Here is a 254,955-nt window from a genome sequence, read left to right as displayed (position 1 = left end):
CGGCGGCGGTCACGGCGCGCTTCCCGCCGGGCAGCCCCGCCACGCCTCTGCCCGGCGGCGCCTTTGCGGCCGTGAGGGCGGGCGGGCGGGCGGGCGCCGAGGGGCTCCCCCCGCACCGGAGCTCGGCCTCCGGGCCGCCCGCCGTCCTGCCGCCGCGGGAGGACATGTCTGTAGTCTGGGGGAGCGGATGCAAAGCGACAACTTTTCCACGGCGGGACAACGGGGCAGTGTTTCATATTTATTCTCCTTTAAGGTTTTCCCGAAGAAATAGTAGAGAACAGAAGTTCTTGAGCTGGGCGCTCCAACCGCATCTCAGAAGTAATTTCATCCTGATCTCATTCTAACGGCTCTGATGCAACTCAGCTCCGCGCTGGCGCGGGCGGGAGCAGCACAAGCAGGTGCATCTCTCCAAAGTGCGTGTCTACCTAGTACGCTGTACCAGTCGAATAATTAGTACAACGTCCTTTGAAAATTTTCCATCAAGGAAGGGCTTTATTCAGGACTGAACTGCAGGTGTGAGCGCAGCTGTATGGAGAAAGAAAATGAAACTGCTGAGCCAGCAGTGTGCCCAGGTGGCCAAGAAGGCCAACAGCATCCTGGCCTGTATCAGGAATAGTGTGGCCAGCGGGAGCAGGGAGGTGATTGTCCCCCTGTACTCGGCACTGGTGAGGCCGCACCTGGAATACTGTGTCCAGTTTTGGGCCCCTCAATACAAGAAAGACATTGAGGTGCTGGAGCGTGTCCAGAGAAGGGCAACGAAGCTGGTGAAGGGTCTGGAGCACAGGCCTTATGAGGAGCGGCTGAGGGAACTGGGGTTGTTTAGCCTGGAGAAGAGGAGGCTGAGGGGAGACCTTCTCGCTCTCTACAACTCCCTGAAAGGAGGTTGTAGTGAGGTGGGTGTTGGTCTCTTCTCCCATGTAGTTAGCGATAGGACGAGAGGAAATGGGCTCAAGCTGCGCCAGGGGAGGTTTAGGCTGGAAATTAGGAAAAATTTCTTTACGGAAAGGGTGGTCAAGCATTGGAACAGGCTTCCCAGAGAGGTGGTGGAGTCACCATCCCTGGAAGCATTCAAAAAACGGGCAGATGTGGCACTTTGGGACATGGTTTAGTCTAGTCTACCCTTGATTGGTTTAGTGTGGACTTGGCAGTGTAGGTTAATGGTTGGACTGGATGATCTTAAAGGTCTTTTCCAACCTAAATGATTCTATGATTCTATGATTCTATGAAACACAATTTTTGTTACTGAAAAGCAAGTCGGTGGAAACATCGCCACAGCAGTGCGCAGCGGGAGCGGGGCCGAGCTGCACGCAGCCGCCTTCCCACCCCGCAGCAGGTGAATGCCGCAGAATGCTTCCCCACTAGGAAGTGGTGTGGTGCAAGTGGTAATAAGGACCTTAGAGTACAGGGGGAATAACAGGTTGCAGGAAGCTCCTTGTTTCAGTGTAGTTTCTGGCATCGCTCGTCTGGCCCAAAGAGGAACTTACCTGATTCCTGGTGACCAAACAACAAAAACAAGGCTATGAGACAACTGATGAAAATGTAATGAAAGCTTTGAAGAACTATGGTGTTTAGAAGATGTCGAGAGAAGGTGTCTCCCACAGAGAGAAGATGCAGTGAATTTTTAATAGGGTATAGGAGATGCTTCTGGGTAAAATCCAAGCATGTTGTTTCTAAAGGTGCAAGAGCCACAGCCACCACTGGTGCATTAGGAGCTTACAGAACTTCTCTCTAAGGGTAAATGTCCTGTCCTCCCCATTCTGTTGCATTGAGCGTAGCAGAGTGACTGTTTCATGAGCAGAAGCGGAGCATATGGAGTTCTCCCTGGGATTTTCCCAGGCAGTGGATTAGATGCTCTCCCTTTCTGCCTGGCACCTGCCGGATATGGGAAGCAATTGCTCACGGTGCTTCTACATCACACCGGATCTGCTCCCAGAGCTGAGGGGGAATGTGATAACATATTTTTTCTGTACATCCATTGCAATGAACCTCATTGATGCCCTCTCTTCCCTTAAAAACTCCCCATGATGCCTCATCAATGTCCACTCTTGCCTTAAAAACAATGTTTTATTGAAGAAGTTGTGGATTTTTAACGTCTTATGCAAACATCTAATGTCAGGTTGGACAGGGCTCTGAGCAACCACATCTAGTTGAAGATGTCCCTGCTCATTGCAGGGGGTTTGGACTAGATGACCTTTAAAGGTCCCTTCCATCCCAAACCATTCTATAATTCTACGATTCTATGATAAAAAATACGTACATACAGAATACGTAGGAAGGATGTGTGTGTTCTTACGAGTTTGCAAAGGAAGTTGTGTACTACAGGCCTTACAAAGAAAGGGTGACATTCCCCCATAAATTTGGTGACTATCTATAATTGTATTTATCCTGCTTGTAAGTCAAGTGGAATCGTATCTCTAAGTTTCTGTCATCCTTTTTCTTCGTTTCTAGCAATCTGATTGATTGGCTTTTTTTTAATCACCAAAATGTACATTAGCATATTTTCAGTGCAGAGGGGAGCAGGGACAAGATATTCATTTAATATATGAGCAATGTATAGTCTTTCAGGTAATAACAAAGAAATAAGTTTTTCATTCTCTACAAAGTGATAGAATTATTTATAAGAGTGACAAGTACGTACACTAGGGGCTTTAGAGAGATGCTGCCAGACATCATGGTGGTTATTATTTCAGTGGCTTTTATCCAGAATATTTAGAGAATTGGGCATAGCCATCTTGTATGGAAAGAAGACCTTCACTTTACACAGCATCTTTGATATGTCATATCAGCATTACAAAATGTGCATTGGCTCATGACTAGAAACAGCGGCTATCTATGGAGTCTTCTACCAGGAATTTATTTTGTGAATTACAACCACTTCTCCATATGTCTCTTCATTACTCCACCTCACTTTAAAGTTTATGTCTTTTTCATATATGGATCATGTTGGCAAGAAAACACTGCCTATATTCCAGTATTTGGAGTCTCTAGCACCTTATGACCTTTAATTTCTGTTGCATAAACCTAAGACAGGATACATACTCTAAATTTTTTTCCATGGTTTTTAGCTAACAGCTGGTCCAGAAAGATACAGAAGTGTTTTCTTGTAAAAAAAATAGCATTTCTTCTGCTCAGCAACCTGAAACAGAGGACCAAAATAGCATATGAGAGGCTGCAGACATGAGACGTCTATTAGTAATGTTAATTGCCAATGCCACTAAAGAGGATGCTGACACACATACCTTAATTATAGGGCAAATTCTTCAAAAACTGCATTTCGCAAATACTGTTGTACTAATGGGTGGTGTTAACTCCACTTACTCTCAGTGGAGGATTTCAAAGTGTAGGACTCCAGAAAGCCAGAAAGGCTGTTTCTAAAAGCTGATCTGTAGCTAGAGAATTGAGGGGAATGTGCAGGAGGGTTGGTTGAATCTTGTAGCAATTGGCCTTGAGGCTCCTAACAGCCTTGAGGCTTGGAAGAACTGTAAGGTCTTGTCTGTTCCTGTTGAACTAATTACTGTGTAAATTGTCACACAGATTAGTGAAGGCTAGTTTAATTAACTCCCTGCGTTAAGTGAAAAAGGCTTCATGGCAAGGCAAAGAATAAATATGAAGCGTCTTTCATTTGAAATGTATTAAATCTGCTTACTGTGTTTGAAATAAATATTTCTAACACTAACCTAGGTCAAAAATAGTTTGATCATACTACTCCTAAGAACAAAAGCAGTGCTTCTCCCTCTGCTTAACAAGCCCGTCATTTACATCTTGGTTTACTCTAATAGTCATTATTGGTTTATGTGTATTAAGTTAACAACTAGAGGTCCAGCTGAGTTTCAGGGGATGTGGTGGCTTGCAGTGCATGGTTCCCACTGCCACAGGTAGACATTCCACTGAGCAGTGAGTGTCCTCCAGGATCTGTCACGGGGCCCTCAGCTCCCACTTCAAAAGAGCTTTGGACTTTCATTTAGGCGTTTTAGCTGTGAAGTGGTACACTTTGAAGATTGCCTGGACGTCAACATCCAAATGCTGCTCGTGTTATTATAGCCGTTTGCGTGCCACGCAGCCTCCTGTGAGGCAAGGAGGGAGCCAGGACCGGGCTGAGCAGGTTGCAGAGCGTAGGCCATTGTTGTCCACCCTGAAACCGCCACAGGCGGTAGGCCTGCTCCCACAGGGAAAGCCAATCTTCAAGGTACACCACATTCACAAGTCACATCTTGCAGCCTGTGTGGCTGCAGACTGCTCCTTTTTACAACTTCCTCAAGCGCTTCCTCCTGCCGAGTCTCTCATTCACCTGCTTCTCTTTTCCTCCCAATCCCTTGAACGTGGGCTCCTCCTTTCACCACTTTCAGACTCTGCCCGACCAACATGGCAGATTTCCTCACCTTACAAGTACTGCTTGCTGCTGCTGCCTCTCACCCTAACGCCTTCCTACCCCATACATTGTCTATATGAACGCCTCAATTTCTTCCAGTACAGGGTTGTTTCTGCTGACATAGACTTGTAGAATCATTAGAATGGCAAAAGGGCGTCATGGAAAAATCTGATCTGGTTTTTGCCTACCAGAAGAAAGGGAAGAGTGACATCCCAAAAGCATATTAGTACTGCATGGCAGCAAGGAAAAGCGGTCATGAGAGAGTTCTCTGAAATAGTGGCTGCAGTCTGACCCTTGCACTTCGTGATGCTACTCTCGGTGTATTTGGTGCGGCTTTGGACAATAACTCCATGACACATCTTCGTTTTGCTTTTCGCTTATGACTGGCTGGCTGTCCTTCTACCTCCCTTACTTTTAAGATTCACTTAATCACTAATTTCATTTTGAATACGGATTGGGACCGTGCTTTCCCTGGACTGGAGAGAAGACAAGATTGTGAGCAGGATCCTTCACAGGGCAAGACAGGTTGGGATTTTAGGGGGTTGCTGCAGAGGGCTGTGGCCTGGAGAGGCAAATGAAGAAGGAGGTTACCAGTACACCTCTGGAGTATAAGAGCACTGCTTAGAATGGGAGGGGGAACATGTTTCATTGAAATGATGCAGGATTTCCGCTTTATTGTAGGTCTGATGTCTTGACTGTCAGTCATATGTTGGCTAGTATTGCGTATAACATCTGCACTCTTGGCAGAAACTATGTAACCTTCTCTTCCTTCTTAACTAATAGGCGCATAAACATAATCACCAGAGGCCAATACCTGGGACGTGGCAGCATTATGCATTTAATATATTAAGGTTATATGCCAGTGCATGCCACCTATTAAGACAGGCTTGAGTAAAGGTAAAAAGAACCAGGCATGACTAAACAATAAGGCAGAGATGTTATTAGAAGCAAGAAGGCAACCTTCAAAACACTGATGTCATATGCAAATGAAGAAAATAGAAATATTCATAAATCCTGGCTGATAACATATAAAAATAAAATTAAGGAGACCAAAAAAAAAAAAAATTGCTGAGAGGAGCAACTTACTAAAGGACTCTAAACCTGCACTAAAACCTTCTTCAAACACATCAAGAGGCTCATCAGGGAGTCTGTAAGGCTGATCAATGATCAGGGTATAAAAGAAGCACTACAGACAGCAGAAGACCTTTTCAGAGAAGAAATTGATGTTCACTGTGGAAGAAACTAGGAAAACCCACATGCCAGAATACTTTTCCAGAAGAGGATCTGACTGAAACTGAAATGACTGTAAAAGAGATTATATGACAAATTGGCAACATGAACATTAACAAATCACCAATACTAGAAGTTATTTCATCCAACAGTTCTAAGAAGGCTTACCGTAGTCTGTAACTGCTCATTGTAGTCCTTGATACCTGAGGACTGGAGTGTGGCAAATAGATATCAGCTGTAAACTAGTTTTCAGAGAGAATCAAGGGAACTACGGGATTATGCATCAGACTTCTGGACAAACGTGTGGAAACTGTGAAAAAAGGGCAGAATGAGTGGTTACCTGGGTTCATACAAGTTACCTCAGAAGAGTCAGTGTGGCTTCTGAAAAGGGAACTCCTACTTTACAATCCTCTTTTTGAAGGGTGTCAGCAAATATTTGGACAAAGACAGCCAAGTTGATCCAATCTGCTTGGACTTTTTGACAGTACCATCATGAACAGTTTCCAAGGAAACTTAGTAGTCATGAGATGAAATAAAAGGTCCTTTTTTGGGTAAACAACAGGTTACAAGTTAGGAAACAGAGGGTAAGAGGACTGATTACTTATTACACTGGAGGAAGGTCACTGCTGGAGTTGCCCAGAGCTCTCTGCTGGGATCGGTGTTGTTCATTACACTCTTGAGTGACCTGGAAAAGAAGTGAGCAGTGAGGTGAGAAAGTTTGCCGGTGTGGTATGAAAGTTTGTGATATAGAATCAAATCATATCTCTGTGAACCAGCACATGAGGAATATAGGCAAGGCATGCAAGTCCATGTCCAAGCTAACATGACAGTATAGACCTAGCTCAAGGGTCCCTGTGCTTCCCGCTGCATGTGTTGTTATGTAAAAGTGTATTGGGTCTCGCTGAGATGGAGTTAATTTTCCCCATAGCAGCCCTCAGAGTGCTGTGCTTTGTATTGGTAGCTAGAAAGGTGTTGATAACACACCAGCGTTTTGGCTCCTGCTGAGCAGTGCTGGCACAGCATCAAGGCTGTCTCTCCAACATTGCCCCCCCTCACCAGCATGCGGGGCTGGGGGGGGAGGGGGTGGCAAGATCTTGGGATGGGACATAGCTGGGACAGCTGACCCAAACTGACCAAAGGGATATTCCATACCGTATGGTGCCCACTCAGCAATAAAAACCAAGAGAAAGGAGGAGGAAGGGGGGGGGCATACGTTATTTACAATGTTTGTCTTCCGGAGCAACCACTATGTATACTGAAGCCCTGCTTCCCGGGAAGTGGCTGGACATCGCCTGCTGATGGGAAGTAGAGAATAAAATCTTTCTTTTCTTTTTTTGCTTCCGCGCGTGGCCTTTGCTTTTGCTTTTATTAAACTGCCTTTATCTTGACCCATGATTTTTTTTTTCCCCATCTCTTTCCCCCGCACTAGTCCTGCTGAGGAGCGGAGTGATAGAGTGGCTTGGTGGCATCTGGCATCCAGCCAAGGTCAACCCACCACAAAAAGCTAGCCCAAATCTGACTGCTGCATCATAAAGCCATTTATAGCCCCTAGAATTACTATAGCTGTGTAGGGTGATATATTTGTTCTTTCTTCACAAATAACTAATACAGTTTAAGAGCAGCCAGCATGGCTTTACCACAGATACCTGGCTACCTTCAGTGATGAGATGACTGCTTTGGGGATGAGAGGTGAGCAATAGATGTTGGTTATTTTGACTTTAGCAAGACTGTTAAGACCATCTTTGGTTGTATCCTTGTAACCACACTTGAGAGAGATGGACAGGATGGGTGGACTACAAGGTTGATTAAAAAATGACTGGACCATGAGGCTCAAAGAGTTCTGGTTACTAGCTGAAAGTCTAACTGGCAGCCAGTTAGGAGTGGTATTCCTCTGAGTTAGATACTGAACCTGGTACTTCTTCACTAATGACCTGAATGATGAGATGGAATGCATCCTCACTACATTAGCAGGTGACATTAAATTGTGGGGAGAAGATGGTATGCTGGAGTGCAGGGCAGCTATTCAGAGGGATCTCAACAGGCTAGAGAAATAGCCTGATGGAAACTTCTTGAAGTTCAAAAAGGCAAGTAAAAAAAAGCAAGTAAAAAAAGGCAAGTAAAGCTCATCTAAAGCTCTATCTGGGCATGAAAAATATACACCACCGTACAATTTGGGGATTGGTAGGCTAGAAGGCAGCCTTTCAGGAAAGGACCTGGGGGTCATGGTGAACAACCTGAACATGAGCCAGCAATGTGCCCTTGCAGCAACAAAGGCTAACTGCATATTGAGCTGCATTAGTAAGAGCGTAGCCAGCAGGCTGAGGAAGGTGGCTATTCCCTGTGAACTCAAGAGGCTGCATCTGGAATATTGTGTCCAGTTTTGGACTCCCAAATACCAGAAACATTAGCACACTGGAGCAAGTCCAGTGGAGGAGCACAAAGCTGACTGCAGCCTGTGACACATGAGTAGAGGCTGAGAGAAACGGGTTTGTTCAGTCTGAAGAAAAGGTTAAGGGGATCTTGTTGCTATGTACAACTTCCTAGTGGGTGGTTACAGAGGGATCTTCTTGGAGGTCCACGACAAAAGGACAAGGGGCAATGGACATAAATTGCTTGAAAAAATTATTATTCACCATTATGAAAAAAAATAATAGAATTGTAGAATGGTTTGGGTTGGAAGGGACTTTTAAACGTCATCTAGTCCAACTCCCTTCCATGGGCAGGGACATCTTCAACTACATCAGGCTGCTCAAATGCCTGCCCAGCCTGACACTATAACAGGTTGTCTGGGGAGGTTGCAGATACGCGAAACTTGACTGGGGAAGGCACTGAGCATCTAACATCGAGGTTAGCCCTGCTTTGAGCAGGGGAGTCAACCTGATGACCTCCCAAAGTCAATCTAGATAATTTTATGCTTCTGTGATTCCAAGTGTTTTATAGCATGTATGTCACACTTAAATCTTTAAAACAGAAGAAGGAAGGGGGGGATGAGGGTGTTTTGTCTTCCCAAGTAACTGTTACACATGATGGAGCCCTGCCTTCCTGGAGACGGCTGAACACCTGCCTGCCGATGGCAAGTAGTGAATGAGTTCCTTGTTTTGCTTTGCTTGCGCATGCGACTTTTGCTTTACCTATTAAACGGTCTTTATCTCAAACCCATGAGTTTTCTCACTTTTATCCTTCCAATTCTCTCCCCCATCCCAGCCGGGGGGAGTGAGTGAGTGGCTGTGTGGGGCTTAGTTGCCAGTTGGGGTTAAACCACGACAGAAAGTTAAAATAAATGAAACACAGTAAGAATCTCACAACCTAAAATAAAGTTGCATAACAGAAAAACTTAATGATATCTTTAGTTAAGTTCTTTGAGCTAAAAGCATATCATGCTTTGTTTAAACCCTGAAGCAAATACAGTTATTAATGCCCCAAAGAAAACTCTGGTTTTGTTTACATGCTCTGTTTTGGAGGACAAAGTACAGCAACTATGACGTAGCAAAATCAGAATGCCTCTGTGAATATACCAGGGGAAATTAATACAGATTGTGGAGTGAAAATGCCTTCCATTCCAGCTAAGAAGCAGATTGTCTAAAACTTAGCTACATCACAGATAATTGTGTGATCTTTTTTAGCACTTAACTCCAGGGGTGCTTTTGTTGCAGGAGGATCACTAGGATAAGGCAAAATCCTTACTCGGTTTGCATAAATACCCCTAACAGTGGAAGTTGGAGGAGTAGCCCATTCACATCTTTCTTTTAAATATCAGTGGCTGTTGATGTTGGTCAGCTATGAATATAGTATGTTGGAAGAACAAACATAAAGGGTATTATTGACTAAAAAATATTTTACCCTTGCTTTCTTTATAGCAAGCAAGTTCCACCTGGAAGATCAGGTAAAAGACACTCTGTGCTTCAGTTCAACTCACTAGCTAATCCTCTTCTACATACATTAACAACAAGTCTAAATATCTTCAGCTGCCAGAGGAAGTATTCATTTTACTAAATGTAAACACTTGTAGTGTAGACAGCTCCCTTTAAATGAGTTTGCCTAATTACCTTTATTTTCAATGAAAAAACTCAAATGCTTATAGTACACAATTTATCTCATTCTGAAGTAGACATCTAAAACAGGTCAGATGAATCATGCCTTGAAAGAGGCTCTTTCTCTCCATTGAATATAAAGGGAGTCTGGCATGACTAGCTCAGAAGTGTACACTGTATATGTCTAAAGTTAGGTGAGAGGAATCCCATCCTGCCTGTTTGTACACTTAATAAAAGAAGAATACCAATACAGTAAAAAATGAACAAACTGTCCTCAGGCTTTAAAACAAGTTGTTTTAATCTTGAGCAATTCAGCTCTTAATTTAGGGTTGGATTCAACTCCCACTGAAGTCAATAGCTGTATGTTTTAAGGGGAATTTAATGAGGCTTGTCAATTATTTTTGTTTACTCTCTCATCAAGGATACTTAACTAAATTCAATGAGAAATGGATACCCAATGCTTAATGAGAACGGATATTCTATAAATACAGGTTATACTTTGAACAGGATTCTTTTGTAAATTAGGTTTTTTCCTTCCATCTTTTACTTTAAATATGCAAGCAGTGTAGATAAATCCTTAGTGACAAATGTATTTAATAATTCTAGTTCAAGTAACACCAGAAAGTACAGATGTTGTTTCCTTCCACAGGATGATTAGCCCTTTAATTAATATGTGTAATATATTAAACAAGGTCTAGCAGGATGTTATTGCTCTGTTTAAGTGATGACTCTGAAACTTGCTTTGCACTGTCAGTTTTCCAGAGCTCCTCAGTGGTGGACCCCAGATAACAACAGGCATATAGTACTACTTCTAACACAAGGTACAATGGAGTTGTAGTTGGAAAGTCCGATAAAAACTTTAGGGGCCTAGTATAGGCGATGAAAATGAATGGCTGTCTAAATGAAACCATTGAAGATTTGCTATGTAGCCTGGGTGTAATCCAGCTGTGATCTCAATGTGGGGAATTGAGGAAAGAATGGGCATGCACTTACATGACATGTAACCAGAGGCCTCTGCTGGCATTAATGGGAGAGATGAAGCCAAATGATTTGTGTTCTCTTTCATCCTTGCTGAATTCATGCTAAATATCTAACTGGCTTCACAGTTCATTGATTTGCATGTGCAACTGATACAGAGGTCTTAAGAGGGGAGAGAGGGAATTCTGTTGAGGGAGTTAGCAATGAACAAACTCTAGAGTTAGAGTAAACACCAAACTTCTATTGTCTAATTCAGTTTCTATTTCTATCCAAAAATCTGCTTCAGAGTAATACAGGTTTGAGATTCTGAAGTCAGAACATTACCAGGAGCTGTGTGAGCAGTGTGAGAGAGAAGGCTGTCTTTCCTTGGCTCAGTGCTGAGAATTGTGCATTACAGGTTCCCCAGACAACCCCTGTTTGACAACCCTGGTACAAAGGCAAAAGAGGTCAGCTTGGAAGGATTCTTTTAAACATATTAAAAACTGAAGTAGCAACTCTGCGTATTAATAACAGGGTTAAATTAAAAGAACTGGATCAGTATGGGGGTGGCTGAAGGCAAAGGACTCTCTCCAGTGCACCTGGTAGTAAAAGAAGAGGATTTAACTAGATGGGGAAATATAAGCAGCTTCGAGAGGTTAGAAACAAACAATGACGCAAAATCAAATGCTTTTACTTTTATTCTCCCTACGCCACTCTTGTGGCATGAGGTTTTTGCTAAAGAAGAAGTTCTCCTGTAGACTAGCCCTGCTGTGCCATTCCTAGCTTTCATCCACTCAACGTCCTGGCTACCTTTGACTGAGGCACCAAATCCAGCCACTCGTGAATAGACGGTCTGTGTAAGCGTGTGAGGGAGAACTGTGTGTTCTGCAGAGCTCTCTAATGGGGACTACTGAAGATGATAGCACATAATGCTAGTAGGGTAACTTCATCACCTTTGGCGCTCTCCTCCCAGGTAAATCTGTGCTTGAATTGTTCTAATTGTGTCAACCTGTATTTAAGAAAATTTGGTGCAGGCTAACTGAAACTCTGGGTCCTGAAGGGATGCAGAATTAAGAAGTCTCCCCTGCTCCAACTGAATTAACTACATTAGTAGTTTTCCTGCAAATTATCACTTTGTTAATTAACCATGCAGACTTTATATTTCATACTGAAAGAAACGTAAAGTTTGTGTGCATTAAAAGTGACAGTGATATGTAATCTATTACTTAGGTTTTTTTATGTGGAATAATAAAAAACAGAGAAATTGTATCAATAATCCACAGGGGAGGTGTTAGATGCTGCATATATATAGATATATATAAATACAACTGCAGCATTTTCTGGTAACTTTTGGTATGGTGACATGCTCAAGAATTTATATATGATCTCATTTTCCTGTAATACCATCCATAAATTTTGTCTTATACAGGTCTATTTCATCAGGTCAAAGAATTACACACAAGTTTTGTAACACTATAAAGGTAGGGTGAGTTTCACTTTCTTAATTACTAGCACAAAAATCCTAGTAAAAGCATTTTGATGGCACAAGAGCTGTCAAAATAACTTATTCAGTTTTAGCTTCTTGTTTTATTTACCACCTCACATGAGCTACATAAAAGCCTCTTTCTTAAGAGCAAATGAAAAATACAGAACCAGATGGCAAAGCCTTAGTAATGGCCGTGACTTATCTGAAATTTGTATGTTCAGCAAACAATCATGTTCATCTACTCTGCTGGATCTGATGGTGGAAGTGTTGCCACATGATCAGCATGGCAACAGTCATTATCAAATTATTAAAATTGCACAATAATGATTTTGTGCCACATGTAGCATGGATACTCTATCTAGTATCACAGACTAATTTGCAAGGACTTGCCTACCCTGCAGGTCCTTTGATACCGGTCCTATTGCATTATAGGGATCCTTACATAGTGGTGCTGGTATACCTGACAGCCTGGTTTTGAAATCAGTTGCTGCCCTAGGAAATAGAAAATGGCACTGGCAGGATTGCCTACCTTAATCTGGTAGGATTGAATACCTAAGTGTCTTAGCACTTTGAAAAGCAACATGTTGCATTACCTGGGTCACACGCTATTACTCAGCAACAGCAGCACCTGCCAGCAGCAGTGGAAGCAGTAGTGTGACTCCCAGCTGGACAAATAATTAATCTGGAGGGAGTTAGGAGCTGCCTATCACCCTTAACTTCTCTCCCCTGTATAGGCAGCCGCTGGTGATGGTAGCTACTTTTTGTATGATCTTTAAAATCATGATGTTGTTAGCAGCTGGACATGCTGTCCTGGGGATGGGAAGAATAGTAACGAAAAAAACAGCCTGTGTTTCTAAGGAGGAGCTGAATCCTGCTACCCAGAACAGCAAAAATTTTCCCTCTCTCCTTAATTTCCTTGGCACTGTGATGCTCAGCAGAAGATGCTCAAAAAGGAGGCAGAAATAATTCTGTGCCTTTGCAATTAACCCTCATCAGGGATGATTAGGTCAGAGTAGCAAAAATACTTTTTCATTCAAACACGTCCTCATTCATGATCAGGAGCAAAACCAGTTCTTCCTCCATGCCCTGATGGTGGCACTTGTACCTGTTTTCCATCAGCCCTGGTGACAACGAACTTCTGTTCTGTATTAATTCAGAACAATGAAAAGACTTTGTCAGGCAAGGCCAAGGTAGTTTGAGTGCTGTGGTGGGCTGACCCTGGCCAGCAGCTGAGCCCCTACCCCGTCTCTTGCTCACTCCCCCCGAAGAGGGATGGGGGAGAGACTTGGAATAGAAAAAGCTGAAAAATCATGGGTCAAGATAAAGACAGTTTAATAGGTGAAGCAAAGCTGCATGTCCAAGCAAAGCAAAATAAGGAATTAATTCACTATCCTATCGGCAGGCAGATGTCCAGCCACTTCCTGGGAAGCAGGACCTCAGCACGCATAACAGTTACTTGGGAAGACAAATGCTTTAACCACAAACATCCCCCTTTCCTCCTCCTTTCCCCGAGATTTTATTGCTGAGCACAATGTCATACGGCATGGAATATCTCTTCGGTCAGCCTGCATCTGCAGTCCTGGTTGTGTCCCTGCCTAGCTTCTTGTGCACGCCCAGCCTACGTGCTGGTGGGGCAGAGTGGGGAAAAGAAAAAAAACCCAACCCTTGACACTGTGCAAACACTGCTCAGCAACATCCAAAACACTGGTGTGTTATCAACACTGTTTTAGTCACAAATGCAAAACACAGCAGGGTATGGGCTGCTATGAAGAATGTTAACTCCATCCCAGCCAGACCCAGTACCAGTGCTGATCGTGTTCTACTGCTGCTGCAGCAAAAGTTATCAGGGGAGAAGAGGAACACCTGCGCTGGAAGACGTACCTATGGAGGAGCCCGATGTGTCTGGGGATGGCATATCACTATGTCAACGTACAATCAATTAAAAGCCCGTAACATGTTAGGTGTCTGATTGATGCTTATCTGGGAGAGAAGCATACCGTTACAGCCCACGTCCTCTCCTTTCCTCAAACAGAGACGTATAATTGTACCTATGTATATGTTTTTCTGGGTTCCACCGCTGGGTAAATGCCTGGAGGAAGCGGGCAGGGAAGCAGAATGCCAAGGGTGTGGGGAGGAGCCCAGCCCAGGGCACGGCTTCGCAGGCAGGGCCAGCGCAGGGGTGTTTGGGCCAGGACCAGGAGTGGCTCCGCCGCAGGGGTGTAGCGAGGGGTGCGGCCCCAGGCACGGCTCCAGAGGTGACGTAGGCACGAAGACATGAGGTGCAGGGTGGGGTGGGAGAGCAGCATGTGTGCTAGCAAAATGCCCATCTCCTGGCTCTGTGCCCAGAAAATGATAAAAGAGGAAACCAGAAAAGGACCTACCAAATGACCTTCTTACCTGGGAAACCTAATTTTGGCTCCAGCGTGGGCTGCGGTGATACCTTGCTGATGCATGAGATGATGGAAGCAACAGCATGGGCCGAGGGTGGAATAAAACAGGCTCTGAGGAAGGCAAATGTCCAGTGGAGAGATTGAGTGAAAGATTAGGAAAGTCTGAGGTAAGAGTCTGAAGTTAAAGTGAAGTGTTAAATTGGAACCTGCAGCATCCAGACACAGCAATCATTTGTGAATGGTGTCACTTGGACAGCTGTAGAGCTTCTGTGTAACAATCTACATATCCTAGCATGTAGCTATGCTATGGATCCTGTAAGCGGCAAGGAGGCAAAAAACTACAGCGGTATCATAGAAATTACAGTGCATTGCTCTAATTGGAAGCTCTTGGAAGACCAAAATGACAGATTACTAAATAAGTGCATAAATATTTGTAAAATTATTTAAAAACAAACTAGCATATGCCACTGGTTTTGAAGGATCCCTTTTCTAAGGAAGCAAAAGCTGGTTTTGTTTATTTTGAAACTCAGAAGAGGGTGTCCTAGTTTCGGCTGAGACAGAGTTAATTTTCTTCCTAGTAGCTGGCATAGTGCTGTGTTTTGGATTTAGTAGGAGAAGAATGTTGATAACACGCTGATGTTTTAGTTGTTGCTAAGTACTGCTTATGCTAGTCAAGGACTTTTCAGCTTCCCATGCTCTGCCAGGTGCACAAGAAGCTGGGAGGGGGCACAGCCAGGACAGCTGACCCCAACTGACCAAAGGGCTATTCCATACCATATGGCATCATGCTCAGTATATAAACCGGGGGGGGTTGGCCGGGGGGCAGCGATCGCTGCTCGAGAACTGTCTGGGTATCGGTCGGCGGGTGGTGAGCAATTGCTTGTGCATCACTTGCTTTGTATATTGTTATTACTATTATTATTATATTGTTGTTATTATTACTACTACTATTTTACTTTATTTCATTTCAATTATTAAACTGTTCTTATCTCAACCCAGGAGTTTTTCTCACTCTTACTCCTCCGATTCTCTCCCCCATCCCATGGGGGTAGGGGGACTGAGTGAGCGGCTGCGTGGTGCTGAGTTGCTGGCTGGGGTTAAACCGCGACAGGGGAACTCATATGTCACCAGTTATCTCCTCGTATGTTGCAAAATCAGGCCGTGAGTCAGAATAAAGGTCTCTAAAGGTATGCAAATGTGTATGATATAAACAAACACAGCTTCTATGTCTGCAGTCTTCACTGAAAAACTGTTAATGGTGAATTCTATATGAGAAACTAGTTTCATACTGATATCTCGATAACTGTTGATAGGAGCCTTCTACCTTTTGGACACTATCCAGCCTGTAAAGTACTTTCCCAACCTACTTTTAAAGGCTGCATTATGGTAGTAAAATGAAAGTCTCAAATGTTTCTGGGTTTTGTTCCTCTCTTGTCATAATCTGTTCTTCCTCCTTTTATTGTTTCTATATTTACATGCTGCAGGGGTAAAATGATGCGGTTAAGTGATCAGGGTAATAAACTGTGAGCTTATGTTCAGATAATGGTCTCCTACTGCTGAAGAAAGTCAAGTAATCCAAGACATTTTTTTTAAGTAAATTTAAACCATTATTGGAGCAAAATTTACACGCTGTTAGTGTTGATCCTAGACCACAGACTATGAAAGAAAATTAAGCTTCAACGTTTCCAGGGCAGCTTCCATCTGTCCAGCAAAAAGTTAATCCGATACAGGACTGTCAACTGAGACCACTGAGATACTTCAGAAGTAATACACTGCAAATGCTTCTTGCACATTTAAGCTGCTAAAAACAGAAATGGTGATAAATTTACAGCAAGGACCCTTAAAAATCTGCAGCTCGTCAGACACTTACCTGTTCACGAGAGTTTTAATACTCCTCTTCCTGGCAGCTGTAAGAACTGCAGAAGACTCGCTGTGAACCCCTGCTCCCCGCCGCTCCCCCCCCGCTCCCCCCCCGCTCCCCTGCAGCCGGGTGCCGAGCATCCTGGGGAGTCAGAGAAACGCATTGCGTTTAAGCATCCCATCACTCTGTTGGCAAGCAGGGTTTGAGGCCAGGTACTGCAAGGAACCATTTGCCTGAACTCCGCAGATGAATGCCTCGCACATCAAATCAGCACGTAGAGAGCTGATTTGAGAGTCCATAATATGGTCAGTCTGTAATTCTTTTAAAAGACACAATTAACTGTGTCTATCACATGATTTATAAAGGCTTGTCTTGTCTTTCTAGAAAGAGTGTGTTTTTCAACAGCTTATTTTTCACTACATTTTTTGAAATTTGAATGGATGCTCATGTCCTTCATGAATTACAGTGTATCTCCAAGGTCTTTATTTGGCAAAGCACGTCTTTCCAGTCCATACTGGCCAAGAACTGACACAGAATCTGTTCATCCTGTACAGGGATTTTTGGGGGCCTAAAAAAATGGAGTGACCTATTCTGACCTGTAGCAGTTGCCTTGCCTGCCTCACAACCTTGAGGACTGTGAATAGCTTTTAAAAATCTATCTGTGACACCAATCTTTCTTCCCTGTTGCATTTGTTGCCCATTGAACCCCTCCCTGGAGCTGCAGTAATTGGAGTCATTGCAGAAAGGCATCCATGAACAGGAAGCTTCTCATTAATATTACTGCAAGGAATGGGGTGGAGTATGTAGAATGAAGACGCAAAACATCTGCTATCACCAGCGAGGATCAAAGAGAAGGTGATGAATGGGCAGTTTTGGTTGTTATTGCTTTTGAAAGGTGACTGAACGGAAAACAAAGCAAAACACACACACACAAATTCTTGTAAGTTAAAGCTATTGGTCCAGATTCTCAGTCCACCAAGTTCACTCGTGCTGCACTGTTTAAAACAATTCCACATTAGGGAAAATAAATCTTTTTCTTCTGCTCTAAGAGAACATAAATAGCAACTCAAATGCCTCTTCCTTCTTCCTAAATTTAAACTGAAATTTCTCACTGTGTATCCTGGGTTTTCTCTGTTTTTTAGTTCCTTTTCAAGCATGTGTGTTCTAAGCAATACCTGTCTTTTCTGTTATCTTGGTATCTCATTCAATAGCATAATATGCCATGTTATGCTGATATGTATTAGGCCAATTTTTATGGCACAACAAACAGTAAGCACAGATTTACAATGAAACGTAACAATAAAAAATGGTAGGAAGAACAGAAGCTTTTTGTCACTCCAAATTTGAATTCATATTTGTTTTTCTCTGAACCCGTTGACGCTATCCCGAGCACAGAGGCAATGCCAGGTGAAAGGACACATTCTTGCCATGGTGTGCTTCTGTGAACACTCAGTGTGATGTGCTTCTTACAGTTTTATTCATCCCTAAATGGAGCTACCTTCTTTCCATGTCAGAAGTATTGCAGAGTGAAACATAAGCCTCATGCACAACTACTGCAAAACTCCAGCAAGGTCTGGATTTCAAGTTTTAGCAGTATTTGAGTTGCTGTGTTTTGAAGGGATGCAAGTGTTCTGGGTCTTCTTCTAAGAGAAGCTATGCTACTCAAATGTTCTCTGCTTTATTTACCCTTTTTGTGCAGTGAAGGTGCTACTCTTTCCTGACGTCACAAGGCTGTTAAGGGACCAGGTGGTATGGAAAACCCAAACTGACCGATATAGGTTGATGTGAATGAATGCATGCAGTTTTCTTCTGTGCCAGACAAGGAAAGCCAGAGCATAGAATAGGCTTTACTGGCTGACAAGCAGCATAAATTCTTCACAGACTGTTTACAGTCTGGGGGGTAGAAAGCCAAGTACTGTTGCTATTAAAGGTCTAGATGTAGCCATCCGGCTGGACAACATACACATATACAACATAATTATACAGCAATAGCACTGGGGCTTTTGTGGCTTTTACTTTTAGTTGCTCCTATTTGTCCATCACCGGATAATTTCTAGCTAGATAGCTAGATAGACAGTGAATGCCTAAATAAGAATCTTGTAATAGAAACAGTCTCTTCATATCACTCAGATTTTATGGGTTGTAAAATTCAACTCAAACCCCGTCTTTGGTACATATAAAGTTGGGATGGTTGTTCCCCATGTACTAAATTTCACCTTTATTTACATTGAATTTTAGTTGCTGTTTTATTACTTAGCCAGTTATTCTACAGTATTCACAGGAAATCCTTTGTCACACTAGATAACATACTGTTGGGAGCAGCAAGGCTGCTCTGCCAGGAAAGGTGAGTGGGGAGCGCAGAGTGCCAGCGAGGCAGGCAGGGACAGTGTCCTCCTCACTGGCAGGGCACGGTCCCACAGTGCCTGAGCAGGGCAAGCAGAGCAGGTCTCGTGGTGGTCACCTAGCTCAGCCTCATGCCAGTGATTGACAAACACACAAGTCTGTGGTGGTCCAAGTTCAAGCCAGGGAGTCAACTCATTACATCAGGGTCTGCATCCAGATCAGTGGGGTGCATGGCCAGGCACAGGCACACTCACAGCGTAGCTCCAAGACCACTACTGAGGCTTTGTCTCCTCACTCCTACCTCCATTTTCAGATCACTTCCAAATATGTTGAAAATCATGGGCCAGAAAAGATCCTACAGATTGTCAGTGGTGCTTTCCCTTTACTCTTTAAAATATTTATTTATGCAAGAGGCACTTACAGCTTAAGTATTGTTCAGGCACATTTCATTTGTTCCTTTGTGAGCAAAACAGGAGACTGCCAAGTAACATCTGCATAGATGAGTGCTGACAGTTGCATGGTTATCCACATCCCCCCTGGAAGCCATGAACCTGAGCTCTGCGGTAGGAAGTTTATGCTGCCAAACTCTACTGAGCAGCAGAGCCTGTTAGCTTAGACTGAGTGGCTGTGGCTGTCAAGCTCCTGAATTTGGCAGGAACCAATCTTCTGTAGAGCTGTGTAGAGCTCTTATTGGCTTTTTGTTTGTTTGTTTTTTTATGAGTTGTTAAACATTTATAATTTAAAGCTGAAATAGAGATGCTAATTTCATTAAAGAACACTGAACATTTTGTGAACCAGATCCAAAAAATAGCCACTGAAAGATTTGTTTAGGCTTTAACTTTGCCCGTGAATCAACCACATCTGCTGAAACAACCTGCTTCCTGAGTGTTATTGTTGACACTAAAATGATTTAAAGGATTGCTAAATGAAGTGAAACTGGAACACTAATCTGCTGAGAGGCTCAGTGAAGCTTTTTTAGGTCCATGTTTTCACATGCCTCTTATTGAGTCTTTATATTTGGTGAGCATTGAACTCTTTGTGGAGGGATGTGGATGTGGGACAGTCAGTTCCAGCTTGTAGGCACTTCAATGTCATGCCTACATATCATGCTCCCATTATAGTGAGTGGAGATCTAGTCAATACAGCTAATGGACTCTAGAGGGGGATTCAGATGACTAAATGAGATGTCTCTTTCAAAATAAGCCAAATAGCACTGCAGTTTCCAGTGGGATTAAACATAAGCTTCTGGTGCCCTAGGGTATAGAAGCATCTGCACAAGGCTGGCAGATATGACATGGGGCATATGGGAGATCTGTGCCCTTCTGGAGAAGCAGCTGAGGCTCAGGCAGGATGCCTTAGAGCATCCCAGATGGCAACAGAGCAACTGAACCAAGCCCCTCCATTTAGATGCCTATATGTATGTATCTACAGTCCGGAGCTGAATCCCACCCCTGGGATGTGATTGTTAAGAAATGTTAAATCATTACGTTGGTATGTCTAACAAAAGTATCCAGAATCTCCCATAAAAAACATTGTTTTGCTTAACAGTGTTTCTGGTTTTGCTTTTCCCTATGTTCTTACAACCAGCAGTAGCACAGAAATGTTATTGCTAGATTCAGAAATCCAACTATTCAGGCACATGGCTGTACTCCATCCATTGTGAACTGACCTTCAGCAGGGAACTGTAGACAAATCTGCACAGATTCACCACCATACTGCTCCCCTGAAAGAAAATCTTGTACGCTTTCCTTGCATTAGCGAGTGTGTAGATGAGGGGATTTAGCGCAGCAGCTTTTCTGTCTCCATTTTTTAGAACACTACTAGCCGTGGTTTTTGGAGGTCACAGGTGGCTACTCATGCTATAGCAACAGCATCCTTTTCACCTGAGTCTTGACAACACCTACTTGAGAAATCTAGTACAACTGAAATAACAAAGCATGAAGATAACTTTATTTTTGATGTGACTTTGCAGTTAAATACGGGATGAATTTGGTTTGACAACTTTACAGTTCATGCAGCTGTTATCTATATGGGCCCACACTGGTTTCCTACCAGAGCACAAATACAGGGATTGTCAGTAGGTTGAGTGGTACAGACATGGGCATAGGTCTGGCTTCACCTCTGTCAGCATAAACAGGTACTACCAAGATAGTTTATCTTCAATTTCCTTCTGCCTTCCCACATTGCCTTTCTGTGACTGACTCCCAGCCCATGTCTCTTCTCTAAAATTGGTCTCATGACCCATTACTATCAAATATGTGTCTAATGAGTATGAACATTTAAACGAAATTTAATTTCTGCAGCCAGAAATACGCAGATTAGATGGGGCAGGCTGGGTGGATTACACTTCACAGCCACACAAAGAGGTGTTATTAAGTCATTATATATAGGAGAGAAATGTGCACCTCAGAGTTGAGCAATACACCTAGTGAATAAACTACAGAGTCAAAATAATAAACTATGACTCTTTCTCCAAATGCAAGAATAATCAAGCATATAAAAACAAGGATAATAAGGCATAAGTGCCTGCTGCATAAGGGTGCAGTGCCATTTTTTACATATCTGACTAAATATATTTTACTATGCTAATGGGCTGGGAAAACAATGTACGAACTGTCTCCTGAAATGACTCTGAAATACAAAGAGCCCAAGAACTGTGCTAAATGCAAGTCCTTTTTTTCCATAAAGTTCTTTTCTAATTAAAGGACAGCATTTAAGTGTGTCATTTTTCTATTAAGCCTCAGTAGCACCATGGTGTATACCATTCTGTTTCAGAAATGGTGTTCTTCCAGAATGTGTGATCGTCTGAAAGGTTAACTAATCTTTCGTAATTTGACTTGTCAACTCTGTATCTGAGACAGGAAATCAGCTCAGTTTGCGAAAGAACTGTCAAACATGTTCAAAATTAAACACGTATTTACGGAGTTCCCTGAACTGGAATAACAGCCTGTGCCCTGGGACTGCACACAGATCCTGGCCATCACAAAAAGGCAGGCTTGATTATTTAATGGTTCTTTTTAGCGTGTATCTATTATGAGCACACTTTATTAGTAATTTTTATTTCTACAGGTCTGTTACGGCCCCTAGTGGCTTAGATATACCCAAACATCATCGCGGTCCTTGCGCCAAAAGCTCTGAGAAGTGCAAAGTGCTACAGGGCAAACTGTGGGAAGCAGCGAAGTGATAGGGCCTGCAGAGCCTGGGTGTGTTTGACAGTTCTGTGAGGGAAAACAAGTTTCAGCAACCCCCATCATATAATTCTTGCAAGATTTGTCATGCTTTTAATTTTGAATAAAAACACCTTCGTTGGCTTAAAGGAAAAATGTTTCCATTTTGTATTTGTTGTAACCTCCATCCCATGTCTTTTTAAAAAAAGCATTTACCTATCATAACATTTTGCAGAAACAGTTTTATTTAAAGACTGAAAGTATGACACAGTAAGTCATTAATTTTTAAAATTAGTTTCCGTTTTATAGGTGGTCACATTGTTGTCTGACAATCTGAGGGAAAGCTCAGATTTCCTTGGCTATAGAAGTGTCCTCTTTGGCCAGGGCTTTCATCACAACTTTCCCAACATTCAGGTGGGCTTTCACTGGCAAAAAGTTCATTTTGAGGGCCTTGCAGACTAATCATGAATATTAGAATCACCAACAGCAGTCCCCTAGAACACAAAAAGTCCTTTGTCATTCCAGAAGAAATGTGTTTATGCCATCTTACTAAAGAGCGCTCTAGTTTTTTCCTAAAACATTCCATTGTACATACAATATCATACAGCACTTCATGACCAACAATATCAATATTCTTTGGCATTTCTAGAGACTTGACAAGCTGGTTTTGCTTCTGACTTTGAAGGAACTTGGTTAATTTTTCCCATCGCTGTTTTTCACGTACATTGGGTGTTTTTGAAGCATCATGGGACAAAGTTTAATTTTATTGTGTAAACTTAAATCTGTCTTTTGGAGGGTAGTTATCATTTAAACATTTAGTAAGTTGGTTGCTGTCATTCCGATCAATATAATTGGCATTTAGTCAAAATCCTAGTAATCAAGAGAAATGCAAAGCATAAGTCCTCTCTCCTCCCCCACTTTTCCCAGTCTGTTTCACACCAGGTTTTAAGAGGATAATAAGCTTATAACCTGTGCCTCCTAAAGGAATCCCAATCTGGAAACTTTTTGAAGGACAATTTTAAGAACTGAGGGCTGTTTCCATAGTGCTGGCTACTAAATTGTCCATGGCTAAAGAATGAGCGAAGGACTGGATTGACGAGGGACATATTTCTCTCTATGAAGACATCATTTGTCCTCTGGTAGGCTCAGGCTTGAAAAAGCAGCAGCTACTTTCTAATATTATTTTATATATAATAGTTGGCTTTTTCAAAATATAAAACTATTTACCAATGTGGACAGAAAAGACTTAATTCTAAAATATTCTGTGGTAGGAACATTTAAATCCAGATACCTGTAAGAAATCTTTCAGAATTAACTCTGTGTTGTCTATGTATGTCTGTATTGCCAAAGCTGCAATTGGTAGTTTGTTCCAAGAGTTTTTAAGCTGGACCGTGCATTCATGTTTAGAGTAGTAGTATAGAGTAGTAGTATAGAGTAATAGTATGACTACTTTTTTTCCAGAGCAGAATACATTTTGGAGTGTCTACATAAAACCAAATTCCTGTAATTGATATACTTGGTAAAAGCATTTTCATTTTATTACTTCCACAAGAAGAACCCATAGAGTCATCTGCAAAATTGTATTTATTTTATTGTTGGGAAACAGCAGCTCATTATTAAGCGGAAAGTACAAACCCTCAATTACACCACACAATATTCTTGGTCATAACTGACAATATTTATTCATCACAACTTACACATTTGCTCAGACCAGGAATTACTGAAACAGAGAGTTCCTACTGTGTTTTTGAAAATCCAGTTTAACTTTTTAAATTTAATTTCTTGGGTGATAGCCCTTTTATTATAGGGCTACCCAATATAGCAAAATCCAATTCTATGGATGTCTTTTTTTTTTTCTCTGTTCTCCATTACAGACACCTAATGTACCTCCTTTTTAGAGTTGCTTACCCTGGGTCTGCATAAGAGTGCTGAAATCTCTCCTTTAAACTGACAGCACTGATTTTTTTTCAGCTTGCAGTGTTCAGAGTAATACATTTAGGCTGAGGAGAAATAGGTTCCTGAGCACGTGGGCAGGGGTTGGGAGAGGCCCCGGGGGAGGCAGGCAGGGACAGTAGGATCCAATAGTGCCCTCAGGGCCCTGACACCCACCCTGACATCCACCTCTTCTCTGAACAGTTCTGGCCACCATACCTAATAATGCTTGTTTAAATAATTTTTCCAAGTAGGATTACCATTTTTCTGTGTCATACTGTACATCCTTTAGACAGATAAAATTTCATAATAATTTCTTATAGGAACATTACTTCTATTAAGCATAACATTCACAAATCTGACTGCCATTTTCATATCTTTTTCAAAACAGTCTTAAGTTGCATCGTAGCACTGCAAGTACTACATTGAAGATCCATCCTTTCACTGTCGGTGTTTTCAAGCTTCCATGTCTCATTCACAGACACTCAAGCAGATGCTTTTCTTACATGCTTTCTCTCAAATCTCCTGAAGCATAGCAAGTGGTGGAGTCACCATCCCTGGAGAGTTCAAAAAACGGGTAGACATGGCACTTTGTGACATGGTTTAGCGAGCGTGGTGGTGTTGAGTTGATGACTGGAATTATGATCTTAGAGGTCCTTTCCAATCTTAGAATCATAGAATCGTTTAGGTTGGAAAAGACCTTTAAGATCATCCAGTCCAACCATTAACCTACACTACCAAGTCTACTCTAAGCCAATCAAGGGTAGACTAGACTAAAATCTTAATGATTCCTAGTTTTTTACTTTCATTATAAATGATCCAGCCACCAAGCCAGGAGGTGTGGGGTTGCTACTCTACCCTTAATAGGTTTAGTGTGGACTTGGTAATCTTAGGTTAATGGTTGGACTGGATGATCTTAAAGGTCTTTTCCAACCTAAACGATTCTATGATTCTATGATTCTAAGTAAGCCTTGGAAGATAAGGAGAAGAGTGTCGAGAGCCTCTCAGTTGAGGAAATTCTCCTAGCACTTGGCTGTTTCATTGAGAAAGGCTTTAGTGGTATTTCATTGACAACTGCTACTTCTGGGGTCGCTTCCTCTGGTTTGCTGATTACTTCTTTAGATAGGTGATCAAGATTATGTGGAAAAATGGAAAGAACACAGGTTAGTACACAACAATCAAAGATTTAATGGAACCCCCAAAGTTTAAATTAAGCACACGCAATGTTACTTTTACTTTAATGAAATAAAATCAATCCCTAGTTATCTTAAATTCCTGTAGAGACTTGCAAAGGAAATGTTTAACTGGGGTATATGACATGTGAACGAGAGTCTCTGCAGCAGCATGAGGCACCAGAAGAAATGGCACAGCAGGAGTGCGGGGGGTGATGAATGTGCGGCAAGTCGCGAGATTAAGAACAACCATGAAATGCGAGAGACAATATAGGTAGGAATGGGGAATTGGCAGGATTTGGGCGTAGGGCCAACTCTACTAACTCCATACCGTGAAGAAAGCCCCGTAACACAGATGTGGAACAACAACAGTATGACACAACTCAACTTGGCCCTGAGGTTTGGTCAAGAGTGAATATAAAGGATGCCAAAGATGGTGCACCATTGTCACCGTTCAGGATGAACCCAGAAAAAGCGATGAGGGCTTGATTGTCAGGGCACAGCGAGGGCTGTCTGCTCCCTAAGAGCCAGGAGCTAGGTGTGATAACGCAGCCCCTGAGCGACGGAGCAGGGCACGCTCGTGGGTGGCAGCCGGGGTCAACCACGAGTCCAGCTCATCAGACAGGTCTTTGGTGATGAGGCAGGTCCAAGGTCAAGCTGGGAAATCAGTTCTCCGGTCGGGGTCAGGATGAGGATCAGGATCGGGTCTGGTGGCCATAACCAGGGTGAGACACAGCCGATGATGACTGGGCAGGTCCACGCTGACGAAGCAGGTCCCAGGCCAAGCCAGGGAGTCAGCCTGCTGCTCAGAGTCCCAATCAGCGGGGTCTATGGCCAAAACAGGCACGGCTGTGGCTGAGCTGGGGACCAACATGACAGATGACGTAACTCAGGCAGGGCCTGATGCCCCAGGGAGGAGCTGAAATGGGGCTCCTGGGCCCAAGGGTGGGGTGCAGGGGGAGGCCTCAGGTGAGGCTGGTCAGGGCCATTAAGGCCTATGAGTGCCCTTAGGGCCCTGACCTTGACACCTGGTGCCCCTTGTCCTCCTTGTCACCATAAATAACGTGCCCAGACACGTACATGTTTGGGCTTATGAGTAGGAAAGCCTGAGTACGCACGAGAGTGAAATCTATGTGAGAATGACTGCTAGTGAAATCAGTCTTGTTTAAAATAAAAAAATCACTGCCGCCTTCTGTGTGGTCTTGTATGGAGCCTTGTTACATTTATTGCTACAGCCATACTCCCTTCATTTCTCCAAATTGCAAGTAAACAACTGTGCTTGAACCTTTTATTTGTCAGCTTGTAAAAGCAAATTTTTCTTCTCTCTCTCTCAAGCTCTTTATTACTCAGAAGGATCTCTGGTTTTGCAACAGTTTTAGGGATAGTACTATTACAAGACAACTGAAGTAGTCTTGCACATTGTAGACAAATAAAATTTGACATGCTAACATTTTTTTCATGTATATAAGGGAAACTTTTACAAACAACTGGCTGTTTCTCAGGCAAGCCCCTCAGGGTGAGAGGACAGTAGAAAAAACCAAAGGGTGGCTCCCGGGCCTTTGCAGGCTCCCAGACCTCCAGCATGGGGGCTGAGAGGCTCTCCAGCATTTTACCTTCTCCTGTGGGACTGGACAGGCTGCTTTTGACTTTCTGGTTTTCCTTTGCTGGTATATGGACCTCTTGGCTAATAAACAAATAAATCATTAAAAAGCATCAGAAACACATAGGCGTAATTAACAGCATTCATCATGATAGCAGCAAAAAAGTTGTTTTAGAAATAGGATGGCAAGATACTATTTTCCATATAACTTTTTTCATTGAGGATTTGTGTCCATTGTGACTCACAGACCGCTGCTGTTGTTCTCTTATGAGAGAGATGAGCCTGTAGGCAAAACATAGACCAGGTGAGCAAAGACAGCGTGTTCAAACACAACACTTTTACCTGTACATTTACTTACAAAAAGGTTAAACTCACTCTGGTGCTGCAACAGCAGAAATTCAACACAGGAGGGTTTTTGTTTGTTTGTTTGCTTTTCTATTACAGGCAGACATACAAAAACGCTTAAAGTGGCAGCTGAGCCTGCAACAGTCTGATCGTGTTAGACTGGACCTTGTTTTGGATATCAAGTTAATGTGCTGTAATTGTGGGAAAGATGTGCCACCCCCCAGAAGCACATCCTTCGGGGTGGAACAGCACCTCCTGCAAACGGCTTTTCACCAGGTACTTCTGGGGAAAAAAAAAATGTTTCAAGAATAAAACCTTCAATATCCTTCCTTATTCATCTTAACAGCAAATAAACCCTTAGAGAAAACCATTGCATTCAAAGCTGTACCTGGGAGGGGAGAGCCCATCGGGGCATACTTAATGGAGATTTTCCCACCCCTTCCTGCAATTAGGAACCTGATGTATTTTAAAGGGAAAACAAACATTTCTATGATCACAGGTTTCCCTGACGTCAGGGAGGAGGGAAAACATCTTCAGTGTATGGCAAAAGTGGAGCTAATCAAGAGACACTCCCTTTTTCCCTTGGCTTTTCGGAATCCCAAACCCTCATCAGAGACAGTAATTATTTTGGGAGTCTTTCACTGCTCCCCTCATCAATGTGTTTACTTCCTTCTTATGACATTGCATAAATATGTTTGTAATTTTCTCTTCCTGATGTGGCACGATAACTCTGCAGCCTGACTTTGTTTTTAATTCTGTGCACTGATGAGTGCTAAAACTGACTCAGCAAACCGTTTCTGCCGACGCAGACCTTCCCCGTAGGGAGGGGCTAAGAATCGGTGCACGTAGAGACAGCGTAATATAAATGTGCATGTTGATTAAATCTAGTTACTTTGAGAGGTATGTGTTTTTTACAGAGACCACCCTTATACCACCCAGTGTAAAACAGCTCTGCACGTTTGGAATTTTCCCTGTGACGTTCCGCCAACCCTTCGCATAGCTCAAGGCTCCGAGCCAAGGCTATTGACTACAACTGTATTATGAAGGGTCAAAACACACATCAAACAGAGCTTAAATCCAGCATCTTAAAGGCAAGGCCCAGCCTACATCTTTCAATATTTTTTCATTTTCCCAGATGTGCTAGTTTTTCCCTGTAAGGAATTAGCAAGTGAAGCGTTAACAGAACTCCCCCTGATCCCCCGCAACACCGTATTGCACAGGACGAAATACACGACAGCGCTAAGCACGCATTCCTTTGCTAGGAAGGCTTTTTTGTGTCTGTTTCCCCTTTTATAAACTCAATCATAGAGCGCACTTCGCACGCTGCGCCAAGAGCTCGTGTTTTGCGTTGCATTACACAAGTGCGAGCGTTCTCCTGTGCAACCGCTCCACCTTCCCACAGGGCGGGGAAGGCCCAGGGCACCGCCCCTGGCGCCGGGCCGGGCCGAGCGGGGCCGAGCGGAGCCGAGCGGGGCCGAGCGGAGCCGAGCGGGGCCGAGCGGGGCCGAGCGGGGCCGAGCGGAGCCGAGGAGGGCCGAGCCCAGCCGAGGGGGGCCGAGCCCAGCCGAGCGGGGCCGAGCCGAGCGGGACCGGGCCCTCCCCCGGCGGCGCGGCCGGCTGACGCGCTCGGCCTGCGCCCAGCCCCGCCCCGCGGCCGTGTGCGTCCCACGCGGGGCGGCGGGGGCAGCATGGGCCGGGCCGGGGGCGATGGCGGCGGCGGGCCGGCGGCGATGGACCCGGTGCGCAGCTTCGAGCGCTGGAAGAAGAAATACACCCGGCGGACGAGGAGGCTGCGGCTGCAGCGCAAGGAGCGGAAGCGGCCCGAGTGGCAGGTGGAGCGGGAGACCATCGGCCGCCTGGTGCAGCGCTACCCCGAGGTACGGCGGGCGCGGGGCGGCCGGGCCGGGAAGCGAAGCGAAGCGAGGGGCTTTGCAGGGCGGGGACGGGAGGGCACCCGCCGGTGGGCATGGCGGGCCTGCGGGGGGGTAAAAGCGGCCCCTCTCCTTCTGTGGGGTGGGGGGTAGGGCTGGAGGGGGGGGTCGGATCTGTGAGCGGGGGGTCCTGGGCAGGGGTGGGCAGCCTTCCTAGTTGGGGTTGTCAGGCCTGTCAGGGCTCTTCCTCTGGCTGCTGGCGGTGCCCATAGGTAACGGGTTTGTTGGGTGACGCTGCTCAGTGGCAGGCAGAGGGGCTTTCACCTCCATGAGGCAGGCGTGATCCTCCGTTCCCTTCCTTTCTCCCCCCAGGCGGAGGAGGAGAGGGCAGTACCCGCGGTGCCAGTGTTCGGGGGGTGGGGGTGGCTGTGGGCAGGCTGCGGAGCCGGGGGAGCGAGACCCTCAGGAGGGGAGCGAGGGGTTGAGAGCGCAGTGAGGAGGAGGAGGAGGAGGTTGGAGCAGATGGTGGGAAGGGTTGTAACCAGTGGCCCTTCTGACCAGGCAGCACGGGGTGTCTCACTGTTGGAGATGGGACGTGTTTGTCTCCACAGAAGATGCTCTACAGGCTAACATCACACTAGCAGAGTATGTTTAACCTCAAGTCAGGAAGCAGATATTTGAATATTAGAGCCAGGGTGTTGGTTTTGTCACCTAGATTCCCTTGAATTTCTCTGGGAGACGGCCGGCTTCTGAGCCACACTCATTAGCGGAAAGTGCTGTAATTGGGAACAGCGGCTTAGATGTGCTCTGCCTGTGGGGCTGCTCTACGTTCTGCCAACTTTTGCTGAATTTGCAGCTGCTGCTGGGGAGGAGCATGGCAGTGGGTACCTGGTTATGCAGCACTCCGTGTAGCTGACAGTAGAGACTTTTTGGTGGTTGTAATTTGATTGAGCAGAAAGTAATGACGAGGTATAGAAGAAACACATCTGTTATCATGAAGGGGTCGTGATAGCTCCTTTGGTTAAGATTCAGTAAGTTAGTATTCTGAAGCTTCGCACAGTCATTGGCTTTACTGCTTTGAAAGCAAATGGTATGCTTCCAAAGATGGTCAAATTACTGTTTTGAATGACAGGTTATTTCTTAGGGAAAAAAATTGACTCATCATTCATTGTTTTTATGATAAAAATTAAAGATGGTAACTGCATAAATGATTAATACATTTTTGTTGTGGATAAATTTTGAGTTAACTTGTTTTGGCAGTATCTTTCTACTCACTGTAGAAATAGAGGACTTAGGTGCTGACTGTGAAAGCAGACTACTCAGATTGTTAGAAGCTTGTATTTTTCTGGGTGGGATGACCACTGGTAGGTATGTGTATTTCATTGTGGAATGAAAAACCTCCTTCATTACTGCAGTACTGTTGGACTGCTTGTTATAACCTAGACATAGATGGTTGCCTCTGCGTGGTCTCTGGAGAGTGTGTGTCTGAGCAAGAGAGAGAAACTGAGTTAAAGCAACTTGGCAAAGGCTGTGTACAGAGTTTGTGAACTGTGTGCAGATCCCAGGGTGGTGGGCTTATTGCTTATATACCAAATTGCAGTATATATACAGTAGATTGCTTTGTATTTCCGTGTATTTGAACACAGGCAGGGAGATGTGTAGTGAATTTAGTTTTGCGTGTTGTCAGGCCCTAATATTTTCTAAGTTTGATAATAGCTTGCATTTACTTGATAATGCCATATGCAGATTAGGCTGCTGAGTTACCTCAGGGTACTATGCCAATAGCTAGCTATTCTTTTTTCTCTCTCTCTTGTTTTGGAGTCCCATCACTGGTCATTTAATACTCTGAGCAGTAGTCTCGTAGATAAAGTGGTTGAGTTCAGGGGATAGCTTGCCCTCCCTCTTACAGTATATTGTCTAGCATTTCCAGTGTGAGAATGACTGCAATGGATAACCGAGACAAAATTAAACGGTAATGAAGAGATAACCAAGATACGTCGTTACTGGATTTTTTTTTTTTTTTTGTCATTTGTTGACATGTGATGGTGAATGTGTGGCAGCATAGATGGAAAACGTGAAATTTAGTTTCAGTGTGTCCAAATCTTGGGACCATTTTCTGTGTTATGTGTTCATAGGTGATCTGTTATCTGTTGATGCAGTGACTTTGTTGCCTAACTGTAAGGCTGTTGATGAACATTGTCTTTTCCATCCAGTTGTGCTCATGAAAAGCATTAACAACTAACTGATGTGCTGGGGAGCTATTTGTGTAAACTGTTTCTATGCCAAATTAGTCAAGTTAGATCGGAATACCATTTAAAGTACTTGAAATGAGCTGGCTGCTCTCACCTTGAGCAGATTAGAGAGAGCTCACAAGTACAGATTCCCAGCAGATTAGAGGAGGTAATAACTTCTGACGGGGAAACTAAGTAGAAGTTCATGTTGTTTTCTACTGATACATGTAGATACAGAATACATCTATCTGAAGATCTACCTCTAACACCAAGCCTTCTTACTCCTGCCATTTGGACTTTATTTAAAAATAAATCAGTATCCTTGGAGTTTAATGGTACTACAACAGATCATTCTTGTGCTCCTGGAAGCTTGTAGGGCAGAGAAATAATATAGGAAGCTTTGTGACATGGCCTGTCCTAACATTCCTGTGCCTTGCTCTTTTCACACGGTTCTCACTTTTTTTCCTTCTTGGACATCTTTGAAAGAGCTAGGCTTATGCATGTAATGATTTTTAAATTGATTTAGAGGAGTTTAAGGTAGAAGAGCAGAACTCTATGTCTCCTTTGTGATTAATACATCAGTTCTTACTGGGTCATCTGGAGTTAAAAATAAGTTGACCACTGAAATACTTAAAGTAGCCTTAATTATATGGAACAATTTTGCATTGCTGCAATAGCGCATTTCATATGTCACAAACCTATTAAAATCTATCCTTTTAGTTGCATATAATGGATTGCTTGAATTCTTTTTTGGTGTTAGTAAGATAGTTTTCCTGTAGGCATACTGTTTTCCTATGTGGACAGTCTCTTGGCTGAAATTAAACTCAACCTGTATGCATCACTGAGTTGTTATTCTTTAGCATGCAAAATAAGAAGACTGAGAATTAGCCCAATATGCAATATTGCATATGATACATAATATCTTCAAAATTATCAATTGAACTTGGAAGTATTTGTCAGAAATTCCAATTTGTGAAAGTCAAAAAAAGACTTTTATACTGATTTCTGATAGGAGTTTTTCCCCCCTTCCAGGAATGTACTAGCTTAAAGTACATGCTTCTCAGCACAAGTAGGTTTTATAAAAATTATAAAAAACCTTTAAGGTTTCTAAGTAATGTTTGGCAAAAGTTTAATTGCTCTGCTAGGACACAGTGCAGGTTTGAAATCTACCTTGCAAAAGCTTTGTCTTGAAATATGTCAAAACCAAGTTTTAATAAGGGTGTTACTACCTTTTATCTAGAGATCAAATTCACACATTAAGTTAGTGTTCTTGTTTTTACTAGAGAGAGCTAGGCTGAAAAGAGTAGTGTTGTGATCTAGGTGCTTTAAACATGTATAAACCCTCAGGAAAAAAATAGTTTCATTTTCTATAATAGGCAGAGCCTGCGGAAGGCTTGGTACTTCAAGGAGATACAAGACTGATCTGACAGCTCAGTAGCTCTTCATTTGAGGCCTTCTCTGGAATTGTTATCACAAGTTGTCAGGAACATCTGAGGACCATTTTGCTTGGTCCCTGTATTGGGAGATTTCTGTTCAGCAGTCTGTTAGAGATAAATGATACCTATTAGAAGTCCACAAGTTGTGTAAGCTCTGAGTTTGACATTTGGAAATCTCAGTTTATGGATGCTAGTCATTATGAATTCAAAGCTATGTAGTCTAGCTTCCTCTTCATCTGCTCAGGCTTCATAGATACAGTAGTCTCTCTTTTTTTTTTTTTTTTTTTCCCCCCCTGAGTTCTGTGTGGGTTTTTTTTTTTTTTTCCCTGTCCTGCTGCTATTGATTGTTGTGAATTTTGCCAGTGGAAGCTGTCCACATCTTTTGATGATCTCCTATCAGCTAGAACAGACTTGAAATTATTACATTTTTCTTAAGATCTCTACTTGACATCTCAGCATTTTTGTAAATCATTCAGCCAACTTACGGACTCAAACACATGCTTTTGCAGGTTTTGTGTGTGTGTGCACATGTAATTAACAGCTCTCAAGTATGCTGTAGAGGTGGATGCATACAGAGAAGTAAATTAGTAGGTGTCAGGACAATGAACTACTTTTTAGTATGTTTTTTACCCTGTAGGACAGCTCTAAAAAATTAAATATACCAAGTGCTAGAGGTTGGTGAGCTTCAGGACGTAGATGGAATCTTCTTGTCCCAGTCAGGTAGATCAAGATTGCTGCAGTTCTGGGTCCACAAGTCCATCCTGCAGCGAGGGTGAGCATGTATTCCCGGTAGGTACACGTGTGCACACACACTCATGTCCAGCCACAGATGAAGACAGACAGAGCAGTGCCTTTATCAGCATCTGTGCAGACACGCATACAGTGCTTGCACACACATGAACAGCACAGGTGGCACGTACTGTTCCTTTTGGTCTGATCAGGATTAATGTCTGCTAGTGAAATACGTACCCACACCTGCAAAATGGGTCTGTCCGGTAGCTGGCATTAGCTACTCAGCCTGCCCCAGAGCTGGCCTCAGGCCCCGGTTTCCCCAGGTGCTGGCACCGGCACCCTCCAGCCTCTGAGGTTCGTGTCCCACCCCAAGGTGCCGGCACCCTGCTCTCATGCTGCTGCCCACCAGTCTGGCTTGAAGGTTGCTGGTGGTCTCTCACACAGGGTCAGATTAGTCGGTGTGCCTGCACAGAAGGTGGATGGAAAGAATGTAAGAGTAATTATTATTATCAGTAGTAGTAAATAATTATCTACATAATCATATAAGAATACTTAGTAAGACTGTAGGGCCGGCTGTGGTGATGGGGTGCGGGCCCCGGTCAGACAAGCGTACGGACCAGCCAGCTGTTACCCAGCACCAGGGCCTTTTATCTCCTTTTTCCTCTATTTTCTCACGCTGGTTCCTCCCCAGTCCACCTTGATCCCTCCCTTTCCCTGCCTCTGACCCTTCCCCTAAACATCCCATAACAAGTCTTGCACGTTCCCACACCCCCCTTAATACACCTTGTGAGAAGTTGTACAACGTCCCCAGATGCTTTTCGGCTGCAGCCCCCGTGAGCCCCACGCCCCTCCTCCGGGCGCTCACCCCCGCCAGCCTGGGGAGGGGGCGGCCCCGCTGGCTCCTCGGTGGGCTTCACCCAGGGACCACGGGCTGGCCGCTCCCCTCCCACGGTCCCAGGGAGCAGCTGAGTCGGGGTGCTTTAACTCCATGTGCACTGGTGATGTTGGTGGGGCTCCTTCCCCGGTGCTGTTCCACTGATTCTTGTGGCATCTTTGTGTTCGCAGTGATTAATCTTTAATTAATCACCTAATGTGAAGTATATGCAAAAAAAATCTTGGTGCTAGAACTGTAGAGTCAAAATGGAAAAGCAGAGTGGGGAAGAAATGTGTTTGTTATCTGGAGCTATTTCCTGAAGCATCTGTTTACCAGATCTTTACCCTGCAGAACATTTACCTGCTTTTGTGATGTCTGATCTCATACAGCAGCTGTAATACACTTCATCCTCATTGCTTCAAGGGATCTGAAAATACATGGACAGCTTAGCTCTAGTAAGGCTGTAGGGAGGCTGTTTGCATGTGGCCCTCGCAGACGGATGAGTCTGCCTTTGTGGATGGGAGCTGGAAGGGTTAAAATGTTACAAGTGCAGGTGAGCTTCTCTTTTCAGGAAGATAATGGCTTCATGCTTTGCAGCATAGTAATGTTTTTTTTTCTTAAGCTGGAATGGTTAAAAAAGAAGGGAGGTAAGAGCTGTGAGTTCCATTTTGTAGGATATGACTATCATTACTCCATTTGCAGTAGCGTCCAAAAGCAAACTGCTCCTCTGTGGATATTCCCAGGAAAATTAACTTATGCTTAGCGTGAACGAATCATAAACGCAGTGCTTGTTGCAGCCACACAGAAATATGAAATAATTAGCTAGTTATGTGTTTGCTGTAGATATTTTATTATAATCTCTATTGGCAGTTAGTCTGACTCAGGACAGTTTTGGAGAAAAAGGCTACAGAAGTTGTGATTTTTGGAAATACTGTATGTATGTGAAATGCTTAGCATGAGGTTTAATTGCAAGTTATGTCTGGGGCTTGTGGCATGCTGCATTATAAAAAATTTAGACCTTGCTTGCACACTGCAGTATCTTTTTAAAATGTGATTTTTTAAAAATTTTTAATTCTTTTTTCCTGAAGAATACTGCATCCAGTTTTGGACCCCCTAATAAGAAAAAGACATCAATAAAGCGGATCCAGGAGGGCCATTGAAATGGTGGGGGCTGGAGCACTTGCCCTGTGAGGAGAGGCTGGGGGAGATGGGCTAGTCGGTCTGTAGCAGAGATGGCTTTGGGGCTGGGACCGGGACCTTACAGAAGTCCCCAGTGCCCCTGGGGAGATCATTGAGGTCCCTTTCATCCTAAATTGTTCTGTGATTTCATGATGATCTGAGCTTTAAATTGTGCTATTAGCCTGCATGATTAAAGTACATCTTATTACTTACTAAACAGTTTATGGTAGATGAGTGGTTTGGCTTAGGTCGAACTAGTAGAGATTGCCTGACCAGCTAACTTGGATCAGGTCATACTGAACTACTACACATTTGTGTTAACAGCAACTTAAAGAATGCTATTTAATTTCTCTGTTATGCTTAGATTGTAAGCACTGATTATATTTATTTTGTTTCAGATAAATGCAAGTGAAATTCAAAGATTTTCAGATTTTCCATTGTCAAAGAAAACCCTAAAGGGTGAGTACAAAAGTTTTCTTTGGCAAGTAATGTAAGTAAAATTGTGTTATTTATCTGCATCTGAACATTTTTTTGCTTTAAACTAAGTTTTTGGTAAGTATTGCCATGTACAGTGTTTTCTAAACAGAGGAATACAGCTCTGGGCAAGACAAAAATAATTTTTTTTTTTTTTTCCCCCTTCTCACCCCCCTGCCCCCCCCCCCCCCCCCCCTTTCCCACACTGCAAATACTAGGATTGCAGGAAGCTCAGTATCGTATGGTAACGGAGATACAGAGGCAGACCATAGGTTTGGCTTTACAAGGTAAAGATGTACTTGGAGCTGCAAAGACTGGATCAGGCAAAACCTTGGCTTTTATTGTCCCAGTAAGTAATTTACATTTTTCCATTTGTACTTAATCCAAGTTATCCGGGAAGTATTGGATGTCAGATGGCTTAGGTTAATAGATCCTGGGAGAAAAGTTATAATTCAAGTGATCTACATGTTTCAAGAAAGCCAAGATACTAATTTAATAAAGCTGCTTGAGGTTCTGAAAGAAGTATATTTTTGGCCCTAGGAATATTCTGACACTTAGAAATTCCATTTTGATCCTTACATTAGTAGACCCTGTGTGATTTAGGAGGTGCTTTGTTTTTCTCTCAGGACTCTGTTTTCCTGGTACAACTCTAGGTCCAATTCTTTTAAAATTTGAAGACTAAGTGTAGGGAATAGAATGGTGAAATTTCTTCAGTTCCTTAGACTTTTTTTAGATAAATGGTTTTCAGCCCTTTAAAGTTTTAGGATTTGGACCTTATATAGCAAACTTAAGCTTAGTGATTATGGACTGCCATTTCCTTGTTGTCTTTTGTGAACTCCTTAGAAATCACTTCCAGGTGCAAGTGGGAAAACGGGCTGGAAACCCCTGTCATGGATAATATGTTTGACTGTTTTACTCAAAACATTATTCTCTGCATTTCATTTCTTCAAGTTGAAAGTGTAGTTGAGACGTTTACTTAAAGAGCACGTATAAGTGGATACAAACCCCATCATGTTACAATTAGATAAAGGGAAAAAGAAATCTTGTTTTGATTATGGAGGGTTTTTTGGTTTAAGCATTACTTGCATTTTTGTGAGCATAAACTTCTTTGGAGCCTGTTCTGTCAGTAACCTTGGGAACAGTAGTAGGTGTTTTGAATACCCTCTCTAGCTGAGAAAATTTATGCTTTATGCTGTTTTTTTAAAAATTTATTAGTAAAGAATAAAAAAATAGGTGGCTTCACATAGTCTTGTGAACTTGAGGAACAAAAGTGAGATCACTCAAGTAGTTAATCGAGGAGTAGAAGTACTTTGTTTTACAAATCTTATTTTAAAACAGTTTTAGGGGAGAAAAGCGATAAGAGAGGAGCTGGAGAGATGAAGAGTGGAAAAAAAAAATTAATTGTACAAAGATGCTTAACAGCCTTCAGTATTTTAGAATGCTTCAGGTGTTCATACCTATGAAATATTTGTGTTAGGATTAGCTGACTGAGGTGAATTCGTAAGAGCAGGAATAATCCTGGTCTAAGGTTTATGGGAACTTCAGTTGGAATGCTCTGTATATAACATGTGTGGATAGTACTGCTTCAAGTCTATCACCGGAATTAAAGCTGCAATAGTTGACTTTCTTCTAGTTGCTCATTCTGTTTCTGGTTCCCACAAAACCTATGAACAGGGAAGTTTCTTGTGTTTTTCTACATCTGATTTCTAATCTTGTATAAATGATTAAGGCTTCACTTCCAGAATTTAGCAGAGTAGGACTAATTGTGCAGTAAAATGTTTATGATTTACCACCTATTACTGTCTGTCATAGATTGGTACTGGGGAACTTTGCTACAGCAAGTATCATTACCATCAGTTAGAACTGATGTGTAATCAAACTGTGTGAAATGTATACTGATGTTCAAGTCATTATTTTAATTAGTGTGGCTTTATCTTTTTTTTAATGACACTTTTTGTACAAATTTTTTGTTGTTATGTATTTTCCTTCTGAGATTTTTATAATGAGAATATGGTAATTTTTTTCAGGCTTTGGAACTCCTGTATCGCCAGCAGTGGACTTCAGCTGATGGACTGGGAGTTTTGATAATATCGCCTACCCGGGAACTGGCATATCAAACCTTCAAGGTTCTGCGTAAAGTGGGAAGGAATCATGAGTTCTCAGCTGGCCTTATCATTGGAGGAAAGGTGTGTCCTTTCTTGGAGTTTGCTGTATGGAAGCATAAATGAGTGCTATATTAAGAGCTAGTTTAGGAAGGAAACCCTGGAAATGAAAAGTGAGGGAAGAGAGTAGTTAATGGGAACCTATCAATGACCCACTCGTTTTCCTGTCTGCGTACTCGGTGTCTTTTGAAGCTTTTGCATATTTACAGTCTTTTCAGGTTACGACTGGATGGACCTTCCTGTCAAGCCTTCCAGGACTATCCTGTTAATTTAGATGATTCTGAAATACTTTTTCCTCAAGCCACAAGTGTGAGCACGCTGAAGAAATTTTGATATCTCTGTAGAAAGAGGAAAGGCTGATCCTTGGCTATTCTTTCTAAAAACTATCAATAGGTTAAGCTGGCCTGGTCATCTCTGGTACTGGGCTTCTACTGTGAACAACTAGAGCTAAGCTTGTTGAACTCCTTTTCAGGATCTGAAAGAAGAGTCTGAAAGAATCCACCACATAAATATGCTAATTTGCACTCCAGGACGGCTTTTACAGCACATGGATGAAACTTCCTATTTCTATGCATCTGATCTGCAAATGTTGAGTAAGTTTTTTTTTTTAAGTACTTGAAAGTACTCAGAAATATTTTCTAACAGTTCATAATTGTGTAGAGCACTTTCTTGGGTAAAAGTTTATCCTAGTCATGGCATGTAGATGAAATGGCATTTAAGTTCACACATGTACAAATTAAACTAGAAAACAAGAAAACACCTTTCTTGTGCGTACTTTCTTCCAAACAGTTGCTAAGCATGCCTTAGGGTAAGAACAACTAGATGAGTTAATAAGGAACCCAAAACCAAATGTAGTGTCCCATATAGTCCTTAGATCTGTCTTGGCTAATGCTGGCCTTTCCTTTCCGGCTATGGCTCTCATGTTTTTCCTGACATGATAATTACCTACATGGAATATCCATTGTAGTGTGTACATTTTGGGCCAGTTCTAGAAAACACTTTTCTTTGAATTTTAAGACAGATTGCTGCTCCTTTCATTGTTTTGTTAGCATTGTTTCTTTTCATCCTTCCAACCTGAATAAAAATTTCAGTGTAGTGAAAAGGTTTGTCTGCAACTAAGAACTGCATAATCTTTAGCATAGCTTGAGGAACTTAGAAGCGGTTAAGAAGCTAATGAAGCTGATAAAATGTGAAATTAGGCTTGCTACACTCAGTACAATTCATGGCAGTTAGACAAGAATTGCATTAAACATAGGCCCTTTTCTTAAACCTTTGTCTCTGTGCTACTCTGTTTATTCCTTGTGTTTCAATGCTAAATTCACCTTAGGTACAGGAGAGTCTGTTTTGCTCCGTCATGAACAGTACAGCACTGTTTTATATTCCATGCTTTTGTTTTGGTGATAGGACAAGGAGTTTGTAATTTGCAGTCTGTCTGCAAATGCTGAACTATTTACTTGAAATACTGATCTTTTATGCTTCAGCATGTGAAGCTGAGGGCTGTAGTGCATAGATTATGGGAAATGCTATGACTTCTATTGCAATGTTTTTAAAAACATATTTTATGGAATACATGAATATCTGAAGAGAATCCTGTGGTATACAGTAATTAAGCTAATCTCTGCACTTTAAGTAGGCATAGATTTTTGTACTATATGCATTTGATGTGTGGTGGGTTTTTTTAATATAAGTAAAGCTAAAACCAGATTTTCTCAAATCTACCTCTCATTTCAGTTCTTGATGAAGCTGATAGAATTCTAGACATGGGGTTTGCTGATACAATGAATGCAATCATAGAAAATCTACCTAAGAAACGCCAGACCTTACTTTTTTCTGCAACACAAACAAAATCAGTGAAGGATCTTGCACGGCTGAGTCTGAAAGATCCAGAATATGTTTGGGTTCATGAGAAAGCCAAATTCAGGTACGTTGGGATAATTATTTTTTTTTTTTTCCTGAGCAGGTTAAACAGATGGTGATCCTACTTAACCTCTTCTCTGACTGTTGATTCCCTGAATTGGAAGTTACGTCATGTGTTCTCTCTCCTGCAGTGTCTGATTCTGTTGTGTGCTGTCCTGAAAGCAAGGAATTTCCAGATAAGAGGGTACTAGTTCTGACTTACTCATTACAGGGAGGCTGAACCTGCACCTTCCCTGCGGCTCCACAGGCAGCTTCGCAGATTGGAAATTTTCTTCCTCAGGAGCAAGCCCCAGAGTGGGTTATAGCCTGGATGGAGTAGTGTCCTGGCTGTAGCACTCATTTCTGAATTGCTGCTTTTTGTTGTTTGGCTTCCTTACCTGCTGTGTGTGCATACTTAAACAGAACCACCAGATGTGTTGCACAACTACAGTTCTTCTGCGTGCTGTTGGTAAATCTGGCTTTCCAAGGAAATGCTGCTCTATTGGGAGAATCTTGTTTGTGTATTCGATATTAGATGCCCAAAGAAAAGCATGTGGCCTTAGAATCATAGACTGGTCTGGGTTGGAAGGGACCTTTAAAGGTGATCTAGTCCACCCCCCCTGCAATGAGGAGGGACATCTTCAACTAGATGAGGTTGCTCAGGGCCCTGTCCAACCTGACCTTGAATGTTTCGAGGGATGGGAGATCTACCAGCTCTCTGAGCAAGCCATTCCAGTGTTTCATGAATTGGTCTATGTGCAGTAAGTCTTGTGGCTTCCTGATGTGCTGGGTTGACTGTGCACACGAAATAAATTTGTCATGCTGTACAGTTTGGATCAGAATGGGAAGGCCTTGTGAGAAGAGAAGTATGTGGTCTGCCAAGCTCCAGAAATGTGAAGTGTCACTAAATGGAAAAAAAAAAAAAAAAAAAAGCACGTTGTTTTTTCGCACTTTTTTTTCTTTTGAAATCTAAGTGAAGAACTTTAATATTTTGCATTTCTGTAGGTTCTGTCATCTAAGTGTCAAATTGCTTATGAACACATATGATTTTTTTCTGCATTTCTATGAAGTTTGCATATATTTCCATATGTAAGATGCAGGAGAAAGGTGAAGCACAGTGATAAAAGTGTCTTTCCCAAGAACAAACAAGAAATCATCAGCAAAATGAACAGCAGACCCAGGCTGAATTCTGAGGCAGTTTTAAGTATTTTATTGTCTCTGTATTGTACTGCAAATACCTTTTTTTTTTAATCAGTAGTACTATCAAAGGCGTCCTAAATAAGCATGATTGCCAGAAAAAATTGTGTGGTTAATATCCTCGTAGCAGAAGAGGGTGTACAAGCCTAGTATGTAGTCTTCATTTTGAGGACTGACTATACATCTGTTTCACAGATCTTGCATTTTTTGTGAAGTCTATTTTAAATTACATTTAATTCCTTTAAAATATTTGGGAGAGTGCAATTAGATAATAAACTAAATCAAAAAAAGGCAAGTATTCATTTGTTTTAGAATTTACTGCCTTACTATACAATAGGTTATTACCTTATGAAAAAAATTTCCTCTGAAAGACTTAGAATGCAAAAGGTGCTGTGGCATAATTCAAATTGACTAGCAGAACAAAAACTGGAGCAGTGTCTTGAAATTTCATCCTCCCAAGTGGCACCTTTAATAAAATAATTTTGAATCCCCTTGGTCTGCTTAGGGTGAAGCAGGGGAGCTGTGAGAGATGGGCATTTATAGATTTATATTTCAAGGACAAATATGCCAAAGATTTTTTATTTTATTTTATTTTATTCTGTAAAGAACAGAAAGGTGAGTTGAGATGACAATTCAGAGCTTTACAAAGTCACTTTGCATGTCAGGGTGTAATCAGTAAAGTACATCAATGTTTGTTTTTTGAGTGTGATTAGACTGTGCTTTGACATTGCCTTAAGCACAAATTATACTTTAATAGGACTAATAGACAAAATTGCATTTTAAGTCAAGGCAATTTGAATGTCGCTGCTTAGACATGGAAAGAGTTTGGCTTGCTAGTAGTAAATGAATTTAGAAGTAATGTCAAAAGTCGTCCCCTCCTTCTCACTGGCTTTTAGTAAGGAAATAAATTCGTCTTTCAAGACTAGCTTTCTAATGGAACTGCTTGTTCCTCAAAGTGGGAGAACTTTCCAGCATGATTTTTTTCTTTCTTTCTTTTTTATTTCTTTCCCCTTCTCGTTTTTTTGGCTATTTGTCAGACACTCTTGACTTAAAAGAAGGGAGAGGCAGCTCTGTAGATATTGTGTGCCTGTATAGTCTCTCTTCCCTTCTTTTCTCTCTCATTTTAATGTTATGGGTACTAATGGTACCTAAATGTACTTTCTGGGTTTTGTTTTTTAGTACCCCAGCGACTTTGGATCAGAACTATGTCGTTTGTGAGCTTCAGCAAAAAGTAAACATGTTATACTCTTTCCTGAGAAGTCACTTGAAAAAGAAGAGCATTGTTTTTTTTGCAAGCTGTAAAGAGGTAAGACTATTTCCCCTCTCTCCTCCATACTATTTTAAACCTGTTAAAATTAAGATATTCATGTTGATGTCAAGGCATCAGACAGGTGAGATTCTGGACTAGTTTGCAACAGGAAACAGGGGGAGGAACCAAATGTCAACTACTCCTGTAGGCATCTCATGCGGTGCCTGGCTGCTGGGAAGCTCAGCGACCCAGACTCAATGCAGGAAGGTCCTGGAGATCCTGGTGTACTCAGCCATTTCTGTGCTATTCTGTTAAAAATGAGTGCTAAAAGTTATGTCACTAAGGGTCAGCTGTTTCAGCGTTGTCTCATGACACGTTTCGTAGTTGGGTTACAGAGTATTTTAATAGTTGTACCTACTTTCTTTACAAGCTTTTAAATCTGCCTAAATAAGAAATTGTAATTGTGAAATAGTGCAGGGAAAGGTTTTTCTTATGGTTATATAGGAAGTAATCCTTCCAATATCTACTTGTATAAATGTCTTGGGACTAATCTGTTGAAGTTATTTGTATGTGTTTGTATGGCACAGGTATTTATTCCTATAACTGCTGCCTGTATCAAATATTTTACAACATACAATGGTGTAGTAAATATTCATTGCAGCTCTTCCACTTGTGCAAGAGGTTACAATATTTTTGTTAGTTCTGCAGTTGTCTGGTGAGTACAGCAAGGTGGTAGGCTTAGTTGTACAGAAAATCTCTGAGCTGCAGCTGTACTGCAATATACACAGTTTCTGTAACAATTTTCTTAAAAAAATATTAGGTAGCTGCCTGCTATAAAATAATGCTGCATCATGGTGCTGTATGTAAGACTAAATGGACTGCTTTTATAAAAAAAGCTGTTGAAGCTTGAAATAGTAAACCAAGACTGTGTAGACTGCTTTGAGTACAAGTGTAAGACTACACCCCTCCAGTATTGTTTAAAAGCAGTGCTTCTAATGGAGTTTTGATACTTTGGTCCCTTGTATACAACCTAACTAGTCATGTCCCGAGTTGTTCTTGCTGTTACTTACTCTGGTTCCTTTTAGGAAATGGCATCAAAAGGCATGCCAGTCTTGTGCCACAGTTCATTTCCTCTTCTATTACCTGGGCGTGTGACAAAATCTCAAAATAGCATATCTTGTCTCTGATGTGGAGAAAAGTGTGTTTTATTTGATGTGCTAAGTCAGTTGCTATATACTGGATAGATCTTAACAAGCTTAACATTGTATGGTAATTCCTCCCCACCCCCTGATTTGTTGGGCAGGTCCAGTATCTATTCAGAGTGTTCTGTAAGCTTCAGCCGGGTCTTCCTGTACTGGCACTCCATGGCAAGCAGCATCAGATGAAGAGAATGGAAGTCTACACTTGTTTTGTTCGGAAAAAGGCAGCAGTACTTTTTGCTACAGATATTGCAGCTCGTGGCCTGGGTATGTACCCACAGAAGCAATAGTTATTCACAAAGTGATGATCTAACCCTGCTGAGACTTTATCGGTGATAGTATGCTCTGAAGACCAACCTGATTTGTAGGAAATGAAGCTGTAGTTTGCTTAAGAGCTCATTAGGGTATTTCAGAAGAGATATGCTTCTTAGAGTTCTGCCATTTCTTTACTAAAAAGGCCCACTTGACTTGTGCTTATTTTTTCTTTTTGTCCCAGAAGGATTATGTTGTCACTAGTTTTGTAATGGCATTTGTTAGTGAGGTAGTCAGTGGAAAGCTGTAATTTGTTTGTTTGTTTATTTATTTATTTAAAGTCTGTAGACAATCTGGTTTTTCCAGCCATGTTTTGCGACAAATATCTGGAATGAGAGAAAATGGAAATAGTGATGTATTTGCTTGCTACATGCCTTCAGGCAAGATTTCAGCAGTTTTAAGTATTTCTGATGTGCCTATATCCTGTCGGTTATTCCAAAAGATATGAAAAATTACTAACCTACCAGGGTGTGGAAACAGAAACCTGAAGAAATTTTAATGTCTGAACCATGAATGGCACTATAGGACTGTATTCTTAAGGAGGCAGAAAAATAGATGAGGGAAAAAGCAAGAATATTTATAGGACCTATTTTGGCTTGAGTTTCTTTCCTCTGGTCATTACCTGCTGAATTATGATTTACTTCTTTATATTTTCAGTGGATACTTTGGACTTTAAGTACTTGGAGGCATTTAGGTATGACACAAGACTGTTTTCAGGAGTCTAGTCGTTTTTCTTTCAGATAGCAAACTCTGTTGTCCAAAATGAAAGGTTTTGTCAGTATGCTACAAAAGAAGGAAGGTGCTCTAAAACCTGAAGGCAGAAATGAAAACTGTTTATCATACTTTCTACACTCCTGAGATCTCACTAGAGAGGATCTAATGTGGGTATGGTTGGTTGGGTTTAGAGTGTAGGTATAATTGTGGAATACAGTGTAGCTACAGACTTGGTCAGGAAGTAACACAAACTTACTCAAATGCAAAGCATGCTGCTGCCAGGTGAAGTACAGCAGTTAGAAAATGCCTGTGAATAATATCATTCACATTCAATGTTGACTTCTTTGTCAGTCTTGGTCACCCCCCTCCCATCTTTGAGAGGGACTATGATATTTCTGCATGTAGACAGCTGAAGTAGTGCTGTCCCGCCACAGCTAACTTCAAACTCCAGTGGTGTAGGATACTGATACTGGAGGTGAAAAAGTGGGTCAGATATTGTTATTTAATTATTAAGTGTAGTGGTGTTTTTATCGTCTGTGTGACACAAAGCATGTCTGTTCTTGTCAAGTGTGAAATTATGTTCCATTCAGTGTACTGTCATAATTTAGCAAGTGAAGACACCATTAATTTTAGCTTTCTTTGATGAAGAGGATGATTGTTTATGATATGCTAATATATGCAATTAATTTTATTTTTATTTCAGAGGTTGCACTCAATGTCTGTAAATTGGTCTAAATGATGGTTCTTACAAGAATTAATGCTCCAAAATAATATGTTGCTCTTGAATAGGAGCATTTTGAGTACAGTGAGCTTAAATTTTGGCATATTTTTTTTTCTTTACACAGATTTTCCAGCAGTGAACTGGGTCATTCAGTTTGATTGTCCAGAAGATGCAAACACATACATCCACAGAGTGGGAAGAACAGCCAGGTTTGTTTTCACTTTTCATTAACATTTTAATGTTTGAAACTAGATCTCTGTAGGGACAGATAACTGGCTAAAGACTCACTTGAAAAAATCAAGATAGAAATTGGAAAGAAAAAGGGCTGTTATCACCAAAAGATGGTTGATTTCTTAGGAGTAATGGTGTGACTTAGTCATTTCTTAATGAGCTTCAGAGACTTCTTACAGGAGACAGAAAAAATAGGCCCAGTTGTTTAATCTGATCAAGGAAGATTAACAGTGAGGAAGCAAAAATCTCCTTTTGCGCTTGGCGGGCTTACCTCAAAGGCTGAGTTGAGCATGTTTGTGGGTGGAAAAGCTAGTTTTGCCACCACCTTTTATAGATAAATAAGGGTTCAGACTGTGAATCCAATTTCTTTGTGTCATTGAAGACTCTTCAAAAGAATGGAAATATTTCTTCCTGATTTTAATTTGGGGTGGAAGGAATCAAATAATGTTGATTACAGGTTAAATTTTTAATTTTCTAAGTCTTTTGTAGAATTATATTCTTAGGGATAGCTTTAGTTAAAATATTTGTGGCTAAGCCTTTATGACAGAAGGGAGTTACCCAGATATACTATTGCAAACCTTGTCCTTGATCTCTGAAGTAGATTTTTAAGAGAAACGGGAGTTGTTATTTTGTATAATTCAGTAGATCAAAAACTTTACGCAGTTATCTGAGGGACAAAATGCAAGACCTGGTATTATATCTTGTACATAATTTAATTTGTTTAATTTGTTTGTAGTAGGGTTTTACCGTCTTTGTTGCAATATAGGCGGAAGTCAAAACTAATGACAGAACAGTTTCTTGGAATAGGACTTCAGCACTCTGCGGTACAGGAGTTTGAAATCTGTCTTTCTGGATCAGATGGCATTAAATTTTGGTGACTGTAATAATGGGAGTGCGTACTTCCAGCCCTCGTTCAGAATGCGGAAGTTCTAGCCATGTTTTCATGGTAATTGGTAATGCTTCTGCCCCATTCTGTCCTGTGTTCTCCATTTTCCTATCTACCTGTTAGAATAAATTTTTAAATTATTTTGGGAAAAAACTGTCTATGAACAACATCAGTGAATGTTATATATAATTAGATAAAACATGTACTGTTTGGCTAAATTAAAATCTTGATGTAATCTCATGCATCCCAATTGAGAGAAAAGTGTGTCGGCTTAGTTAGAATTCTGGTTTGTTGTTTTTTTTTTTTTCCTTTAATCCTGTGTGGCCTCCACAGAAGGCTTGTAATTTTGTCTTTATAGCATACTGTCATTGTGGAAGGGAAAACAATATATTTGGCACTGTTTAATTGGCAGTTTCTGGGAGGCTTGTTGAGCTCTTCCCGAGCTGTGTCACTGAGGTAAAACACCTCCCTGGAGTTAAAATCCTCAGCCTTGTCCCAATTCTCATTAGATCCTGAGGAGAGCGATTTTAAGTAGGTTTAGAAAGGGGAAGCAGCTCCGTAAAGACAAATAATGCTCCTTTTCCACAATGCTTTTAATAAAATGTCACTCTGATGAGTGACAGCCTTGCAACCTTAAGGGTCTGTCTTCCGCAGCCTCTTAAATGCAGCCTTCTGTGATTGCTTCAGGGACAGATTTAGGCAGAAAATTGGGGCAGAGAGTCTGTCCTGTAGGCTGTTGGCGGTGCTGGATACCTGCCCCTTGCTTCACCGGGCTGTCGTTTGCATTTCCCTTTATGTGAATTTTTCAGTAGCCAGACCTTACTGAAATTGGGAGTACATCTGAGCAAGTTGTTTGAGCTGGCAGGGTGGTGACTGATATTGAAAGCAAATTCCTTCTGTAGGAAAAGCTTTATGGGTATTTTCTGTCTCTTAATCTGATATAAAGATCAAGGAAGGTTCTGCCTACACTGGGCTTTCACTTTGGGGAAACATAGGGGCTCTCTCTGTCCTTAAAGTAAAGCAGTCCTGGAAAGTGATTTGTTTAGTCAACAACATGAAGTAAATCTTTGAAAATAAAACAAGGGGGAGGTCTAATAGTTTTAAATAAATACTGTGTACTTATGCTAATGCAGTTTTAGATGTGGATAATTGAGAATGTACTTCTCGGTGAACTCGTAAGTGTTGAGTAGGAAATGTCACTTGTTTTCAATAGCTACAGTTAATACGAGAAGCTCGTGTTTCTTCTAGAAACTTTATAAAAATGAACTGAACTGCAGTTTAGTAGTCCTCATTAATGAGGTTAGAGATAATTACAAATTTTCAGGGGTTATGAGAGTGTATAATTGCATGGAATGAAAGCAAAATTAAATAGCTAATTAAGAGACTGTGTTAAACTGTAATTAAAACTGGGTTGCCAAATACTGTTTACTTTTGAAATCAAATTATTTTGTGATACAAAAGTAAATACAAAAGTCAAGAGAGAAATTATTTTAGGGATGGGGTTGAAAAACCTTTGACTAACAATCGTAGATGTGTTCCCACATCTGTTTTACAGTTTTGCAAAACCTTATCTAAGATGAAAGACAATGATTGATTTTTAAGTGGATAAGACCACCATGTTTGCTAAGTAGCATTTCACTTGCATTTCATCCTACTGAAGAACATAAATTGCAACTCCTGCGTTTTTGATTTATGGTAAAGTAAGACCAAGAAAATCTGGGTGTTGTCCAGTAATGCTTTTACTTTGTAGTAGAATTGGCATATCTTGATTTTTTTTTTTCTTTTTTTTAACTTGAATGGTATGCTACGATTGGAGTGGTTGGAAACTGTTTCTTCCAACTGCATTTTAAAGTATTTATTTAAAGTCTTAACTAGTTCAGTAACAGAATTTCTAAAATACTGACAATATCATGGCCATGCCCATACATTTTTTTTTTGCTATATTTTTGTTACACAATCTGTTAGCAAAGTCTGTAATTTAAAATACTAGTTCACAGTGTTTTGCTGTGTGTATTAGTTTCAAAAATTCTAAGTAAATAAGGGCTACTTGTAGCAATTGTCTGCAAAACTTGCTTCTGGCTTTTAATTCCTATTGATGCCTTCTGTTCTGTAGCCTATGAAGCCTACAGTTGAAAATATTCTTTGACCAATTTTGTGAAACAAGTTACAGTGCCACTAGGGGACAGCAAAAGATAATAATTTCTGAAGCACACTGATACTCACTTTTTCCCCGCCTGTTTTTCCAAACATAATTTGTAACTTGTATGGCATGAAACAAACATATATAAGGGTGTTTTTCTTTGTCGTGATTGCATTGATGAGTAGAAAAGACACTGAAAAGTCTATTTTTCTTTCTATTCATGCATAAGTATCTTGTATTTTGGATGTACCTGTATCCTGGCACATCTCAGTAATTAATTTATTTCTTTCTTAGCATTACATTCCTCCCTCCACTCCAATTTATCTTTTTTTTTTTTCTTCAGAGGAGACTGCTAAAAACTGTTACCCGAGTTTAGTGATTTTTCTGTCAGGGTTCTTTTTTTAAAGACACTGACAGTGGAATGTTAAGCAGAATACATCTTTTTGCTCTGCAGTTTTTATCTGTGGTATTTCCAGAACTTTATATAGGCTTTAGGTCTGACTCAAGCTCAGACTTCTGATGGTATTTAATCCAGGCTCGTTGGTTAGGTTTGTTAGGTGCTTAAACTGACTTATGAAAGTCAATGTAATGTTTTTGTTGTTAAATGTAGTGTTCATACAGGCATGCATGTTCTGTCTAACTCTACATATGCTGTTTTCCTATTGGTAAATTACATTCTGAAAACAAACAGAATAATAAAAACCCATCTTCCCAAAGCAGGGTACTCTGTTGCCTACCATCTTTGTACTGGCTGGTATGATGATTAGAGCCAAGAAGTATGAATAAAGACTTAAAAGATCTATAGTCTTCTTGATGCCTTGTGAATACTGAAGAATACATACAAATCAAATTTTGGAAAGGTGAAAGGGGCAGGTCATATAATGATCTTATTCTGTCATGAAGTAAAATGCTTTGAAGCATGCTCATTGGGGCTCTCCTGAAGTAATTCCACATTATATGTGTGAAAGTGAGACTAATAAGCCTTTAGAGTAATCCTTGCGAGTGGCACTAAAGCATTTAATGTGACTTAATGGAACTATTTTTCAATGGTGGAAGCTTGATTTTTTTTTTTCTTTTTTTGTTTTAAATTGGGAAGTATATATCTCAGGGATACATGTCTCAGATCCTGAATAAACAGTACAGTCAAGATGGCAGCGCCTTGTTTAATCATTTCTTTATATTTAAGGCCCATTGAAGCAATTTTACTGATGTTTCTTTAAAAATAAATGCAGTATTTAGACCATCCCATATTATATTGCAGTCAAGTCACTATCCTAACTCAAGTTAAGTAAAAATAGCTGCTGGTGGAGGTCACAAGAAATTGTTGACACCACATATTTAACTTGCAATTCACATTATTAAATTTTCTAAAATTAAACATTGTACCCTAGGTACATTCCTGACAGTGGCCTGTGATGTTGCAGTCATACTGACTGGCACTGTGGTGTCCATTAGAATTCTCTTCATAATGGCATGGTGTGAGTGTTCTAATACATTGAAATATTAAGTGGCTAAGATTATTACCTGCTGACATGAAGCTATCCTGTAAACTGTAATAAAAAATAAGCACATGTATTTTAATGCAGTAGAGTGGACACGGCTTCTGTGGAAAATGGATTGCTTACAGTCTAGGCTGGAGGACCCAACAACCTCCCAAGGCCTTTTTAATTCAGTTTATGCTCAGAGTAGCATGGTAAGGTTGGTGAGCTACAGCCTATTCTTGTCCATTATTTCTTGTGACTAAGTCTGTCTGACGAACAAGGACACCTAACCAGTATGACTGAATGAAGGGGATTATGGTTTTGTGGTATGAATAAAACCTAGTTGCGTGGTTCTCAAGAACTTGGCAATAGATATAAATGGGCTACTGTCCAGACGGAAGGGAAAAGATATTAAGTGATCAGAGGAAACCAAACCCCAAAATAAACAACCCCTGAAACAATCTCTAACTTCATAGCAATATTTACTGACTTTTTTCTTTTTCTTTTAGGATACCATACTAAGGTCTATGCAATGGAGAGATAGGAATGAACAAAGCATTAGAAGTGAGCTAAAGCAAAACCAAAAAATGAAGCCAGCTCACTTTCTGTTGTTTGTTTTAAATGCTCTGTGGGATGTTGGACTGTTCACAACCCATGGGAAAGAGCTCAGTCTTCTCCCTGGCTGAATCGAGGAACCAGCAGTGAACACGGGCTGTCTGCAGTGTTTGCTCAGCTGTGAACAGCAAGCACGCTTTTTGGTCTGTTGCAATTTTTGTTGGGCTGCTTTTGTAGGACTTGCTGTAGGTGATACAGCCCAGTTTCAGTTAGCAGTGCACACAGATCTCTTGTTAGAGATTTGTTGTTTTAAAGAAAAATATCTATTACAAAAAGAGACCATTGATCATGTAGATGGGATAGAAATTCCGATATGCTTTTTTTTCCTGTGCTCATTTGTCACTTAAAATAGAATAACAAATTACTATGTTAGGGAAGAAACCTGGCAGTGTAGAAGGTATGATAAACAGTAGATAAAACTCTTCTTGCTCCTGGGCTTGGGGAATTAATGTTTTCTTGTTTTGAAACTTAGATTTCACCAGTCCTCATTGCGTCAGAAGGCCCAGGAGGTAGTATAATTGGAAACAAAGTTTTGCCTGAATTGAGCACTGTATGAGAGACCTAAAGCTGTTACTTTGTTTTAGAAATATGTTTAAAAATGGTATCTTACATAATGAGATTTAATAGTTGAATTTTAAACCAAAACTGAATTATTGTATTTCTGTGGAAGGCCTTAGGGGTAGATATAGGTATAAGTTTCTCCTTGTTGAAGGATAGTGTGTGGGTGAACTGATTTATTCATATGCATATCGGATTGAAATAGGTCTTCTCAGAATAAACCTGTCCATTTTGATTTTTTTTTATATCTATTTTTGTGGATGTCTTATGTCATTCCTTTACGTAAGAGTGCAACACAGACAAATGTCTGCATCGATACAATGCTCTTTTCCTTCACTACCATAGTTATTTTATCAAGGAATTGAAATTAATTTTAAAATAAAATATAAATTACATGCTAGAAATAATACAACTTGAATCACTCTAACTTTTTTCTAGTCTGTATTATATTAAGTATGATTGTTAGGTTTTTAGCTAACCTATAGATTGGGAAGTCACTGTAACCTAGCTTCTAAAAACTAGATGTATACTTGCATATTCAGATGGTGATTCTCTCTTTTCAAGTACTTCTTACAATAGATGAAGAACTGTACTATGCGTTTTTTTTTTCCTCATTCTCAAGTCTCAGTTGCAGTAGTGTGTATATTAAGAAATAGCTATATAATTTCACTGGCATATCCTTTCAGTCTTTACAGGGGTAAATCCTTGCTCTAGAAGCAAGGATTCTATGCTGCTTTTTAATGTTGCTTGTCAGTTATTCCACATGATGGAATCATCTTGTTCTGGATTCTTTATGGAAACTAAAATTGTATGCAAAAGTTTAAAGAACATTATTGTTGCAAAATCAAGTGCTCCAGAATATTTATGTTCTGAGAAGGGTGTGAATGGTGCGCAGTGAATAAATGATTGGCTTACATGGTGAATAATTTGGCTTCACAGTGGAAGTAACTATTAAATAGTTTTGTATTAATAGTTTGGCAACCATGTCTGATGAACAAAGGGTCCGGTGGAAGAAGAGTGAAAATATGTAGTTAGTGTATCATAATGCACATGCAAAACCAGGCAAATTTAGTGGGCTTGGTTTTGATGCTATTCCACATGCTTAACTTACTGACCTTAATGTTTTAAGGAAAACAGTCTTTTGCTTACTTCTGGTAAGTCTCTAGCTAATTTGACCTGGGTGGGAAAGAGACAGTTAAGTTGATTTGGCTTGCTTGATGCCTGATTTCCTTTCCCTGAAGGGATCTACTGTGGAGAGTTTCTGCAAATACTAGTGTTTGTGAAGGTGGCTTGTTGGCTTGGAATGGAAGGCTTTTTAGAAACGGCTTTGATTTAAGCTCACGAGTTTTGCAGTGATATCTTACTTCTGTGTCTTTCGTCAGATGAAGTGGCAGCATATGTTGATACTGTCCATCCTGGCTCGGTTAGGCTAAAATTAGATCTTTAATCAAGTCAACTTGGTAAAGTCCCATTTAAGTTAGAGATTAAAAAAACTGCACAAAACACAGGGTTTTTTTTGAGTATGGTGGTAGATGTATGACCACCAAAGCATAAAAATTATATACTTATGGTTCCTTGCATGTTCGTGTGTAGTAAAAATCTTCAAAAACATTATCACCTCCTTTATATTGAGTTTTCTGTAATGGGAAGTATTCCAATTCAGGAAACTGTAATGCAAGTGTCTTTATATCCACAACCCTCCTCCCCCAAATTTTACGATTCTCTCATCATCTCTGTTTTCTCCTTTGCCAGTTTTTTAAATAGATTCTTTTTTTCTTGCCAAACAAAGCAGAAATACTGCTTTTAACTCTCTTGAAATTTGGCATCAACTTGTATCTTCTGAAATACAAATGTTAGGGAAACATGTTGCAATACATCTGTTCAAGACAACCTGTATAACATTTCCTGCAAGGTCTGTGTATCCACGCAGGCTATCCTTACAGTTCGCTTTCCATTGCTTTCCTGTCTTTTTTTTTTTTTTCCCTACTGGATGTCTGCCCAACAGCAGAACACTGGTGCCTGATGACCATCAATCAGATGGTTCCCATTCCTATTTTATTCTGGTATCACAATGACTTGTATGTCACTGACAAAATATGGTGCATTTGACTGAACTATATGTTATGATGGCCATGGCAGGGATGTAAAATTACTCTGAATGTAGTTAGAACAAGCTCAACTCTAGCTGCGTGGCAAGGTGGAATTGATTAATAACCATGGTATGTTTTAATCTATTGCCTTTGTGATAATGGTAGTATTGTATTGGCTAGGGGTATATGCAGCCTTTGGCTGCATCTGATCAAGAGTAGGTTAAGATTAGCAAAAATTGAGTGTCTGTTTGGCCTGCACAAAAAGCATTTTTTTCATTCATGCTTGATACCAGCTGTTGGCTCAGGGTGTTTTTTAGCAGAAGTTCAACATAGATTCTGTGATGGTGAATAAACTATTATCTTGATTTTAGTGTTTGTTTTATTTATTTTTTTGGTATGAAATGACTATTTGGCAACTCTGTGTTTCTTTGCTAGTGAAATGGCGCTCTTGACATTGCAAACCATTTTTCTCTACTTCTAATTAGCCAGTACCACATTGTCCTAAATAATTTATCCCATTTCCTTATTGTCCAGCATTTGGTGCTTGCCCTTAATTGTAGGCATCCTTTTTCTCATCTGTAGGCAATGTGAATATGTCATTCTTACCTTTTGCTTTATAGTGCTAATGATGATTTGTCACAGCTTCCTTGCTTGTAAGTCAAGACTGAGTTGCAGAGAAGTTACTTGTCTTTTTGATAAGTATTGAAGCCAGTAGACTCCAGAAAGACAGATTTGAACTAGAAGTATATGATTTTTTTTTTTCCCCAAAGACTTTCTGCAAGTAAGATACAATTTTTCATAGAATTGGAATGAATTGTATCTGGTATCCTAAGAGACTGTTAAAATCACAATGCGAAGATGAGTTCCTGCTCTGGTTTCTTGATCACCTTGAGGAGATGACAAGATAAGTAATCAATTACTACACAGTCCAAGAAAGTTTGATTACTTTGAGGTTTTTAATTTACTTTTCTCTAGCACAGTTGAGGTGCATACTTAGTGAATAATAAACCACCAGAATGAATTAGCCTTTTAGGACAGATGTTTGGTATTGGTGATGATGGACAACTTGAAGGTTGCAGTCAGCAAGAATGGGAAGAACTTCTCCGAATGTCTTCTCATTTGCAGAAGGAGTAGTCCTCCTGATGAAGAATTTCAGTAGCTGAGGTTGACTTTTTTCTGCTTTATCATCTATAAAGGTTTAAAGGTTTTATCTGTCTACTGAAAATAATTACAGGAATGTTCTTTTGTTGGCTTTAGTGGAGAACTTTATTCCCTTATGATACTGAGGGATGTTCTTTTCTCCTGTCTTTTAGGCACTGTAATGGAAATGAATTTTGAGCAGAAGATCTAAGTGTGCTTTTCTTTATTGTTTATGCCAGTTTTTAGTAGCTTGTGCTTTCATAAGTTTTTAGTATAAAAGACACAGAGAAAACACTTTTGAAAACTTAAAGTTTTCCACTGCAACCTCTCTTTTTGAGGTTATCTTTAAGACCATAATTTTCTTATCAACACATTACTAAGTTCTTTTCTTTTTTGAGAAATAAGATAATACTCTGCCCAAGTAAAACTCCTTTTTTTATAGGCTTGCATTTTGCTTTCTTTAACTAAACACCCATTGGGACGCTGAATAGATACAAACCTTCCCAGATGGTACTTAAGATCATTTGGTTTTCAGCTTTCTCAATTCTGTAATGATTTCACGTTCATGTTTAGCTCTGAAGAACTGCATTAATATTAAACTTTCTGTTTTAATTAATTAAATCACACTTACTATATAAAAATGGGCAAAGAATGTTCCTCTTTAACTTCAAGTACATTTAAAATATTGGCGTTTAGAAGAGCAAATGTTTCCAAAATAGGCAAGGAAGAAGATTACACTGCATCAATAGTTACCAGATGTTTGTCAGTCCCTTTGAATTTCTGAAGACATCAGCTCTGAGAAATATTTTTAATGTTGCTCCTCCCCCACCCCCATAGTTGCCAAAAGATGAGAAAGTATAGGTGTTTTCGAAACCTCTGTCTCTTCTTTGTCTATTTTTATGTAATTGTTTCTTTACCCAGCTGTAGTACTATTTTATCTGTATAAAGGCTTTGCAAGACTTACTGTAAACATTGAATTAGTTGTTGTCCATAGATACCAGATTTAATGCTTGTTTTCTTTTTGTGAATTATCTATGGAATGTGCCTTTAGAATTACATCTCCTGAATTTGTACTTTCTGAAAAGATGACTCAGCATATAATGTATTTAGCACAAATAACACAAGAACACCTTTCAAGGGTGAAATTGAAGGTTTATCTGATCCTGCATCCTGTTTTGAGAGTGACCTCGTGGGTACTGAGGAAAAGCTATAAGAGCAAAACTAATGTAGAATGATATTTCCTGTACTGTATCATTCCAGAGTTTCGTTTTGTCACTTGCAGAGAGGATATCTGCACTCTCTGACCCTTGATGGGTATTTCTTCCATGATGTGTATGGCATTGGTCTTTCATAGTGTGTTGCACACTGAATAAAACAAATATAATAAAGCAACGATTTAAGAATGCCAAGTCAGGCACTCCAGGATAAGAAATGCCAGAAGCAACAAAACTACACAAATCACTTCATGCCTTTAACTAAATTTAAAGAATCTGCAAAAATCATCCTTTGTAGGTGTTTATATAGTGTGATCAAGACTTTCTTTTGTCGTCTTGACAAATGAGGAAGATTCTTGTCAAAAGACTAAACAGACATTCTTTCCAGATATCGGATCATTCTCATAGTCTTTTTGGAATCCTTTTCTTTTGTAGCATCTGTTTTGAAGAGAAGAGCGGAGCTGTGTGTTATTGTGTACTCTTAAGTTGGTGAGACTAGTATTGGCAGCAATATTATCTCTGTCTTCCTGTCTGATACAAGCCTTGGGTAGATAAAAGAGAATATTTTCATGCTTCTTTCCAACAGTGCTCTGAGAGCTCAGGTTCTTTTGCTAAGTAATTAGCTGCCTCGGAACGGTGATCATCAATTTTTGCCATAAAATGCAAAGTCCTCTAAGGTTCACTGGCTTTCCAGGATTTCATTGCTTGTTCAAGCAGTGGCAGTGTCTGAACATGCACTTACTTTGTGGAAATAACATCTGGAATTTGGCTGGGTTAAAATACATAGAGCTTTCTTAGAAGGTGCACGTGGTGTTTGTAAGCAAGTAATTTCCAACCTTAGTTATTATATAAAGGGCCCAAACATTCATGGGATGTTTGATCCGCAGTGACTTATGGCCTCCTATGCTGTTGGTAAAGATAATAAATTGCCTTAAACCAAGCATATGGGTTGCTTTAGAACTCTTTTTTTAGAAAGATTCTACAATCTGATATTTCTGCATTAAGAACATTTTAGGTCTGCTAATTAAATGGATTAAAATCAAGTTAGTATAGTTTTTGTACAGTATCTCTCCCTCACCCACAACCCCATAGCAGTATTTTTTGGGACAAAGTCCAAATGTCTTACCATTTCTTTTGGTACCCTTACCAAACCGTATAAAACCAGGAAATTTACATAATGTGGGTATGTGGCAGACTCTCCTCTTGTATCGATTTGATTTCCATGTAAAATTTCAGAATCTAGAATGTGAGGCTTAAAATCTTATGAGGAAAACATTTATTAAACATTTTAAAATTATCTTTAAAAGTCAGTACCTGAATCCATCGAGTATAGCATTAGGCAAAAAAAAAGGCATCCGAGAGCATTTTGTTGTGATTTTTCCAATTCATCAAATGAAAGTAGAGAGCGGTAGTAAAAGCTGTCAGATTGTTTTAACTGCAGATTTTGTTGCTACTTGCCTTGCTTACTGTGCTGTGACAGATAGTGTTTATAGTTTTCAAACAGTTCTGCAGTACTGTTTTTGCCAAGTGATAACTGTTTATTCTTGGACAAATGTGGGCTCCCTATATTCCATCTGAAATTTTTTTTTTTAGTTAATGGTATGATTCTTTTTTGGTGTGCCTGAGAACATCCTTCTGCACTCTCTGGCCTCCGACTTAAAAGCTCTCTTAAGCCAAGGAGCCTTGACTCTAACATTTCCTTAAATAGCACTTATGTCCCTTTTTCTATCCACAAAGACTGAACTGGTGTTTTCTTCTGTCACTGCTGAGCTTTTATTGGAAAGATATGTGACCTACCCTGGCACAGGCTTGTTCTCTGTGGTCTCTGACCCAAAGACAAACTAATAACATCTCCCACCCTTCTGCTGACAGTTTATACCTTTTGTATAATATCCTTTCCTTGATGGTTCTCTTGATGGAGAAGAGTGAATGCAATTGGAGTAAAGACCGAACAGGAGAATGTATGAAGAAGTAACAGAAGCTGAAGCTTTATGAAATGGCAACAGAGCGAGTGGAATAAAAATAGAGGAAATGGTTAACTTTCCTTATAGAAAACAGAAAGGACAGACCAGATGTGCTTAAGATGGATGAAAAGTTTTATCAGCATAGGAGGGGAAAAAAAAAAAAAAGACAAATATGACTGGAGTAGGAATCAAACCAAAGGCCTGTTAAGGTAGTAAATAATTTGATATAAATGGACACTTGAAAAATAATATGATGAGAATGTTCTATTTCAAATAAATGGAATACTTGTAGCCATAGCAGTTTATGTATAGGCTTATAACCTGCTGCTGCCTAGGGACTTCTGTATGAGTAGCTCTTGGCAGTTTAGAGCTGCTCTACATAGTAACTTACCGCTCTGTTGTTTTGCTTTGACCCACACATTCCTCTCATCAGTTGGTTGTGAGTTGAATTCTGTCCAATTTTGGCATATTTCTGAAATTTAGTTGGACTGTTGTTTTTTATATAATGGAGGACTCTGCACTATTTTCCTATCAATCTGCACTGTAAACGTAAATGAAGAAGTAATATATGTGTTACAATAGTTATGGACTTAGATAATGTAGATAAGCTAACTCATCATTACTACTTTTTCAACAGGACTTAAACACATTGTCTTGTTTGGTTACTAATGCTTTTTTGGGTATTTTTTTTTTTTTCATGAATGTCCTCAAGTGGCTAACTTTGCCAAAAGTAGAAACTGACATTTTCTTTTACAAAAATAAAGTGAACAAGAAGATGCTTTAAGAATAAAATAGAAGAATTCTTATTTCTTTGCCAACCACGTATCTTGAGTAATTACTAACTCGGCTACATTTGATACAGTTGTTAAATGCATTGAAGAGTGAATACTAGATAGGATCTTACAGGATCAGTCTAATTGTATTTTTTATTTTGCACCTAAAAACTGCTTCTATAAATGAAAGAACTCCTGTTTTTATGCTTTTCTTTCAGCGATGCCTCGCTGACCTCTTAGAAAAGTAGCCTTTACTGAACACGCAAGTAGGAGTTGTTTGGGATCAAGGCACCTACCTTTTTCTAGCCTTTACACTTGCAGGATGTGCAAAGGAGACTCAGTTGTTACCAGGTGTTAAGACTTGCCTATTGGTAAAGGATGAATGCAAGTAGCTAGATCTTGTACTGTAAGCTTTGATCAGTGATTACTACTGAAATATTTGTAATCTAGGGAAGAAAAGATCCACTGATCTGAACCTGTGTTTTAGTCCCAGGTGTCTAGGGCTCTAGGTGTAGTTTTGAAATCAGCTCAAGTGGAGATAGTGGCATGTCACTTAACTGGTTTGCCTTTTCTTTTCCCTTTGAAAAGTGAGGATTTTTGTCTGCCCTTTGGGCTGCTTGTAAGGAAGCAAATGTAAATTTTCATTGGTTATTGAAAACATCAACAAAAAATTGTATTTTTTGCATGTTTGCTTGTGGTTGCTCCATTTTTTTTTTTTTCCCCTTGATCAGATACAAAGAAGGTGGTGAAGCTTTGTTAGTATTGCTTCCCTCAGAAGAAAAAGGCATGGTGGAACAGCTGGCACAGAGGAAAGTACCTGTCAGTGAAATCAAGTAAGTGCGTAATGGCTTGTCTGTTATTCAGCCTCCTTTCTACAGGAATAATGTGTGATGGGTCTGTGACAATCCTGATAAGGTGCTTGAATTGCCTGGAGCTGGACAAACAAAGGAGATAATTTGATTTTGATAGTGTTGTAGAAGGAAAAGACCTTGAGAGGTTACCTATTCCATCCCCTTTCCCAAAGGCAGGATCAGCTGCACAAATCATTCTTATCAGATGCTTGCCTAACTTGCCAATTAATATCTTCACAATTTCCCAAAGTGATCTCATCTTTACTCAACAGTTCCTGCCATTAAGGTTTTTTGCTTCAAGTGTCTGATAAGCCTTGTAAGTAATTAAGTGAAATATTTCTTTTGTCCTGTGCCAAGAATATATAGAAAATTATGTATTCTCTTACTCTTTGCAAGTACTTTTTATGTAATTGAACATTATCATGCTATCTCTTTCTCTTCTTTTCTTTTGCAGATTAAACAATTACCGTTTCTTTAATCTGTCCTTGTATATTTTTATACCTTTTATCATTCATGTTTCTCTTACCTGTCTTTTCTTTAGTTCTAGACTGTTTCTCCAATTTGTCATGATCTTTCTGAGTCAGTTAGTTCAAGAACAGGAATAAAAGATGTGGCTAAATGGTCAGTTTACATATCAGAAGAGACTATTCCAGTGAAGACCTGCAGAGTTCTATGCTATCTGTATAAAAGGGAACTGACTTTGAAAGAGTTGCAGAAGCATATAATGATACCATGTAAAAAGAAAAAAGCACTTATATTTCCAGTTTCTATTAAATGCAGAGTAATGGACATGTAGGAAGGACAAAACCCCAACTCTAAAAATAATAGAAAAAACCCACACCACTAAAAAGCATCGGTGGTAATTTCTTAATTAGCAGCTATAGGTAGGGAGGAGTTCATTGTTCTTTAAGCCTTTCAATCTAATGCTAAATCAAAAGAGGAAACAGAATGTGAAAGAAATAGGGAAGAAGACTTGAAAGCAAGCTAGAAAATCTGGTATGAGCCTGACTTCATTTTGAATGCTTATATAGTTCAGGTTACACCATGCCAAAAATTGTAGAGTGGAGCTAGAAGAAGTCCAGAGAAGGATGACAAGGTAGAGAATTAAGTTCCTGTACAAGTGGGTATGAGCAAGGCTAAGACCCTTTTACTTTGAAAAGCTGTGGTTTGAATGTGAAGATATGGATATCTAAGCAAAGAAGACAATTAACTGTAGGCAGAAAGTGTTTGTGGAATAATTATTTTGAGAAGAAATCAAAGTAGGGTGAAACTTTAAGTGGGTATTATTACCTCATTGCTTAAATGTCTGCTCAAAATTAGCTATACTGTATTCTTTGAATTCTAGTGTAATGAAGGGTGGTAAGAAATTGCCACTACTACTGTTAGCTGTGTTTTGTTACACTTTTCATATACTTTTATGTCAAAACTTGAGTTAAGGAATAAAGTGAACACATACTTTGGGACTTGTCATTATTAAAGTCTACTAAATGAGAATCTTTTTCAGTTCATTAGCTTTTTCTGTTGTAAATTCAATAATAGGGTGCATTGAAGTAAGTCAGGATAGCCTGGTCAATTACAATTTGATATGATGGTGACTTCTAAAAAACTTCTTATTTTTTTTTTTTTTACAAATGAAAAGGAAGGCTTGTGTGATCAGCTATAGTGAAGGGGAAAGAAGCAAGAGCTTGGAATGATAACCACAAAATAGTGTCAGTTCCTACTGAATCTTACTCTTTTATGAGTGCTCCAGTGTTCAGCTTCACTAGGCTGATTTTTCTGTTTGGCTTCTCTTGAGGATTGCCATTTTGGTACCATAGTTGGATGTCATCACTCCAAACATGCCACGCCTGGACACAAGTTGTCATTTCTGTAGAGAATAGAAACATGCATATAGCACTTGCCAGACTTAAAGTTTAGTTTTATTTTTTTGAAGTATTTTTGATGTATGGGATATGCCATTTCAGAGGTGCTTGTGAACAGCACTTGTGAATCCTGCTTCTGTATAACAAACTGAGTACACAGCAGCCAGTAAAGAAAATACACCTTTTCTAGTCAAACATGGGTATCAATTCTGTGTAGAACATGCATGAACTTCAAAAATAAGACTACTTTTGCTAAAATAGGGAAAGTAAGGACTAGAATGGAGTCAAACAACGACCAAAAGTCTTAATTGTACTTAAAGCTTTCTTTTGACGTTGCTGTTTAAAAAAACCCCACAGCACAACAAAAAACAAACAAACAAACAAACAAAAAACCTCCCAACTGAATGTGGACAGTATCAGGAAGGAAAGTAAATTAAAGTCTGATATTTTCTTTTCCTTTAAGCATCATAGCGCTTTAAAAGGATCTGCTTTATAACCGCCACAGCCTGAGCAAATTGTCTCTTTTTCCAAACTTCATCATCATCTTGTTAAAATGATAGTTATTCAAATCATTTATCTTGTTTTGATAGTCACTAAATAAATGTCTGATCTCATGCATATTATAAATATTTCACCTTTTTTGACAGCTAAGCTTTTAACTTCTTGAGTAATGCAGTTAATTGCTTGTACAGCTTATCATGGAACATGGTAAAAAAGCCTCTTTAGCCTGTATTTATTAATGCAAATCCAAATCTGTATTTTTGTACCAGAATAACAATTCAATTTTAATAAGGCAAATATTTCATTTCCCCCCCAATAAATGCATCTTCTATTTATAATCCAAGTTAGATGTGTCTCTGGAGAGACATCTATGGCTGCATCTCTTAACACATTCTTGCCAATCTGATGTTACATCAATGGAAAACTCTGCTAATTTTTTTTAAACACCACCCCAAAAGTTCATTCTTTTACCAAGCCACTAGGACATATGTATAATAAATACATTTAAGTAACATTCTTAACTGAAATAATTATAAGCAAATTCAGGGGTTTTGATTGATAATCTATTTTAACAGCCTGACCCGAGATCCAGTTTTTCAGTCTGCAAAACATACCTTATTAGTATTTGTAACATTGTAACGAAGCTTTTACTTAGAATTGTCTGCCTAGTGTGGTTAAGACTTAAATGGTTTAGCATTGTACTTCTAAGATGCTAACTAAAATCCTCAAAAAAATATTCTTGTCACCACTTGTGGATTGCAAACCAGTTTTATCCTGAAAGATTTTAACTACAAATTTTCTTAGGTTGTTTACTTCTACCCAGTTTCCCAATTAATACAGACCTAGTGTGTTTTGTCAATTGATAAATTGTTGAAGAAGTTCCGTCAACCCATGGATCATGTTCCAGGTCTTCTGTTGAAGTCTTCTGGTGTTGTTTGTGCATATTCACCTAATTATATATTTTCAAGAATTGATTTAACTTGTGAGTTAGAAGGTAATGAGCATTGCTCACTGCCAGGAGAGTTTAACTCTTCAAACTTCTGAAATTCATTCTGAAAGCTTCTTGTTTCTAAAACATCGCTGTCAATTAAAGTGTTTATTTTGCTGTTCTTGTTAAGCTGTTGTCTTGCACAGGGATTGCAAGAACCAGTTTTCTGTTACTTTCCTTGGCTAGTATTTTCTGCCTTACAAACAGCTCTTAACATTCCTTTATTTTATTTAGAGCTTTTAAAATAGTTCCATAATTTGAAAGGAGAGAGGGGAATAACTTTTTTATTTTCCTGAATACCTATTCAAAAGGGTAAGGTTTGGGCTGTTTTCTTAATTTGCAATTTTAAATCTAAGGTCCTTGTAGAGCCTGTTATGGTATACCATACCTTCTAATGAGCACAAGCTGCCAATTTACAGGTAGTGCTTTTAACAATACATCTCTTTTTCATTGTTCAAACAGAGCAAGAGAAAATGCAAAATATGCAATAATAAATATTGTATTTTGGAGCATTCAAATATGGCAAAAAGCTACTCTGAAAGTATTAAATATTATGTACATATTTATACGGAGTCTGTAATTTCAAAGTTTTAGATACAAGCTGTAAACTGAATTTATTTTTAATACCTTGAGACTATTTCATTGTATCCAATGTTGTTGAGTAACAAGATAAGAGCTGCTTCCTGAGGGGCTATCATAACAAATTTTGTGTCTAAAAATTTTACTAAAGGAAGTGCAAGTATGTAGATACCCATGATGTAATACTGCTTTCTTTAATGTTATGGCAAAAATGTGATTCTTGAAGAAAACAACAATAACAACAAAACACCTTTTTTTTTCCTTTTTTTTTTTTTTTTTCCCCTGACAGCAGAGAATACTTGAATATGTATTCCACATGACAGTAATATTAATACTAGGGAATCTACTAAAACCTGCTGCCTCCCAGTTATCATCCTTACTGTAGGACAATCCATTGGTGTCACTAAACAGCATGGTTGTGCACCTGTACGTGATCTGCTGGTGTGAGGCTGGCAACTCTGAGCAGCCTTCCTTGGATCCAGGTCTTCCTCTTCTCTCCAGCCTTTCAGGGTGTCCAGTGTAACCATAGGGAGCCACGTTCCAGGCTGAGAGCACAGAGCAAAACCTGCTGCTGCTTGGAGGCTGGCTGGAATATGGAAACTTTTGCTACATCATGGCAGCATGGTCTTTTTGGTGGTTGTTGAGCTTTTTTGTTTAAATTCTGCTTTGCAGAGGATGGGGAAGAGAGAGTATCTAGTTAAAGCAGTGCTTGTATCCTGGTGTTAAAAACAGGGGAAATGAGTGGAAAGCTGAGTGCATATCGACCAGGAAATTTGGAGAGTAATGTCTAATCAGTTCATAAGACCAAACAAGCAGAGTTCATATTTATATCATGGCACAGTCAAGTGTGGCCATTTATGCAACTGCTAGGCAAAAAAACAGTTTCAAAAAGTTATATTGCTCCTTAAATGCAAGATTTGTTCTCACAGAATAAGAAAGGAAAGAAATGGCCTAGTTAAAATGAGAGACAATGTCATAAAATCCCCCTCTAGTTTTTGCGTAGTTCATTCTAGCTCACTGGTTCTTAGCTGTGTAGGCAAGCTTAAATTACTATAATTCACTTAAGTGTTTGGATTTTAGGTTTGTCTTTCCAAATAGTCACATGTCCATAACTATTCTAAAGAGTTTTATTTGTTCAGAAAGAAATAACATGCAAACTCATTAAAACCAAAGTCTAATTTAACAATGACCAGCTTTCTTATTTTTGGAATCCCAGCATGAGACGAAGACGACAGTGGGAGGTTCTCATGATACAGAGTTGGAGAAGAGAGAATCCAGTATTATGACTTTTTTTTTAAATATTCAGTGTTGTAAATTTACTCATTCATTAACAAACATATAACCTCAAAATGTGCTTGGGGCACCATATTCTTGGTTGACATTGCTTAGACTTATACCACAGTATCTTGCCTTGCTTTTAATTGTAAAGCATCTTGTGTTTTCTGTCTTTTTCAAACCCTTTGCTTGCAAATTTCAATCAAATTACTTGAACTAAAATTTATATGCCATCAACAAAATGTTGTTACATCTTATCTAAGATTATTGTCCGTTATGCTTGGAGCCCCAATGATGTATTGTCTCCTGTAAATAATGGATCATATTCCTGCAATAATCAAGTCAGAAAATAATGAGTAATAGTTGGCCCAGGTGAGAACTGGAACTTGGTATGCATTCTGAGTTTGACAGTGACTACAGAGAGTAGTTGACAGTCCCAACAACTCTTTGAGTACAGCTCCAAGGCCAGTTTTGCATTTACTTAAAGATTTAACCTAGACCATGTTTCCCTAGCTTATGAGAATGTGCAACTGCCAGATGCTTCGCTCACATCAAATATGACATCTGCTGTTTCTTTCCTATTCTTAAAGCCTGCTAATGCTGTTACGGAGGATAATCAAACTGATCAGTCATGTTTGCTTGTAAGCTATGTTAGCTATTGTGCGTTTGCTTGTTTTCTTTAGGTGCTTACAAATTGGTTTTTTTGGTATTAAGAAAAAAGTTAAATGATTAACTTCTCTTTTTTTGCCTCCTTTGAAGATGAGCACTATGTTTACCTGCCCTGTCCGATAGGTTCTTATCTATCTCGGACAAGTTCTCAAGAATAAATGCAACTATAACTCAAAGTGCTCCGACTTTCTCTCTAGTTGCTATGGAGCAAATTTCTTCTGACCCAGCTGATTTATCTAAGTACCTGTTATCCTGTGATTTGTGATTCAGGTGTGAGCTTGGACTGTGCTGTAGCTGTTAGCTGTCTGATTGCAGCTGCCATTTTGAGTGAAGATGAGGGAATAAAGACACTGGCTAATTTAAGTGCCTTGAGGTCATCTCTTAATAGCTTTTCCATAACTTAACAGCAATCCAACACTTCTCTGGGCTGTTATAGTACTGGTGTTCATGTTAATAATTTAGTTCTCTTGTTATTCATGCTGTCCCTTTACTTTTTGTATCTCAGTTTGTGCTTGTAGTTCTTACTTTATTCCAGTGTATTTGTGCTGTTTTTCTACTTGTCTTCAGTTCTACTTTAAGCTTTCTTCTTGACTTTCAGGTCATTGTAAACATGTTGCTTTCACCTAGCCAGCCTTTTTACTCTTCCTCCTGTCTTTCCTCTGCAGTGAAGTAGTATACTTTGTGTTTGTACTTTCTAATACAGTTCAGCATTAAGCAAACCACTGCTTTTATTTTGCTATTGTACCATTTTTCCTTTGTTAGCATCATAAATATTTTCATTTTCACATTTCTCAGTCTTGTTTTATAGAATAAAATCTAGAAGACCCTTCTCTTTATTTGCCTTTTCTATCTTTGGCATCTTGTGTGCATGCCATCCTGCAATGCGTTTCAAAGACTTGTTCGTCAGTTTGTGTCCCACTGAATTTTTCATGCCTCTTCTTTTCTCTCTTGTGTCTTTACACTTTCAGAGTAAATCATTTGCTGGCTTGAAACTGGAACTCAGCTTTTTGATCTTTCACTAAAACTGTAGCTAAATAGCTCTTGTGTTCACTATAGTCTTCCACTGGCTGTATCTGACAGAGATGAGAAATTGAAATGGTGAGGGAATAAAGCTTGGTGTCTTTATAAATTAAAGTATTCTTTGGTAATACCCTCCAACCCCTTGCTTAATTGCTGCTTTCATATTTAGTAACTGATGTTCATAATGGCTTATGTTACAAAAAATGACTATAAAATGTTTTTTAATCAGTCATGTTTTCTAGACTGACAGTGTTATGTGAAGAAGCATGATTTTGATTTTTTTTTTTTCTTCTCCTTCCCTCTTTGACTTCCTTCAGCAAAGACTATATTTTGTTATACAGTATGGGATGACATGGCACAGAGCAGCAAGAACCACATTAAGAGATCTGGTAGTTGTGCATCTCTTTTGACCTCTACTTGAGGGGTACCCTCCTACCCTGTTCGGTAGGTTGTATGATACACTTGGGTGGCACTAGTAGATCAAGACCAGAAGTAGATGAGATCTGGGCAAATAAACCTGGAATAGTGTAGGTATTACTGGAGTAAGTGTGAAAATCCAGAGTCTGGGAGAGGACTTGCATAACTTCTTATTAGGTTTAATGGCATTTTCTATAATACAGTCACTGTTCTTTATTCACCTGATCAATGTCTTGAGGAGCTTTTAAATCTGTTTAATCTCAATGTCCTTTATTTTTGCTCATCTGGCTGTAAGGAAGAAGTACTTAAATTTCAGTATTCCCAGGGCAATGGATCTTATTTAAGCTTTCAAAAATGCTGAGAATTTCCTTATGAAGACTCCTATCTCAGTATAAAGTAGTACTATAATTCATTATGCTTCTTCTATATTTTTTCCTCAGTATTTTTATAAATTCAAGACGTTCTTTGATGCTGATTTTAGCTTTGCTTTGGATGAAGTTTCACCACCTTCACTGAAAACTGTCTCTGGATAAAAAGTCTGAGCTCCCATTTGTCTTTTCTGTATTATTCGTTTGAGGAGTGTATGCTTCATCCTTAATATGGTTCCATTCTAAGCTTGTTCAGAGTGGCAATAGCTTTATGCATATGAAAGCAGTGCAAAAGACCTGATGATACTCCTGAGAACTCAATAGGTCGTTATTTTTGCATGTTGTAATAATTAAAGCTAACTTTCTTTTTTTTTTTTTTTTTAAATTAGAATTAATCCTGAAAAACTTACAGATATCCAAAAGAGGATGCAAGCTTTCTTAGCTCAAGATCAGGAGTTAAAAGACAAAGCTCAAAGGGTAAGTCATCTGCTGCACTATAGTTCTTGAGGCACGCTGGTCAAATAGAACTGCTGTTGGAATAACTGACCTGCTCATATGTGCCCTAGCAGCAGTGTTTGGAACTGCTAAATTATTCTGCTTTTTAAGCTTTAAAACATGGCATCAGTAGAAACAATAATCCTGTATGAGCAGTTGGTGGTAAGTATGTGTTGTGGTTTAACCCCAACCAGCAACTAAGCACCATGCAGCCGCTCACTCACTCCCCCTACCCTGATGGGATGGGGGAGAGAATTGAAAGAGTAAGAGTGAGGAAGAACTCCTGGGTTGAGATAAGAACAGTTTAATAACTGAAATGAAATAAAGTAAAATAGTAGTAGTAGTAGTAATAATACTACTAGTAATAATAATATACAAAGCAAGTGATGCACAATGCAATTGCTCACCACCTTCCAAACGATACCCAGCCAGTTCCCGAGCAGTGATCGCTGCCCCCCAGACAACTCCCCCCAGTTTATATACTGAGCATGACATCATATTACCATATGGAATAGCCCTTTGGTCAGCTTGGATCAACTATTCTGGCTGTGCCCCCTCCCAGCTTCTTGTGCACCTGGCAGAGCATGGGAAGCTGAAAAGTCCTTGAGTAGCATAAGCACTACTTAGCAACAACTAAACCATCAGTGTGTTATCAACATTGTTCTCCTACTAAATCCAAAACACAGCACTATGCCAGCTACTAGAAGGCAAATTAACTCTATCCCAGCCGAAACCAGGACAGTATGCCTGTTAAGGCATAGGTGGGGACATATTTATTTTAGAGTCTCAGGTATGCAAGTAACTTTTGATTTAGTAGTCACTGCTTCTCAGCTGTTTGAAGGTTTTTACTGTTTTGTTTGAGTATTTCCCAGCTGTTTGAGTCCTGAACCTGGGGAGGAGTAACCCCATACACCAGTACAGGCTGGGACCAAATGGCTGCAAAGCAACTTTGCAGAGAAAGACCTGGGGCAACAGGTTGTCCTAATGGACAACAGGCTGAACATGAGCCAACAGTGTGCCTTTGCAACAAAGAAGGCCAACCACATGCTGGGTGGCATTAGGCAGAGCGTTGCTGGCAGGTAAAGGGAGGTGATCCTTCCCCTCTGCTCAGCCCTGGTGAAAGACATCTGGAGTGCAAAGCTTGATTCTGGGCCTCCAGTACAAGAGAGAGGTAGACATATTGGAGACAAGACCAATGAAGAACCGCAAAGATGACTGAGCACTTGGAGTATCTCCTGTATTAGGAGAGAAGTATAAATTAGATGGAGCCAGAGTCTTCTGAGTGGTGCCCAGTGACAGGAGAGGAGGTGATGGGCACAAATTTATATACAAGAAACCTCCATTTAAACCCAAGAAAAAACCCTGTTATTGTGAGGGTGGTTGAACACTAGAACAGGCTGTGTAGTCTCCGTTGTTGGATATTAAAAACTGTGTGTGTCCCTGAGCAGCCTGCTCTAGCTGACCTGGCTTTGAGCAAGGGTTTGGACTACATGATCTCTGGAGGTTCCTTTCAACTATTTTGTGATTCTGTAAAGCATAAAGCTGTTAAATCAGTACAAATATATCTTTTTTTCATCATGTATCCTTGGTAGCATGATGGAGAATAGGACTGTGTACCCTTTTCAGTTCAGTAACCCTTTTTATTGAAGGGGATAGGTAAACTGGTAGTTCCTCCTGAGAGGACTTTTTTGGGGGAGCTGATATAGAACATTTTGAAATAATAATAATAAAAAAAGGTTACTGAAAAGGAGCAGATCTCATTCCTTGGCTTAAGAAGGTAGAAATATGAAACCATGTAGGCCTCGCATGTCCACTTTCTTAACCAATTTTTAGTGTTGTATCTCCTGAATATATGCGACAGTTTATCCTTTCTCAGTGGTAAAATCCAATGCATTGAATAAAGCATTTTAACTTTCATTTGGATTTAAACGAGAAGCAAAATATCTTAGAATAGGTCTTCCAGGTAAAATGGAGAAGTGTGTGAATGGGACTATGAATGGGATTTCTTTGTTGTGCTGATTAATATTGGGAGGCTTCATGAACAATATGTGAGTTTCCCAAAGCATTCTATGATTCTATGATTCACCAATATTTTAGCAGGTTTGGGCAAGGTAGGAAAACTTAATATAACTAGGTAGGTTCTTGGACTAGAATGAGCTGGCTGCAAAAGACACTTTCCATGGAAGATGGCCTGTGAAACATTTCTGGGCATTGCACTACCTCTTGCCATCACTGGATACGTTTGCTGACCTTTCCCTGGATTTATAATATTTTTAGACTGTGAACTCTTTGGTATAGAGCTTACTACTTGTGTTATTGAAGTGCTTCAGTGTGTTGGCTTTCTGAGGTTGGTTGGTTGGTTTGTTTTTCAACTGTGGATGTCATGGACCTATGAATTCTGTAGTTGTACCAAGTGTCTTCCAAACTGTGCAAAATCAGGAGTTCAAATTAGGATGCAGGGAAACAAGATGATTACAAGAAAAGTAAGAAAATCTTTTGGGTCATTTTTTTGTTATATGTGTAGGTCAAATTTAAAGAGCACTACCAAAGGCCAAATGATCAGAAATCTGGAAATGCCAAAGTCTGAGAAATACAAGATTGCAGAAATTCTGGATTTGTGTAAATAACTTTTTATTTGGCTGAGCTAGTGTGTGGATTGATGACACCTGAAGATGTTCTGGTAAACCTAAGTGGTAGGTAAAATGAAAAGGGGATTGTGAATGCTTAAAGAGAGACTAAGGGTTGTAGCCTTGTTGTTGAACTGGGATGTAAAATGAAGCAAGTTGCAGTATTTGAAACTCTTCAAGTTGAGGTTCATCTCACCTAACTTTAGATGTCCTATATGAACTAGTCTGCCTGAGCTTTCATTTATAGCTGACAGAGAGGAATAGGCACTTCTAGGATGCATCCTGACATAGGTACCTTAACCCTTTGGGATAGATGAATGGCCCTTTCTTTGCACTGCGAAGGTAACCTGTGTGACATGACCTAGCTTGGATGCCTGCAGTAGAGACACTGGGTCAGAGGAATGTCATTCTTCCTTTCCTAAACAAGGAGTCTGAAATCAAAATGCCTGAAGAAGTCATTGGGAGCTTTGTGAATAAAATGTCTAAGGCAATGTTCAAGGGACTACTTTGAAAACTCTTTTTGGCATTTAGGTATCCCAGGTTTTTGTAGTGCACAAAGTATTACTTGTAGCATGTGGAATGTCAGTGTAAGCTTCATCCTGACGTTGCACAGGCCAGATGTACTGGTTACGTACTATGATCATCTGCAGCTGCCACAGGAAGTTGCAGTTATACCAATTTGTATCAGAAGTGATAGAGCAGCTGGTTGGGGGAGGATGATAATGGGAAGAAGCCAGCATCATCTTGGAATGGAAATACTGACAACCCCCTGGGTTTCTGGCTTTGGCTTTTTAAGATCTCTTAAAAGGCAGAGAGAGATCATTCTGTATTGGGCAAAAGAAAATAATGATAAAGTTTCAAAATAGCACGAGGATGAAATCAAACATGGGTGTGTCAGTGTTACAGATAAAAACTTAAATTAATTTTGAAAAATTTCTAATTGCCATTTAATTATGCTTTCAAGACATTTTTGGTGCAATTTCTCACTTATGGGTGGCACTGCAGTATCATCTTGCAGGCAAACTGTATATACATTCAGTTTCTGAAAATCTTGAAGTATGGACAAGTGGTTTATCATAGAAGTGTCCCTCCTTAATAAGATTTAAGTATGAGTGTTCAGACATACTGTGCAAATGTGTCCCAGTAGTCTTACATATCAATGTGAATAAAACAATAAAAATAATGCAGATGAAATCCTAACCTTGGCTCCTTATCTGGAATGCTGGATTTCTCAAAGGCACGGGCGTTGTGCTGTCTAGCTTGTCTGTTGCAAGCTGCCAAATTGTTGACATTTGTGAGAAATAAATTCCCTGCCTGAATGGATCAGATAGCAGTGAAATAGCATAGCTATGCACAGAAGTTCAGGTAGGATGTAATTTACTGTGTTGAGGGCATGAGGTCTAAGTGATTGCATCCTCTAAGCTTGTTGATTTACTTCAAGATGCTTTTACTTTGTTTAAAAAAAAAAAGGAAAAAGAAAATTCTTGATTACTAATTGCTTCAACAAACTTCGTGGTTCATTTGATAGGACATGGTTCCTCTACTGTTGCTTGGAAAGAGAGAGGGTGAATCAGATTGGGGCTTCTTTGAAACCTTTGCAGTTCCTCTCAAGGACTGATGCTGCCTTTTGGCATTTCTTGTAATTTTAATATTTAATATGTCAATTCATCCAGTTCTGAAAAACAGCTTCAAAAAGAATGTGTTTTTCTTGCTAGTTTGAATGTTACTGTGTAGGGGGTACTGGGACACTGACGCTGAAGTGATGTCTGTCCATTAAATTCTTTGTTGCACCCAGAGGGATGTGCAGAGTGTTACAGTGTGAGATTCCAGTCATGCCCTGTTACTTTGAATCATATCAAAATAGCATATGAATTGAATTGTGTGTGTTGTAATATTTAAAATGATTATCCAAGAAATACATCAATAAATCAAAATTCAAATGTAGCAAAGTAGTAAAGCACAGTACTTGTTATCTTATGTATTTCTAGTACAGTAATCTCAGGTGGGTTTGGGGGCCTTCAGCTACTATTGTAATAGAGCTGTAATATGTTTCTGATGCCCAACTGTAACATCTTCCATAATGGTATAAGTTAATTCATATAATATTTTTGTAACATTCAGTTATTTAAAAAAAAACCTTGAAAGTGATACCAAAACAGCAAAAATAGCAGTGGACAACAGCAATTGATAAAAGAGAAGGAAAAAAGTTCAGACTGACTAAACTTGTTCTCCCTCAGCTGTCCAGTGTGTGTGCGCAGAGTGACTTGATTCTTAGGAGAATTGAATAAAATCCAAGAGAGATGACAGTATTTTAGGAGGAGGTTGAAGTGAAGGTACTGAAATCAAATAAAAATCAAAGAAGTAATTTTCTCTTTTTGTACTTCATTTCTCTTCTTGTAAAGTAGAACAACTCTTCTATGCTGTATCTAACTTTTCTAGTTTGGGTGTAAGCTCTTGGAGTAGGGAATATCTTTTGCTGGAAGTGTTAACAATGCCTAAAATAATAGAGAATAAGGTCAACTGAAGACTTTAATAGTCATTATATTACTATTGAATGATCTTTGAAGCCTCTTACCTTAATTAGGTCCATTTCTTTGAACACAGAGCAATACCATCCTGCATTCAGTCCATGACAAACTTGAAAAATTGTTTTGAGACTCAGTGGGCTGAACCCTGTTGACAGCTGATAGATGAGAGTTAGAACGCTTCGCATTTGTTTCGTGTTTCATTCTTAGTTATTGCAGGACTTGGTACATGTGCAAAAGGTGTGTTCGTTCTGCCCCTTATCTGTCATTTATTAATTTCTAGACCATGTGTACCCAAGAAATACTAGTAAAGTAAGTGGATGGCTTTATAGGTTATCCAAAAGGCAAAATGAGATTTCTACCTTGTGGCATGTAGTGATTCATGTTGATCTTCAGATCTGTAGATGTTGCAACTCACAGATTCACAGGAAAGATAATTCTTCTTTAACCTGCTGTTTTCCATCTGCCACTACAGAGAAAGAAGAGGCTCTGTCATTTGTTTTTGTCACTGCTTGCTAGACAGCAATAGATTAATGAGATCTGTCAAATTTGAAGCCTTTTCCTAAAGTTTCTAGATATGTTTGTAAAATGATTAATAATTTGAGCAAACAAGTGTTTTATGCCACACCTCATTCTTGGTAGCAGCTGAATGGATTGTGCTAGCACCTTCCACTGCTAAAATTAATTGAAAGACATAATCTGGACAGGAAACTTTAATCCAAAACTTAGCATTTGGAAAGATAAACAAATGAAAGTTTACTTCTGTAACGAGGTGTTGGGCAGCTTGAAAAGTATCTCTCTTAGCTCTACATATGTTACAATTAATATTTGTTATTTCGGTTTGCCAAGGGGAAAAGGATGACTTTATGGCATTGCCTAATTTACTGTCTCATCTTTCTTTTCACCTTTGGAAATGTTTTTTTGTCTTATAAATATTTAAAGAATTCCCATAAGAGATTGATGCTCCTAACTGTTGGGTGTTTTCCTCCTCTATTTCAGGTTAACAAGAAATAGATTTTTTTTTTAAAATTCCACATGAATTATTAATACAATAATTTTCTCTGACAGGTGCCTGTACATAGCAGAACAAGGGTGTGATTGTAGTATGCTTGAATATAACCCTATAAGCTTAATGTGCTAGTGTTACTACTGTTTGCTGGTTTAAGACTTGTGATAGGAGTTTTGGCATGTATTAGAAATGAGGTTACAAAAACCAGAACTCCAAGGATCTTTTTTGATACTTAAAATATTCCCATATTTGTGCTGCTGCTGATAGGCAGAAATAGACTATGAAAAGAAACATGAGAAGAATAAGAATCTTTCCTTTTGGGAAGGATGGAGGGAAGATACAACACAAGATTAAGTTATTCTGTTATGCAGTGCTTCCAGCTTTCTTTGTGAAAGTCTGGGATTAATTGAAACTTCAACCTTGGACTGGTCTTAATAAATATTGTATAGTGAGTTTACGTTGGTCGGCTGAGTTGCATTCGCTGACTGCATGTATGTGATGAGCTGATCGCAAATGCAAGGTAATAAGAATTATCTAAGGCCACAGTGAAAGGCAACTACATTGAGTTCAGTCACTTTCTGTTAGTAGCTAACAGATTGTCAGGACACCTCAGATTGATAGCAACACAGTCGGTTCTTGCTTCCACATAACTCAGATGTCAGAATAGCATAGCAACATTCAGAAAAGCTGGGAGAAAAAAAAAAATTGAATCAGTGATGTTTCCTCCTGACTAATTTGCCATATTTTCTTTCTAGCGAAAATAACACGACATACCTTTCAGAAATTCAGCCAATTAATGTGCATTTAATGAAATAGTCGAATACTTGAAGTTGCATTACTTCTGCAGTACTGATAAATTTTGGCTGATGGGTATTGGGTAAAAAAATTTCAGTCTGAAATCAATGTTAGACCACTTAATAGTGGAATTCTATTTTGTATTTAGAGGAACAGTATAATAGTTTCATGTGTTGGTAATTGAATGGTTTATTTTTTTGTAAAATACTTTTATTTTTCTTACAGTGTTTTGTATCCTACTTGCGTTCAGTTTACTTAATGAAGAATAAGGAAGTATTTGATGTTTTCAAATTGCCTCTAGCAGAATATGCCCTGTAAGTATGATTAACTTGGAAAGTGAAAACTGTATAGTGAGAAGTTTCACAGTGTATGATAGCTTTAAATAGCTGTTTTGACTATGTTAACACACAAAATTAGACAGTCTTGTAATGTATTTACAGTTTCACATTTATGCTGTGCTTTTGCCTATTTTCAAAGACAGTCTAAATAGAAGTTATGTGTAAAAACAATGTATCTCTACAAAGAGAAATAACTTATAGCAGAAGGTATATATGCTATATAGAATAGAAGACAAAACTTGTAAGTAAAAGGATAGAGAACAATAGGTTTTTGGATATTTTATTTTTTTCAGATTCACCCTTCAGCTTCATAGCTAATTGTAACCTGTAAAGTGTATTATTTAAAAAGAAACTGGAGTATCTAAAGATGATACATTGCAGTCTCATTTTGAGTGTGATTGGGACATTGCTCCTTGGACATAAATTACTTTTCAGAATAGAATCATAGAATCATAGAATCGATTAGGTTGGAAAAGACCTTTAACATCATCCAGTCCAACCATTAACCTACGCTACCAAGTCTACTCTAAGCCAGTCAAGGGTAGACTAGACTAAACCATGTCCCGAAGTGCCACATCTACCCGTTTTTTGAACACTTCCAGGGATGGTGACTCCACCACCTCTCTGGGCAGCCTGTTCCAATGCTTGACCACCCTTTCACCCTTTCAGAAGATTCAGTGCACTTGGTAAAGATGAAACATCTGCACTGGACTGAATAGTATCTATTTTACTATGTCTATTTTTGTACATATATGTGAACCATTCCACATTTTGTATGGGAGGGAAATTAATTTTGACAGGTTGACTTTTTACAGATGACAACCGTCTGAGATTGTTTTAAGACGGGAAGCTTTTGAATAATCTCATGGGACGTAGGGTAGTCAGAAGGGAGCAGGAAGGTGCTCAAAGATGCAAGGTAAATTAATTTTCATGTCTCTGGAATTTCATACAGAGAAGACTTAAGTCTTCAAACTTGTCAGCATGTGGCATAATGAACTAAAATGTGACAAATTGCTAGACTGTAGAACACCTGGTCTTCCTGTGCTGTGCTGCAATTAACATGATTATGTTTTTTAAGGTACGTAAGCTTATTATAAAAGATGCTTTCTTACTTTATGGACTGAGAAATTTTTAAAAAGGAGACTAGCAAAAACTTGAAAAATTTCGCTACATGCATTGCCTGCCCCTGCACCTGTGTGATTTGTCAGCATCTTTAAAACCTTATTGTAGGTTTTACTATGCTGAATGTAAGGGGGAGCGGCAGAAGATTAGGACTAAGAGGGATGACCACACAAATTTAACCAGTGTGTTAAGAAACCAACTGACAGATGGTGGCTGGATTTCAGCATGGTGTACTATTTAGTATCTGATATTGGTGTGAACAGAGTGGTCCAGTTCTGTGGTTTTCAGGCCTCTGTGCCAGGATTTGGTCCTTCATCAAAGTAAATTCTAATCCCAGCTTTGCAAAGTTACTAATAAGTCATTCCTGTATTAAAATGGAAGAAACCAGGCAGTTGTTCGGAGAGAGTAGGTGAGGTTTAGTCAAGGCTCTGAAATATATGGAAGCGTAATCAAAAAGTCAGAAGATAATAAATCTGGTAGATAATTTGAGAATTCTGCTCTAAATGAAGAGTTTGTAGCACTCTTCCCCACTCTCCAGACTGCTAGTTTACCTAAATATACCCCACAGTCCCCTTGTTTTTAATTCAGTGCACATCCACTGATACAGTGGATCAGTCAGCTTGATTTATCTGAAAGGCCCTCAAAGTCTGCTACGTTTGAATTCTGCATTCAGAAGTGATCTTGGTTTATGTTCTGCGCACAAACTCATGGCAAAACCTGGAATGAGAATCCTTTTTTCCCTTTACCTTCTGTGTGTGTTCTCCGAAAAGTATTTCAGCCTTTCTGTGGAGATTTACTGCTGGCTTGATAGATGTTACTCCACTAAAAATCCTGCAGAGAAAATAGGCTGCTTAATGCCCCTGTCAGGTTTGCATTTCAGTCTGTCAGGCTGTTGCCCACTTTCTCTATTGCTTTCTTGCCTGGCATATCTGTGCACTGAGATTCTCGTAAGCTCTATTGATTGATTCTGCAGAAAAGCAGTAGTCTTTTTGATTTTTTTATATTATATAAAATTATTTATATACCTAGAAAACTATATATAAAAAATAAAAAATGTGTGTGTGCATGTCTATACGCACATACACGTATGTATTATAGAGATTGATCACCTTTAAGCTATGGTACATTAGTATTCTCTCCAGTATCCTTTCATTACAAATTGCTATCAAGAATAATTTGCTGGAGGAGATAAGAGAACATAAACAAACAACAGGGTGGAAAGGAATAATTAGGTAGTCTGGCCTCCTGGATAGGAGACAAGATGAAGAGGAGGCAGGGTTTGGAAATATTTTACTTTTCAGGCACTCTATTTTGTTAAATGCTAACATATATATATATCAGTCTCCAGAGGCAGATCGTAACAGGTGAGTGTGCTGGATGGACAGGTTAGTCACAGCTCTAAGGGGCTGCCAAGGAAGGTAATTTCCTCTGTGAATTCCATCATGTCTTCCAGGAGGAATGCAGCGTATTTTTCTCTGTTTATTCCTGTATTGGTACATAGAGAATAAATAAAGCAGATTGAAGCCAAGTTAGTACCCATCTAGTTTTGCAAGTATTGCTTACAGCTCAGTGTTACAAAGCAGTAGGTAGCTGCAGGTGCTGTCAGGTCTGAAATGGGTGATACCAGGATACATGATCCATCTGTCCGCATCTGACCAGGGAAAGCACCCACTGCATTCTCACGCCAGTCCTCCTGTAGACCTGACCCCTTACTGCATGGTCAGGGCAGAGGGTTTGGTTCGTTGTCTTGCTCAGGCTGCCATGAGCAAGTGCAGGGCTGCCCATCGCATTGCCCAGACAGTGCCCATCATAGGCTTTGCACATCTTGTCATCCCTTTGCTGGTTCTTGACCCTCCTTCTCACTGCCCTTGTACTTCCTTTTCTAGACCCCAGTCGTCTTCCAACTAAAAAGCCTGCCCCTAATTACTTTTCCCCAGTTGCTTCCAGTCTTCATACACCCGAAAACAGACTTTGGATTTCTCATGCTGTTGCCTAGTTAATCTTGGCCTCATACAGTGTTACTCAAATGGACCTCAATATTCCCTCTAGTGATCTGTAGAGTTTGGGCATTTCTCATGCAACTCCCCCTCAACCATCTGTGAGATCCAGCCATCCCTTTCTGAGCTTTCTGTAACTACTTCTGTAACCTTCTGAGATTTTGATCCTGCCATGCAGATCTCTGAACAAGCTGAAGTCTCTTCTCTGGAAGTCCAGGGTCATTATTCCCTTAGTCATCATCCTCGTTTCTTCTAGGATCTTGAACTACCTTTTCTCATTGTGCAGCCAAGCCTGCTATTGACCTTCACTCACCTTAGAAGTAAATATACTTGCATATGCATGAGTAGCAGTTCCAGTAGAGTGCCTCTCAGAGTTGGCCAATCCAGCTAACTTGGAGAAATGTTTTTTAATGCACTCTAGAAATATCTTGTTGCTTGTGCTCTGTTGTGTTGCCCTTTGAGCAGGTGTCAGGGTGGCTCAGGCACCAAGAGCACCAGGGCCTGCAACTGCAATGTGGAGGCTTCTTTTACTTTTGTAAAGGCTACATATCAGTCTTCTAAGCGATTGGATTCCAACCATGACTATTCTCTTTGGTCTTCCCCTTGATCCTGACCCATAAACTCTTGATTAGCTTGGCTGTCTTTATTATTAGTAGAGTACCATGCATTTGAGCTCCTTAATGTAGAGGGCTAAAGCTGGCTAGTCAAATAAATAACACAGCAAAAGCAATTTCTCTGTTCGTTTCGGTTATTAATCAGACCATCTGGAAGGCCTGTTAACTCAGATTTGTGTCACTTCAGTTGCGTTGATTTCTCCTGTTTTCAAATGGTTGCTCATCCTGTCTTCTGAAAACATTTTAAATGTTAAATGTAGATGCAGCATATATTGCAAGGCAAGTAATACACATTTCTTCTCTTGAAATAGCTTCTGGGAGTATTTAACCTTTTTCAGGCTATTTTAAATCTTTGTCTGAAACTGTTCTACAGTAAAAGAAATCACCACACTGTGTTTTCATGTGTTCAAATAATTCTGAAGTTGTTCAATAATGGAATATGTCTCATATTTAGTAAATGTAGTAACTTAATATTAGAATGAAGCACTAACTTGTGTAAAATTGTTGTGCAGCAGTTCTGCAGAAGTGACTTCAGATTCTTTGCAACTGGCTCATTTCAAAAAGGACTGAAGTCTTCTAGGTGCAGATTAGAAACTTGTGACACTTAAAAACTAAAAGATTGTACTGGTCTTAAATTTCCTTAATTTGTTTTGTGCAAGGACAGATTTTGCTCTGAGTGTCTAAGAGTCCATCCTTTTAAAGAGTTGAGAGATGCCCAGCTTTTCACCCAGTCCAAATAGAGGCATAGTAAAGTTACGGTGTTAATGTAAACATACTCAAGATCTTTGTATAAGCATAATTAGCAAACCTTGGAAACAGCAGTACTTTAAGTCTGATACACCATTCATTCGAATTAAATTTAAAAAATTTTTACTAATGTTTGATTTTCCTTATTCAATAGCAAACAAAAGTGGTATTCCTCTTAAAGCAATACAGTATTCTTTCTTTGGAGTTTTACTCTTTTAACTTATTTTCAGGAAATTAATTGTCAACTTGCTTTGAATTGAAGGAAGTACCTGAGCGTTTTAGGTGTTTTGTTCAGTTACTTCTACACATTTCCTGATCAATGTTAGGGAATGATGATGTCTGGCCACTTCAGTTTTTGTTGATGAATCGAACTATCACCTGTACTTTCATTTATAGTAGCAAAATAATCCTTTGGGTTCAGTATTGCTTTTAGAAGCTGATTTAAAATGTCTTTCCATAAGAGCTTGCTCCCAAGAAGTCATTGCGTTTCACACCAAAATATGAAACAAGATTGTTTTTTGGTTTGTCAGCTGAATTTGTGTTGCCATTTTAAGGCTACTGTTGTCTGAGGACTACATTGCAGTGTAGGCATGTTTTTAGTGTTCTGTGTTAGAATTTATGAAATCTCACTAACTTACCTTCTTCTTGTCTGTCTTTATGTGAAAAGCTTGCACATTTCTTATTCCAGAAGAGTGCCTGAATGCTAGCACTAAAATCAAAGAATAGACGTAACTTCAGTCAGAATAGGATTGTGGTCTGAGTGGCATCTAATGAATTAATGGAAACTAATATTGCTCTTTCTAGTTGATGGGAAGAAAAGCTGGTTCATATATTCAGGTTTTTGAGTTTAACTGAAGTCTAGATTTGGCAAATGATTAAGAAATAAATTCTAAAGAGACTGTCGAATCTTACAACGTGAGAAAACTTGTTAGCAGTAGTAGAATGTGTTTGTCCCAAATTGTTCTCCGTTTGGAATATACTATGGGAAAGAGGCAGTAATGAGCCAAAATGCTGATGTTTCTTTGAGAAGTTACATAATTAAACGTGTTTGGGGACTGTTTGTACCCAACTTTGTTTAAGCTTACCTGCTATTACTTTCTTACCAAATTTGACCTCTCCCCCAAGTCTAAGGGCTGTATTCTTTTGATTCAGATGTCGTATGAATTCTGATAGCAGTGGTCTTTTTTGGTAGGGTTGCTAAGCAGTGTAGAAAAACTGGCCAACACTAACTGATAATTAATGCAATTATTAAAGAAAGATATCAGTGCAGAACAGCAATCTGGCGGGTGGGGTTTCATATTTGAGTGAGAAAAGCTGTGCTGAAGTCTCCTCCACATCATGGCCTGCTGTTTTTGACTTGTCTTTTTTAACTTTTCCTATGGAGAGAGTAGTTTCTTCACCTTGTCAAACTTTTCTCTGCAACCATGATCCTGATCTTTGATACTAGCTCTGGAGACATAGAAGAGAAGCTGTGATAAAATTGGGAGTTTGCAACCCTGTGTACATCGTGTCTATGTCTGCATGAGAAAGAGAAATGAACACAGATTGCGTAGTTGCCGTACAGTATTACTCCTTGCAACAGTTGACAGCAATACTTTATGTAGAATAATGTGAAATCTGGAAAAGCAAAAAAAGTGTTTCTCTTGCAAAGGATTTTTTTTGCTACTTTGATCCCCTTGACGAAGAGATTGCGCGTTCATTGACATGCAGCAATCTCTTTATATGTGTTTTACTGTGCCTGGTGTTAAGGCCTGATTCCAGGTTTGAATCTCCTCCAGCTGCTGCAGTGAAGCATTACATCTGCTTTGTTTCGTTATTTTTGGTTCAGCTAGTCAATAGGCCAAACTTTAACACATAGTTTCATTGCAATGGTAATTAGTGTTAGCTGTCGAACACTGAAATGAGTTTAAGATTGCTGGTTGTTCCAATTTCAGTTCCCAAATGTGTTGTGTTATCCTCTCAGCAGTGTACTCTCAGTAGATGTGCAAAATACACCAGTTAAAAACGTACTTTGATCTTTTTTTCCTAAAACACTATTTGCTTTACTATTGCTGTTAATTGCTTATAGAAGAACAATATTGGATTATCAGAAATAGTTAAACAAAATTAACTTCACGTTAAAGTTAAGGCTTATTTATTGAAAAACTTGTTCCTCATCCTAACAGTGTGGGCTGCTATTTGGGTGCATGTCCAATTTTCAGTATTTTAACATGTGGCCAGTACCAAAACTGCCCCATTTAAGCACAGGTGTGGTTGTGTTTGGGGGTTGTGGGTTTTTTTTTTGTTTGTTTGTTATTTAAGCAGGGTGCCTCTCCTGTTGACTACTCTGTTCCATTGGCTACTATTAACAGTTCAAGGCTCTCTGGGGCCTACAGTCCACTCTTGCTGCTCTGCAGTACTGTTGAGATGCTTCATGGACTGTTTGTAATGACTTTTACACCAGGGAGTATAGATTTGATTTTTCTCTGTGACAGAACTCGGGTTTCTTTATTCAGAGCTGTATGGTGATGAGAAGACATAATGCTGTCTACTTGAAACAAGCAGCACTGAGGGGAGATGTAGTGTGTAACTGTGCATAAACTGAATCAAAAGACACTGGTCTTTTATATGTGTGTGTGCATGTGTATATATGTAGCCGTTTTGGTTGGTTAAATACTTTATTCCTTTGCTAAGTGTACGTACAAACCCTGAGTATTACAAACACTGTTGGTTCTGTATTGTGTGTTTTTAAATGTAGCTGTGGTCTCTGTGTGTTCCTTGCACAGTACTGGTGTGCCGTCTCCCCCCCCCCCCCCCCCCCATTTTTTAGTCACCTAATGAGAAGGCTCATGGAGTCTGAAAGAGACTTAAATAGCGGGCAATTATGAAGTTCACTGAAGTCAAATGATCTGTTGGAGACAGAGTATCTTTTCCCATAAATGCTCTCCAGTATTGTTGCTACATAGTGTTCTTGCTTTTTGGCTATTTTTTTGTCCCTTTATATATGGAGTATTAATGTAACTTTGAGTTATCACGAATAACTGGGTAAAATAATAGTATTGTTCACACTGCTAGTTACATATGCCATGAAGATAAAGCCTTGCTGTAGAGGGATGCAGGCAGGTGAGATTTTCTTTGAGAGAAATGTCTCTCCCTTAGCTTTTTCTGCAATTAGTCATTTATCCCTACTGTGTTTGTTCTTCTAATCTATCTCCACAAGATGGTGGGGATAATATTCTGGGTGCACTTCTAGCAGTGAAGGACACTGAGAGAGATCAGTGCTGGTCTCAGTCCTTGACATGACATCTGTGTATCTTCAATACCACATTACATTGGTGTTTCTTCCAGTGTATGTTACCGTGAAAGATAATTTGCTCTTGTCTACACCTTTTCAGGTTCTTTGTTTGCTTTCTTTCCTGGGAGAATTTGTAACTATTCTTGAGAGTTCTCAGTTATTTTGTTTTCTTTCCTTTTCCAACATTCTCTTGCATTTTTCAAGCTAGATTGTCCTGTTATAGGCTAAATACTGTTTTGTAAATAAGTTGGTCAAAATGTATCAATCTTAATTACCGTAATTAAAATCAATTCACTTGAGCCATGGGTGAGGGTGTCCAATTTAGTCAACTTTTGTGTATCTACCTTTCAGATTAATTTATTTGTTTAATTCCATGCTTTAGGTCACTTGGTCTTGCAATGGCACCTCGTGTGAGATTTCTTCAGAAAGCTCGGAAGCAGCTGTGTGCAAATGAGGCAGCTGATGGGACGGATCACTTGAAGGAGACAGAGCAAAATAAAAATACCATCTCCTCAATAAACAATGAAGGAGTGGAGAAAAGCGGGACTAATTTCAGTGGAAAGGTGTCTGTTAACAAAACAAAGGCAAAGGAGAGAAGGAAAGAAACTGAGGAATGTTCTGATTCCAGTGAAGGTGCTGAGGAGAGTGGTGAGTCTGAGGATGAATCAAAACAGGTATCCGAGGAGGAGGAGAAGGAGGAAAAAGAAGTTCCTATATCAAGCAGGGTTCCAAACCCAGACTCTGTGCAGTTCTTTGAAGATGACGACGACGACGATGATGATGATGATACTAAAGATGTTGATTTGCTGACAGTGAAACGACGGAATGTTTTTGGTGTGGAAGCTAAAGATAATCCAGCACCGGTAAGTTCACTTTATAGCAAGGCTTATGAATCTTAACAATTTTTATATTAGATATACTCCAAGGAGGGAGGAGGAGAAAAGAGAAAATTCTGCTCTTAGCAGAATACTCAACTGAAGTCAGATGTGTTGCCCATATGCATCAGAAGTCAGAATTACTCCCAAAAGATAAGTGGCACGACTTACGCTTTTATCATTTTATGTTATTAGTGGAAAGTAATTTTCTTTGCATAACGAGTATCTTTGTCCTTGCTTTAATTTATGACTAACACGATTTGAATACCTGGGAAACTTTGACAGTTTTAGTTCTTATCACTTACTAATTTGCTTGTACGTCTAAAATAGCTGCCACTTTCAGTCATAATTTCGATGCTGTACCGCAGTTTATGGCACTGGGAACCAAATTGCAATAAATGACGAGCCACTTCCCGATACAAATCGTAACAAACGATCTTTACAATAATGTAACCTTCAAACGATTATTCTTACTTTCAACAGGACCTTTGCTATTGGGAATTGAGTCAGTATCAGAGAGAGAGAGTGCTTGCATTTCTTGTAAAGCATGGTTATAAAGGCTTATTAAAAGTATTCATGTAGATCTTTCATTTCCTTGTTGAGTAGCTTTATAATTCAGGATTTCTCTGTGCTTGGTGTTCTGAGAAATGTTTCTTTCATTTAATCTTTAAATACAATGTTATAGTAAGGGTGTGGGTTCTTTTTGTTTTTTGGGTTTTTTAATTATTTCTATAAAGCAGATTTGGTACATGCATATTGTGAATTTTTGTGTATTGTTTGCTATCTAGCAACTATATTTCTCTAGTAAAAAGATCCAAGTGAAATAGCCATCTACTTTGGCAAGATGTTTTCCTGAACTAACAGTCATGGAAGGAGAGCCTCCTGTTAAGCAAAGTATTTAATTTTCCAACTGGTATTTTGAATCTTTCTTTTTCTGTGCTGTTATTTAACAGCACTGGGCACTTGTCATGAACTTACGCTAATCGGCCCACTAGCTACATTTATAAGCAGCATCTTTCCTTTAGTATTTAGTGAAGTGTTATAAACTAGTTTTATTAGCTAACTTTGTTGAAGATGAGCAATTGCATGGTAACCTAACCACGGCCTGCACTCTCTCCTCTACTATGAGGAGGCTGCCGCAGGTTGCCATCTTGTCCCAGAACTGTGGGAGGAGAAAGCTCCTAGAATTACCTTTCAGTTCCTGTTATTCTAAGCCTGAGATGTCCTTCCCCAGCACAGCTGCTGCCTGGCAGTAGCTTATATTTAGTAATAAATTTCAGTTTCATGTAAAAAAGATATTGCTGTTTTAAAAACAAAGTAGAGTAAAAGATTTCTGCCTTAGTTAAAGAATGATGTTCTCACTGCTTTCATATTGCTCTCACAATTTTTCCATGCTGAAGTACACAGACAATTTCATGTTGCTTTTGTATGTTGGAAAGTGAATTGTGAAGTTTTGTTCAGGAAATGGTAAAAGGAGAAACTCTGATGTAAAAGAACAAAAGAAATTTTATGAAAAATACCAGTGATTTAGAAAGTAATTTGGAACCTCACTGGGTAACCTTGTAACAGTTTTCCAGCATTAGACATTTATAGGTCAGGCAAGTCAGACATTATTTTCTGTGATTCAACATTGATAAACTGTAGTACGGGTTAGTGGTTTGTACTTGGTGTGGAAGACCTTGTATCACCTGAAACCTCTTGTACGTGGGGGCATAATAATGAAATATTTAGTTGTTCTTCTAAGCAGCTGTGAACAAAAAAATCAAGTTTCAGGATCTGTATCATTAAGAACTTAAATATAATTCAAACAGTTTCCTACAGAAATGCCTACGGTAGTGCAATATGTAATTTTTAGAAAGCAGAAATGCAGAGCATGCAATGCCTAACTGCGGGAACTAGTCTTGATTGCTGCATATGGTAGTGTGGTGTTTATTACCTTATGCTACTGTGAAAATTGTTGATAAATTGTGGAATGCTTTAAATGTAAGGATTCTGTTCTCAGTAGGAATAAGAGCATAAAGGTTTCTTTCACTAACCATGTATTGTCTTTTAATATTTTGGTATACAAATGTACATAATAGAAATTTCATAGAAAGATACAGGCATTGTGCATCTTTTATTTCATGTGTATACCTCAGCACCACATTTTGTGGATGGTAAAAACAAATTGGTAACTTGCAAAACTTTTTGTATTTTTTCCCATTTGTTTCTTTTCTGGATAAAAGTTTTGAAGTGATTATTACTGCATTAAGGTAGATTAGTTCATATCTAAAGAATTAGAACAGATTCCTCTGGGGTGTGAGAAGCACTGAGAAGTATGAGTACAGTTTTCCTGTTGCTGTGTGTTGGAGTGTCCTTCTTGGGAGTACTTGGGAATCAGTTGGACTACAGTGTATTGGATCGTTGCTGCATTTCTAGGATGAGGCAGTACATTAATTAATAGTATCAAATGCTGTAGAGAGTCTAGGAGCATGAACACAGAGTGTACACTCGGCTAGATCAGTTAGGAGGATTTTTTTTTACATCTATTCTGTGTGCTAAATAAGGTGGGAGTCCTGTGGAAACATTAGGATGTGATCATCTAATTGGGAGATTATGAGTATGCCCACAAAGGTTGAATTCAGTTTGCATTTATGCTTTTAATGCATAATGATTGATTTTGCAATTTCACTGTTCTTGTATTATGCTTATTGTTGACAACAAAACAGTCCCACTGTGATTGTTGAGCTTCAGGATGTTTTTGTAAATGAAAACATTACATTCAGCTTCAATTTTTGAATAGTTGTTGTTAGAGACACCGTTGCTTCCTTATCCTTGTGTCTTTCCCTAGCCCCTCCAGTGGGGCTGGCTCCAAGTATCCTCTATGGTGGTGTAGTGCCCTGACCTTTGATTGCAGGTGGGGTGCGCTTATCCATCTTTCTAACAAGGGAAAGGAAGTTGGCAAAAGGAGCAAGGGTTATTTAAACTGATGATGGAGCAGAAGGGGCTCTGTGTGACTTTCTGTCGTGGTTTAGCCCCAGCCAGCAACTAAGCACCACGCAGCCGCTCACTCACTCCCCCTACCCCGATGGGATGGAGGGGAGGATTGGAGGAGTAAGAGTGAGAAACACTCCTGGGTTGAGATAAGAACAGTTTAATAATTGAAATAAAGTAAAATAGTAATGATAATAACAATATAATAATGATAATAATAATAACAATATACAAAGCAAGTCATGCACAATGCAATTGCTGCTCCCCGGCCAACCCCCCCCAGTGTATATACTGAGCATGACATCATATGGTATGGAATAGCCCTTTGGTCAGCTTGGATCAACTATTCTGGCTGTGCCCCCTCCCAGTTTCTTGTGCACCTGGCAGAGCATGGGAAGCTGAAAAGTCCTTGACTAGCATAAGCAGTACTCAGCAACAACTAAAAACATGAGTGTGTTATAAACATTCTTCTCACACTAAATCCAAACCACATCACTATGCCTGCTACTAGGAAGAAAGTTAACTCTATCCCAGCCGAAACCAGGACACTTTCTTAGAACATTTAGGTTTTGTTGAAAATCCATGGTGCCCAACCTAACAGTGAAAGGTAGGTCATAGTGTGAAGTGAGACACATCCATTGTTAGTTCCTCTAATAACATGACTTCTGGCTCCATTCTGCTCTTTCCTCTTTCCCTTTCTTAGTGTGGCCCTTGGCCGCGTGCATACCGTCTCTGTCCTTTTGTGACAACACATGCAAAGAAAAATCTGTTCTCTCTGCACTGCCATATAAAAGAAGAAACCTTGGATAAGGTGAAAGACCTTGGCAGATATTAACAATTTCGTTATGAGCTTCTGAGCTCATTTTTTTAGAGGTGCTCACTAGCTGGCCTATTTATGAATTTTTACTTAAATATGTCAGGATTTTTAGCTGGTGATATAACTCATGGGACTTACTTAGAAGTACAGTGTTCTTATGCATAAAAAGAAGGTCAGCTGTATGCATAGAGAGCCATTAGCAGATATGCAGTATTTAGCTGTTGTGTTAACATTATGGAAATTATTCGTTTAAAGTGCATTTAACAATATTGATGTTGCAAAGACTGTAAGTACTTCCTGGTTAGAAACTTTGGTTTTAATGCTAATTTTATGAAATCTGTTGTTACATTTGGAAATGCAAAGGCTATACTTGTTAAACTTCAAACAGTATTTATTCTGAGAACTAAGATTACGCCTATAGTATTTTTTTCTTGGGTCTTTTTATACTTTACTTTCAGTCATCTTGTCAGACATATCGCATACTGCCAGACTTCTCTGCTGTCGAATTTCCCGGTTTAGGATAGAGAATATTAAACTACTGAGTTCTTAAGATTGCTGTCACTCCCTCCCTGCTCTCCTATCTCTTGATTTATGGACCCCTAAAACTTTTCAAGTAGGGTATTTACTGGCTGCTTGGAACACTGTAGTAAGCATAAGCTTACAGAGGGCTGCCTTAAATAGTACTTGCAGATTCCTTGGAGTTAGTCTGGACGCTCAAAGAGCCTACTGTTTGAATACTGTGGCTGTGGAGGGAAATTATTTTATATGTCATGATTCTGTCTCAGCTAGCTGTCTTGCCTTGTAATCCAATAATATGACATACAGTGACATTTTCTTACACTTCTCGGACACGTGAACACTGTAAACTGAAATATTATGACCTGGATATGTACATACTTATAAAAGCAGGAAAGAACAGACAGGGGTAAATCTCCCTAACTAGAGATGATAGGGGAGTCTATGCCAAGAAAACACAGGCAGAGAGTGATAGCTAGTTGCAATGTGGACTTCCCACAGAAAATGGATCAATGAAACATAATGTGCACCGAAGTGAGGACACAGTCCTCTAGAATTTGCTTCTGTGATGTTGAGAAGAAAGCTTGTTACCACCCAGAGAAATCAAAATTAATTTTCAGAGTTGTGATTCATCTTGATTGCTTTTCTTACATTAGCTTTTCCTTCTGAATGGGATCTCTCTCCTGTTCCATGTTATGAGATAGATTTTCACCAATCCTGTGTTTATATACTGCTTTTTCTGTGTGAAGTGTCTTCTCATTGCTCTTACCAGCTCTTACTAGCTCTTGTTCTTATGCTGTCGTATTAATTTATATTAACTGTGTGACTTTGTCTCCGTGGTGCTTTTCAGGGCGATGGCGAGATAGAAAATACCCAAAGGAGGGAAGAAGTGATGGAGTGAGCTGGCTGACTCTGGTAGCAGTGTTGTTTCCCTTATGGATAGCCTTCTTTGCTTTTGCTGTAGCAGTGTGTTGTGTCCAAGAGAAGAAAGCTGCTCCGGGCATCCCGCTAGCTATACAAAGAGCATTATTCCTTGGAGACATGTTGCAAAGCTAGCGTTCTGGCAGAGGAAATATAGAAGTTATTTATTTTTAAGTTAAATAAAAGTCTATACTGTGATGCATTATATACCATAAATTCTCTTTCCTACAGAATATAAGTGCCTTAGGTTCTCAGCCTAGTAGCAGTGTGCTTGTGTATTTCTAGTTGAGTTATAGCAAGTCATGATTTATATGAAGTACAAAATATTTGCATACAAGTGAAGTAGGCCTACATTTGGATATTAGCCAAAATGCTTCAAGAATACAGTGTTATCAAAAAATATCTTTTATCAGCCATGAATGGAAATGAAACCTGCTGACGGTACCTCAAGCCTCTTTATGCACAGCAGCCAACACAGAACGCATTCCACAGAGCGGATGGAAAATTTGAAGGAAATCACATTTTCTTTCCATGCAATTTCAGTACCTTAAGTACAATCAGAACTTGTTTTTTAAGAATGTCTATGATGTCCAGTTATATTATATTCTACGTAATTTTAAAAAGTTGTGTCATTCAGGAGTGCTTCTGTAAGCTGCACAAAGAATAGAGCAAAAACATTTCTTTGTGTTCTTGGACAACTTTTGCTCTTGAGATTTGCAGGGATGTTCATTCCCCTGGCTTTATTATTTTGAAGTAGAACATTCATGACTGACTTGCTAGGTTAAACTGTGTAACAGGCTTTTCAGATGGTCCTTTGTAAAAACACATAATCCATGTTAAACTCCGGATCCATAGATCACTTACTGTTTGAATCTTTCTTCATTGCTCTTTCAGGTTAGCTGCTTTAGCACCCTTCTGTCTGCTCCATATCCGTCTTCAGGTTTCTCTCTAATGATTTCTATTCAAATTTTTCTTTTTTAGCAACTTACTAAAAACTTCTGTAGTGTATGAAAAAATCACTGTAAATATTTGGGTTTCTTGCACCTTTAAGGCAGCATTCCAGATATTTGTGTCAATCCTGTGATGTTTAGGAAAATTGGAAAATCTTTAGGATTAAATATTTTTAATCATGTTTAAAATCTGGATTAATATCTGCCCTTATCACAGATCTTAGCTTTCCATATCATAAGCTACAGAGTACATAATTCTGGTGCGCTGGGCTTAGCTTCTGTGAAAAGTTTTACATTTGAAAGTGCTTTTGAACCATTGTGCACTTGGTATTTTTGATGTCCACAGTCCATCTTCTGGGCCTTTGGTTTTTTTTGTAAATAAGAATCTAGCATAGAGAGATGCCACATGTAGGGGACTTGCTTTGAACATTTTCATTGGAGCTCTTTGAAAAGTACCTTCTCCGTTGAGCCAGGAAAGGCTTCCCCAGGTCTGATGGGAGTTGTTCACAAGTCAGTGGCTTTTCCACCTGGCTGCAGCGTGCTGCTTGTTTTATAAAGCAAGGGGTGTTCACAAGTTAGTAGGCACTGTAGCACGCTCCTGAACTAAGCAGTGCCATCTTTTTATTTCAGTTACTGAAGCTGTGGGTTAAAAAAAAAGCCTTAATTCCATATGCCACCTGAAGCAGCCTCCCAAGTTGTCTTCACTCTGCTGAACCTGCTGAAGTATCGCACCATTTGCTGTCCTAGCAGGAGGAAGTTATTTTGCAAAGTGTTTCCGTGGCTAACATGTAACAAAGTACTCTGAAACTCGTGTTCAACAATGTAAGTTCTGAACCTGTTCTTCAGCGAAGATCTTGCTGGTGGATTGATGGTTCGTGCAGTGCAGAGTGATGTGAGCAGGCTAGAACATTGCTTACATGCTCAGGATTCAGCATCTGGTGCGAATTCAGGTTGCAATGAGGCACGCTTTGTCCTGTGATTGAATAGATCTGAAATGACAGAGAAATGTGTGGTCTTGTATCTCAAGAAATATTAGGGTACTGTATGATTTAATATTATTCACTAAAATATAATTTGTTAAATATTTCTAGTAGGTTACTCAAGCCTGCAGTAATACCCTCAGTTTTAATTGTGCTTAATCACTGATTTATAGCCTTGTTTAATATATTGCAGCAGTTTCGTAGATGAGGGTGAGCCAAATACTCTGCATTAAAACTGCCTAGATGTAATCAATATTCTCCGAATCCATAGGATTTGTAAATTCAAAAATGCCACAATTTCCTTTAAAATCATTAGTGCCTGAATGCTTGCTGAGTGATGGCGTTGGAAGTATTTATAACTGCAACATAGTTTTTGCGTGATTTTGTAGAAGTTGAGTGCTAAAATTGTGAAATGCTACTAGAAATTATACAGTACTAATTTTTAAAGGAAATGCTGCTTCTGAGATAGTAATAAAGCAGACCTACTAACAAATACATATCTGGAGTCTCCCGACTGCTGTCAGCACAGTGTGTAGTTAAAATTATGAGAATTATTCTTTATTGTATATGTGAATGTCTTCTCTGATACAGACATCTGCTACTGTAAGAATTGCTTAGCAAAGTACCTATGTGCATTTTAAACAATATTTTGGGGCAGATTTCTGAATTCGTATCTCAGCTGTGTAATTTTTAGCTGGAATCGTTTGATAATTATGGGGAAAAAAAGTTGTGGTTTTGGTGATGATTCATCAGCTGTTAGCCAAAATGAGTCCCTGGGTAATTCATTACAGTATCACTGACATGCAAATTGTAACTTAATGACTATTTTAAAAAGGACAAATGTGTGTAGTACACTGTTTCCAAATAGTGACCTGCTGACTGACCAGGAGCTAGGCCAGTGATCACAGAAAATCTGCTTGGTCACAAGGAGCTGATGCTCCTTGTTTCCATCAGATGTTGATTTGTCCCAGCTGTGAAGAGTTGTAGTGTTGGCAAGAACAACTAGGAGGGAGTCTCTTACGTTCTGCAGGCTGGGCTCTCTGCTCTCTGTCTTGGGTAAAAGAAACAGCTACTACCCCAGCAATAAAAATCTCTTAAAGGAGCTTTGTTTCAAATGAGTGATAGGAAAATAAAACAATTAAGGCCACAGCCACTAACCTTATTTGAGTCAAAAGTAAATGAAGTATAAATTGCTTTGGGCCATCCTGGCAGGGAAGTCTTAGAGGTCTGCCCATCCTTCACTACCTATACCACACTGTTCCCGTGGTAGCTCTCTGCTTATTTCAATGCAGGGTTCTTCCTCTCCTTTGCCTGAGCTGTGTGTTTGTTTATTCCTTCAGCAGGAAGTCTTGATCTGGCTGATGCTCACTGGATCAAGATAGACTGCTTTGCCTGCTCCTTATGGCCCTGTATGTTCCAAATAGACTCCTGTGAAATAGTAGGGTTGTTCTTGAGAAGCAAGATGTCTGGCAAACAGGCCTGAAGAAAATGCAGGTGTGTTAGTAAATCCCTCATCCCCCACCCCCCAAAAAAACCCCCATACAGATGGGAAGAAGTGGTGGTGTCCTTGAGGTGGGAACCTATGGGAAAACAAAATGACAGAGGTAGCTTTGAGGAGCTATAATTTCTCTCAGATGTGTCCTCTACATGACCAAGACCACAAAGTATTAATCAAAACACGGTGTTTCATGGTAGTTTGCTTTGATAATGTTGACTGTGCCTCTTGTAGAGAGACTGCAGTTGCCAGGAAGGCAGCTGGTGAAGATAAGCCAACCTCACTGGTATTGGGATTAACACTAGGTTTATCAAGTAGCAGTGTGGAAGAGGAGGAATGTGTTTGAGATACTTGTGCCATGCCAGCCTTGCTATGAGCATGCCGGGAAGGGAATATAAACCAATATCTATTTGAAATAATAGCCACTACTGTGACTGTTCATTTTAAACTGGAGTTGCTGAAAGTGCCTTCCTTGTTTCCATAATCTCTGTATAGAGCAAAATTAATATTAATTGATGTTTTGTTTACGTTGGCAGTTTCTTATCTCTGAGTCAGAGGGCTGGAGCCCTCAAAACACCAGCTCTGCGGTGGCAGCTTTCTACCAGGTTCACAGCAGAAGGGCCAGGACTTGCAGGGCATAAAAGGACAGTATGTATTTCGATCTCTGTAGGTCTCTTGCTGCCTTGGTGGAGATATATACCTCATAATTTTGGGGGAATACTGTTCTTACAGTATATACAGTACTAGCCTGAGTTTTGTTGGTCTGTACTTCTGGGTGATGTTCTTGCATTTGTCTCATTAATGCAGGGCAGGGGGGGGTCTTTCTGGTGAGGTTGCAAATCCCGATGTCACCCCAAACTTTTTTTTTTTAACAAAGAGAAATAGAAGAACAAGCTGATATTAGTAAAATGCATATTACCAGCTGCGTTAAGTCTTTCTATCTGAGGCTTGTTCACATTGAGGTACACTGAAAGCCAAAATGTACTTCAGCCACAGCTGTTTGCAGAGTTGTAACACAGTAGGCACATGTTCTGCTGGATTCTGCTACATTCCATCCACAGGAATTCACTGATTTGGGCTTGCAGAAATGGGTAATTCCTCAGTTTCTATTTTGGGAATTGCATGCTGACCCACAATTGCATCATCTCTGCTAAAGAATAAATCTCTGTTAACTGTTGCTGTTATTTCCTGTGATGTCTAGTTGATGTGAGATTGGGCATGGGAAGAGGGCAACTTCTAAGAAGTTCCGTGAAAGTTTACACATCCTGGCTCACGGATGAGTACTGTATTTGCGAGACAGGTGATCACTGTGTTTTCTAATGTCCTTTTTCTTGAGGTTTTCACTTCAGGTTGAAATTTGAGACTCTCTTGAATTGGAAATGGGAAGTATATTTGCAGAATGAAGTTAAGATTCTGAGTCTGTTTTCACGGTGTTTTTACTGCCATTTGTGGAGCAATCTTAGGGTCTCAGATAAAAGAGTAGGGTGGGTTGTTTTATTTATTTAACAGCGGTGGGTTGTAGTAATTTGTTACTTTCTCTAGGTTTTGTTCCAACAGCTTCCCCAACAATGTTGTCTGAAAAAGTATAAATAAGTTTTGTTCACCTATTCATTTTGATGGTGGTCACAAAAAGCTTAAGCTTTTTAAAAATAAGCATACCGCCTGGAATGTATTTATATGTATGCTACATGTCAGAATGACATGGTAACAAAAAAATAAAGACCAATAAAAGAAATCAAGAGGTGCTATCAGAGAGGGACTGTGGTGGGTCAGTGAGTGTTGATGCAATGTATATTTTGATCAGTGGACTGAAAGGGAATGCTCGTCTTATTTCCAGCTTTAGGACACAAATTTTGAATGGGCATTTCTAGTACATACAGCTCTTAGTCCAGTTTAGAAACAGTGTTGGAAGAAAGAGGCGCACTGTAAAAGAAAGCTCTGTAAATAGCTGTGACAGAAGCTATTGGGACCGGTGTCAAGAGGGGATTGAAGGGAGAAAGGAGATGAGAGACCAGAGCTGAAAGCCCATTGTTTTGTACGGGGATGACGAATGCATGAGGCATCTTTCCAACCTGATCCTTGAGGAGCCTGTAGGATACTGCCAGCAGATTCCTGTCTCTCTTAACATCCTGTTTCATGAAAATTTATACTACCTCTTTTGCACTGATTTTTTAAAAATATGTGTTAGTGTGTTGCTCACTACCACAGTTTAGAATATTGACTACTCATCTGGTATGTGATCCCTCTCTCCCTTTCCTTACAGCTCTTTAGTGCTACAGTAGTTACATTTTATAGATCTAAAGGGAAGCAGTCATCTGGTCCGACTTCCCTGGATATCATAATCATCACATTTTACTCTGTCACTCCTATACTGAATGCAAAAATTGAATTTTGCTTAAGTGCATGTTTCAAAAGGCATCTTGTCTGGATCTGAAGACATGAAGAGATTCAAAATCCACCAAGGCTAGTAAGTGGTTTTAATGCATTTTTTTGTGTTGCATTGAAGAGGTGTGTATGGGATTGAAGAATAAAGACAGCAGAGGACATAATAAGAGGACAGCAGCTGAAAATAAAGGTATTCCAGCAAATATTCATTTGGCCCGCAAGAGAGAATTTATTTTAGCACACAGAAGAATGTGAGAAGAAAATGTGATACTGTTATGGAGGAGAGGAATTATATGATATAAATTAAAAATGCAATGTGCAAATCAAATTAAGGCAGCATTTAGCTTGGGACACTTTGTTACTGAATGTTATCAAATGTTGCAAGTAATTTGGAAGGCATCCCATAGTTCCTTAGCTATGGAAAAGATGGTGTGGGAGTTGAAGGTTGAATATTTTGACTGACTGAACTTCAGTCAAATTTCTGCTCCCTACTGGTTCAAGTATTATAATTAGCTTAACAAAGCAAGCCCTAGGTGATTTTTCTCTCTTTGGTTTCAAGATCAGCATTTACGCTAAGCCAAGTTTTCATTAGCCAGTTTTGTTCTTGTGGCTGTACACTCCCAATCCTTTTTTAATGTGGTAAATTTAAAGCATAAATTACTTTGACTTCTCTCTATTTTCAAGAAGTATTTTATTCTTTTTAGTGTAGCTGAATTTTTCAGTGGGTCATTGAAGCTAATCACTCTTGATATTTCTCTGTTACTGCTAATCTTCTTTTAAGGTTGGAAAAATAACATCTTTGTATTTTATTTTACCTTTGGACACTTTTTAAGCACTTAGGAGCAATAATAGTCTTCTAAAACATTTCATGTTGTAATGTAGAACAGCTGCTAATGATTAAAACTAAGACAGCATTAATGGAATATTTACTGGGTAAATTGAGAAGAGACTAAGAAGTAAATAGTGGTATGAGAAATGTTGAATTCTTCTAGTGAAAAAACATTGGAGAATTGAAATGTAATTTTGGGTTGAGTTTTTTCTGTCAAGTGTGGGCATCTCAATGAAACACAAGTCTTGGGCATGTTGTTTTCAATTTTTGCTTTAGTTGCTGAAATAACAGTTAAAAGGAATTTCAAATGATGCTGTCGTTATGTACCCACCTTCATGTAGCCTAAGTGCTGTGGCCTTCCAAAAGGGTAGGGCTGTCCTGGCATCCACACTGTGCTAGCGTTGGGGTAGGTGGTAACTGATGTAGTTGAAAACTGATCTCACTCGTCCTTTTCCTGTAGGTCTTCAGCTAGATGAATTTCTTACCTGTGTGGCTCTACCAGCCTACCAGCATATTCTCTTGTACCGGAACTTCTAATGTCTACAAAGCCAGGCAATTCCTGAGGTATTTTCTTGAAAAAAGATGTAAAGTGAATCGGAGCAGATCTTGTTTTATGTTATGATTTTGTGGCTGTCTGAACATTAGGAGGGAATCTAGAAACGGGCACGTTCTCTGCTGGTGCAAGATGTTGGCTACCAAGTTGATATAGCAACTGATATATCACTTAGATAAGAATGTATAAGAAGATACTGTCCCCTTATGGTGAAGAAGAAGGGACTTAGGAAGGAGCCTCTTCGACATGTTTGAGTTTTGCTGGGGTGAGGCAGGTGACAGACTGGAAGTCAGTTTTTTTTCCACTTGCTCGTCTTTGTGTGGATGGGGTTTTGGCTGTGGCTGTGTCCCCGTGAGAGGACGGGAGCGGGACAGGCTGCGGGGAGCCAGGCTGTTACGGCTGCAGGCTGCCGCTGCTGTGAGAGAGTCCTGCGGGCAGGGCTGGGGCTTTGCTGAGGAAGTCACAGCTGCTTCCACAGGGCCCAGGGTGGAGGTGCTGAAACTGAGCTTGGCCTCTGCCACTAAAGGGATTGAGCTACCCTGATACTAGAAATCTGTGCTTCCTTGTGTCTCACCTCTGTCTGCTCCTTTAGTTTTTTTCAGGAACTGAATGCTGCAGCATTCCCCTCCTCTTAAACAAGTGACTTTGTTGCGTGGTTCCTGGTGGGTTATATGGTAACTCTGAAGATACTCACCCAGTTAGATAAAGGGGAATTAATGGCACGGAGTTTAGTGTTTAAACTGGAGGAACAGGTAGTTGTACTGTTGCTTCTAGCTCTCAAGTCTGAATGTAAGGAGGAAGCTAGGTCAAATCCACAAAAATGAGCAAAAGCAATTTTTATGCGTGTATAACTGTGTCTAAATAAAGCTTTTACAGCTAAAGAATTATTAGCTCTTTACTGAAGTTATCCATCTGAGAAAAGTAGTGCTTCTAAAAGACATATTCCTAACTAAATTAGTTCTCATTTTTGCAGCAGGAAAGCTGAAGTCTACATTAAAGTATTTTTATCAAAACCAGATTAAAGTCGGGTGAAAGTTCTATAGAGGTACGTATTCAGCAGGTTGATATTAATATTAAATATTCAAACCTGGGTTGTGTTGGGATGTAACCTAGAACTCAGTACCTGGACAGAACGACCATAGGAAACAGTGTGCATGAAAAAGTATGTCTCAGGTTGGCTTTCAAGAAATGGAGTGCATGCATGCCCAAAGAAGGGAGAGGAGAGTAATGTTGCAGTTCTGGGGTGGTAAGGGGGAAGGAAAATTGTAAGCTAGGCTAATAATGCTGCTCCAAAATCAGTAAAATACGACAAGTATTTAATTTCCAAATGCCACATCTACTAAATTTGTTTCAAGACTAAACCCAAAGTTTCATATTCTTAATTTTCTTAGGCCATTTTGATCAATTCCTTTAGAATTTCATCCTCCTTGAAATGTGGTGGGCATTTTTGATTCACAGAAAAAGCGTAATATGTTGCTGGAAGCCGTGAATATATTTGCAAAGAGGTGCGAAGCTCTCAAAGCTCAAAAGTATCTTTACAAATGTCAGTGACCAGGGTTTACCTTGGGATTGTTTAATGAGGTGGCTCAGTATAATAACAAACCAGTTGTTTAGATATGAGTGACATGAAGTTTTTCACAACCATAGCTGTGTGTTTTGAGCGTAATGACATTAACGTAGAGTGACTCAAGTTCTTCAGCCATGAGAGATTATATAGTGGTTAAGGAAATTTAAGGTGGTGGGAGAAACCCAGGTTATTATTTTTAACTGTGAACCTGTAACCAGTTTGTTTTCCTGTATTTGGTTTGTTTACTCTGAGCACATACTATAAGCTCATTTTCTACGCTAGGTAAAAATATTCTGTTTTGTAACACATAGGTGGCTTAAAATTCATTGGGCAGTTCTGTGTACGTTAATGCCTGGTGTTCGTGAACTGGGTGTCTGTAGCCCCTGTTGCTTGCATTTGCAAAATGATGGAAAACTGCTGAAGGTCAAAGCTTATTCTCATGATAACCTGTAATATGAGTATGAACAGTGCATTTGGGCTTTTTAAACTTATCCTTTCCTTTTTTTATTTATTCTTTTTGTATATCTTCACAAGTTAACAGCTCTAGCTTTTATCTTTGGAGGTCTCTGAAAGCAGGACTTTCTATCCTGCCTAGATTGATGAATTACAACTGAGTTTCACTGTCTTGAGACAGACTTTTGCCATTCACTTACCTTCAGCCGAGGGGCTGAAATCTATCAGCGAGAGCAGTTTAGGGCTATCTATCATCTGCCTTTTCAAACTGTCCTTCCTGAGATCCTGCTAGAGTGTATAGCTACTGCATTTGCCGTGTTCACAGCTTAAAAGGGGTTCGTACAAAATAGAAATTCAGCACTTGTGCTGCAAGACCTGGGGCATCTGAATGTCAAACTCTATCTGATGAAATTGCATTCTTCTCCTACTTTAATAGGATTGCGAGGATAATATAGTTTAAATTTATAGTTGTCATAAGGATAAGGTCAGCAAGTAGATCAGAGATGAATTGGAATTGACCCTGTTTTCTTTTCACTTGAGTTAATTTACCAACTTACTAGGCTACCAGCCACTCAGGATTCAGTGCATGACTAAGTTTTGTGACAGGTTGGGGTTGTCTTAAATGTTTTTTTTAAAAAAAGATATATAACTTATATAGATAAAATATTTTATCTATATATGTTTCATATACACAAAATGTATATATAATGTATAAAGTTCAAAAGTCTTATATAAATATTTATATATTTCATTTCATATATATGAAATGAATTTCATACGAAATGATATTTCAGATATATGAAATGAAATATATGTATGGGGGTGTTTGTGTGTGTATATATATGAAAAAGATGCTGCCCAAATACTTCTGCCTCCAACGTCTTTCGTAAGAAACCTTATTGGTGAGTCCCCAAACTCAGCATATTTTATATGGGGTTAATTTTTCTAATGCAGTTGGCAACAGTCTGATGACTAACACTTTAATTTTTGTGGTATTTCTTACAGTCTCAGCTAGGAGTACCAGCTCTTAACAGGAATTTTTCCATGTTTTGTTTTGCCCTCATCTGGAAGATGCTTTCTTTTAGAAGGCAGTTAGCAAAGGCTGCAGAGAAGCAGGGTATACCCCTCTCTCAGGTAGTTTTGGCGTTCTAGACATTTCATATCATGGTTATAGGATAACCTTATTTTCATACAGGAGCTGTGCCTCACTTGTTGTTTCCTTCTCTCTTACTTCCTATATGTTGTTTTTCTTCCGGTAGTGCTGACTGTATAACAAATGCAGGAGTTAGCTGACTCGGGAGAGAGAATTTCTCACCAATCAGTTTTCTTTGTGCAGAAAGATAAATCTGCTGACTTTCTTGGCCTTGTATTTAGTCTGAAATATTGGTCATTAGATTTTCAGGAAAGAGAATAAGTTGTAACCATCTTGAGCTCATGTATGTATGTAATCAAGGCTGGAAGCGAAGAATTCCTATTCATCCCAGAGAACAGTGGTAGGAGTTCCTGAACCACTTTTAAGGAATAATTGTAATGTAAGCAATCCTGTTTACCTTCAGATGTAGATTGAGATGCTTGAGGATAGGGTTTATGTTATGGCTGTGTATGGTAATGAGTAGCTAGACTGGAGGAAAGCCAAGTCATCCCTTTTGGGTTATTCAATCTACATGGTAACCTACATGATTTCCTTCAGTGTATGTGGTATGGTTAGTAGCTTGAACTTTGGTGGATGTCCCCTCTGCGCCCGGAATGGCAGAAATTGTCACCTAACTATGGCTTTGTGTTAGCTCCTAATTACTTACAGTGAGGGAAGGGGTTTGGGTTTTTTGGTTTTGTTTTGCTCTAGGCAAATTTCAGACAAGGTATTGCTCAACCACAAGGCATAGACAATAATAATATAAGTAAAAGTATATGAGGAACAGTAGATCTTAGAACTTAGAACATCTACCTGGACTTCAGGAAAGCCTTTGACACAGTCTTCCATAGCATTCTCCTGAGGAAGCTGGCAGCTCATGGCTTGGATGGGCGTACTCTTCGCTGGGTAAAAAACTGGCTGGGTGACCGAGCCCAGAGAGTTGTGGTGAATGGAGTTAAGTCCAGTTGGCAGCCGGTCATGAGCGGTGTTCCCCAGGGCTCCGTTTTGGGGCCAGCCTTGTTTAATATCTTTATCGATGATCTGGATGAGGGGATTGAGTGCACCCTCAGTAAGTTTGCAGATGACACCAAACTGGGTGGGAGTGTCGATCTGCTGGAGGGTAGGATGGCCCTGCAGAGGGACCTGGACAGGCTGGACCGATGGGCCGAGGCCAACTGTATGAGGTTTAACAAGGCCAAGTGCTGGGTCCTGCACTTGGGTCACAACAACCCCATGCAACGCTACAGGCTTGGGGAAGAGTGGCTGGAAAGCTGCCTGGCCGAAAAGGACCTGGGGGTGTTGGTCGACAGCCGGCTGAACATGAGCCAGCAGTGTGCCCAGGTGGCCAAGAAGGCCAACAGCATCCTGGCCTGTGTCAGGAATAGTGTGGCCAGCAGGAGCAGGGAGGTGATTGTGCCCCTGTACTCAGCACTGGTGAGGCCGCACCTGGAATACTGTGTCCAGTTTTGGGCCCCTCACTACAAGAAGGACATTGAGTTGTGGGAGCATGTTCAGAGAAGGGCAACGAAGCTGGTGAAGGATCTGGAGCACAGGCCTTATGAGGAGCGGCTGAGGGAACTGGAGTTGTTTAGCCTGGAGAAGAGGAGGCTGAGGGGAGACCTTATTGCTCTCTACAACTACCTGAAAGGAGGCTGTAGTGAGGTGGGTGTTGGTCTGTTCTCCCTCGTAGTTAGGGATAGGACGAGAGGAAATGGGCTCAAGCTGCGCCAGGGGAGGTTTAGGTTGGAAAGTAGGAGAAATTTCTTCACAGAAAGGTTAGTCAAGCATTGGAACAGGCTGCCCAGAGAGGTGGTGGAGTCCCCATCCCTGGAAGTGTTCAAAAAACAGGTAGACGTGGCACTTTGGGACATGGTTTAGTGGTCATGGTGGTGTTGGATTGATGGTTGGACTGATGATCTTAGAGATCCTTTCCAACCTTAATGATTCCTAGTATTTATTTTCATTAAAAAATAATCCAGCCACCAAGTCAAGAAACATGAAATTATTACTCTACCCTTAATTAGTTTAGTGGTATACTTGGTAGTGTTAGGTTAATGGTTGGACTGGATGATCTTAAAGGTCTTTTCCAACCTAAATGATTCTATGATTTTAGGAGAGAAGGCAGAAACACACTGATACGTAAACAGAAATGCGAGTTTACCAGTGACAAGTAGAATTCTTCAGTTGTTCTGGGACATGAGTTAATTTAAAATGTATGAATTGTTACTACTTCACCTTTTTATTGTATTCCTTATTTTGCATTGGATATACTAATGGCACTTAAACCAGTGAAACCTACTTCTGTTTTATCAGAAAAGTGCTGCAGTTGTCACATTATTTTGTGAACATCTGTCACTTTTAATATTGGGTTGGCAAACCCTCAAATTCTTAATGAATAAATGAATTCTAAGAGCTGAATAACCTGTGCTTGTATCAGAAAGCTTTGGTGAGTAGCTGCATACACAACAGGCAACATTTCTAAATATTGGGTCTAGACTAATTAGGCTATTATAATGTATGGGTGGTTGATGAAAGCACTTAAAACTTTAGTTGAAAGAATCTTTGAACAAACAACAAAAAAACCTCAACCAAAAGACCTACCCAAGAACTCTCTCTTGAGATTCAAATTGAGAAATATTGCAGAGTAACATGCCAGCTGTCCCAGATCAGGATTTGACAGCTGACTGCTGTAGGCAGTGATGAGTGGTAGACAACAGGAGAGAGAAAATTTCATACTGGGGGGGCACATAAACTTTTTTTTTAATGGTTGCTCAGCACAGAATGAGAAAACACTGAGGCAGCAGTAGCAGCAGCAGCATTCCTTACTCTCCACAGAGGTGCTGCCAAACTGAGTGCCGCGAAGTGCTGCATTGAATAAATGTGTTTTTTCAACAGATGAACTATTCAGTTCTTGAAGCTAGGAAATAGGATATTTTTCTTTTTCAGCATTTTAAAGAGATACGTGGGTTAAGGTGGATGAAAATTTCTGGGTAGACTCAGAAGGTGCGAAAATGTAACTGCTTACTTCAGAAGGAGAGACAGAAAATTTGTTTTAGGAAACAGACCTTTCTGCGTGGCCTGGGGCAGGTCACCCAGTATTTCTGGCCCTTCTGCAAAGCATTGAACATGTGTGCCTAAACTTAAATGGTTATTCCTGTAAGTGCATGCACAGATTCATAGGTGCACATGTCTAAATTATTTGTCTTTACTCACCTGTGAAAAGAAGACAGTATGTTTTTGAGAGGATAAATCATAGCTTTGTTTGAAGTGCTCAGAGGATTACAATAATGGAAGCCACTTAAGGTCTGGCATGAAACCCCCACGTTTTACCAGGTAGGACCTCTGTGCTGGCTGCATCGCATTCTGTGGTGGCAACTGCCACATGTTTCAGAGCTGTGTGGCTTCAATGGACATGGTTAAAACAAACGCTTCCATTTGTTGGGAAAATTTCTGCATACTGATTTTTTTTTTTAATTGTGTTTAACAAAAAAAAAAAAAAAAAACCAACCCCCAAAAACCCCACCAAAAACCAGCATATGGTGGTATTCTTAAATTGGAGGCTTATTCCCTCTACACTCTGGTATGGAGGAAGTCTCTCAAAATTTGATTTCAGGAAAAAAGGTTTGCTAAAAAACACCTGTTTTGATTCCACAAGAATTCCACAGGATTCATTTTTATCTTTATTGGTTAGATATAAACATGGAGAGAAAGAGATTGAACAAATGCCTTTTGCACATTTTTTTCTGTTAGGAGATATTATTATATCCAAATACCCTGTAGTTCTGTAAAGTGTAATGCATTTTTGATCAAACCAAATTCTTGGTATCTGTTACTACCTGTGCCTGAGTTTCACAATCTAATTATGTATTATATGAAAAAGAATTTCCTGCCTTCTAGTTCAATTGTGACTTTTTAATTTCATATAATGTCTTGTTCTTGTATTATGAAAGAGTGCATCTCTGCACTTATTATATGCATTTTAAATTTTTTAATATATATATTTTTTTTTAAGGGCAAAGATTCCTAATGTTTTTATTTTCTATGCGTATAGAGTTATTTTAAGTGTTCTTCACCCCTCCAGTCTCTCTTCTGTGAACTTCCTATAGTTATTTCTCAATAGAGACAAAACAAATTCATCAAGAAATCCAAATCAAGTTGTTACAAAGTAGTAGCTTTAAAGCATGAATTTCTGGGAAGTTTGTAGCCTGGTGAGATAATTAGATTACTTCTTTCAACAGTGTAATCATTTGTTCTGGTCATATTTATGCTTCTTTTACTTCGATAAAGAAGTCATTGAAGGTTGTACTGCATAAACCGTAAAGCTGTTGGCCTTAGCAGTGTTCTCATGCTGAATGGTTGGGGCACCCAAGCAAACAAACAAGAGTGGAAAAAACCTCATGCCTGACTTGCAGAATTAAGATTATGGTTAAAAATGAAGTACTAAGAGTCTGGAAGGAAATAAATAAAATGGATAGTAGTACAGAAGGCCAACAGCATCCTGGCTTGTATCAGGAATAGTGTGGCCAGCAGGAGCAGGGAGGTGATTGTCCCCCTGTACTCGGCACTGGTGAGGCCGCACCTGGAATACTGTGTCCAGTTTTGGGCCCCTCACTACAAGAAAGACATTGAGGTGCTGGAGCGTGTCCAGAGAAGGGCAACAAGGCTGGTGAAGGGTCTGGAGCACAGGCCTTATGAGGAGCGGCTGAGGGAACTGGGGTTGTTTAGCCTGGAGAAGAGGAGGCTGAGGGGAGACCTTCTCGCTCTCTACAACTACCTGAAAGGAGGCTGTAGTGAGGTGGGTGTTGGTCTCTTCTCCCATGTAGTTAGTGACAGGACGAGAGGAAACGGGCTCAAGCTGCGCCAGGGGAGGTTTAGATTGGAAATATTAGGAAAAATTTCTTCACGGAAAGGGTAGTCAAGCATTGGAACAGGCTGCCCAGGGAAGTGGTTGAGTCCTCTTCCCTGGAGGTATTTAAAAGACATGTAGATGTGAGTGCTTAGGGACATGGTTTAGTGGTGGACTTGGCAGTGCTAGGTTAATGTTTGGACTTGATCATCTTAAAGGTCTCTTCCAACCTAGACAATTCTATGATTCCACACATTGAAGTCTTGAGTAATGCTACTTCTCCTGGCAAGAACAACGTTCTCCAGCATTACAAATCAGTGGATATTCTTGCAAGGTATATTCTACGGAGTTTCCATTAAAGTATTCTGGACCTCCTTCAGTTTATAATTCTGCATGTATCCATGTGTATTCAGAAAACAAAAGGTAATATTGTACCTTTTAGTAAATCAAAGCCTAGAATAAAATGTATTAGAGAGATCTACTAGAACCCTAGACAAACTTTTCCCAGGAGCTGGAGATAGATAACATGTGCCAATTTATTTCCTACAGAATTTCCGAGGAGAAGAGACTTAAGGCTTAAAATCTGGACTGTTTAAACCTATCCGTATTACAGTCTGATACCAGAAGGACTACTCTCTGAATTTGCCCTTGGAAAAAAAGACATGCATGAGCCTTTCTTTTAAGAAACCGTTCAAAGTTTATTTTCGTTAACAATTCATTATTGACTGATTGTTTAGCTTTCCTAAAACAGCTTTAAGATATAATTTTCAGCTTTGGTTCTTAATTTAGGGCAATAAGTAGTAGAATTTGAAAGTGATTTATTTGAATCAAAAAGCCATGAAGCAAGACCAGGGCTTTTATTAGAAGAAAAGTACAAATATTAAAGTTCCATTGCATCAGTGACTGTTCACATGACAACATTTGTTTGCAGTAAATGCTGTAGAAATAATTGTGATTTTTTTTTTTTTTTAAATACCAGTCAGCCAGAAGCAATGGAGAACAAAGAAGTTATTTTTCTTTGTTTTTCTTTTTGGTGGAGAACAGAAGCATCTTTCCTATTTAGCGCCATAGTTATGTGCTAGCTAGACCTATATCTTTCCTCCAACCCTGAATGTTCAGCATTTGTTCCCTACTTCATTCTGAGCAGCTTTCTCCTTTTTAAAAGGAAGGATTTTTTTTCCTGGCAAAAGTTTGAATTTGGAATCAGCATCCTTTGTGAGCTGGAGATTTTTTTGTATTATGTGGTACCTGCTTACATATCATCTGTATTCCTGTGAAATGTTAGTTTTGAGTAGTTACTTGGCAGACAAGGTAGAGGAGGTACAACACTCAACAAAAACATTCTTCTTATACTGTCTGAGTGGATGCAATATTTTCTTTTTAAATGAGAAAACAGTACGAAAATCAAGTGGCATAGCCAGGCTGTAATAACTGCAGTCATGCAGCCAAGCTAAGGTCACACACAGCATGTTCATGTCTCTTACGCATCTGGCTCCTTGAGATAGCAGGAGTGTGGGAGGGAGGCTGTTCTCCTTCGTTCACAGAAAAGTCTCATTTCACAGCTGTAGATTAAAATGATGAAGAATGGAGTCACAGCTGGAGCTTTGGTGTCTTTGCATTGTGAGGGAGCAAGCAGGGAACTGGAAAGGGGAGTTACTAGAATTTGGTCTTGCTCAGTGCAATTCTGCTGAAGCCAGTTTATATATCCTCTTGAAATGCTGCTTTAAAACAAACGTTTTGTGTTCCTCTCACCCCTTCTGAAAGCAAACAGTTTAGTGCCAAAAAGCCTGTGTAACTCAGTAGTTAAAGGATGCAGCCTCAGACTTGTCCTTGAAAGAGTTGTAGTGCATGGTAAAGGTGATTTGGTACACTACTGCTTGTAACTTCTCCTGGCAAAGTCATTAGTGAACATAATCTTTGTCATGAAACCCTGACTAACCTCACAGCTGTGAGAAGAGTTACCCGATATGCACAGAGTGAGGAGCTGGAGTTCAAAATATAAATGTTGATTTACATTGACAGTAGCTATATGTATGCAAATCTTTGGAATGCTTCCCTTCCCTACATAAAAGCAAAACCTGATAACTTCATAGGAATAGCTCTTTTATGGGAAGTTTTATAAAAATGTTGCATTCCATCATTAAGCATAAATCATCTCTGTGACACAGGCTGCAGTCCTGCAACTTATTTGGCAAATGAAAATAATACCTTGATCTTGGCAACTGGAATATTCAGAAATTGGGAAATGAATCTGAGCTTTTATATATATATATATATATATATATATATATATATAATTTTTTTTTTTTTTTTTTTTAAAATGCTGAGGCTGATAGGCCACTGCTTGTGCATTCACTTTTGCTAATGTTTCCGGTACTCAAGCAGGTTATGCCCATGTGTAGGTAGTTCGAAATTTGAAAGCTCCTCTCTTTCTAAACAGCATCGAAACTCCCAAAAGCACAGCTCAGGTCTCTAGACTTTCTCAGAAAGCGTTTATTCTCGTTGCATGGACTTGAGTTTTCACCTTGTTCAGCTCATCTGGCCTGTGCCCCATGCTTTTAAAATAGAGTTGGTACTTATATCTGAAAGGAAAGTTTAAAAGTAAAGTAACATATAAAATACATTCATGTAACCAAATGTGTGATGATTCTCATCTCAGAAATGCTTCTCAGTGGCTGTGGCAGCAGCCAGCTTGCAGTAGGTATTGGTGCATTTCTTTGCATTCAAGTGTGAAGACGTACTTCAAATAACCCAAAAGTTTAAAAGCTCTTTGCTTGTGCAGCTTGTTATCAAATAATTGAATTTGTAATTTCGTAGTTTACTAAGACTCCGTGAGTATACTTGTCTCAGCGATACATCCCAAGAGATGCTTTTATTGTTTCTTGAATGACAATTTAAGTGCTGCGCTCAACCACCCTAATGAGTGGGCTGAGCATACGATTGGGGAAAGGAGCTGTTACTGACAACGTGTTCCCTTTAGATTTGGTTAGGGCAGTAAAGAAAAGGTACATAATTTGCATAAGCCTATTAAATGGTGTTCTCAAGGGGAATAGCGATAATTTCTGACGCTGTTTTTAGTGCTGACAGCTGATCCATTTACAAATTAGGTATTGAAAAGGGTTCCAGTGAAAGGATAAGGTGGAATGACTTGTGTCTGTTAACACAGCAGCATCAGGAAAATGCAGAGAGTCTTAAGTCCTCCTGTGAGCAGTGAGTGGCTGGTCTCAAAAATTTTCTGGAGTGAATGGAAAAACAAGTTATACCAGTACTGTAGTTTGAAAAGTAAGGTGAATTTAAAGATTTAAATGCAGGTGTAAGTGAGTTAGTGAGTGCAGTATAAATTACATGTGGATATGTATTTTAACCTGAGACTATATAGATGTTTGTTTTGCTGCCTAAAATAAGCCAAAATTCATCACTATGAAATTGGACATATGTTATTTGCACTGGCTTATTTAAATCTGTTTCACAACAAACATTTATTTGAACCACTCAAATTTGTGTGGGGAAAAAAAGAACTTTTGTGCTTTATGGTGTTTTTTGGAGTGGCAGGTTGAAAAAGTTCAATACATCATCCTCGTTAAAGAGAAAGCTTCATATGCTGTCTGTTTAAAATGGGACTCATAGAGTAACTTGACTTGGTGAAAGTCTATGAAAAGGCAAAAGTAACTTTTCTTTACATATTTATGTCATTATTTCCAGTTTCTCATTTAGCTGTCCCCTATAGAAGGCTCCCCACTGTGCTACCTTATCATTCAAGAAGGTGACACAATGGTAAGGTTGGCCAATGTTTGTGTGTCTCCCAAAAATAAAAGTGGTTTGTCGATAGGCACAGTCACAAAATAAGTATATCAAAATTCTCCGGCTTTATTAAGAGATGGAAAATTAGTCTAGCCTGAATTGTTGGGATGCCAATATGTGCTCAAAATAGAGCTTTAACATTTGTCTAGGACATCTCAGAAGCAAATGTTTGGATTTGTTGTCTTTTAACACAAATGTATAAAAGGGGTTTTGGTACCAGTAATTTTTAAAAATGTTGACTGGTGTAGAAAAATGAGCTCTAGAGACAAAAAGACAAAAGATTTGGACTGTTTTAAAACCCTCCAGTATTGTAAAAAAATATTTGTCATGGCTTAAAAGGCAGATTTTAATTTGCAGAACAGCCAAAATGTTATTTAAAGTTAACATTAGATTGTGTTCCTAGGGTTTGAAATTATGATTTTATTCATACTGTGTAATTAAAATGACAAGTGGAAAATTAGGACTGTGCATTTGGGAATAATTTTATTGATACATTCCATGACGTATTTTGCGTGCTTGTCCAGCCTGCAAGTGTGCGTAACTTCTTAGACTTTTCACCATTTGTTGAAACTTAAATTAATGAAAGCCTTTTGAAAATATACTACAGGATAGTTAGTAGTTGATACTGACTTTGTGATAGTGATTCAAGCTGTAATTATCTCTGGTCTCTTCACGCATTGTGACATATTTGCACAGGTGTCGCAGAAATGTTTTAACAAATACAATTCGTATTTGTTGAATGCTTTCTGATTTGAAAATGTGGTACCTTTATGCCCAGAATTAACATGTCAGATTATTGTTGCAGCAGTTTTCAGTTCTGTGCCAGTACAACAGGCAGCTTTGATTGACTGTTGCAATGCAGTCAACAAGATTGTAGTTTGTCAAGCGAGACTGCCTTGGTTTCAGTCTGGAAATGCCTGCAGCAGGAGGAGCTTCAGACTCTGCCAGTTCGCCTGTGTAGCTAAGGTTTGCCTGCCATTCTGCGTCTTAAATGGCAGGATCTTTACAATAAAGGCTGTCATTCTTTTAAGCACTTCCTTCATCTCTGCTGGAATTCTCAGAGCTGCACAGTATCAAGGTAAAGTATTTTTAAAAATAAGTATTTTGAGACCAGTTAGTTTGGAGAACAATCAATCACTTGGAACAACCTCCCCGGGGATGTGTTGGAGTCCCCACCACTGGAAGTTTTCAAGATGTGGCTGGACAGAGTGCTAGGTAATCTCATCTAGGCTCCCTTTCCCATGAAGGGTTGGACCAGATGATCTTTTGAGGTCCTTCTGTGATTGTATTTTAATGTGGTTATGTGACAAATTGGTAGTATACCTGGTGAACAGGTATTTAAACTGAGGAGTATCAGGAGCATCCCAAAATATAGTTAGGGCTCCCAAGCATCAGCTGTTCAATGCAATGACCTTAATTTGCAGCACAGCCAGTACTGCTGGATGCCTGATACACTCAGCAATCAGCTCCTGAACATGCCTTTTCTGGTATGGCACTTCAGGGTGAAGTAACACACTTTGATAAGCCAAAAACCTTATGGTTACACTCTGCAAAAATTCCAGAGTTGATGGTTGAACAGCTTTATACATTAATATGGCATGAATATGGCAGGCAGCACAGTCAACCTTAAATTGTCCTAAGCTGAGCCACCACTGTCCCCAGTCATTAGAGGTCTGATAAGAAGACATGAGCAAGCCTGACACCTGGGCTTGCTCTGGAGTTGCTTAATCCTTCCATTTCCTCTATTGCAGTGAGGCAGGCAAAAAGCAAATACTGCTGCTGATTTCAGAAGAGTTCTGGGATGGGTTCTGGGATTACTGTGTTGCTGTCTTTTTCTTGACTTCGTGTCCACTTTCAAGTGGAAATTGAAATTGGTGCAGACAGCTGTGCATACTGGTTTAGATGCAGGTGCAAATGCTGGAATTGAGATTGTAGATTTAAAAGTTAGGGACCAGAGTTTTGCTTCTTCAAGTTGTCGTTTTTCCCATATGCCTTGATGCTATTCTATGCTGTACTGCCTTCAGGACTTTTTGTGGGGGGAGAGTTTATTAAAGTAAAAGTCTTGCAGAAAACTTCAGAATTACTGGACCGCCCCTAAAATAGAGTTGAAAATGTAGTCTTAGTGCTTTTCATTATGAAAACACCAACAGAACTTACTTCTGCTCTTTCAAAGATGCTAAGGAATGATAGGAATAGTTAAGTTTCAGAATTCTTTTGAAGCTGGTTAAGTAAAAGGATCTTTAAGGTAACTGTTACCTCTTTTAAAAAGAGAGTCTTCATCCCTGTATGTACTTTATTCTTCTTGAGTATGTTGCTTTGAATTATAAGCGTGCAAATGAGTTAAAAAAAAAAAGGGGGGGGGGGGGAGGGATTGTCTTTGGATTTCCTGAGATTGTGTGGATTTCTGCACCAAGCAGGAATGATTTGCTTGTTCTATACAGCACATACACTTCCTAGTGTCACACATGGCTCTGTAGAAGGGTGGCTGGGAAAACCTGAAGTACTCATAATCAAATCTGTGAAGTTAATTTTGCCGACTCATTTATTTGAAGGACTGTTTTATCATTAAAATATGAGTGTGAAGATATTTTTCATTCTACCTGTGGTGAATCTTCCCTTTGTTGGTCTTAAACAGCATAACTTACTCTGCCTTGCTTTCCTGTGTTCCAAATAACAATTAGAACAAAATACTTCCCTAGGTCAGTGTTGAATTCCAGGTTAGTGGTGCGCTGATTCAGCAGAATACTCAACTTCAACTTGCCACTGACTGACTTGTTCCCATGTTGAGTCAGCAAAGTAAGAACCAGGTCAAAAGCCTTATGCTGTACTTAACTTTGAAGGCAAATTTTGCTTTGTAAGTGCTGCTGTACTTGTTCTGAGGGTTTTTTCAAGTGGTACTTCAGTGTTTAGAGGGGTACTTAGATACTTAGATACTTAGAGCTACTACATAGGATCACACAGGTTTGATTGTATTTTCAGAGTGCCCAGTGCAATCTCCATTCCTTTAAATGATGCCTTTATTTTCATAGAATTTAAATGACAGAGCCAGAGTGGGTCCTTAGACAAATTCCCCGCCCCCTAAGTTCATTGCAGACCGGGAACTGCCATGTTAAAATGCCATTCTGGTTTTTAAACCTTCTCCCCTCCCTGGTAATGAACCTTGAGATATGGATGAGACAGTTTATTTCAATTGCCTTTAGCTGTATATATTTAAGAAGTAGCAGAATAACCCTTTGTGTAAATGAAAACAAATACTAGTTTGCATCCCCTGTGCCAGTGTCATTGTGAGCAAGTTGCTGCCTGAGTAGTATAATACATATTTAATTTGGGGCCTTTTTCCACTCATAAATATTGATAATATAGCTGATATTAAATTAAATGGTTGGAAGTTTAACTATAAAAAACTAAACTGAAAACTAATTTTGATGCTTTCTTAATTTGATGAAAATGTGATGACAATGAAAATTGTTTTGAATAGGAGTTACTGATATTTAAGAATATTTTAAACAAAGAAAAACTGTGGACCTTCTGGTGTATGTTCTTAGTTTTCCCTCTTCAGCTTGGAGTTTTTAATGTGTTTACAAGAAAAATAGGTTCTTTATCTTTTTCTTGCTGTTTATTTTTGTCAAGAGGAAATGATTTGTATTGGTATAGACTTCTGCATTATGAAAGCTAAGGGATCTTTTTGTTGGTCAAGACCTGATGCATAGCTCAAGTGTTTTACTCAGTTTGCAGATTGGCTATGTACTTTGTGTTTCGCTTTCTTGGAAACAACAGCAGAAAACCCACCATTCTTATTCTGAATCCTTAGACTGATCATTCAGTGATTGTGCTCTCAGCTTAAAAAGGGGAGTGAACACTGACTTCAGTATTGAAGTGTCAAAGTTGCTCACATCTTGCACATGGAATGAGACTTACCTGCCTGATTTCCACCTCGTATCTCCCTGCAGCTAAAGTCTGCATGCCTTCTGCAGGGGTGCACTGTGCACTTTGTAGGTCACCCCATCACCATATGGAAGCCAAGTCCCTTGGGATGGGGGGGTGTGTGTGTGTGGGGGGGAGACTGTGATGTGACCCCACAGCTCTGTGGGAGCTGGTGGGAAGCCAGCTCAGCCCTCACCGAGTGCTCTGGCCTCTTGCATGTCCCTTGTGCAAGAAGCATCAGTTGTTGCTTATGTTGTTGGCCTCCTTCACCAGGAAAGAAGTCTCCTGAGAGGTCTGAACTAGTGCCTTCTGTTTTAAATAGTGCCAAGCATTTTCACTGGTAGGGACACATGTTCCAATCTCTGCAACATTATAAAGTTCTGTCGTGCATTTTATAAACTTTAACAGAAGTATGTTTAATGTATAGGATAGTGAGTCACTGATTGTACAAGTAGATTCTAGAGGCTAGTACTTACCTGGCTGTTCCCCATTGCAGGATGCTCATGTGTAATCAGATTAATCTTTAAAATATTTAATTTGAATTATTTTTTTTTCTGACTGACTATATGACATGTTTTATATAGACAAAATATAAATGGAAGAGTAGGAGTCTGAAAAAGGCATACTGTGCCCCTAGAAAACACACCAGAAGTATTAATAATCTGAAATGCTCTTCTCTTTTTGCATTAGGAAAAGTGACACCTTTAAGCATCCAATCCCTAGAACATTTTGAAGCATTCATGCTCATTCTTTACCTATTCCAGGAGTGCTTTATTTTCTTGGAATTATTTACCATGTCAGGAACCTGCTTAATTGAGATCTAATAAGGGCATGTCCTAACATTGTTTGCTTAACTCTAGTTATATCATTATCAACCTTTCTGGCAGAGCACCCTGGTAACACAGATGTGTCTCATTCATGTGTGAATAAATTCCATCTCTAGTGTATTGCCTTTGTTTCTCCAAAATTCTCTGAGCCTATTTTATTTAGTGTCCACTACTAGTGAGTTCAGCAGGCCTAATTCTTGTACACAGGGTGAATTTTGTAATGAGCCAAGTGATTATAGATTAGTTTCATGGGAACTAATGTGGCAGTTGGAAGAATAATCTTTGTCAGCAGGTTGCAAGGTTTTTTTTGGTGTGCACATGAATTTAGCTAGCAAATACTGCGTGATGCTGTCAGTGGTCTCTAGCCCTTAAATGATTGTTTCCACCAAAATATAGATCAGTATGTTAACGCTTTCTCCCTTACGTGACAGCACATAAGCAGGCTGTGTTCTGTAAAAGGCTGTATACCAAGCTGGCGCTGTGATGGGAGAAGTAGGGACGTATGAACTGGCAAGTCACTTAAAATACGTGAAATCTGTTGGCTTCTATTCTTTCTTTTTGACAGAGTGGAAGTACAGAATTATCTTGAGTCTGGCTACAGAGGCAAGGAGCGTACTGCAGTAAGAGTGAATCTGCAGAGCAAACCCCACGTCTACGTTACACACATAGGGTTTTACTTCAGAGTTGATGTTAGTCTATTCCTGTGGGCTGACTGCCCATAAACAGTCAGAGCATGTGAGGTGCACTCTTGGAGTGCATCTGGAAGTCTTGTTTCATCCAGAAGTAACCCATGCCGTGTGCTCTGAGTCTGCTCTAGCGTGCCCACCAAAACGTGGCAGGTAGGAATAATCAGGAGAATAATTTCAAAAGCATCCTTTCATGCAAACTGAAACATGACTGGAACACCCTGTGATGCTGATGGTGTATTTTGTGGCTTAGTTTAAATTATGTCTTTTTTTAGTACATATTTTTTTGTTGAGTAACTTTCTTCTCTACGTATTATTATCACTGATGTTTATTCAGCACAAAATGCCTGTGATCTGCCATACCAATTTACATTCATTCTTAGCAGAATATAAATGAGATGAATATGTGTTTGCATGTACCCATAAATGTGCATGCATGTACTTCTGGTGAACGGTTTGTATGTCAATAGGTGTTACGGTCTCTTTCCTCTGACCCAATATAGTTCTGGTAGTGATTAAGGCAGGCATTTGGGGTGGAGAGATGTCCCGGCGTTAATGATTAACAGCATGCACTTGGTAATGTCTTCCTTGCACTGAAACCAACTGTGCCCATCCGTTACCCTCTTCATCTGGGTGCTGTAACTGCATTCCCCAGGACCAGGCTGTCTTCCTCTCCCTGCAAATGGCAGACTGCGCTGTGCTTGGACAGGCTTTTTCATGACTTACTACTCTCATTAGTCCTTGCCTTATGAGATTACTTCAAACAGTGGGACATAGTGACTTCTAAGCGTATTGTTCTCTCTTACAAGGTCGGTGTTTTTTCACTGCATGTTTATGCGGTTCATAATGCAGTTCTCATTTTTTTTATATTGAGATGTTACTGTAATGTGACTTCTGATTTAAAGGAGACAAGGATTTGTAATTGTTTACTCTAATTTGCTTATGAAAGCTTCAAATGTAAAATTCGAATACCCAAAGCTATTAGATATTCAGTTGACATTCTGTGCTTCCATTGGGGACATAAAAAATGGTAAGCTCTTAAAACAAAAGACTGGGATCATGAGAGAAAAATGATTTCACAGCATGTCCAGCCTCAATCAGTGCATCCAAAAGTGGGGCTTACAGTGTACAGTTAACCTTGAACAATCTGCACCTGTGTATTTCATGGAATTTAAGCCTCCACACCAATATGAAATGTTGCTACTTCTCCAGATGTGTGTGTGGCTTTCCAAATGTGGAGCTGGCACTGCCTGGTGGTATCAGCCAAATGAGGATCATCTGCAGAGTTGCCAGTAATGGGATTCTGGGACTAAGCGGTTGTTTTTCAGTATTTTACTTGAGGGTTTGTTGGAATCAAGTACAGCTATCAAGCTGGATCAAGTGTTTGGTCTTTTATTCAGGACTGTTTGTCAGTGCTGGCGATAGGGACAAAACAGGGAAAGTTTCTGCAGCCAGTGCCTCCAGACTGCACAGCAATTGCAGTATTAAGAACTTGGAGAACTCTTTAAGGTCTTCTCTAACACTAAAATCTGCCACAGCTTTTACAGGGAAGATAAGGCAGATGATGTCACTTCTCAATTCTTTCTTGAAGTATAGGTACATCACTGGAAGGAAGGGAGAAATTAAATCTCTGGTTCTGGACAGACACACAGTATTTTAAATGATATTAGCTATCTGATGCAGTTTATAAAATAGCGTAGTTTGAATTTAATAGTTCTACAGATGAAATTTAGTGTACAGAAAGCTATATTTCTAGAATACAGCTAGAAACTAAGATGATTCTTGTATCAGATCTTTGTTGAAACAATATTGGATATGTCAAGTCTTTGTATCCTTATCTCTCTTCCTAAATGTAAGTATAATGTCTACTCTGCAAGTTCACATTGAACCTTGTATGCCACCAGGATATTTGTCGCTATACAGTCCTTCAAAATTTTCTCCTTCATCTCAATTTTTCTTTTAACTCCTCCTTGTATTTGATAGAAGTTCATGGATTCGCAGCATTTTCTTTATGAACTGAAAACTGAAATTTTGAAATCTGAAAGAGTTTTATCATCTTGGAAATTTTTTTAGGAACACAGAGTCTTGGAATGGACTCTTGGGTTTCAGGATTCAGGTTCCTATGGTTGCATATAGAAGCACCATCATCTCTTTTTTCTTTTTTTTTTTCCTTCTCTTTTTTTCCTTTTCCTTCTTTTTTTTCTTTTTCTCCCAGTTCCATCTTAGGACAGGCTTAGGCTTCTTGCCTGAATTATTGTTTGGGAAGCCATGCTTTTACTTCTCTAGTGGTTAAAAATGTCTTCTGATTTACAGCTTAATTTTGTTGTTGTTGGTTTTTTTAGATTTAATTTGTATCGACCTCTTCCTGTGCAGGCTTTATTTTTAAGTCTAACTTAAATTCTGTATTTACTCTCAATATTTTAGGGGCATATCGTTTGATTCTATGTGGTGTGAAGGAGAGTTTTCTGAAGGGTTTGTTGTATTACACATCCTCATCCCCAGGGTCTGTTTAACATGTAGGATTTGCTTGTGGTTGCTCTGTACTGAAGCCGCTCTATACCTCTGATCATGTGTGTTGCTTTGTTCTGTATCTCTTGCAAAGGGTCTATAGCTCTGAGGCAAGATGATCAGAGCAGATGTAGCTATCGGAATGCAGAGTGTATCATGAATATATAATGTTTAGTTTTCTGTTTTGTTCTTGATTTATTTGCCTTTTTGATTGCACTTAAGTGGTTAGCTCATTTTTGAAAAATTATGAACAGTGATTTTGAGATCTTTAAGTGGGTGATACAACTAATGTAGAACTCATAAGTGTGTGGATAGTGCTGTATAGCCATTTTTCTGTTATTTTGTGTTGTCTGTAATTCAGTACATAATTTTATTATCAAGTTGCTCCATATCACTGTGATCCTTCTCAGTTTTTTGTCTACACATTTTTCTAACTTAGTTGTTCACTCTTGCTTCAGAATTCCTTGGGAATGTGTGGAGTAGTATAAATTCCTAGCTTAAATCCTTCGAAGATCCTGTTAACAACCTTCCTACACTGTGAAAAATGTCCTTCACTCTTTTCTATAAATTAACTCTTTATCACCGTGTAAGGGGGTCTGCCCCTCTCATCCTGCAGTATTTCATCCTTTATGTTCTTTCCTGGTCTTTGCAGGCTGTGGCTGCCTCCCTGTTCTTTTTCCTCAGAAAATACCATTAGCGTAGTCTTTGTGCAGAATTAATTAACCAGAATTCTGAAAATAGCGGTGCCAAGACTGATATCTCTGTTGCCAGAGTGGTAAGTGTGGGCAGCGGGCAGCGAGCAGGCAGGCTGCAGCCGCCGCCGCTAGGACTTCAGTATATCCCAGCAGCTCCTTCCTCCCTCCCACTGTTCGTATTTCCTTGCCTTTCCACTGACGATTTCTTTGGCTTTTTCCTTCCTCTCTTCTGTTATGCTTAGGGAGGCTCAAATCACAGGGTGGCAGCTGCTGGTGTTACTTTGGGAGGTTCATTCACAGGCTACTTAGGCTACCAGTTGCTTGTGCCGCCTACAAGCCATTTAAGCTGTGCTTAAGGGACGTGTAACCTCCTCTGCGGTCCTGCACTTTAAACTTGCAGTAACACCTTCGTGCTATCTTCGGTGTTGCTAGATGACTCGTAGCTAAATTACACCACTGTCTCTTCAATTTAAGTAGTAATTTTCCATGTGGCACTGTATCAAAAGCTTTATTGAAGACCTGTTTTTTCTGCATTTCTTAAAACCTTTTCTTTGGATAACTGAAGATTATTGGTTCAGCTTGGCATCTTTGGTCAACCCCCGCTGAATCTTGTCCTATTTTATATTTTCATGTCTTCTGTTACTATTTCCACCAAATGTTGTTCCAGATCCTTTCATCCCGTTGAGTCACCTGGTGATAGTTGCTCTATTTTCCTTGGGCTCCATTTGTTACTATGCTGTGTTGTTCTGAAAGCACGTTCAGGTAATCTCTCCTTCATTCTTCCTGCGTAACAGCTCCACTAATATTGTTCTTGCTCTGTCTTTATGTGCAGTCCTAGGAATCAGTTCGGCTTCAGTTCTGTTAGCTGACTTGTATGATTTCTCTTTCTCACACAGATCCCTCTTTCTGCTCCTTGTAGGGTTCCCATTAAGTTGTCTTGGAATGGTTATTTATTCAAGAAGCTCTATAATCCTACAAGTTCGTTTTTGCTTAGATGTGTATTCTTAAGAATTTCACGCTTGTTGGCAAAACCTTTTTCCTAATGAAGCTGATCAGTTCTCCAGCTGGTCTCTAGTTTCTTAGTTTCTCAGCCTGCCCTTTTTGGGCTTTAATTTTTCATGCTTGGAGTATCCAAGGCAGTAGGTGCTGGAGCTCGTGACACTGATACTCCACATCTGGGAAGCGTACGTCCAGAGGGATCAGTTCCTTGGAGAGAATGAAATGCCATCTTCAGGACCTCAAGCCAAATTTGACTCTGTGGGTAGTGTTTGCAATACCCAAAAAAACTGCTTTCCTAAAGTGCAAACTGATAGTTTTTAATTCTGTTGTTACTTGGGTCTTATTTCTTTAGCGTGTGTCCTGGTTTCGGACGACAGCGTGTTATAACAGGATTATGCACTGCTTTTCCTGTCAGTTTTCTGTAGCGCTTGGGGGAAAGGAAATGAGATTTCTTATTGTCCGTTTCACATCAGACATTATTGACCATTAATGGCCAAGGATGGCAATAAAAAAAACCCCAAAGCCTGAGAAAAGTACATTCAGTAGGAAAGTTATAATCTGTTACTTCTCATAATAAGTAAGTAAATAGCCACCAAATAGCTTAATATACTTAATCGCAAACTCTGTAGGAATCATGGGCTATTTTTGTTTGTTACATATTTATTGAAAAGTTTATTCGATTTCATATCCCTGATTTCTGTCCTTAAATTTTATTTTGCTCGCCTGAAAATGCTTATTTTCAGTAGTTTAATAATGGCAAACTATATTTTGTTAAAAATTATGTTAAATAATTCCCTTTCATTTTTTTACCTTGGTGTTCCTTTTGTTAATTTATTGCTTCTGAATTACTATGATAGTTATATCAAAATTGTCCAAAATTGGAAGCTTTTCTCAGACTATCCAAATAAAACCAAATAAAAGTGATCATTGTAGTTGCTGTAAACAAGCAAGGATTTTTGTCATTGGTTGTACACACAGAGACAAATATTCAAATCTGCTTTTAACAGACCATGAATCTTTCTGTTACCAATTAATGTAGAAATTTTAAGTTTCTGTTTATCTCCACTGGTGTGTCAGCTTATACTCAGTGTATTCCTGTCCCATCTGATATGCCTTTAACCTTTTGTGTGCCTCTAAGGAGCTCATTTGTTTACCTTTAGCCTAGCATTTCTTTTATAACCTTGCTGTATATAAAACTGAAAGTCTTTCGGTAAAAATTGCTTTACATTTTAACTTTGCGCTACTGTGTTGCTTTTTAAAAAAGTTTTTTTTAAAAATTTTTCTTTTTTTCTTTTTGCCACGTTTGCTGCCAGTGGAAATTGATTTGATCTCTAATGAGCTAATGCTGTGATTCAAAACACAGCTCTGCTGCTCTGTGGTGCTGCATCTTAACTTTATTCCCTTTCTGATTAGACCTTATTGTTAAATCTTTTTAATTTCCTTTTTTCATTTTTATCTCTCCTTTTGCTTCGTATCTTTACCCAGTTTCACTGGGATAAACTCTTGTTTAAAAAAAAAATGCATGAGAAGAAACAGTAGCACTATAAGTAGTATATGTAGAAGTAGTAAACAACCAAATGCATGAAATGTTTTGGGGTAAACTGATCTTTAGAGAATGAAAAGGATTTTCAGAAGGTGCCTGTTTGGACTAATGCTCTTTGTTTTTTTCAGATGGCTTTTATTCTCAGAACTTGCTCTTTGTCTTATGTACTTTTTATTTACTGCATTATGTAACCTCCATTTGCTGAAATTTGCATTTCTGCTTTCATGAATACGTTATTTTTCAGAAACATTTTGCGCTGATGTAAAGCTTTATTGAAATTTCTATTTATTTAGGGAATACCTCTCTGGAGGCTTCAGAAGAAACAATATCATACAGTGTTTAAGCTTTGGCATTTCTGAAGTGTTTACTGCTTTAAGAAGAAGTTATAGAGAAGGAGAATAGTAGGATATTAAACTTGTAATCAGAATAAAAACTGCTTTACGGATATAATTTGAAAGAAATCTAAGGTATTAGAGCAAATAGCCCTCCTATCACTACCGTCATTAAATGATGCACAGGCAAAGACAGCAATGGATTTTTAAGCATAAAGCTTGCCTCAGAGGTTAACAGTTTGCATTTGAAAAAAAGAGACCAGTATAGAGGCTTAACACATGCAGTTTCCTTTTTAACTGCTTATTAAAACAACTGATAAATGCCTTCTGTCAGATTTATTGCTTGCTTACATCTTGTCTTAGCCATGTATTTCACTAATGTAGAGTGATATTTTAGCAGAGTGATTTGGTAATGGCTCAGCAATAAGGCGGCACCTGATCTGGGCATAAAGGTTCTGCGTTTGATGTTGTGTTTTCTTATATAGTACAGCATCCAGGACACAACTAATAAGGACTTGTAAACTGTAAAGGAGAAGGTTGGGACACAAAGGAGATGTGCTGCTTCACAGTGATGCTCACCTGGCGGCACAGTAAATGAGAATTTGCTTTGCAGACTACAACTACTGACAAATAACATTGGAGAAACTGTGGGTGAGGAGCACTTACTGTTATCACAACACTGACAACGGGGAAGCAACAGGATAAAAACAAACACCTCGTATTTCACTGTGCCTTCCATTACCGTAGCAATGGAGATTTTTATATGTCTTATGAGCAATAGGAATCTTCTGTCCGTGGATACTTTGGGCTGAGTCCAGTAGACTCTAGTGAAGCATTTCAGCTCCAAAATGCATCTAAGTTCCTGGTTCCTGAGTTTTAGTCTGTGGACTAATACTAATCCTTGAGGTTTATGGAATAAGGCAAGCTGAACACTAAGTAGTGTTGGAGGAAGCAGAGAGACAAGATAATAAAAAGGACAGAGTGTCTATCCTGAATTTTGTAGATTAGCAATTCCTCTTCTACAATGTAATGTAAAAATCTTGCATTTGAAAGAAAGGGAACACTAAAAATCTATTTCCTTTACTAACTAAATCAACAAATATATAACACGATGTGTGGATGATAACAATGTACATTTTAAATAATCCACGCACAATCCTGGCTAAATGCAATTTTTATTTTGTTTAGCATAGATTATGAAATCTCTAAGTAAAGGCTGGGACTTTGCTGCGCTAGACACTTAACATACTGCGTATTTGCTGTGGCAGAGTTGCCAGTTTAAGGCGAGAAAACAGGTGGACACAAAAGACAGATGGGGAAGTACAAGGTAATGGAGACAATTATGAGTGGTGTTATAAGCTGTAGTTCCAGTGTACCATCTGCCCAGCTACGGAGAGAAATTTTGTAATATCAGTGTTTTTTTATTGTAGTGCACTATTTTCTCATTCTGCCTTAAGGATGTAGCAATGCATGTGCGTATATAATTATATGCCTGAGCAGTGTTGGTTGGTAAAGTTTATTATGGCAGCAGAGAGCTGTTCTTCAGTTCTCAGCTGTGTTCAACACCCAGATTTGTGGGTGCCTGGGACCTGCTTACTGGAATTAAAGTTGGTAAGGGGATATTGGTGAATGTTGATCTTTAATAATAATCCAATAGTATTTATTCCAGTCTTGCAATGCAGTATTTTCTTCTATTGCTGCATTACCTCCTTGACTAGATTTGACTGAGGTTTTAAAGAGTTTTTTTACTATGACTACTCAGCTAAGAGTAGTCATCTTTCATACAGTGCAAAAGTACTGGGGACATAAATGAGACCATTTCTGTCTTACATGTGGTGTTCCCAAGTTTTGCCTGAATCAGAGTATTCACATGAATTCTTTTAAACCTATCCAGTGTTTGGGTTCTCTTGCCCAAATCATCCTTTAAGACCTGGTAGGCTAACTCAGCTCAATTCACCTAAGTAGTATGTTTGATTTCCCCCACCCTGTCCCACCCCTGCTGAGAGTCAAGGAAAGTTAAATAGTGGGACTGTTAAATCAGTGTTTCCTCAAAAACCTTTTTCCATCAGATTTGGAAACCAGCTGACTAGTTTGATACTAAGTTTAGGGTCAAGCTGACTGTGGTGACTAATGCAACTGGACATATAGCAGGATGCTGAAAACACATTTTAAAGAGAAAGATGGGTGGAGAAACTATAGTTCACTAACTGTTAACACATGATTTGGGAAACCCAGTGAAGCTTATCTTGCATGGGGAAAATGCAAAGAAAGATTGTAGGTTTTTCAATGGAAAACATTGTTTGACTCAGCTGTTATCTTGCCTAGTGATTTCCTTGGCTTTTTTGGCCATTGTAGTAGGAGGATGCGTATCTGAGAGGCTTTTACAGGGCTTAATGAAAAGAAAGTTTTATCACGTTTGGAACTTTTTCAGGACTTCTGGCCGTGTCTTGTCCTGGATAATCTGGTGGTTGCAGGGCAGGGCCCACAGCACTTAGAGAATTCATAACATTAGATGTATAAATATATCTGATCCCTGCCAGCACATCTGTGTCATCTGCAGCCTTTATGTGGAAAGTCAGATAAGGCAGATATTAAATACCAGTATTTGTTTCTTGCAGTTTGGTCTAACTTCTGTCTTCTAAGCTGTCCTAAGTCAGAATGTCGTATGAATGTTTTATGCAGGAACTTTAACCTGAAACAAAGGTTCTGAACAAGAATTGAATGGAAGTACATTAATGAGATATGTCTGCTTATGAGGGCAAGGTTAATATAGCGTGGGGAGAATCTGAAAGGTGGTTCTGGAAAGAGCAAAAATAGCAAGGAATCAAGGTATTTGTGTGGAAAGGCTGATGCCGGTAAGCTGTGCCATTTGAAATATAACTGGCATTGTGGTCCAGTACCACGCCACCTTTTTGTGGTGGGGGTACAGTAGCAGAGGGCATGTAAAGAGTATGAAGGTTTCTAGGGAAGAGAATATTTAGCAAGGAGCCGGTGCATTTTGGGGGGGTCCAAGTGAAAATTGCTAGAGTACATCTTGAAGGATGGGTAGGAGTGACCATAAAGATAATCACAAATTTCTCCTGGGTAGATCAGTCATCCAAAGTTACTCCTGTAGTAGAGAAGGGAGATAATGCTTCTCCAGGAGTTGATTCAAAGCCCCTGATGTTTACTTCCTGCTCAAAATCACTCTCCTTTGTATGCAGAGGTGGCCAAGAGAGAATAGTTTTCCTTTGCTTCCTTGTGTGCTTCTCTGCTCTTTCCATTTGCTTTATCCCTGCTTTGTTTGAGTCTCTCGTATTCTGCGCTTCAGTTTAAAAAAGCACTCAGTCTGTAAAATGCAGTCCTGCTCTCTGCAGAATGCCTACTACTTTGTCCGTAGAATATTTGGAAGGAAAAGAAGAAATCTGTATAATGTATTTACCCTGTACACAGTTGATATTTGTACTGCATTACAAATTGTGCCTATATCTTCTAAGTAAAAATGGCTCCTCTACAGCTGAAAAATAACATTAAAAAAAAAATAACAGTGACTGTCTGCTGGGTTATTTGGAGTGAATAGGCAAACCCACTAATGAAGCAGTTTGCTGCATAGTTGTTAAAACTCTGCTACAGAAAATCTTTAGCCAGAACGGTTGGTGAATCATTGTCCCTTTAGATGTGGAAGTGACATAATTGCAGTTTTTTACAGGATCTGATCTGAAATCTCATGTAATGCTTTAGAGTAAAATGACTTTATAATAATCTAGACAGCAGAACTCATAACTGTTGTGTAGGTACCTGCTGGTCAGTAAACTGCTCACCATACGGTTTTGTCTTGGGTTACTTCAGTAGGAATTGTTTATGGCTAGAGGTGCAGGGTACGCTGAAGCTTGAACGTAGTAATGATGAAAATTGTTTTGTCTTGGGTATTTTAAAATTTTAAGTAGGGTGGGTTTTTTTTCCTAGTTCATCTTTGAAAGAAAAATATCATTCTTAGATTAATTTTTTTCGCTCTATTTCTTATCTTTCTAGAAATGTACTAATTTTCCAGATAAGATTTTCAGAAGGTTCAAAAGGAATCGAAGTTCATTTGTCAAACCACGCAAGCAATTGAGTCATGCTAACGGTCCAGAGTTTTGATGTCCTTGTGATGATTTTGAAAATCCTGTACCAGAAAACAAACTCATGGTGGCTCCTTTGAAAATCCAAGTGTTATAATTTTGCAAGTGAGCATTCCATGAAACTATGAACAAGTAAAACCTGACTGAGCAAATCTTAATGGAAGAGGAATTTATTTGTGCTGTGGGAAATGTATTTGCATTTTCAATTTGAATATTCAGAGTTAAGATTTTTTTAATGGCAAATACCTGCTGCTACTTTCAGCAATTTTTTTCCCCAAAGGAAGAGAAATATCCCCCCCACCTTTTTTTTTTAAATTCAGTTTACTGGGTGATTTTTTTTTTTTTTTTTTGAGTAAAAGTAATGGCTTTTTCTTCATACATTTTATTTTAAGCAGTGAGAGTGGGACTTATCAAAAAAATTTTATTAAAGGAGTGTAAATAAGTGAGCAGATGGATAGATGGATTCTAAAGTTAATCATGTGTTTTGCATAAGCTTGTATTAAAGGTAGACATAAAATATATTAAGAGGAAATGTTTACTAGTGGACTGGCTCTGTGTAAAATGTAGTTTTGATTACTGATCGTTCCAGTTTTATCCTAGCTAAAGTATTGATCTCTTTGCACTGATGGCATGTAACTGCCTCATTATTTTTCCTGTAGCTGTACTAAATACGGAAACCTACTGATGTTCTAAACGGCAAAGTAGACAAATAAGATAATAAATTATGCCGGTTATCTTCTGGGAACTGCTAAACAGATAGAAAATGTATTACGGTTATGTCCTTGAAAAAGCTTGCTTGTGCAATGTAGTGTGAACTTTATGTCATGCTTCTTGTCATGTCCTGATTATTGACCACTGAATACCCTGAGCTGCTTTTTCCATTTAAAAACAAATCAGTCAAATTTTCTTACTTTATAAGGGAATTTTCATGTTAGACAAAGCATAAGAGATGCGCACTAGACTGAAATGAAAGATTACCTTTTATCCATAATGATCTCTCAACCTCTGCTTGTCTACGCTAGCCAAAACTTGGATATGCTTTTTTATGTTTTTCCTCAGAGCAGTTGAAAATGATAGATAAAAAGAATCTTATCCACATTTCTGTAAATGGCTACAGGAATAAAATCTATTGAATACATGATAAAAAGTTACTGCACCATAAAAAGCTGTACTGTTGAAGCATGGAAGCACTGTAAAAAGTGCTTGTAAAAGCATTTCAGAATTTTTTTCCCTACCAGAGTAGGAGTAAGTCATAGGATCTTCTCCCTTTTGAGAAAAATCAAAACAATATCTATGCAGCAATACAGTGGGAAAACCTCAGTTTCTGCATGTGCAGTAGGAAAAATTACTTCCTTGAGTTTTTTTCCTGGTTTTCCTGTTATATATGATCTTTCACGATGCTGGGAAAAAAATACACGTATGAGATGCTGTAAGCGTTATCTCAAAGTAATATACATTGTGGTTTTAAATTCAGCAGCTTGTGCAGAAGGTCAAACTGGCTGTTCTTACAAACTGGTCTGTTTGCAACAGCCATTATCTGACTGCATTATCACAGTTACAGAACTTGAGAAAATACTTACTTTGGAGAAGAGGGATTTAAATTACTCTTTATCTCAAGTGGTTCCATCTTGGATTACTGTTTTGAATAGAAAATGATCAGTAGCAGTGTGGAGAACACGGGTATCTTGCCATTCAGCAGTGTTTCTTATTTAGGATCTTTTTAGGAAAGAATTTTTCTGCTGAAAGGTTTTAAGAGGATGTTTTTGTTTAATCTAGAAAAAGATGTGTCAATGTGAATGTACATGTTTAAAATCCATTTTCCCCATTGGCAGTTGATCCGCCATTGTTCCTGATTTTCGTGCTTTTCCTAACTTTTTCTCTGCTGTTAAGACTCTCTCCAGCTGCCTTTATTTACATTCTGGAGTCATGCACTTTCCAGGTAAGTAGTGTTCGGGGTTCTTCCGGATGTGATCAATGAGTGGCTCCTGGCATAATGTGAAAAACACCTGCAATTGAAATGGGAAACATTTCTCACTATCCTAGAAATCTTGACTTTTAGACAGCTAATTCTTAACTGAACAAATGTCATCTGCCATATGTGACCCATGCGTTCTCCGAAACTGCTGTTTTTGTAAGAGATGAGTATTTCCCTTATGTCTTATGCTACCTACCTAGATTTTTTTTTTTTTAAATGGAGACCTCTAGTGAGATGGCAATAGGACCAACATGTTGGCTGTTAGAGACTACCTGTAAGCAATAGACCTGTCAACAAAACTTATTTTTTTAAAAGTAGTTAACAGATTCCTAGGTGTAAAGCTATTTTTTCTTCCTTTTCTATCATCTGTTTCAAATTACTTCTTCAAACTCCTGATTTTTTGCTACACTTGCCCATCGTGAGAATGAGCATGGGGCAGGCCTGGGGGGGTGGTCATGATTGGATTGTAGTGGTCCAGTTGTGCTAATGCAAGCTGCTGTGTCTCCACTATATTACCAGCTCCAGACTGTTCTCTTTGGTGTGCCTGGTGGCTCCAGCCTGCTTCTTCACTTAAGGCAATGCAGCAATTTGTGTGTGTGCCCGGGAGCTTAGCTAAGGCTCAAATGGGATAATTTGGTGGTAGAGAAGTATAGTAAAGTCCAGCCAAGAGATGTCTGTCAAGAGAGGATTTCTTAATTTAGGGAAATTTCTCAGGAGGCCACATTCTTTGAATTATAGGGATGGGAATTAAGCCTGAAAATGGACAGCTTGCAGCTTTTTTGGCAGTATTCATAAAAATGCTTCAGGAATGGGAATGTGTTATTTAGTTTGTATTGGTTAAATTGTTATGGTCCAGCTATTGACCTATGTACTTGATGTGTCCTGCAACAGAATTCCCAATAATTCACTGCACTTCCTGTGGGAAGACTGGAGACATCTCTTTGGATGGCAGAAGTATCTTCCATTGCCAAATATTGAACCCTTTCTTGCAAATGGTCTGGCACTTAGAGCTCAAATGGTAATGCCACTGCTATCTCCTTGCTTGTGCCTTCATGTGATCCGCCTGCGGTGTTGGCCTTGGTGTGACGATGGGGGAGAGAGGGGGATGACTGATCAGTGCCACATGTCTTCCCTTTGCTGGATTCAGAGCATTCTTTGCTAAATCAGTGATGCATTTCCATCAGCTCTGGTTTGTGACACTTCATTGTTAAATTTTAAGGATTTTCCTTGTTAAATTTTAAGGATTTTCCGTAAGCACAAGAGACTTCTAGGTCTGAGCTGTATATTTTGGTGACTAGCTAACAAGAAACACATTTGCTCGTATGCTGTCCCTGTAGACTTATTTTTCTGTCTATGCAGAATGTGAAATCCATGTTTATTCAGAAGTAGTACAATTAAATTTACAGGGAGGAGAAAGGTGTGCAATGTTATATAAAAACAAAGTTAATTTATGATGGTGAAATAACTGTAACAAGTAGATTATGTTAATTCCTTAATGTCTGTAAAGTCCAGTGCATTCCTCTATAAATAATCACTAGTTTGATTTCAGCTTGACTTTCTTCCAGGGAACTTTAAAATATGAGTATTGTGGCTCAAATAGGATAACCAAAACATAAGTAAGTTTTCCTACAGACAGTAGCAGAGTTGAAAATGCAGCTCAGGAGGAGAGATTTGTTTGAGTGTTAGAATGCAATTAATTGCCTGCCATAAATTTTAAGACTATTAATATTGTGAATGGCAGATGTTTGTTCCACTTTCACAACAATTGTCAACAAATGAATGTAGAAGTTCTTATAAGCTTGGAAGAATGCTATTGTCCCAGATGTACTCTTAGTATCAAATATAATAAGGCATAGATTTGTTTAAAAAAAAAAATGCTCGTCTGAAAGGTTTTACTGCTTGTAGTGGCTGATATTTTAAATGAATGTGTAAAAAATAGTCTGAGTTCAGTAGTACGAGAGGTGTATTGCATGCTGTACTTACTGAAGACTTAATCAAACTCCTTGTTTGTATAGAAGGTCATTGCAGTAGGTGGAATTTATACTAGATTTTTTATATTTTGATGGGGTTTTGTATGCTTTTGAAAACTATAGTGTCTGAAGACATGGAGCCAGATTATAGTCTAAGAATTTGTCTCCCATCTCAAGTTGTTTAGAGCTAAGGTGGGAAAGCATTACCTCTACTTTGTGGCTTATTAAGGTACAGGAAGTTGATAGTCAAATCAAAAGATAGTCGATTTAGAACTACCTTGATGTAAAAGCTCGTGTATGCGCATCATTTCATAGCATGGTCAATGGAGCAATTATGTAAAAAAATACATGGAACAAACCTTAATGCAGACTTAAGCAAAAGAAATGGTCTGTTTTTTAAAGGTCAGTGGAAGTCATCATCTTGCCTATGTGACATCTCTGTGACATGAAAGGTACAGAGTCCTTCTTAGTATAAAAGTGGAACTGTTTTGAAGAGGCAGGGGGAAAAATTGGTCCTTTTTGGTTCAGTACTGAAACCCAGTGTTGCATCTAATTCGGGTTGCTCTTTTCTATTCAGTGCTTTAAAAGTTCAGTGCTTTTTAGAAATATTAAACCCTAATGTTTCTGGAAGCAGAAGTTTGGTTAAGTAATCAACTTCTGAAGTAATTGATAGTTAAATCAGTCATGTTTGGTCCTAAGGTTTATAAATTCTGTAGACACATTGGATCCAAGTCTGATGCGTGACAGTGCAGAGCTGAAATATCGTTTTCCTGATTTCTGTCTTTTTAATTTTAGTATCCATCAAAGTTTGCTTTTGACCAGGTACAGAATATGTTTGTGATAGCAGATGTCTTCTAAGAAGGTAACTTTTAAGGCATGCTGAGAATTCAGACTTCAAAGTGGGATACTTCAGAGTTAAAATTTGTGGAACATGCTTTACCAGTTTTTCATTTCTGTATTTTATTTGGTTTTATTGTGTTCAAAGTGCAAGCTTGGATATTTGTAACAGTTTCTCCACTTACGTTCTTCATGCTGCCAATATCAAACTGTCATTTTGTGCATCAGTGATATGTGAGGAATATGAGAAACTGCACAAAATAATAGCCATACTGAATTCTAAAAGCAAAATTAATTAGTATCTTGCTGTAAAATCAGTGATTTCTTTCAATAATTCATAGAAATATTTCCTAAAAGCCTGAAATATAGGAGTTTGTTATACTATAAGGAACATAAGCACACTCTTGTTGAAAACAAAAGCATAATTTCTTATCCTTGTAGATTAAACTTTGTTCTCTAATGTGCTTTTTGGTATTTCTCTTTTGTCTGTTCATCACTAGTACACTTTCTTTTAAAAATTATTTGGGAACTATGGTGTGTTGTACATGCCTTTATGGAATACTAAAGATACTATTTTATTGTGAAGCCATTTTTAAAAAGAGATGACAGCAGAGCTAATGTACAAAGTAGAAATAATAGAATTAAAACATTTTGGAACATTCCTTTTTTTTGTTCACTTTGAAGACAGCTGAAGAAACTGATGATATTCAAAGGTTTTAAACTAAATTTTAGCATACTTGCATTTACTGAAGTGACTGAAGATTTGTCATAGGTTCAAATATGGATTAAACATGGGGTTTTTTTTTTCATTTCTTAATTAATGTCCTGTTGTGTCCTTTGTTGTTGTTTTTAACTACAAATTGAGTCCTGATCCTTTCAGGGTCTGATGCTCTGATTAGGTTGAGTCCAGTCCCTGGGGAATCGCAAAGAGATGTAGCAAACATATCTGGTTCTTTTTATAAAATTATTTCAGCTATTTTTACAAAAGGGTAGGATGATTTGCCTTTATTATTCCTATTTGCAAGAGCTGGTTTTGAGGTTATTCTCTATCCTGGTTTATTTTCCAACATGTATTTTTATGGTGAGTTTATACCCGTTCCTATTCAAAGATTGTTCTTAAGCTTAAATGTTTTTTCTCCCTCTCCTGTGTTTATCCCACATATGTTTACAATTAAGCTGTTGTACTCCCTTTGATGCTTCAATTAGCTGTCTTCATTTCCTCTCAAAAGATGGGCTCTTCATCCTAGTAACTATTCTCTGCATATGCTCCGTCTGAATTCATCTCGACTCGGTCTGAGAAGCTGGAGGTTTGCACAACGTACTGTGTGAGTTCACGCCACTGCCTTCTGTCGTCGCATTGATCCTTGTTGGCTTTCACTGGGAATGGCTTGCCCAAGAGGTCTTAGCGTTTGTATTTGTCTCTTCCGTGGCTGCATAAACAGTGGGGCTCACGGTCGTCCTGTGACAGAAAGTGCCCGATTCCTTTTCTTGTTGTTTCTTCAGTTTGAGCTCTCACTTTAAATTTTAAATTCTGAATAGCCCTTTCACTTGGTGGTATTGAATTTCATCTCATTTTAATGTGTCTCATTTTCAAGGCTGTCTCGTCCTTTTGAGTAACCTGTTGCTCATTCTCTTGAGCTGGCAACAGCTCCCAGCTTTGTGCCATCGGGGCATTTCATCGCTAACTCCGCTGGGCGGAGCGGGGACCACGGGACTGACTGGAGAGAACCACTGGCGTCCTGGTAATTTGTCTTTCAGCACAGATCATTGTAGTCACCATTCGTAACTATTCTTATCCTTGACTTTTTTTTTTTTTACTTCAGCTAATACTTTTCAGTGTGGTACTATGTTAAATGTTCCACTGAAATTTAAATGAATTAGTCTTGTTATATTGGCTTTGTCTAAAGAGTCAAGATAACATTTTTATTACAAATGTGCCTTTGGCATTCCTGTGCTCCAATATATTCCTTATTCCAATTTCCACTCCATTTTTGTAATCCATCATTTCTCCAAAACTTGCTTTTCTGCTTTGTGTCCTGTTGAGGTCAGACTGAGGGCCTGTAATGGTCTGGAGTAGCCTGGGTTATATTTCCTTTCCCTTCACCATTTTTTGGAAGTATTGGTATTTCTGATTCTACATCACCTGTCACTTCCAGTAAGAAAGAGTTATTTAAAAAAAAAAAAAAAAAAAAAAAATCTTCTACCAGTTTTGTGATTTCATATGCTAATATTTTCAGAATTCCATGATGGGGATTATCTGATAATTTAATGCCTGAATTGGGAAAAAAGAAAATAATTTTTTTTTTTTTTTCTTCCTTCCAAGTGAGTAGACAGTTTTCATGTCCTAGTTCCTGGAAGCTAAGTTGCCTTTGCCCGTCTAGTATCTTAGTAGTCTTACTGAGAGCTTAGTTAACACTGAGGTCACGGCAAGTGTATGTTCAGTATCTACCTCACTCATACAGCTTAGCAGTCTCACTTTTATGTTTGTTCTAAATTTAGCTGTATTGCTGAGGAATTCTTTATTGCTTCCTTCACAGTCTTGGCTTGTGACCCTCTCTTTATACCTTCATCTTCTCACAGTCAATATGTATTCTTGGATGATGACAGGAGTTCCTCCTTTTTCTTCTGTCTACTCCTGTTCTCCATCTTGATGTGATTATTCTATTTCTATCTGGACCAGAATTTCTGGTCCTCTTCTCGATAGATAAAGGTCTAAATCCTGTCTGAATGTTTTACTGTCAGGACCTCTATGCTGAATTTAATGCAATTTTTACACCTAATTGCCTTGTTTTTATAGGGAAAGAAAGAAAATGACAATAAACTGAGCAGGCTTATTGAAATCTGCATATTTTTCTAGTTGTGTGAAGTGATGAAGATATTTCCACCTTTGCTGCTGCTTCAGAAGCAACAGGGAAAATCTCAGTGTATTTCAGCATATCAGCCTACTACACTTTGGTCACTGTATCCTGGCAACTGAAAGTATTTTTAAATGAGGGCTTCCTTTTTTTTCGTCAGTCTGTCATTGTCATCAGTCTAAAAATTGTGAACCTGAAAACTTCCAACAAACCACCATAGAATTCTACAGGAGTGAGAAAGACTCAGAAAATACTAATATTAATTGTAAATGAAACATCACTTTCATGAGTGCTTTCTTCTAGCAATATCCCTTTATGTGTAAGGCATTCAGGACTGAGTTGTATGAAAACTATTGAAGGTGTAAGCTCAGAGGAGAGGGGTTTGGCCCCAGCTGACTGGGGCCATACAGTGTGTCCTTCACTTGTAAGTTTGCTCTGAGCCCTCCCGTTTGTTCTCAACAGGTTCTTAACTCTCATAACTAAGCACTGGGAGTTAGGTGGAGTTTAGACTATCTGAATATATATTGCTGAAACAACTGAAAACTTTTAATTGCTTCTGCTGGAGACAAGAATGTTAATTTGTAAACTTCTATATAAATTTGACCTCTTGTTAAAAATTGACTTCTGCATAGAAGGACGTGTGGAGGCTTTCAACTCAAAGGCAAAATATTTCTAAAGATATTGTAAGGCAGATTTAAACTGCGGACGCTTTTTGAGCTCTACGACAGGTAGTTGCTAGCGCTTTGAGATTTAGTACCTGTTTATAGAGATGGCTATGCTTACAGTTATCAAACTTTCATACAGCTTTCAGTGGGCATCCTTTTTGGCAGGGATTCCTCCCAGGGCATTTCTGTAGTGGAACGAAAGCAAAACCCTGACAGACTGATTCAGTCATGTTGGCTGTGCCAGTTCAAATGGATGTTGGACCCTCTAGTATTTTTTTTTCTCACCGTGATTTTCTGGGTTTAGAGAGCAGCGTTGCTCTGTGTGCTCCATGTACTTGCGATGGCAATGGCACCAGGCACACGTGCACTTTTTCTCATGTTTATCAGTGCTTGACGCTCTTATTGTGTACCTTAAGATCTCAGAGTAAGTTTTGCTATTTTTCTTACCTCGATTCTCAAACTTATTTAAGGTGTGCTTCCATCTTACGGCATGGCTATGATGCTGGCTCGCCATTACTGAAAGGGCTGTGTGTCCCTGCTTTGCTGGGTCCTTCTCCCTTCCACGAGCCTGCAGGTGTCCTTGTCTGACCCCGAGAGCAAAAATAGCAGAATAAAGTTTGTAGTCGTCTTAGTGTTAGCTTTCTGCCAATTTTAAACCCATGAAGTGGCTTTTCTCAGGGTTGGGAAAGGGCCCGTGCTACCAAAGGGCTGGAGTGAGAGTGTTTGGCGGAGCGGCGCACAGGAGCTACAAGACCGCTTCCGGCATCGCCTTTAGTCTGTACTGAATACATGGAGAAAGGAGTCAAAATACTCCACCTTTTTTAAAGAAAGAAAATAATAGACATGAAATATTGTTTTATGGTTGTTATTATCGTGGCTTCTCTGTCAACCTTTAGTTGTGAAGAAATTATGTCATTCCAGATTATCCTTGACTGACATTTGGTTGGAAGAAACTAGCTACATTCTTTTTGGGTCTGTTGCCAGCAATGAGCGACTCACTTGACTCCTCTTTTTTCCTCCTCTTCTGTGGTGTGTGTTCCTCATGTTTGCTGCACTGCAGCCTTTACCCCAGCTGAGTCTCCCGTGCTGAGCTGTTGGTTTGGTTGGTGCACGGGATTGTGGAGGAGGCCCTCATGTGGTTCTGACATAGGCTGTGCGCTCCCTGTTTGGGAGCTAAATTCGAATAAGCCTCATCTTGAAGATAAACCCTCACAGATTGCCAACTAGTGTTACCTCTTCTTTCTCTTTTAAGTGGCCTCAGTAGTGCTGTGCCCAGGTGGAGGCCAGATGAATGCTATTACTTGTGTCCGCTCTTCTGCACTCAGAGAAATGCGTTTAGACGCCTCTAAAGGGGAAGGAATATGTGCCATCTACGTCAATCTAAAGATGAAGTAAAGTTCTTTAAAAAGTAATGATGGTTATCACACTAATCTACTGCTTAAAAACTTACACTGCGCAAATGAACAAAAATCAATTTTGGGTATTTTTTCAAAAACTGTGCAGTCTCTGCTATTTGCGGTCATAGCCTGTGAAGGATATCATTGTGGTGTGGTAATGAAATGGGCATAGTTTTGGGTTTTAGCATGTGCAAAAGGAGGAAGAGTGAGAGGTGAGGTAACTATATTTATCTTTGCGAAGTAACTTTTTTGTTACTTTCTGATGGCAGATCAGGAGAATATAGCCAACAAAATGTTTTAAGAAGCTTCAGCCTTGGCTGCCGCTGTGTTCTTGGGGCCATGCATGGTGGCTTTTGAGGGAGAAAGGGAATGTCACACTGCTCATGGATGGTAAAATATTTTCAACCTTACAGAAAAAGAGCATGGAAGTGTGGTCTTCTCATCTAACCTTTTGACTTAAGATTTCTCTGCGGAGTATTTTTAAGCCATAATTTTAATGATGTTATGGCATTTATTTAAGCCTTGGCTGCCTTAATGATTCTGCAGAAAAGTCTTTTTTTTGTTTTTTTTGGGTTTTTTTGTTTTAGAGTAGCTGTGTCTTAACTACTAGAAAATACAGTCACATTAAAAAAATCTTTAACTAAAAAAAAGCCCCAAATTTTCAGTTCATTAAATGTCAGCTCTGCTTTGCCTTCTTGCTGTATCATTCAGTGATTACATTTCTCTGAATGTTTCAATTTAACTGTCTTGCAGTAATATATTAAGTGCAGCCTGGGAGAGAAGGAGCAATTCTGGTTCTTCTGGAGACTGAAAAAATGCAAGTTCCAGAATGTAGCACGTTCTCAGGACACTTGAAGGGCTTAGGGGTTCTTTTCATGCAAAACGAGGGAGCCCTCCCCTTCCTACTTGTCTCCTCTCACTCCCATTTTGAGTGTGGGCCTTGTTTCATGTCGACTATTGGTGGGGGATTGAATAGGCAGGATCTTCCAGCTGCTGGAAAATGAGAAAAGATCTCAACGTTGTCATTGCTGAAGATCTGGAAGAGAATAAAAGGTGCAAAGCAGGTGCAGGTTTTCGTAGCTCCTCAACTCCACATTAATGTGTTATGGGGTTTGGGTTGGGGTTGGTTTGGTTGGTTGATTGTTTTTGTTTGTTTGTTTTGTTTCATTTGTTTTGGTTTGGGGTTTTTTTTTTGGAAGTGACAGAACAAAGATGGCTACGTTTGAAGTAATTTGTAAATTGGTTCAATATCAAAGACATGTTCATGCTCTTATTTCTAATTTGCCATGTTTTGCTGGAAATAGCATCTTCATGATGGCCTTTTCTTGCTCACAAAAATGGAAGCTCTGGAATAGGAGGGTAAATAGCAGTCAACAAAATCATGTTTTTTGCTTGTTAATGGCTGTTGTATGAGGAACACTCATTCATTTACTAAGATATAATCTTCAGCTTAGGATAACTACAAGCAGTTCATCTACTTCTCTTGGGTGTAGAATTTAATGGTTACTGTGCATTTCTGTTGGATTTTACCAGAGGAAGATTGTGTTGTAATGATGCGTTACCTTGTAATGACAGGGAGGGGAAGAATGAAAACATTTTATGTCTTGATCTGGCAATGCAGTTACTAGTGGTATTAATCACTACTGTATACATCTTGTATATTTTCAGTCTGAGGCAGTCTTTGAGTTATTAGGATATCTTAGCTTGTATGTGTTTCTTTGAAATATATTTTTCTACCAATTCTAGTCCCAAGAATAAACGAAAGCTGTGTTAATATGTTTGGTTTTGAATTACAGTCTTCTGGGATGTCTTTATCTTCGTTTAGTCAGGCATACTCAATTATAACTTAATTTGCTTTTTGCCTAGGAATATATAAAAGTACTTCACTATTCTCTGATACACCTTTCTTTTAAATGAACTACATGAGAAGTCATGGTCCTGTGTTGCTAAAGGCCTAATGCTTTAGAAGGGGATGTCATTGCTGCTCACAGGTAACAGAGATTTTTGGGCTAATGCAATAGCTGTGCTGAAAAATTCTGTGGTCCAGTGCAATAAATAGAGACACTTTTCAGAGTGAGATATTATCTAATTACTATAACTCACAAATTTCTTAAATAGTAGTTTTGTCCATATTAGATCTTATAATGATAAACTTAGGGTTCCCCCCCCCCCCTTATTTCTTACATAATATTCTTATACTTAAAGATTTGGAAAATGAGGTGCAGTGATTTTGCAGATCAGTGACAAAAACTGTTGGCATATGCAGATACTAGAGTTGTATGTACAATTACATAATTTATAGTACTCAAATGTTTGTTTTGTGGGCTGGGGGAGCTTGGCTATTCACTAAAGCATTCTTTAAAATCTTACTGTTCTGTGGAGGAGTCAGGGATATATATTAAATGGAAAAAAAAAAAAAACAAGGAAAAAAAAGAAGAATGCAGAGGGAGAGAGAAAAATAAGGAGGAAAAAATCATGAAAAATTGTGCAGTGCTGCTCATTCATGATTTCTTCTGGTATCGTGGGATTTTATATCAGGGTAAAACATTAACTTTTTTTTTTTCAAAATAGGAAATGAAAGCAATGAAAATTTTTTTCAGGGATAGAAGGATACAGATGCACTTTTTTCCCCCCAGGATTTAAATTTGTAGATGAGAAATGTTGCTGTGAGGATACAGGAACTGTATTTCAGAAGACATTTCAGAAGTAGGAATAGTACCCAAGCATTTCTAAATTACCTGTAAAGAAACAAGAGGAAATAGTTAAAGCAGAAGTAAACCTCTTAACTGAATGAGGGTAGAGGGGTGTATGGAATAAAAAAAATCCTTTCTCTCATCTAAATTCATAGTTTGAAGTGCAGAGCTACTGATGGAACCCTGAATGTTCTGCAAAGATAGTTTGTTTTGAAAATGCTGGTGTCTTTGCCATTGTTTAGATGGTTTTGATTTTAAAATTGTAATTCAAATATTAAGTTCAGTAATTTCATGTAAACTTTGCCTTATCAACATCTTTTTCTTAATCTTTGCTTTTTTTTATTTACTTGCTAGGAAGAGAAACTTCAACCTCTATCTCTGTTTAGCCTTTGCCAAAACTCCCAATTTTAAGTCTTGATAGCAGCTGCTGAAATAAACAGTCAGGTATCACATGGAGTATGCATTCATTCATAGAAAAAGCGTAATAATTCAGTAGAAAATCATTTTAGTTGTTTTCAGTGTTTTAGAATTATTCTAGAGTTAACTCTCGTGTCAGTTAGAAATGGGAGTAAGATTTATCATTGAAGAACCATTTAATAAAGATTTCTGTTCTTAAGCTGGGTTCTTGTCTGTGGTTGGAGAGAAATACTGGGCATGGAACCATTTACTGGCACCTCTTTTTTTCTGTTATTATAGTCTATATACAAGTAAAAATTATCTCCTAAATAAATACCTTTTTTAAATACAAGGAATTGTAGCAAATACCTGTCTAAACATAGAACCAAGCTCATCATGTAAATATATTGCAGAAAATTCCAGTTGTTTTAGCAAGTTTTAAGTTGGCAAGTTTTTTAATCCTCACTCTTGCATTTTGTGTTAAATACTGAGATTTTAATCTTAAGTTTAGTTCTTTTCAACTTTCATGGCTTAATTTAATTTGTTCTATAGAAAGTAATAGCATGTTGTTTACTAAGACATCCTCCCTAACCAAACTGTTGCACCCAAAACACAAAACTCTAATGAAATTCAGATTCAGATGTAATCTTCCATCTTAACGGTAATCAAAACCAAAGGCAAGCATCATCTAAGCGTGTGGTTGCTACAGTACAGTTCTGTCTTTGCTATGGTTTCTTGTGTCTGTTGCTGTTTCTTTGATCTGAAGGGCAATTTAAACGGGAATGATAGTTTGGTGAACTGCTGGTCTTGTGGTCTTTGTCCATAATGTGGTTAGCAATACTGAATGGTGGTTATTAGAAGCTTTTCTTGTTTCCTCTGTTTTTTCTTTTTTTGATCCTGTTGCTGTGGTTTTGAAAGGATTCGTATCTATGCTATTCTATATGCGAAGAGTGCTGTTTTTCTTTTGAATGCCAACCTGGATTTATCCTTATATTCACAACTGTTGCTGTAAAAGCCATGATCAGTTCTCTGTGTAGGTTGTTCTACCTTGGAAAATGGTCTCTTTCAAAATCATCATTCTTTCAATAGGTTTGGAAAGCAAATAATGCATAGATGTAGAAAGTAATTTAGCTGTCCAGAATTTCCTTGTTTAAACTGTAATATTGCATAAGGAATTACCAACCAGTAATTTTAACTTCGTGCTTTTTCAGTATCTTGGTTGAAATCTTGCATGATGCTAGTTAAAAAACCCAAAATGACACAAAGATAACGCAGTAACACCCTGAAGAAAAAACACTCCAAAACAAGAATCCCATCAATCCACCCTTTTAATTTAACCACTTGAAAAGTTCAAGATCATGTTGCTCTTGATACTTGACTGATGTGCTTTAAAAGTTCATAGAGAAGCAAACAGAACAACATATAATGAGTGCTGGTTTTGTCTTTTGAGTACCAACCTGCCTACTTCCGTATCTTCACAGCTGTCGTGGTAAAAGCTGTGCGCACTGACATATTTAAATACTATGCAAGTTGGTTGGATAGTGTCTGTGAGTTTAAGCTTCCTAATTTTTAACATTTAATTAAAAAAACCCCAAACCTTAGAATATTTCACCAAAGCAAAATTAGCCTCACTTGTATTACATTAAAAAAATCCAACACATGTTAACAAAAGAAGTTGGTTTTCCTAGGAAAGGCTGGAGGAGTTGTGTTGTAGAAGTGGAGGGATGGTTTGAAGAACTTTGCACTGCTGCTTCTCAGTGGCTTCGGCTTGTTCTGGTGTTCACGACAGCGCAAAGCAGCCTGTGGCTTGTGAGCAGTCAGCAGAAATCAGGAAGGACTGAAATAGCTTTTGTTGCAGAGAAGTGGGCTGGAAGTTAAAATAGAGACCACCTAGCTAGCACAGATCATGAAGGAAAGCAGCATCCATATGTGTCCTTGGGTCATGCCGCATCCTAGGATTTCTGCTTCTCTAGTCCTTTTTACTCAATGGGAAGATAGGTGGCTGGTTGAGTCAAATTGTATTACTAAGAGGAAGCTTTTGATGTTTAGAGTTTCGTAGGTGTTTGAAGTAATATGGACTGGACTTCAAAGTCTGGTTATTTTGCTTCTGTGAAGTTTGTATCTCACTGCTGTTTCTATGTTTAGATATTTGTCAGGAGGAGTGAAAATTTCTCTATCCTCTAGCCTTATCTCCACTGTAGGTAATCAAAGCCTTGTAGTCTGTGTTTGGGAAGTTTATGGGGTTGAGAGGTAATGCTCTATGGTTAGGCTGCTTTAAACTAGTGGTTGGAGGATACTCAATCTTCTGAAAGTTTTGTAGTGCCTGCCGGATGAAAACCATGCCTCTGTGCCCTCCAGGGCAGCAGTTGCTGTTGAATTCTGGGTAAAGTAATGTAATAATGTTGGGAGAGACTGAAAAATATTTGCAGCTACAGCACCATTCTTCCTAGGAATTGTAAGGTATAAGCAGGGGGGAGAAAGAAAGCCCACAAACCCCCTAGAAAATGGGGTAATGCTTGTTATAGATGATGCAGTAATGCTTGTTATAGATAATGGGACTGGAAAATTGATTATAACTTTTCTTTCTACAGATATTTTACCCCACCACAATAATGTAGTTCTGTCTTTAGACAGCTTCTGTAGTGAATATACTGTGCTTGCTTTCACAGGCTTGTTGAGTTGAATTACAAAAGAAATTATAGTTAGAAACAAAGAAACTTTACATTTGATGATTTGTAACACTCCAAAGGTCAAAGCAAATATGTTTGTCTTGGTTACGGTAAGAGACTGTAAGTGCTTTGATCCTGAGTTACTGAGGATTACATACTCAGTCTAAACTATTGACTTTAAAAATTGTATTAATAAGAAAAAATATTCCATATTAGAATAGCAAAATTTACTGACATTTGTGTTTCTGATGCCCTGTCTTTTCAGAAAAAAATTGTAATTGAAAAATAGTAAATCTTATGTCTTAAACTTGTCAGTATCTTCATTTAGAGAACCTTTGTCATAGATTCAGCTAAGAATATCAGGTCTTTTAAGCCAGAAAAAAAAAGCCTGCTTTTTCTTGAGAAAAATAGAAAAGAACTTGCATATTAGCTGTATTGTTTCTGATTATATATCAAAATGTTTGAATCTTCTGTGCTTCTAAGAGCTAGTTTTTATTCTAACTCATTAAATAATCCAGCAAGCCAGCTGGCATGTGCATGTGCAAAAGGAAGAAGAAATTTAGGCTTTTGATTAGTAACAATAGAAAATCCCCCAACCATGCAGCTGAGCCTGCATTTTATGAAATTTTTATAAACTTGCATGACTCTCAACTTCTCATGCTTAACTGTTATATACCATTTTAAAGAGTTTTATTATCACTCTGATCTTGTTTAATCAGTTTAACTATTGCCACATCTTCATAGAAGACAAGGTGAGACTTGAGGGCCTATTTTATTCGGCATAGGGAAAAATGTACGCACTGGTGAGCAGCAGGCAGCCTCTTCTCATTGACAGGGAAGTGTGCGTGCACCGGCTGGTGCTTTAACTTGTGTTACCCACTTCAGTTCAGCCGCAGAATCCCTTTGATATTTAACAGCAACATGAAAACCTGTGCATCAGGTCTTCAAAGATCACGCATGCCCGCTTTGTTTGGATTGACAGCTTATTTGATGGTATAATTCAGCTTTAGAAACTTAATTTACTGAGGTAGTTATTAGTTGAGCAGGTTTTGATACGCACTGTTTTCATAGAATCATAGAATCATTTAGGTTGGAAAAGACCTTTAAGATCATCCAGTCCAACCATTAACCTACACTACCAAGTCTACTCTAAGCCAATCAAGGGTAGACTAGACTAAACCATGTTCCGAACTGCCACATCTACCCGTTTTCTGAGTGAACTGGCCAGTGTGGAGAGCTGCTACGCACTTCCAGCTTGCTTTAAAATGCTCAGCTCCATGCCTTGCTCTGGCATTAGGGGCAAGGTGTGGTTGTCAGCAGAAACCCTCCATTCACTCATGTCTGCTGATGTGACAATGCTTCTGCCTGCAAAGCCTGTGACCCCAGATTTCAGCTGTTTACTGAGCAGTTAGAGAGGAGTCATTACTCCTGCCACAGTTGTATTCTTTGCAGCACTTGAGGTTAACAGATGGAGGAGATCTTTTGGCAGCCTCCAGCAGCTGGTGGTGTCTGCTGGTGTGGTGAACTCATTGTGAAGAAAAGAGAGGAAGCCATGAAGAATGAGGGTTAAGTGCCAACCTGCTGCTTCTAAATTGTCAGGTATCTTCTAGTACAAAAGATGAAAATGGGAACTGAGTAAGCAGAATGGCTTGAAAAGGCAGGGAACTGGGGATTGGCACTGAAGGTTAGGAAAGCCTGAGGTCTGCTATCCATTGGTATTATGCTTCTTACAATGGATGAATCAGATCCCTGCTTGGTGGGCAATTGATGTTTCAATGTAGCCATTCAAATATGGGGCCCAAGCAAAGACAGGTGGTGGCATTAGGAATCTGGGTGAGGGCATTAGGTATTTGGGTGAGGGGGTTGCAGGGGTGGCAGGCATCGGAGGAGGCCATGAGGTGAGATGGATGTAAACAACCTATCCTGCATCAAGACTGCAGCCAGTTGGAGGAACTCCTGGCTCAGATACACTGAAGATAGAGCGGTAGCCACTGGGGCAGGAGATATGGGAAGAGGCTCTTGAAATGCGGGGAGTAGATGCTCTGAAAGGCACTACTGAGGACATGCGGAGGGAGAGACTTAGGCGACAAGAGAGAGACTTCAGGACTATATAGGGACTCCAGAACAATGTGAGAGAGCTCTCCACGAGAGGACCAAAGCAGCATTTGTGGGACCCCACGGTAGCCCAAGGACTATATACACGCCATGGCTGACCTGCCTGACTCTTCTCCTGGACCATGTAGCCTTCCCCTAGGGACAGGGAGGCCTTGTGAGGAACTGCTGCAGTAACCCACCCAACTTCCCTCCTGGGCTGCACCGCTTGTCCTGCTGAACTGTGAAATCACGTATTATGTAAAATTGTGCCTACATCTGTGATTAAAGTGTTTTGGTATCTGAGACCATTTGGTCTTAAACTGTGATGGTCAGTTAGGAGATGGTGTCTGAAGCTGAGGGAGCCTTGATAGCCATTGTCTTTGAAGTGTGTTCAGTTTAGTAAAGCAATGAAGGCATCCTAATAAAACCCGCAGTTTAATTATCTATGGTGTGTGTAGAGTTTTATACTAATAGTCTTTCCTGTATGTTTTTTAAAATTCTGATCTCTTAGCTTTCCTTAATGCTGCATATTGTAAATCTACCAAATTCATACACTGATCTTATATTATGCTTTTTAGGTGTATAGTGAGGGAGTGTAGCTTCCCATTTGTTTCCTCCTCCTCTTTGTTTGGAAATTTTGCCCTACCCCCCCCCCTTTTTTTTTTTCCCATGCTACTTTGCGGCATCAAAATACTTCTCAAAATCATGCAGAGGAGGGAGGGAGAACAGGGTACAACTGGAAATATTTCCTATGTATGCATGCAAAGACAGCCCATTGGATATTTGTGCTCTTTAGCCAGGAAAACCTTTTTTAAACCAAGAAATGTAAACAGCTGAGATTCACATTTAAATACAATTTATGAAATATTGATGTACCAATTTGAAACTTTCAGTCACCTTTTTTTTTTTTACATTAGCATATTATGCTGGTACCAGTAATACTGGCAGTGCAGAAATGAGAGATTATTTTAAAAAAGAAAAAAAAAAAAACCCCCAAACAAACCCAAAAGCAACTGGGATAGGAAAATGTTGTGGTAGTGAGAAGTATCACCCTACCACCTTGAAGGACATCTCTTTTTAAATTCTTCCTCTGGAAAATTCCTGTTGTTCTATTAAGTAGTCCATATTTTGCAGTAAGGGTTTTATGCTTATGCAGACTCTCAAACAATTTGTGTTTGTGGATGAGCAACAGGAATGAGGGAATAGCACAGCTTTCTGAGCTGTTAAAGATGTGCGTAGGACTTGTTAGTAGTAGCTGCACAGTGCAACAAAAATCGTATGACCATACTGAGGACGTAAATGCTGCTACAGTTACTATTTTCTATAATAGATATGGTCGTTACTTGATAACGCAGCGCAGTAGCTGTCACAAACCATTTTTCCTGTTAGGGAGACTGTAATTTTTCTCTTTTATAGTTTGTATTTCAGTGCATTAGTGTGCTGACCATAATGACAGTGACTTTCTGAGTTAATTTTTTTTGCTTCCTTTTATGGTGGATTTGGTGTAGAACATGAAACTGATTAAAATGACCAAAATAAAGATAAGGGAAAGAAGTTCAGTTTTTCCTTTTTCTCTCTGGTTGCTTTGACCACTTTCTATTATTTTTCAGACAGTTTAGACAGTTTAGTGAATGTTTTTCAGGCACTTTTTCCTGAGTAATGGAGCTTTGCAGTCTTTACAGGATGATGAATGAGTCGTGGGTCGTCTTCTATGGAGTCTCCGCATATCCCTGCAGAATATCTTTTGCTATAGAATCCTTCCTACAATGGCAGTTATTGCTTAAAATGTCCTCTGTGTGTTTGGTGTCCCGGTAGATGCCTGAACACATATGGCCTTTGTTCTTGAAAGGAGAACTCTCAGAAGAAGAGCTGGAGGTCATGAAGCTCCATGATCTTTGGTTCCATGATGTTACCACCAGATGGGTGGCTCTGTGAAACCTGTGTGGGCCATCTGTGGATGTGACAATTTATTTTCCACTGTATTTTACAGAATTAATTAAAAGGGTCCTCCCAGAGTTGCAAACTACCTCCAAAATGTGAAAATACTCTGGATAACTCAAAAATCTCTGTCAAAAATAGAAGTGACCTCTTATTTTTATCGGCAAAGTTGTGCACACAAAAAATAAATGTAACTTCAGTATCAGTGTGTTTTATACAGTGTGTTTTGCTGATAATATTTGCTTTTTCTGATCAGTGTTGCTTTCTCAGTGGTAGCCAGGAAAGAACAACCGCAACCTCTTGGAAACAGTGTTAATGTCTGGATTTCACAATCTCTGCTGACTCATTTATTAGTTTCCCTGGCATCTTCACCACTTTGTTTCACTACAGCTTTTTTCCTATGATGCTAATAACTTTTGTGATTCTAAATGTTATTTAATGCAAAGTGTGGCAAACGTCTCCTAGCAGTGATGTTCCGCATCCTGATGGGACTGCAAGGAACGAGAGTTATGAAATAGGAAGGTTCTTGCATGGCCCCTTGTGCCCTTCATTGACACAGAAATAACTCAAACTGGTGTGCTGTGGTGCCTGCGGACAACATGATGACAAGTGAGATGAAAGTGGTATCTGATCAGTTGTAGCTAATAGCTTCAGTCATTTATACTGGATTTCTTGTCTGATGAGGCTTGCTAACAGTGTAAGCTGGTGAATCTACTGTCCTTGTCCCAAAAAGGTGAGTGAGATTTGAATGTCAGGCATTCTGCTGCTGTTAGGATTTAAGTTATGCTGAATTGTTAACAGAGTAAATGAATTCCTCATGATATGGCCTGCTTAAAACACTTTAATGAAAAGGCCTGTTAGCTAATTTTTACTGGAAATTACTCTTACTCATGTGTTTTAGGAATTATATTTTAATACATCTAATTGCTTTTCAGAACGTTTGAGGTATATACTCTGTGAGTAGGAAAAACCCCATAAGAAATCTCATTTTCTTTTATACAGAATGCATCGAAATCAAAGATGAAGAAAAAAGCAACTAAAATCCAAGAAGCCAGAAAAATCTTGAAGAAGAAATTTAAAGTCAACACAAAAATAGTCTTTACTGAAGATGGAGAGGTAAGATCAATTGAAAATAACTGTTATTTTGGCGGGAACTGAATTTGTAGTTTCTATAAAGACAAAAGTACTTACAGTTTATATCTGTATAAAAAGATATGCTTTTCAGAAGTGTGTGTTTTTTGTAATTGGTTTAAGTTTTGCAAAACTGTTCAGCTTCCATACAGAATTCAGTTCCACTGTGAAAAAGAGAAATGCTGAGCAGCAACCTCTTCTCACCTTTGTATGTGTAAGATACTTACATGAGAGCAGTTAGTGGATGCACAGAACCGTACCTCTTTTCTGCCTATTGTCTTCAATTTCAGGTGGAATAAAGAGCCTATTTTTTCCTCACAGAAATGTAAAATTATTTTCCTGTAGGTATTTGCCAAGCTTCCCCAAGTCTTGAGTTAATGTACTGGAATGAGAGGAAGTCCTTGGTTTTCTTTCCAGCATTCACTATTGCAAGTGTTGTTAGGAAAGCTAAGGAAGTACCAAATTTTCGCCTACTGGTGCTGATGTGGCAGTGCATTGAAATATGTCAGTAATTTATGCCAGTAATTTAATTAGATCTTTTAATAGCCTCTGGAAAAAAGGAATGATTTGGTACAGAAAGGAGCTATTGTGGATGCTAGTCACTCTAGGGTTTTGTTGTGGCGATAACCTCACTAGCAAGTCTCCAAACTTTATAAATTTTTCTAACATTTGATTTCACAGCTTCAGTTGCTGTGTATGTTGTTCTGCCATTTCCAGTGTTAAGAAAAAAGTGGTTTGGTTTTTTTTTTTTAACTCCAGATTAATTTCAGTAAGGCATAAACTGAAAGAGGGGTCACCTTTAGAAGTATGTAATTTACTTTTGTGAACAAATAAAATATAGCATTTTATATTGCAGGTGAAGGGATTATAGCCATATAATTACTGACATTAGACAAAATTTAAAAGGTTTTAGAGATTGACCTATTGACTGGAAATTATTTTCAGATATTTTTAGATATTCAAAAGCTGTTGTCTCATCTTAAAATACATATGCAAATGTTTTATGTATCCATGCAATGAAGCAAAAAGGACCACGGATGGAGGAAAAGAAAAAATAGCACAAAGATTATAGTTAGAAAAGTAGCACAATAGAGAAAGGGTGACTTACTTAAGGAAACAAAGTTTGCATCTATGGTGGTTGTTCCTGCTTTTTTTCCTGAGCTGTGTAAAACTGCACTTTCAGGTTTTACTGTCGTACTCCACATGCTTCTCTCTGATAAAATAAAACTCCTTTAAGAAATGTACCTTCCTAGAATATACAAGTACACAAAGTCCTTTTTACAAAAGGAAGTGGAAACAGTAAGTTGCATTTGTCAGTATCCAGGTGAATAACACCCTGTGTGCATTAGGGAGTCGTAAACTTGTTTGGTTTTGCATTTGTATCTGAAAGACATTCTATATTTTCTGCCATATAGTTTCTTTTTAAAAGTTACTACTCTACCAATCCATAAGCAAGAATGTTTTTTGCAGAGACTACTCCCAGCTGAAGTCTGCTCATACCATGAGGTCATAAGATAGGTGGGGATATTTTTTCGTGAATATGTAGTTAGTCTTTGTCTTCAGTTTAGAGTTTCAGATATTTAAGAGAAGCTGGATGTGTTCAGCATGTCATCCACAAGTCAAACTTGAATCATCAAACATTTCCAATCCAGTTTTTGTACAATAACCAATTAAACCTTCCATATGTGTCCTCCATGCTTCCCCCACAACATGAACCTGCAGTCATGGTTTTTTGTATACTATGTGATGAAGGCTTCTTTCATTTTTCTCTCAGTTAATATGCTGGAATATTGATTGTTTACATGAAAATATACTGTTTAGATTTACTGGTGTTTTGTTCTGTTGCATGTATTTTGGAGTCATTTCTTGAAAGCAAATACCATTTTTCTCACAAAATGACTAGCAGGATTATAAATTATTTGTTTCATTAGGCAAAGAGAGAAAAATAGGGGAAGAAGTTCAAGTGAATCTGTTAAACAGTAATATGATGTAATGGAGACATAATTTTCAAATACTCATTTTTGACTGAATATGTTGTTAAATAAGGTATCCCATTTTGTATTGTGCAGAAGTTTTGTTTGTTTCCTTTGCAAATGGCCTTTTTGTTTAGTCTAGAAAAATAGCGTATTGGAATATTCAGGGCATCAAAACTTGGATGTGGAAAAAATTATTCTAACCATTATTTTTCTTGTTGGCATGTATAATTCAGTTAGTGCAGCAGTGGCCACCTGTGCAAAAATCCAGTTTTGCGAAAGCAGATGAGGAAGATGATGCCAGTGGTATCAACTTAGATAAAGCGAAAGAGATACTGCGGGAAGAAGACAAATTTGACAAAGAAGAATACAGGAAGAAAGTAAAGGAAAAACATAGGGTAAGTTGATTTCTACCTCAATTACTGAAGTGCAGAAATAGATACTGTGATATAGAATCATAGAATCGTTTAGGTTGGAAAAGACCTTTAAGATCATCTAGTCCAACCATTAACCTAACATTACCGAGTCAATGGATTGCTCAATGAGGAAAAATACTTACTGTATTTCTGAAATAAGTGTAGTACAAGTTCATTTAAATCCATCAATTTTTTGGGGACTATATTGCACACAGGAAGACTGTTCTGACATAAGTAGCTGGATAACACAAAGCCTTATGCAATACCAGTTGTTGGTAACAGTGGAGCTTTATTTACAACTCCAAAATCTGGTAAGAGTTTAGTGGGAGCATCTTTTTTTTTTTTTTTTTTTTTTTAAATTAAGCAGCGTTCAGTGGAAGGGTTTGTTTCATAAAAAGAAAGTGTTGTTTGGCATACATGTTCTAATATGCTGAAGATATTTAGGGGGAAAGGGAAGTGAAAGAGTGTCTCTGAAATGTCTTCAGACTACCGCTTGCTCAACATTCAATATTACATTTCAGGTAGGCAAAAGTGCTAACTTTTTGCATCAGTGTTATTAGGGCTATCAGAATTTATTTCATTAATTATTCAGTGTCATATAATTTTGGCTGTAATTTGAAAATGTCAGTATCTGCAGTCTGGCTTCTCTCTGGCATTTAAAAACCTTTAAATTGCAGACCATAAGTTTGCAGACTGTTTCTGTATTATTTGTCATGGACCAAAGCAGAGTTTTCTGACCTTGTCACGTAGCAGTCATACAGAACACAGCTTGGATGTCTTTGAGTTCAGGGATCGTTCTGTTAGTCATTGTGAGAAGTGTTTGGATTTCTCCAGATAACAGATAAATGTGAGATTCCAGGACTACATGTTATTAAAGGCCTGCTTTATACTCAAAGCTTATAATTTCCAAAGCATTAAAAAGTGTTGTTTTATTGCCCTGCTCTGCAAATGCTGACTTTATCCAGTTTGACTTTATCCACTGATTGCTAGTGATAACTGCTAGATGTTGTAGTGTCTGTTAAGGTTTGTATTTGAACAAAATAATTTGGAGGGGGTTTGTGAAAGCTTCACGTTGGGTTTGGGCACTGCAAGTATTCAGCTAAAGTCAATGCATACTACACACATACAATTTGAAAGTCTGCTCCTATAGTCCTGTTATAGTCATTTGATGTCTACAAAAAAATCTTACCTCTTCTTTAGCAAAGTGTTGCATTTGAAAGTAGCTGCAAAGGAATAATATTTTCTGTGCTATAGGTGAAATCATAGTTGATTTTACAGAAAACAACACTACCAAATTTCAAGGATGCAGCTTAATAAGGAAGGAGAGACTGATTTACGACTTTACAATCAATCTGCTATTCACTAGCAAATTGATATATTTTGAGTGATGCTGTTGTATATTTGACATCAGACTTCAAGGATTAAATACTTCATCAGTTGATCTGTTAACACAGCTTCATCATTATAATGCTGAGGAGAACAAATGACTGATCAGATATTTACTTGCATTAAAAAAAAAATATTTCAACTGTGGTGATACTATGAAAAGAGCATGCCTCTTTTCAAAAGTGGGGCAGACAAAATGAACAGGACTGGCCACATGATCAATGTCATGGAGGTGTTTTTTGTAATTACAGAAAGTGTAAAGTTTCTTGTAACCTGCCTTACTGCATCAGTGTTTTTAACATTACACCTAATTATTATCCTCTATGAAATAAAATAAATGAATGGTAGTATGACAAAAAGAAGGAAATATATTTTAAAAAGGCTTCTGATTGATGTACTGTGAAATATGTGTCTAGTTTTTAGGGCTGCCTTACTGCATTCAGTTATTGCATGCACATTCAGATTTTTTATTTGTGGCTTAACAATTTGAGGTGAAAAATGCTTCGTATGGTAAATTCTCTGTACATGAAGTATTCAGTTTCCTGATTGTCATTTAATTTTTGAAATGGTCTTACAAACTGTTTAGTATTCTAATTTTTCACTTACCCAAATTTAAAGATGATGAAACTTACAAATTCATTCTATGTATAAATTAATACAGGCTATATAAGGTAAGGCTGCCACACAGATTTAATGTATTTCTATTACTCTACCTTATTAAGTCATCCTCTATGTCTGGGATTCTTGGCAGTCAGTTGTTGCTGCTTAGGAAATAGCTGTAATAGCAATAGTTGGGAAAATACGTCAAGTCCTCCTTTCTCTTGGGTCATGTTAAGCTGGTCTAGTGATCAGAAGATCAACTCTTCCAGTGACCCATGAAGAAGCTACATTGTTATTATGTGGGGCAGATATTATTCCATTTTTTCTTAACAGAAGATATGTAATTAGTTAAATTCACACTATAGGGAGAAGTGGCATAATTATGGCATAATTTAGAAATCATAGATAAGTGTCATAGATTAACATTATTTTACTGTATCCCATTTCAGCCATTGGTTTCTCACTAATACTTTCTGGGAATTTAGTGCATTGCCAGTGGGGCAAGTCATAGAATCACAGAATTGTTTGGGTTGGAAGGGACCTCCAAAGATTATCTAGTCCAACCCCCCTGCAATGAGCAGGGACATCTTCAACTAGATCAGGTTGCTCAGAGCCCCGTCCAACCTGACCTTGAATGTTTCCAGGGATTGGACATCTACCACCTCTCTGGGCAACCTGTTCCAGTGTTTCACCACCCTCATTGTAAAACATTTCTTCCTTACATTTAGTCTAAATCTACCCTCCTTTAGTTTAAAACCATTATGCCTTGTCCTATTGTAACAGGCCCTGCTAAAGTTTGTTCCCATCTTTCTTATAAGTCCCCTTTAAGTACTGAAAGGCTACAATAAGGTCTCCCTGGAGCCTTCTCTTCTCCAGGCTGAACAACCCCAACTCTCTCAGCCTTTCCTCATAGGAGAGGGGTTCCATCCGTCTGATAATTTTTGTGGCCCTCCTCTGGACCCACTCTAACAGGTCCATGTCTTTCCTGTACTGAGGGTTCCAGAGCTGGACGCAGTACTGCAGGTGAGGTCTCATGAGAGTGGAGTAGAGCGGCAGAATCAGCTCCTTCGACCTGCTGGCCATGCTTCTTTTGATGCAGCCCAGGATGTGGTTGATTTTCTGGGCTGCGAGCGCACATTGCTGGGTCGTGTTAAGCTTCTCATCAACTAACACCCCCAAATCTTTCTCCGCAGGGCTGCTCTCAATCCTTTCATCCCCCAGCCTGTACTGATACTGGGGGTTGCCCCATCGCAGGTGCAGGACCTTGCACTTGGCCTTGTTGAACCTCATGAAGTTCCCACAGGCCCACCTCTCCAGCTTGTCCAGGTCCCTTTGGATGGCATCCCATCCCCCCAGCATGTCAACCACACCACTCAGCTTGGTGTCACCTGCAAACTTGCTGAGGGTGCACTCGATCCCACTGTGTCATTGATGAAGATACTAAACAGCACTGGTCCCAGTACAGACCCCTGAGGGACATCACTTGTCACCGGTCTCCATCTGGACATCTGGATGCGACCATCCAGCCAGTTCCTTATCCACTGAACAGTCCACCCATCAAACCCATATCTCTCCAATTTAGAGAGAAGGATGTTGTGGGGGACCGTGTCAAAGGCCTTACAGAAGCCCGGACAGATGAGATCCATAGCTCTTCCTTCATCCACTGATGTAGTCATTCCATCATAGAAGGCCACTAGGTTGGTCAGGCAAGACTTGCCCTTGGTAAAGCCATGCTGGCTGTCCTGAATCACCTCCCTGTCCTCCATGTGGCTTAGCATAGCTTCTAGGAGGATTTGTTCCGTGATCTTCCCAGGCACAGATGTGAGGCTGACAGGTCAGTAGTTCCCAGGGTCCTCCTTTCTACCATTTCTAAAAATGGGTGCAAAGTTTCCCTTTTTCCAGTCACCAGGGACTTCACCTGACTGCCATGACTTTTCAGATATCATGGAGATCGGCTTGACAACTACATCAGCCAGTTCCCTCAGGGCTCTGGGATGCATCTCATCAGGTGCCATAGGCTTATGTATGTTCAGGTTCCTCAGGTAGTCATGAACTTGATCTTCTCTTACAGTGGGAGGGACTTTGCTCCCCCAGTCTCTGCCTTGCAGTCCATCCACTCAAGAGGTTTGAAAAGAGAGGTTGCCGGTGAAGACTGAGGCAAAGAATTTGCCTTTTCCTTGTCCGTTGTTACCAGTTTGCCAGTCTTGTTCATCAGGGGAGTAGGGGTACGCTTTCTTTGACCTTCCTTTTGTGGCTGACATACCTGTAGAAGCCCTTCTCATTGTTTTTTGTGTCTCTTGCTAAGTGCAGCTCTAGCCGCTCCTGGGCCTTCCTGACCCCATCCCTACACAACTGGGCAGTGTCTCTGTACTCTTCCCAGGATACCTGTCCCTGCTTCCACTGCCTGTGCATTTCTTTCCTTGCCCTTTAGTTTGGCCAGCACGTCCCGACTCAGCCATGGCAGTCTCTTGCCTTCCTTGCCTGATTTCTTACACCCAGGGATCAAGAGCTCTTGAGCTCTATGGAAAGCATCCTTGAAGATCTGCCAGCTCTCTTCTGCTCCCTTGTCCCTGAGGGCAGTTTCCCAGGGGGTCCTATTGACTAACTCCTTCAAGAGTTGGAATTTTGCTTTCCTAAAATTCAGGGTCCTGACTTTACTCTTTGCCTGACCCATATCCCTGAGGACTGCGAACTCCACCAATGCATGGTCGCTGCAACCCAGGCTGCCTCCAGTCTTGATGTCACCGATTAGCTCACTTGCATTGGTGACCATCAGGTCCAGTATTGCATCCCCTCTGGTAGGGCTGTCTATTATCTGGCTTAAGAAATTATCCTCATCAGTCCTTCATTAACAAAAGAAAAAGGGGAAGGGAAAAATTTGCCGCACAGTAAAAAGGAATTACGTGGCCACTGTCACAGTGACTCCGCAATGGCATTTAAAAATTCTCTCACCTCATAAGGTTTCCCTTCCCAAAAGATAACATAATCACTCCACTGCAGATACTTAGTTGAATTTGAATCTTTGGCTGGCGTCTCAGTGTTATGAAGGAAGAGCTACCCAAGTCCGTGTATCGTGACTGTGCTGCAGAAGCCCGATCCAGGTGCCTGAACACTGTCTGAATTTGCTGCTGAAAGTTTGGTTGTGTATGTAAGCCTGATGGTCTAGTGGTATAAGTTATTTATTAGCGTTACTTGGAGGGAGATGTGACAACTCTGTTTCTTGGTTTTCCACCTTGATTACTGAATTCTCCTACAACTCTTTCTCCTTCCTAGCTTTTAGAAAAAGCTGTGGTTAAATTTTTCTGCTCTGCTTTTTGCTTCAGATTTCTTCAAGATCTTTGCTTAACTTTTTCATCAATTTAACTTTCTTTTGTTCCTTCACTTTCAGCAAGTTTCAGATGTCTGTATCTTGATTCATATTTCCTCCTCTTAATTCCTTTTCTTCCTACTGCAGCTGATGCTTGGTGTAGTTTCCTAGTCTGTAATTTTGGCAGGTTTTTTTTTTTCCTTTAAATCAATTTTTGAAACTTGCTAACTCTGTTGAAGTTATTATATAGGTAGATGAGAAGACCACTAGAGACAAATGTGGTTTTGTTTTGTATATAGCAAATGTAGCAGTCTGCTATATGATTAGGTACATCAGTAATCAAAAAGTCCTCTGAAGGTGAATATATGCTAATCCCTGAATTCTCTACAATGGCTTTAAAATGGTGACTTAGAATAACAAAATAATTTACAGAAGGCTGTGAAAGCATATGTTGTTTCATCCAGTTTTTTATATCTTGCACATGGGTTCAGATTTTGATGTAGATTGCGAGTGGATGTAGAAAAAACACTGTAGAAAAAAAGTGTTCTTATAAAGCTTGTAATTTTGTAGGTCATCTTCCATTGAGAATCCCCCTCTTATGTTTTCTTCAGTATAATCTTGAAGATAAAAGATCTTTTGGGGGGGGGGGGGGGGGAATTAACTTCTTAAAATAAAACCTTAGGTGAATATGGCCTGTCCGCTTAATATGAACTGTCCTTGTGAAACTGTTTCTGATGAAGAGCAGAACTATTCAGAAAGTATCCACAGGCTATTACTTTTAAATCCATTTGTGAATGTCATTTAAATGAGCACAGTTTTCAGTATGATCAGAAATATGTTTTGGTGCATTCATGAGAAGCCTGGATTAGATGAGATGTGTGTTGCAGTGCCTTAATGCTTGTGGCAACTTGCAAAGCATCTACACTATAATTAGGTTTCCTTCATGAATCTCCCATTTTGTTATCCTCTCCTTCCTCTGAAAATGGGGAAAAATTGAAAATCAGATGGATAAAAATAAAAAAAAATCTGAGGTATAATTCTCATGTAATTAATGCTTATTGAAGTTTTGGAAGCAAAGTAAATTTTAGCAGTTGAGCACAAGGGAAAGGGCAATAACACTGATCAAGATGATGTGAAAAGAATTCTGCATTAATGGACATTTAATGACAGCCCAGCGAGAGGTATAGATTTGAGCTCTTTTGAAATGTGTAAAATGTTATAAACAACAATAAAGGGAGAAGTGAATAAAGTATTCAGAACATGTTTTTGCACTCCATTTTTCAAGTTTTCAGCTGAAAATGCACTGTTGTTAGGAGGAAAATAGTGGCAGAGAGGGATTCATCTCACTTCTTAATAACCTCTCTTTCTGTATACTAACCCAAGCTCAGAAAAATGCCCATTGGTGCTGAAGGAAAAATGAATAGGAGCCTTGTTTCTTACCTTACTTTCCAGCAAGGAAGATATGCTGGGAACTTGGGATGATCAGTGTGAGAAGATGGCTAGGAGTAAATTTTTTTTTTAATTTTATTTTATTCAGGTGGTATTAGTAGCAAACAAACCAAGGCTGTCATCAGGGGCCTGATACTGCAAGGTGCAGGGAGTACCTCCCTGGAAGAAGTTAAACAACCGGGGTTCTAGAGGTATGACAGCAGTTAGACTTCAGGTTTCAGGGGGGGCTTTCAGAAGATAGTGCTGTTGCTGGGAGGAAACCAGAGATATTTTGTGGCCCTTGTGCTGATGAAATGGTGCTGATTTGTACCACCTGAAGCCCAAATTTCTGTGGTCTCTTAGTTTTGCTGGAACAGTTCTTAATTCAGTAGAAAATACAGAACTATTTTAGAAACTGTATTGAAACGGAGTACCTCTGTTTGGTTTGTCACCTGTTCCCTAAATGCGTTTGTTAATGGGAGAGTGGATAGTTTTAATGAGGAGGATACACTGTGATATTTCATCCTTCGTATATTTGCTCTCCCAAATATTATTACTTACTTAACTCTTTCCAAGGCTAAAAGAGGAAATTCTTCATAGCAGACTTTATGGAAAGACATTTATAAAATAAAAGACTTGCAGTTTCAGGAAGAGTATACTTATCCCAGGGAATTTATTCAATAACTTAATGATTAAAATTCATTCCTGAAAATGGAAGATTGCGGACTGGTAAGGGAAGCCAAATCCCTTGGATTTCAACCCAGGAGGTTTCTTCTGCAGGTCTGTTAGATGGAGGCTGCTGCTGTTCCAGGTTACAGACGCAGCCCTAGCAAGGCTGCCCGTGTATTGCACAGATGTACACACACAATACACACATGGGTGGCCACAGAGGCAAGAGATGCAGAAAAGATACATGCAGGCAGCACTCACATAAACATAAACAGTACAGGCAGCACAAGCTTATTCCTTCTTGCTGGCTGATCAAGGTTGAAGTTTCTAGCAGAACTACCAACACCCTCACTCGCTTGATTCACAAGCACACTTACATTCACTGATCCCTTAAATAATAGTGTGGGCCCTAAGTATGTCCAATATCTATACCCATGCCGTACGGCTCTTACACAGTCCCTGGCCTTGACCTTGGGTCTTTCCAGGCGCTGGTCTTTCCACACAGTCTCACAGTGGCTTTCAAATATTCCCTAATAAGTTTGCTCTTTCCCATGAGACTGATAAACATAGGTAGCTTTGTTATCAGTTACAAAGTTCTGTGTGAACCTTCTCAAGGTTGCGGTTGTGTGGTTCCTTTAGTGTTCATCTATCAGTGACTTAGGAGTTCAAGTCTCTGTTACTGTCTGCCTTACTGCTTGTTAGGGTTAGTGTATTTGGTGTTCAGTTTATAACTTTTTCTCCTTCTTGTTTTTGTCTCACTGTTAACAGGATATCCTTACACCGCATTATTACATTCAAGGTATCCCTAGAGAGACCATCCATGTAGATTTAAACGTAGAGTCCAGAAGGAGTATTTTCTAATAATTTTTGCATCAGTATATAGCGGAGAGAGTAGGAGAGAGACTGTAACTTTATTAATTCTATATTAATTCACATACGGTTCTTTAGAATCTGGAAAGGATGCTTCCTCTAAGGAAGAAAAATGGAATTATAATACTAGGGATGATATAACAGCCTCAGTACTGAGTTTAGAGCTGATGCTTAAAAAGCATGAAGATTTCTGGGGGCATTTAGGGGAAGAAAAGATGCTATACAGGATATCTAGCGTGCTTGGAGAGAGCACTTGGAGAACTGTGGTCACCTCATGATCACTTAAAATCTGTATGAATTGAATTGATCCAATGAAAGATGCACCTGATGTAGGAACTTGCAAAAGAGATGTAGGTTCACTTACGAAGGAGGAATTGGCTTCCTTTACAACTGCAGTTGGCCAAAGGTTAGAATCAAACTGTGAGGTTTTTTTAAAAGCAGTAATGCTGGTAGTTTTAACTAGTGGGAGAAGAATGGTGTGACCAAATCAGTTAAGGTATCAACTGATATTTATAGTGGATTATTTTTCCTTTGTGTGTCTCGTGCCATACTGCATTCCTTGGGGTTTACTTCCTACTGTAATGCTGTAGCCTCTGTCTCTCTCCTACCTCCAGCCGCTGCCGCAAGCCTCACCCCATGCCTTGGCTGAGCAACCCCTTGCGTTGGCTGAGCCATGGCCCAGGTGAGGAAGCTCTCAGGGGAGAACGCCCTGCACCTTGCCCCTTCCTTTGGGGCCCTTTTGCAGCCCCCCTCCAACTGGAGCTCTAGGCTCTGTCTCACTCCCAGTCTGCTTTTCCAAATGATTTCTGTTGATGACAGAGTAGTTACGATTTAAACATGTTTGGTTTATAGTTTTATAAAATAATACTAAAAGTACTTGCAGCATATGGTAATAGATCATTGAAAACTGTGTATAACAGTTCAAGAAACAGAAAAGACCCCCCAGGGATTCTCTTTATTTTATCAAATCTTTATTCATGATTAAAAAAAAAGTTATATGCAATTAATAAAAAGAAAAATAGATGCTATACAGCACAAACCATTCAGTATGCTGGAAGATAAATGCACCCATGAAAAACCGTATTTGTAGTCTGAAATCAGTCAATACATTAATTCTGAAGAGAGATTGCATCATATTTCAAAGGAAATAATCTGATGGGAAAAATAATCTCCATGCACTATTATGCTCTTTATTAAGTAAAGCACTTGAGTAGTCCTTCACTTTGAGGTGAGATTTGTCAGATTTCGGTGTAATTGTACAGTTGGTTTAATGTGGTGCTGGGTGAGGACGATAAAATTCTCTCCCGTAAAGAGCGTGCCAGTGTAGAAACAAAATATAAAGGGAAGAAGGTTGCTGCTGAGAGGACAGTTCAGATGAATGGCAAAGAAGAAAAGTATTAGAGATGGAGAGATGTGTGAAATAAATCGAGAGAGTATTACTTTGTTAGAAAGCTTATCTGAGCCCTTTCATAGCTATTGTGTGCAGGCAATGCCGCTGTTATGTTCCAAGTGCAGAGCTATTAAGATAAGGGGAATGGACACTGACAAGTGAGTTGACAAGACATCCCTTTTCAGTCTTAGCAGCAGCATCTGTCCAGCCTTGCTATGCTGCTGGCGGAAGCAAGGGCTTGCTCATTGTTTGCTCTTCTTTCACTTCAACAGCTGGATGGGCTACAATTCAAGCTTGAAGTGCCCTTGAGAGTTTTCTAAGAGTTTTCTAGCAAAAACAGAGGTTTTTGCCTTATCTTGTTGATGTGAAAAATAAGAAAATGGAATACCTGTGAATAGGTTGTTTGTGTACACCCTAATCAGATGAATGCCAGGAAGATGCGCCTGGAAGGTGGGTGCAGGCTGAAGTAGTGCAGGCTTAATTTAACTTCAGCTCCGGTGGAGTTGCAGCTGTAGTGCTCCAAGGGGAAGAGCTTCCAGTGCCAGGCTGCTTGTCCTGCTGGAGGATGTAATGGCGCAACTGCCCAAAATGCTGACCTCTGCCTTTCATTGGTCTTTGAGGCAACCTAGCAGCTTCTGATGGGAGCTGCACCCTTCGTTTGCTGAGGACTTGGGTGCTGCTGGGGGCCTGCATCTGCATGAGCAGGCGCAGATAGCTGCAGGGGTTTTCTGCCTTCTCTCAGATCTGGTGTATGAGAGCTGGGCGTTCCCTTAAGAGCGGCTACATTAAGACAGCTCAAGAGTCTGTGACCTGTCTAGATTATGAACTCCCACTCTTAAATGGTATTCTAAATACTAGCGTCTTTTGCAGTGCAACTCCCATTGACTTTGTCACTAAGATTTTAGTTTACAGCTTTAAATGCTACTTTTAAACACTGTTAACTAACTTAATTCCTGATGTATTTGTGTTGGAAGTGTATTTTAAGTTGAATTGGGGTTATCTTTACCTCTCTCTGTGTGTTTGTGTACGTATATACAGGGTGGGATGGAAGGGTCTGTGAATTCATTTGAAAGAATCCCTTTGATTTCTGTCAGTTCAGAAGCTGGCTCAGATGCCATTTGCACACAAAAAAGATGGTTACTGGACTGCCTCTGTATTCTCTAATTATGATGATTTAACATCTTTTATTAGAAGGCTATGTAACGTGTCCTGTCTTGTGTCCCTTTCCTCCTCGGTCAATGAACATCCCAAATCGCTTTTGTGACTATATATATATGTTAAACATACATATGTTTAAACCAGATGGCCTACTTACAAACTTTCAAAAAAATTTTCTGTCCCTAAAACATGTTCAGTGTATTCAGATGTTAAATGAGAAAGGAATAATTTTCAGTTTTGTCACCTGTTTTCCCATGTTGGTTTTGCTCTAACAATGTCCTTCTAAGGATCAGTTTCTGCTAGTTTGTGTTTTCTTTTAAATGAGGATGATTTTTCCCAGCTGCCTCTAAGACTTTTTCTGGTGCTTGTTTAACGTTTAAGATTGTCACTGTGCTCTTTCACATGCTTTTGATGCCACACTTTTCCTATGTTGTCTTACATAGGTCATACTAGACCTATGTGTTTCAGTTTCCCTGCCTATAAAGAAAACATCAACTCTAACATAAGCTCTACAGATGAAGTTTATGTTTATATAGTTTGTTGCTTGAAGAGATTATTTAATAGATTTCTAAAACCAAATGTTAAGAGATTTAAAAAACCAAACCAAACACAAAATAATCAAAAAGTTTTTGCTTTTTTTCCCTGAAGGTATTAAGATTTGTTTATTTAATAGTAACCAATTTTGTATGTAATTTCCAGATTTTTGTTGAAAATAATATTCGAAGAAATACTAATAAGTTGATTCAATTTTATCTTCCAGTTGGGAATGTTGGTTTGTTTTGGTGGTTGGAGCATTGCTTGCATGTAGATGATTTGCTAATCTCTGTAACAAAACAAATATTAAACTACATAGCAATATAAAATGTAGCAATGGCCAAAAAGTGACTGCTGAAACAGAATTTTCTTACTCAACATGTATTCAGTCCTTCCCCATTCTGTTTATTTTTAAGTAATTAATAAATAGTTCTTACTAATTCTAGTTTTTCTTCCATCCACATGTGTAGAGCAATACCACCATGGAAGAGGGCACAGTTTGATTCTGTGTTGGCTCATGTGTGTGCTGATTGTGTAGCTAGAAGTTAGTAATCTTGCTTTATGGGCTGGTGCTGTATTTATTAGAGCTGGATTTTCAGATACCAAGTTGCCTGCAAGCTGAGTAGTTAAAAATAATAATAATAAACCCATATTTTGCATGTAAGCAGGACAAACTTGGTGTGAAATCTGAGAGGAGGCAAATGTGGGATACCACGGTGTCATTTAGTCACTTTGCAGAGCACATTCGTGCTTTAAAATTTGGGCGGAAAACAGCTCTTGAATACAATGATGCCAGCATATGAGAGATGCTGTGAATTTTTGAACAGCTGTGTGTGTATTTTCTGCAGCACAGCTGACTGTCCATAACTATGCCCCACTAAAATAACAAGAGATAGTAAATAAAATACTGAGAAACAATATCAGGTAGTGGTATCAACTAAGACATATTTTCAAATGACAGCCAGATTTTTCCAGGCAACAGAGTGATTTGTTCCAAACCTCGACCACCTCTAAGAACTGTTGTGTGGTAGACCATTACCTCAGCTGTTAAATAGAATAGGTTGGTAGCTCCAAATCATGGCATTAGTATGTAAAGGATCAATTATTAAAAACGCAGTGTTAAAATCTTTAATCAAAACCTGTGGGAGTTCTTGAGCATTTAAATAAAAAGACTTCAGATGACTCAGATGACCATGAAATTTTTACAGGAAATAGGTTTGCCATAGGCTTTTTCAATGCTCTCAGGGCTAGAGGGCTAAACATGCCATAAGATGCATTAGTTGTGAGTGAAACTATTTCTTGCCTTTAGGTAAGCAAATAGAAGAGGTCAGTGAAATTTTAGGCTGGTTAAAATGCAGTATATCACCAACTAAAGAAATTTATTTAATGTAAGTCTGAGCAGTTATGACTGATGTACAAATTCTTTAAGAGAAAGAAAGGAGGCTTTTATTGTACAAACTGTTTACAAATTAAAAAGCTGAAAGAAAAATTACTGTATGAAACAAAGCTGTTAATAATACATGACAACAAACCTATATTTTTTAAAATATCACTGTTAACCCTCTGGACAAAGTAAAATGAACTCTTAATCAACTGTAGAAAGAAGAGAGTCAAAGGAGGGGGGGATTTCCTTGCGGGGGCGGGGGGCAGGGAAGAACTTCCAGCTTTCAAAGTTGTTGGATTTTCTTTTTTTATAAATAAAAACTTGGCCTTTAAACTGTTTATATATGCATCTTTCACATATTCCTAATCTCACCAACTAGAGAGAGCTGCCATGCTACTATTCATTCTCTTTTTTTCCCCCCTCAACTTGAGAACATGGAATGTAAATGTTAGAATATTTCTTTTTAATAAGTGTGCTGGAGTCTTGAGGGAGAAGTAAAAGGGGTATGAGTTTTTGATTTAAAACCCAACAGTGAAAGAAAGAGGAAATATGAGTGCAAAAAGATGCCAGTGGCAGACTTATTAATTTCAGAGTTAAGAACAATGAGTAGCTTTTCCATATGTTAGAAGCAGCTTTGTCCATGGCTTTGGCTCCTTGTTAGGCAGAGCTGGTTCTGTTGTTGGTTCTAGTGCAGGACAGGTAGAAGGGTTCAGTAACCATAACTCTTCCTTCTTTGTTTAGTTGAAAGCCAAATGATTTAGCCGTATTACATGCTGCTGACTAAAAACTTTCATCCCTGTGATAACTGAAGTTATTAAACATCCTTGTTAAACTAGATGTGTAATTGGGGAGAAAAAGAGATAATTTGCAGGAAATTTTAAAAAGCTGATCAAGAAGGTCTCTGAGCTGTGTAATACCATTAATGTTGGTTTTAAAAGGGTCTTGAAACATCAGGAGAGTTCTGGAGGAGTTTGAGACCTACCATACAAATGCTTTTGAGGAAAATAAGCTGGTAACTCAGCCTGCTGTTAGTCCACACCAGAGTAATGGAATGACTGGCACAAGACTGGCTTAATGAAGAACTAAATGAAAGGAATGTAATGCTAACCAGTGTGGTTTTGTGGAAAGTAGGCATGTGGTGAACTGTGTGTGTATATGTGTTTTTATCAGAGCAGAATCTTGTTTGTAAATACATCTATGGAATACACTGAAATTTCTGCAAGGCTTTTCACTTAAGTGTTTTGATTAATAAATAAACCTGGCACAAATTAAATGGACCGAAACCTCAGTAACTGGAACATCCCAAACCACTGGCTTCTGATTAAGTAGATGTTTCTAGTGGGCCCATGGGGTTTGTTTCATGGGAAGGGTATTATTTCAAGATTTTCTTTAGTGACATGGAAGAAAGATTTCTTGCCAAGTTGGGCTCAAAGAAAGAAAGCTGTGTTTTAAGATAGGCAGAAATACAAACTCATAGGAAGAAGAAATTTAGAACAGAATTTTAGGACTGAGAGCTCTTCCCTTAGAGGTAGAGACATTGAAAAAGATTTCGGTGATGTGGTGGTTGATCAGGTCAATGTGGACTATGGCAGTGGGATTTTTTTGGCAGGATCAAAAGGGCTGATAGAATTATTGAATATACAAACAGAAGTGACAGGTAAGTTTGGGGAAGTGGTCAGATCTCAGATATGTCTGTTCCTGAAATATTTAGGAAAGTAGGCATATCTGCTGAGAGACATCTGGAGTTGGTTTTCTTCACCTTGCAAACGGGAAAGTTAAGAGGAAGCATCATCAGCATGTATCTACATAAGGACCTAATCTTTGATAACACGGGTTCCTTCAAACTGGTCGAGAGACCAGTTAGACAGTTTAGACAGGGTCTAAAAATCACAGATAAGTAGGCTCAGACTAGTAACAGCAGCTAGTTTTGAAAGATTGTGGTGTACTGTCCTTCAGTGAAATGTTTTAAAATCTAGATAGAACGTTCTTCTAAACCAGGATATGACCACTGCAGTAGATTGGTTCAGTGATTCAGTCCTACAGCCTGTGTTGTGCTAGTCAGGCACATTGATGCCGTCACCTCTCCTGTTTTATAAGTTCATGAACCTGTGGTTCTCAATCTATCCAAACTGCTCCTTAAATGAGGTCTAGATAATCTGCATTTAGCCACTGTTCAAAACCTCCATACACCATTTTGCTGACCTAAGGTGATAAATGATGTTCTGGCTACTGCCTTTAAGGTGAGATTGCTTGGTTTTGGTATAAAGGGGCTGGAAGCACTTTCTTAGAAGTTACGGTACAACAAATTACTGCATTGATTTTTGGTTAAACTTCTTCCTCATCCTCAGTGTCGATAGCCTGGAAAGGACATAACTAGATCTTTCAGCTGTGAAGAAGGTGCTATATGAGTGCAAAGGAGAGCTAGTCAATATAAACGCAAAAGTAAATATGGATGCTTGACTTCACCACTGTAGATAAGAGAGTATCTAAAACATCAGATTGTGATGTTTTAGAGCTTTATCTGACAGTCTCATAGTGCTGTGTTATGAAGTTATGCTATAACAGAGTGACAGCCAGTAACATATGTAATTAAGTATTCATACCTTGAAACATAATCTTTTGTTTTCCTGCCCTAGTAAACTGGATTTTTCATCTCTAAATTATGTGCTTTTTTTACAAGTAATGATTTGTAGCTTGATAGAACAGTGATAAAATCTGGTGATTTTACTGTGTTACACTTTAGGTATTCCAAGAAAATCCAGACCTTTCTGTTATTTTTTCCCATGTGTGAAAAATAATGTTGGACAGCTTAGTAGTTACAGATAGTTACAGGCTTATCCCTAGATGAACAGAATCTGTTCACATAAAATAAATCAATATCCAGCTGTTCGGTTCAACTTTGCCTCATTTGATTACTTTTTACAGCAGTCTTACAGTACGTTGTCTATGTGTGTTCTGCATGGGACAATGTATCTTCTTAGCAGTAGCAATGTGAGAATGAATGACATCGTAGTCAAAATACTCATCTGAGTCTTTGGAGATCTGTGTTTCTGGCTGTGCTGTAGTGTGTCTTTGTAACCTAAGGCAAGGTAGTTAATTTCTGGGTTTCATGCAGTTATATAAAAGGGTGTCTTTATTATATGGGGATATTACCTTGGCACAGTAGAATATACAGTTGTCCTCTAGGTAGCAGGAAATAAAGTCCTGACTGGGGAAAAGTATTTAAGCATTTACTCAGCACACTGTATGTACTTACACATGTGCTTGAAGCGGCATATAAATTTAAGCAGTGCCTTAATAGGATTGTTTTCTGGAATTGAAGCCTAAGTTAAAGCCTGATGGCTATTCCTCCATTAGCAAGTGAAATAGCCCAGTAAGAACAAGATTGCAGAGTGAGATGGTGCTGAGAACCACATTGCATGCTGTGTAGTGGCGGTGGGTTACACTGTATTAGCTCTTACCTGATGCTTGGAACTGAATCACTTTGAGGGAAGTCATTCCTCTACTTGGTATTCATGGCATCCTACACACCACCAGTACAGGAGGGCATTGACAAACGAGTGAATTCAGCTGAGGTCCCTGAGATGGTGGTCCTGTGAGGAGAGGCTGGGGGAGCTGGGCTTGTTCAGCCTGGAGCAGAGACAGCTTCAGGGGGTCCTGACAGCAGCCCCCGATACCTACAGAGAGATCATGGAGGAGACAGAAATGGAGCCGGGCTCTTCACAGCAGTGCAGAGCAAGAGAGCAAGGCCATAACTTAAAACAAAAGGTTCAGCATGGATGTAAGGGAAAATTTTTCTGTGTGAGGACAGTCAGGTGGTGGCACAGAGTGCCCAGAGATGTTGTGCAGTCTCCAACCTTGGGATTTTGACTTAGCTGGATGAGGATGTGCCACAGCCTGGCCTGACCTCAGAGCTGACCCTGCTGTGAGCAGGAGGTTGCCTCAGAGACCCCCTGATGTTCCTTCCAGTCGGAACAATCCTGTGACCCTGTGTTGGTTGGAGCGTATTAGCTGTGCTCCTGAAGACTACTTTGTAGTGTGAAACACAGTGGAAGCGGGCCTAATTAGGACATTGGCTTCTGAAATGCACTCTGAACTCCAATTCAGTGCCAACATAGATGCACCCTATGCAAAATCTGCTTTTGTTTTTTCATTGACAAGGAACCAAATTGCCTCTCTCTCCCTCAAAAAAAATAAAAAAAGGTCTTGACAGCATCTCCTGTTGATTGTTGCTCTGTCTTGTTTTTCTTTTGTACTCCTGATTTCAGTCTCTGCACCTATTAACCTTAGAATCTTTTTGTGTCTTTACACTTTAGAGACTTACGTATATTATGCTGTCTGGCATACTCTTCTTCTATGGCATTATGTCAATCTCCTGCTTTCATAGCTGTCTTTTCAGTGCTCTGTTGTAAATCCCTTGAGCAGGAACTTTGCTGCTATGTTGGCTTAAGCCTGTGGCTGTAGTTAAGCCACTGCCTTTTCATATACCATAGAATTTTTCTATCTAAAATTTTCTGGACTATCCAATTTAAAAGCTGCTTTATGCTGTTTTGTAATATCTGGTGTGTTACTTTATAGCTCTGTTCTCTTTCACTTTTTCAGTGGTAAAGTTTGAAAAAGATCATAGCTTTAGCAGAAAAATGAGAGAACCCCAGTGGTAACCCCAAGGAGCGAAGAATGCACAACTAAACCATTTAAAAACAGACTGGATGAAAGTGGAAAACTTAAGTAAAATCATTAGAAAAGCATAAGTAAAAATGAACGGAAATTAATACAAATTTGACTTGGAAGAGAAGGAATCATAACATGGATGACCGTGTTATGACCATGAGGTCATGATGCTTAGGTCTAGCTTGTTGGAGACTAGACTGCCTGTGTCTGTACCAGACAGTACTTAGTCCTGGTGGCTTCTTTTGCCCCATATGATGCCCTTGTGGCCTTAAATGTAATTATTTTTTATTGTTTTTTCTTACTTTAACAAACCTGAAATAAGAAGACAGCTGTGTTGTATCTGTCTACAGTGGTGGGGTTTTTGTTTTATTTCATAGCATGCATTGAATGCCCTGGCGTGTAGCTCTGAGCATATTGAGGTGTTTGTACCAGACTGCTTTGCACACAGCATTGGAGAACTGTATAAAGCAGAGAGACGCAAACCCCATGGAGTTTTGTCCCTGTCTTTTGGGCGGGGTATGAACTCTATCTGTTTAGTTTTGATTTGGAGAGAAGAGGTTGACTTACTCAGAAAGAGAGTTTGAAAGTAAGCTAACGCTTCTGTAGTTTGGGCAATTGGGAGAATAGAAAATGGCACATAGCAGACAGATAGCTCAGCAGAAAGTGAATTTAGACACCCAGTTTGAAAATCTTGGCAGCTGTGTTCTCCTTCTCCCAGGTCTGCACTCGAACACACTGCTTTTCCAAGCAACTTTGTGTGGTACCTACACATATGCTTTGGTAGCATCATTGTGATGATACGGCTCTAGGACTGCTGGAGCTGTAGCTTTCTCGTTACTCCCACAAGTGAGCTGAAATGTGACTGGTCCTCAGCCTTCTCTGTGCTGAGGTGTTGCCCCTGGAGTGATGTTCAAGTAATCTCCCCTTCTATGTGGACTCGGTTCTAAATGTGCTGATGCTAGAAATGCTCAAAGAAACTGAGTTGTATTCCATAAACATTTGAAATGCATTGCTAGCATTTATGGTAGCATAAAAAAGTTTCAATACCAAGGTCATCAGCACCACTAAGACAAAAGAAAAGGAGGGAGCAGTGTGCTTTTCTAACGGATTTGTGCCCTTACCTGAATTTCTGTCCTTACCTCATGAAATAGATAATTTAAAGGATGTTCAATTGCAAGGACCTGACAGCCTAAATTAGCGATAATCCTTCATTTGGTTTAAAAATAATCCCAATAAGAACAACAACAAAAAAGCAGCAATAAATGTCAATTGAATTAAATATCTTGGACACTTTTGTATGCTCAGAAATCTGTCAGGCAGCTCAATGAATTTTATCATGGTGCTTTGCTCATTTTCCCATAGCAGAATCCCTTTGGTGGAGGGAACTTAATGTTACTGTTTCTGAATCGATGCAATTACTAAGCAGATGCTATTGTAGAGTGTTAATAATGGAGATACGAAAGCTAGGGAGAACACGTTTTAGCTTTCACTCCCCAGTTGCATTAGCAATTCTGAAGTTAGGAAAATTATCTTTTTAGTTTGTTAAATAGATTGCATTTTGTATTAAGCCACTGAGAAATAAGAAAAGTTGGATCTCTTGGTGCCTCTAGAACTACCCTGTTTTAGAGACAAACACTAACTTTGTCAAAATACTTAGCTGCATCATTGCTTTAAGAATAACAAGTCTCGGTGAAGATAAAATATGACTTTGAATCATTCCGTAGTTTTATTTCCTTTAAGAGCAAGAAGAATGAGTAATACCTCAATCAGATCTTTTTATTTATCGCTTTTCATCAGTAATATGTAGGGTGAATACCACCAGTATAGCATGTGTGCATTAAAAATATGTAGGTGGCTTAACTTTAATCTTAAAATATTAAAAGAAAAAAACCCAGGAGTTTGCTTTAAAACTGTGTATTTTGTTTGTTTTAGGAGAAAAGGCTAAAAGAGAAAGCAGCAAGGAGAGAAGCCAGGAATAAGAACACACAGGTAAGGATTTTTGTTCTTTTGATCAAGCTACTGATAGTGAGTTTGAAACGTTTTTTAAATTATTTCTTTCCTTTCTTTAATAAGCAATGTTGTGATTAATGACTCCTTAAAGGCATTTTGTTTGCTTGCCTTTTCTTACTCCCATGCTCTGATGTGGCTATAATGACTTGCTGTGGAAGGATACTGAGAAAGCATGAATATGTGTATGTATGTATATATATGTGTGTGTGTATAAATATATAAAATGTATGGGCAGCCTTCTGGAATTGCAGCCTCTTTATTCTGTATATCGAGTGAGTTGCAATTTCAACTGCAGTGTTGATGTCATGTTTTTTTTTTTTCCTGAATACTTGGTCATGTTTATAATTTGCAGGCAGTAAGGTACTTTTTTTTTTTTTTTTTGTCAAATCTCATTTGAACCTGTTTCTGCTGAACCTTTTCTTAAACAGCAAGTATTTACATTGAAGTTTATTCCTTCCCCTTGTTAGACCCACAAATAAAACCTTTGCTATCCTTTTCTTTACATGTTACTAATACCCTAGAGGCTGTTCTAGTTTTTCATATTGCTTGATTCGTGATAAACTGAGATTTCATTCAGCTGCAATGATTTTCCAGAATATGGACAGAGTAATGTATGTCATTTCTCACGCTGAGTCTCCTTATGCTACACATGAATAGTTAAGGTTTGTTCTTGGCAGTTAGCAAATACCTTACTCCCTTGAGAAAATTGATAATGTTCTGTGTCCGATTTTTACAAGCTGGCCATGCGCTGGAAGGCTTAAGTATAGGAAGATGCTTCATTCTGTAGTTCTGAAGTGGAAAGTAATTACAGTTTAAAATGAAAAGCCTAGTTATACTAAGTATTAAGTATGATTCTGTCTTCAGAGATGGCAAGCTATGAGAGCTGTTGGCATCATGACTCCCCAATCAAGCAATAGAAATTTTCTGCATGTAATTGAATGTATAGAGATGCATACTTCTTAATGTATTGAGCAAGCATTTTAGGAAAATTATGGGATGAATGATTAACAAACATCTTAATATGGGGAGAAAACATTGATCAAATCAGGCTGTATTGCATTCATAAATGCTGCTTGTTAATTTTGCCTATTTTTAAGGAATTTAAAAAACCCCAATGTCATGTTATTCAGCAGCTGGAGAAGTAAACCCATTCCTTTCAAAAGGATCTGCTTGCTGATGTACTTCTCCTAGCCTATTCTTTGCCAAGCAAATGAAGATTCATTTCTGTCCTGTTAGAAAATGAATGAAGTTGATCCCTATCGAGGAATGATCTGTCTGTGTGTGGGGTGCGTGTCCATGGGTACAGTATGGGTTAAATGCGGAGCCTCACCCCCAAAACTGCGTAAGATAAAGCCACAATTTGATGCACCTCTGTCTCTCTTCTGTGCAACACTTGCACTTGGAAAGCTGACTTACTAGTCCTGGTCTAGTGCAAGATTGGCATACGCTTTCTGTGAGAGTACAAGCTGTGCAAACCTGCTATTACTTTGACTTAATTTTATTCCCGAAGTGCTTAGCTCACTCTCTGCAAGAAGGTGCAAACCTCAGGAGCTGACATGTCTCCTTGAAGAAGACTATTGGGCTTTTTCTCTTGTTTAGAGGCTATTTTTGCCAGAACTGTGTGCACCCGAGTCCTGTAATTTTCACTGGGGCTCATTTGAAGGGAAAACGCTTCTGCTGGGAAAGGCTGCCAGCTTGCAGTCGGGCCGTTCACTCCTGGAAGTGGAAGGGAGCAGTAGATGGTAGATAAAGGTGACAGTTTCCGTCTGCTGGGTGTCTGAGGAATTAATTAAGAACACTCCCTGCTTCACAGAATCTTAGAGAGGAAGCCACAGTAGCTGAAGCTCTCCATAGTCCGTGTGGGATATGACTCACGCAGCTCCTAGGAGACACCCGGGGGAAAAAAAAAAAAAGAAGGAAAGAGTAAAACACAGAAACTATTGAAACAAAAACTGCTGAAACAGAAAATATATGTTTAGAAAATATATGCTGCCTAAATCAGGAATTTGGAAACGTTCACATTTTCACTAGTGCTTTCATAGTATGGCTTGTGACCCACTTACTCTGCTGTACACAACTCCTTTGGCAATTAATAGAGTTTTGAAAAAGAGAAAGCAATAAGGAGAACCAAAAAAGCAGAAAAGGTATTTTTAATTATATTAATGCTGTTCAGCAGCTAGAGAAAAGGGCTAGATCAACAAATTATGAGCAGCCAGTCACTTCAAAGCAGCTGTGGTCATAATTTGTTGTTCCACATCTACCTGCTTTTTTCCCCTTGTTTGTTTTATTAACTGCATCTCTCTCACATGATAAACTCCTTGGGTTACAGTATTACTGTATTACTAAGAGTATTACTTATTATCTCTCACTACTATGCAGCCCACTGGGTCTGACATGACCAAAACGGCAATTTACTTTCCCATTCTAAACATTAAATAATAACTCATCAATTGTGACTTCTGCATCTCTGCTTTAGTATAATTCTTGTTGTCCTGGTGTTGGTTGTGCCCTGTTGCTGACTGGACAGAGCCTGGCTGTTTATTTTTAGTGTATGCTGTTTTTTTCCAAAATGAAAAGAGAATTTGTTTGGAACTAAAAATTTATGGCTTACAGTTTATTTATATTCATCCTTTAAACCATACACTTGTGGGATTTATTCTTAGTCTTAATTTAATCTTAGATTCTTGGACTGTGATACTCTCAGGTTTAGGATTTCTCTGTCCTGTACATGTTCATCCCTTTCTTGTGCCAGGAATCTTGACTTCTTGACATTTTTCATTCGTTCTACCTATAATTTTTTAACTCGTGGCCTACCCTTTTTAATTACAGCTTTCCTTCAGTTTTATACCCCCATATTGTTTTGGGGAGGAGGGGGAGTATCTCCATTTTAAGTTTGTTTTTGTTTGGTTGGTTTCTTCCCCCCTTTCATTTCAAAGTTTTAATGCCTTGCACGAGTGCAGTTTTTTGTCTGTATGCCAACAAAAAGGAAAGATCACAGGAGAGATGGGCCTCCTTTTTCTTCTGGTGCCACAGGGGCAATTGCAGGGAACATGTTGCTCAGCCTTCGTTGCACAGGGATGGGGCAGGCTCCCTGCAACTGGAATTGAACAACCAAATTCTGGTACGCTCTGCTGAATGTGCTTGAGCAGGGGATTAGATGAGTAGGTAGCTGCAGTGTTATTGACTCCACCTTGGATAAATCCCCATCCAGTAAATAAACTGAGTAAGAAGTGAGGGCTCTTAAAGGATGCTTTGGAGAAAGTATTTTGTGGAATTCATGGCCATTAATTAAATTTGAGTGCAAAAGGCTGTGAAAACAGGTAAAAGAAATTTTCTCTTACATTCCTATTGAAAAAAAAAATGGAAACTTAGTTTCTGGGGGATTTTTTTATCATCAGATACTTAATTAATTGTCTTCCAGTTTAGGAGAATTTGATGAGATGTTTACAAACGCAGTGTTTTAAGATGGCAAATATTTTGTCCTCACTCAGTACTGATAAAATTGCAGTCCTCAAGCCCTCAAACAGATTTTGATACTGTTTGCTTGAAGATGGTCTAGAGAAAATTACGCAATCATGTTGTCTTTTGATCCAGAAGTAAAGCATTGTGCAGAAGCAGCAACAACATGGACAGCTGCTCTGAAGCAGTAGCTGGGTGTTCCTTGGTGAAGCCAGCCTCTGGCCTCAAGCAGGAGGTCCCTGCATCGTGCAGTGCTCTGCTCTTGACTTTGCTCTTTTACTTCTAGTAATCTATCACATACTGATTTCTTAGTATACATAAAGGACTTTTATTTTAGGCTTCAACCAGCATTTAAAGGTCTGTGCTCTGCAAGCAACTGTCAGCTGCAAGGAAGCTAAACAGGACTGTATTTCTCCTTTAGTGAGTTTAGTGGGTTTGCTACCCTGATGCCTTAGCCCAGTATTGATGTGTTAAGAAATATGAAGTGAGGAAGGTTTTGGTTTCTTTTAAAGAAAATTATTTTTGTAGGAAAGGCATTTTCCAGGAGCAGTTGAACAGGTCTGTAGGTCAAGGTGGGGGAGCAGAGCAGGACTCAGGAGAAGGTGCTGTTTCCTGCCCCAGCACTGATGTGCTTTGTGATCCTCAGCTATCAACTCCCAACATCATGTAAGAAATGATAACTAACCCCTAAAAGAAGGCATCAGTATCTGCTAGAAGTAGTTTGGACAGCATCTGTAAGCAGTGCTAGGAGGTAAAACTTGCTCAGTCATGCCAGTTTGGTGCATCAATTCAGCCACTGGCAATCCTATAGCAGTTACACCATGCTGCTGTCCAAAGCAAACCAGAAAAACCTCAAAAAGGGCTGACTAGCAGACCAGAGGTTGTTTACCCAAGGTCCGTAAGAAAAACGTAGCCTGCTGAAAACCTAGGGAAATCCAGCTTGAACACGTACTCCTTAGTGAGAGGGTTTTTCTGTTTTAGAAAAGAATGAAGAGGTCAAATCATTGGAATAAAGTTGAGGATGGGGATTGTTATCAGGCTGGAAAACTGACCTCTTCTGAGAGATGCAAGTACTCAGTTGTCAGGGGCACTTCTTCATAGGAATGAATTCTTGCTCAATAACTGTAGAGCATAAGATGATCAACAACAACAGCAGGATAATAAGCATGCTTTAACTTTTCTCATGTCCTCTTTCTCCCCTGGTCTCTCCCCAACATATTTTGCTGTTCCCAGAGGAATTAGTACTTGCGTATGAGATTTTACGTATTTTACAAAATATATACTTGATATACTTATATATATATATTTAAGATTTTCATGGAGTCACAGTGAAGTCAGGAATCTTTCTACTCTGTTATGAAGGGATTTATGTGAGCACATCTACCAAATACACCTGGGTGAGCAGGAGGCACATACTTAAAGATATGACAGATTTTGGCATTGATATCAGCCTGTATCGCATCACTGCAAGGTATAATCCTCAATATAGCATTATGTTTTCTGCACCTTGTGCCATGCTCTGTTGAGATTTTAACCAGAAAAATACTTAAAAACACCATTTTCTTTTAATCTCTGGTACCCTGCATGGGATTTGAGATAACCTTGCTGAACATAGCTCAAGAAATCTTTGCACCGTGTGGCAAAATTCAAACAAGGAAGGCACAGAGTCAGATCTCTTGGGTAGCTATTGCTAATAATCCACTGGGAGAAATACAGTCTTTAAAATATGATGAAAATTCTGCATCCACTGTGTATCGTTCCTGTGGTTACTGGAACTGACTTCTATTACCTGACAGCTCTGCTTCTGCCTTGAATTTCCTTTTCCTTGAGATCTAGCCCATGACCTGGTGTTCAGGCTGGAGTCTCTAGATTCAGTGTGGACGTGAACAGTAATTTCAGTGTGGAAAGGGGTTCAGAGGAGTGAAGGAGCAATTTGGTCTGTGCCTTCTGTGAATACGGGTTCCCAAATCCCTTTGATCAATTTATCACTAAGTGTTCTTGGGAAAGTCTCATGGGATGCCCTGCATACTTGATGGTTAATGGTGAAGGTGCTTTGGTTGTGGTTCAACTCATGACCCTCTCGTGGATAGTGTTGAGGAGCCATTGCTTTAGCTCCCTGCAATTTCTGGAGCTGGAGCAGGGTTTCTGGTGGTCTGGAGGATGTAGAGATTGTGGAGTTTATTTTGTTCATAGAAGACCTCAGGAGAGGGTTATGTTGTCCTGATACAGCCTCAGGACAGGCTACCTCTTGTCACTGCTGTTTGGTAGCTGCAAAGGACTTAAAGTTGTTCTTCATCAATAGTTATTCTTGATTCTGCAAACCACAAAGTTCTTTAACAGCAAAAAATGAAGCAATGATACTCCGGTTCAGCTACAAAATCTTCCAGTGTCTCTTGTGTGGGGAGCTTACAACTGAAATTACCATGTGAATTAGATCCGTTTTATTAAGTCAAACTTCTTACTTAAAGCAATTTAATTAACCTTAGTTTAGAAGTAGCTCTGGTCTGATAGCTCTTGTGTTCTGTACACATAGCCAAAAACTGTAAGTAGCTTTATGTATTTATTCATTACAAGTTTGTGCTTGTATTGTTTTGAATTTCCTTGAGGATAAACAGAGTAATTTGGGTTATCAACATTTTAACCTACTAATTTAGTAAATTCAAACAGGTTTCTAGAGGCAGAATCACAATTTCAAGTTGCTAAATGGAAAATAAAGAAATTGCTGATTCTGAACGCCTTGTATTCTGAAATATATTAAAAATCAACATATTCTACAATATTTAAGTTAATATTTGAAAATGGGTATTACGTGCCTGTATGGAAATGTTACCTGTATTTTGCTTTTTGAAAATAACATGCAGATGATTCCAGTTAATATAACGCTTAAACTGCTTTAAGTAAAGCTGTAGTAAGTCCTGCCTTTTCTGCAATTAAGAATGTATATGATTAAACAATATTTCTGTGTTGTAACCCTGAATAAGTAACAAGGAAGGATTCTGATGGATTGATTTGCCAATTACGTATGCTTCTGTGAACCTTTTCATTGCAGCCACCAGCACACACTGAGGATTTTAAATATATTTATCAGGTTGACCATTTAAACTAATTTGCCATAGCAATTGAATTTCGTGAGTATAATATTCACAACTTATTTTTAATCATATGCAGTATGTGATGACAGTCTGCTGCGCTACACACAGTAAGCTGATGATTTACCAGCCGTTGAGGTGATTTTTTCATAGTCCTGGCAGAAGCATAGATTAGGGGGACCGTGGACCTTGCACATGCCCTCTTGTCCTCTGGAGGTCTGCTGGGATGAGGTGGATGCACAGTGGATCGACACAAATGCATCTTCATTACAGTGTCTGACATACCTATACCCTGTGCTCTCTTTTGTGTGTGCTTTCAAATTTATGGTAAAGAGAGGAAACTTTTCTTTAAACTTTTGTTGTTTTTCTTATTTTGGGGGGTTGCAGTTCTAGGGGAGCTTTTGATGAAAGATGTAATATGAATTTGTAAGAGCAGAGGAACAGGATTTCTGGTATATTAGGGAGCACAAGGTCTTACTTGTCTTACTTGATTGCAAATTATTTTCTTAAATTTTTAGGGCAATACTGAAGAAATTTCTCCAGTAGCTAGGTTAAACTCCACGAAGATTATACTGTTTAATTCATTATTATTTAGGGAACTTTTTGTTTCTAGAATGTCCATGTAAGTTTGATAGCATTGGAACAGGAGCTTTGGAGCCATCTTAGACTTCCACTGCTGAGCTTCAGAGCTTTCAAAGTGTTAAAGAATAAACATTTTTGTTTATTTCAGAATCAACAATATTTTGGCATTGAGGGGAAAAAAAACCTCAGTATTTTTTAATTAAAGGCTTAGGCTATCAGAATTGCAAGATTGCAAATTAAAGTAAGTATGTGCCAACATATATGTGTTTCTCTCTCCTTCTTGAATTATGTGGGGTTTATTATCATTGATTTGGATTGTATAGTTATGAATAACTGTTGGTAGCTGTAGAATTAAGGAGCGCTTTGGCACCATTCCACCCAGGCTCTTGAATGGGGATCAGCAAATAACTGAGTGACTACTTGAATTGCTGCTTGAGCTCTGTCTCTCCTGTGAACAAGGGATGTATATTTCATTTTTCCTCTTTGCCTGTCTCTATGGATATTAAGAGCAGGATTTCACCATCAAGTTCCTCCCTGCATATGGCAGTGTGGTGGAGCACAGGGAAAGCGATACAAGCGCTCTGTTAGTCTTGCAGAGATGCCTTTCTGAGGCTAATGATTAAACCCCGGTAGCTAAGGTTATATATGTTTTTCCATTTGAATACGCACTTCATCAATTCAGGCAACATATTTCAGTTCAATACATGTATCCAGAAAAACAGCAGGTATGCAAGAAACCAGACAAGAACTCTGTGCATTGCACAGTGGAAACACATATATTCAAGGGCAAAGACCTTCCCACCTGAGCTTCAGATTTCCATTTCAGCCTTGATCGAATGTTTTCGTGCTAACTGTATAGCACCATGTTCTGTAAACTTAAACAGGGGAAGAGGAGACCTTTTGGGACTTTGCTTTGTGATCGCTGTCCATCAATATGTAAGCATTTCATTTTTGAATATGCTCTCTTGTAAAGGCGGCAAGTGTGCAATTTAAACATAACTAGCCACTTCAATGTGGTTTGGAATTCGTATGTAACTTGGCAGCATCTTTTCTTCTTGGCTTCCAAAATTTCTTTTTCAGTTTCTTCACTGATGTGATGCCCCCCTCAGCAGTTCCAGTCTGAGCAGAACACAAATGGTCACTTTGCCCCTGCCTGACTCTGGCCAAGGAGTAAGAGGCAGTGGACACTGCTGGAGCAGCACATCCACCAGTACGGAAAGGCGGGGGCAGAGGGGTGGGGAGAAAGGGGAAAAAAAAAAAAAAAAATCTGTTCTAAAGTGTTATAAACCATCCTTTAGGCATTTTCATCTTAGTAAACAGACCCACAAGATGAAGTTAATTATAATGATACTTCATTTGTTAATCTGCTCTATGCTACTAGTTAATAGTGTTTATTAACCAGTATGTGAAATTCCTCTCCCTCTAAAGCACAAATTTTAAAGCTGTTATACCAGGGTCATTTGCTGTATTCCATATATGTTTTGAGGAGCAAATCAAGTTGTTGTTTGTTAATGTGGTATTCTCGTTCTCTTGCTTCACCACGGTCCTTTGATGCCTTAACCAACACAGTACAGTAGAATAGCCTGGAACTGAACTTTTGGAGATCTTTACCCTCTTTTCTGCCTCCACCCTCAATCCCGAAGATGTGGGAAACCCCCAAAAAATCCAGAAGTAAGGATCTGAGGCTTGCAGCAGCTTTCACACAAAGCTTTTATTTAGGAAGTGAAAATGGTTTCTAGATGGGTAGGTCGCCTTCTGTTCTGTTGTGAAAAGCATGTGTATTCACATGCCTCAATTCTGTCTATATGAATATAGTAAGTAAGCTGGATCAGACTGTTCAAACTTGTTTGTGTCTTGATTTGTTCTGCTATTACTCTGAGCCATTTCCTACCTTTCCTTATGTGTTTGAAACTTTTAGATTATAGACTTCAGATGCAGACACTCTGCTGCATATCTCAGGTATGAACTGCTTAAGAATGAGTTAATTGGCTGATGAGCAGGGGTAATCTTTCAGATGTGTTTTGATGATGCTGACATCCTTATGCAGTAAGGAGTCGTAGTTAGTTTTAAATTAAGCAGCTCTGTTTTCTCAGCATCCCCCCTGTTTATATTCTTGGAATGTGTTGCTTGCAGTATTGTATGTAGTCTGCTATAGCTACTCTCAGCAGTCGTAATTGCTACTAATGATGAAAATTGATTTGTGCAATCAGAAAAACATTATCTGCATTCTGACTGATAATGCTGCAGTTGCCAACATTTTAAAATTCTTGAGATGGGTGTTCTCAGAATAGTCCAGGGTCATGTCGTCACCAGGATTTCAGATGCTTTATGCTGAATCTTACATGAGCATTAAAAGAAAAGGAAAAAGCTCTTAATGACTCTGTCAGTATATTTTTTTCAAGACAGTTTTTAAAGATTTAATGTTTTGTCAGAGTCCTTCTTTGCCAGATATACTAGATCAGGAGTAGTGCATTATCCCATATTTTATCACAGCATGCAGTGTTTGTAGTAGGTTTTCTGTTCTTTAACACTGTCAGCTGCATTGATGAACCAAACGGTTTGTTATTAGGAGATGCCAAACTAGTAACTAACACGTATGGTCGTTTAACAGACTGCATGGGGAGTCTGGTGAGCCCTGTACTTCCTTAGGTGGAGCACTACCTTCTATTTGGAGGAGTGTTGACTTCAGGTCTCCCTCAAGGTTTCTTTTCCTTAAGGCAATGCACAATTTTTATTTTCTATTTTTCCTCCATTTAATGTTTCCTTTCCCTCTTGTTTTTTTCTCTCTGGGCTTTGATGAAATTTTTTGAGGAATTCCAAGTTTCTTTTCTCTTGCTGTTTCCTCACGCCCTTTTCTGTTTCTTCTGAAGGAGCTAAATTCAAGCTGATACTGCTTCTAGTTGGTTACTTTCTGCCTTGTGGAAACCAAGAGCAGAAGCAGTGGGGAACAGCAGGAAGAAAGGTAGTAGCATCATCTGGGAGCAAAGCCTTAGGAAATGTGCTTAGTATTTTTAGGGAAAAGTTTTGTGTGTGTTCTTTTGTTTGGTTTGTTTTCTTCTCTCTGTACTGTCTCATGTTTTCCTGACATTCCTTCAAATAAGTACATACTGGTTATATTTTGCTGGGCCGGTCAGTTCCAGTACTGCTGGATAAATGTTGATTTTTTCCAGTCTCACCATTCCTTCATTGTAGGAAGAGCTGGAAGAGGTTCAGTCTCAATTATTCCTTGCACACATTTATCTTCTCACAAGAAACCTTTTAGTAAAAGAGCAACAGTAAGGGTTCAAAGCTAATTACTTGTAAGCTAAGAAAAGCCAGAATTAAAGTTGTCAGTGCTTGTATCTTGCTGTATAAATATAGCGATGCAGATCAAGAGAGATGACTGTTTCTCCCTGTCTGGCCTGCACTTCCAGCTGAGCCAGATCCTCAGCTCAGTGTTTGCTTAGTGTGTAGTAAGGAGTGGAGGAGTCTGTACATTTTCCAGCTATTCAGTGTTTTCATCTGCTTATGGTGTGAGTGCCATCCATTAAATAAATGGATTAAAAATCCTTTGACAAGCAACAAGTACACATAAACTGTGAGCTGGAGTGTTGCTAACATCCTTATCTCTACCATTTACTGATTTTTTTTTTTTCTTTTTGACACCTCCACCCCACCCCCACCCCCCTTTGGGTCTTTTGTCTGTATTTCCCAGAATACTCAGGTTTCACTTCTTTGCTGACATCTATTTTGCAAAGAGGGGTTGGATCCAGGACACCTGAGTTCTTTTCTGGACTAGAAATTGTGATATGTAAATTGTCTTTTAAAATGTGCTAGAACTAGCATGGACTCACATGACGCCTGGTTCGTCTGTTGGTTTGTTTTGGGGCAGGGGTGTTGGTTGGTTTTTTTTGGTTGTGGGGTTTTTTTATTTTATTTTTTTGTTTTGTTTTGGTTTTTTGTGGTGGTTGGTTTTTTGGGGTGGTGGTTTTGTTTGGGTTCTTTGGGGTTTGTTTTGTTTGTTTGTTTATTTTTTGTTTTCTCTGGGAGGTGTAAATCCAGGGTCCCTCAGTGTAGTTGTGGAACTATGTGCTGTTCTGGTCCCTCTCAGCTCAGAAAGGATGTAGTAGAAAGGGGTCTAGAAAACGTGAGGAAAAACTCAAAAAAGCCTGATGTTAACAGAGAAAGAAGACAAGTGTGGGGAGATACCAAGACATTTCCTGACTGATTAAAGTAAGAAAGTACAGCTGTTTTATTCTTCATAGGGAAAAGTCCCCCAAGTACAATTCCCTCTGAAATCAAGCTTATGCTGCACTGCATGGCACAGTGTGGATTTGGCCCAACGAAAGGATTGATCTCGGTTTCCTCTCCTCCTCACCCTGTCTACCCTGTGCAGGTGCCATTACAAACTGGTAGAATGTGTGCATGAAGCTGGACACAGAGAACGTGGAGCAGCAGCGTGCTGTTCTCAAAGCTTATGCTTAAATGTAAGAGCTGCTAATCGAAGGCCATGAAGGGTTAGTTTGCAAGTGCTTTGTTTGCCAAACATTTGAGATTGGGCTTCTTAACTTGGTTCTTTAATTTCCTTACTATCATTTTTATCTTTGTTATCATTGGGAAGTGCAGTTTGCTGTATTGTAACAGCTGAGAACTGTGACTTGTGTATGAGTTAATGCGCAGTTGGGGCAACTGTGCACATGCCAAACTCTGCACGCAGGTCTTGCAAAAGTGTGTTGTGGCATGCCTACCCATCCTTTTCCATGGTGCCGGAAATTCTCTGAGATCTGGAAATAGGTTTGTTTTCTGGTAACTCCTTCGATGCCCAGATGTTAGTGGTGATTTCTGCTTCATAGATAATCACAGCCTACCTTGCTGTTTGCACAGCATTTGCCTGTAGTCTCATTTCCTCTTTTGTGTTTGTGCAATTTCTTCCTTTTTTTATTTGGTACTTGATCCCACCACCCCCCCACCACCCCACCACCCCCCCCCCCCGTCTTTGAACTTCCATTTTATTGAGGAAGGGGGAAATTAGCGTCTTCCATGTGAGATTTTCTAAATTACTACTACAGAATTGAACCATATCTATAATAATCTGAGATTTTTTTTTTCTTCATATTGTTCTACATATAGAGCAACAGCCAGGAAGGGGACCTTGTAGTTACAGGGTTTTGTACTTGTTCTGGTCTTCTCTTGTGTGGAACTTTCCAACCATTGCCTGTGTGGTGGTAGATATCAAATATAGTCAACTGACCCTTTAGATTAATGAGAGGTCACAAAGTGCCCTTCTGTTTGTGACATGGGCAGGGGTGTGGGGGAATGGTCCCATATATTAAAAAAAGGGTCCTTTCGCAGTATGTTGACATTGATCTTCCTCTTGCTTTGTAGAAAATACTTATTTATAAGTAGAATTGCCTTGTAAGCAGTTATGTGAGGCAGAGAGTTACTACTGATAGAAAGATACGTTCCGCATTTGTCAGTAAGGAGAAAAATCTCTGTGAAAAGCTGAAAAAACATTTCTAATCCTATTTGCTGCTTGATTTTTCCGTGTGTAGTTGTTATATGAATGGCAACATGGCAGTTTTATGAAGTACTCCATTAATGCATGATCTTTAGGTTACTGTTTATGTGGTATAGTATTTCAGTATATTATATCAAAAATCAGTTTTTCAAATGGATGTTCATAAGGATGAATTGATGTAAAAAAATCAGTCAGCAGCATGTAATAGGATTAGACTTGGTTTATACAAGTATGTTGCTCTCCTCTGTTCATTCGTGTTGGACAATCTGCCAAAGCTTGGAAAATTTCAGCAAGAGAAATTGTGGGTGGACAAGGGAAGGTGATTGATTAATTACAGTCACAGTCAACTTATGTTAACATGATTAACATGAGTGGCTATAAAGATCATTAGGCTTCATTTTAAATGGCAATCTCAAACAGTCCATTTTCTTTGATAATTCATGTGCTGTTAAAAATGTCAAAAGTTATTAGCACTTTTTATATCCCATCACCTAATATTCTAGCAGATCACATATCTACGAAAGTAGTGCGTAGGGTAATTATCACTGTTCAAGGTATTGACTAACTTAGGAGATGCACAGAGTTTATGAAATTCATTCTTCCCAGGCACTTGTGCGGTAAAATTCTGTGAATAATACAAAAGGTAGCCCACTTCTTTGGTTAATATTATACTGTTCTGATCTAATTTTTAAAATCATTCATGTGCTATTGTTGTCATATTTAGTTTAGAAGAACTCTCAAGTTCACTGGTATTATTTCTGATACCTGGTTAAGACTTAACCGCCATTTCTGTGATTCTGTTACCTCTAGAAAGTTAAACTGGAATAAAGTCTAGTTTATCTTGATGAAAAGGGCAAATGGAATAATTATTCCTGAGCTGGTTTGCCAGTGAGGTATAAGTCAGGGATCATGGTCTGAGCACACAGTAAGAGTGAGTGCTGGGAAGTGGGTTTTTCTCAAAGCAGAGGCTGTAGATGAATGCACCTTTCCTAGAATGCAATTTGCCAGACTTTGGTCAGAAGCTACTTTATACTGCTAGAGCTTAGTTTGTAGTTTCCTGTGCAACAGCAAGGAAAACTGAGTAGATGGATTGAACGATAACATGGTCCAGTGAGTAACACGGGTCTTCAGATGCTGGTTAGTCTTAGTTGTACCTTATTTTGAGAGCTATTGTCTGCTTCTGTACAGCACTAGAAAACTGTGCTCAGGGCTTGGAATAGCTATTCTTGTGCTCTGTTACAGCTACAGTGAAGATAGTATACAGTGTTACAGCTACAGTGAAGATGTATAAAAGCAGATATTCTAAGAATTAATGTTTACTCGGTGCTTTCAAAGAAGATGTACTGGTGTAGGTGCTTAGTGCTACCTAAGTGGCTGATTTAGCTTTACTCTCAATTATTCTTTTCTGACTAAAGATTATGTCCTTTTAGGTGTAAACATGTAAGTTTTGGGCTCTTTCCAAGTTAATTCTGTCCCCTTTGAGATATGAACATTTTATTAAATCACTTCGGTTTGGAGTTTCAGTTGGGCCATTAGTCATGTATTCATCATAGCTATTTTGTACAAATATGCAATACTAGATTCCCAGCTCAAGTCTGCTCTTCCTCTTTATTTATGGTGAAATACGAGCATGTTAACTATCCCTTTGCAATATCTGAAAATGTTTCCCAGTGTGCTATCTTAAAAGGTTATTTTGTATAGTTTTGCTTTAAGGAACACTTAAGTTTTCAGTAACATTAAATGGTTATTAGGTTTTCAGTAATGTCAAGTATTTTTATTGTTAGTTCTGACCATATCACTGAACAGTTGCCAAATATAAACTTTATGTAATGGTTCTAGCCGTCCGTATCTTGGACCCACAAAGATTATTAGGAGTTTGCTAGTTACAATTATGCAGGTATTTCACTTCAGTACCTGTTTGTAGTGTTCCTTCCTGAGCAACGGCTTTGTACAGTTGCAAAATTACTGTAATATTATCGTTAATACCCAGAAGTAAAGAGCAGCATAAAGAAGGATGCTGTGGCATTTTAAAGAGGTGAAACTAGTATTGGAAACTGACTTCACTGAATTAGGAAAAAGAAAAAAGAGCCTTGTTGAACATTTTGGCACTGATGCATCCTCCCTGGACTTCCATCAGGACCTCATTAAATACAAAATCTTTCAGATATGATATGAAGGGCTGTCCTGGTTTTGGCTGGGATAGTTAATTTTTTTTTTTCCTTCTAGTAGCTGGCATAGTGCTGTGTTTTGGATTTAGTATGAGAATAATGTTGATAACACACTAATGTTTTAGTTGTTGCTAAGTAGTGCTTACACTAGTTGAGGGCTTTTCAGCTTCTCATGCCCTGCCAGCAAGAAGCTGGGAGGGGGCACAGCCAGGAAAGCTGACCCAAACTGGCCAAAGGGCTATTCCACACCATATGACATCATGCTCAGTATATAAACTGGGGGGGGTTGGCAGGGGGGCAGTGACCACTACTCAGGAACTGGCTGGGTATTGGTCGGCGGGTGGTGAGCAATTGCATTGTGCACCACTTGTTTTGTATATTCTTTTATCATAATCATTATTATTATTATTATTTTCCCTTCCTCATCTGTCCTATTAAACTGTCTGTATCTCAACCCACGAGTTTTACCTTTTTTTTTTTCCCTCCTTTTTTTTCTTCTGATTCTCTCCCCATCCCATGGCAGAGGGGTGGGGGGTGGGGGGGGAATGAGTGAACAGCTGTGCGGCATTTAGCTGCCTGCCAGGTTAAACCAAAACACTCCTTTTGACCCACTTACTCCACATGGCATCAGTTGCATGATGTGTAGAGGGAACCACCCCTTTGAACATCCAGCCCAGCATCAGCAGTCAGGGTGCCAGGAGGAGCTGTGTTTCAGTACCAACCACTTCCAAAGCAGCTCAAACCCCTTTGTATGCTGCCAATATCTCTTTCTCAGTTGGGAGCATAGCAGGCCTCGGATATATACTGGGCATGACGTCGTATGGTATGGAATACCTCTTTGGCCAGTTTGGGTCAGCTTTCCTGGCTGTGCCCCCTCCCAGCTTCTCGCTGGCAGGGCATGAGAAGCTGAAAAGCCCTCGACTAGTGTGAGCGCTACTTAACACACTCATGTCTTAGTTGTTGCTATCAACATTACTCTCATACTAAATCCAAAACACAGCACTATACCAGCTACTAGGAAAAAAAAAAAAAATTAACTCTATCCCAGCCGAAACCAGGACAATATCCACCCTGGGAGCTGGCCAGGGGGTGGACTGCTGCTCGGGAACTGGCTGGGCATCGGTTGGCAGGTAGTGAGCAATTGCATTGTGCATCACTTATTTTGTAGATTCTAGTATTATTATTATTCACCCCCCTGCTTTTTTTGTCCTATTAAACTGTCTTAATCTCAATCCATGAATTTTACTTCCCCACCCCCCCTTTTTTTCCGATTCTCTCCCCCATCCCACTTGGGGTCAGGGGGGAATGAGCAAGCAGCTGTGTGGTGTTTAGCTGTCTGCTGGGTTAAACCACAAGGGCTCTATAAGACCACCTTGCTGCCATGCTAACAAGCAGCATAAAAGTTAGCCAAAATTAAAGTGGCATGTATAAGTACAATAATATGTTATAGGTGTATTGCAAGGCACCAATAATAAAAAAAAGTTATGCTTTCTCCCTCCCTGTAAGCCATTACCAGTCTCGCAGACCTTGGAGAGCTCTAAATGTTATGCTTATTTCAGTGGAGTTATCCACAAAGGAATTAGGAAAGCACAACAGCAAAAGCATGAGCAAGTTTAACTGAAATTCAGAGGCTTCACATGGTGGAGGAACTAAGACTTTACAGTTTGAGACTAGTTCTCTTGACGGTGAGTAGATCAAATTGAGAAGTATGTTAGAGTTGACCCGGTATGCTTTTTGATGACTTCTGTGGAGCATCACTATTGATTTCTGCCTCTTGAGAGTGATACACAAGAGCAGAAGAAAGAAACCTTTCTTTCCGAATAAGAGAAGCAGCAAGTGGAGGTTGATTTACCCTCTGCCCCCAAGCAGCTGGAGCAGGAAAAAAAGGAATGCCCGTCCTCCATCTTCATTGCTAATTTTTAAATGTCCTTGTGCAGATTTCTGGGATTGGAAAGCTACTGCAGGAAGGGAATTTACTGTAAAAGGACATACATTTTGAGGCTTGATCTGGAACGATGAAATTATGCTCTCTTTTGGACTGGTGGTACCTCAACAACATATGTCAGTAGATTGCACCATTTGATGTACGCTTTGTTTCTTCTTTCTGTGTTTGAAATTTTCTTTTAGCTCTACAAAAAACGTAGTTTTGTTTCATTTCTGTTTCTCCCTTCTTGGTCCCTGCATGGAGTCGCTATGTTTCATGGAATTCTCTTTTCATTTTCTCTTGTTGGTTGAATATTCAAATATGACTGATTCTCTGATAATTTGACAGAAAGTGGCTGAAAGTGATGCTTTTTACCTCTTTTGACTTCTCATTTTTAAAACAAAAAATTATTTTATATTCTTTGAAATGTTACTTCCATGTCTTAATTGTGAAGGAAAAGGAGCTACTTGCCTTAACAAGGGTGTGAACTGAATTTATACTACAACTCAGAGTCATGGTTCTGGAAGCTAAGCTTCAGCATTTTATTAAAGAACGTCAGCTCGATGGTCAGTTGTGGTCAGCAAAGGAATGATTAGAAAAGAAATGCAGAACAAAACAGAAGACGTGTCTGCAACACTGTGCTTCTGGGCAGCCCCTCTCTAAAGGATATAGAGTGAGTGGGACAAATGCAGATGATGATGTGCGATTGTACTAAATTATTTCCGTAAAAGATTCCATCTTGGAATGCGGACAGTTAAACCCACAGGAACATGTGCGCTACTGCAGCCTGTTGGAGGAACTGACAGCAGGTTTGAAATGGGGGAAAGTAAAAATCGAAATAAAAAAAAAATGTAAATACATACAGATACTTTTTACAAAGAGTATAGTAACATTTTAGATCATATTGTGAATCGATAATGAGAAATCTGAAGTTTGAGTTGCGTTTAAAAATAGAACAGACAAGTTTAGGGAGGTATCAGTGCTCCGAAACCCTCAGTTGCTACTCGCTGAAGCTGGAAAGGTCTAATGGGGAAGCACCCTTCTGAATGTCCTCTCTTGCATAATTTGTCTCTAATCTTTTAGTGTGGTTACTATCACAGGGCCATCGGCTGGACTTAGGATGACTGTTTTCATGCAGTCATTTTGTGCAGAAGTAAACCCTTACACTGCCTTTCCTTTCTCACACCTGTATCACCGATACCCAGAAATCATTTTTGTAGGCTGACTGTGTCACTTGGTTTGAGCTTAAGCTGAATAAATACCCCACGGCTAGGCTGCATTTGCTGTCACTGTGCATGATTTGCATAAATATTTGCATAGAGTTTATGCTTTGTTGATTGTATCTTTTACTACTTTTTTCCTCTCCTTCTTCTCCAAAGATGCTACTTTTGTCTGCTAGGCTTCTGAAATTATCTTTGTCCTGTTCATTTTCTTTGCAGATTCCTGGATTTTTTGGTGGTTGTTCCTGTCTTGTTCACAAACTGTTATTTCCTCTGATAAATGAGAGATGATGTTATTGAGGTCTCTGCTCTGTTGCTTTCTTGATTATGAGCTAAGGTCGCTGTTTTGCTTCTTAACAGACATTGTTAGTTAATTCCTGAGAATTACTGGGGGGATACTTCAAGTGTTGTCACATGTGTGATGGACATATCAGAGCAGATCTGTTTATTTTTCCTATGTGCTTCCTCCTTTGCCCTATCAGATTTACTGGGTGTCTTGATATTTACTGGTTAAGCATTTTCTTGTTTCTGGTTCTGATTTACCTTCATTTTCATCAGAGCTCTGTACATTAACGCTTGCAGTTTGGGGAACAAGAAGAATTGCAGAACCCAGCAGAGTCACAGCACTGTCACACCAGACTGGAGTCACGGAGCCCTGGCCAGACAGTGCACATGACTTGAGTGTGGTCATGGGATGTTCATGGAGGGTAGGCAGGAGGAAGAGGATGAGTGGCACTCTATGCTTAGGAGCTTCTTGACAACACAGTGCTCACAAGCAGCATGCCAAACACAAACATCATAACAAGCAAGGAGCATCTCCGTGTCTTATAAGGGAGTATATGGGAAGTGGAAGGTGGCACAGGCATTGCTTTGGTTCTTGGAGGTGTAGGGGCAAAGGAGGACTAAACCCCATCTGGAGCTAAGACAAGAGGGGGACACAAAAGTTAAAAGGCTGTAGGTGTGCCAGTAGCAAAAGAAGTTCAAGGAAAATATGACTGATAGGGAGACTGGCCTAGTGGTGGACAATATGGAAAAGCTGAAGTACTCAACTTTTTTTTGTGTTGGAGCAAAGTACTGTCCCAGACCTCTGGGTGTGCAAGTATGGTTTGGGAGGAAGAATGAGAGAGCCACCACAACATGCTGGAGAGTACTTACAGAAGTGTAACATATGCATGAGAGGTCATGGATGACTGGAGAGAGGCTGATGTTGTACTCCTCCCTAAGAAAGGCAAGAAGAGGACTTGGGGATCTGTTGGCTGACTGTATTCATCCAGTCCCTTGGAAGGTCGTGAATGTCCGTTTCCAAACATGTAAAGGACAAGAAGGTAATCAAGACTAGTCAGTATGAATTTACAACAGGCAAACCATGCTTGACAACCTGTTTGCTTTCTGTAATGAAGTGACTGCAAAGCAGTCCATGTGGAGAGTATTGCATGCAATTTACCTTGACTTTAGTAAGGCTTTTGGCCCTGCCTCCTGCAGGTTTCTCATTTGGAAGCAGTGGAGGTATGGAATGAAAGAGCAGTCTGTTTGCTGAAGCTCATGAAGTCCAACAGGAGAAGTTCTCATGCTGGCTGAGGACTGACTGGCAGTCCTGCTGAAAAGGCGCCAGGGGTTTTGGTGAATGCTGAGTATGAGCCAACTGTGAATAAGACAAAATGGGTTACATTGGAAGATGCATGGTTAGCAGAATGAGGAAAGTAACTATCTTCCTTTTCTGTCTCTGGGGCTGTATACAGAATACTGTGTCCAGTTCTGGGTTCTCCGGTTCAGGGTGGATGTGGAGAAAGTGGTTAGGGTCCAGTGAAGTCTACCAAGATGGTCTGGAGTCTAGAGCACGTGATCTATAAGGAAAGGGTGAAGGAGCTGGACTTGTTCAATGTGATGAAGAGGAGGCTAAGGGACAATCTAGCAGCATGTTTGAAGGGCAGTTACAGAGGTGGTAGAGCCAAGCTTTTTTTGCTGGTGGCAAATGATATAAATTTGCCGAAAACTGTGACTCGAAAGTTTCAGCATGGACACTGGGGAAAAACTTGCTTACAGGGAGGGTAGTGCTGCTGTGAAATAGATTACCTAGAGAAATTGAACCTCCCTAGTTGGAGGTTTTTGAGACTTAGCTGGACAAAGCCTCAGCTGACCTGACCTAGTGTTTGTGATAGTATGACTTTCTGTGGGAAATGGGCTTAGGGATCTCCAAATATCTCTTTCCACCTACCTTTCTATCTCTTCCCTAAACAGCACACTCAGTTTTGGTTCCTTCCTCCAATCTTTCTACTTCTAGAGGTAGACCTTGGAGTTTTCAGTCAGTAGGAGGCGAGCAGATAGCAGGCAGTAGCTAAATCTGGCACTGAAGAAATGACTGTGCCACCTGCTTGTTCCTCCAGAACTCATGTCTTAGCACTACACTGCTACATATATTTTCTTTCTTTAAATAGCTGCATTTTTACCAGTGAAATTATACAAAACTTACATAAAGGTCCCAGTTGACAGATGTAAAGCAAAGAAACAGCTAAAATTAGAAGAGGTAAAAATAGAGGTTGGGAAGCTGTCTGAATAATCTACAAGCAACAGATTTATGCTGAATTCTGCCAGTTAGGTCTGGTCTATTTATTAGGTCAGACTGTAGCTCAGACAAAGTTCATGGAAAAGAAAAAGGGGTCATGCTGAAAAACATGCATTTAAAATTTTGTTGAAGTCTATCAAAAGTCAACATGTCTTTAAAATTGGTCAGTATGGCCAGGATATTTGGATTTGGCCCTTGGCAGAAGGGCCAGGTCCATTGTTTGAGCCTCAAGAGAGGAAGACAGATTATTTATGAACTTTGAAGATAATTTACTTAGAAGCTTATCAGAAATGTGCAACTGTGTGATGCACTGAATAGTTGGTGAAAGGACTTTTGACATCATAGTGTTGCATCACAAAAAGGAATTTTCTATTAAGTATATTTATGGGAGAATTCCATCCAGTACCCTCTGTTGCTGGTGAATGAAGAGTTCATCTGTACCATGGCAGAAAAGACAGGTTCCTGTATTTAATTACTCTTCTAAGAAGTTGCCATATGGACACAGGTCAGGAATAATAAGCTTGGGTCATACTTTGCTGCATGCTCGCTTCTCTGTGCAGATGTGTTTATTCATAAAAAGGCTAGATAGCCGTCGCTCTTCTGAGAGTGGTCTGCTTTGCCATGGGATGAAAGTACTTTATGGGTAGTCAGTGAGGAGTCATCGTGAGTTCACGCTTTAGTTTACCCTGTAGTGTTTTTTAATGTGTCCATTCTCATAATTGGCAATGCCAGTGATACTGAAAACATTCAGAAAACTTCTATATGTGGACAAAGACTGAGAGATTTGTGCAGATAATATTAGTGACTTCTGATCCACCAACTTTAGTTTAGACCAATTCTGTTAATTAGCTCTGCTTAAGAAGGGGTTGACATACTTACAGTTGATTATTACAAATCCATGAGAATAGTTTTCCAGGTGCTAAAGAAAATCTGCTGTATTGTTTTTTTCTGATAGACATTTGAAAGACAATTCCCTGTATAATTCATTAGGCATTGCATTTCAAAAACAGTCTTTGGTTGAAGTTGTTCATATTTTTACCGATCGCTAATTGCATTTGACTGTCAGACACTGAGTGAATTAAAGTCCTAGAAGGCTTCTTGGTAGGAACACAAAAGAGTATTAAAAATATTAATACAGCCTGCCTATGTAAAAGTGGGGTGGGGTTTTTTTCTGTCATTGAGTGCATTCACAGTAGCATCAAATTATTTCAGACTTCTGGAAGGATATCCCTTTGTATGACAGCCTAGAAGATATGTAACAAAATATTACTGCACCTGTTAAAAGACGGTTAAAAGAATATTAGTATGTATAAATTATTGTGTAACCCAAGACTCTGACCTGTCTCAATAAGCAGGTAGCAACTTAATGCTAGGATCAGTTCGCGACCGTCTGAGACCTATATTCTTCCAGAGGCTTTCCTTAAGTTGAAATCTGTCAATATAAGGATGGATTTCTGTTTTAAAGGATGTGGTTTCTGCTTCCTATTTTTAACTTTTGATGTTAGCAAGAGGAATCGGAAAAAAATCTTTCAGATCTGGTTTCTGATAGGGCAAAGGTAATGGCTGACTCGGTAGCCTGTTGTTCACTTACGGATGATGCTTAGTGAAGTCTTACAGATTGTGAACGGTATGCCAGTTTTGGAGCAGGTCTGTCTTCAAGCAATTGAATTGCTATGTCTAAATAATAAATGGTAAAGACGTCAAAAGGCTGTGTTGTAGTATTTTTCTCTAGTTTTATTTCCAGAAGCTCTTACTGTCTCAGGGGAAATTCCTAGTGTCTGAACTTACCTAAAGACAGTTGTTGGGGGAGGAGGTTCAGTGAACCAGATGACACTGAAGATGACAAACAAAAAGGAAATTTAAGCATGTCAATATATAAAATATTGGAGTATTGTCCAAGTTGAAATACCTTGCAAATATTCATCGACGTAGTGGCACTTCTGGCATGGTGGTACTAGTAAATGCTATTGCTCTGGATGTGATACTCACTGTTTGGGTGGTATCAGAGTTTAAATAAAAATTATAACCAGTTGCCTCAGATTTTCTGTACTCTGTAATCTCAATTACTTGAAACCATACTCAGAGCAGGTGTTTCAATCTCTCTCTTGCCCTATTACATATGTTATCAGATGAGCAAAAGCTGAAGTGATTTAATTCCTAGATTATTTTTGCATGTTGGTAGGTGATTTCTTGTTGATGTTGAAAACCTGAGCACTCTGAAAAGATTGATGTCCTCAGTTGTTGTGATTTCCCCTGTTTGAATTCAGCTCCCGTTGAAAAGAATGCAAAATGATCAGGTCTATGGAGTAGCGCTTTGTTGAAATAAAGCATAATTGTAAAGCAAGCGGTTTGATGCAAATGTATTTAGTTGGAGATGTTGCTGTAGCCTCCAGCCATCCAAATGTTGTCCTGAATATTTTTTGAATAAATTAAACATCTTTTTTGCATATGTCCTTATGGCAGCTATATTCATCATAACTGCACTAAAAGAATTGCATGCTGGCAACAGTTTCTAATTTATTTTTCTTAAATGGGGAGATTTTTTTTTTTAAGTCTTGAATCATAAACCATTTAATAGGGATGACTTAGAGTGCAGCCGCAAACAGTTGAACAGCTAAAGGGGCCAAGTCTCATATGCCCCATGCACTTTCAAAAAAAATGGTTGGAAGCACAGCCTATCTCAGATATTCCAGATGAGTTTAGTAATTTGAATTTATAGTTTTCTTCTCATCTCCCAGTAAGAAGACTGAAATGATGAAAGTGACTTTGTGATTTTTTTGTAAATTCAACACATTTGCAAGTAGCCCATCATTTGTCAGATTGTACCTTGACTTCTAGGTACATGCTAATTGTTTTCTTTAAACAAGTGAGTGTAAGTATTGTTTGCATTGAAGTGACACCTTTATTTTATGGAACTGACCTACTTGCTTAGGAAAACAAGTGCTAAACTTGAACAGTTTGTGATAAAGCCATGAGAAATTCGTTTGATGCTAAAGATGCCTGCTAGTATTTTGTAAGTAACTGAATAACAGCATATTCTACTAACATTTATAATTAGGATTTATTTTAAAAGCCTATACTTAAGTAATTAGATAAAAACAATTGAGCCTAGTCTTTGGAGCATCATCTAAGCTAGGATTAAAAGTAGGGCACTATAGATAACAATTTTTTAAAATTTTACAGGCAAAACAACACTACTTGAATAGACATAGAGCAAGCAGAGTTAAAGTCTAGGCTTCTCTGTGAGCTGTAACCTGGTCAGTGTGACACACACTAAAATACAGATACCTGGTCTTGACTAGATTTAAAAAATGGTTTAGATTGGAAATTTGTTTAGCTATGTATAATACCTGATTGTTGATATGCCCGTTTTAGCACTTAAAAATATCTTTGAGATCCTGAAATTCTGCAAGAAGTTACTGTTGTAACAAACTAATAGCATTTGGATATATGCAATCAGAATTAGCTTCATCTAGGAGAACATGGGCACGTGACCATCATATTTTGGAACACATGACTGTGTTTTATACTTAGAGCAGATTAAAGCAAATACGCCTTTTTCCCAAGCCAATCCTAACTGGAAATTGGCTGCTTTCTGCTCATAACTTATTTTGTGAATGTTGATTACTGATGGAGAGATGTCAGTTCATTTAATTAAGAATGTGTTGGTAGATATTGAACTAAACTTCTGACGTAAAATTGCTGCTGACCATCCCCATAGGAGTGCTAGACTGTGCAGCAGTGTGAAGAGAGCTCACCTATTGACTGAAGGTAACTGCAGTGGTTGCATATTCTTCTGCATTGGGCCATAGGGGTTCCCATCTTACTGTGGTCAAGCATTCTTTGAAAAGGTAATTTGTATGCTGAAAATTATGTTTACCTCTGGTTGGAAGTACTCCTGGAGAAATAAGCATGCCTGATTTAAATTAGAGTGGATAATAAACTTAGTTTTGTTTCTTATATGTGAATTCATTGACATAATCAGTCTTTCAGCCCTTCCAGTGTAGCCTGCTGGATTTTCTTTTGTATACTTGCATTAAATATTATAAATTCCTGACTATAGGAAAACATCTAATTGGTGTAGCTATGCAAATGTTCTCTAAATAGCTGATACATGACAGAGTAAATCGCTGCTCTTATTAACAGACTAAACTGAAATGAGTTGAAATTAAAAGAATAATAGAACAGGTAATTAAAAGCAATAAAGAAATCTTGAAAATGTCATACACCAACATGCATTATTTTTGTTAAGAGGACAAGCAAATTAGTAATGATAATTTTGGAGAGGTTAGCGGAACATTCTTTAAACTACAAAAGTATGAAAGGGCTCAGGATATGTGCAGCTCACTTTTTGTTAGCCAGCTATTTTTCTTTAACATCTGGGAAGTTCATGTGGTCAGTGTGCGGAGGAGGAGGGACTGTCAGGCTTCCATATGGCATCTGTGAGGAACTAGTATGCTGTTCATAGGCCGTGATTTTTGAAACAGTGTGAACCTCACTTGACCCTCTCTCTCCAATGCTTGATATTATTCTTAGCAATCCGGGTCTATGCATGTGTACCTCCACTGAGCAATTCCTGTGTAATGCTTTCGTTGCAAAAGTGAGAAAAATAGTGAGTGTTAGGTCTCCCTCAAAAAAGTGTATGACCTGCTGAAAAATGCATATATAATATTCTTCTTTATGAATTGTATTGCAATTATATATATATTTAAATCACAATATCAACAAGGTACAGGAAGTTGAACGTTCACACAGGATAACGCTACTGCTGCACTCAAATCACCATTCGGTTAAAAAAAAAAAAGCATCTTCTCAGTGTTGGAAAGGTTCCAGAATTACTGCTCTCAACTACATTTTGTACAAGTGTGCCATGATGATTCTTATTTTTTCCTCTAAAATGCCAGTTTTACCCATCTGTAGAATTACTCTGTTTAGGCCATTCATTTAACTCTTTTACACCTTTTGAAGAAACCAAAGATTTAAGACTGATCAGTGGAAATATCTTCAGACTTATTACAGCATGTGCAATACATTCGTTCTTGCCATTCTACCTATACTGGAAAGAAAATAAAATTAATAAATAAGGTACCTGCAAGTGGAGCACTTTGGACAATCTCCATTTCAGTTTAGTCTTTATTCTGCCTTAGCTTGATGAGCCACATTTGTTCAAGTTCAGAGATGTCAGTGGAGCAGCAGCAAGAACATTTTGGCACTGTAGTTGTTGTATGTCTTGCAGTGAGTGGCTCTATTTAGCATGCAGGAGGTCTATTGTTGTTCACTTCTCATTCTTTCCAAATGCTATGGAATATAATTTGGTGCATCTTCATTTCCAAATAAGTGTTCTTTAACAAAATGAAAGTGACTGCAGCGTGCGTTATGCAAGCCATATCAAAAGCACTGAATAGATTAAAAAGGTGAGGAGGAATAGGAAAATAAAGTTAAGAACAAATTTGACAAACTGCTTGTCCAAAATTCTCTCCAGGAAAATTCCAGATTGAAATTCTAGGTGTTTCACATTTGCAAAATGAAATGATCTTGAAAATGCAGTACATTGCATGCCTGTGATAAAATGAATTTAACAACAATTTTGCAATGAAGCACAAACAGCAAAGCTAGAACCAAAATAGCTTTCCAGTGTTTGAATTTCTTCTTATGCTAATTATTTGATGGTAGTTCTCAGTTTATCCGCACACATCTTTAAAGCATTTTACCTCCTCTTATTTGTGCTGTTTACATATATGCAGCGTTTCATCAGCATGTGCACACAATCTGTTTGTTATAGGAATGATGTAGTTGAGAAATATTATGAAAAGACTTATCTTTTAGGTTATTTTCTGCACAAAATCTTGACTTCTCTGAAACTGGTAATAATTGCTGTATATTTTGTTTGTCTGTGACTGTCATCTGTGCAGGATGCTTGTTTGCACAACTCAATACACTAAAAAAGCGTTGGAAATTCTTTGTACCACTATATAGCCATACCCAACCTCTGGCTACCTACTGGTCTGAAAAGCAAGAGGAAATACACATGTAAAATCAGAATTTTGTGGTAGCACACATTACTTCAGAGATTTAAAAAAGGCGGTTTAAAGCATAATTTGTGCTGAATTAGTAGTACTGAAACATTAACAGGTGCTGCATTCTAGCTGTCCGATTTTCAGGAAGTGGAGTTGATCAGCTAAGTCAGAAGGTGCTCAGATAAAACAGAAGTTCTTCTCTTAGATACTAAGCAGGTTACTCTCCAGCAGGAAAATAGTTTTCTGGCCTTTCAGTAAAGCCATTTTTCCAAGAGAGGGTTACTTTCAGCTTCTAGTTAAAGTATTAAAGTTAGCCAGTAAATCTATGTTTGTGCATTTGATTGGTATGAAACATGAAGTGATGTAGCATTTGTAAATACTAACATGCTGATTCCAAGGAATTCCAGTTTGGACTGTTCCGAAAAGGTACTTATCCAGGTCAAAAGGTGAATGCTATAGTGCTAGGGTCTATTAATAAAACTATTTCTTGGCAAATGTAGAAAGAATAACCTTTGAAAAAAAGCATTGTAATGGTAAAAAAAACCCCCAAACCAACCACAAAACCACTCTTCTTTTGTGTCACAGTGTCAGTATAGCATTCCCATAGGTTTCCTGAAGCTCAAAATACTGATTCCTTTAAGCTGGGCTTCCCTTGTTTCAGAAATACTATCTGGTTTTGGTAATTTGGTGTGCTAGTTATTCTAGTTTCATTTCTTGCTTGAGACTCATTTGAAACTGTTCATTTTGCGAGTGGAATATTTAGAGGGACAACACTTGCTAAATTTGCTGCTGTTTTTTGTTAGGCGAGCAGTCCTTCATGCTCAGAAGGATGAGATCCTGGATTTAACAGGCATGGCCAGCTTCTGTCGAGCAAAGATACAAGCACTTCTAACGCGTCACTGTGCGCAAGCTGACGCAGTGTGTCACGCTCAGTCAGAACTGCATGGTGTTTGTGCATGTGCTGTTCATGGGTTAAGTGATAAGACTCCATAGCTACAAGGTGAATTGCTTGTCAGAGAAAATGCAGTGGGGAAGACCTGGGAACATGAGCGGGAACATGACCTGGGAACATGAGTGGGAACGTGACCTGGGAACATTAGCCTGCTGAAAGGGTTTTCTTCTGCCTGTGACTGGAGGGGAGCCACCTTATTCTTGGCAGTTTCAGCCTTCCAGTAGAAGTGGCTGAGATGAACCTGAACCAGCTGTGGATTACACCTCAACCCATGGCACAATCCAGAATCAAGGCCGTGTGGCTTTCATATGTAGGGCAGCAAAGTGCTAGCTTACAGGGCTGCTGCCGTGCAGTTCTGCTGTCTCTGCTCTGGCAGACGCAGCTTCTGAGAGAAAGGTGACATTTAGGGCAGTTAGGACTTCAGCCTTCTGAGCTTCGTCTAGGTGCATCTTTGTGTTTTTTATTTGTGATTGTAGGGAGTTACAAAGATTCTTTAGATGTGATGTACCGCGTGGAAAAATACAGAGAGGGTGAGACCTCATCTGCTTAGTGGTGAGAGATCCTCAGTACCAAGGGACAGGAACTGTTGAATCCGAGGGTTAGTCTGATGCATCAGAGATGTCCAAGATTCTCTTTGGTTTTACTTTTGATAATTTACTTCCTGACAAAAAAGTAATCCGTGCCTCGTATCATCCAACGATCTCGTTTATCAGCCTGTTGTCACAGGTAGTAGTATTTGGGGTGCTGAAAGAGATTGCCAGCAAGGTGGCTGAAGCCCTGAAAGAGGTAGATTGTGTTCAGCGGTGATGCCTCTTCATCACAACTGTGAAGAGGAGTTATGGAACAGTGACTTGAATTATGAAGTCCCTTTAAGAAAAGGCATTTACAAATAACTTCTTTATCTCTTTTTAGTGATGCATAATGTATAAAACATGATTCTGTGCCTGTTTAATAAAAACAGACTTAATACAAAAAGCAAGTTTAATTAAAACTCATAACTGGAGATGTCAGAATGCTGATCACAGGTCTGAATGTACCTCTCTCTAAATTTAGTTATATATTCTGAATTTCATGATGGATATTGTGTACTCGGTGCTTTGGGAAGTCATGCATAATGTAACAAGGATTTTCACTTAACAGTACCTCTAGCAAATGTTCTCTGTGTAATAGTGTATGCCAAGTAGAATGTGATATAACAAATGATTTATTTATTTTCAATAGGTCATTAAATTTTATCCTCAAAATTTTGTGAAACTGCAAGAACTTGAAAAGGAAGCGTAACACACTTAAGTTACATGCATGAGGAGATAGGCTTGTGGATGCAATCAAATCACAACTGAATTTTATAATCGTGTGTCTCTACGGAGGCAGAAATCATTTTAGTTACTCCGTAAAGCTGAAATGCTAAAGTTGTCTGTTGCAAAGAATAGTCCTGAAGAAAGCAAAAATATTATTTTTAAGATACAATATTCCCTGTGCAAAGATATGTGACTTATGTAATGAGGACCAGGCACTTAGGGTCTACCATTTCTCAGATGGAGAAATACTACTATGTCTCTAAAACTATAGTAATGTTTAACATTGATTCAAAGTCACAAATCTTCTTGTTTGTTTGTTTGTCTTTGTTCAACACAACAGATGAAAAAGGTTCAAAAAGTAGCATGTTTCTAACAGGAAAATTCAGTATAGACTCTAGAAATACATTCCAATGATGAGATTATCTAAATACTGGAGTAAGTTTGTTAGGAGACTGTGGGATCCTCATCACCGAAGGCTTCAAAACCAAAGGTGGGAATGATGGAATCGTACCTTATTCACCAGGGAGGGGGATGGAGCCGGTCACCACCAGCCCTGTTTTTCTGGAAGTCTTTATGTCTTCTGTTGATACAGCTGCACTGCAGCGTGTGTCAGAGAGGATTCGGTGTCAGGATTGGAGATCTCCCAGCTAGGAAGGTGAGACACACAGCTTTTTGATTTTTGGAACATGGCCATTCACTGGGTTTTTCCTCTGTCACAGAGCACTTAACAGTATTTGTCTGTGGGTATTGAAATTATCAGTGTGGTGAGATTAACCAGTCATCCAGTTGCTGTCAGTCTCAAGAAGTTATTGTTACAGCAGTTCAGCTAGTTCATGTCTTTGAGCTTCTTAGGGCAAATCTGAAATCCGGAATAAATTAGTTTTACTGATTTAAAACAAGCAAAGGTTCTGGAGGGTGATGATATAATGCAGAGTTACAACCTCAACTTTACAGAATAACACCGTATGAACTCATGAATATTACATAGTGTCAGGCTTATGTTTTATTTGGTGTTTTTTTTTTTTTTTTTTTTTTTTTTTTTGTAGTGAAGATAGTGCTTTTCATCAGTGTGACCTATGGAGAAAGAGTGTCATGGAGCTGTACTAAATTCTGTTGCTGGTGGAGGTCTATTAGGGTAATAAAAGCTTACACCTTTATATCGGTTGTGGCCAATGTATTAATAGGAACTGGCAATATGTCTGCACTCAGGCCAGTAGATCCTGTTTGCAGTTTGCTATTTCTGCTTCCAGTATTTACTAATGTATGGCAAATCATAATTGCAAGCAGATTGTATAACACCAAAAAGTCAGCAGAGCAAATGAGCTGTTTGCACTGCAGTTCATAATGAGCAGAAAAGTTAGGCTAAAATTACTTTTCCTGACAGCTTTCTAAGCATGCTATGATTTATTTTTAAATCAATGAGATTAACATTTATCCTTCTTGTTCTCTCTTTCCTTGACATTTTGTATGTATGTTGCAAGTATTTGGGGGAATGAGGGAGAGACACCATCTTAATAATTATTAAGGACATGATAGCTAAAAATCAACAGCTCAGTAAAAAGACCAAAACAGTTATTTAAATACATAATTTATTAGATACATTCTTTTCTTTTTGAGAACTTAAACATGATAGGTAAAATGAAGGTATTAAGGAATGATCTATGAAAAAAATCTACTAGAATAACCTAAAAATAAACAATTTAAGAAACAAAATTGCTGATAAAGTTCCAGATAGTGATGTGATTTAGAGAACACTCATTAACTGGAAAGTTAACTGTGTTTTCATAACAAATTGTATCCTTTCCTGGATCTGAAATACTATTTTATTCATTTAGATATATTTGACAGGTTCAATTCAATGTGCAGTTAAAGGTTGAAAAACATGTTAGGATTTGAGGAACTGGATATATTTGTTTATTCTTACTGTCCTCTTTCAGTCTGTGAATATAAATTAGGTTTGAGGCTGTTAGCCATACCAAAATCTCATAAGATAAGATGCTCAGAAGTAGTAAATTTTGTTAGCAACAGAGAATGTATACCTTCATAAATGTTAAATTTCCAATACAGCACCTGCTTGAATGAACTTAATTTTTCTTCCATGTATCTGCTGTATTTAAGATGGTTCTACTTAGACTATTAATTGGTAACTTTCAAATAATATATGTAAGATATATATTTTAGAAAATAATTAAAATTCTGGTTGAAATCTGTTTCAATTTCAGATGGAATAAGAGTCAACTTGAGACTTACCATGATTAAAAAATGAATAGTAATCACTTGGCAAATAAGTGATGATTCTTATATAATTTGCTAACATCACTATGGACAAGAAAAATGGAAAAGGAAAAGTTGGGACTTGAAATAGCATAAAATAGTACAAAACTTTGTGTAAAGTCCGGGGTAAGACAACTGTGCTTCAGAATACTGAAATAAAACCAAAAGTAGCAGTGGTTACTTGCATAAACCACTGTGTGGATTAAAAGTTTGCTGATTTTAACCAGCATTATAATTAGTGATTTAAAGCACTGATTTAAATTGATCCACCCTGACTTTGCTATCTCTGATTCCTTGAGAAACAAATGTAAAATAGCATTGTTTTGGTACAGTATGAAAAGTTCAAGTTTGTCCCTGCCTGTGCAATGTTAATAACATTATGTCTAGCCATACCAATGTTTGATCATTCAGACAGTTTTACCGAAATGTAATTTTCTGGGAGTCCAATAGAGCCATGTTTCACAAAAGCTATTCCCACAAGAGCTAAATGCCAAGGTAATCAATCATACAGTGTACTGTATCCTGTTGTTATGGATATAATTCATTATTTATGCAGTATAAAGATTTTTCAGATGTTGTTGAAATCAACAGGCAAGTGAGTGAACAACTGTATGGTATAATACGTCCTCAGCTGAAAATTGCAATTTCCTAGGTTAATATTTGTAAAGATGCCTTCAATGCTTACAGCAGTTTGAGACCTGATTTTCTGCAAATATGGACTTTTGTGGAGTAGCGAGAAGTCAGTTAGAAATTGATAATACGCTGATTACACCTACAGATGAGTGCCAGGTCTTCTACTGTTAGTATTTGTATACCACTTTTATTTCAATTAGTAAAACCAAAAGTTGTAACTCAGTCACTGGAAATAGGGTAAAACATTTTGGCAGCAGTACAAAACCCAAAGACTGTCTGAGGTAGTACAGTGTGGGCTCCTCAATGAGCCATTCTATATGATCACCACTGATATATTTAATGAATATAATTAGGCACAGGCTTAGGCTTTTGATGGAAAGTTGTCTCAACTTTCAATTTTCTCCTCACTGCATTGTTTCAAACATTTTGTTCTTGTGCTGAGAACGAGATGATAGTATTCTTTACCGGATTATTTAAAAAACTGTGATATTTGTCTGAGAAGCCCTAAAAGACTGATAGAAAACAGTATAGCAGTGGAAAAAAAATTGCTTCCATAAATGGCTAGATATTGAAATGAGGGCGACCTTCTTCCTTTCTCCGTGTCAGATCTGTCAGTTCTTTCTAGTTGGTTAGCAGGAAAATCCGCAGTTGTACCTGCTGACTGGTTTTCAAACTGTGATCTTGTTACACTCCCTGGCTGAAGAGATCTGCAGCTCAGGGACTTTCAGGGGTGAAGGCACAGCACTGCTGTACTTAGTATCCCTTGACAGATTTTTATTACTGTTGATAGATTTCTATTACTGTTACCTACCTATGTACTTTTTGAGCCCATGTAAACTCTTAACACCTTCTGTATTCTTTGGCAAAACATTCACGGCTTTGCCACTTACCACATGAAGAGGTGCCTTCGGGTGTTTAGCTACACGTTCCCTAGTTCTGTTTGCTGTTGTTGATTTAATTCCTCTATACTTGCTGCTAACTCTTCTCCCTCTTCACTGCTTTTCCACCTCCTTCTCAACCAGCTCCAGTGCCATTCTCATGCCACCTTACTCTTCCCCTTTCCTACTCTTTCCCATTTTTTAAATAGCGTCAGTCAGCTCTTCTCTCCACCATGGTTCCCTTTGTCATCACTCTGTGACCTCCATCAGATCTTCTCTTGATAGTCTTCCTACCTCCATCAGATCTTCTCTTGATAGTCTTCCTCTCTTTGGCGCCCTCACCTTTGCCTTACGGTTTTTCCCTGTTCATTTTTGATTCCCACTTCCACACTGGCCTTTTGTACTTTTCAAGCTGCCACATTTCTTCGTGCCCTTCTATTCATATGCACATGTAGCCATGTCTCAGTTCTGCTCAGTAGACATCATCCATCCTGTTCTTCAGCAACTGCTCTCTGATTTCCCTCTTACACAGCTCCTCTTCTCCGAAAGCCCTGATGTTAATCAGCCTTCCTCTCACTTGTTGGTTGTTCACTTGGCCTTTCCATATCTCCTCCAGTTTTTAGGGGGTTTGCAGACGTGACCACCCTCTGTTCTCATGTCTGTCTTCTCTAGTAGTTCCTCCTTCATAATCTCAGGAATCTCATAGTCTTTGGTCTCCTATGACAATGTTTTGCACAGCTCTGTCTTTTGCTTTTTTACTCCTCTTGTCTGTGGAGAAATCCTGTGCATGAATACAAATTCATGTCTGTACTAATGAGTTTTATCTCAGTCTCTCTACTCCAGCTCTACCTTTCTGTCCAAATTAAAATCTTAGCTGTTGTTTCATGGATTAGGCAATTATCAAGAAAAAAGTTCAGCCTTCTTTGCTGTCTTATTTCACGGTCACAGTGAGTATCACCACTATCTCTCACTTTAGCCTATGCCTTAGTATTGCCATGGTCACTTTCTGCTGCTTATCTAAATCCTTCTTAATCCTCCTTTTGTCCGTTCATTTTCCAGATGACAAATTATGTGCTCTCTCTTTCCTAAAGAGAACCCTTCTGTAGCATCTCCCTATACTAACATTCCCCAGCCATATTGCACACATGATGTTACATTTTATCTCAATTCCCTGAGTAACACTAACTCTCAGCAGTTATTCTTAATTTGTTCACGGGTTTTTTTTTCATTGAAGTGGCTTTACATTATTTTAGACCTGAAAATTGTGTTTCTTTCAATTAGTTGGTCTAAAAGATCTTGCCTCATATAAATCTTTCTTGTTCTTCCTACTTGGCATTTCTAAGACATGCCTTTCCTATTTGTTCACGTAGGTAAAATTGTTATCAAGGGGTGTTACGATTTTCTGTCTTGACTTCGGCAGTGTCTTCTCCGCCTTCCTTTATGAATACCATTTTGCTCCATTAGTATATGTTCAAAATGCTGCTGCAAAGTTACCTCTCTTCATGTGTCTCCACAGGCCCCTAACTTTCAGCACCCTTCATGGCCTCTCATCTATCAATTGCTAACAAGAGCTTCGTTCTCTCTTGTTATTGCCTGCTTGCTTATTTTTCAAACACCATCTTGATATTTTTTTTTGGCCTCGGCTTTCCCTCACACTTAACAAGAGCTGCTGGTGGATGGCTGCCAGTCCACCTTAGAAGCTTTTTCAATTTCTTCATCCAGGATCCCCTTTGCAGCAATGCCTGTGGAAATACAAGAGGGCAGGCCTGCTGTGTTGTGCCCATTGCTCGTAATCTTCCCCAGGCAGCTTGCTTCCTTGTCCTTCTTCAGGCTGTATTTGTCTGTTCTCATGTCTTCTACTGAACCCTTAACACTCTTTGGGCCAGGAGTTGTCTTGTGCAAAATTTTGTAAAAAGGGATTCATGGCTTGGGAAGGTGGATTCGCCAACAACAATAAAAAAGAATAATAAATGACTCTGCAATTGTGCAGCATCAGTCAGGCGCTTTCTGATTTACTGGTTACTTGTTTGCACGTTTGAACAAATGTGAATCCATTGCTGCTGATCAATAGATCCTGAATGAAGGCAGACAAGGTCTTATTCTCACAGCAAGCAGTTGAGTCAGTACCGTGAGCAGCAGTGCTACTTCTGGGTTTCTTTTCCTCGCTTCCGCATGTAGAAGCACCAGTAACAGTTAAAATAACTTTCACTGCAAGGAATTAATTTGATTCATATTTTTCTCCCTGCAAATGTGCTATTTTACATACGTATTTTGTACAAGCATTTAGAGTATGTGACAAGCAGTACAGTGAAAACATGAAAGTCTTGTTATAGGACACACGCTTAATGCCAATGGTGCTGTTTCTCGTGTGCTGAATACAAATCAGTTGTTTCACGAAAAAGAGCAGAACTAACCAGTTTACAGAATTACGTGACTTAGGAGGTTTCCGTTCTGATTATTTCATGTCAGTGCTGCTGTTGATCTGTTCGTTCTTGAAAAATACACGTCACTAAGCAAAGAGTGGTCTTGGCTCCCAGCCTCCGCTGTGAGTAGTGGTGGCGGTGGGGGACCTCTGCTGCATCACAGCAGAGGATGCCGTTTCTTCAGGCTTATTCAAAAGTGCCAGAAAGCAATACGGAGAAAATTCTCTTGTGTAGGCACCGTCTCAGTGGACGTATGCTGAGGTTCCCTGGAGAACACTGATGTATTGAAATGTTTGAACACAGAGACTACTTTGGAGAATTACTTTCTGTATTTGAGCTGACAGTCATGACTGCTGTGAATGTAAAAGTGGAGAGAAAGAGGCAGTGTAAAGAGACAGTCCAAGGGTTATGTGTGGAGAATATAAGTTTAAAGTGACCTGCATTGTGGTTTTCTGTCTTTTTTTTGAGAGGACCTTAGACTTTTGGACATGTCTGTTGGCATGCTTAACTCTCCCAGACCTTTTTACTAATTTTTTTTTAATAAGGCACAGCAAATAAAAACCTTTTTTTTTTTTTTTTTTTCCTGTACTACTTGCTCACTTGCAAACAAAATGATACCTGACAACCTAGCATTAGAAAGATTTCAAAATGAAACTTGTTTAGGCTTTTCTGGTTTGAAGCCTGCCTTTGCAGTATTAAATGCTTTAAATCAGTTTTGTTTCAGACAGGGATTTAGTGTGCATGGTAGCATCTCTGTCTAGCTGCTGGCATGGCCGGCATGGGAAACTTTATACTTTGCCAGAGATGAAGCTACCACTCTATTAACTCAAATGCCAGAGACTTTGTTTATGGTACTAAAGATCCCAGGTTTGATCTTTTATGGCAAATAAAACAACTGTGTGCTCATGTCCATATTTCATTACACTGGAACTATTAGCTTGCACTCCTGTGAAATATGTATACAAACAATCTTTAAAATCGGGAATATATGCAGTAGGTTAAACTCTTCTGATTTTCAAATTTTATTATATTCCAGTGTATATTTTGCTTCTGGTGCTACCCATCTGTTAAGTTGTATTTTCATGTCTGTAACATGAATTATATTTAAGTTAACAGTATAGTTGTTTTATCCTGACCTTTCCCACCAGAATTACATTAGTCTGCCCTTTTGTTAAAATCACATTGATAACTGTGGCTAGTAACAACTTGAAAAATCTTGTCTTTACAAAAAGTATTTGTCATGGTTTAGCCCCAGCCAGCAACTCAGCACCACGCAGCCGCTTGCTCACTCCCCCTACCCCAATGGGATGGGGGAGAGAATCGGAGGAGTAAGAGTGAAAGAAACGGCTCCTGGGTTGAGATAAGAACAGTTTAATAATTGAAATAAAGTAAAATAGTAATGCTAATAGTAACAGTATAATAATGATAATAATAATGATATACAAAGCAAGTGATGCACAATGCAATTGCTCACCACCCGCCGACCGATATCCAGACAGTTCCCGAGCAGCAGTCGCTGCTCCCTGGCCAACCCCCTCCAGTTTCTATACTGAGCATGATGTCGTATGGTATGGAATAGCCCTTTGGTCAGCTTGGATCAACTATTCTGGCTGTGCCCCCTCCCAGTTTCTTGTGCACCTGGCAGAGCATGGGAAGCTGAAAAGTCCTTGACTGGCATAAGCAGTACTCAGCAACAACTAAAAACATCAGTGTGTTATTAACATTCTTCTCCTACTAAATCCAAAACACAGCACTATGCCTGCTGCTAGGAAGAAAATTAACTCTACCCCAGCCGAAACCAGGACAGTATTCCACATACATCTTACAAGAGCAAATAAAAAAATGAAAAGCATAAGGTCCAGTTGTGAGATGTACCCATTGTAATTCAAATGCAGATAAGAGCAAATACATTAAAAAAAAAAAGTCTTTGAGTAGATTTAGAATTTCTCAGCATTTCATTCTGAGGTAGATGAGTTTGTAAGTTTACCAAATTATATTACCTTTCTCTGTATGCATTCATTATGTTGCTCTTAATTCTCGTATGGACTCTTAAGTTCTTTGCTGAGCTCAAGCCTGCAGATAAAACATATACTTACTGCTATAAAAATGACAGAAGCTTTACTAATATAAAAAAGCCAGAAGTGAATGTGTGGAAATTTCTGTGATTTTTGTGTTTTCAGTAGTTCTGAACTGTGCTTGCGGCAGGAGCCATTTCCGGCACAAATTGCTTTGCTATAGTTACACAGCAGAGATTTGAATGTTGGTATATATGCATCAGTGTGTGCTAGTTTGGAACACAGGCTTACCCATTCACTGACCATAAAATGTGGGGCACGTAGGAATGCCGAGAAAGAAAATTAAGCATTTTCATGTACATTATTTGAGACCACTGGTAAAAACAAGATTCTGCTGGCTAAACTAAGATAACTGTATTATTTAAGATGTCAAATTGCTTAAAAAGAAATAAAGAGTGGCTGGATCAAATTGAACCTTGGTGTGACTGCTAGTGATTGGGAAGGACGAACGTTTTGAAGATTAAGCTGAGTTTTCTGTCCCTTCTACTGAAAACCAAGAATGATATTCTGTAAAGTGGTGTGAAAACCAAGAGCTATGGCTAGCTCCTACCAGAGCCTGAAGATCAGTTAGATCATCTTAGTGCAAAGACTATGTCTGTCTGACTAACCTGCAACCTTGGTTTCTCCAATTTTTGGTCACCAGCCTTTCTGGCCAGACCTATGGAGCTTGGCCGGTCCTTCTGAAATAGTGGACCCTGTTCATGTCCACATCATCTCCTTTCTGTGGTGTGTCTTGAATGCATCTGTGTACTTCAGACCAAGAGAACAGGAAGTCCTGCAACAACTGTGTTCTCTGCTGTTCCCACCCTTTTGTATATCCTACTTACCCATAAGAAGAAACAAGCCTAGGAGGAGTGGCAAAACCAACTGTGGAAAGGATGTGTATGTCACCTATTAGAATTAATGTTCAGTGTTGATGCAGGTGACAAAGGGTAGACAGCAACAGGAAGAAAGCTTGCATAACTTGGTCACAGTTCTTGAAGGTTAACCTTCAAAATGTGGTCGAAAGGTGGCCTTTCCCCTCTTAGCTTGCAAGATCCTTCCCCTTCGTGGAAATGATGCTTTCTGTGCTTGGATTTGAAGGCTATTGATGAGCGTTAGATGGTAGGGAGTATAGTTGTCCAATTTTGGCATGGTGTAGGCAGCTCTTTGTATGTCAGATCAGCACTTGGTTCACTTCCACTGGCTCCCAGTCAGTTTTCTGTGTCATTTAAGGCTTTGGTCTTGATCTTCAAAGCAACTGTTGGATCAGACACCCCAGCTACATCAAAGGCTGTGTTTCTATTTGTGAACTGCCAGAATAGCTATATTCCTTTGGGGCAGTGTAGATGATGAAATATCAGAGCAACCATGCATCAGCTGGGGACACAGTGTTGTGGGTTGGGGGTCAGGCTATGAAAAAAAAAAACAAACCTGTGAGGCGATCAGGTAAATCCAGACTAAGATGTTTTAAAGAAAATGCTACAAAACCTCTCTGTTTGTGAATGTGTTCCGTCATAAACATGATGCAGAAACAACTCTCATTTTTATCTGAAAAATAAATGTCAAAAAGAAGAAAATTAATTAAAATTTGGAACACTGTCATCCTGAAAGGGATTATATTTTAAAATATCCTTTTATATAAGCCACATTATGCTAAAGTTTTAAAAGTTGTAGGGTAACCTCCTAGCAGTATTTAAAGCTTACTTTTTCTTAGCATTAAAATCACAGACATCACTTACTGGGAGAGGCCATATTATTAGCAAAAGCTAAAGGGTGGTGTACCTCAAAAGGAACTGAATATTGTATAAGTAAGACTGTTGATGGACTCAGATCAAGTCTGATCAACTTCTGAACAAACCTTAAAGGTTTTGTTTTTAGCTGATCGTAAGTATTCCCCCGCTGTGCTTTATAAAATACTATGGACAGAATTGATAGTGCCAAACCAGTTCTTTCTTCCCCTTCAACCTGGTTGCTAGGAACTGATAAATTGTTTAAAGAGTTGAACATAAAAATTGCAACTCCAGACAATTTAATTGGATTTTAAAAAAACCCTATTAAATTAGATAAAAATTAAATACCATAATAAATATATATTCTGTAAATTAAATCTTGGAAAATACAATTTATTTTATGTATATGCAGTTTTTCATGGTATGTTTTTTCAGTTCTTCCTTTTTATCTCATGGTAATAGATAATTTTCACCTGAGTGCCTAATGCCTGGTAGAAATGAGACATCATTCTGCTCTTTTGAACATTTGAGTCCCTTGAGTGTCTGTTTTCTTAAAGTACATCAGTTTCTTCATTTTAAGCTTCTCTTAGCCCACCTAGCACATTTACCTGAGCTCCACCGGCCATTCAGCCTTCTTTACGAAGAAGTTGTCATTCTTCTTTAGGAAGTTGTCATTAACGTCTTGTAACAAAGACAACTAGAAGTTGAATTGGAGATATTCTGTGGAGAAGCAGGACAAAAGCTCTAGAGGGACCTGCCTTGTTTGCCGTCTGGTCTGTGTTTCCAAAACGACTACAGTAAGGTAGATCACAGAAGGTGATCAGTGTTGACTTGATACAGTGTGGAGGGTTGAAGGCAACGAGGTTTCCAAAACCTCCAGCACAGGAATTTTGCTGATTTTTTCTAAAATGTTGAGTTTGCATAAGGAGAATCTCCTTATGCCTCAGAGGGAGACAATGTGAACGCAGAAATGTTTTCATCTCAATGCCATATTCAAACTGAAAGTCTTCGTGTAAAGTTTCTGTGGAACTAGATTGCAAAATACATGGGCCAGCCTGTCTGGTATAAAAAAAAAAAAGAGAGAGCTTGTAACCCCTGAGCAGAATGAAAATAGGAAGGTGAGTGCCACTGAATCCTGTTCTCCTGATCAGCCTGATTATGTGTCTGAATGGATTTCCTTCCACAGCTGAACTTTGTAATAAATACAAGCTCCGAAGCATATTGTCGCTAACCTTAGACATAAACTGCAGGTGGGCAAAATCTGTTCCTCAGTTTATCTCTTCTTTGATAGCGATTGCCTTAGGAAGGATCTAATCCTGAGTCTGTAAATTGCATCCTATTTGTATCCGAAGGATTTTTACAAGTGTTATCTTGAGCTATGATTTGACTTTTTTTTCTCCAGCTCTTGTGAGTACTGTGAAGTTAAGTCACAAGATTTCTTCTTCCTGACTGGCTGATATAAATTTGAAGCAAGAGGGGAAAAATAATGAGTTTCTGTTGTTCAGCTGTGGATGATAAATGTTCATGTTCAAGTTCTTAACAATTTCAGGGTCTTATGAATATTTTAATGAATATGTAACAGGTGATACTCATAAGAAATATGACCTCATCATTCCTGATGATTTAGAGGCATCTTTGCCAATTATTTCTTTTGTTAGAGTAAGCATTACCTTGAACACATCTCTGCAGATTTTCTGCTGGAAAAAATGAATATGAATGTGTAACAAAAGCAAAGGTTTGATCTCTGTATGTGTAATTGTCTTATGTGTGCATAAATAAGTGACAAAACTTAGGAAACAATGCAATCTCAAAATTTTACTGAGATAACTGAGAATATGAATGAACAGCCCAAGTCTTAAAAGATGACTGCCAATGAATGTTAGTATTACAGAACTCTTTTGCATAGTGTCACACATACTTTGTTCCATACAACAGCTTTGTACTCTTTTTAAATTTTTTTTTAAATATATAATTGATATGCACCAGTTCTGTTCACATAGATGCAATGGGAGGAGTAAAATACTTAATGAGAGCAAATACTTAATGCTTAAAAGAAATTGAAATAAACTATAATTTAATGCAGAATGGTTTTTAAATGTGGAAATTCATTAAAAAGGTGACCTTCAAAATAGTTTTCTGTTGAGTTAGTAGTGCTCTGTAATATTGTACTAAAAGATGAGCTAGAAGATATTTTTTATAAGCAAAAAATACTTAAAAACCAAAACAAAACAAAACAACTTTATTGTGAAATAGCACCTGAAGTTCCTGGTAATCAACATGCTTTTCAATCAGTGGTTATGTTACCTTAGGCAGTGTACAACGCTGCTGAGTCTGATGATGCTTTTAGTGATTTTATACGCCTGGCTATACAATTACCTTTACTAGTATTTCAAAATAGTCAAGAACAAAATGTGTGTTTGGTATGTTTTTCTTCTGCATTCTGATTGCAAATCTGGCTTTTATCCCTTCTGCTTGCTTTCACTGCACTGCAGAAGTGTCACCGGACAAGCAATAAGGGACTCTTGCAATGATGACTAATCTTACCCTTCACCAGCTCATTTCCTTTCACTCACTCTATATGCAGATATAAAAGAGACCTTTGATATGGTTTTTGTTTTGTTCTGGGGTTTGTTATATTTATCTATTTTTATTGTGGTGAGGTGTGTGCACGTAAGGACAGCATTCTTTTAAAACCTGGAGATGGTGAAAAATCAGAACAATAATGAACTTTAAATATATTTAGTGATGTGAAGTTATTTGTAGAATGAAAGATCATTTGAATGAGTACTGTTTTGGAAACTCAGCTGTGTGCATGTTGGTTAGATACATAAACAAAAGGTAGTGATGTCTTCAATTATAGTTTCTTTGCATTTGGTTTTGCTTTTCAGCATAAATATGCATGGATCTAGGGTTCACATTGCTTAGAAATTCCTGCAGGCTTTTTGTTTGCATTTTTGTGCGCATGTACAATTGCATATGCCCTCCAGTCCATCTGCTGTCTTCATGTCTGTTAGCAAAAATTTACAAAAGTGGTGCCATCAGTTCAGGACTGCATGGAACAGAACCTGTATCTGCAAAAGCAGTCAGATTTGTTATATTGTGCAAGACTTAAGGAGCAGCATTTTCTGTGCCCTCTTTGTTAAGGAATTGGTGAGGCGTTCCCACACCCTGGGGAACTTTGCCAATTCCAGCAGCCTGTGCCAAGATGTGCTGCGGGGATGGAGGGAAGCTGAGCCCTAGAGAGGAAAGATGAGAGGGTCTGGGAAGAAGCTGGAAGAACATGCATCACTTGTTGAAACTGAAACTCCCTTACAGCAGTTAATTCAGCTTAAGTAGCATTTTGGTTTTTAGCTGCAAGGACATGTGGATGAGTTTTAAATCAGAGTATTTAATGAAATAACTTTACAGCAGTGATTAATGTGTCCACAAGCTCGTAACTCTTTGCCAGTGTGTTTCTGAGAGACAGTGAAGCTTCATATTATTTAAACACTTGCTCTCAGATGACTGTTGATTAGTTGCTGCTGAAATCTCTCTTAGATTTGGTAGATTGAAGATGACAATATTGGGAAGGTAGAATCTGAACGTAAATCCTTGTGCTTCCTTTTTGAATAATATTTCTTCAACCTTTAACAAACAGCCTTGGAGGAGACCACTGATGATGACAGAAGTGATTCCGTTTTCCTTGCCTGACTTGGTTGCTTGTCTTGTAACTCTCCATGCTTGTTTTGTAACTCTCCATTTGTCACCTGGCAGGTTGAAGAGGAAACAGTGGCCTTTCTTGCTCACAGTGGAAGTGAAGAAGAGTTTGATCCAAGTACGCTTCCAGACCCTGATAAATACAAAGATTCTGATGAAGAGCAGGATTCAGAAAGCAAAGACAGTTACAGGTACGTACACATCTTCCACGTTCATTCTGAAATGTTCATGTTTTTAGAAGCTGTTTTGTTCAGATGTTAGGAACTCATTTTACAGTCATCCTCTTGCTCCCAGGACTTAGTATTTAAGTTTGTTTGTGAGATACGTGCTGAACAGACATCTGGGCTAAAGGCTATTATTTTCTTTTGTGAAGCTGTATGAGAAAGATTTTTGAGTCAGTGTTGAAGGGATCTCAGTGAGACTGTTCCACATGCAAAAAAACTTGACTAATTCCCTGGAGGTTTTATGTGTTTCAGAAATACATTTCTTTACTGTCACATTACAGGTTCTGTTTAAAAGGAAAAACATTGAAGTCATTTGAGGATTTGGATGAGCCCTCTGTACCTGTGCTGTATTAAATAAATTTGTGCATGGTGAAACTTGATAAGTTTTATGATTCAGTGTAGCTCAGACTCTTCAACACTACAAATGGAGTCTGAGTTAGAAGTAAATATATAATAAAATTAACAATGTTAAACTTTTCTTCTTAATTTAAAAGTGTTTTTAATTACATAAACCAGAAGATTTTTTTTTCTTGTAGTTTAACAGAAAAGCACAGGGTGGGGATGAGGATCCATAGTTGATGGCAACATACTGCATTTCTTCAGCACATACTGCAGGAAGAGTGGGGGATACTGCGTGAAGTCCTGTGTGGTTTTTGTTGTTGGCTTCACCACAACAAGTTGTCCACTTGTATGTTTCTGACAAACAGCCTGTTGTGTAACAGATTCAGAAACATGATCTTGACACTTAAATGGGAGTATAGATCTTCATTTTGCTCTCTTCTAGATGTCTAGGTTCACAAATCTCTTGCTTTTCATGTCTGAATCAGCTAAATCCTAGTGGCTAGATTGTCCCTAGCCCTGTGTCACTGCACATTGTGGGAGCAATATGTAGGACTGCGTGTTGGGAGATGGATTTAAAGACTGGATAGCCCTAAGTTAACAGGCTGGTGACCATGTCCCTTGTAGCCCGTTCACCAGTGTGTTGGTCAATAGAACTGACAAGGATGGGGGAAATGCATTGCTTTTTCTGAGCAGTAGTAAGTTGCTCCTTCTTTGTGCAAGGAGGAGAAAGAGGGTAACTCTAAGCCAATTATAGTTACTTCTGGTTTTTCACTTCCCCAAGCTGATTCAGTATCTCCATTCCATGTAAAATGAATGAAAAAGCTGTGTAAAACACCAGTACAGCTTCCTAAAAACAAGCAGAAAATGAGACCCATCATTCTTAAACAAGATCTTCCAGTTCCTTCTGTATTTATGACCGCTTCACTCTGCCCATCAGCTTTTGGTGGGGAAGCAGCATAATTTGTTGAAAAAGTTCTCTTTTAATGAAGTTTAAGGTTAAGTATTTATTGGAGAGGGCTATATAAGAGGATTTGTAGGTTGTTTTTCACATGTTACTAGAGCTGAAATATATCTGTCCATATTTGATAAATGCATCCTCTGGTGGTATTGGTATATTGCTTGTAGTGGAACCAGGTTAATATGATGAAACTTTATTCTCGGCTTCCTGCAGGTAACATCAGTAATATGATTAATATTGTCTTTTTAATATATGAAATTCTGATGAAAAAACCTGGATATAAGGCAGTGATTTGAGCTAGAGGATCCTGTAAAACACTATTTTGTTGGAAGGGGCCATCTGTGTTTGGTCTAATACTAACTATGAGACAAGGACTGGAAGAAAAGTGTATTTAACAATTCTGCATTTACATAGGACATTAACAGAGGTGCCAAGAGAAGTATTTCAGGATACTAACACTTCTCCATCTGGGACCATAGCAGTGCTGGTTCTGTCATTTTGCCTTTGAGAGCAAATTCTGAGCTGGCTTCTGTAGTAATGCTTTGCTGCAAGTAACCAAGTAGAGAGGGAATCTTGATAATTGTTGGTGGTTTGTTTCTTGGAAGAGTAAAACCAAGAGTTTATTGAGAAAGTCTGAAGTAAAGCTTTGGTAAGTGGTTAGAGACTGAGCAACTCTTGTATTGTTTACTGGTGTGTGTGTTGTTGCTGAAGGACAGATTCCTGGAATCCATTAAGCTGATGGACACTGACCTGGTGGAAAGGAGTTACCAGCAACCAAGTATAGGAAACCTAGTGTCACAACACTGCCTATTAAATATTTAATTACCTCAGACATTTCCTAATTACTGCTAAATTGTTGCTTACTTCCTGTAGGAAAAAGGTGGCATTTTAGATTTTGCCGTGTTTCAACTTGTAGCCTTAGGTAGGCTTAGCTAGGCTTAGGTATCTGGACAATACAATGTTTTGTAGTATAACTACTTCATAAATATTTCAAAAAAGTTATGGGGTCAGTCAATTTAAAATTGGGAATTTTGTCTAGTTTACTTTCAGTATCATTAAGTAACCATTTATCTAGGGGACATCACTTCTGTCTTTTTATGTATTCATACATCACTTTTTGTATTGACCCTTTCCCCAAAGATGTCAGCTAGACTCAAGATTAGCTAAGCTTTAAGAATAGAAGTTGACAAAGATGGTGTCCTGGTTTCGGCTGGGATAGAGTTAATTTTCTTCCTAGCAGCAGGCATAGTGCTGTGTTTTGGATTTAGTAGGAGAAGAATGTTGATAACATGCTGATGTTTTTAGTTGTTGCTGAGTACTGCTTATGCTAGTCAAGGACTTTTTCAGTTTCCCATGCTCTGCCAGGCGCACAAGAAACTGGGAGGGGGCACAGCCAGAATAGTTGATGCAAACTGACCAAAGGGCTATTCCATACCATATGACATCATGCTCAGTATATAAACTGGGGGGGGTTGGCCGGGGAGCAGCGATCGCTGCTCGGGAACTGTCTGGGTATCGGTCGGCGGGTGGTGAGCAATTGCATTGTGCATCACTTGCTTCGTGTATCATTATTATTATTACCATTATTATACTGTTACTATTAGCATTACTATTTTACTTTATTTCAATTATTAAACTGTTCTTATCTCAACCCAGGAGTGTTTCTCACTCTTACTCCTCCGATTCTCTCCCCCATCCCATCGGGGTAGGGGGAGTGAGCGAGCGGCTGCGTGGTACTGAGTTGCTGGCTGGGGCTAAACCACGACAGTCCTTTTTGGCGCCCAACGTGGGGCGCGAAGGGTTTGAGATAACAACAGATTAACCAGAGTGTATTAAGGAGTCTGTTAACAGTTGCCGGTCACGATATTAGTTCTTCTGATCTGCACCATGTTCTTTTTTTTGCAGCACGCGTTAAAGCTTGCTGTCAGTTTGTGCAGTGTGCTATGCTCTGCAGTGATTCATGATCTTTTGCTTGGGAGGCTCCTTATCAAAACCCTGACCTTGAGCATTCTTTGGTATTTGGGTTTCATACAGAAGTCACTACTGTACTTCGGGTACTACCTCATAGAGAGAGTTAGCAATTATACTTCTTACTCTGAGAGGCTTGTTGTGGAGGAAATACAGAATGGCACCTTTGCTGCTTTCTTCTATGATGTTTCCTCCTTCATTACAACAACTTTCCTGTATCTTGAACACCCCTGGGCAGTTAAGATACTTCTATTGATAATTCTTGGGAATGTTGTTTCCGTTTTGATAAAGGTCAGTAAGCAGTTTAAAAATACCATCCAGAGATCTACCCCAAGGCTGGATAGTTATGAGTGGCAGGGTGTGTGGGAACGTATGCGCAAGTACCTAGGGCAGTGGGGACCTCCAGTGTTTTGGAACTTCACCCCTGAACAAGTGCAGAATCCTGAAGAATTAGTAAAGTATTTGGAAGAAGTATGTTGTCACCCTGGTAGCTCCAGAGAGACACAAATCATTGCAACATGCTGGGGACTGGCCCATGCCTATCGAGCCGTGGTCAACGCTAATCAGTACCCTCAAAAGAAAGAGAAGGTCTCTGGACCTGATGACAAAACAACAAGCACTGTGGCTACTCAAACCCCCACTACAGGCCCTGCGGCTACTCCAACCCCCACTACAGGCCTTGCAGCTACTCAAACCCCTGCCCCAGGCACTGTGGCTACTCCAGCCACAGCCATGAGCACTGCGGCTACTCAAACCCCAGTGACAGACACTGCGGCTAAACCAGAGAACCAACCTGCGCCGGTATCTGTTGCCCCTATACAGAAGAAAAAATACACGAGGAAATCAGTTCGTTTAGTAAGGGATGAAGATGAACCAGGGCCATCACGAGAACCAGAGGAGGAAGAACCCATAAATGAGATGGTGACCACCCGATCCCTATCCCTGAGTGAGCTGCGAGATATGCGAAAAGATTTTGGTCGTCATCCAGGCGAGCACATCATCACCTGGCTGCTCCGATGCTGGGATAACGGGGCCAGTAGCCTGGATTTAGAGGGTAGGGAAGCCAAGCAGCTGGGATCCCTTTCCAGGGAAGGGGGCATTGACAAAGCAATTGGAAAAGGGGCAAAACCGCTCAGCCTCTGGAGGCGACTCCTGTCAAGCGTGAAGGAAAGGTATCCCTTCAAGGAGGATGTTTTATACCGCCCAAGCAAATGGACCACCGTAGAGAAAGGTATCCAGTACCTGAGGGAATTAGGCGTGCTGGAGGTGATTTATAGTGACCTGAATGATGAGCGGTTAACCAAAGACCCAGATGAAGTCAGGTGCACACAATCCATGTGGTGGAAGGTGGTACGGAGCGCACCAGCATCGTATTCCAACTCGTTGGCAATACTAGCCTGGAAAGACGACGAGGCACCAACGGTGGATGAAGTGGCTAGACAACTCCGGGACTACGAAGAAAAGCTCTCTTCCTCCCTACAGGCCTGTGTCTCAGCTGTGGAAAAACTGTGCCAAGAGTTCCAACAACTCAGAAAAGATCTGTCCTACTCCCCACCTGCACGGACCAGTGTCTCAGCCATTAGGAGTCAACGTCCCTATGCTCAAGAGAGAGGATATAGAGGATACACACCACGGGGCACCCTGTGGTTTTGCCTGCGTGATTATGGAGAGGACATGAGAAAGTGGGATGGAAAACCCACCTCAACCTTAGAGGCACGGGTGCGTGAGTTGCAAGGAAAAACTATTAGAAAAGGCGGTTCTCCCAGGAAAATTGCAGCTCCAGTTTCCAGTGAGCAGTTCCCGAGACAGAGTAAGAGGGCTAATTTTACTTCCGACCTTGATCAGGGGACTTTTGATTCACATTTACAGGAAGTGAACAGCGAATACTGTGACCAGTGTTAGAGGGGCCCTGCCTCCAGCCAGGTGGAGGAAAGGGACAACCGGGTTTACTGGACTGTGTGGATTCGATGGCCTGGAACGTCAGACCCACAGGAGTATAAGGCTCTAGTGGACACTGGTGCACAGTGCACGCTAATGCCATCAAACTATAGAGGGGCAGAACCCATTTGTATTTCTGGAGTGACAGGGGGATCCCAACAGCTAACTGTACTGGAAGCTGAAGTGAGCCTAACTGGGAATGAGTGGCAAAAGCACCCCATTGTGACTGGCCCAGACGCTCCGTGCATCCTTGGCATAGACTACCTCAGGAGAGGGTATTTCAAGGACCCAAAAGGGTACCGGTGGGCTTTTGGTATAGCTGCTTTGGAGACAGAGGAAATTAAACAGTTGTCCACCTTGCCCGGTCTCTCAGAGGACCCTTCGATTGTAGGGTTGCTGAAGGTTGAGGAACAACAGGTGCCGATCGCTACCACAACTGTGCACAGGCGGCAATATCGCACCAACCGAGACTCCCTGATTCCCATCCATAACCTGATTCGTCGACTGGAGAGCCAGGGAGTGATCAGCAAGACTCGCTCACCCTTTAACAGTCCCATATGGCCAGTGCGAAAGTCTAATGGGGAGTGGAGACTAACAGTGGACTATCGTGGCCTGAACGAAGTTACACCGCTGCTGAGTGCTGCCGTGCCAGACATGCTAGAACTTCAATATGAACTGGAGTCAAAGGCGGCCAAGTGGTATGCCACAATTGATATTGCTAATGCATTTTTCTCCATCCCTTTGGCAGCAGAGTGCAGACCCCAGTTTGCTTTTACCTGGAGGGGTGTTCAGTACACCTGGAACCGACTGCCCCAGGGGTGGAAGCACAGCCCCACCATTTGCCATGGACTGATCCAGACAGCACTGGAACAGGGTGAAGCTCCAGAACATCTGCAGTACATTGATGACATCATTGTGTGGGGCAACACAGCAGAAGACGTTTTTGAGAAGGGAAAGAAAATAGTCCAAATCCTTCTGAAGGCTGGTTTTGCCATAAAACAGAGTAAGGTCAAGGGACCTGCACAAGAGATCCAATTTTTAGGAATAAAATGGCAAGATGGGCGTCGTCAGATCCCAATGGATGTGATCAACAAAATAACAGCTATGTCCCCACCAACTAGCAAAAAGGAAACACAAGCTTTCTTAGGCGTTGTGGGTTTTTGGAGAATGCATATTCCAAATTACAGCCAGATCGTAAGCCCTCTCTATCAAGTGACCCGGAAGAAGAATGAATTCAAATGGGGCCCTGAGCAACAACAAGCCTTTGAACAAATTAAACGTGAGATAGTTCATGCAGTAGCCCTTGGGCCAGTCCGTGCAGGGCAGGATATTAAAAATGTGCTCTACACTGCAGCCGGGGAGAATGGCCCTACCTGGAGCCTCTGGCAGAAAGCACCAGGGGAGACTCGAGGTCGACCCCTAGGGTTTTGGAGTCGGGGATACAGAGGATCCGAAGCCCGCTATACTCCAACTGAGAAGGAGATACTGGCAGCATATGAAGGGGTTCGAGCTGCTTCAGAAGTGGTTGGTACTGAAGCACAGCTCCTGCTGGCACCCCGACTGCCGGTGTTGGGCTGGATGTTCAAAGGGAGGGTCCCCTCTACACATCATGCAACTGATGCTACATGGAGTAAGTGGGTTGCATTGATCACACAACGGGCTCGAATAGGAAACCCCAGTCGCCCAGGAATCTTGGAAGTGATCATGGACTGGCCAGAAGGAAAAAACATTAGAATATCACCAGAGGAGGAGGTGACACGTGCTGAAGAGGCCCCACTGTATAATAAATTGCCAGAAAATGAAAAGCAATATGCCCTGTTCACTGATGGGTCCTGTCGTCTCGTGGGAAAGCATCGGAGGTGGAAAGCTGCTGTATGGAGTCCTATACGACAAGTCGCAGAAACTGCTGAAGGAGAAGGGGAGTCGAGTCAGTTTGCAGAGGTGAAAGCCATCCAGCTGGCTTTAGATATTGCTGAAAGAGAAAAGTGGCCAGTCCTTTATCTCTATACTGACTCATGGATGGTGGCAAATGCCCTGTGGGGGTGGCTGCAGCAATGGAAGCAGAGCAACTGGCAGCGCAGAGGCAAACCAATCTGGGCTGCCGCATTGTGGCAAGATACTGCTGCCCGGGTAGAGAACCTGGTTGTAAAAGTTCGTCATGTAGATGCTCATGTACCTAAGAGTCGGGCCACTGAAGAACATCAAAACAACCAGCAAGTAGATCAGGCTGCTAAGATTGAAGTGGCTCAGGTGGATTTGGACTGGCAACATAAGGGTGAATTATTTATAGCTCGGTGGGCCCATGACGCCTCAGGCCATCAAGGAAGGGATGCAACGTATAAATGGGCTCGTGATCGAGGGGTGGACTTAACTATGGACAGTATTGCACAGGTTATTCATGAGTGTGAAACATGCGCTGCAATCAAGCAAGCCAAGCAGTTCAAGCCCCTTGGGTATAGTGAACGATGGCTGAAATATAAATATGGGGAGGCCTGGCAGATTGATTACATCACGCTCCCACAGACCCGCCAAGGCAAGCACTATGTGCTCACCATGGTGGAAGCAACCACTGGGTGGTTGGAAACATATCCCGTGCCCCATGCCACCGCCCGGAACACCATCCTGGGCCTTGAAAAGCAAGTCCTATGGCGACATGGCACCCCAGAAAGAATTGAGTCAGACAACGGGACTCATTTCCGAAACAAACTCATAGACACCTGGGCCAAAGAGCACGGCATTGAGTGGGTATATCACATCCCTTACCATGCACCAGCCTCCGGGAAGATTGAGCGATACAATGGATTGTTAAAGACTACCCTGAGAGCAATGGGTGGTGGGACGTTTAAACATTGGGATACGCATTTAGCAAAAGCCACCTGGTTAGTCAACACCAGGGGATCTGCCAATCGAGCTGGCCCTGCCCAATCAAAACTTTTACGTACTGTAGAAGGAGATAAAGTTCCTGTAGTGCACATGAAAAATATGCTGGGGAAGACAGTCTGGGTTACTTCCCCCTCTGGCAAAGGCAAACCCATTCGTGGGATTGCTTTTTCTCAAGGACCTGGGTGCACTTGGTGGGTGATGCGAAAGGATGGGGAAGCCCAATGTGTACCTCAAGGGAATTTGATTTTGGGTGAAAATAGCCAATGAACTGAATTGTATAATATTAATTGCTTTATAATACTGTATGTTATCTCTTAACTATATGTTATCTCTTAACTGCATGTTAATATAATAATATAGTAGGTTAATATTAAGTATATAATACTATATATTATGATTGCTATATGCCGCATCAATGGTATTGCAGTAAGAATTGCCCAGCTTAATGAAAATGAACTTTGATGAAACCATGTTGGAATGAGAACTGACTTCAGCATGCAACAGTCCAACACTGCACACCACCTCTCCTGCTCTGAAAGACTGTGATAACAGATGGAACCCAAAGTCATGGGCTAAATGAACTCAATGGACATTTTAGAGGGATGGGCCATAGACGAAGGGAATGATATCTGTGTGTATATCAAGATAGGGAAAGCGGTGGTGATTAATTGGAACACATTGGAAAGGGGAGGGCCTGTGCATGACGTAGATGGTATAGAATAAGGGGTGGATACTGTCCTGGTTTCGGCTGGGATAGAGTTAATTTTCTTCCTAGCAGCAGGCATAGTGCTGTGTTTTGGATTTAGTAGGAGAAGAATGTTGATAACACACTGATGTTTTTAGTTGTTGCTGAGTACTGCTTATGCTAGTCAAGGACTTTTTCAGTTTCCCATGCTCTGCCAGGCGCACAAGAAACTGGGAGGGGGCACAGCCAGAATAGTTGATGCAAACTGACCAAAGGGCTATTCCATACCATATGACGTCATGCTCAGTATATAAACTGGGGGGGGTTGGCCGGGGAGCAGCGATCGCTGCTCGGGAACTGTCTGGGTATCGGTCGGCGGGTGGTGAGCAATTGCATTGTGCATCACTTGCTTCGTGTATCATTATTATTATTACCATTATTATACTGTTACTATTAGCATTACTATTTTACTTTATTTCAATTATTAAACTGTTCTTATCTCAACCCAGGAGTGTTTCTCACTCTTACTCCTCCGATTCTCTCCCCCATCCCATCGGGGTAGGGGGAGTGAGCGAGCGGCTGCGTGGTACTGAGTTGCTGGCTGGGGCTAAACCACGACAGATGGGCAGTGGTAATCAGTGCAGATTTTTTTGGAATCTGTGGCTGAACTGGCCCCCTGGAGTCATAGAGTCTGCTCTCAAGGAGAGCTAAGACTCAAAGAAGGTCTAGGGCCTTGGTCGTTTCCCCTTCCTATGAAGTAGGTTGGAAAAGAAAGAACATATAAAAAAGGAGAACAGGAATTCAGTAATAATTTCTGATGAAGTATTTTCCTCAGCAAATCTCACAACACTTTACAAAGGAGGTCAGTGTGATTTTTGGTAGGCAGGAATGTTGAGTCATGTAGTAACTTGTCCTAAGATCATGGCGGTGATGCAGGTCTGGGAATAAAATTCAGACACCCAGAGGGCCCACTGAGTGCTCCATTCGCTAGACAGATAACATTGCTTTTGAAACTACAACTAATCACATGTGGTAACTGATTTTTTTAAAATCTTTTTCTTGTTTTCAGTATGCCAGGTTTACACATGTAAATTTAATACCATGTAGACACAGTTTAATCCTTTTTCGTTTTCCATTTTATTGGACTTGTCCTTACTTGAGTTACTTTTTCAGGGAATATTTTCTTGGAAGTGTTATGTCTACAGTATTTTGGTTATCCTAAGGAGATTAGTCTTGAATGTAATTTGGGATGGAGAGAGTAACTTTGAGCATAAAAAATACTCTATGATTCAACTGGAGCTGAGATATGGGGTTTTTTCTGCCATGTATTAAGGCTTGTCAGGTTTTAATTTACTAAATGTGCTTTAAATATGTTGTTTGGACTATGTTTGGATGTGACTTTAGAACAAAGTGCAACGTTAGAACATTTTCCATGGTACACTGCTATCTACATTGTATCCTTCTATCTGAAATACAACTTAAAATCTAGGAGGGTTTCACCAATTAAATTTTCTTTTTTTAAATAATGAATTTTGCCTTGAGCCTGGCAAAGGATCATTTATTTGGAAGGTTGGTTTTTATTTGGTCTTTGGAACTTAGTCATGTGTGGAAGCTAATTTATCTAAAAATTGTATTTCAGATTTTGAATAGGAGACTCCAAGGCTCATCAAATAAAACATATTTTATATTATAATTTCTTTAAGATGACATATGGATTTAAGATCTTCTATATGTTTGAAACTGTAGTTGATGGCCATTTAAAATCTCAACATTATTTGGTTCTTTAAAAGGTGGTCTTGCAAAGAAACTGTTAAAACATAAATTTTGTTATGATTTTCAAATGCAATATTGGCATATTCTTGCCATGCAAACCCTGCTGACTTAGCTTTTTTTGGCATTCATTTTATGACTACAAAGTTGCAATTTTGTTTTGCTTCCTTAAGTAAAATGTTTGTGTAAATCCGTCACGTCCATTTAATGCTCTGGGGTTTATAATCTGGCTGGGTCACTTTTTTGGTATCAGTTTGGGGGTTTAAGCTTTCCCTGGCTAGGAGCAAGACATTCTTGGGGTAACAAACATGTCTCAAGAACTTTTGGTTGACTTCCTAATAATAGGAAAGGTCCTTAACTTCCTCCAAGGGGATTTTTAAAGGGTTTTGTTCGTTTTTCCATCTTTACACAATTGGACTGAATACTTTCCTGCTTTTCAGTCTTGTCTGTGTTTGCTGGAGGACTAGGACAATGGGTAGTAGATGTTTTCAGCCTTTGTTAAGAAGGCAAGAGGACTGAAATTTGGAAAGCAAGTCAAATTGCTTCAGTTCTTCTCCGGCATTTAGGCTGAATGGGAGTTAGCAAGGACCCAAAGAGCAGTTTCAAACAGCCTAGCTAGACCTGACATTCAGAGCTTTCCAGAAGAGGCCACATCAGTTTAGGCACTGCTCCAATGGCAGAAGTACTACAGATGAACCTGCAACATCAAAGACCGCAATTTTGAGTTTATTATCAGCAGCGATTTCCAGAAGCAGATAGCAGAGACACCACTATTACATTATAGCCGGGGACAGGCTGGGAGTGGGTTTGTCAGTCATTGCTAAGGATAGTAATTAAATTGCAGTGAGTGGTGAGAACAGCCAGGGCAGGTATGCAAAAGGAATAGGAGAGTGAAACACTGTGGGATCCTTATGAGGGCAAGAGCAGTGGGCAACGATGTGCTGATAGATAGATTTGGAAGATGACAGGGTCCAGAACAAAATTACATTTCTAGGAGTGCCTGAAAGGAGTATGTCAAAATTAAGAGCGATTGATGGCTCCCATGTGCAGCGCAGCATGTGGCAATTAATTCTGGGCTGGCTTGGGCCTGCTTAGGGAACATCAGTCACATCTTTACAGGCTAAATTAATTTGGCCAGGGTGTGGGCTTAAGTACTGGCACATGGTTGTTAGTATTGCCCACAGCTGCTGTGACTTTGGATGGTGCCAACAAGAGCTCTTCTGGGCAACATCTCAGCATATTTTGGTGTGGAAGGACAGACCAAGGACTGTTTCCAGTAGGCAGTGTTGATGAAACCACATTTCTTTTAGGTGTGTGTGACTGAAAAATGTAGTGGTCTGTTCTGTAGCTCTGAGGTCAGCTTTGAGGCTCAGTGTAGGCATGTCTGGAGACTTGTGAGGTGCTCTGAGCACCCCTTAGGAGGCTTTTGTGAAAGCAGAAGCACAACTGAAAGAGGAAGGTGCAGTGCAGGAAATTGTTAGGGCTGGAAAAAGAGAAAATTGAGAAGAGCAAGAGAATTTGAATGAGCAATAAGCATATGGGTAAAGGAAAATGGTAGCTGAAGAAGCTGGTGGTGAGCATAAGGCCATGGAGAAGTGGTATTGATTTTGCATGAGGGAAGAAGGGGGTGAAGGGGATGTATGCATGAAAGGAGGAGGGAGGATGATGGTGATCTGGTGGGTCAAGAAGAATAAATATGAGAAGAGACAAGAAATCTTGCTCCCAGTGGGAAGGAGGTGCTTCTGTTACATCAACACTTATGTCTCATGCACCTCTCTTAAGAGTTGTCACTGGATTGTATGATAAGTTGCTCTTGGGGCTGAGAAATATTGACCTAATAATTTTAACAAAAACAAATGAGCTGAGAGTAGCACACGGTGAAATTAGGCTTTGAGACTAAAGAATACAACTCTATTCTGTTTTATAGTTCCAAAATTCAGAGATTTTGCTCAAAGTGTTGGATTAAAATAGAAGTATGTTGGGCTACACTAGCTGCTACTTGCTTTAAGGGAGAAAATGCTTCTAAAAGGGATCATTCAAAGCAAGTATGTGAGACCTGGGGTATCTTCCTTCAACAGTCTTTAAAAATAGGACATCTGTCCATGGTTTTAAGATGTCAAAAACATTGTTAATCTTTTCTCTCCCTCCCCCCCGCCCCTGTATTTTTTTAAATTGGGGGAGCTGTACAAATCATGAGTTAAATTTGCCTTTGAATAAAATTCCCTTCCAGCCATACCTCTCCAAGCAGAGTAATTAATGACTCCAAGCATGTAATATGAGATTAATTTTTGTATATCTAGCAACATTCATCCTATTTGGTTTAAGGCTATCGATGTAAATTGTTAATGAGGTGAAAAATTTAAGTGTATCGAATAGGGTGGAAGAAAAGCAGCTGGTTTTATTAAATATTCATTTTGCAGTCAAACTGAGTTTCTGATATTTCTAATCCCCCAACCTCTTTAAATAAAAATGTTGAGGAAGAACAAAGTTACAATTGACGTTATCGTTACCTTCTTCAAATCTTTAATAGGTGCCACTGATTGCATTAGCTCTTAGATCAGCATGGAAAAGATCTTGGACATAAGAGGAAAGAAGAAAGAAATATCTTTATGGCCAGTGACTAGCTGACGGGTGTGCAAGTCAGCAGTCAGTGCTGCTTGGTTGTGTACCTTGCTTTATTTCTGAAAATTATGGGCAAACTGCAGTTTCTTACACCTTCTTCTTATACCAGGATGCTGATGTTGACCTGCTAAGTTTTATGTGACTCTTGATGCAGTTGACATTACATTGTCTTTTGAGATGATTCATCTGGAAATCATGGTGCTCCCTCTATTACTCAGGCCATATCAGTGACTTTGTGAAGGCCAGAACTTAATGCTGTGGTGGACAGAAATGCACTTTAAGGCAGACATTGTAAAAGGTCTCTGTTTAAGGGCTTGATCATGCTGTTTAGCTGCAAAACTGGACATTGAGACATTGGGTTGCTGTTGGTAGAGATGTGATATTCTTATGCCATGAAAGTCTTTATAATAGTTATGCTCTAGCTCACTATATGAAATGGACCTGATGGTACAATTTCCTAGTGAAATTTGGTAACCTATGCTCTGCAGGTTAGACTAGATCCTTCCTGTGGTTCCTGTAACCTTGTCATCTACAGAAATTACCTTTAAAAAAAAAAAAAAGAAAAAAAAATGTAGCATGTAATCAGTAAGTGTCTACATAAACAAAGGAGAAATGGGATGAGTATTTATTGAAATTCTGTAGTTCAGAAATTAATTATCAACAATTGGAGGATGGTAGTGGTCACACAAAAGAAAAGGAGAGGAACAGATTTGAGGAATGTTGGTGTCAGGTGAAGCTGAGGAGTGAACGAATGCGAGGGTTAGGTAGGTCATTAGCAGCACCTCCAAAGGCAGCAGCACATTTCAGAGAAGGTTAAGCCTCTGACAGAGGGGCATACAGCAAATCAGAATGGTTTGATTGCAGCCACAGTCACCTCCAACTGGAGCAGCTTCAACCCAGAGCAGTAATATTTGATCCATATGAGAATCAACCTCTGTATGATTTCAGTTTTCAGACTGGTATATAAAGATAAGCTAATATTGCTTAGCCCAAATACACTGAACGGAAACCCCTGTGGTCCAGGGCTGGGTCAGGTAGTGCTGCTTTACGGTCAGCAATGTCTGCGACAGGAATGGGGAAGAAAAGTGCTGTTAACAGCTTCAGACATTCAATTTGAGTCCACTGCCACTTGTCCAATAGAGCCTTTAGAAAGTAAAGGTGACCTCAGAGCAGAAGTGGGATGTTGATGGATGGTTTGAGTGCCTTTTCTCATCAAATCTCCTGTCTACTTCCCATGCAATAATAAGAAATATTAAGCATACTGTCTTCCTGCTCTGGTTTCCATTTAAATACTTTTTTTTCTTGTCCCAGATTATGGTACTTCAGCTCCAAGACAGACTTGTCTTTTGCTTTTAGTGCTATTACACTGGTATTTCATTACAAGTAGATTATTCATCCCTTTCCCTGCAATTGTTTTTTATAAATCTAGTTTTAGAGCTGTTTTGATTTACATCAGTGGAATGGCCAGTAAGGGAAATAACACAACACGATATATTTTCATTACCATTTCTATGTGCTGTAGCATTCTGACAGCAAGTAAGAAAGAAGCTGCACTGGGCTTTATGGAAGGGACTGCAGTAATTAATCTTCATTAGGATTGCTGCCATGGCCTTGTGAATTAAAATTTATTACACGGAAAAAGGTTTGTGGCACAGCATGTTTGATTAGTAAAATGCCAATATTTATGGGATAAATTATTCCTAACTTTTCTGAACTGTATTTTATTAGCAGATTCATTCATTATTCCTGTACATTTCTTTGGGAAAGAGCTCGCGTGTGCTATATTGCAGCCTGGAAACTTGACTCACGGCCTGCAATTCAGTGGCAAGGGCGGTTTGTTTCCAGAGCAGTGCTGGTAAACCTAGGCTCCAAAGCAAGCTCTGATAAATGTTAACTGAAGCAGAGCCTGTCTTGAGATCTCACAGTACCACGTTGTTTAAACAGCAGCAACTTGGCTGTGTGGCTGCACATTTCAACTGGCTGACTCTCAAGCACTTAAAATCTAAACCTTACAGCTTGTCAAGATATACCTTGAAGCCCAGAAGCGAGTTAAATACTAACAATTAAAACCTTTCTATTTTTTCCTGATATCACCCCAAACACACTTGTGAGATTATTTTTTAGTAGTTAAATTAAAAGAGTTTCTTGGTGTATAGCTATCAGGGTCATAGTTAGATCCCGTTTCCCAGATGCCATTCATATATGCTAGCATTTATTTAAGGGACAGGATTCATAAACCATGTTTTAGTGTTTGAGTAATAAACGTTACCTATCAAATGATAGTACCTTCCTTTGTTGTTACAGCTGTGCAAATGGTGACCACAGAAATTACTGTGCCTGTTGATGTCGGCTGTTAGAACCTTCTTGCCTGTGTAAACACAGCCCGTCCCAGTAAATCCTTCCATCAGGCAGCTTCAGACTGCGCAGGTCATTCAGGCGGCTGAAAAGCTAAATTGCACCAGATGGTAAAAGGAAGGAATTGTAATCCAGCTGCACATGCCGCTTTCTAAGTGTTATAAATAGAAGATGAAGAGATGTACTGGCTTTGGCTTGGATCTGAATTGTGGGGTTGCTTTCTAACTGTGGTGTTCTGTTAGAAAATAGTTCACTTTAGAATAACTTTATTTTGTTTCGGCTATTTGTGGACACCAGCTGGTAGTGCCTCAGTTTGTGTGTTTGTGAGGAATAAGGGGCCATTTATGTCCATGGGAAGTGACCAACAATAAAAAGATTGGCTCTGCAGGGTGGGCTGACAGGCCTTTGGTCCATGGAGACTGAGGAGGAATTAATTTGACAACAAGTGCAGAAGTCCTCCCCGTATAGCTGCCCTTTTACATGCGTACCTGGGAATTACATCTATTACATCTCCTCCAAAGAGCTTTCTGTCCAAACAGTTTAGGAGAAGCACCCAGATGGCGTATGGGATAACCCTTGGCATCATGATGCCAGAAATCTCTCCTGGTGATTTTCCAGCTTCCTTCTAAAATTGCCACTTTCACCCTTTGTAAAAACTACATCCCTGACTATTCCTCCAGAGTAGTACAGCCCCTCTTCACACCACCCAAACCACTGCTGGTAGAAATCCATCTTGCAGGAACAGGGTTGGGGGTTGGACTAGCTGATCTTCAGAGGTCCCTTCCAACCCAAACCATTGTATGGACGGGCACTGTCTGTCATGTCTTCGCATCTCAAAATTACAAACATCTTATTCGCGCATTCCACATGACTGTCTGCTTTCCTTCCTAAGTTTCCTTTATCAAATACTGTTCTGCTTCTACTTTTTGGGCATCATGAAAACACATGCCTTTAGCTCTTTTCATTGCTTGGTGGCTTTGCTGCTGCTTCCTGTGTTATACATTCCTCCGTATTCACCTCTCCAGCTTACAGCCCAGTAGGGGTCAAGTTAGTGTGAAAATACGCCTCCTAACATGTAGATACATGTTTAGTATGCACTACTAATCAAACACCATGATCCCTCAGTAATAATAAGAAACAGCTTGACTCAGCATAATCTTTCCACAAAGCTTATGATGGAAATTAATCATAGTTGTGTTGATGTGCTTTTGTTCGTGGAAAAAATTAGAAATCTCACAGTTCCTTGTGAGTGTGTTTTATATTTAAATGTTATACCTTGCAGACATCTAGGCCTGTGGGCCTCTGAAACTCCAAAAATGAATATAATTTTTGGTATTTAAAAGTCTGCTTTTTCATAACTTGTGAGATTTCTGCATTGTTTTAATTGCTAAGATGTTTTCAACTAATGTCCTAGATGAAGCATTAGTCAGTTATGAATGCAAACTGGGCTTAACAGTCCATTCAAATGCTGGAAATAATTGGCTCTTTTGCAAACTTAACGAGGTTTCAGCCTTACGCTTTTAAAGTGAACCCCTGTACTGTGTCCTGATCAAAACGAACACCATGATACTCTAGCCCAAACCCACACTGGCCACTTGGAAAAGTGAGAAATCTTAGTGCTTTAGAGTGTTTTCATGTACTGGCAGTGTAACTTCAGCATTTATGGAATATCTTAAGCACTGCAGAGAGAAATAAAGAGTCATTTCCCCAGAAAAGGAATGAAATAAACACTGGTAGCAAACACTGAAAAGTCACCCCCATGCCAATGACAGGTCAAAGCTGGCAAAGTTGTTGTATCCTTTGAAATGTCCCAATTTTAGGAAAACTTATTTGGTGCACAGTCATCAGCTATTCATAGAATCATAGAATGGTTTGGGTTGGAAGGGATCTTTAAAGATCATCTAGTCCAACCTCCCTCCCATGGACAGGGACATCTCTCACTAGATCAGGTTGCTTTACACTATTTCTTTTGGATAGGCAGAGAAGGACGACATAAAGGTAGGGTGTTCTGTTTGTTTTCATTGTGGAAATGCAAGGTGTTTCTCATAGGATTTCCCTCCTCTCTCTGTGCTATAATGAGTAGGCAGGAGGTAGCACCGTTCTTCTATGAAAGGTGGGATGGATGAGAGAGGGAGAAAGGTCACACAACTGTAGTCCAGTGCAAGGCCATCAGATCTCATGTTACCCCTTCGTCTTGATGGAGAGGCAGCCAGAAAGCACTGTGTACAAGCCAGGAAGAGGAGGAAGCATTGTGCTGCCAATCTCTCTCGGAGACCATTTGGGAACTTCTTGAAAACTGCCATGTTTTGGGGTTAATTTTTGGGTTGGGCTGGTTTCCAGTGAGTTTCACATACTGGTAACTAGTCCTATTAATGGAAAAAGGCAAGGTGGGCAGCTGAAGGTGGTTTGAATTGGACATTGAGTTCCTGTGCCATGTTGTTTTGAAGGACAGTATTCCCCAATTTGAGCCGTTTGTTATAATTGGTGTTTCTAATTGTTAAGTCTCTAAACAGTATTTCTGAATGAAACATTTCATAAACATTACATTTACACTTAAGCAATTATAAAAATTGAGACAATTAAAATTCTTGTTGAATTTTTTTTTAAGTAAATTGAATTGTCTGGGTAGAAACTTGCCAAATTTTGATTGAAAATCTGGGCTTCTTTCCTGTTGCTGTCATGTGGCCATGTGATAGAAGTGAAAGTATTAAAACAGATAGGCAGCCGTTTCATCCAGATTGAAGGCTACAAAAGGCAATTCATTCAAGTCTTAAGAAAAGAAGCAGAAGCAATAGGTATTCACCAGGGAAAATAACTGGATTTGGGTTTTTCTCTTTCTCTCATGGCAAAGAGGTGGTTAATAGCTTCCAAGGAAGGCTTCTTAAAGAAGGGGAAAGAGTGGCTTGAATAAGATGGACCCAAATCAAAACTGTATTAAGTGTAGGATTCACCAGTGAAATGACAGTTCTCATCTTTTTATTTTTGTTGCATATTTATTTTAGACAAGATCTTCAATGCATGTCAAGGTCCACTGACACATCACTAAATCAGTTTGGTCAAGTTGTCTGTCAACAATATAAGGCAGCAAGTATTAGATAAGGCTGATAGCAATATCCTGATATACTGTAATCAATTAAGACAGCAGAACGTCCACCACCACCTCGGCCTGAAAACAGTTCTAATTTAGAGAGTCAGAGTTCATCAGCTTCTGTTGCTTCACCCTTTTGAATTGTAATTTTGTTTGCTCTTATCTTGACATAAATGTGCCTTGTTTAAAATTAATTGTTTGATTACATGATGATATTGATTACCACAGTTGTTAAAAAGACTAATTGATTTGTTTCTGCAGTGAACTTGAGGAGAAGAGTGGAAGAAAGAAAAGAAGCTATAGCAGCAGTAACACAACAGAAGAAATGCCACTGAAAAGAAAGAAGGCGAAGCTCAGTGAAGAGGAGGACCCCTATTTGCCATTAGATACTGGGCTTTCTCTGGCAGAGGATGAAGAGCTTGTACTACGTCTGCTCAACAGTCACAGCTAATTATTTTTATGCAGGTTTTCTTTTCTGGGACATCTTCACAGTTTTGTCAGTAGTGTACACAAGATGAATTTGGCATCTGGGCAGCTGAGTACCAGTGGACATAGATAAATGAGTTCCATGTGTAATGGGATTGCCTTAGATTGGCTCATAGACTATAGACAATATTTCGTTTGATTCATAAGGCTTTCAAAACCAACTTTCCAACCTAAATCCCCAGATGTCATTTTGCAGTAACACGTTCATGATTTAGAATCTCCAAGTTTTGAATCAATTATCTTTTTTTATTTTAATCTTGCTTTAAATAAAAACAGGGTGTTCCTTTCCTGACTGTGTCAGGTTTGATATTTTAGAAGATAAATGTGTAGTAAAATTATTAAGGAAGAAATACTGTTGGGAGCTCAAAACATATTACTTAAAAATAAAATGTGTTTTTTCTTCTGTGTATCATGCACATGTTTTAAAAATATTTTAATAAAAATTTCTGAAGCCTTGGTATAAACTTCTGGTGTCTCTTACAACTTTGTTATGAAATCATTTATTTATTCTTTCTATTATTATTTATCATTTCTACTATGATTCTGTCACTGATGTTAAGCAGTTCAGAAAACGATTTTTAGAAGCTAAAACTTTGAATCTTGCATTTGAATCCCATATGAATGAGAACACATGATGCCACAAAAAGTTAGAGAGTGTAACACTGCCTGATAAAATTGGTTACAAGGTAGATTTTGTGGCAGACTTGCAACTGGAAGTGAGCTACTTTTTTATGTTATGACCAAATATAATTAAGAAAAATAATTTATTTTTTAGTATATTTTCAAGTTTCATCCCATCAAACTGTGGCTGTTTATTGCAGATTTTGTGCATGCTTACCCATAACTGCTGCACTTTGCTGAACAGCAACAAGATGGTATGTGAGGGAAGAAGCAGGTGTTCTCTCTGAAGCAAAAGAAAATATTAATACAATACCAAATTCTTAGTTATTTAAGTAGATTTTCTTCTCTTGCTTGCACCCAAATGCCAGCTATGAGCCAAATTCTCTTTTTGCTTGCATTCTTCACTACACCCTCAAGAATATTGGCACATTGTTCAGAAAAAAGCATGGTACCCTTGCAAGCAATACGGAGAACGATGAAAACTGCTGAGAGCTTTACACATCTCCAAAATGACCTAGGCAAAGGGAAGGCTGCCATGTTAGAAAACAAAGAGCAGGAAAATCCAATGTTTTGTTTGCTGACACAAGTTTTTTGACAACGAACAGGGATGTAGAATGATGATTGTCTGTTTTCAGCAGACCCATGTCTTAGTGAAGTTTATATGACAAAGTAGAGAGTAAAACACATTGTCTCAAAAAGCTGTATCTGTTTGGTCTTCCCATCACCCATATAAAGAAGATATTAAACTAAATACTCCTTTTTTTTTTTTCAATATCACTTTTTCCATTTTTTTTGTTACAGAAATCTAACAGCATCAATTCAGTAAAAGCCTTTCTTCCTCTCTCTGTACCCCCTGCTATCTTTTAGCTCAGTTACCCAAAACTGAAAATATACTGCAAATTCTTGTCTCCAAATGTTGCTTCCGCTGTTCTGCCAGCAGGCAGGGTATCATCAAAACAATATTACAGGCAGAGCACATCTGCCATCTGCTCCTTCCTGACAATGTGGAATGAGAAGAAATGACCGAGTTTCACAAACAGCTAAACATGAAAGATGGGACCTGCTTGGCAGCTGATGCACAGTGTTGTTTAGTCTACAGTGCCACACTGGGCCTGGAGAATACTGTGATCTGGGAATAGTATTGCTGATGAATCTGTTAATGAAGAAGGATCTGATTCAGTGCTGTTGTGACCAGGCATGTTGTGCTCAGGTGGCCAAGAAGGCCAACAGCATCCTGGCTTGTATCAGTAATAGTGTGGCCAGCAGGAGCAGGGAGGTGATTGTCCCCCTGTACTCGGCACTGGTGAGACCGCACCTGGAATACTGTGTCCAGTTTTGGGCCCCTCACTACAAGAAAGACATTGAGGTGCTGGAGCGTGTCCAGAGAAGGGCAACAAAGCTGGTGAAGGGTCTGGAGCACAGGCCTTATGAGGAGTGTCTGAGGGAACTGGGGTTGTTCAGTCTGGAGAAGAGGAGGCTGAGGGGAGACCTTCTCGCTCTCTACAACTCCCTGAAAGGAGGTTGTAGTGAGGTGGGTGTTGGTCTCTTCTCCCTCGTAGTTAGCGATAGGACGAGAGGAAATGGGCTCAAGCTGTGTTGGGGGAGATTTAGATTGGATATTAGGAAAAATTTCTTTACGGAAAGGGTGGTGAAGCATTGGAACAGGCTGCCCAGAGAGGTGGTGGAGTCACCATCCCTGGAGGCGTTCAAAAAGCGGGTAGATGTGGCACTTTGGGACATGGTTTAGTCTAGTCTACCCTTGATTGGTTTAGTGTGGACTTGGTAGTGTAGGTTAATGGTTGGACTGGATGATCTTAAAGGTCTTTTCCAACCTAAACGATTCTATGATTCTATTCTATGACTGTGCTTAGTCTCCATCATGTGAACAGCTGCAGCGAATGTGATGGGTGGTGTCAACAAATGCTTCTGCACTGGGATAACAGAGGTCCTGCTCCTCTAGTTGTGGAGGAAGGTGGTAAACTTCAGTGCAAGGAGCATCAACAGCAGAAAGCTATTTGAAGATGAGCTGGATATAGATGATGATACGTACGGTGGTGTATACATGTTATTCAGAGGTATCCATAGTGTACTTTGTGGTGATCAGTTGTCTTGTACATCATCACCTGATGTCCCTCAACTCAAATCTTTGCTCTGAGAAGGTTGAACATAGTTTGTTGGGGCAAGTGAGTAAAAAACCAAAGAGATTTACCATTTCTTAGTGGAATATTCTCATTCGTATGCTGGGGTGCAAGAGAAGTATCCTTACCTAGTGATCAGTAAGACTAAAAATTAGATTGTGTATATTGGAAGGATTATGCTGCACTTCTATTCTTGTGATGTTTTCATTGTCCGTGTAAAATAATTTTTCAAGTGTTCTTGCTTTTGTATTTTGGGATAATGGAGTTTCTAGTGTATTTGTGTTGTCTGATATGGAGCCCTTGTTTCTCGAATCCTTGCAAAGTTTGTCCATCTACTTCAAATGTGGCTGTCCTTGAGGGGATGCATATATCTAGACTGTAACTCCTACAAGAATAGAGCCTTGTGAAAAAGTAGAGGGAAGGGGCTTAAGGCAGATGCTCCATGCGATGTGTCTAAGAATGGGGAACTGCTACGTGTGCTAGAAAGAACAAGACAGAAAAAAGGCAGGATTCAGCATTCTGAGGCAGTGGCTGTTGTTCTATTCCCATCAGCTGTGGATCTGGTTTAAGAGGCTCTTCACCAGACATGCTTCTGGAGTAAGAAAAGACGTGGAAAGCACACAAACCAAATACTAAGCTCATAAACGCAAGGAGTGACTTGACTGAAGGGTGTTTTCCAGGGAGCTGGTTTGCATTTCACACTAGTGGACCTCTCAACCTCCTGCCAAAAGACCTGGCATGCGTGTCCCATGTGTGTGGGACCAGCTGGGGACACCACTCATCACCTCCCTTTCTCCTGGTCCTAGGTACAGCATGTGCTGCTGTAGCATCAGAACAAATCCCAAGTTTTTGAAAGTTTGTACTTCACATGCATTATAATCCCAGCTTTACACAGGAGAAACGGAAGTGTGGAAATCATTTGGCTTGCCTGTAATCAGGCTTGCCTGTAAGACTTCATTGATGACTTTATGTAGCTGAATCCACAACTCCTAAATCGTTTGTGATTTAACAAGAGCAGCCTCTCACTTGGTGTCTGAACTGCCTTCTGTGCAGGACACTAACCTTCAGATGTCGTGGTGTCTGGTGCTGTGAGCACCCTGGGATGGGTTTCAGGCTTCTTCTCACCCCTGTAGGCTGCAGCCCTCCATGGGAGGAGGGAGAGTCCCCTCTGGGGACTCCTTTAGGGTGGGTAGCAAGGTCTGAGCATGGTGCTGAGTATTTTCCAAGGCTGTCCGCCAGGAGACATCCTTAAATCGCCAAGCAGGAAATCTTGTTTTAAATAATGAATTTTCATATTAGTTTGCAGTTGTACTTTATATTATTAGTGGTTGATTTCCTTTTGCTGCTGGAATGGTTCCAGTTTATTGATTTGTAGCTGGGTATAGCATTAAGACTAAATGTAGTACATTTAGGTAATTCTGAGGATATACATTAGGCATTTATATAATGATATAGTTTAGTGGGCTTCTATTCAGAGTCAAATTTTCTCTTTGTTGCATACAAAATAATAGAGACATTTGTTTACTGCATAATTTATTACAATTTGTTTGAAGCCTCTTTTGGATGGAAACTGGAAGTCAGGTAAAAGTCATGATAGCATTGAAGAGTCTTTGGATTTTTTAGATTAGTTAAATAGACTGACACTAAATGTGCTAGCTACTGAAGTTGTCCAGCTTGCAGTATTTTCATGAGGCATATAAAATGTGTCATTGCAAAGATACTGTTCTGCCTCAGCATCATAGAAAATTCTCTTAGGTGTTCACTTTGTAAAGACCTTATTGATGCAGCACATTAAATGGTGTGAAAAGTATAAGAAATTCAGGCTCTAACATAAGTGGTTGCAAATTAATATTTAACATTTTAAATGGGTATTTTCCTTTAAATATTCTATGAATAGAAATAAAAAGTAATTTTTATTCCTCCTGCAGCTGTGTGAGTCCAGCTAGAGCATTGACTGGTGTGTCCTGCTCTCTGACCAGACTCATAAAGAGAGAGAAATGCCTGAAGCAAAACATTAAAAACCAGAGAGCTGTGGTAGAGAACATTCAATTCAGGCTATAAAAAATAGTACAAGATCTGAAGATACTGAAGTGACCCTGTGGGTTCCTATAATCCTGGATACATATGATAAAATTGATATAAAACACCAGAAGAAAATGTATCTCAGTAAAGGTTGCAAATGGATATTTTTCCTTATCGTGCTACTCTCTAGTTTGACCTGGTTGATGCTTATTTCTTGTGAGAGATTGAGTATGCCTTGTAGCAGGGATGCTAAGCTATGGTAGGCTGCTGCTGCAGAAATGCCCACTGTGGTTCAGGATGTTGCTCCTTTTATGCTGGAGGTCGCTGCCCCAGCCTTAACCTTCCTCTGACTAATAACCTGAGGTTTATATTGAGCAGGTTGGTTCTGTCCTGAAACAGATGAATCCTTACGCTGTCCATTTTGCTAACTGGGCAGAGGCCTGATAACAGGCAGCTGAAGGACAGTAACACTTTCTCATTGCAGCAGCCGCTTTCGCTGTTGATTTGATAGGGACCTCGAGCAGCGTGCACCCAGTGTGCTTCAAGCTAGAAGATCCAGAACTCATCTTAACTCCAAGAGAAATACAATTTCCAATCAATAGTTGTAGTAAGAAAAGACTATTACCTTCACTTTTTTACCATATTTCATTAGATTTCTTTGTTTTATTGCTCTCTTCTCTGGTGTTTGCAGCTCCTCTGAATTTAGTCTCATCCTTTCAGATTAATTTTTTATTCTCAGAAGGATCTGCAAGTTTTATCTTTAAAAGGTGGAACTAGATGCCAGAAAATTGCATTGTCGTTGTCTTTGTAAATCATAAAAATAGCTATCAAGGCTTTAGTCTATACCAAGTGAACGCTTTTATAATGAAGTACTCCCCAAACTTCTAAGGCAAATGAGTCAGTCAAGAACATCAATGAATTAGAAAGCGTAATGCAGAAGAAGATTCTTTTCAGGCCTGTTAGGAGGTATTGCTATGATTAAATCAGTAGCAAGAAGTTGATCTGTTCCAAGAATGCCTTGTGCATTGCCTATTTTTGTCCATGTCTGGCCAGAAGCCATTTTTTGCAAAGAAAACTATTAATCAGATTCAGTCATGTAAAAATGATTGCTTAAATTACACTGGGCTATCAGCTAGCGGATTTACCCAGGAGTGGAATCTCTTGGGTAGATGCCATCTATAAGTTTTGCACATCATCTGAGATGCGTTTTGTCTATAAAATTTAGATAAGTTTAATTAAACTAAATTAGTTGTGTTGAGCAATTTTTGAAATCCTTTTGAGTTGAGAAGTAGCTGTGCTGAGATTTCAGCTGCATTAAGAGGAAACTAATGAGCATCGTTCTCCTAATCACGTATGGGATCCTGGAGGAAGATAATGTTCCTGGCTATGGCCTCTCCAGGGCTACAGAAGTCCTCTCTCTCATGCACAGCTCGTCCTTCTGATGCTGAACCTAAGCTTTTACAAAAAAGCCATGTGTAAGTACAGGCTGTAAAGTGAACTTGCTGTTACTGGTGTTGATGTGCTTGAGCTTATCACACTTAAGGTGAAATGGAATTTGGCACAATTTTTTGCAAGTCCATCTTACATACATTGTGCTGCACTTCATAAGGAAGTGAAATGGTTCCTCCAATCTGTATGTTTAATGGCTATACTCATGTGATCCTTCCCACGAACTGCATTTGATTATACTGAAATGCAGCTTGTTTTTATTCCGTGAGCTCAGTGAAAGCTAATGAATATAGCTTAGGAACTAATTTAAGCTTGCTAGTCACCACAATTGTCTTACAAATTGCATCTCAGCAGGGTTACAGGTTTTTGATGCCACTGCCCTGAGTACAGTTTTTATTTAATTGGAGATGTTACCAGGCCTTTGTGGAAAACACTGGGATTTGGTTTTGGTTGTAAGAGACTTTGTGTTCTGTTCTTAAAGCAGATACTAATGTGAATCATTTCCCCTAGCAATGAGGTGAGTCTATTCCAGTACACTCTCAGTTGTACTCAGAAACTTACTGATGTGCTTCATATTGATGTCCTGACTTGTCAATAAAAGGGCTGCTCATGGGTAGGCAAGCACGCCTTGCCCTGGGCCTGATACAGTGTGAGCTCTGCCCCGGCTTCCAGCCCTGGGCAGACTGATGCAGCAGCTAAAGCCTCGCAGTTACCCCTGCTCTCTCATAGGTAGCTTCTTTTATGAGTAACATGGGAGGTGGTAAAAAGTCTCTTAAACCCTCTGTAGAGCCATTTCTGACTAACGTGACAAGAGTTACGGGGCTTAAGTTACGAGACAAGCATGGCCATCAAGTTGGGTGTCAGGGCTGTGCTGGTATGCACACCCAGCGCAGTAAATGGTTCATTCCTTGGGTGGTCCAAGCACCCCCAGGCTGTGCTCTGAAGCGATGAGGTGATGGAATGGCTGGAGCACACAGGCCAACTTCAAATGAGACAATTGACTGAGCCTTCACAATTCAGCATTTGACTCCAGGTGGGAATTTTGGACAGTGCTAGAAATTTTCCCCAAGACAACTCCTGCTGTGTCCGGTCCAGTTTGTATGCCCACATTAACATGTTGGGTGAAGTGTCCCAGAGACCTGCCTAGGCCATTGTGTGCAGTTAAGACATTTGTAAATAGTTGATAGAAAGTGTTCCTGCAAAAATGGTTGTACAAGACGGTCTTTTGTGTGTAGGTATTTAAAGAATGTTTTGTATGCAGTTAAGGTGCATCGATAGCAGTGAATTACGCATGTGGAAGGATGGTCACAGGACCAAGACCAACTGGATGCCAAGAACTGAGCAAAACAGTGGTTTGAGGAGTCTCTCCTGATCCAGCTGAAGATGCTGCCACAAGCACCCTTGCAATAGAGACTTGTTGGCACCAGAAAGCAGCTGATCATCCAGTTGGGACATTTGATTCCCCATGGAAGTGTTACTTCCCAATAATTTTATTTTTTTTGCTTTTAACAAACAGAGTGTCTGTGCAACTCTAACCTGATTGGTTTTGGCTGAATTGGTCATTAGTAGGTGCAGAGAAACACTGGGAATTCAGTAAATGATTTGGTGTCATCCCACACAATATCGCACATTCAAATGACTGCAAGTCAGCTTGCAGTTGGATCCTGTTCCCTGAAGGGAAGCCAGATGTCCTGCTCACAATTCCCAGGTCATGGTAAACGGCACAATTCCTACATGGATGCTGCTAAACCTGCCTTCAGTGGTCCTGACCTGTGGGGATGGGTGTGTGATGGAGACCTGGGACATGTTTTAAGAAACACAACAGAAAGTAACCAGCGAGGTTATGGTGAGCAGCAAACACCCCCTTTCACTCTAACACTGTCTGAAATGCACTGTGTGCTGCACATGAGCCCCTTTCTTCCTCCAAGAGATAAATCATTGTATTTGCCTTTATCTGACTACTTTTAGGGTTTTCCTCTGTAAATCTCTCCATCCTACATCAGGAAGATAAGAACATCCAATAGCTTTGTAGGGAGCTATCAAGCTTGTCTTTGGCACCCTCTTCCCAAAACCCTTCCTCCCCTATCCCAGGGGAGAAACAGTCCCTAGCAGGGCCTCAGGGCTCTGGCTGATGCCCCTTGGCAAACCTGTGTGCTACAGCATAAGGCAGTGACGAGACAACACAAGGATGTCAGCTGTCAGGGGCTGGGCCAGGAGTTTTCTTTCAAGCCTATGCCCTCACTGACAACTTGGGTTTTTTTTAAATTCCATAAATTTGTTTTTCTAATCTTATACCTAGCAGAAAGCCTGTGGAGGGGATTGCAAAGGGATCAGCACGCAGTGGAAGCTCAGCGTGCAGGGGAAAGGCTCCACTGCTGCCTTCCCTCAGGCTATGCTCTTGTCCAGCATCTGCTCTGTGGCTGTAGCTGCTGGGCTAGATGGTCCTTGACCCACACAGCTGTTCAAACAGTTGTCTTTTTATAAAGTCGAGTTCTCCAGCTTAAGGAATCAAGTGCGCTGGGTAGGATGAAAAGCTGGCATTTCTTAAATATATGTAAGAATGTGCTAATCTAGTTCCTTGTCTAGTGACTAATTAAGCCCATTTACTCTCTCTGCCTCTTCTTGTAGATGCTGATACATTTTTTGCAAACTGATTTGCTTCTTCAGCACCCAATTTCAGCATAAACAATACCAAGCTGTTAGGATGCAGAATTGCCTGGCTAAAAGAGCATCTCTCCTCCAGACGCTTGCTAAATAAAATCAAGGGAGGATAAAATTCTGCATTAAGCTCCCTTTTTTCCCCCAGTGGATTTACCCTGCTAAGCATCTGAGGTTCTCGTTTCTATCCTCTATTTCATATGGTGGAAGCGAAGCATTCGAGTGCAGGACTTGGCCTCCTTGGCCTGCTGCAAGCCCCCTGTGCCCAGGGCTGAGCAGTTGCCAGAGTCCCGCTGGTGGGACCTGGGTGGTAGCATTGCTCTGCTAAAGGAGGGCACCACAAAGATGCCTAAGCCCCTAACAGTGGTGTCTGCATTGGTGCAGCAGTATGGGGTCGGCAAGGAGACAAACGGCACAGAACAAAAACAAGTGCTGGGAGACCCTTGGCAGGACAAGGAGCAAGAAAACACCAAGGAGAGCGAAGCCAGAAGGGGTGAGACATTGGGGTGGGAGGTGGCCAGTGTCTTCTCCTGCCTCCTGAAGTCTGGCTGAGCCCCTCAGAGATAGCTTGGATGGGTTTGGCTGCTCACCTTGCCCAGCTCTGGTAGGGAAGATGGAGCCTGCAGCCCCTCGACCAGCATGAGCTTGGGTTTAACTTACTGCAGAACATGGAGATGGGCGCTGAAATCTGGCATCATCTTCTAGAGCTTTCCTTAGCGTAAAAAGGAGAACCTGCAGCTGCATAAGCCACAGGGAATAATGCCGTTTTCTTTGTGGGGACTCACTTATTAGAGAGACCTACTGAAAAAAAACAGCAGAGAAGCACAGCCACACCAGAAGGGTCCAGCAGAGTGGGCTATTTTGGCTTTGTAAGCAAAGAGCAACACAGGCTTATAGCGCCCATCTTCAGGTCAGGTTATCTCAGAGGGAATTCGGCTGCCACCTCTCGCAACCTGGCCCTGGGTTAGTGCCGCAGAGCTGGGGGCCTCCTGCCTGCACGGGGAGATGTCCTCTCCTGGCTGTCAGCAGTTGCCTACTCTGGAGCAGCTGTTCCTGCCCTGCGGGTGCAGCCGTGCACAGCCCGTGCTTGGGGACAGCCGTGTGCAGTTGTCCCCCAGGGCTGCCACAGTGGCCAGTGCCAACGCGGTCATTTGGTCTCTTCTGAAATTTGATTGAATCCTCTCTGGTTATTTGACAAGTGTGATTGGCCAGCTATGCCGTTTTGCAAGATTGTGTGCTTAAGATAAGCTCTTTCATTGCATTAGCTACTCAGAATTATTTTGAATGTTCAAAATATGACTGTGATAATACAAGGTGTTAGACATTTAACAACAATTCACACTCACATTTCTGGTGGGTAATATTCAATACCTCACCTAAATATTCTCCTCTGTATTGTAAATATTCATCATTTTCCCCATCTACTCCTGACTGCCTGCACAGAGACTGAAATTTTCTTTCTGTCATTCAAGTCATAAAGCATTAAGAGGGGCAGTTTTTCTCAGCTAAGTGAAAATATGAGCTTGTCTATTTAGCTCTGCAGCGATGTTAGCATCCATTCTGTGTTCAGTTAATGTATGTAGCTGCAGCAGCCACAGCTTCTGCAGGAACAAGTAACACCGCAAATTCACATGCTGAGTGTTCTATTAGGGAAATACAAAGCTCAGTGTTTGATCCTCCATGCTAAATCATCTAAAACACGTCCCCCCAACCTGTCAGGCCCCTACCTCCCCAGTTGCCTAGTCTGCTGTGTTATTGCACATTACGGCCCATTTGACAGGCAATAAATAGCTGCTCTGGAGCAGCCTGGCAAAATGCCTGTGGTCCTCCCTGGCGAGGGGCTGGTGGGGGCCCGAGGGCTGGCAGGGAGCTTGTGTTGGGCCGCCCAGCTGCAGCGGCTCTGCTCTCCGTGTTGCAGTGGTCTCCATAATGCCTGTTTCGTTCCTGCAAGATGTCTGATCTCCTGCTACAGCCTCCAGCAGCAGAACCTCCACGGGCTCGCCAGGCAGTCAGGCCCAATGGGCAGACTATCACCCTCTCCACCATCTATCACCGTCTTCACTCCTCTTGGCCATCTGTTTTTGTTCCCTGAGCAATTGCCATGTCCCCCTCCAAGCGCAGCCCTCAAAGCTGGGCTGAGAGGTCCCTCTGAGGACCACTGGGGCTGTGCAGGGCAGAGGATGCTCCCATATGTGTGTGCCTGCATGAGGATGATCTTTTCTGAAACGTGGAGTTGTTGACTCCCAGGTCAGTGTCGTGCACTCTCCTTTCACCACAGGCAAAGTTTCCCCCACATTACTTACATACCCATGGACTTCAAGGTCAGAGTCTATGTCCAGGCAGCTCCTGTGGACCATCTGCAAACTGTTAATTGGCTGTCTGTGGAGAGTGTCTTTGGTTACCTGTGCGTTTATTTTATAACTACATAAAACTTTGCAGATTCATCCTGGTTCATCTGTGCTTGAAGTGAGGAACGTGTCACCTCTGCACTGCCAGCTCTCACTCTTGCCCATTACGTGTCATCTGAAAAGTGCACAAGGTTCAGTGGAGCAGAGGCTACTGAGTGAAGGAGTAGATGTGCTCCCTAACGCTCAGTGTCCCACCCAGCAGGACCATCATCCTTGGGTGCTCTCTGGTTCACTGTGAGAACTGTGGAGAGAACATTCCGATTTTATTTTGCAAGTCCAGAGTGCATCCCTGGTGCAACAGATACTTGCTAGACAAGTGGTGCCTTACACTGATGCTGAGCCTTCCAGACAGGCATTGAGAAAATGATGTGAGTTCTTAAGAGGCTGATGGTATGCACAGTGTAAGAAAGATTACAGCGAACGGAAATGAGCAACTATCAACTTGGAGGAAGAGGAGAAATTTTTCACTTTACTGAAAATGTTGCATTGAGTTGCCACATCATTAAGAAAACCATGATCTTGACCAGATTAATGGATGATTACCCTATGAAGAGCAATTTCAGTATTCTGTATGAACACTAATGAAAATCTGTCTAGCATGGCTCATTTCAATTAAAAATAGGTGTTTCAGCTGCCATTTGCTAGTCTGGGATTCAGCTGTGGCTAATGAAAGTGCAGTCTCTGCTGAAGGTTTTAAGGATCCTGTTTTGCAGAGTGTTACGCTCATAAAATGAGCAGGGTTGTTGACCCCAGGTGAACGCTGAGCCAGCGGCAGAGCTGGGAAGAGAACCCGGGTCTTGGTGCAATGGTCTTCCAGGTGCAAATCCTGCAGGTGCCTCTGGCTTTTGTTTAAAAAGAGACACCAGGTTTGTTGTGTGCCTTGGGAGAGTCTGCTGTTAATTCCCTCTTGTTCACATCAGAACTGCTGGCACCAGCTTACTACCCTTGTTTGAAAGCGGCAGGATGAACGAGGACCTCTCTGTGTATTTGTGATGGTGCTTTAAGTACCGCTTGAAGCATCTGAAAGTCACCGGGTCGACTCTTTGAAATGTTTGTCACTTTCTGTGCCTCAAGGTCAGCAGTAAAAGTCCTGCCTGATTTGTTAAGAGCAGAAGTGGCCTCAGGGCTGATGTTTCTGAAAAAAGCCTCACTTTTGATCCCAACTCCAGAGAAATGATCCCCCAGCTTGTGACCTGTCACCTGTGTTCACACTGAGCTGCACTTACTGGTTGGAGCTGTGTTCAAGGACCCATGTTTAGCCAAAGCATTGTGAAAAACAGCCAGCGAGGCTGTCTCGGGGGCAGATTTGGGGAACCACTTTTGTTTTATGGCCAGTGGTTCAGTTGTACCAGCAATGGTGGGGAGGCCAGGAAGGAGGAGAGAGCAGGATTTCAGCTACTAATGTCACTTTAGGTATTGGCATAGGTTTCTTAAAAAGTCTGCGTAGCTAATCCTTGCATGGGAGGGGAGAAGGGAGGATAGGTTGGTAGCAAGACTTTGGGAGAACCTTCTTCTCATCTCAGGTTTCTTGCAAAGACACAGTCAGGAGAGTGAACCCAGCCAAGAAAAAGGGGCTGACTGTGACCCAGCAGAGCTTGTGTATGGGACCGGAAGGGCGGGCGGGGAGGGCTGGATTCTGCAGTCTGGGAGGGAAAGAGGAGGGAAGAGATGCTTGTTTCACCGGTGACCTGGTGTCGTGGTTTAGCCCCAGCCAGCAACTCAGTACCACGCAGCCGCTCGCTCACTCCCCCTACCCCGATGGGATGGGGGAGAGAATCGGAGGAGTAAGAGTGAGAAACACTCCTGGGTTGAGATAAGAACAGTTTAATAATTGAAATAAAGTAAAATAGTAATGCTAATAGTAACAGTATAATAATGGTAATAATAATAATGATACACGAAGCAAGTGATGCACAATGCAATTGCTCACCACCCGCCGACCGATACCCAGACAGTTCCCAAGCAGCGATCGCTGCTCCCCGGCCAACCCCCCCCAGTTTATATACTGAGCATGACGTCATATGGTATGGAATAGCCCTTTGGGCAGTTTGGATCAACTATTCTGGCTGTGCCCCCTCCCAGTTTCTTGTGCGCCTGGCAGAGCATGGGAAGCTGAAAAAGTCCTTGACTAGCATAAGCAGTACTCAGCAACAACTAAAAACATCAGCATGTTATCAACATTCTTCTCCTACTAAATCCAAAACACAGCACTATGCCTGCTGCTAGGAAGAAAATTAACTCTATCCCAGCCGAAACCAGGACAGTATCCACCCCTTATTCTATACCATCTACGTCATGCACAGGCCCTCCCCTTTCCAATGTGTTCCAATTAATCACCACCGCTTTCCCTATCTTGATATACACACAGATATCATTCCCTTCGTCTATGGCCCATCCCTCTAAAATGTCCATTGAGTTCATTTAGCCCATGACTTTGGGTTCCATCTGTCATCACGGTCTTTCAGAGCAGGAGAGGTGGTGTGCAGTGTTGGACTGTTGCATGCTGAAGTCAGTTCTCATTCCAACATGGTTTCATCAAAGTTCATTTTCATTAAGCTGGGCAATTCTTACTGCAATACCATTGATGCGGCATATAGCAATCATAATATATAGTATTATATACTTAATATTAACCTACTATATTATTATATTAACATGCAGTTAAGAGATAACATATAGTTAAGAGATAACATACAGTATTATAAAGCAATTAATATTATACAATTCAGTTCATTGGCTATTTTCACCCAAAATCAAATTCCCTTGAGGTACACATTGGGCTTCCCCATCCTTTCGCATCACCCACCAAGTGCACCCAGGTCCTTGAGCAAAAGCAATCCCACGAATGGGTTTGCCTTTGCCAGAGGGGGAAGTAACCCAGACTGTCTTCCCCAGCATATTTTTCATGTGCACTACAGGAACTTTATCTCCTTCTACAGTACGTAAAAGCTTTGATTGGGCAGGGCCAGCTCGATTGGCAGATCCCCTGGTGTTGACTAACCAGGTGGCTTTTGCTAAATGCGTATCCCAATGTTTAAACGTCCCACCACCCATTGCTCTCAGGGTAGTCTTTAACAATCCATTGTATCGCTCAATTTTCCCGGAGGCTGGTGCATGGTAAGGGATGTGATACACCCACTCAATGCCGTGCTCTTTGGCCCAGGTGTCTATGAGGTTGTTTCGGAAATGAGTCCCGTTGTCTGACTCAATTCTTTCTGGGGTGCCATGTCGCCACAGGACTTGCTTTTCAAGGCCCAGGATGGTGTTCCGGGCGGTGGCATGGGGCACGGGATATGTTTCCAACCACCCAGTGGTTGCTTCCACCATGGTGAGCACATAGCGCTTGCCTTGGCGGGTCTGTGGGAGCGTGATGTAATCAATCTGCCAGGCCTCCCCATATTTATATTTCAGCCATCGTTCACTATACCCAAGGGGCTTGAACTGCTTGGCTTGCTTGATTGCAGCGCATGTTTCACACTCATGAATAACCTGTGCAATACTGTCCATAGTTAAGTCCACCCCTCGATCACGAGCCCATTTATACGTTGCATCCCTTCCTTGATGGCCTGAGGCGTCATGGGCCCACCGAGCTATAAATAATTCACCCTTATGTTGCCAGTCCAAATCCACCTGAGCCACTTCAATCTTAGCAGCCTGATCTACTTGCTGGTTGTTTTGATGTTCTTCAGTGGCCCGACTCTTAGGTACATGAGCATCTACATGACGAACTTTTACAACCAGGTTCTCTATCCGGGCAGCAATATCTTGCCACAATGCGGCAGCCCAGATTGGTTTGCCTCTGCGCTGCCAGTTGCTCTGCTTCCATTGCTGCAGCCACCCCCACAGGGCATTTGCCACCATCCATGAGTCAGTATAGAGATAAAGGATTGGCCACTTTTCTCTTTCAGCAATATCTAAAGCCAGCTGGATGGCTTTCACCTCTGCAAACTGACTCGACTCCCCTTCTCCTTCAGCAGTTTCTGCGACTTGTCGTATAGGACTCCATACAGCAGCTTTCCACCTCCGATGCTTTCCCACGAGACGACAGGACCCATCAGTGAACAGGGCATATTGCTTTTCATTTTCTGGCAATTTATTATACAGTGGGGCCTCTTCAGCACGTGTCACCTCCTCCTCTGGTGATATTCTAATGTCTTTTCCTTCTGGCCAGTCCATGATCACTTCCAAGATTCCTGGGCGACTGGGGTTTCCTATTCGAGCCCGTTGTGTGATCAATGCAACCCACTTACTCCATGTAGCATCAGTTGCATGATGTGTAGAGGGGACCCTCCCTTTGAACATCCAGCCCAACACCGGCAGTCGGGGTGCCAGCAGGAGCTGTGCTTCAGTACCAACCACTTCTGAAGCAGCTCGAACCCCTTCATATGCTGCCAGTATCTCCTTCTCAGTTGGAGTATAGCGGGCTTCGGATCCTCTGTATCCCCGACTCCAAAACCCTAGGGGTCGACCTCGAGTCTCCCCTGGTGCTTTCTGCCAGAGGCTCCAGGTAGGGCCATTCTCCCCGGCTGCAGTGTAGAGCACATTTTTAATATCCTGCCCTGCCCGGACTGGCCCAAGGGCTACTGCATGAACTATCTCACGTTTAATTTGTTCAAAGGCTTGTTGTTGCTCAGGGCCCCATTTGAATTCATTCTTCTTCCGGGTCACTTGATAGAGAGGGCTTACGATCTGGCTGTAATTTGGAATATGCATTCTCCAAAAACCCACAATGCCTAAGAAAGCTTGTGTTTCCTTTTTGCTAGTTGGTGGGGACATAGCTGTTATTTTGTTGATCACATCCATTGGGATCTGACGACGTCCATCTTGCCATTTTATTCCTAAAAACTGGATCTCTTGTGCAGGTCCCTTGACCTTACTCTGTTTTATGGCAAAACCAGCCTTCAGAAGGATTTGGACTATTTTCTTTCCCTTCTCAAAAACGTCTTCTGCTGTGTTGCCCCACACAATGATGTCATCAATGTACTGCAGATGTTCTGGAGCTTCACCCTGTTCCAGTGCTGTCTGGATCAGTCCATGGCAAATGGTGGGGCTGTGCTTCCACCCCTGGGGCAGTCGGTTCCAGGTGTACTGAACACCCCTCCAGGTAAAAGCAAACTGGGGCCTGCACTCTGCTGCCAAAGGGATGGAGAAAAATGCATTAGCAATATCAATTGTGGCATACCACTTAGCTGCCTTTGACTCCAGTTCATATTGAAGTTCTAGCATGTCTGGCACGGCAGCACTCAGCGGCGGTGTAACTTCGTTCAGGCCACGATAGTCCACTGTTAGTCTCCACTCCCCATTAGACTTTCGCACTGGCCATATGGGACTGTTAAAGGGTGAGCGAGTCTTGCTGATCACTCCCTGGCTCTCCAGTCGACGAATCAGGTTATGGATGGGAATCAGGGAGTCTCGGTTGGTGCGATATTGCCGCCTGTGCACAGTTGTGGTAGCAATCGGCACCTGTTGTTCCTCAACCTTCAGCAACCCTACAATCGAAGGGTCCTCTGAGAGACCGGGCAAAGTGGACAACTGTTTAATTTCCTCTGTCTCCAAAGCAGCTATACCAAAAGCCCACCGGTACCCTTTTGGGTCCTTGAAATACCCTCTCCTGAGGTAGTCTATGCCAAGGATGCACGGAGCGTCTGGGCCAGTCACAATGGGGTGCTTTTGCCACTCATTCCCAGTTAGGCTCACTTCAGCTTCCAGTACAGTGAGCTGTTGGGATCCCCCTGTCACTCCAGAAATACAAATGGGTTCTGCCCCTCTATAGTTTGATGGCATTAGCGTGCACTGTGCACCAGTGTCCACTAGAGCCTTATACTCCTGTGGGTCTGACGTTCCAGGCCATCGAATCCACACAGTCCAGTAAACCCGGTTGTCCCTTTCCTCCACCTGGCTGGAGGCAGGGCCCCTCTAACACTGGTCACAGTATTCGCTGTTCACTTCCTGTAAATGTGAATCAAAAGTCCCCTGATCAAGGTCGGAAGTAAAATTAGCCCTCTTACTCTGTCTCGGGAACTGCTCACTGGAAACTGGAGCTGCAATTTTCCTGGGAGAACCGCCTTTCCTAATAGTTTTTCCTTGCAACTCACGCACCCGTGCCTCTAAGGTTGAGGTGGGTTTTCCATCCCACTTTCTCATGTCCTCTCCATAATCACGCAGGCAAAACCACAGGGTGCCCCGTGGTGTGTATCCTCTATATCCTCTCTCTTGAGCATAGGGACGTTGACTCCTAATGGCTGAGACACTGGTCCGTGCAGGTGGGGAGTAGGACAGATCTTCTCTGAGTTGTTGGAACTCTTGGCACAGTTTTTCCACAGCTGAGACACAGGCCTGTAGGGAGGAAGAGAGCTTTTCTTCGTAGTCCCGGAGTTGTCTAGCCACTTCATCCACCGTTGGTGCCTCGTCGTCTTTCCAGGCTAGTATTGCCAACGAGTTGGAATACGATGCTGGTGCGCTCCGTACCACCTTCCGCCACATGGATTGTGTGCACCTGACTTCATCTGGGTCTTTGGTTAACCGCTCATCATTCAGGTCACTGTAAATCACCTCCAGCACGCCTAATTCCCTCAGGTACTGGATACCTTTCTCTACGGTGGTCCATTTGCTTGGGCGGTATAAAACATCCTCCTTGAAGGGATACCTTTCCTTCACGCTTGACAGGAGTCGCCTCCAGAGGCTGAGCGGTTTTGCCCCTTTTCCAATTGCTTTGTCAATGCCCCCTTCCCTGGAAAGGGATCCCAGCTGCTTGGCTTCCCTACCCTCTAAATCCAGGCTACTGGCCCCGTTATCCCAGCATCGGAGCAGCCAGGTGATGATGTGCTCGCCTGGATGACGACCAAAATCTTTTCGCATATCTCGCAGCTCACTCAGGGATAGGGATCGGGTGGTCACCATCTCATTTATGGGTTCTTCCTCCTCTGGTTCTCGTGATGGCCCTGGTTCATCTTCATCCCTTACTAAACGAACTGATTTCCTCGTGTATTTCTTCTTCTGTATAGGGGCAACTGATACCGGTGCAGGTTGGTTCTCTGGTTTAGCCGCAGTGTCTGTCACTGGGGTTTGAGTAGCCGCAGTGCTCATGGCTGTGGCTGGAGTAGCCACAGTGCCTGGGGCAGGGGTTTGAGTAGCTGCAAGGCCTGTAGTGGGGGTTGGAGTAGCCGCAGGGCCTGTAGTGGGGGTTTGAGTAGCCACAGTGCTTGTTGTTTTGTCATCAGATCCAGAGACCTTCTCTTTCTTTTGAGGGTACTGATTAGCGTTGACCACGGCTCGATAGGCATGGGCCAGTCCCCAGCATGTTGCAATGATTTGTGTCTCTCTGGAGCTACCAGGGTGACAACATACTTCTTCCAAATACTTTACTAATTGTTCAGGATTCTGCACTTGTTCAGGGGTGAAGTTCCAAAACACTGGAGGTCCCCACTGCCCTAGGTACTTGCGCATATGTTCCCACACACCCTGCCACTCATAACTATCCAGCCTTGGGGTAGATCTCTGGATGGTATTTTTTAAACTGCTTACTGACCTTTATCAAAACGGAAACAACATTCCCAAGAATTATCAATAGAAGTATCTTAACTGCCCAGGGGTGTTCAAGATACAGGAAAGTTGTTGTAATGAAGGAGGAAACATCATAGAAGAAAGCAGCAAAGGTGCCATTCTGTATTTCCTCCACAACAAGCCTCTCAGAGTAAGAAGTATAATTGCTAACTCTCTCTATGAGGTAGTACCCGAAGTACAGTAGTGACTTCTGTATGAAACCCAAATACCAAAGAATGCTCAAGGTCAGGGTTTTGATAAGGAGCCTCCCAAGCAAAAGATCATGAATCACTGCAGAGCATAGCACACTACACAAACTGACAGCAAGCTTTAACGCGTGCTGCAAAAAAAAGAACATGGTGCAGATCAGAAGAACTAATATCGTGACCGGCAACTGTTAACAGACTCCTTAATACACTCTGGTTAATCTGTTGTTATCTCAAACCCTTCGTGCCCCACGTTGGGCGCCAAAAAGGACTGTCGTGGTTTAGCCCCAGCCAGCAACTCAGTACCACGCAGCCGCTCGCTCACTCCCCCTACCCCGATGGGATGGGGGAGAGAATCGGAGGAGTAAGAGTGAGAAACACTCCTGGGTTGAGATAAGAACAGTTTAATAATTGAAATAAAGTAAAATAGTAATGCTAATAGTAACAGTATAATAATGGTAATAATAATAATGATACACGAAGCAAGTGATGCACAATGCAATTGCTCACCACCCGCCGACCGATACCCAGACAGTTCCCAAGCAGCGATCGCTGCTCCCCGGCCAACCCCCCCCAGTTTATATACTGAGCATGACGTCATATGGTATGGAATAGCCCTTTGGGCAGTTTGGATCAACTATTCTGGCTGTGCCCCCTCCCAGTTTCTTGTGCGCCTGGCAGAGCATGGGAAGCTGAAAAAGTCCTTGACTAGCATAAGCAGTACTCAGCAACAACTAAAAACATCAGCATGTTATCAACATTCTTCTCCTACTAAATCCAAAACACAGCACTATGCCTGCTGCTAGGAAGAAAATTAACTCTATCCCAGCCGAAACCAGGACACCTGGTGAGGAGAAGTCCTGAGCATGTCCTGCTGTTACGGTGAGCTGGGATGATGGAAGATCTAATGCAATAATGCAATGTGAAATAATGCATATTGGCCTTGGTCCTTCAAAATCCCAGTTTCTCCCAGCTTTTCTGGTTTGCCAATGGACTTTTGCTCTTTTCTTCCCTCCCCTGAGCCCTTTCCCATCTTGAAAGGAGGAAGCTGCCAGGGCTCTTCAACAACACCAATGTCAAAGCACAATTATACCACTAAGTCCCCCTTGCATTTGGATGAGGAGTTGTTGGGGTTGTCTCCTTGCCCCGTCGCTTCCTCCAGGCAGCTGATCTTGTTGGAGAACATGACTGCAGAAGTGCTAGCACTTAGGCATATCAGGATCATGGGCATTTAAGGCTGTTACAGCCATGGTGGTGGTCTGTCCCCTTCCAGTACAGGTTGCTCATCTTTGGGCAGTAACCTCAGAGCTGAAGAGCCAGGAGAAACCACCAGTGGAGCTCTGCAAGGGTGTCTAAAGGTGCTCTGCCCTCATTGCTGGGAGGTGCACAGCACTGCTGCATTGTGGAGACCTGCCCTGTTTCACCAGTGACGGTGGAGCTATATATATGTGTATCTTCAAAAAAGGGATATAAAAGCTGGGCTGAAGACGATGTGGCCAGCTGGGACACTTTGGGACAATTTTCTTGTACAAAAAATCCTCTGTCTTTTTGTCCTTCAAGAGCATGAGATGTGTAGGGACGGGTTTTGTCAGGCTGCTTTCAGCGTAGCGGAGCCCAGTCCAGAGGGGACCTGTGGCCATTTTAGTGAGACAAATTGTGCATGAGTCAGGCACTGGACAAGATTGGGCTGCAGCCTTTTACTGCCCTCTGGGAGGCTACCTGTGCCGTCCCAGAAAATGTGGCGGTTGATATATGGGGAAAAGCATTTTTGTTCACTTTAGATCACTTTGAAATTTTTCTCTATGGCTTATAAAGAATAATCTATCTTATAAACCAAATTCTACATGAATAACATTTCTCTGTTTAATATGTTGATCTGAAGAGCAGTAACAGCCAGGCAGCGAGGGGCCGTACGAGGGCTCTTGGAAAGAAAACCATGTGCTGGGTAAATTGATGCATTAGGAGGTAAGTGTGCTCAGGTCAGGCTGTCTGCAGAAATGCTTTGAAGTTTCTTATAGCTTTGCAAGAATTCAGCAGTAATCAGCCACTGACAAAAATAAATCTGTAAATTAGCAGGGACACCATTGATTGCTATCTCATCACTTGATTGGTGGCCTTGCAAAGGCATTTTCTGAATTTGGTGGAAAAATTATTTTTAAAGGAGGGAAAAGTACTTGGCTGTTTTCTGGCACACTTTGACCATCATCGTATGCGTGGAAATGAACCTGCAAAGGTGACTGGTGAATTTTACCAGCCTGTACCTTTTGTTTAGGAGTGTTTTCTGTATCTGTTACTCCTTCAGGAATTTGCACTTGATACATATGCAATTCAACTGCAGAAGTAATTACATAGAGTCAGGAAGGGGTTATAATTCATTGTAATGTTAAAAATGAGAAGCTATTCAAAGGTGCCCTATATTCAGGAGAGAAAACAGAAAGTTCCTTTGTCTATGAAGCAGATTTGATCGTGGTCTGAAAATATTTGAGGTAGGACCTTGCTCTGGAGCTACTGTAGGCAATAGCAGCACGCATTAACATTGAACATAGCCCCTGAGCTCACTCCAGGTTCATTTTGCTTTCTTTCCTGAAGCAAACAACAGGTTTGTCATTGAAGTTGGTGGCTGGCAGGACAAGGATGCAGAAACTCTTGGAATGAGACAAGAGACTGATTTTTCATCTGCAAAATCTGAGCTTAGATGTGAAAACCCCATCCTAATCCCTGCAGTGGCACTGGTATTAATTATTATTTATTAAACATATGAGGGGCTCTGGCAAACAGAAGACATGGATTCAGGCAGGCTGTTTCTGGGCCCATCCTCCACCTAGAAGAAATGTGCAGGGCAGGTGGCACCAGTGGCCATGTCCCCAGAGGAGTGTTTCCAGCCTTTGAGGAGTAGCCTGGGAGGAAGGTTTGGAAAGATTTACAAGGGACAGACCCTGCTTGCCTGGACCAAGAGACTTCTGTGTTGTCCCTTCTCTGTCCAGAAATGTAGCTGATGGCTACCAGCATTGCCCCAATGGAGCTGTGTCAGTTTAGACCCGCTGTGGGTTTGTCTGCTCAGTGTATTAATGTGAAATGTGAACAAAAACCTGGAGCTGTCAGTGCAGAAGATTAAGGGACTGGTAATCAAAACAGATAGGCATCACCCAGGAGCAGGGGAGAGGTGGGGAAAGGGATGCCCTGTAGGGATGCTGGGCTTTGAGTACTTTGAAGCCCTCTGGTTTGTGGTGATCTGCAGTGTTACTGCCCTGCCCGCGAGCTTGCTGCTGCTTCTCGGCGTATATTCAAACACTTCACACTAATGATCATTTATTGCGAGCAGTAATGCAAATGTGTTCTCACCAGTGATATGAGAAATCTGCCGTTGTCTCAGCTTTTCTTCTGGTTTGACAAGTGCTTTATAGCAGGCGATAACAGTCCCTGACACAGCCAAGACGCTCTGGTAGCATTTTGTACCTCTGTCAGTTTAGCTGAGCTGATTCGCAATCCATTTTTAGGGCTGATGAGAGATTTTTCCAGCGTTTTCCTTTAGTGTGTAGAAGCATTTCTGTGGGATATTTTCATGTGGCAACAACCTCTCATTTGATCCCTAATTGTGTGTCCTGGGCAGTGTCGCTCTGAGAGCAAGGCTCCTCTATGCTGGAGCTCACACCCGCTTCCCAGGGGCACAGGTGTCCCCCAGCATCGCGTAGCAAAACTCAGGTTGTTCCTGGTTATGGAACAGACCCTAGTGAATCTCAAAATGAAACATAAATGCAGCAAAACTGGCCTCAAGGAGCTTCAGACGCTGCTCAGATGGCCATGAAATACATGGAATTTCTAAACAAATGAACATCAGTAACCACTCTCCAATGAGAAATATGATATAGCAGAGGGATGGGGGAAAATGAAAATTTTTCTTATTTTTGCTTTTTTTTGGTATTGCATACGCATTTCCTTGGCACCAAGGCAGTCCTAGGAGATAGCTTCTCAGAAAAATAAAGACAGCTTTGCTGTGTAATGCATAGCTTGAAGTTCCGACAGACATTAGCTACATTAGTGGTATTGCGGCTGTTACATAGGTGTCATTTCTTTGCAGTGAGAAAGTACCAGAAAGAAGTTTGCAACTGTTGAAAAATGTTGCTTGAATGTATACCATTGGTTTTGTTTGGTTTTGGGTCTTCTTCAGGACTGATAACATTTATTTAATGATTGGTCCCATTAAAGTTGCCATATTGATTCATTTGCCAGGAAAATAGATTGGTGGATATTTCATATCATGCAGCTGTATTGATCTTCTAGAAGCTGATGGGATGGCGGCTTTCATCATTGGACAGCACATTAACACCTTAACTGATATATTCTGAAAGCTAATTAGAGGCCAGCTGGATTCCTTGTGGCAATAATATTTATTTTTGATGTTGACAAAGTGCTCCAAAGCACAAGTCATATGGTATGATTTAACAGTGATTAAAACTTGGCTACAGACATAGACAACTTGAGGAAACTGCCAAGCAGTGGAGGCTAGAAAGAGTGAAGACCTAGACATGTATAATTACTTTGTGGTCTGTCACATATACACACATCTCTGTCTATCTATCAGTCAGTGAAATATCTGGAGAATGGTTGCAGCACTTTAATTATTCACTGTCAATCAGCCTCTAACCAGCACAGACATGTGTGCGTGCACGTGCCATGTGCAGCCTTGTCTAGAAACTCTTTGGAGAAGAGGTTATTAAGGTCACACAGATAAGTAGAGGTGAATCAGGAAACCTTAACTCTTAAGATACTCTCGTATCTTACAATGCAGCTTCTCTGCTATCATCATGTTTCTCACCTTATAAAATATAACAACTATTTTTTCCCATAACTCATGTATCCTGTCTCCCATTCATATGCTTCCAGTCACTGCTCACAGGGGAGAGAAAGAGGGAATGACACGGCAACGCTGTCCCGATGAAAACCCTCTGGTGAGCACACAGGGCACCTGGGATGGTTAGCTCAGATGTAGCCATCTGCATCTCATTGGATGGATCCCACCACTAATTTTGTGCTGTCTGCCTCCCAATTTGCTATGAAGAATTATCTTTCCAAATTTCCTCCAGTGCTTTGGATGTCTCTGGTAAAGAATTCCCTGTGTTTTCAGTTTACTACACTTGATTTTTTGTTTTATTTCTCTAGAGGGGAGGTGCTCATGATGACAGGGTTAAAGGGTTTCATTGAAAATTGCAGGCGAGCGTTATCCAGAGCACGTCTGTTCTCCTGCGAAGAGCAAAGTCAGGCAGCCCTGCCTTCTCCTTGTGTGCTTCTGCAGGGTCTGCTCTCAGCCTGTTATCCACAGCCTGAACCATTCTCTTTTTATTACTATTGAAGGCTGTGACTGTTTTTCAATTTTCTTTCATTTGTGGCAGGTACGAGCTCTATCTGTTTTTCTGTAATTGATTCCTGTTCTCATTTCTCTCCTCCTGCCTTCAGACGAGCTTTGCGCTCTGCAGAGCTCTGTCAATGCCTGCAGCCATGGAGCTCTGCCTTTGCAGCAGCTGCCTCTTCCCGGCTGCCAGCGCCTGCCCACGGCATCCTGGCCGACGCTCGCACCTCCTCTCCTCCCTTAGGCCCCACTCGTGCCGTGAACCGTGGTGGTGCTTGGTGGGATTTCTTCATTCGTTTTTATAGCACTGTGTCCTGCACCTGTGCTGCTTTGTCTTCGACAGTGGGCAAATGGTGGGTGTGTGCTCGGGGCAGGCTGAAGTGTTTGCAAGTGTCTCTGACACAGGATGAACCTCTCAGTTTCCAGCCTGTTCACCTGCAGCAGGTAACTCCAGTTCCCCAGGATGGTCTTCTGCATCTCTTACTGGCTCCGGTAAGGTGACTTATCTGGGTTAAGGAGCTGAGCAGGCACCAAAGAAAGTGCTTGCTAGCTCCTGCAAGCTCGGTTACCTTCCTACGAACTGAACGGAGCCTCATTTCTGTGTTGCTTCTGCTGTAGCTCTCTTGATTTTGTCAAATCCCAGCTGTGTCTCAAGGAGCTCGTGGCAGAGAGGGAGTCTGAAAGAGCAGTGTTGTTCTGCAGGGGACATTGCTGACCACTGGCGTTGGTCCCCTGCTCTGGCAGGTGGCTGCAGCATCCTCTCAAGACAATGTTTCTTACTTTCTGCTAATACTTGGCTTCTTCTCACTCTCAGATGTAACCTCATCTCCCTTGATGCTTGGGGCAGCTGCAAGACAAGAGAGAATCTCCTCAACATTTACAGAAAGGTTTTCTGTTTCTGCCCAACTGCAAAATATCATCAAGAAAAGATTTTGTTTCTGTTAGTCTGGGCAAAGAATTTGTTTATGAAACTAAATTCATGTTTTCTCTTGGCAATGCTCTCTTTTGGTAAATCTTCATGAAGCCAACATTATCATCCTTTTCCCAGTGGCTTCCTATCTTATCACACAATAAATAATAATTGTAGCAATTGACCTCCAGCGTTGACTAGTTCTCGGTTTGGGTAACCCGCAGGCTGTCCTCCTTCTCAGCCCAGAGCTGATCGTGCTTCTCAGCCTCAGCACAGGGACAGTGGCTCTCAACACCTTTTTCCAAAGCTTTCTGAGACCTGGGGCTCCTTCCACACTGGTAGTTGCTGAACTGGACCATGTTACCAGTGGCTTCCCCAAAGGGCACCATCCTGCCTGACCAATGTGACTGGCGGTTAGCCTCTGTGGGAGGAGAACCTGGAGGTGACCAGGGTCCCCCGGCCAGCCCCAGTGAGGTGGCTGCGGGTGCCATGGGGGTCTGTCCCTGGGGGGACAGGCATGACTGAATCACGCCTCTGTCTCCCTTGCTGGGAGTGGCTTGAGGGATTTCTGGAGCTCCAGAGCTGCTTGGCATGAAATGGCACTGTGCCCCGGGGGCTGAAAGTCTGCTCGCTGAAGTGTAAAGCTTAATGGATCAGATGCCTATGGCTACAAATGAACTGTACACAAATAGAGTCTGGTGTAAAGAAAATGCATTTGTAAAAGTCTGCTTGCAAGGAACAATGGGGCAGGCAGGCGATGTCTGAATAAATCCTTTGATGCTTGCAGGTTTGCTGGTGTGATTGAAAGCCTGCAGAAGGTGCTGGCTGGGGAGCAGATTTGGGCTTTCCAGGCTGGCTTCATGCTCTAGGTAATGAGATACTATTGGGCTGAAATGGCTGTTAGAAACCTCAGAGAAAAGCCAGACTTAAGTTCTTCACCTTGCAACAGGTAAAATACATTATACAGTAAATAAGCTTGATAAAGCTTTAATGTGCAAGATGCATTTCTGTGCATACTGATGGAGTTTCAGTGTGCTGCTCTCCATCTCACCTGAGCTGGGGTTTAATGGCAAACGGGCTGTGGCACAGATAACTTGGAGAGTGGGAACCTTGCTGGGGCCACAGGAGCATGCAGGTACCTGCAGGTTGTTGTTTTTGGTGAGAGGTAGGAGCTCAAAGCCTTTCTGGATCTGGGCCTACCTCCTTAGCCAGGATGAGTAGAAGTGTTTCTCATATCTGATAAAGGCCTGGGATACGCTGTCTTGATTAAGCTGATAGGATAATCCTCCATAATTCCTGTTATTACCTGTGCTCAAGACATGGAAATTATGGTGTGGTGGTGTGCTTCCCCCCCACCTTTTCCTGTAACCTTGCTCAAGTGATAATCACCAGTGACGGTCGTGATGGATGTGTCTGGTTGTGATGGATGCATCCAGCTCAAAGTGGATTTGGAGGAGACAGATAAAAACACACTAGCCAAGGGCTAATTTATAGCAATGCGTACACCTAACCATAGTGCTGGTCAATGCTGAAGCTCAAGCTAAATTTGGAAGAAACTAACATCTGCAGTCAGTATGCAAATATGACTATAAGCCAATCATCTTACCCCCATAAATCATCTTACCCCATGGAACTGTTGGAGTGGGTCCAGAAGAGGGCCACAAAAATGATCCGAGGGCTGGAGCACCTCTCCTACGAGGCCAGGCTGAGAGAGCTGGGGTTGTTCAGCCTGGAGAAGAGAAGGCTGCGAGGAGACCTTATTGCGACCTTCCAGTACTTAAAGGGGGCCTACAGGAAGGATGGGGGCAATCTTTTTAGCAAGGCTTGTTGTGACAGGACAAGGAGTAATGGATTTAAACTAAAGGAGGATAGATTGAGACTGGATATAAGGAAGAAATTTTTTACACTGAGGGTGGTGAAGCACTGGAACAGGTTGCCCAGAGAGGTGGTAGATGTCCCATCCCTAGAAATATTCAAGGTGAGGTTGGACAGGGCTCTGAGCAACCTGATCTGGTTAAAGCTGTCCCTGCTCACTGCAGGGGGCTTGGGCTAGATGACCTCTAAAGGTCCCTTCCAAACCAAAGCATTCTATGATTCTGTGATTCTATGATTCTGTGATAAATATTAAGCAGCCCAAGAGCTATTTGAGCTCTCCTGCATGGCAGTGGGCTGCACGCCAGGATCTCCCCTTGAGTAGGGACACCTCTCAAGGTTACTCCTCGAGGCTGAGAGATTCCTTGCCGAAACAGATTCTCGGTAGGTAACTAATAGCATGCTAAATTTTAAAATCTTAGCTAAGTGATATAAAGGATTGATTGTGCATATATAATCCTTTAGACATAAACCATTGACCAAGTCTGGGACTAGGATTGGGTCCAGCCACACCTAGACTCCTCTCTGAGGAAGGAGTTTAGAAAGCCAGGGGGTCCTTTCTGAACCTCATGACTCAACAGGAGG

At 40.1% G+C, this 254,955-nt stretch overlaps 1 protein-coding gene across 1 annotated transcript; it reads left to right on the top strand.

Moving 5' to 3' along the window:
• Positions 1–28,571: 28,571 nt before the first annotated feature.
• DDX10 (DEAD-box helicase 10) lies at positions 28,572–227,635 on the top strand. Its single transcript, XM_075713234.1, has 18 exons — positions 28,572–28,760; positions 35,605–35,665; positions 35,899–36,029; positions 37,708–37,866; positions 38,315–38,435; positions 39,574–39,763; positions 42,115–42,241; positions 43,488–43,650; positions 45,255–45,339; positions 58,954–59,055; positions 67,142–67,229; positions 74,429–74,517; positions 82,678–83,158; positions 143,494–143,607; positions 145,832–145,993; positions 165,341–165,397; positions 207,936–208,069; positions 226,973–227,635. The coding sequence occupies exons 1-18, from the start codon at positions 28,572–28,574 to the stop codon at positions 227,160–227,162; spliced, it is 2,643 nt and encodes an 880-aa protein (XP_075569349.1). The 3' UTR covers positions 227,163–227,635.
• The last annotated feature ends 27,320 nt before the right edge of the window (positions 227,636–254,955 follow it).

This window comes from Pelecanus crispus, chromosome 1 (genome assembly GCF_030463565.1).
Source record: "Pelecanus crispus isolate bPelCri1 chromosome 1, bPelCri1.pri, whole genome shotgun sequence".
Classification (NCBI taxonomy): Eukaryota; Metazoa; Chordata; class Aves; order Pelecaniformes; family Pelecanidae; genus Pelecanus; species Pelecanus crispus.
This window is presented reverse-complemented; position numbering and strand designations above follow the sequence as displayed.

Bases quoted from the DNA above. Each gene is read 5' to 3' on its own strand.
- DDX10 (XM_075713234.1), top strand. From the start codon at position 28,572: ATGGGCCGGGCCGGGGGCGATGGCGGCGGCGGGCCGGCGGCGATGGAC. The intron at 39,764-42,114 runs GTACGTTGGGAT...TTTGTTTTTTAG, and splicing joins CATGAGAAAGCCAAATTCAG to TACCCCAGCGACTTTGGATC. The intron at 42,242-43,487 runs GTAAGACTATTT...TTTGTTGGGCAG, and splicing joins TTTTTGCAAGCTGTAAAGAG to GTCCAGTATCTATTCAGAGT.